At 38.1% G+C, this 288,358-nt stretch overlaps 7 protein-coding genes across 11 annotated transcripts in view; 2 read left to right on the forward strand and 5 right to left on the reverse strand.

The window, feature by feature from the left end:
- The first annotated feature begins 32,635 nt into the window (after positions 1-32,635).
- Positions 32,636-85,331, forward strand: CSTF3 (cleavage stimulation factor subunit 3). The gene is made up of 21 exons (XM_074150004.1): positions 32,636-32,840; positions 43,055-43,156; positions 43,286-43,381; positions 68,072-68,104; positions 68,492-68,589; positions 70,030-70,096; positions 70,199-70,233; positions 70,340-70,466; positions 73,419-73,496; positions 73,697-73,859; positions 74,358-74,467; positions 74,857-74,973; positions 76,118-76,192; positions 77,527-77,670; positions 77,760-77,862; positions 79,719-79,788; positions 81,109-81,304; positions 82,854-83,007; positions 83,401-83,495; positions 83,625-83,685; positions 84,643-85,331. Exons 1-21 carry the CDS (start codon positions 32,811-32,813, stop codon positions 84,843-84,845), a joined length of 2,157 nt encoding a protein of 718 aa, XP_074006105.1. The 5' UTR covers positions 32,636-32,810; the 3' UTR covers positions 84,846-85,331.
- Positions 85,332-85,336: 5 nt separating this feature from the next.
- Positions 85,337-102,956, reverse strand: TCP11L1 (t-complex 11 like 1). The gene is made up of 10 exons (XM_074150005.1): positions 102,800-102,956; positions 99,843-100,002; positions 96,973-97,105; positions 93,762-93,882; positions 92,989-93,209; positions 91,761-91,897; positions 91,120-91,316; positions 90,572-90,753; positions 89,730-89,902; positions 85,337-89,517 (listed from the first exon to the last, which is right to left on the reverse strand). The coding sequence occupies exons 2-10, from the start codon at positions 99,988-99,990 to the stop codon at positions 89,282-89,284; spliced, it is 1,548 nt and encodes a 515-aa protein (XP_074006106.1). The 5' UTR covers positions 99,991-100,002; positions 102,800-102,956; the 3' UTR covers positions 85,337-89,281.
- Positions 102,957-105,098: 2,142 nt separating this feature from the next.
- On the reverse strand, positions 105,099-114,215 carry DEPDC7 (DEP domain containing 7). 2 transcript variants are annotated; one of them, XM_074149624.1, is made up of 9 exons: positions 114,143-114,215; positions 111,413-111,800; positions 109,312-109,442; positions 108,242-108,431; positions 107,293-107,507; positions 106,099-106,241; positions 105,778-105,903; positions 105,599-105,677; positions 105,099-105,410 (listed from the first exon to the last, which is right to left on the reverse strand). In XM_074149624.1, exons 1-9 carry the CDS (start codon positions 114,213-114,215, stop codon positions 105,196-105,198), a joined length of 1,560 nt encoding a protein of 519 aa, XP_074005725.1. In that variant the 3' UTR covers positions 105,099-105,195. The 2 variants fall into 2 exon arrangements, with proteins under 2 accessions (XP_074005725.1, XP_074005726.1); XM_074149625.1 differs by having other exon boundaries at positions 109,312-109,435; positions 111,409-111,800.
- Positions 114,216-123,886: 9,671 nt separating this feature from the next.
- QSER1 (glutamine and serine rich 1) lies at positions 123,887-170,815 on the reverse strand. Of its 3 annotated transcripts, XM_074148518.1 has the most exons (13): positions 170,589-170,815; positions 153,506-153,618; positions 152,038-152,202; positions 144,976-148,674; positions 141,815-142,104; positions 140,195-140,311; positions 139,445-139,578; positions 136,943-137,154; positions 135,160-135,297; positions 133,815-133,912; positions 130,119-130,271; positions 128,628-128,723; positions 123,887-128,014 (listed from the first exon to the last, which is right to left on the reverse strand). In XM_074148518.1, exons 1-13 carry the CDS (start codon positions 170,813-170,815, stop codon positions 127,874-127,876), a joined length of 5,583 nt encoding a protein of 1,860 aa, XP_074004619.1. In that variant the 3' UTR covers positions 123,887-127,873. The 3 variants fall into 3 exon arrangements, with proteins under 3 accessions (XP_074004619.1, XP_074004620.1, XP_074004621.1); XM_074148519.1 differs by lacking the exons at positions 135,160-135,297; positions 170,589-170,815 and having other exon boundaries at positions 123,893-128,014; positions 153,506-153,612; XM_074148520.1 differs by lacking the exons at positions 130,119-130,271; positions 170,589-170,815 and having other exon boundaries at positions 123,893-128,014; positions 153,506-153,612.
- Positions 170,816-183,077: 12,262 nt separating this feature from the next.
- Positions 183,078-189,521, reverse strand: PRRG4 (proline rich and Gla domain 4). The gene is made up of 5 exons (XM_074149746.1): positions 189,416-189,521; positions 186,189-186,352; positions 184,943-184,991; positions 184,080-184,215; positions 183,078-183,306 (listed from the first exon to the last, which is right to left on the reverse strand). Exons 1-5 carry the CDS (start codon positions 189,519-189,521, stop codon positions 183,078-183,080), a joined length of 684 nt encoding a protein of 227 aa, XP_074005847.1.
- Positions 189,522-217,628: 28,107 nt separating this feature from the next.
- CCDC73 (coiled-coil domain containing 73) lies at positions 217,629-273,724 on the forward strand. The gene is made up of 18 exons (XM_074149537.1): positions 217,629-217,760; positions 227,997-228,068; positions 231,549-231,620; positions 232,406-232,441; positions 234,186-234,260; positions 236,344-236,382; positions 243,089-243,224; positions 244,025-244,104; positions 250,166-250,294; positions 250,653-250,712; positions 253,271-253,375; positions 258,008-258,118; positions 260,016-260,147; positions 262,491-262,526; positions 264,057-264,225; positions 265,362-266,921; positions 270,013-270,146; positions 273,515-273,724. Exons 1-18 carry the CDS (start codon positions 217,629-217,631, stop codon positions 273,722-273,724), a joined length of 3,288 nt encoding a protein of 1,095 aa, XP_074005638.1.
- An 874-nt stretch (positions 273,725-274,598) lies between these two features.
- The window catches only part of EIF3M (eukaryotic translation initiation factor 3 subunit M), a 16,238-nt gene continuing 2,478 nt past the window's right edge, over positions 274,599-288,358 (reverse strand). Inside the window, exons 3-11 of one of the 2 annotated variants that reach the window (XM_074148935.1) lie at positions 287,714-287,852; positions 287,237-287,360; positions 286,593-286,687; positions 281,302-281,385; positions 279,832-279,931; positions 279,273-279,354; positions 275,960-276,103; positions 275,295-275,355; positions 274,599-274,868 (exon numbers count right to left, since the gene is read on the reverse strand). In XM_074148935.1, coding sequence (XP_074005036.1) covers positions 274,748-274,868; positions 275,295-275,355; positions 275,960-276,103; positions 279,273-279,354; positions 279,832-279,931; positions 281,302-281,385; positions 286,593-286,687; positions 287,237-287,360; positions 287,714-287,852 — 950 coding nt within the window. In that variant the 3' untranslated portion in view covers positions 274,599-274,747. The remainder of the gene's footprint in view (positions 274,869-275,294; positions 275,356-275,959; positions 276,104-279,272; positions 279,355-279,831; positions 279,932-281,301; positions 281,386-286,592; positions 286,688-287,236; positions 287,361-287,713; positions 287,853-288,358) is intronic. The other variant, XM_074148936.1, reaches the window with a different exon arrangement.

Raw genomic sequence — 288,358 nt, forward strand, 5'->3', positions numbered from 1 at the left:
TTTTGGCAGCACACTTACCAATGACATTCTGTGCTATTTTTATTATCAAAATCCCAAGCACAGACACAGACAGAAAATGCTTTGGCTAGAACAATTTGTTTTACTCATCAAACTGGTATAAGCTCTATCACCAAAACACTTTTTACGGCCAGTCTAAGTTGTTTATATCAGCTTATGGGTTGTTTGTATCAGCTGGACTCTTAATTCTTGAACGAACTTGAGTCCTGAACAAGGCCATGCTATTAGAGCTGCCCAGAGGAGCAAAACCACAGAGATAAGGACGGGAGAAGGCAAGACCATAGGGCTGTAATTCCATCCACCAGGCCCATCACTAACCACACTGGGTGCAATCGCATGAAACAGCGAGCCACACTCAAAAGTTCACCCCCATGAAAAGGGAGAGAACTGGTCTCTTCCAATTTTCTTGATCTGCTCTCCACACATCCAGTTAAATTCTGCCAGCGATAACTCTCCGCGGGAGCTGGCGTCGAACCTCCCATTTAGCAGATTCAACTCACCCAGCAAAGAAAGGGTTTTCTTGGGTGAGTTGCATCAGCTCAGGAAAACACCCAATGACTGTCAGAGGTAACACAAAGAAGAAGGCAGAGATTTTTCCTTCTCAGCTAGGAGGTAGAGCTGCGCAGACTTCATTTTAGTTCTCTGGGTAGAAATGATGAAATCCAAACAAACCAGATGCATGCTGGTTGGCAACACGTTGTTGTGACCACTGCAGGTATCCAGGCTGTAGTCACCTAACCTGAAGAGTACAAGCAGCAAGTACAGATCAACAGGAGGAGGGTGGAACAGGCGAAGGTTACACTTCAATTTTTCGGTTTGTTTTTTTTTTTTTTTTAAACTTTCAGACCATAGTCTTTAGTCTTTACCACAGTATCTAGCAGCATCTGTGAAGCAGGGAATTAATTTGTGGTAGGATTTAAAATTATAGCATTACTTTACTGTTTTTCACATTGGCTGAAATATTTTATGTTTACAATATTTATCCTCCCAAAACAGAGATAAGACTGGACAAAGTCAACTATTTTTTTATCTTCGCAATTCCTTATCTGAAGTATTTTTTGTAACTGATGTAACTATCACTGAAGTATAACTTGTATTGAGAGAAATAAGCATTCGATGTGATGCATTTGGATTAAAACTTCTCAAGATCCAAATTCCTGCTGAAACCTGTAAAGTGATCAGAGTAAACTGATCAAAAGTGCTTTTTTAAAACATAAAAATTTAAATTCACTCTTTCCACTGATTAACGCCATATTCAGATAAACATAGTTCAAAGTTCCCCAGATCCCGTCTCAATAGATCTATTCACTAGACATATCCAAAATCCAACCTTCTGTTCCTGGGCATAAATGGAAAATTACTTTCAAATTTAAAGCAAACATAAACTTTGCTCTTGTTGCAACAACTGGAAGGTCAGTTAAAAGCCCCATATTTCCTCAATTCAAAAACTCACACAGGTTTCTCTATGGAGTTTACATTATTTAAGTCATTTGCAAAAATAAGCATGCATATTCAAACACAAAGTTCAGCTTTTATTTCCACTTCATTTTTTTTGCATCAAAAAACTACTTTCTTTACTAAAACAGCTTTAATACAAGAATAAAAAAAAAAGGGGGGAGGGGCATTTTGTTTATTGCTTGCTGATTAACTTGCAAGTTAAACAGCCTGGCTCCTCTATAAGATTTAAAAGCTGCAAAGGACAGAAGACACTTTCCATAGGCTAGTGGTGGTTTCTGGGGCTTTGTGCAAGGGTACACTCGTGCCAATGTCCATTTCATGTAGACATCACTGTTCCTTGTGGCTCTCCTAAGGTATGGGTGGGGAGCAATCAGAAAACCAGACTGAAAACATCCCTCTAGTCTTTTTGGTTTTTTCTTCCTCAGCCCTTAAAACCCAGTTCTAAGGAACCTCACACACCATCCTGACATTGCTCTTTCAAATTCTACCAAGTGCTAATGGTAACTCTTAGGAAATTAATTTGTCTTGTGTACAAAGATAATAACAGGGCGACTAAAATGGTAAGTCTTAGGAAATGTAGAAGGAATCTTTAAAATCTTTTTGGTTACCATGAGGATAAAAGCTGGCTGCCATGAGATAAACCGCCTCTTCTCACTTTGTGTTCTCACTTTCCTTAAGAAAAATAATGAACAGCTGATTTTGTGGAAGGACTTACAGCTTTCCAAAAAATTGTAATTGCTCACCAAAGAAAAAAACCAGCCTTGAAGAATTGTTAGGTTATGTTTCTTCATTGAAAAATTAAAACAACTGCAGGAAACCTCTGATGTTTCCTCCAATGCAACCCAACAGAAGCGGATTTGAAGAGTTGGTGCTGAGGACCTGCTATCCATACTAAATGAATACTACCATCCACTCATGGTTGGACCACATCTTCTGGTCTAGTTTCAGCCCAAAAGAATAAAGTTTGCTCTTTCCCAGGTTGTTCTGCAATGCAACGAAAGCACAGTAAATTAGAATTAACAAGAGGATCTCTTCAGAAACACACACCTCATCCAAACTAAAACACTAATCACCTCATTTTTGACATCACAGAAAGGCAATATGACTACATTTATGTATCAAGCAGCAGAATAAACACAGAAGTGGAAAAACATCAAGGGTTTACCTTAAATTAACATAAATAATTACTACTTCAATTTAGGACTTGCACAACTTTTTTGTGTTGGTTTTTTTTTTTTTTAAATAATTGTTTGTTTTCAACCTTATTGTTCTTTCAAGTGCCACAGTTGTTGAAACCACCAACTGGGACAACTATATTTAAAAAAAATGGCACCCTGCCAATTGTCACAGATTATTTTGTTAAGGGATACTGTGAAATGTTTTTTTTTTCTCTGCTTGTGCTCATATTACATCAATAGGTGTAGATTTGTTGGATGCTTCATCACTGTGTCTTAAACTATACTAAGTTCTTGTTGATATTTACAGAGGACCATAAAGAGTTAGAGTAACAGGATATTCTACAGGGTAGTTTAAACATCTTTACTGGACCATGTAAATGATAATGTATTATGATATTTCATTTTTCAGTCTATATTTTCATTTTTAGTCTGTTTTTCCTTTTTGTAAGAGCCACAAAAGTTAGAAGATAAACAAGAAAGGGTATCTGTTCATGAAACGTATCATGATAATGTAAAATTGTAAATTTTGTTGCAAGAGTCTTTCTAAGTAGGTATTTTCATGTAGTTATTATCCTTTGTGTTGTCTGAGTGTCTTTCACATAAGTATATTTAATATTCACACTTTTCTTCTCTCTCTCCAGCAGGAAAATAATTTGAAGTGATTGTTAGGATTAACAAATGTTAAGTGTGTACAATGATCCAGTGTGTTTCTACTTTTCAGGCACTTGGCAAGGACAAATATTTTAAAATATCAGAATACTACACAAAAAAATCTGTGGGAATCTGATATAATCTGAGAAAGATAACATCCAAGGCAATCAATGAAAACTAAGAATTATAACACAGAATCACACTGACAGATTAGAAAAAGAATGAAGCTTTAAAATTGCTGGCATTAAAAGCTACAGTTAATTTTGGTGCCAAGTAGTAAGAGTAGTAAGAGTAAAAGCTACAAAATTAATGATATCAAAACATTGGAAAAAATATTTTTGCTTAACATAAAAAGTTAAAAACACATTGAAACACTTTTTCTATGGAGGAGAGAAATGACTTTTTAAAATAAAAAGCTTATTTCAAACTGAAATTCTAGTAATATGGTGCTAATTTGTAAAACCTTTAATAGAAAATATAGTACTTTTTACTGTTGTTTTGAAATGAGCATCATTTCTGCACCCTATACTTGAGAATATTCATAGGGTACCATCCACTAATATTACCAACCATTTCATTTTTACATTTGAGTAATCATTTCTTTTTTTAGTGACTGATACATTGCAAGATCAAGGGTTGCAGACAGATGAACACCACAAATGTTCTAGCTGACCTCACTTTCCAAAATGCATCATTCCTACAAATAAACGTCATTAAACATAAGCAGGCAGTCAAATTACAGAATTAAAACATAATCCTGCGTTACTCAAGTGAGTAGTTCCTTATGAGCAAGTCTACTGAATCCAGGAAAACTACTTACTTGAAAAGATTTCTGGGGTTGTGTTTTTGGGACATATTCCAAAACCTTTTAAAGGAAATAGTCTGATTCCTTGTTTAGGCTGATGTTTTATCATAGCAAAGATAAGAAGTTTTATCTTAATGGAGAATATATCGCTCTCCCCTACAAACCACAGCAGACAGGGGTGAAGCCTAGGTTGACTCTGGAAGGCACTGAATCACATCCAGGCCTATTTTAGAAATACATTGAAGAAGACCTCGTTACCTGGGTCCCTCCAACCTTCCCGTAAAAGCACTTGAGGACTGAGCCAGGGCTTTGCTACTAGCAGCCAGAGTCCAACCACATTAAAGCCAAAAACCAACCCAAACAAAAAACCCCTTTTGTTGCACTGGTGTAAAGTTCTGTTAGTAATCTGTCTGTGGCCCAAATCCTTCCTGAGAAGCAGTTTTACCCAAGTCAATTTGCACGTGCCTTGCAAATGTTCACCTGCCACCCTTCCTTAACAGTTTAATACATCAGGAACTTATCCATATGTTTTCTTACTTTTTAAAAGCAGATCTCTTAAAGTCTTCCTTATTTCCCCCCCATGAGACATCATTAATGAAATACCAGTTAAAAATATCTTCTAAAGATTTAAATTACCACATTAGAGACTCTCCTCCTAGAATGAACAACAGAAAAGGCACGTTTTAATTACATGAGTTATGAAACCAGATCAAACCATTATAAGGAAAAAAACATTTCCTTCTTTAGCAAAGAACATATTTCCCTATAAATGTGTTTATTCTGAGATACAAATATTCTAATGAATTTTTCCAAATGTTGCAGAACTAACTTGTGCTTCTTTTCTCTTATTTTTCTGTTCCAAACCAGTAACAGGCCAAATCTGTTCCAAAGGAAAACGTGATGCTCAGCAGTAGTTTAATGAATTGTTTTGACCGAGTGAAACACACCGTGTCCACTCCTAGTAATGAGACACTTGGCAGAAAGTATCACATCACAAGAACAATAGCAGCAGACCGTCACTATGGTCCACAAAATACCGTAACCTCTAAGCAATCTCTCTTCAAACAATGGAGGGGAAGATAAGGTAACATTTCTACTCAGCTAACCGCCTGTGCAGTTGGTGCTGGCGGTGCTTTAGCCTGTAACGTTTTACGTTTATCAGCATTTTAATCATAGAAAAAGGTTTATAAATGTTTTCATTTGCTGGTTTTCTTAACATACTGTTGTTAACAAGACTTACTTACGCTGTCTGACTAAGATTACAGAGACTTTTATTAAACAACAGACATGTAAAATACACTAAAATATCACAGCATCAGTTTTTGAAGACGACATGTCTACTCATGTAACATTTTAATTAGATTTGGGGTGAAGGCAGACAGGAAATCAGATTGTTTTTCTGGCTTTATCATCTTTTGATATAATTACCACTCTCTGTTATTGGAACAGAAAGTACAGCCCTACACATATATGATCTGAAGTTTAAAAGAAGACGACAGAGCAGAAGTGGAAAGGAAAATGGCAAATCTGTAACTATAAATAAAAACATGGTCAGAGACATCATGTCATGCTCAACGCTAAAATAAACAGCGATGAGATATAACAGGTGAGAAAATGAAGGAACAGAGACTGCAAAGCATCAAATGTTATTGCCACACCAGCAAGACTGAGCCTTGCTAGATCATGATGAGATTTTACTGAATGTGTACATCCAAAAGTTTTAATGTTATCTTCAGGATTTTGAAACAACAATGAAATGATCTTGCTGTAGCTTCTCTTGGAGGGAATGACAAGTAATGGAAGAATCGCCATCAGGACACAGAGGCACAAGAAAAGGACCACAGCATCAGTCTCGGATGCTATTTAAAACAGACTGAAGGTCTCAAGAAAACAGAAAATATGTTCTTTTTGACAATACTATACTTGTGACTTCGAAAACACAATTTCTACAGTTTTAATATGTGCACTGAACTTCAACACCATTTTCAGATTATTTTTTTTAAATAGAAAACGCATCTCTCAGAATAAGATAATGAACTGGCATGCATTACATAAATAGTATATCTGCCAGGGATAAAGTAATTCCATTTATACGTCTTGTGCCATACTTTGAAAAGGTGTACAGCTATTCCAGACAAATACAATTTGATAGGTGTAAATTAATTTATCCTTTTCCTACTTCAGTGACAAAAAGCGCCTCTGTAGACTTATTTTTCTATGTGTATTTTATAAAATAATTTAAAAATAAATACAAATCTGCATAGCCAGATCTTTTAATTAAAAATATGCTTTGTTACTCAATTGTATTTATTGCTCAATTTCATAAATGTTAAAAACAGTAATCTATAGTTCTTATTCGGCATAATACCTCAAAATGTGCTAAAAGTGCATCCTGTGAGGTAATATATCACCTATCATTATGTTTCATAAAAATGCCTAAAAGCAGCTGAAGTTATAGCTAAAAGGGCAAGTGTTAGGGCGTAGACTGAAATACCCCAAAATTAAGGCATGAAAAATGTACTACTTAATCAACAGGTACGGACTTTTCAACCAACCTTTCCATATGGTAAAAGCAACACCATTTAATTCATTGAATGTGCTTTAAGGTATTTATTTTTGAGCCGTAAGTACTTAGTTACACGTGTATAACCAGTTTTTATTCACTGTATTCAGATCTGGTTTTATTCACTTGTTTACCACTTATGCAGAGATGACAAAAAAGGGAAAGGACATGCTCAGGTCCTAGGAAGTGGCATCCCAGATTGCGAAAGTGGAGTCATTACTTGGAGAGAAATCCTGCAGGTTTCCCCACAGGACAGAGGTCCCAGGTGGACGGAAGGTCTGCGTTCAGCACAGTCTCCATGGCAACAGCAGTGGGCATCACACACAGGGTACCATATCCTACACTACATCCTCTAAATAGACCTGTTATTACTTTTGCTCTCCTCCCTACACTCACAGAGTTTCCTTTTATACCCAGTATTCCTGCTTCTTGGTAGTTGTGAATAACACACTATGATTATTACCACCAGCAGCACGACTAGCCATTAATCATAATATATTCAGGAAGAGGCCAAGGGATCAGCAGCATCAGAGTTGGACATAAACTTTCTAACATCTGATTGTAGAAAGGAAGCTAATGGACAGTTATGCACAACACAAGCAATGCTGGCTAAATGAATTGCTGGTGCAAATCCATTATGGTCAGTAAAGTTATTTCTAGGATGAATATGGCTCCAGATGCTTATTGATTACTGAAGAAAATTTGCACACTTAATATTTTATTTATCAAGTTTCTTACATATACAGCTATTAAGATCAATGCTGGAATAATAGTAAAAGTTCCATTTTCATTCAAATAGCTCCTGGTGCTTTGTGTGTTATAACTACTACATAAAACTCAATCAAAATCACATGATGCTTGAATTAAATTACTAATTAGCAGGAGTTAGTGGAAATACACAGAATATTAGTATTAATTTTAATAGACATAGAGACAGTAATATTAGCAGAGTAGCCCAAATTATGGACCAGAATTTCATGGTTAGGAGTCACCTAAAATATAAAACAAAATGATGGCTTCAGAATTAAATTTTACAGAGCTTGCTATCTAAGTATCAGACAAGAGACAACAGATGGATTCAGATAGAAAAAGGGGCTATACAAGGAAAAAGGAGACAATGTTGGCCAGCACTATAGGCAGAGTCATCTCAGTGCACCAGCTGCCCGCCTGCCTCGGGAGTCCTTTCCTGAAGGAAGAAAGTTTGCCGGGGCCACTGTTACTCATTATTGTAGGGCTGCCAACATTTTCCCTCTCCTCAAACAGAAAAATGTGTATGCTATGGAAAGCCCAGGAAATATAATACCAGTCTTGCTGAAATCTTCAAAAAGTACATCACTGACATGGGTGGGATCAAGATTTTACTCAGATATTTTACCATTTCTTCAAGCACTGGTTCCTCGTCCATCAACATACCCTCAAAAGATCAAAATTTACTGAGAAAAGTAAAAAAACCACAACCAACCAGCCAAAAAACCAACTGGATTGTTAGTGTAGTTCCATTCAACATTACATGCCATAAAAACATGGAAATCAGCTTTTTATAGCCTGGCATGATGACAGCTATTTACTTGTGAATTTAAAAGCAGTAGAAATATTTTTGTTTTAATGCATGAAATGGAAATATCAGTTGTCAAACATTCTTTACCATTCAAATGCATTTCTTTAGCAGATGCAAATTCATGTATTACACCAGAAACTAATAACTATTTCACAGCAGGGTATGAGTAGCTCTTAATTCATTTTTTATTAAATAGTTGTATCTATTACATGTGTGAAAGATTGCGTTAGCTGCTTATATGAGGCTTTTAAGCCAGAATAGCATTCCACCCAGCAGATGATACTGAAAAGCACTAGTTTAATTCAATAATTACTTCTTTAACTTTGTCACATTTCAATTCCAAGCTCAAAATATTATCTTTAATTAAAAATACAATAGGAAATTGCCTAGTTATCTAGTTCTTCAATGGAGTACTTCTTAGTATAAGGCACTTAATTTAATTACTGTCTGTAGCCTTTGCACTAAGTGGTGCTTAAAAATGAACTAGTTAACTCATGTCCCTTAACTGATTTGCTTTATGTACCTAAGAAGAAAATCAGCTCCTAGCTGTATTTCTGATCAGGGATGGAGTATCCTGATTGCAGCGACATGGTCACTTATCCTTTTCCCCTTTCATTTCAGTAGACGTATCTTTCAACGGCAGCCTCAGAAATGCCTTCTTGCTCAAGCAGAACTCAATTCTGTCATTTCTAGCATCAATTGCGTTTACATTATTTACAATGATTTCATATCACCTTTTGTACCTCATTACCCTCACTGAGCAACTCTGGAATCAAACTTACTCATTGAAACATCTTTAGCAAAGCTCCGTTCTGAGTAATTATTTTCATTTAGTTTCTTTTCAGAGTATAATTTTTAAATTATACTTGACATTTATTAGACAAATAATAATGAAGTTGTGAGGCTTCCTAAGTGCTTTATTTTTGAGACATCCTTCTAACCTTTTATTTTAAATCTTAGTTTGAAATTAGTTTAACATGAGAAAGTGAAATCTATTTTTCACTCTAATCCTAAATCAATATTAGCTCAGAGAATTATTTTATCTGAACTTTAAAGCATATATTTTACCATTAAAAGTAAACTGTGGCAGGGAATATATCTAATATTCCTTAAAAATAATTAATTTCAGTCCACAGAAAACTCACACCACCTTATTTCCACAAATCACAATGAGAAGTCCACCTTTTTTTTCCCCCCAGACATCTTAAAATAATTTTGTGTCTCTGTAGTCCTCTGTATACTGGTCTTGCTTAATTGATGCTAATGGGTACCCAGAAATGAGGTAGTTAACACATCTCCTAAAAGGTTTGCTTTAGACATCTGTAGAAAATTCTTCTGCCTAAGACACATCAAGACAGCCCTCAGAAGTGATTGAGCTGAAGTATATTAGAAAAAAACATGATTTAAATCCAACAGTTTGATTACGTTGCAACATGTTGACATTAGTTATTACAGATATCTACAAATTCACTTTACTTTCCATGAATCCTTCCCAAGTTTAATCAGTATTTCCCAGAAAAGAATGGTAAATATTGCAAAACTTGAACGTAATCTAGGTGCTAATCAAAATACAAAATATCCTAATATTTTATTCTGCGAGAGAACCTTACAAATGTAATCCCATCCCTGGCACTGGGAATGTGCTGGTATTGCAAATTGTGTGGTTTGGTTTATGTTTTGGTTGGGTTTTAAAAAAAAAAAAAAAAAAAAAAAGAGAGAGAGAGAGAAAAAAGCGCTGTTCCCTCTTCCATTGATAGTCACTTCCCTATTATTAAAGTGCTTGAAATGAGTTTGTCTCACCAGTACCTCCCATCCCACAGGTGGGTGTGTTGACTGACAATGCTTCAATACCGGTTTCTGAGCAAGCAGTGGCTAGGGAAAACTGTGGTTGCTGCCAATCACGTATTCCTCATGTCACTCAATTATCTGAAATGCTTCTTTAGGAGGCTGGGAATGACACCCACCAACAGCAGTGGATGTGGGGAGCTGTACCCCACCATCATCTAGAAAACAAACAGAAAGGGAAATACTCATGATCCAGAGCTTAAGCTCATCTCTCTCTTCACAGAATCACAGAATCTTACTAGTGGCAAGCTGGTGGGTAGCAATTGCACCTTTTTGCTGAAGACTTCTCAACGTTTTTCAAACAGTCCTCTTTGGTTGTGGAATGAGAGGCGTATGGTGTAGGATTTTGCAGTCACCTGCAGCATTTCCTCTCATTGATGTCATTTCAATGAAGAGCTCAACAACCCATGGATGTGTCCACAGTAGCTGTGGTATTTCTTTATGTCCCTGATGGTCCAGCAACACAGCAGGACTGAAAACCAGCCAAGGAATCAAAGAGAGACAATGGAAAAATAGTGCCATTTTTTCCCCACCAGAAAGCGTTATAGTAACTTCACTTTCCAGTCAAGGGAAATCACAGTGGTCTGTAGTGGTCTGTCAGGAAGTACAAAGCCAGCTGTACCATCAGTAAAGCTTTGATTTTCTTTGAATGAGATGATATTAAACTTTACATTTAGCTCAGCCAACACTGTAGAAATTTAAGATTGTTAAATTTAATCACATTTAATTATTTTTTATCCTGTATTAAGAACACACTTCTCCTGGGCTGCATGATTATTTTTCCACTTCCAGAGCTCTCCATCCTGCACACTCAAAGGTTAAGACCCTTCCCTTTCTCCCAGCGTGCCGTAATTCTGACTGACTCCGGGAAGTGAGGTTTCGACAGTGCAGTTTTCTGCCACCGCCATCACAGCCTCTGGCGCAGAGGTGTGCCAGGGCACACACTGTACTCCAAGCCCGTGGAGCTGCCGGAATGGTCCCAATGGGGGCTGTCAGATAGACGCAGACTGGAATCGTTCTCATCTTTCACAGACACCAAGCCGGCTCCTGCTTTAGCTTTAGGAATGGGAAGGCTGTAAAGGTACCATTTAATCATCTGCATTCCCCACTTTTCTCTTCCAACTAGCATTCTGGTTTGTCTTTTCCTGCAGGTTTTAGAAACAACTACAATATTAAATTGATTTTCTATTAAAGGGCATTGTATTCTCAGAGTTAAATTTCTATTAAAATTAAGTTTTATTTTGGTTTGGTCTGGGGACATAACAGCAGCTAACCCAATTCACTTCGATAGATCATATTAGATGAATCATAGATGAAAGATGACAAGTTTCCTAGGTCAGACAAGGTGAAAAAGAATTTCAGAGGTAACACCTTCTTATAGAAAAAACAATACTTAGATGACTATTGAACAAATATTTGCAATAAATTCTAACTAACAAATTGCACTGCCGGAGTAGTGAAAACAGAGACACTGTTCTTCCATTCCAGATTTTGTGCTACATGTATCATATCCAACATGAAGCCTTGCCCTGACATGTACAAAGCATTGTATAACAATATGAAATCCCAGCGCTGATGAAACTCTGATTACCACCCACTGAAATGCCCAATTCCTCCCATGCCTTTTTGCATATTTTCCCCCCCTAGTTGGCTGAGCCATCTAGTTATAGTCCTGAAGTGTCTGTTTGTTAGTTTCTGTGCTTTTTTTGGGGGTAAGAATTTTTATTTCTAGTAAGAATTTTTATTTCTCCTCTGGTTTTTTCTTTCTTATTCCTGAAGAATGGCATCTTCTCTAGCTAAAAAAAAAAAAGTTTAAGATAGAGTTTGAGATAAGGAACACTAATTAGTGAAATGACTTCAACATATGTACTTTAAATTTTTCAAGTTTACGCTATACATAATAAAAAAAAACCCTAGAGCAGATCAACCGGATGAGTTATTTTGTACTGATAGTACTACAAAAACTCATTTTACAGAAATAAAATCACAGTTTTGCAATGTAATGAAAAAGAAGTAGAAAATGAAAGGTTGGCCAGAAATATCAACAACACACACTTCTTATGAAGAGCATACTGCAGGAACCATCTCATCTCCATGAATAAGCATTTACTCATCCTTGTTAGCAGATATATATTCCTACTTGTCCTGTAACTTAACATTGAAGGCCAAAATAAAAAGATGTAATACATCGTGTGCTCAACAAAACAGAAATTATCCATATAAAAAGTTTATTATTTAAAAGACTCTTCAGAGAATGCCAACATTGATTTGAATTGACTCCAGGTGTTACTCTGATTATTATTTGGAAGGTTGTAAGCTAGTTCAGTGGCAATTGACTTTGACTCAAAAAAGGTATGATGCAAAACTGAAACCAGAGTAATAAACTTTGACAGAAAGAAGACATTAATAGAGCAACCAATGACAAAATAAACTGTAGATTTAAGCAATGGCTAATCAAACCTAAGAGGATTTACCTAATTAATCCTGTGTTGCACAGCTATCCAGATTGCTTTTCCGTCCAATCCATATTGTAACTACTCATTACTTACTCTTAGCTTTCTAGAAACAAGTGACATATCACGTAACAAGCTAAACAGTATTACCTGGTTTTGAATTGGTTTACTGCACTCCTGTGTAAGCAGTTGGCTAATGCACTGCAAAAATTGTTCCAGAGCTCCAAACTGTTTGGAATTAGTTTCTTTTTTTTAAATCACAAACCAAATGGTAACAGTAAACATTAATTATTTGGACAGCAACATTTGCCTTTAGAAGGGAACCTCTTTTTTAAAAGAAATTGTGGAAGACGAACTTTATGTCTGCATACTTCATGTTGGGTGTTGAGTTCATCAAAGAAAACGTACACGCTAACAGGAGGTGTATTGTCAAAGAGACACAAATGGTTACAGTTTAAAGGCTGCTCTAATTGATAAATTTTAAATCTCCGACAAAGAAGCTTCAGAATGTGGCAGGTGTGTGTCATGTATAGTTTTACTGTCTAAGTAAAGCAAACATATGAAGAGATTAAAAAAATAGATTAAGTGTTTTATAAGCTACTGCTAGCCTACACTAGCCAGCTGAAGGCTTTAAATAATTTAATCCCTTCAGCAACTGCCAGTCCCAACTGCAATACTGAAACAAGGTCTGAATTCAGTTTGAAACCCAACAGGTGCAGTCTAATACTGCTTCCTTAATTCAGCTACTGATCTATGTTTATGCTTGTAGAGGATAGCATATTCTTAAATTCACCATGGCATTAATTAAATTAGTCTAAGTGCCTCTTGTTTTATCCCATCTTCTACTATCAAATTTACCTCAGACAGTACTCTGTTTCTTTCCCCTCCCCTCTAGAAATGCTCTTCGTGCCAGATGGAATACAAAGAGTTCTCAAAAAGCTTTTAAAATAGATTTTTCTTTATATGTATCTTATATAAAAATACAGAACAAACCAGGGAAACTGAAAAATATAAAACATTTAATACTGATTTTATTAGCTTGAATTTTAATATTTGGAAGTGGAAGGTGGTATACAAAGTTAATGGCGAGCAAAGTCTCTAAGGTCTTATTACCACTTTTACTCTGACTTCTCTTTGAATAATCCAGGCAATTTAAGTTGCACCTGATACAAATAAGCTACTTCTCTTTTTTATATGCCAATTATTTCTACCAACATTTGCTAGCAGCACAAACTAATGCATATTGCCAAAAAGTAATAATTCACCAGAAATAAAGTCAAAGTAAAAAAGCAGCACTACTATGAAGCTTCTACCAACAGTAACAAGGATGAGTTTTTCCCTCCTTCTCTTTCAAGTCAGGGACAGTTCAACAAAGCACAGGGAAATGCTGCTTAGTATCCTACTTCCCACAGAAATTTAAAGGCTAATCTATATTTTTCTCCAATCACAGGACAAGAGAAGAGGAAGCTTCCCACCACCTTACTTCTTTCACTCTGCCAACAGAGCTGGAAGATGAGACAATTCACGGCATGACTTCCTTTCCCTTTGTTGCAGCCTGGGGCACGCTCATACTTGAGATGCATACAGAGAGTTTTCTCTCTCAAGCAATTAAGCATCATGTTTGGCATATGCAAATGAGAGGATAGCATTACCTTTTAATGCAAACTTAATTCAAAAATTTTGCATGCCAAAGTAGTAAGGCAGTGGGGTAATGAAGCCAGCTCAGATAGCAGATCATAATTCAATGCCATTCGATCAATCAATCCTATAATACGCTGTACAAGTGACATGCAGGTTTATGAAAATCAAAACAGATTAACTGTACACTAAACCAAAATATTTTCTTAAATCCCAAGCTGCTCAAGATATTAACACCTAACTAAAAAATGCAAAGATTGTCATCCATAAAAAAAATGTCTTGTAACTGCAACAAAAAGTGAATTCTGGTGCCCCGGCACAGATTTTAATTTCCAGTAATTCTATCAGCATGTGGACAAACAATACTCTTAAGTATATTAAGAGCATCTTTGAAATCAGAGAGAATACAATTATTTTCACAGCTTTGTATACACAGAATGCAACTTTTAATTATTAACCAACAACCAATCTTTTGATTATGTGAAATAATACAGGCACCATCCATTCTCTATTTTAAAACTGAATGCACTGAATTGTACATTTTTGTTTCCTAATTCATCTGAATGTTGATGCAATACAGTTTTATTAATATTTACAGTGTGTTCTCTGATCACACTTGTACTTCAAAGCACTAAATTAATAAAATTTTAGAGCACAGAGCCACCCAAAGTGAATTCAGAGCTAGTTATATGGCTGTACCACTTAGTTTACACAAACCTAAAATTTAAAATTCAGGTTCAAAACCACCTATTCCAGGATTATGACTTCAGAAAGAAGGATAAGGGCACACGATGCTCCTGGTACCACCTGATGCACAAAAGCAGGGCAGAGTCCGGCCTCTCATTGAAAGCAGCTCTCCAAATCAATTTTTCTTTCTGTTAAGCTACTTCTGCTTTACTTTGTTGTTGATTCGTCTGCCGAGGAGTACTGATACAAGACAGAAAACAGTACTACTTGCTAGAGGCAAGGACAATCCCAAAAGACAGAGTCTAACTTTTCCTCAAAGTTCTGCCAATATGCAGAATTACTGATTTGCAGTGTTTCTGCTGTTCAGGTCCTGGGAATACTCTCAGAAAGGCTGCCAAGCCATCATGATACAGCGATGCAGACATACGTCCAAAACATCTCCCATGCATGCTACTTCGCATAATCATGCAAGTATCCTTTTATTGTATCAGGATTACTTCACAAAAGCCATTGTCTTATTATCTAATCTGGAATCTTTTAGTGGCAGTAAGGTACTTTGGCCTTCATCGTTCGTTGGATGAGCAACAATTGGTCTATGTTCAGTCTTTACTTGGAGGGCATCACAGCCTGAGAAGAGTCAGAGCAAGTTAAGGTTACACTAGTGGGAACGCCCTGCCCACTGTTGTACTCTGTCTCTCTTGGACCCATTTGTCAGTATTTTGGACTGTAGAAATTTCTACAGGAGCATACAAGACTTCTCTAGAGATTCCCGATATGACTGATTTTTGCCACAAACCAAAGGGCTGCTCCAAACTGGCAAGTAATATTTGCCTTTGTACAGTATCTTTTTTCCAAAACCTGCAAATAATGTTTCAAATGCACAATAATGTATTTTAGTAGACAGAATTTGACAGAGAAGCACAGTGTAGAGAAATCCAGCCCTGCCCTGTTTGTGCCAATGTGAACTTGATCATTAGTTCTTTGAGCGAACAGTGAAGTCTCAAGTGTCCGCTATACCTCTGTAAAAAGAGTACTACTTATACAGGTTCATTAATAGCCTTGTTTTATGGACACTGGAAATAAGATTAGTAACTCACTTCTTACTCTGTTTGGGTTCCATCCTATGCCCTCAGTATGACTGTCTTCATCTAGTCAAGTAAATGATAGGACTAACATCTGTCACCTGCAGTTTCTTTTTCCACTCCCTCCAGAGGAGGAAAAGTTAATGCTAAAATAATACCTCTTTCACTTGGGAAAGAAAGTGGTTAGAGTTGTATTAGTTCTTCATTACTGTGAGAATTAATTCCAATGGCAACCAGCAGCCCCCCTGTTGTCAAGTGGCTGTAAGTGATACGTAGTAAGCGATACACAGAACGTATCTACTGCTTTACTGCAACAAAAGGTATTACACCAGATTAACCTAAGCTGCGCAACTTTGATGTTAGCGTGGCTCTGGAGCCTATAACTTCTAGTCACCACTAATAGATGCATGATGCAGTACACCCAGGATGTGTATTTGCTCATTAGACTTTCCTCAGGACTGGAGTATCATTGATTCTATGAGCTAACCCTCCCCACATAAACCCTTACAGTTTCCTCTCACTGTGACACAGCTCACCAGATAGTTACTACATATGGAATTTTCAGCAGCTGACTAGTATAGCACCCACTCTACACAAACACGTGTGACCACTCTGAATCTCTCCTGAGACCACCCATCACAGAGTGGCTTTTGTAAGTGCTCTGCTCTCAGTCCAGCCAAGCCCACCAACCAGGCAGCAAGCAGCAAAGCCCTGCTCAGAAACTAGTGCAGAAAGAGGATTTTTCTGAAAGAAGTCTTGGTCGCTTGCAAAGTGTGGCAGAGTAAAGAAAACTGCAAATACTTAAAATGTAGTTTCATAAGTATCCTTACTATTATTAGTACTTGGGAGTATTATTTTCTTCCCTTCCCTCCCTCCCCTATTTTTCCCTCAAGCTCCCTCAATTTTCTAATTTTTCCTCTTCAGCATTTGTACTCAATTCTATTTCAAGTTGTGTGTGTAGGGTTCTAATTATCTTCTATTTTGGGGCATTAAAAGATTGTAAATCATCCCACCTTCTGGGAGATTAGTAAATCCAGTGATTACCAACAAAAATGCTGCTGAATACCTATTATCCATGTTAATTATTCAATTAAAAAGTATGCTGGAGCCATCAGCAGGACACTTCCATTTCATGGTTGAACAGGAGAAAAAAAATCTTTCAAAATTGCTCTAAAGCAATTATTTCAAAACTTGTTTTTCAGAGCTAATCTTTCTCCTGTACCTACATGCTGGTACAATAAAACCTGTGCACGGAGGTCAATGGATGAAGCAGCCCATGCAGAAATCATTCAGTAGATACGGAGGCTTGTCTTGGACACCCCACTAAGATGAAGCCCTCATTCTTACCCTTTTTTTTTTTTTTTTCCTTTCTGCATGTGTTTTGAGTAGATTACATTTTGGTTTTGCCTAACCTTTTTAGACACAAGGACGCTGCCACATGTGTTAGTATCCTGACACTCTTTCAGTTTCAGTACTTTAAACATACATTTATGATAATGAAGAGAAATTTTAGCCTAATTAAGCTTAAGACCATCAAGTAATTCAGAGTCTTTAGGTGATTTCTCCTTTCTAGCACTTCCTGTACTTCAACATTTATTTTTCTTCCATTTTTTAATCTTTATTTTGCATTCAGAGTGCCTACATGCCATCTTATCATCTGGCTACAGTCTGAAATAAGTTTACTGACTAAGCTGGCAAGGAAACCCGGCAGCAGGTGGAAGAGTAGCCTGGGATGGAGCCCTTTCCTAACTGGTATTTAAACCACAGCCAAAGCACTCACTGAAATATGCCTCCTCCCAGGTCTTTCAAGATGGTCTTAAATTCATATATGTCCTCATACTTCATCACCATGGCAAATTAAGCTACTCTAAAACTCTTCCAAATCCTACTAACAAAAACCCAGGTGCATTTCAAAGGAAGCTTTCATTTCTGCGATCCCTTTGAGGCACCTGTAGAACAAGTGTTAGGCAACATAGTTTGCCAAAACAAGTAATTTTGAAATTAGCTAACCCAACAAGCACCACTACATGAAGATCTCGCATTACCTGCCTGAGGTTGCCATTATCAGAACATTCAGCCATAAATACAGATGCTCCAGAACACAGGATTCGAGCAGAAAATACACCTGGAAGTATACCTGTATTAGGCAACAGCTTGCAAGGCTCACCTCCCTTTTATGCTTTCAGAAGGATTTTCAAAGAAGGATTCAAGAGGATTTTCAAATGGAAGCCACCAGAGAACAGTACCTACATGTACCCTCCTTCAAGGAAGGATAGGAGCAAATAGTTTTTTCCCAAGAGATGGTGTATGCAGGAAGCCTGTCAGTGCCTTGTAATTCCAGTTATAGTCTCTGCCCATCCTACCAGCAAAAGCAACATGGGTGTTAACATACAAAATTGACTCCAGGGAACAGAGCAGATAAATGGTAGTCAGCTGTGCATGATGCAAATGAATGGGGCAAGGATTACCGTTAAAGGGGCCTGTCATACATATTTGTATACATATTTTTATACATACATATATAAATATACACACATGTTTTAAAATGTGAAACAAGGATGAATACATAAGCTTCAGACTTTCTATTTTCAAGTGCATTAAGTCTGCTGTACAGACAAAAAAAGCCAAAAAGGTTAGACAAACAACTATATGCAACTTATGACTTAATATGAGAGAACTGTGTCTGCTGCCTGTCTCTAGGGACCGTCCTTTCATTTGGGGCTAACTGAAAAGGTTTCTGCTTCTTATCTATTTCTAGCCAAATGTAAAAGCTGTGACTTCAGCAGAGCATTTCAACTACTACAACCACGCTTGTTTAGAACAACATAGTTGTATCCTTCGTTGAGTTGCTCCACACCTTTGTGCGGCTAGCACAGACAAAACACTGGTGCTCCAAGGAGAAATTTCTCCATATAAACTAGCAAAATTAGTCTTCTCAGTCCAACCTGGGAATGATTCTGTTCAAGCTTCAGTGCCAGACTTGACAGGTGAGAAGACTGCCATTTGGTAAAGCCACTCACCCATCAGCTTCATGCAGGCTCAGGTCAGCTGATGAGCAGCATTTCCATTCTCTCCTACCCAAAGCAGGGCACGGAAAAGTAACCTATAATCCAAATAAATATTTAAAAAACCTTTAAGCATTCTTTTTAGGTTACCATTTCCATCCCCATTTGCTTTTCTCAGTTGCTTAACTTAAAAAAATAATAAGAAAGAAAAGGCAATATTCAATCCAGAGCCACTGTGTATGTAGACGCCTGACACACCCCAGTGACTCGTTTTTATGGGAGTTGCAGAGTAGTCCTTGTGTCGCCTCAGAAACAACTCCTACACTGGGTACTTGAGGAAACCAGGGCACAATTTAATGAGTACCATGGCACGTACTCTGTAGTCCTAAAGCTACCTCAGTAGTGTCTGGGAGGAGACTGTTTACTTCTTACCTTGACATTTACAAAGACTATATCAAGTAGACTGTGTCACTCATGACACATGCAAACCCCAGTGCTTTGCAGAGCACTGTGCCAGACACAGTTACTGGCACAAATTATACCAGAGAAATGACCAAAGTATGTGTACTAGGTTTGGAGTTTTTTCCTAAATATCTTCTCCCTTTTTTTAATCCTGTCTGAATGCAATTTATTAAATCAAATGTTCTGTAAGGAAGAAAAGACAAAGAAAATTAAATAAAGGGGGAAAAGAAGAAAAAAAAAAAAGTCAGTCCTATGAGCCTGTAGAGTGAATAAGGAAGATCCTGCAAGGAAAGTAGCCCAGCTCAGCATCAACTGGACTAGTGAAGTTCTCAAACTACATTCAGGATTTCAAATGCTGACTTGCCAATGGAGCTAGCCTATAGCAGAGAAGAACTGGTGGGCTGCAAGCATACCATCGGTAGCAAAGACAGCCATGAAAAAAATGGGAGATTATGAATAGCAGAGATGGATGTGACAGGATTCTCAAAAGCTGGTAGGGAAAGTTTGAGCAGTAAGGAGGTAAACAAGCTAACGTGTCTTCTTCTGGTTTTACCTTTTTGCTCTTTGTAATTGGAACCTTGTTTATAAAAACTGTTTACTTCTCCCCCTACTCAAACAGCCTAGAGGTGCCATACCAGTCTGGATGGAATGCCTTCTCCCCACTTTTTTTTTCTGGTCAGGAAACAGGCAGAAGATGCAGGCCAGAGAGCCAATTCAATAACAATTTTGTGATTTTTTTCAAAGATAGCCAGTTCCTAAAAGGATTTGAAGGGTCAATAGGTGTCAAAAATACAATTTGCTCTGGAACAACTACAGCACCTCTTCATATTTTATAGTAATTGTTAGGGACAACGAGACATTATTCTTGCAATTAGGGGACAAATGCAACAGTCTATAGGATCTGACAGACCTGATGTGCAGAAAACAGCATTGCACTCAGAACATGATGGCCTCCTCAAATATTCTATAACCCCATTTTTCAGACAAAGCTCTGCAAATTACTGCAAGTGATTCTTTAAAGCAATCCACCAGTAAGATCTTTGCGAGCTTTACAATTAAATTCTCTAGGATCAGAATTTAATCCAAAGCCAAGGACAATCTAAGGAGAACAAAAGATGGGTCCAACAGTCAATATGAAATAACAGACATGTGGAAAGCACAGACTGTCCAGATGGTGGGTTTGGACATTTTCTGCCTTTAGTTATGGCGACCCCAGGTCTGGCTGTTGTTTATTTTGATAGTATTTTTCAAATTACACTCCAATTTTAAGCATTCATTACTCTTTAATTAGAAATGGATTTGACTGTAAATGTCAGTGCTGGTTCAAGAGTGCCTACAGCTTGAAGGAAGGCATTCCTTCTATACAGAGAGACAGGCTTTGACAATTTGAATATTTTATGAATTAGTTTTGAAGCTTCATATTTACATTTTTTTATTTACAGAATTGGATAAAGAGAAGGGTGTGTGTGTGTGATTACTCTTTCCTACAGAAATAACTTTGTGAACTGGTGATGCTCCCTCAGGCACTTGGTATCTGCTTTAGCCTATGACAGGTTTCATTCTTACACATTTTGATGCTACATCCTAAACATTATTTCAGATATTTTTTTCAGTATGTACCCATTTTTAATAGAAAAAAACTGCATTAATCCGTAAAAAGAATTACTCAGAAGGCCAACTAATGATATCTCCTCTTTACCCCCAGTAAAAAACATCTGGGCATCTCCTCTAAAGGATATTCTATAGTTATTTACAAGTACTGACAAGAAAAGTAACATAGACCTTTCCTTGATTTTCATCATTTTACAAGTGCCTAAGTATTTATTTACCTTTTTATTCTCAGAATATAATGAGAAAATTTATTTACTCAAAATCTACTGAAACACAAAAGAAATTACTTTAATTGTATTCTACATATTCAGATAACCAAATGATAATCTGTGTATTCAGAAAAAATATTATTGCTAAAGTAAAAGGTAAAATAGTTTCTCTCAAAATAGTTACTTGTGTTTCATTCCTCCTCCTTATATTATTGGAATTTCTCAGTCATTTGTTGTTCATTGTCACTCAAATGTTTTACTGAAATAGATGGCAACGCTAGCAGAAAGCTGTCAGATGGCTCTGAGACAACATGCTATATCACCTCAGATGTATGTGACTTATGTCCCACGTTTGGTAACAGTTCAGTTTATTTTCATTAACCCTATGTCAAGTAACTAAAATATGAGAAAAATGTACAAGCAATGCCCTGAGTACACAGAAACAACAGCATCAGCCCAAGAAGCTCCTAAGGCCTGTCTGAACTAAAAGGTATTTTAACATTCTGAAATATTTTAAACAGATTTAGAAAAAAAATTATAAATATTCAGGACTGAAATTGCCTTTTCACACAGAAACCTTATATCTGGGTTTTATAAATGTCTTTGTTTTGTTATCATCATGTGCTATATGGCCTCCTTGTTAATATGAGTTAAATACAAAAATCAGTATGAATGAAATACAGCTGGGAAAGAGAAATGGCAGTTATTTCCTCAGTTTTATATATGCATGTAGATACACCTGTAGGCATTTTTAAAAGCTGTGTAGACATTTAAAATGCATTTAATCTAACTAGTTAGTTCTCTCGGATAGCAGAACTTCTGTTTGAGTATTAATGACAGATGCTCAAATTTTTAAGTACAAAGGAGAGGGATAAAAGAGGCCTTAACAGTCCTTAATCCATATTAGTTTTCTGAGGATTTTGAAAAGATGAGTAAATATATTTTCAAAATTTACCAGGACTGTAAGAGTCATTTCCCACTATATTTAAATCAGATATTAAATATTTAAATCCTCATTACTTCTTGGTATTAACTCATATTTCTTACAGTGTTCTCACTTTTCTGGTGCATACAGCAGTGTTTTCCCCTAAAGACTTGAGTATGTTCAGAAAAGAAGAGATATGTAATGATTTGGTAAATAGCTTAGGCACAGTTCTTCAACACTGGTAACTAGCACAGAGCTAGCTTCTGCTAGAAAAATGCAGAAAAGATCATGAATTTATAAACATATGACTTCTCAAAGCAGATCTGAAAAGGAGAATAGCAAAAGGAACAGGTTTCATTATGAAAACCAGCCGATAATGGTAACAAAAGGGTATTATAAAAATGAGTCATACAGCAAAGGAAGAAACAAAAAGCAAAGTGGGTGGATAAAGATACCACTGAAAAAAGCGCATTGAGCTAGATAACACACACAGCGCATTAAGTCTTTTAACTACTCTAACACAACCAGCCAAACCTGCTGTCTTTCAGCTTTTCTAAACACAATTACATCCTTTGATAAGCAAATAACTTACCAGACACTATTACACATCATCCTTCAGTCTAATCACACATGCACACTGTCATCAGTTGGCTTATCATACTGCCTAAACGTTTGTCTTCAGTATGTGAACCGAGCAGCAAGTCATCACGCCTTTTTCAACCAGACTTGTACATCCCTCCATAATACCATGCCATTGTTGATGGTTTCCACGCTGCTGCCGTGCCCTCAATCTCACCAGCACTCAGACAAATAGAGCTGCCTGGCTCTGTGTTCAGAGACATACAGGATCATAGTATACTGCCTGATTTCTTGCTTGCACCCAAAAGAAATTAAGGGATAACTTCCCTGTTCATCTCGGGGATCATGGGATAAAGGAGGCCCCTGAAATGAATTTCTTAGTTGTAACAAAGTTAATGTAGGGGTAGTCTGTTACAGGACATAGAAATGGATTCCATTCTCCCTAGTTACTCGGATAGAGACCTGTTGCTCTTTAGGCACGCAACATTTCTGCAAGGAGATAGTAATGGGAGTTTCAGAAGCTGGTTTAGAGCTCAAGCCCACAAAAGCATTAGCAGCAACTTTGTCAGACTGCATTGACACAGATCCATGGGCTGAAGTGGTTCTGTTCCGACAGACCAATGATTCTTACACAGGCTGTATTTCGCTCAGGAACACAAGCACATACTGCAGAAAGCACATTTTGGCATCTAACCCACCGTAGGTCCACAGCTTTTTATATGCATCCAGCTACTTGAGAAAGACCCCTGGTATTTTTAGCATCCAAATGATAGCCCAAAGGCACATTTCTACCATTCCGTGAAAACAACTACTGCTAAATTGTTTCAGATCTGCTGGCAATATGTTTGTAACTGGGAAAGCTACAGTTGTTGCAATGGGCACTTGTATTTACAAGGTAATTAGCGATGACAACATTTCCAAACCCACTGTCACGTTTGAGAGGATGGCATTCCCAAACTGTGCTAGGATACATACATCCTCCTGTGATCATAATTTCTAATGAATTACAGAAACAAAAAGGAAAGTTGTGGGATTCATTCATTTTTGATCAAATTTGCATTGCAATTCTGTTTTTCATACAGCGGAATGATGCACGCTTCTGACACACGGCAGCTCTTGTGCTGTTGCTTCCAGGAACAAAACCAGGAAAAACAACCACAGAAAGACTGGCAATGGAAAGACCCAACCATAAGAAATAAAGGCAGATCATTTCTACTCAAGGAGCAAACAAATACAGTGAAAATCCATAGCATACTCATTTTTGTGTTAAATCATTGCAGGATCTTTATGTTTTGGGTAATTTTACATATCCATACAAACAAATGCGACTAAAATTATAGTAATATACAATAAGAACTTCTTCACGGCCTGTCTTGTAGCTCACCATTGAGGGTTTTAACTGCTTCACTGTATAGCGACAGCAACTCACAAACAGTATGTGTTAATGTGTACCATAATCAGGGAGGAATTTTCCCCAGGAATTGTCCCCAGACAGTCTTTGGAAAGTTACTACTTGGAACAAGAGCTAATACATAAGCATGTCGTTCCCTTTTCTGGCTCATCGCCCTCTGTACGCTAATAAAATGAAATGAGTGTTCCAGAGTAAACACTCGTCCATGTATTACTATTATTTAAAAACTGTCAAAATAACACAAGGAAAAAAAATAACAAATGCACAATTGTATTATGAAATTAACTGTAATGTAAGCTTTAATTATAATCAATATATAATTAGAGCTGTATAGAAGAGGCAATACTTTTCAGACCGTTGACGCAAAGGATATTTTTTCTTATATTTAGGCTAAGACACTTCTTTTAACTGAGATTTCAAAGCTATTTTAGAAATACAAAACCAAAGCAAATTCTACTATAGCATGTGGTGGTTGAGCTGAGGTATCACGACTGAGGCTCAAATGAAATAACTTCACTGCTACCTACAAGTTTAGCTAATAAAGAGAATGTCAAAGCACTTCCTTACCTTTTTGTCCCTAATAATTTACTAAAAAATAGCACACACTAACACTTGGGATGACTGTTTTTACTAGAGAACACAGCTCTGTTAACATGAAGTCCAACTTCTTGTGGAAAAAATTGTTAGTTAACATTAAATGCAAATTTAACTGCCTGCTTGTCTGATCTGATCACCATGGTACCCAGATGCTTTATAGATAAATACAGGAACATAATCCTTAATTCAAAGAGTGCACAATCTGCTACGGTAAATTTACACAGGGCTAAACTCAAAGGGAGCTATTATTCCAAGTGCAGCTTGCAGGTCTAAGTCTGGACTAGGTAACATCACCAGTATAAGAGATTTGCACTGAGGTCAGAAACATTAGTTATCTCTTCAAAATACACTTTAATAACCATAAACTCTGATAGTAGCTGCCTTAGAGACAGAAGTGTAGGTTAAGGTGGGACACACAGGACAGTCACAATAGCTTTTGAAGGTGAACTGAGGCAAGGAATATTTTGTGGATCAAGCTGTATATCACAAATGGGGAAGGAGGGGGTGCTAGTCCAGCACCAGGCGCGTACTGGCATTTCCCAGATTTGTAAGTCAAGCTTGCCTTAAAAGAGAAGATTAAAACAACCCTAAACTTTGGTTTCTTTCACATTGCTTCTAGGTTTCTGAGAGTTTGTGATGTACTGGGATCACACAAACAAGCTTTGTTTCATAACAGACGGAAACTAACTTAGAAGAAAGAAAGAAAGATTGATTGATTCTTATGCAAACCCTTGTTTCCTGGAGCTGAGCTTTCAAGTAAAACATCAAATACTATAGTTGCATAGCAACCTCTCCACCCCCATTACAGGTGGACCGGTTGGCCAGTTCCACCTTTCTTGTTTCTCTAGGCTGCACAAACACAGCACTTGAATAGGTAGGATTTGTGTCAGCAGGGTGAACTTCCTCATTCGTGGACAACTTGTATGTAAGAAAACAAGAGTTCTACCCAAAACAGCCTGAGGTGGAAACCCGTGATGTTCTGAGTTTATGTATTCCAACATATTATGAAAATGAATAGCATCTAATGTCTTACAAACTTACTTTTACACACTTATCTTACATTGATTGGATTATTCAGCTAAGTAGAAGGCATTTTGAGTGCAAGCAACACTATGCTTAGATAGTCAATTTTTATTTGCTGTTAATCACTAACATTTTCGGAAGCACTCCAGTGCTATCAGATAATCACAAATAACATTAAATTCTGTGCCACTGATCTTAAGTGAAAAATAACTGCAATCAGCACAATGTTTTTAAAAGGCTTTGCCTATGTATTTGCAACCAGAGTAAGTATACACTAGAAAAAAAAAGAGGCTGAATACTGGTATGCAAAAGCATGCAACCCCAATTACAAATAAGTATGTTCTGCCCCACCTCACTTTGTTCTCCTTTTTGTTTGTTGGATGATGACTGCTATGCTAAATACTGGTAAGTTCCCCCTTTGATTTCCAATCATCCTTTGATGCCTTTATTTTCCTTCCCTATGCTTCTACTTTCTGACGTTATTATTACCTTTGAATATTAATACCCTTAAAACCAGGATGTGCGTGACTTCTTCTAAAATAAGGTAAAGTTAAAATACATTAAAAATGATTAATCGTTGCAAGCTGTGACTCATAGTAAGATTCATAGAAAGCCACTTCTTATGTCAAACAGTAACGTGGCAGGAAAAAGTCCTGTAATTTAGACATAAAAAGACCCGACATTACCGCCATGCCATTTTCTCTGCTGGGTGGCTGCCAGGTACGTGCTGCTTGTCCCCTCGCTGGGCTTCCAGCCGAGCCAGCGTGGTGTTTGTCTGCCACCTCTCGGATGAGTCACAGCACTGGGGACACGGAGTGGTCACAAACCGTGGTCAAAAACCAACAGGGACTGGCCACAAGAAGAGATCTAGCCGTGCTAGCGGTCATTAAACACATTTTAACTACTTAAAAAATACTTAGGTTACAAAGTCAAACACTCAAAAATTTGAGGACACTACATTAGTGAACTGTGCTGTTGTATTTGTATATGTTACTTCATCTTTATCCCTCTACCTGCAAGGCTTGTTTTGGACTCCACTTTAATTCAGTACACAGCCAAATAGCATTATTCAGTCAGAGGGGTTGTTTGTTGGTTTGGTTTTTCATTTGGTTGGTTGTTTTTTGGGTTGTTTTGTTTGTTTTGGGTTTTTGGTTTTTTGGGGGATTTTGTTTGTTTGTTTGTTTTAAACTTTGTTCTGCAATTTCAGGGGTTTTTTTAGATTTCTTCTATTTTTCTGCCTGGAAATTTTGTCCAGGAAGAACTGGTGGATGTTAGCCTTTCTGCGATTTTCAGACCCTCGAACACTGTTGCAGCCTGGCGGTAGGCATGCAGGAATGCCATAGAAATGGCTGCTGGACATGTAAGACTGGCTGTGCACGTACTGGAGAACTGATCCGCACACATACTATACACCCAAAGTATCCAAGACATGTCAGACTGACTGTATGTATACTATAAATGGTACATCCATAAATATCTATCCACAAACCTTAAGAAAAAAAAACAATGTAAGCCTGCCTCCGGATATCCAGCTGCTGGCTTAAACAACTTTCAGCACTATTTTCACTGCTTAATGTTTCATCATTAATACACTGTTTTAAAAAGAGAGAGAGAGATCCAGCTTCAGATTTCATTTCATCATGGTAAATTTTCCAAAGAATCCACATGCTAATATAAATAAATGTTGATGAATACTAATACTGATCTGCAACAGCAAGCAGTGTTACAGAAGGAAAAGAGAACAACTACTGATTCTGGGAAAGCTAGGAAGACTTTAAAAAGCTTGTTCAGTCTAAACGTGGATTATTTATACTTTTCTTGGAAAGCTGAAAAGCTGCTTACAAAAAAAATACACTAGGCAATTCTCTGTTAAATAGCATTAAATGATAGCCAATTCAAGAAAATGAATTGATGTTGAGGAGGCTAGAATTCAATTCATAATTTTAACATCTAATTACATTATTAAAATACTTCACTGGAACTATGCAGTCCGCTACAATTATTTTCCATTATTCACCCCAGTTATTCACTAATCCATTCACCTTTGTTTTCTGCTTATATACTACATTTCTAAATCGGTTTCACTCCTTAAATAAACTAATCTTAAAATCTGACAAATCTATCTCAATTTTCCAAAAAAGAAACTTCTTTTGATTGCATTACACCCACGTCACCTACCTCTTTATGTCACCGATTCCCTTTTTAATTTCATAGCAGACTGTGATCATGAAGCCTGATTCACTGGGTAACAGGGGACATAGAATTTCACCCTTTGCTATTGCTGATATAACTTATGTTTCTGTACCTGTTATCTAAACACTTTTCATGACATATGAGTCTCTCTGCACTTTTCATATTGTAACCCCCTACCGGGATGATAATCACCAGCACCTCAGACACTGGTAGCTGGAATAACGCACACACGGTGTGTGCCTCCCATGCCTTTCTTGTGCAGACTGCCTACAGCAGTCAAATGGGAAAGGTGACAACACGAACTGGCACGAACTGGAAAAAAAGGCAGAACTTGAACAAAGTAAGACAACTCCTCCCAAACTACTGATGGTAAACAAGACTGCTACTGTATCTGGCAACACAGAAACAGCAACAGATCTAATACCTGGGCTGCAACATTTTGACATATTAAGGTCTTCCTTATTCCAAACCCCCCAGCGCATGTATCAGCGTGACTGAGTCTCAGGTAATAAGCAAGAGGCTCACCGTTCCAATATCCTACTTCAGCACCTGTAAATCACGTATTTAAAGAAAGGCTCTCTATAGGGCTGTGCTGCACCTTACATGGGGGTCAGAGTGAGAAGATGCCCAGAAAGAAACCAATTTCAGAGAATATTACTCAGGCAACAGATCCGATGCACAACTCCTACCAGTCACATATCAATGCAAACAGTTTCACATATTGACATTCCTGTCAGCTGAAAGGTCCTCACGGGATACCATTTTCAGCTGAGCACTATTGCCTTCTCCTCCTCACCACTCAAATCCCTGCAGCTGCTTCCTTCATTCTTCACTACAAACTCCCATAGTACCAGCACAGAGCCCAAGAAAACAAACTCAGCAAAATGTGTTAGCTTGGGTTTTGCTTCCTTCCTCATCTTTGCCGTTGACGCAACCAATTAATGGGATACACCTCCCTCTAAACCAGTGGATATCAAATGGGGAGCAAATCCAGTTTGGCACAAAGATGATTTTCATTCTCAATTATGGCCTATGGGATATAAATTTAGACTACCTTCTCTTTTTAGTTCACAGAATTCTCACGGTGTTGTCAATTTAGAAATCTAAAAGGACAGATTATGGACTCTATAGAGGTACTCAAGTCCTGCAGAACTCTCAGCTGAGTTAAAAACAGGGCTCACCATCACCCTTGCCAACAGCAAGACAGGGTCTCTCAGTTTTCATGTCAATGTCTTCACTCTATGTATGCTGAAATCCATCTTAGACAAAGGGTGACAGAGCCCACAGCGTCCAATAATGTTATGAATGAGTGGGGAGGACAATCCTCAGCATCCTCCGCATTCAGGTACCTTGAGATTCAGCATTAACACAGAGAAATTAACAGGGCAGTTCAAATCCAAGAACTGTAAACTTTATCTCTAACATTGAACAGACATAATTATATCTGTGAGTGAACAATATTTTTAGTGGTTACAGAGTTGCACTAAAAGGGTTGCACAAAATCTGTGATTTCATAACTTGTATTAAAAAATAATCTTCTGTGGCAGCTAAAATCACTTGCAAGACAGGTGCGTCAGCTCTATTTGACAACCACTGCCCCAACTCTGTGAAAGCAGTTTCCTTTCAAGTTTGCTCCACTTTACAGTTTGCCAAGATCGTGGCCTGGCAGCCTCTAAGGTTCAACATCTATTTGTTTTAAGATCCCATTTTCTTCTAGTTTTTCCCTAAGCGACACATAATTTTTGTCTATTTTTCCCAAGAAAAATATTTAAGTACCACTGAACTGTAAGTATACTAATGTGAGAACCCAACAGTTACAGTAAACAGCATTTGACCTCATTTGTCTTAATCCCACCCTCAGAATCATTACGAACCCCTCCTGGACCAACAATCGGACTGGGACCTACCAAGTAGTCTTCAATTCATGTTCAGTTTCAGATTTGTTTTCAATTTCTGCAACACTCACATAGCACTACAATCCACAATAGTTTACTTGTTAACTCATAGCTTGCCATTAAGTTTCATGTCAATTACTGAACTAAGCACAAATCACTACAGCATAGTACATATTAGCAATGTCCTGTTGCTTTGATATCACAAAGCACCTGAAAATTAAAGTGCAGCCGTCCCAAGCAGACAGGCCTGTAATCATGTCTTCACTGCTCCAGTTACCTTGGGCTAGAAACCTTGAGCTACTCCACTCAAGATGATGCAGCTTCAGAAGGAAGGGAAGAAACAGCCACATTCTAAAACAACACTTCAGCTACGCAGAAGGAATTAGCAGCTAAGTAGTTGTAAGCTTAGCTGCTGCATCCCCTTTATTTGCCCCATCATCAGCCAGAAAGCTGATCCAAATCAGCCTGTCAAATGGGTGAACCAACACGAACTCACAACACTACTGAACTCAAGCCTGTAGACTTTCATGAGGCCCAAATTTAAGTTACAGTGAGGCAAAACTTGAGTTAACACTGTTATATCTAAACTCTAAATTTAAGACAAGGAAACATCTTCAAAGTTACTTTGAAACATAACCTATTATTTACACACAGGTTTTGTAAGAAATACTGCCTCTTGTGAGTTTCACACCAAAACATAACCATCTCCTTATCGCATGGTTGTGACAAAGTTCACATTTAACTGCAAAACAAGTCAAACCATTATGGCTTAACTGGTAACATGCAAGATATCAATACGAATTTAACATTTCTTTTTTGTACATTATTGCTCCTTTTCATTTTCTCCAACTAACACATTACAGAGTTAATACCATGTAATTAGAGCTGCAGTTCATGCAAGCTATCACAGCAACACTTGACAGAAAGGGAATAAGCACTAGTTGTATTTACAGCAGCTGGGATTTTGCCTGAGGTCTGTTCTATGCAGGGAATTACAGAAATCCAGAACGCCACCAGTTTAAGAGGTAGCACATTATTTTATTACGTGGACTGAGGGGCTGTAGGAGAGAAGGAGCAAAAGTCTAAATGACATTAGGCATCCTTCATTTTGGTCTTTACTAACTTGTTCTATTAGACAAGCAAGATGTCCTTGATTCAAAAACATCTTTATCATTTTATGAAACTGAACAAGGCAATCCCAAACCCAGAAACCTCTAAAATTATAATGGAAATATACTTGAACAAAAAGCTAAAGAACTAGAATAGGTCCTGTAGACCTAGAATAACATATAATCTAATTGGAAGTTTCACTAGCATTGCTTTAAGTGATTACTTACCAGGAATTAGTTCCTAGATAGGAAATGGAAAAAACATTACACCGATGAATTCGAAATGCAATTTTTTGGAAAGAGATTGTATTTATGTATCAAATATTTTCAAAACATAATCTGTTGTGACATGGAAGACAGAATCTGGTGTGACACAGGCCTATGAGAAACAACAAATTAGCCTGGTATCACAAAATTATTATTCTCTAAGAAATTGGAAGACAGCCTATCTATCAAGACACATTGATAGGCATATCTGTATTTCACTTCTGAAGAATAACACAACTAAAATTCTTCAACACTGAGAAGAAAAATGTTACTCCACAGATTGGTCAAATAAGCATTTACTATCTGCTGCCCTATTTCCCTATTTTTTGGGGGGAGGTAGAAGGGGGGTTCAAGCTTAATAAAGTTATGTAGTATGTTTTTCTTATGTCTCCTTTCCACATGATACTGTGGTTTAAGAATGTGACCTCTGGAATATGAAGTAGAAAGGAACCTGAGAAATGCTGGTATCAAGTTACTTTAAGTATTTCTGCATAAATATAACTGTATTATACAATTTTAAGGACACTTACACTGTTGTTGTGAAGGCAGCTAAGTCAGCTTTCACCTTGGTATCTGCCAAGCCTCCTTCAATGAGTTTGTGTCATGCAGCAGACAGTTTCTCTGCAGTAGCCGATTCAAAGCCCTTCTCTCACAGACAGACTGGCAATTACTTTGTAAATAAAATTAAGTAGCTTTAGGAGGAGCTGCCTCCGGTGTCCTTGAGGTGTTTTGAGACAATGACCTCTTAGCCTGTCTTTTGAACTTGCCTCAATTAATAAGAGCTCTTGTGAGGTGGAAAAGACGGGTCTACTGCCAGCACGCATTGCTGATGTTACCACTGCCGGTTTACTGCAAAGAAGTGACTGTTCGAGAGGCAACGCTTCGGTAACAAAACAGCCCATGACGAGCCAATAGGGCCAGGGCTACAGGCCACCAAAACCTCCTATTTTCTGCTCACTGTCCTTCAAAGCCTCAACAACAAGCAGTCCGCCAGGACACGGCGACAGAGTGACGGCAGAAAACGCCCAAACTGCGACCCTTACGGGCGCCACAAGCACGACTGCCGCGGCCCCCCAGGCCCTACACGGCCGCCCTCCGGGAAGCACCCCGTTCGTGGCTCCAGTGCTTCACCGCGCTCCTACGCGGCAGGAAGCAGGCGGGGCAGCCGGCGAGAGGCGGGCCTGCCCCCCACAACACCAGGGAAGGGGGCCCGAACGCCACCCTTCCACCGGAGCTTCCCGTAAGGACGCGCTCACTGACCGCTTCCGCCCCGCGCGCTGCCGTGACGCACTTCCTGCCACCTTCTCCCCCAACCCCGCGCGCCGCCGTACGGCGGCCGCTCAAAGCGCCGCCCCCGCTTTTTCCCGGCGCACCCCGCGCGGCGCTGCGCGCGCCGCTCCTCCCCTCCACCCCCGCGGAAAGCCGGGCTGCAGCCGCTGCGCCGCCATTTTGTTGGTAACGCTGCCGGAGCTCCGGCTGGCGCGGCCGGGGGAGCTGCCCGTGGCGGCGGCAGCGCCGGGCGCTTTTTAAAAAGGGGATTTTTTAATTTGTTCGGGGGCTCCGTGCCCCAGCCCTGTTTTAACACGCCATGTCTGGAGAGGGAGCTACCGGCGACCAGGTGAGGGGGAGGAGGAGGGTGAGATCGTAGGCCTGAGGGGAATAGTAGGGGGCCAGGCGCGCCGCGGTGGTGGGGCGGCCGGTGTTGGCCGCGCTGTGCGGGCCTCGGCGGGAGGCGCGGGGTGTGGGGCCGGCCGCCGCCCGCAGCCACCGTTGGGGTGGCAGACGCGGCGCGGGCCGCCCCGGGGGGTTGAGGGGAGGTCGGCCTGGGTGCGGGGCCGAGGCCTTCGCCTCTTCCCTTGCCCCTGTACGCTGTGCCGATCTCCTCAGCGATGGGTTGGTGAAGGGCTCCCTTCCCCCGCCGCACACACCCATTTTGAGGAACTCGGGTTCATTCCGTCAGCGAAGCGTCGCGCTAGGGGAGGGGGGTGCGCGGAGCCGCTCCCAGCGCCCGCCCTCGGTCAAACCGGTAATGCTTCGAAAAATACGTCTTTCTCGGCCTTCGCGTTTCTGGCAAGCAAACTTTAATTCAGGTCGAGGTGGACAACGAAGGTTGTCCAAGCAAACTTTAATTCAGGTCGAGGTGGACAACGTTGGGCAACGAAGCTGGTGAGGGGTCTGGAGCACAAGTCTTACGAAGAGAGGCTGAGGGAGCTGGGGTTGTTCAGTCTGGGGAAGAGGAGACTGAGGGGAGACCTTATTGCTCTCTACAAGTACCTGAAAGGAGGCTGTAGAGAGGCGGGGGTCGGTCTCTTCTCCCAAGTTACAGATGATAGGACAAGAGGCAATGGCCTCAAGTTGCGCCAGGGGAAGTTCAGGTTAGATATTAGGAAATATTTCTTTACTGAAAGGGTTGTCAGGCATTGGAATGGGCTGCCCAGGGAGGTGGTTGAGGCACCATCCCTGGAGGTATTCAAGAGAGGAGTTGACATAGTGCTTGGGAATATGGATTAGTGTTGGGTGGTGTGGTGGTGTGTGTGTGGGTTGCGTGTGTGGTGGTTTTGTTTTTGTTTTTTTGTGTTGTGTTTTTTTTTTTTTTTTTTTCATTGGTTGGACTAGATGATCTTAAAAGGTCCCTTCCAACCTCTGTGATTCTGTAATAGACGGTCTAGTGAGTTTCGTTTTTCTGATGTCATTTATTTGTGGTCACTGGGTACACGCACTCCGGGAGAAAATTGAATCCGGATAAGCTGTTTAAACTGATATATTTGCAGAGCTTTGTAAAGTGAACGTTTGCTGAATGTATGCGCTTAGGTTGTGTGCCTCTTTAACAATAGCCTTTTTCTCTAGAATAAGGCATTATTAAAGCACCTTTAAGTTAAAACCAATAAAAATATTTTTATTTAATAAAGAATTTTCTTTGTGGTACAGCATTCTTCCTGTTGGCGGGGAGAGGGGAAATAACTGCTGTTTTGGTTAGTTGTGGCTTGATTTTCTTTAACATACTAAAATATATGTTTATCATAACTTCTTATTTTTTAGGCAAGTGCAATCAGTGTTGTATGTTACCTTTTTAAATCTGCTATTACCATGAACTGTTTCCTACTTACTGGCGTAATTTCTCTTCTAAATGGTCTTTTTAATATTTAGGGCTATGTTTAAAATAGGTATTAATTGGGGGGATGGGGATGAAAGTTCCTGACTGAGTGAGGGGTGATTGATAACACTGTGGTATGCCTTAGTGGCCAGCATAGCCTTCAAAAATACATAAAATGAAGATGATGACTTAGTGCTCCCTTAAGAAGCTGTTCTTTGTGGAATGACAGTCTCTTTACAAAACAGGTTATGTTTCTTTGGTCTGAGCCTGTACTCTGAAAGGGTGGTGTGTAAACTCTTTGTAAGATCACTGATTCTGGGGGAGTAGGAAAGACAAGTGCTCAGAATGTAGAATACCCAGTTTCTGTCTCATTAGGAAAATATCCTATCAATTACCAGCCGGTATGCTCAAAGCTGGTCAGGTTAATAAGTATACTTGTAGTATGTTTAATCAAGAGATTCTTCAGAATGGTTTACTTTATCACAAGATAGATAGCTACAAAGAAGAAAGAATATACTACAATAAAATGTTTATAATTCTGGTGTGTAATATGTTTAACGTTTAAGCTTACCCACTCCAATATATTGAAAAGATTATATTGATGTTTAATTGTATAATTAAACTGCTGGTTAAAGTAGTGTGTTTGTTTCTCTAACTTGAAATAGGTTACTATTTAACTTAAAAACAATGCTGACTTAATGTTTTGTTTTCTTTTGCAAGGGAGAATTTAATATGCAAAAGGTTGAATTATTGTCTGTATACTGAAATAAAAGTATTCTGGAAAGTAACAGCTTTTATATTGCAGTGCCATATCACAGAGAGTTTTAGCAGTCAAAAAATTGCAAATCATTATTTGCAGGCTACATAAAGCATATAGTTTAACATATGGCTTGGATTTTATTTTTTTGACCCATATTAAGGTCCACCCTTTTTACCCATTGTGATTACTGTTTTCATATTGGGTACAACTTAAACTAGTTGTGTTTTTTTATATTTTTATTTATAGGCTGCGTTAAATTTTTTTTCCTACTCCATCCTCTTTATGAAGGCCTCTGGATTCTGGTTTCCTAGAAGACTGATTTTATTGTGGTCAGTTACCTCCCTTCCATCAGTTTTCTTCAGTTTCAGTAACTTTCAGTCCTCTATTTTTTTCTTACCCTGGCAGATTTGTTTGTTACTTCTAATGTTAAGACAGGCCATAATTTGATAGCAGTGTCTGTAGCAATACTACCATGACATTTTCTACACTGTAGGCTACCACTCACCCAGTTGCATAGTGAGGGACCTGTACCTTCACTAAGTATTAATGCCGCTCTCACTGTGGTCTTGCAGAGCACGCTATGCCTAAATTCACTGTATCTCTATGGGAGAAGGAACAACAGAGGATTGTGAATGGGGCAGTTTTGCTTTGCTCCCTTCTCCACACTGCAGCTCCTATATACTGTGATCTAGTGCTGTCTGAAGGGCTTTCTGACTTTGCATACAGTATATTCTTATGGTTATAAATGTTGCTTTCTGTAGGAAGCTGAAGCTAAGCAGAGGTTGGATTGTGTCTGGCTTTCCTGTTTCAGGTTTCATCTGCTGTTTCTACAACCACCCTCTGAGTTTTTGGGTGCCGTTTTCATTGACAGTCACACTGATAAGTATAAAGAGGTGGCTGTACAGTTAATTTGCATCTATGTTGTGCGTAAGGTGTACACATGGTAGTGTGTGATGCAGGTGTTAAAGGTCTTTGACAAATCAGAGTTGTTAGCTCTGACTCACTGACACAGAGGAGTGCCTGCATCTTGCTTTCCAGATCTGAGGGTTTGGAGGGGACTTCCACGAGCAGCCAGGTGAATAACAAATTGCCATTCTGTCTCCAGCAAGTATGAAGTTGTGGTAGTGTGGGAAAGAAGAACAGAGAGTTGAATGCTGGATTGTAGGGAGGGTGGGAGAGTAAAGGTATTGCAAGGTTAAAGACCCAGCTGGTGTTTAGAAGGCTTTATTGTACCAGGTGCAGTGCAACTGAAATGGGGCTTTAATGTGGCTTTACTGCCTTTAGACTGAGCTTAGCTCCAGGCATTGGAGCTTTACTGTGTATAGTAGGAGCCTAAGCTATGTTATGTAGATTGTCTCCTTGCATCATAATTGTAGAACAGACTAGAGCAGCGGGGCACAGAAATGTGATATAGCCACCAGTATAGCAGTATATTTTAAATTCTTGCACTGTGTTAACTACGTTGGACCCACATTAATTTCTGCAGAAGCAGTTTAGTGATGTCAGGAATTGAAATCTGTTAGGTCCCTGCCAGACTCCTGGCAAGGCACAAATGATGTTTAACAAACCAGAATTTCCAAGGTCAGTTTTTACAATACCAAACACTTAGCCCTATCTATATCATAGAGATCCATGTTTGTAGACTGAAAGGCTGCATCTGCCCCTGTTTGCCAGAAAATTCCCTGACGAGTTTGTCCCAATCTATTCATGTGTCAAGGTTACAGAGCATACACACTTGCAACTATGCATGTTTTCACATTTTTCTGGACCTTAAAGTACACATCTAGTTTAATTTCAGTCTTGTGGTGGTTGTTTCATGTACTCTCTACCAAAACCTAAATTTGCTGTGCTCTCTGCCTCTTTCTACCATGGCAGAAACACTATTCTTACCCATTTAATAAGTATATACTTGCCAGGCATCAATTTTATCTGAAGACTTGATGCAATATTTGCTTTATTCCTGCATTAGTTGTCTTCTAATCTTTATAGCAGTCTATTCTGGTTTCTTACTGTGTTTTTGTCCCTTCCTACTCCTTCCTCTCATTCATACTTTGTATCTGTTCAATATAGTACATTGTGTAAGTTTCTGAATTCTACATGCAATAATAAATGCTATTGTAGTTAACTTTAGCTTAAGAAAGTGCAAGGATTGATACGGTGTAACTATAGTGTAGTGAAGGGATGTGTTACTGAGGAAAGGATTTTAGAACTTCTATGTTCTGTGCACACACAACTGTAAATAAACTTCAAGAAAAAAGCTTACGCTAATGAAACCTGTAAATTAACCTAGGTGAACAACTAACAATGCTTGTTAAGTTGCATGTTAATATATTTGAAATTATATTCATGGGCTCTGTTGCAGTCCAGACTATGCTAAACTGTGCAACAGCCAGCCAAAACCTCCCAAGCAGTAGCTTCTATCTTAATGGACATAGAACTCCTTTTGGACATTGAACCAATTTGACTGAACTAGCCATTAAAATTCCTGTGTTTTTGTATATAACTGCCTATATGTCTTGTTTGTAGAAGTTCTCATTTCATAATTAGTGGCAGTTTTTAAAGCATCTTAAACTGGCCACTTCACAGGTGGAAATGTTTAAATACATTTCCTTTTCACTACAGAAGATCCTTTTGTGGAAACAGAAGGGTGCTTTAAGCGACTGGGTGCATTAGGTTGCGAATAGTTGAAAGAGGTGTTTGGCCTAGGTATTTTCTTACACACTTTGGAGTCATGAGTGTTCATTCTCAGAGGCTTGGGGAAACTGTTAACTGTTACTTTTAGCAGTAAGGTATAAACCAAGAATTTTTCTTTGAAGGTGGTTGATATATAACTTCTAGTAAATATCAGAAGTCAACTTTGTTTCTTCCGTTCTTGTTCCCTCAGACATCCTTTGTGAATTCAAATTTGGATTCTGTGCATTTGATGCATTTTGCAGGAAGGAGCTACTAGAATCCTTTGATTAATTTGGTTTTAGGTCTTTTCAGATTTTGGAATCTGGTCATAAAGATCATTTTACACTCTTAGTATCTGTGAAACTAAAAGCCTGTTGCTATTTATCTGTGTATAAATAATAAAAGGGAAGATGTGAATCAAAGTAGATGGTAGTAATACAGATACTTGTGGACATGGAACCTTAAGTGCTAAAATAATTCTGTGACCTTCAGAGGGTTGTTTGTGGGACAGGAGCCCAATTACATGGGAGGTATACTGAGCACAGTTATCAAAAGCAGAGGAAAAAAATATTTTTCCAGTTTGTATGCAACAATTCTTCGCAGTTGTTTTTTTTCAGGCAGTAAAGTTAAAAGCCAGTATCTACCTGATTAGGTGCAGTTTTATGGTAGTTTAAGGTGATCTAAGTTGCAACTACTAAGTACTGTATAGTTTTGCATCGTTTATTCTGCATCACATCTGATCCTGATATCAGGGAGCTGAACCTTTAGAAAGTTACTCACTTTTCTAATAGGATTATTTTTCTGCTGATTTAACTCCCTGAACTGGCTTGTTACAGGATGAGATTAACTGAAGTGCCTCTGTTAATCAGAGGGACTGAAAATGCTTATCTATGGGCAGGATCATGGTGGTGAACAAACACCCAAGAATTAAGTATTTACAGTTTTAGATATTGGCAGTTGTACAAGCGGTACGATGAAAAATAAATAATCGGAAGCCACATACCATTGAACTGCGATAACGACAGATCTAATCACAGAGTGCAGTTTTCATAATTGGGATCAAATGTCTTTCTGGCTATAGTTGAGCTAGGTTAAAAATCAAGCTCCTTGTTCCCTTTCACTGTATGTGATGTTAGACTGCACAGATTAGATGTGTAACTGAACGCATTTTTGCTCACACGTATAGTTCTAGCAAAATGGTTCAGACTGGAAATTCTAAGTGTTGATTTCTCCAAGATATTAGGAGTGATTATTTTTGAAGGTGCAAGGTATTGAGGTGTTTTCGCTCAGACCGAACCAGGACACTGGTTTGCCTGCAGTGCAGTGTGCCTTTCTGAAATGTGGATGGCTTTTATCCATCCTGTAGATGGATAGGGATGGGAGAGGGAGAGCTCACTGTGCATAAGAAGTTGAGTGTTTTCTTATATATGACGTAAACAATTCCAAGCAGTCCAGTTTAAAACCCTGATCAAATAGTTATTTTCAATTCTGTAGAGCTTCTATAATTTTTGTTTCATATAACTGCATGGAGAACTTTATCTGCTGCTGCTAAGTAAATATTTGCTAATTTAGGAAATCAGTCTTTTATTTTTTTCAATAAAAGAATGAACTTTTTTTTATACTACTTACACAGATTAGGAGTCCTGTGTCAAACGTACAAATTTCATGTAGGATTGCTATGATTATGCATCTTATCAGCATCTGTTTTTTCACCAGCTTAATTTATTGCAGCCTTTGAGTTTATTGCCCTATATCTGCAAAGGTGAAATCAAATTCCTGAAAGCCTTAACTGTTTACCCTACAGTGTCAGCTGAGTTTTGCATGTCACATGGAAAGGTTTGAGATAATACAACTGAACTACTACTAAAATAGTTGAGGTGTGCCTCAGTGGCTAATTCTGTTTTTTCCTGTTTCAAAGTCACTACTTAGAGTACAAGACTGTGCTTCAATAAATGCTTCAGTTGTTTTTGTAGGGTGGGGTTGTTTTTTTTATTGTAGCTGACATTAATAGTACTCCTGATAAGCATTTCTATCTGAATGCAGAATAATACATGCTTGATTGAATATTTGAGACAAGTAGATTTCACTGAGATGGAATATAATAAGAATCAATACTTACCACTGGTGTGGGCAAATTTGAAGTACTGTTTTATTGAATAAACAACATTTCAACTTTGGGTGATCTGTAGAGATAACTTAAATAGTCTTTAAACTTCGGAAATTTCGGCTTCGGTGCTGTCTTCTGGGGAGGAATAACCCCACTGCTGCACGTGGGGAGGAAGAACCCCATACACCAGTACAGGTTGGGGGCTGACCTGCTGGAGAACAGCTCTGAGGAGAAAGACCTGGGAGTCCTGATGGACAATAAGGATGACCATGAGCCAGCAACATGCCCTTGTGGCCAAGAAGGCCAGTGGCATCCTGGGGTGCATCAGGAAGAGTGTGACCGGCAGGTCAAGGGAGGTCATCCTCCCCCTCTGCTCTGCCCTGGTGAGGCCCCATCTGGAATACTGTGTCCAATTCTGGGCTCCCCAATTCAGGAAGGACAGGGAACTGCTGGAGAGGGTACAGCAGAGGGCTACAAAGTTCATTAGGGGCCTAGAACATCTCTCCTACAAGGAAAGGCTGAGGGACTTGGGTCTTTTTAGTCTGGAGAAGAGAAGACTGAGGGGGGATCTGATCAACACCTATAAATATTTAAAGGATGGGTGCCAAGAGGATGGGGTCAGTCTTTTTTCAGTTGACAGGACAAGAGGTAGCAGGCACAAACTTGAACATAAGACGCTCCATCTAAATGTGAGAAGGAACTTTGCTTTGAGGGTGGCAGAGCACTGGAATAGGCTGCCCAGAGAGGTGGTGGAGTTTCCATCTCTGGAGACATTCAAAGCCCGCCTGGACACGTTCCTATGTGACCTGCTCTAGGTGGACCTGCTTTGGCAGGGGCGTTGGACTAGATGATCTCCAGAGGTCCCTTCCAACCCCATATCATTCTGGGATTCTGTAAGCTGAAATATGTTTATGCATGTCATTTTGGAAGAAATAAAACCACTGGTTCATTTCATGCTATGTTTTGCATCTTAAGCCTGTATCAGTTGAACTACAGTATGAAGTATTACAGAGTTGGAAATTTGATGGACTTAGGGATGCAAAAATATTCATGTGTAAGTTCATAAATTTCCTACTTTTGAGCTGACAACTTCGAGCTACTAATTTTTAATTTGCTTTTTTTTAAAATATAAAATTAATTTGCTTAATTTGCTGTGAGACTTGATACTTGCCTTCTAAGCTACGCTGGTTTGCACTGAGAAGTTAAGAATGACTCAAACTGAGTTGAAAAGAATAATGGTCTTTAAACTTCTATAAAGCCCCTCCTGCTGATTTTTTTTTTTCTTTTTCGCTTTCATGCAGGGCTGCTATTACATGTCAGTTTTAACAGTTCTGCAGATTTTTTGACCATTTGTCCATTTTATAAGTAATTAATTAAAAAAATCTTTTAAGGGATATGCATTGAATTATATCATGCTAGCAGAACTGACACAAAAACTGGTAGTGCTGAAAAATATTCAAAAATATGATAGCTTTTTTAAGTGATCAAGTTGAATTGCAATTTATAACATAAGCAACTGTTGTATAGTAGTACAGTTGCAAAGGGGCCCAGCACTTCTGGAACTAAAGTTGATGGTCCTGAGTAACTCAGGCTTGCTGCATTTGCCAGCCCCAGCTTTCTCTTTTCTTTTTTTTTTAAGTCACAGTACAGTACTTCACTGGACAGTACTTCACTGGCAGCTTATCTTCGTATATAATGCCACTGTAAATGGTCTTCCAGTAAAATCCATTAATAATACCTTGTATTGGTATTCTTGCAATGACTGCTTTCCTTCAGGAGTGATGTGCAGTAGTGATGCACTATAGTGCTGCTTGTTAATTTTACTAGAAATCATATCTCTGTAGTGTCTAGTTACCTCCTGTTTCCCTTTATAGCTGTGTGGTGGCACCTTTGGTAGAGAGGAGTATCAGTTCTCTCTGTCCTGTTTACTTTCTTTCATCTTCAGAGCTATTTATTGACCTAGATCAAATACTAAGAATTAAAATTATTTCCTTACAATAATCTCTTAGCAATTGACAGGGCCTTTTTAGAATTTTATGTACAGTAAATCAGTCACACTGTGCTATACAATACAGAATCATGTATTTTAACACTAATTATGTAGCTAACTTGTAAAAATTTCACAAGAAAGGTCTTGCAGTAATTATTTACAGGTTATTATTGTTACATCTCACGAAGGCAAGAATTCACTTGATTGTGATTTGGGACTGCTAACATCTGCCTGAAAATGAGTTTGGAAAGTTAGTAAATAAACTGTTTGGAGTACAGGTCAGAACAATATTTCGTGCTTAATAAAAAACCATATCATTTAGGGTTATAACAAGCATGTGTTTTAAGGCTTGTCTGTATGTGATCATCAGATTGTAATTTTTTTCATCTCCTTTGTTAACAGTGTTAAATGTAGAAAAAAAAATCCTGGAGACCAGAAAGTAAAATATTTCCACAAGTCTTTAAAAGAATACTTAAACCTGTACTATAATAGTAACTGTTAACATGTTAACGTTCAATTTGGTAGCACTTTTAGTATCAAAAAAAAAAAAAGCTTTTAAACTCCAATAGGAATGTCTGACTGTAAAGAAAAAAAAAGAAAAAGAAAAAAGGCAGTTTAAGTTATTTAGTGCTAAAGCATCAGGAATGCAACTCTAAGAATATAGTAATTGATTGATCAGGTTAACAAATTTTGCTTGGTTAACATGTATATGTTGCTGCTAGAGCTGTCATCTCCTAGTTTGTTTTCTTGTTAAATCTGTAACTTGTGATACAAAATACATACTGTTCTGCATATACAGAATGACTCATGCAGTAGCCTGGATTTGTTTGGCTGAGATCAGTAATAGAAAAATGAGTCTGAAATTACTTTTTGCATCTTAAAAGTTTCAGGTTGGTAAAACTGTTTAAAAATTCATAATGCAATAAATTTTCTGACAAAGTCAAATTTGTTCTAGTGTTTTAGAAGCAGTCAATTTAGTCTAGCTATTTGCTGGATCATCAAATATGTAGAACTTGTGGTAAGAGTGCATTATCTTACTGGGACAACTTGTTTTCCAGATAAAACTACAATGTAGTAACTCCGGCACAAAAACTGAGATCTGTAATGTTAAATTGTCAGAATGTTGTCATTAGCTTGACTCTGTAGCTGGTACAGAACTTTTCAAACTCTACTTGTGATCTCTTATGTCCTCTTTTTAATTTTTCCAGGCTGCTGAATATGTCCCAGAAAAAGTGAAGAAGGCTGAAAAGAAACTAGAAGAAAATCCATATGACCTTGACGCTTGGAGCATTCTCATTCGAGAGGCACAGGTTTAGTGACATAGGATTACATTTCCTTATCTATGGTCCACTCACACTATTTGGTTCTGGAGTAAAATCAGCATATTCATTTACATAAATCATGATATTGTAAATGCTCTTTTGATTTTCAATTTTTAGAACCAACCTATAGACAAAGCACGGAAGACCTATGAACGCCTTGTTGCCCAGTTCCCCAGTTCTGGCAGATTCTGGAAACTGTACATTGAAGCAGAGGTTAATATTTTTACATTTTTTCTTATATAACATTTAGTAGGAGTTTAAGTTTACACTTTCATAAGCATGAATAAGATAGGCACATAATATATAGGGAAAAGGGGATTTTAAATATGCCTTGCCTTTATTTTGTAAAATAGGTACAAAGGAGTGATTAAAATGAATTCTAAAGTATTGGGTCTTTTATGAGTTGATGATTGTTGCATTATGGAATTGCAACAACATTAAAACCGTTTCAATGGTATTGGAGTGCTTTAGCCTTTTATTTACTTGTCGTGTCAATTTATTGCCTCCTGTGTCATTTATTTAGAGGACTTTTATTTATACATACAAACTTACTTGAATGACTTTCTGTGAATGTTTGGGGTTTAATTTTTTTGCTTTCTTAGGGAATTGAGTGTTTCTGTGAACAGTGTTTTCAGGGAGGGTGTGGGATGGAAGCTGATTTCTGGAATGAAAATGCTGGGAAAATGCATTAGCACAACTCATTAGCTTCTGAAAGTCCCAACAAAATTGTGATTGTTTACACATAACTATATAAAACCTCTCACAAAGTGCATTGATCGTTTAAACAGTCTTTCATGACATGCACTGTATAATCTGAGTGGATTTTTCAATTTATTTTCTGTAGCTGATATTTAATACTTATACACATGCTTTTTGTGGGCATCTTCTAGCTGCACATTTTTCTCAAGACAGATCTACATGCTAAACTGCAGGGATGGGGACCTGTGTTCTGTAGATGAGAAATGAGATAGCTAAATTATTTTTTTTCCATCTTATGTGAAAATTGCGGAGCAACAATCTGAGTGGCAAAACTGCATTGCATAGTTACCGTATCTTATTTTATATTAAATTACATATCCAAATGTGTTCTGGCAGCAAATTTTGAAGATTATCAAATTGGGATCATGGGAATCTAACAGAAAATTTTATATTGCAGTTTATAGTAAGATGTTACAGTGCAAAATACTAAATTAGGTTGAACTATTACCTAATTAAATATCGTAGAATTTTCACTATTTTGTTTCCAGTAGTTTGTAGTAGTAGTTGGAATATTGGTGAATGGACATATTTGGGAGATTGTGAATGCACTAACACATACAGATGCATATTTTTCCTTTTGGGACCCTGCAGACAAATCCATTACCCTCTTGTACCCTGTAATGTTTGCTACAGGACCTAGTATTTGAAATCTAATCTAGTTTGATGATTAAGTTATTTGATTTCTGTGCTTATTTAAAACCTTTATCTTTCCCATGCCTCAAATTTAAGAGTTGAATAAGACCACCTCAGAAAGCCTGTACTAACTACATTGTAGATTTTTCAGCAGAAAGTAGTATTATCTATGTAAAGCTTCTTGTCTGAGGCTTCTTGTCTTGAACCACATTTGGAGATGAATTGACAAAAATTACCTTCCTTAATCGATACCTTTTAACTAATTTATAATCGAGTAGTATTTAGAGACATTAACAATGGCAAAGCTTAAAACAGTCTAGAGTATAATTTTTACATGCTTCTTCAAGGAAGGAAGATCAGCTTCTACTCAGCAGGTATGGTAACCAGGTAACACAAGGTAAATTTGAGAAGGAAAGAATTGGGATAAAAATCACTAGTTCACGTGTGTCTGTGTGTCTGCCTATATTTCAAATATAAGAGAAATGGAATATATGATTTTGTCATTCAAAACAATGGAAAAACATGAACTGTAGAATTCTGGTAGAGGTTACACTTGAAAGGGTTATATTTGAAAGAAATGTAAGAGGTTACTTTTTAGAAATTTATCTTTCTTCTTCACAGGCAAATTTTTAAAACCCCAGTTATTACATAAATTTTCAACTTTTCTTTCTTGGTTCCAGTAACTTCTCTCAAAACTCACATAGTGACTGATTTAACTAAAAAGCAAAATGCTTATCTCTGCCTTCTTTTTGGTTTTTAGTATATGTAAACATTTATAGCTATAAGCTGAAATAACTTATTTCCAAATTCCTCTCTCAAAAAATACATATTCACACAATTGGGCACTGTTGTCAGCGTTGTTTTAAGTTGCATATCGTATGTACAGTCCCGTCTCAAAGTAAATTAAAAATGAAATGTTTTCTCAAGTATTCTTTTAACAGCATGTTTGCATATAAATTAAGACTTCAAATAATTTTTGAAGGCTACCTGAGATAGAGCAATTGTTCTGAGCTTCTTTTGTTGCAGCCTTAAGATGTACAAGGAATATAGGGAAGGTATTTTCCAAAATCTTTTCCTTGGAAATCTTAGTAGTCTCCTCCTGCTAGAAAGTTCCTCTTGGATAGTTCAGAAGTGTAGATCTTTCCAGCCTTGAGTTCGGAAAGTAAACCTGCGGTTAATCTTTGCTTAGCATTGCTTTTGATTCACTTTCACTACCTCAGTATTTAAATGTCAAAATTGCTAAACCTTCAGTCATCTGTAAGCTGCGTTTTTCCTGATGTCAAAACAAGCGTATCACTTTCCTCTTTAACACGATAGTGTTTCCTCTTTGCATCACAGAAAGAAAAAAAGGGAGATGAAAGTGGGGGTTGTTTTCTGGCAGGTTGTCTTTCACTAGAGAATTTTGTCCTCTGAACAACATACGTCTGAGCTGAATATCATTATATAGTGGTGGTCTATTATTGGAAGATGAGCTAGGGTGGGGGTTGTGATTATGGCCTTACAAAGAAGGAATGAGCCCTTTAACAGCTGTATTCTTTATAAAATTGTTAGAACTCTTTAAATTTCCCTTTCCCTAACTTGAGGAATGCATTCTTCTTAGTCACTCCCAATCTTAAAGTAGAAGTCATTGTTTATTGAACAAAAACTGTTTCCCTGCATATGCCAGTTCATTTTGTAATGCAAAGCTTGTAAGTGCAGGCCTTACTGCTATGATTACCTCTTGTTTTCATGGCAGCGCTTGTTCAGCTCACTGACTGTTTTCCTTTTTGTGTATGACTTTGTTCCCAAGTGGAATATAGTCTAAAGCAGTGCTCAGCACTTAGTGTATCATCTAACTTATGGCTATTGATACACAGACTGTGCTGAAGTAACCGAGTGCTTCCATTTTATGTGCCGAGCACTGATTTATATGCTCTGATCTCTCTATTATTACTGGTTTGGTAGTCAATAGAACATGGAGATTAACTGGGAAGAGCATGCTTTGACAGTTTGTTAATGGGAACTCTGCTATTAAAGTTTGAATTGGTCAAAACATTTTGATTCTCACGCTGTTCTTATTTCTTCCAACGTTCAAAGAAGCAGTTGCAGGACATAGAAATAATAGAACTGGATGAAACAGCTCCCAGCTCACAATGGTTTTGGGTCATAGCATTTGAATGCTTAAGACTTGTGAGAATAGAGTTCCGTTTACATCGTCTGTCAAATTCACTAGTCTATTTTTGATACATACTTTAGCAAGTAAAATAGTTAACTTGCTATTCTGCATCTACAGAATTTAGGAAGTGGTACAATAATGCCACTCTTCTTAATCGGACTCTTGTTTTCTCTGGTTGCTTAAAGCACATTTTTGTCTTGATACCTTTCGCATAAAAATCTGCTTCCAGAAAACTTGAATTGGTTCACGTCAGTGCCTCTTTCACAGTTTTAAAAAGGAGCATGTAAGTCTCAGTTCCACATGTGCCGTAATGTTAAATTCATAGATCACATGATCTGGATTCTAGCCTGTTCTGCTGATTTGCTGTGTCTTCTTGGGTAAGTTATTTAACCTGTTTTGCCATTATTAAAACAGATACCTACCTACCTCACAGGGTTGTTGTGAGGCTCAGTTTAGTGATTAAAGTGCTTTTGGCATCTGGCTAAAAGGAACTACAGAAATGTAAAAATAAATTCTGTTGTAATACCCTATGATTCCGTAGGCCCAGCTGTCTTTTACTATTTCCTTTATCTCTCCAACTGTTTGAACCATCTTTTAGGTACAGAAAGACTTGATAATGCTTTTCATGCACTTGAAAGAACTTTTACTTTACCAGTGTTGTAAATATTTCAGTAGTTCTGAAGCAAGCATTTGAAGTTGTCACCTTTTTCTTTGCTAGTTTCCTTTGAGAAATCACCAGGTTGAAAATCCTCTTAAGCACATTTATTAAACCATGTTCATGTATTTGCAACATTTTTTTAATGATCTAAAGGATTTTTAGTGTTCTGAATGTTTCGGGCCAGTTCACATCACACCTTTTTACCTTTTTTGTTGTTGACTATATTGCATTATATCCTGGTCGCTTTGAACTGATGTTAGTAGGAGATGAAAAGTTGCCATAATTAAAGATTTTAAAATTATAAGACCAGGACAGTCGTGACAAATACCCCAAGTCTAGAAACAATAAATCAAAGCTAGTAACATGCATGTAAAGTGTTTTGCTGTTAATATGTACTTTTCATCTTGCGAATTTTGCAAGTAAGACTCCTGTGTTATTGCTTATTCTAAAGAAATGCAACTAGATATGTTTGTTCAGATAACTTATATTTGATATGAACACTTCAAATTATAGATGTCTCAGTAACAAACCAGATGCTGTATGACGATTGAGAGGGTGGGACCAAAGCTTAGGGTTGATTGTTTTGCATTTCATCATATGCAATACATCAGTATCTTTAATTCATGTAATTCACACTGGTGTGGATACTAGTCAGAATGTATCATATAACGTACTTGTATATGAAAAATGTAAATAAAACCATTTAGAAAAATGATTGTTTTTGTTTAAAATGTTTGTGTTTCTTCAAAGCATTTTCTTCCCCTGTTTTACTTGAGTCTGGTTCTGAGTTCAGAAAAAATTGTTATACATACCACTAAAATTCTTCTGCTTGGGGAAAAATGGGAACTGACTTCTGGCAGGATGAAGTTGGAGTGATCAGAAGTCGAAGTAGTATAGACTTCTTGGCTGAGGTTCTGTATAGTGGTACTTTAAACTGAAAATACTGTGTATATCACCAGCTGATCTTTGTTAATTTCTTAACAGAAGGCATAGCCGTTATAATCCATGCCCACCCTGCTAGTCTACCACACTTCTCATAGTAAACTTCTGCTTTTGAGAAACTGCTGTACAGGTGCTCTGTACAAACATCCATATTGCACATTCTTGACTGCCTCAGTCTGAGATTTTTTAATATTTTTTTACAACTGTATTATTTATGACCTTTCTTACTTATGTGTGGACTTGTTCCATTCCTGTTAATAAATGTTGTTCTGTCTGTGTGATTATTGTAGACTTGCACTAGAAAGCGAATGCAACTTCTTTCCTGTCTTTTCTACTCAATATGTAAATAACAGGCATGTACATCTTGCATAGTTGCCATGGTCCTACAAGTTGTATAATACCAGAAAGTTGTCCACATAATTGACATTTGTAGTTTCAGAAGATGCGCAATACGACACTAGTGGGTTTCTTTATAATTTTGTTTTCTGTATTTGATCATAAAAAATATCATGGGAAGGTGTTAGGAATTTTAATTTTTGAAGTGGAAGTGATGCCTAATGAAGAGATTACTATGAACCCTCTTCTCTAGTGTGTTGCTGTTTTTACATGAATAAACACAAACTACTTCCTGTTCTGTTGTATTCTTTCTATGTGGGGTGACAGAAACATCCCTATTAGAAGTGTTAGTTTTATAAACTCTGGTTCACAACACTTTTGAAGTCTCACTTTTAAATGTAATGAAGACAGTGAAAACTTTTCTCATTGTGTGCTTTCTTTTGTTGAAGTCATTTTCTGATCCTTCTATTGATGTTTTGAGGGGGAAATACATGTGTTAGGTCAGGCACAAACTTGAGCTTTTTTCTCGTATCTGAACCTGGAAGAATGAGAAGTAAAAATACAGACATTTTGTGTGTACTCTGTATTAGCTACAGATTGGTTACCTTCTTCATCTGCCATGGGTGAGGGAACTGTAATTGTAATTTCTTACTCATTTTCTACATCTCTTCCAGCTTCCAGTTGTCAGCTGGTTGAGTTGCCTGATGATCTTTATTCAAATTTTGAGAAGCCTGGTGGCTGAGAGAACACTTTCCGTTAAACCCTATCTACTAGTGTTACTACATTAAATAATGCTTGACTTTATTTGCTACAGACTCTCTTTATAGACTATGAAAAGGCTTTGAGTCACTGCTATGATGAAATACTGTGGCTTCCCTTAGCTAGAAACTGTGAAGGCAAGCTGTTCATTCTGGCACTCCTATGTCCTGTTAGTACAAATGTTCTTCGTTTAAGAGTGTGCATTTTTTTTTCCCCTTGTTAGGCTATGCTTTTTCTCACTGATGGCTTCAATGTGAGAGGTGCTCTACATCCAGTAACAATTTTGGAGTTCTGCAATGAAGTAGTGTGTACCTAATACTATAAGCTTTGACGTTTTTCCTTTCTTACAGAAAACAATTCAAAAGTGAGAAGACATTGTATGCATTGGTGCATGACTGTACCACTGCACAGGAAGCGTTCACATTTTTTTGTGGCAGATTGTATACATGCAGTTACACATGAGAAGATCCTCTAGTGATTTGAATCTGATCAGTATTGGGGTTTAACTAATTTTGTAGTGATCAGTGTTCATAGCATAGAAGTATGGGAGCATTTCCAGAGTTCATTGGAATTGTGGCATCAGAAATGTTTCATTTGAAGTGTAGGCACTAAGATGTTCTTTTCAAATTTAGTTTGTAGACAATTTTCAGTAATACTGCTATAGAGCAGAGTTCTGTTGCAACTTGAGACAAGACTGTTTAATAGCACTCACTTCTAAGTGAAGCATAAACTTTTCCTTTGGGTTTTTTCCCTTAGAAGGAGATTGTGCTAAGGCATGTGACAGGGTCCATGTGCTAATCTTAGTTTTCAGAAGTTCCAGTGAGCACGCGCTGCTCATCTCTTAGTAGATCCTGTAACGAAAGGGGTTGTAGACTGACTGCTGGGCTAAAGGCTTTTAGAGCTTTAACAACTTCGACTTTGTCCAAAAGGAGGAGAGTTAGAATTGGTGGTATGCTGAGGAACCTTTGTTATTTTACTCAGGCTTTCACAGTTGCTCTGTGTTTCAACAAAACAGTTATGGAGCTTATGCATATATCTAAACTATATAGGCTTTATTCCTCTGAATCAACTAATTTGAAAACTTTAGTAGTGTGATTGAGGGTCAACTGTCTTACCTAATTTGATTCCTGTAATATTACTATATAAAATTTAGACTTTCTAATAAGAGCAGCTTACTCTTTCCAGTTCCCCGTGGTTTGCATTAGCGCATGAAATAGAAATAAGAAAGAACTAGGGTGTGAAACTGGAAAGAGAAGTGACTGTACACTCTTCGAAGCGTTAACCCATGACCATAGCAGAACAAACTCTTACTACAAACAATCTGATACTTCTATATTCGTTTATGTAAGAATATCAAATAGATTTTAAAAAATACTTTGCAAGTCATGCACTTGGCTAGAAAGACACCTTCCAAAATGATCTAGTATTTTTTGTTTCATTTAGTGTTTTCTATGTCCAAACTGAAGCAAAGCCATCTACTTCCTTCAAATATCATCCCTCCTGGAAGTATAGGTTTTCAAACACCATTTTTACTGTTTAAACAAAATAAAAATAAACTCTCAGAGGTTAAAATGGATTCGACTTACAAAAATGAGGTGGCACGTATGTAACGTAGTTGCTGTCCTGCAGATAAAACAGACATGGTGAAGTTGGCGTGTAAGCAAACTTCATTGTGCTACACTTATACTTAGTTTCATGTAGGTTTGAAATGTTCATAGTGTGACTAAATAGGAAAAAGGTGCAGCTGGGTTTTTGTTTTGTTTTCCCTTAAGAAAGGGGAAGATGCCTTGTCAAAGAGCAAAAAGTTGCAAGGGTCTTCTTCCCTGCCCTCCCAAAATCTTCTGTTTATTTCTACTGCTTGGAGAAATAAAATGTATAGCACTGTTGGCTATAGTTGGTGGTATTTTATATAGTGTATGTATGGATACTGGTAGAATTTCCAGTTCTCTTAATTTAGGAGCTGGTTTAGCATATTCTCAAAATAGTTTTAAAGTGGAATTTGAACTATAAAGTGACTTGTTCTATTTTAATACTGATACCATTCATCTCAAATCTACTTTCAGGCTGTATGACAGAGAGGAAGCAGATGTTGCATTTGACTTCTGTCAAATTCTGCATCCCTGCAGCTTCCGTTAAGGGCTTGTTCCCCAATATATACACACATGTATATACTACTTAACCAAGTGATGGATCAAAAGCATAAAAAAGAAAACATGTACTTAGTATCTCCAAATTTAGAAAGGACGGTACAGCAACAATCAAATGCACCATTTAAAATTCACTGACAAAAGTGTTGAATATTTTAGTTTTTATTGTTAAATGAAGAAAAAATGCTATAGGTTCCATTCCCATGGATTCCTGAGGAATCTCTCAAACTATGTATGTGTATACATGCTCATTGATGTGTATGTACATGTTTATGTAATAAGGTCACATTGCATAGTTAATGTTCTTTAAAATTCTACTAAATAGAAATCTGAGTGTGTAAGCATATCGGTACAAATTATCTACAGGTAATTTACTTAGATTACTTAAATTTATAGGTACTCAGATGACAGAAATAATTTTTACATAATCCTGAAGTGGTATATATTTAAAATAACAGCAAATGGGATTTTTTTGTTATACACAGCATTTGGTCTGAGTGCAAAAACCTGATTTGATGCATTGTGTAGATGATGGGAAAAGTAGAGCTAGATTTCCTCCTTTACTTTTGTTGTCTTGAACCCAGTATTGGCCTGCCTTTTCTCCATTCTTCCCTATCCGTCAAAAAATTATTTTTGTATGTTTTCATGGGCAGAATTAGAAGTGTATGTGCTGTAAAAATTGTAGACTTTATCAGGTATTGCTGTGGGCCGTATCTTTGAATGTGTCCTTACAATTAATCTTTCACATGACAAGGAGGTCCCAGGAGTCCTTATCAAGAAGCTGTCTTTGGACAGTTCAGACATGTTCTTTAAGCAGCATGATTCTACTTACAATTTTTGATGGGGCAGAAAGCGGGGGGGGGGAGGATTGCCTGGTAATGAAATAATATTTGTAACTTTTTTCCACCTTTCTGTAACTTTCCTGATTTTATTTTTTTTTTAAAAAAAAACCTTTTTACATCCTGATTGTTGCAGAGGAAATCTGGTGCTCTTAACATCTTTTAATTATGCTTATGCAACTGCGTGGCTGCTGGTGAGACTGTAATGGTGTTGCATTTATAAAGCACATAAAACATTTAACAGCCTATGATATGCAGTATGTTGTAGGAGTAGATCTGGGTTGAGTTTCATTTAAACTTCCCCTGAAATTTGGGTCAGTTAAGCTCTGCAATTTACTCTTTTTTACTGTATCATAGATACTTAGAAGATAAAATTACAATTACATTGTATCGTGCAGGAGCTTAAGGTGTAAGAAGCCCTCTCATTACTATTGTGGAGAATAGAATGATGGTAATTTAATACATGTAGGCTTTCATCTGCTTAAAGGTGTTAAGCATTTTTACTAACATGCAATTAATATAAGTTGAAGATAAGGGACAGTGAATAAGTTTACAGAAAATTGTTTTTGTAACACATTTTGCTAGTGGAAGTTTAGCTTGCAGCTTTCCTTCCCTTGGCTATGTCAATTGACCCCTCTCCCCAGATTTTCCATAGATGTTGCAATAATTAGTATTTTTAATACAAGCAGTATGCTTTGAAAGTCTACCTGTATAACGTGATAGTGCTGACAAGCTCATACATGAAGAAACATTTTCTTTATACTAAACTGGAATGACAAGCCTTACACCAAGAGCATCAGTCTTGCAGTTTTAATTTCACTAGGGGAATTTCATCATGCTAGCACTGACTGACTGTGGCTTTGGGAATTGTAATTTCTGTCTAATTCTAAAATTGTGCTAGAAATGCTTACTCCATGGTGATAATGGCTGATCATTATATAAAAATTAACTCATTGAAAGTACAGTTCATTTATAATGAAGAATGTAAAGTTTTAAGTGGACTGGTTTTATATAGACTGGTAGAAATGTTTAAAAGTACAAATAGGTGCCCCTAACAACCCTACTAGTTACTTAAGTTTTTCTTTGTAAAAATGCACTCTATAATAGCCCCCAATGCATGACTTTTTGGTTCCAAGTTACCTAAAAAAAAGCTATGGGTGCAAGCTAAAGTGTTTAAAACTGAGTAGTGTCCCCATCCCTACTCCACCCCTTAAAAAAAGGAATTGCTGCCCTGGTAAGTATATCTTACTTGCCCATTATTGTTGCCACTAGCTAGCATTCCTCAGGGAAAAGTTACGAATATATTTATGACCACTGAAATTCTGCACAGGTGTGCTGTAGCGGGTGGGGGGGCAGTATAAGTAGTTGTTTAAAACCTCAGAATATTCCACTGTATTTGCCCTTGATAAAATCCCGGTGCTGGTAAGCCTGAGCAGGAAACTTACTGCACCATTTAAAAAATTACATACCAGGTGCTTTTTTGGTGTGTGTTAAAGATGGGTACTAAAAGGGAAATACTATGGAACTTTAAAATTAGCTGACAGACTTTAACTAAGCAGAAATATTATTCTGGCACTAAGCAGATGGAGGTAAGTTTCTCTTCTCATAATGCCACAGAGTTTCTGCTGTTCTTGCTACTAGTCTTAGCTGTTAAAAAAATTACTGTTGCATAGGAAGTCTCACTTATTTACAAAAAAAAAAGCACAGTTAGATATTTCATGTTTATCTGTCATTTTACTGATGTTCCTAAAATTCAGTTTTACCCCCAGAAAAGTGTTGTGATTTTTTTTTTTTCCCATTTGCAGAAATTCTAAAACTAAAGTCATTCTGCGTTTTTTTTTTTTAACTTAATGTGAAAAATACAGGTGTTTCTAAATAATTAAGTTTGATAATTCTTGTTGATTTTTAGTCTGAATCAAATGAAGACACTGCACTAATGAGGTGGTGTCATTAGCCTGCAGGACAGATGTACAGCTGTCGTTTCTGCAAAAGTGTCATAGTCAAACATTTTTCATTGGGCTTCTGTGCCTCTAAAGCATAGAAATCTTGACCAGCTGTTAAGGTGCACTAACTACTTGAACTCAGTAGTGTTATCTGTGTTTTGCCTGGCAGATTTGCTAAAAGCTGTGTAAACTACAATGTTTTTCACCTGTGTGAGCAGAGTTTTGTGCTATGATCTGTATTCAAGGTCAGTTCTCTGCTCAGGCACTGGCTGATTCAGTGAATCACAGAGGTTTTGTAGTGATGGCTTCACCGTGTTGCTAAATCTTCAGACTGGATTTTTTTAAGCATGCTGCATCACCGTGATGACGTACATCAAAAACAAGTCAAACACCGGCGTCTTCCAACGCCAGACTAAAGTTTGAGTGCAGGGAAATGCGTGCCTTTTCTTCAGAACCTTGTCTACCTTGCTGTGAGCTGCATCTTCTCAGTTTAGGTAGTTTATATTATGTTTTAGTAGCAGTTCTCTGTTTTATACTTAACCTCTATCACTGGCAGAAAATACTTGGTTATCAGTTACATGTTAGTGTTAGTTACATGTCTTTTTTTATAGATGACAGTGGTTTGGTATTGTGTGCTTGGTGTCTTTACGTCAGACCAAGTGCCGCTCTTGACATCCTAGCTTAAAGCAGCCAAATATAACAAAAAAGAACTCTCTTGGTATTTCTGAGATAACTCGTATGCTTCTGTGAAAAACTACATGCAAGTAGTCAGCTGAGAGCCTGCACACTATTTTTTTTAATGCAATACTTGACACTGGCAGGCATTTTGCAATATTCTTTAATGCAAATGCTATCTGAAAGTATTCTGCATTTTTGTGTCCAGTCTTTGTCTATGTAACGATGCATCTATCCTAGCAGTTAAAGCACTCACAGTCTGAATCAAATAAGTACCTGCCGTCATTCTACTGAAGAGGGTCTTTTTTACAGAAAGTTCTAAAACACTTTACTTGGGGTTTCTGAATCATCAATTATAGCAGAAAAGCCACAAAATGCTCAGTTTGAAGGGTGGGAGGAAGAAGTATCAAACTGGCTGGATTTCTGCTGTCTCAAACAGCAGTTTCCTAGAATGTGTCTAATTCTACATGGACACCACTCTTTGGTGTCGGGGTGTAGAAGGAAACATTTTTCACTGTGAAAAGCAACAAAGAAATGAGATTATTAATATCAAACAGGGCTTTACTAAAAAAACTAATTATTCAGTGCTCTCTAGCAAGGGGGGGCAGAACCAGCAGCTGTATTTATTTGTTCTGTACAGTTGTATATAAAAGTAGCACTTCCATTTCTGGGCAGTAAGCAGGGTTTTCTTTCTAGCTTATGGGTCAAGGCTGGCCTTTCTGTGGCAAGTCTAGGGGTTTTCCTGTGCCAGTGTCCTTTCATTACTCCAAAATCAGTCTTTAGCTTAAATACTTGACCCTAACTTGTGGTATTTCTTCTCTATATACTGAGATGGGGAGAGGTGGGAGGAAACTGGGATGTCAGTTGTATTCCATCTGTCTTACTAGGCTACATGGGCTTTGAGGTTCCGTATTGCTTTTATGACAGGCTGTTGCATTTCATCTTTGTCATAAGATGTGAAATAAACAGCAAATGCACCTACCTAGGTGCATATGAAATGAATGTTGGCACGTGACATTTGTGTTACTTTGAAATCTGAAGTCAGAGCAGATCTCTCTGCTAATTTCACACCAATGAATTTCAAATAGGAACAACATAATGAATTGTCCTTACAAGTCTTTTGTGTTACAAAAATTACAGCTGACTTAAATGTGTTTTAATCTTCAGCACATCTTAACTCTTAGATTAATAATTCTAATTACATGGAGTGTATAAAAACAAACAAACAAACAAACAAAACCCAAGTCCTCCAAACCAACCTCACATAATGTGTAAGTTATTTTGAGTTGACCTGTAAAATCAAAGACCTCGGTGTAGAGCTGACTCCTCTTCCCTTTCACCAGAGATGTCACCTACATAGATTTCATTTCTAATGCATGGGAATGTGTAATCTGTATTTTTATTTTCCAACTTCAGTGCATCTCTACATAGCCGATTATTAAAGTGTGAGGTACCTTAGTAAGTTATCTTAGCACTAATATCAACTCATATAGATTTAAAAGTAACTGTATGTATATTTGTGTCTTTATTCTGTTTTATGAATAGTGGGACTATTCCCGTAGATGGAAGCCCAGCAGGCTTAGCTTTAACCTTTGAAGGCATCAAGCTGAAGTTTAAAAGGAAAGAAGAAGGGGAAGCCACTTAAATACTGTACAAGTGCAGTTTTTAAAGTGGGGAAAGCAGTATAGCATTTAAATATTCTAGAAACCTGCTTTTTAATGTATTAAGCAGTCTGGTTGGGATGGTAATTATACTCAAATTCAAGTATTCTGGAAACAGAGGTCCCAGAATAGTTGTGTAGAGTCTATCCACTTAAATGGCTTTGGATCAAGTCTTTAACCAGAAAGATTTGCATTGTTCATGTGGTTTCAGATTAGGCTGTTTGTGATCAGTCCAGACTTGGTAACTAGATACTGAGAAGTCCCTGCAGTAAAACTTATATGTTGAATGAAACCATTAGTTCTTACCACTGAATGCTAGTTTTGTAGTGAATTTTGTTTCCTCTTCATTGCCAAAAGACAGAAATCTGGATGTTTAATTCTGTAATCAACTTTTAAAATACAGTCTTTCCTTTTTTAACATTATATATGAGACTTTTCAGTAACTATGATTAAGAATAGGTGTTTTCAGAAAGGAAACAGTAGAGAATTTCCTTGATTTCTGACAGACATATGGAGGATTTTTAATTAGGGCAGCTGCCTGTATTAGAAAAATAGGATAATTCCCTGAACTTCAGCTGGAATATCTCATTGCTGTAGAACAAAACCAGCTCAGTAATTAGGTTAATCTTACATTTCTGAGGTGGATTATTTTCCCAGTTTAGTAAATCACTAACATAATAAATGTTTCTTCATGATTTTGTAGGAAATCCATGGCAAAGCCAGGACCCACATCCCTTCCGTAGAAGATTATTTTTGTAGCATTGCAGTTCAAGTGCACTTGGTTTGGCTTTAGTAAGGTTTATTTTGTAGTTCAGTGTACATCCTGGCAACTGCAAATTGATGTTGCGATGCAATTGCAGAGAAATACTTCTGCCTGAGCATTATTCTCCACTACTGACTTTGAGATTTGTGATTCTTGTTTTCCTGTGATGAGACAACTGTCTGATGTGGTCAAGCATTAGAGCCCTTAGGCACCTTCCGAGACTTAGGTCCAATCTAATGGTTTTGAGAACCATTCTTTGGGCCGTTTTTGCAACAAATTATTGGAAAATTGCTCCTTACATTCCAGCCATGGAGACAAAACATTAAGAACAATTTGTCCTCTGCTGACAGGCCAAGCTAGTGTTGTGCTAATACTGTAACAGTAAGAAGATTATTCTGTATGATACAATTACACCTTCTGGTACCAATTTTTACTCTTTGGGAAACTTGTGTTCCTTTTCTTTAGGAGAATTGCTTGTTTGGCTGTCTCTCTTTTGGGGGAAGAGGCTTTATTAGACCAGTTCCATGATAGAAAATGGGAGGAATTAAAGCACGGTCTCTGAATGAATTTGACCACTCAAAAGGGCAGCCATTCTTTCTGGTACTAAGACGTCTTTGTTTGGACTACTAGCCCTTTTTGCTAAGTCAGTGTGGATACCGTTAAGGGACCTTTTCTGCCTTCTAGATGTGTTACTTCTATTTTTAAATAGATATTCAAGATGGCCTTTAAAAAGTAAGATCTCTCTGAAATTCTGGCTTGTTCAGGTATAGTATAAACATAAAATCTTGGTGAATGATTGGACAAGTCTTAAAACCTTCCATATGAAAATTATTATTATTTGATAACTTTATTCTACAGAAATATATTTTCTGAAATATTATAATTCACATTGTGAAACAGTTATGGTTATCAGAGTTAGCCTTTTCTGCACTTTTATGCAAACATATTTGAAAATATATCAAAAGTGTAGGCACGTGATTAGTGTAATGAGAAATCATCAAACTATAAACCTAACCTAATTGGGAACTTAATGCCTTCTAAAATGCCCCATTTTCCCCAGCTATATTGTCGTTACACAGTAAATCACCACTTTCTTATAAATTTTGCTTTCTTACTTTCTCTGAGATACTTTGAGGATACCAAAATCAAAGGAGGAATGATTTTTTTAAGGACCTGTGTGTTACTGTAATGAACACTGATTTCTGACAGAAGTGAAAAGCAACTAGATGATTTTAAATTAAGAGTTTCAAGTTTGATTTTAAGCTAGAGCAATGTAAGGTGCGAGATCTGTGTGATGAAACAATTGGCTTTTATTTTTTCTAGGTAGTGATGCCTCATGGTACCCCTTAAAATATGTGATCTGTTGCAGTGGTCTGATCCCTGCCTTGTTTTTAAGGTCTTAGTATTGCAAGGAGTTTTATGAGGTTAGTGCCTTGCTAGTGGTGATAGCAGACTACAATTTATATATGCTCCTCCATTTGGCAATCTTGTGTAAGGTACTGGCGCCTATTATCTTACTAAATTAGCTGAAAAAAGCATTAGAGGAGTGCATATGTCCAATTCCATTGCCCCTGCGGGGGAACTGTTTGCTTATGATAGGCTGTTGATGTAGACAACTGGTGTAATTCATCTGAGTTTACAAATCTGGGATCTGGGTAGAAAGGAGTGAAAAATAGTAGGATGCTTAGTATTTGTAAATTACTCTATACAGTTAATATTCCATTAAATTTGATAATGGACAAATTGCCTAAATAAAAAAGTTAATTGTTTTCCTGATTGGGAGCAGATATTAAAGAATGAGTAGCACAGATAAAGATGTGTCATACAGTAAAATGCAATAAATACTAAAGGAGCAAAGAACACTGGATTGTCTCCAAATATGTGGAAAAATTATTGGAGTAGGTAGCTTGTACTTCCCAATTAGAAGCGTAAAGCAAGATGCCATTACAGAAAATATGCTTGTACGTGGCAAGATCTAAACACCTAAGACGAATTCTTGTTTTCTTGAATAGTGCTGAGCCAGGAGCGTGAAAGACTTCTTCCTGACGTTGGGTAGGAGGTCTTGGTGCTTTTAATCAGATGTGTTTCTCAGTAGGCTGCTGGAGTTCTACAGGCATGTTTTAGAGCAGGGAGAGTGAAGTGGATGGTGCAGTTCAGTCAGGCGAAATCAGTGGATATCTGAGGATGACCGGGTGAAGCTGGTAGATGCAAAAAGCGTGCAAAATAAAAAATATTTCAGAAAAGTAACTAGTGATAATGTAGTTCTGTCTTTCTCTAACCAGGAGATACTTGTCTCCATCTACTAAATACGGTATGACCACAAACAGAAGGTGCTTATTGAAGAGGTCTTATGGTCTATTTATTTTAAATTGGCATACAAGAACTGCTTATGCTAAGAGCGGGCATGTGAAAAGTGACTTTATGGGGAAAGTGTAACTATTGATTATATACCTAATATGAAATTTTATTGGGGACAGTTGTCTCAAAACATTAGTAAAGCAAACTACTTAATTATTTTACACAAAAGAGTTTGAAGAGATAGAACAAGGAAGAAAAGCTGGCAATGCTGCTGTTTTACGTGAGCTATATAAATATCAGCTTTACCCATACAGCAAAGTCTGTAGACTGAGGCAGTACTCACAGGTAAAAGAAACTTAGAGAAGGAGCAGGTCTCTACTTCACCCTCACTTTCTAGGTAAATTTTAAGTGTCAGATCCATAGTGCAGTGAAGTAACAGATAATTGAAGTTGTCTTTTTTTTGAAGAATAGCATTTGTAGTGTGCTTTTCATCATGACTTGACAAGCGCTGTTTCTGCGGCTTTGCTTGAATTATACTAATCCACAAGAAATATTTGCTATAATGGGACTCAGTTTGTCAGGAAGGAAAATAGCAGTGCAAACATGACGTGGGTTTGGTGTTTCAACATAACCACAAATCTGAAATGTTTTTTCTGAAAATGTGTTCTCATCTGGAAGAAGGAATGAGAAATGTTCTGGAAAGGAAGTAAAACACAAACAAGCTAAATGAGAAGAGGTAGGAGCAGAATGAAATAGATGGGAAGAAAGGGGAAATAAGCTTGAGAAATGGCTTCTTTGTTTTTGTAATCCACATTGGGGGGAAAAAAAGGAAGAAATAATGGAAGTATATGTGACATCAGAAGTAAATGAGATAACCAGTGATTGCAATTCAGTACCATTCTCCAACTAAAAAAATCATTGAAGAGTTTTGTCAGCAAAACTTTTTTTTTTTTTTTTTTTTTTAAGTCTGCCTATAGAGAAATATTCCTCTGTACAGCCTCTGGCTAGTTTCTTGACAGTGGTGCCTGAAATTTATGATTGCTTTTCAAAGTATTAATAAAGTGCCTCACTGCAGGATCAAGGGGCCAGCATTTTCTTTAAGGGAGTACATGCTAGTCCTAAAAATTTATCTGGACATGGAAATTAATTCAAATTGCTACAAGGTGTAAATTAAAGCACAGTAGCTATTTTTTGGTAATGCTGTCTCTGATCTCTCATATTTATTAAGTCCTTGTTCTTCTTTACACTGGAGTAGATATTTAGGAATTAGATGGGGGAGGTAGTTCTCTAACATTTTACTGTGATGCATTAATCTCTATTCACTTCTAGATCGGTCCATTTACTGTGAGCTTGTTCAGCAAGGTTGGCCAGATTCTCAGTCCTTGTATTACTGCACTTACAGAATGCAGACAGTTTGCTGATACCTAAAGATATTATATTCAGGTATTCTTCTGGATTAATTTCTTTCCTGATGCATCTGAAAATTAAAGGTATTGGGTTTTTTAGTCTAATAGATTAAAGAAAAAGCTGTCTTCTACTTGCAGATACTTTTTTTTTTTAATTAGTAATTACTTGTTTACGTAGGTTTTTTGATTAAGAATGATTTAACTCCATTTTAGCTGAGGCATATGTTACTCTCTCTTCAGAGTAACATTTCACAATTTCTTCGTTTGCATTTTTTTATGAAGACTTCTGTTCTGAGCTGCTTCCTCACAGCCCCTTGGCAGGCACAGCTGGGTTCCTCCTTTTCCTGAGTCTTCAGATAAATCTAGTTTTATGCCCACAGTTCTGGAAATAGTCTTTTCAACTCTTCAGTCATGCCTATTTTTTTTTTTAACATTTAGTCAGATGGTGGAGATGTTCATGCAGAGATCTCTCTAGGCTGCTGCCTCCAAGAAGAGAAAGGTTGGTAGAGTGTGTTAACCTAATGTTGCTTTAGTTAATTGTTCCTGAAGGCTATTAAAGGCTTGGGATCATTAGGCTGTAACAATAATTTCCAAGAAGTTCAAGAGTGAGGAGCAACCTTGCATATTAGGGGTTATTTGTGCAGCAACCCTCTCTAGCTCTGCCACTGTCCTGTCCCAAGCTCCAGCTGCAACTTGGCTCCTTACGAAAAATACTGCCCTTCATTTATTAGTGATCACTTTTCTTGTAGATAGGGCTGCCTTTTGCAGGTTTTTTTTGTCTTTACAGAAAATTTTCTGTCTTTAACAGAAAATGGTGATGTGGCCCTTAATTTTGCTATAAAAGGTTAACATTTTTCACTAGCTGCCCAGTGCATGCCTGTTGTCATTTATATATGTAGGATATTAACTGGTTATTTGGTTTGCAGAATTCCACATCCTCTTCATTAGCTCAAAGAATAGCCTTAATTACTGAAAAGTTCATTTATTCTTAAATACTTTGAGCAAATTCAAAGTATGTCTAAATAGAAATACAAATACATGATAGTGTACATAATAGGCCACTATTTTGTTTATCAGGAAACAACTGTGAAACGTAAATGATGGTTGTGGTCAGGAATGCAAAATGGTGGGGGGGTTTGGCTCTATACTGTAGCCATCTATATGGCAGCTGTGACTGCACCCTGTAAGAAGGTTGTTTTTCAAGTGATAGATCTAGTAGAAACAACATGATTTTTAAATTTTGATATAATGTTATGGTTGTGGAAGCTGTAGAGATAATATATCATAGTAGCTGGAGGCATTTCATTTAGAATAATTTTAAGGAACTTTTCAAATCCCATTTTATGGCATGCTTTGAAATTGAGACACAGCCATGTGAAAAATTACAGCATACTGAATGAAAATACTTAGAATGTCATCTTACTGTATTTTGAGAAAATGAGTTTTCCCTTACTGGGTGTACTATAGGTCTTCCTTGCAGTCTTTGCTAATAGCAAGATAAAAGCTGTATTTTCACAAGGAATATTAAAACTCCGAATGAAGACTGCAGAAATACCAAATCACTCAATCCTTATCTGGTACAAATTGCAGTCAAATTCTATATTACAGAAATTACACCTGCAATTATATGCTAATGTTTTTAAATAAAGGATTTCATTGGTTTAGCCTTGGAATATGTTGCATAAATGAAATATGTACTTTGTTCAGCATACATAAGAGAAGTTTTACATCAAATTATCTAGGTAGTTATAATCCTGCCTTCTTGGGTTAATGACCACATGCGAGCGCAGTGTTAGTCCTGCATTTCACCTTTGTTTCGTGTACTGGAACAGAGCTTGGTTGGTTTGCTATTTGCAAAGGTAATTGCTGTTATTTGACCTGTAGGAAAACAAATTTGTCATGTTAAGCGCTCACGCAATTAGTGACTGGAAGCCTCAGCAAATAGCAGAAGGCTGAATGTGCAAAAGATAGAAGAATGAATTAGCATGTTGCACTCTCTTCATCCTTTCAAAGATTACGTTTCTTTGAGGCAGTCTGAAAAGTTTGAACTGCTATGGTCCAAGCAGTATTTATTCTGCCAACAAAGTGTGAACGTCTCTCCAGCCAGACCTAGTCTATATTTTGGAAACAGGTAGAGAAACGTGAATGTTTCTACAGTTCTATACTAGCAGAGACCCAAATGACACCCCACTGGGCTTGCCAGTGGGTAGTTGACTATTTACCTTAACAATCAACATGTTAAAAAAAAAAAAAGGCAAATGGTCAACACAAATGGATTCAGTGATAGTAAGTTTTGTGTGCTCTGATTTTATGTTTTAAATGCTAACATTTTAGTTATCTAATACCTAGTCATCTAACTGTGTGAATGAATATAGGTCTTTAACACAGTTAATAAACAAAAGCAGTACTTCCAAATGCATACATGTATGCTCTGGCTGTAATTTTGTACTCTGAAATATATGTTGTGTATATGTTTTTAAAAAAAATCAAAAACATTAAAGATGTTGCATGCATGGTAGTATTTATGACAAAACCAGATTTTAGGAAACAGTAGTTCTAAAAATACCAACCACTATGAACTAAATCCTTAGAAAGTTAACGCTTGTGCTGCTGTGGCGTTTTCTCCTCTCCTAGCCTGTCCCTCATCAGCTGGTACAGTCTGCCAGTGGTGCCTGGTGTTTCTCTTCAGGTCCTTCTTCCAAAAAAAGTTCCAAAGAATGTTGGAGAGCAGTGCAGGAGTGGTGGGTAGAGGAGAAGGCAAGAGGATCTGCCTCACCAAGGGGTCATCTGGAGGCAGTGGATAAGGGAACATTAGGTGTTATGCATGAGAAAATAAATTTTTTCCTTGTGAAATAACCATTGAAAAAGAACATGAGTTGGAATATAGAAATAGATGGTAGAAAAAGCCACGCTGATCCTTAAGTACCATGTAACAACCTTGCTTCCTTAAAAGTGTGATCGAAACCAAAAACACTGAAAAGGTTAAAATAAAACTAGGACACTTTTTAGGCTTGTGTTGTATGTTGCCCAACAACTACAAGTAGTCTTAAGTCTCTAGATTAATAAAATCACTTGCTTTGCATAATCATAAATGACACGTGCCTTTTAATGAGTCTATTAAAAAGGGTGGCGTGCAATGTAATTTATGGATTAAATTTTGCCCCTGAATGTTTTTGAAGCTCGTTACTGGGACGCACACTGTGTATTCTGGGAAGAAATGTGACCCTGTTTTTATGAATTCCTCTTGTACAAAGCCGAATACAGTAGCGACTTAAATTTCCTATTGGAGCATCAGATTTAAAGTTACTCTTTCAGCAAAGCAGGTGGAATTTGTCACTGTCATAGGCAGAGGAAAGCAAGGTCAGATGTGTTTTACTACAGGAATGTCTAAGTATAGCTGGTCAGACTAGGTGGCCTTTGTATAGGATAGATGGGGAGATGTTGATATATACCAATTTTACCTTGGAATAACAATATGCCTAAACTCTTTCTGTAGGTCGTGGATTTGTGGTGGAGAAGCTCCTGTGTGTTAGCCTCCATGTGGGTAACACCTGCCTCTTGAATTAAAGCAATCAGAATAGGAATACATTAGAAATTGAAGGATAATCTGCTGTAAAGATCTGTAGCTCGCTTTGTTATGTTTGTCTTTAAGGACAAAAATACAGTATTAATGTCAATCCTTTAATGCTTGTCCCAATCTAATCACTGCCTGTTCCTGTGTCTGTAATAGGAAAAAAAGAAATGTAACAGAAATGCGTGACGGTGGGTCCTGGAGGCAATGTGCGCCCTCTCTGGTGATGAGGCTTTCCCCTTCCCTGTGGTGTCCCTGCCAGGTTGTTTGCTTGGGAGACAAGAAATGTGAACAAATTCCTGCAGGGGAAAGAGCTGCTCTTCCCTCTGGCTCTGTGGGCTCTTGAGAGTTTTCTTGCTGAAAACTCTCCAGTGAGAGAGACCCAGTAAGCATTGGCCAGTATCGCTTTTTCTTCTTCTTTATTTTTAACAAGTCCTGCCCATCTCCAGCGTCCTAACTTCATCGGTACTAAGATTTCTGAATTTTCAGATACTGATATCAAACCACTTGTGTGGATTTAAAAAATATGTAACACTGACTTGAGGTCCAGATGTGGCCAGCAGCTTTTCGTGTATCTGATAATTCATGTAGAAAATATTTTTTCTTTATAACACACACAAATAAAGAATATAGCTTTTTTTCTTAGCAAAATATTTTACTTTTCAAGGTGTTTGGTCACTGGAAGTGCATGTAGTCTAATTGATAAATACTCCTTGTACTCCATCTTTTGATGTTGCTTGGTGACAGTGCTGCCAGGTGCTAATAAAGTTGCTCTAGTAAACAATTAAGTGGGATTACTGTGCACCTACCTGATGCTGTGTACAATTACTGAGGTCAGTCTGGGTCACTTATGCTGAGTAATAGTAGTCATTGGGCTCTTGGGTGACGAGGGGCAGAGAGATGTGCTCAGCAGGCAGAGAGCATTCACAGCCCAGTGAGCTACATCTAGGAATTACCTGTGCTGTAGTAACTCAAGGCAGATATGCAAAACACTTCTTACATGGCTAAATTAGGAAGGCACACTAATTTTTGCCCTGCCTGCTTTCAGCCTTTCATTCTGAGCTTTTAAAAATTTTTTTGGGTCTTGTTCATGAATAACTACAAGGTGATGCCTTTTGTCAGTGGCAAAGCCATGGATTAATTTTATTTCATTTTCACAAAAATTAGATTTATCTATCTCCTGGGGATTCACTCTTTTTTTCTTTTTTCTTTTCTTATAAAAAAAGAAAAAAAAGCTTCTGCTCATCTTACTGAATATTTTACTTGAGTAAGTACAAGAGGAAAAAAGTGCAGGCAGTTGTGCTCTGCGGTAGACACACAACCCAAAATTTGTTTGTTTTTTTCCACTCAGTGACCAAGGATAAAAGGAGTTTGCAGGGAGTGGGAGGTGTAGACTACGAGCTCTTGCTCTTTAGTGAGAGTTGCATCTTTTTTGTCACATTCCAAGAGGTACTGAGGAACCTGTAAAGTTACTGTCAAAAAAAGATGAAGTAAAAATGGAGATGTCTTTTTTGGACTTACAATGGAGGAGAAAATTAAAATAGAAGAAGTTACTTTCCTTCAACTGGAAATAGGGTAGGATCAGACTCCTTAACTTGTGTCCACAAAAGACTTCTGTTTGAACAACGCTACAATTATTATAAGTGCTTTTTAAAGGTTGAAAGATTGTGCTTTACTCAAAAAAAAAAGCTGTGAGAAAGTGTCAGTGGGATACGTACCCGTAGCTGAGGGTGTGCTGGCTCCGCGTGGCTTACCGCAGGGGTTAGTGGTGCTCCCCAGAGCATGGACGTACCACCTCCCGATTTTAGTTAAGTGTTATTTCAGAGCATTGCTATTTCTGTAATCGGTTATTTCTCTGGTCAGCTATCTTTCAGCTGAATAGTGTGCAGAAAGATTGTGTCAAAATCATGTGTGCAAGACATAATTAGGCTTAACTTTCTGCAAACCTGGATTTTGTGAAATCTTTTCAACCTGGGCAGGGTACTGCTCCAGTTCGACAGCAGTATGGACACAAGGGTCCAATCTGCCATGTGTGCCATTAAAATTTTTCTGCAAAACTTGTTTGAATTCTCTTGTTTTCAGTGGAGCTTGTTCAGGAGTGAGAGAAATGGGAATGGTCTGTTAGAGCTCTCGGAGGCCAGGGAGTTGCAGGAGTATGAAATCTCAGGAAACGGCAGATGAGAACAGCTGTGCATGGTGCAGTACAGGACGTATTTATTTTAGGCCTCCTGCAGATGAGTCGGTGTTTCCTAATGCTTCCATTAAAAATTCTTTTGTGCTTTAGAATGGGAATGATATAAAATTGATATAATTAATACCTGGTGCAAAAGGGTGCTGTGTGCTTTCTACTGCTGTGCTCCTTGGGGAAAAGGAAAGGCTTCCAGAGCTGCTCCTGGGGCACTGGTGTTTCGCACCAAAATAAAAGCTGTGAATCCCCAAAGTAAGCAAAGAGCAATCAGATTTAAAAGGGAGTTTTGATGCTTTTAAAAAATGCAGTATAGCATAACAAATCCTTATTTTGTTAAAGGCTCTTTATTTCAATGTAGATAAGCATCTTCTAGAGGCATAGATTTTCCATGTTTCTTCAGGGTATGTGTCTGCGGATTGCCGACTATGTTAATGCAACTGGAGCTAATAAATACACGAAGGGTGCCAGTCTGCCCTCTACATCTGTCTCGTGCTTTTCTTTGTCCTGTCTGAAAGGCAACCTGTTCCTTCAAGACTAGGTTTCACCCTCTACCCTTGTGTTGTGTGTGCTGTGTGAATGAAATGACTGCCGAGGTGTGAGCGGGGTTTGGTCCTTCCTGGAAGGGAGCACCAGGGCTGCGGGCACCCATCCAAAACCAGGTTCTCTGTCATTTATTATTGCCTTATTCAGCATCGGTATATTATAGCAAAGTGTACTTTGAGAAATAAATATTCAAATATAATACATTTTTTAGCCTATTAGTTTTGTAAATATGGTATTTTACCATTAATTTACTAAATCCTGATCTAGAGGCTTTGGTACTTAGGTCAATATATGCACAACAGAGTACCTTGAAGTAAGAGGCTAAGTCTGGGTCTCCAAACCAGAGTACAGGAAAGCAACTTTACCTATTGATACCTAAATTTTGGCCCTAGTGGAAGTGAAAAATTAAAAAAAAAAAAATTTAAAACACTAATTTTGAAAAAGCTAAGTGAAGTACATGATTTTTGTATGTTTACTTATATTTTTGCAACAGTATTTGGTGTTACAATGTAATTAGTTTAGGCAGCCAAAGTACAAACTGAAATGTTATAGTACTGTATGAAGAATATATTCCTACTATTCTAAAATAGTTTCTTAAGTGATTTGTTTTTTTCTGCTTCCCTATAGATTAAAGCAAAAAATTATGACAAAGTGGAAAAGGTGAGTCCTATCAATATATGTAATATATCTCTATAGCAAGAACAAGTATCTTGTGATAAGGCTAAAGCAGATTGAGCAGAACTATAGCTGTCATTGAATGCGCATTCAAAAACACAGATAAGAAGTATCGCTAAAGTCGATTTGTTGTTGCGACCAAGCTGTAATCAGTGAAGTGTGCAGAGGAATTTCTCTGCTTAATTCTCTCCAGTTCCCTTGCAAAGCACAGAGATGCTTTAGTCAAAACAATGAGTTGCTTATCTTATTCTTTCTTACAAATCTCAATCATAATTAAAAAGATTATTTTAATTCATACTGTGTAGCTTTAAAAGTAGAAACCTACTTTCTCTATCTGGAATCCTGATCACGTCTTCTTGATGTATTAAACAGTTATTTCAGCGATGCCTTATGAAGGTTTTACACATTGATTTATGGAAATGTTACCTTTCCTATGTACGAGAAACCAAGGGGAAGCTACCTAGTTACAAGTAAGTTAACGGAGTTGCTCTGAATTACTCTACGGTGAATCTCTTCTTGATTTTTGGTGAAGGGGTGGGGAGGAACCTGGGTGGCAAACCTGCCTGGGGATCTTCTGGTAGACTGTCAGGGGATAACATATAATCTGCATTTAGAAAACATTTTCTTTAAAGTTTCTTTAATTGAGCTTGTTGGGTAAAATTGCTTCCTTAGTCTGGATCCATATAACAGGGTGGGACAAGAGCCGGGGAGTAGCTGGCGTATCCATGCTGGTTCCCTGTGGATGAGTTTGGCGCTTGAGCCAATCTGAAACACGTTTCTTCCTCAGTCGGGATCTTTTGCTGTCCTCCCCCTTAGTGCCCTCTTTAGAGTCTCCACAAAATTCAGCGTTGATTCCAGCTGAGGTACTGTATTTGACTAGCAATAGTAAATAGTTCAGTAATTAGAGAAAGTTTCTGAAGGCATAAAAAAAGCATAAAAATCAGGGTATCATAATTTTGGGATGCATTAATCTCTATCCCTTTTCATTTACTACATTGTGCTTGCTTATAATCCTGCAGACTGAGTTTAATGGTTTTTCTTCCTGCTTGAGGTTTCAAAAAATATCGGTACCTTTCAGCATCTATAAACTGTTTCTTTCCCAGCCCACCATAAATTCTGTGTATTATAACTGGCAAGATAACTAATGCATTAACAGAAAAAAAGCAGATTTTTAGAATTTACTTTTACGAGACTATTTTGAAACAATTTTTAAAAGTACCAGCCCCCCTCATCTTTTAATCTATTTAACATTCCTCTATTTTTCCTCCTAATATAGTAAAGGAGGTAGTAAGGTACTGAAAAATATTTGAGTAAAAGAAACTGGGAGAAAAGTGGGAGAGAGCAAAAGCTGTTTTCATTGAAACATGACCAGGGAGATATTCTGTGAATGTTTTAAATTTGGGGGAAAATACTTTGAATTTGGGGGGATAAGAAATCATGTGAAAGGTTTTGGCCATTTTCCACACAGGGGAGCTACTCCTAATTGCCCCACCCTTTTGGTGTTCCTGGAGAATTACAACAAGCTTTCGGGAATTAGGGGGGGGGGGGGGCGGGGAAGAAACCACGGGTACATCTGTCAACTAAAAAGATGTAGAGAGCAGTTGTTTTCTATTTTCTCAACTTCCAGTGCACATTGTACACGTGGATTTCTACTTACTTAAGGAGGGGAGTGTCTCAGGAACTGTTAGTGTGCTGGATTGCCACCGATAAATAATTTTCTTAAAACAAACAAAACCCTAAATGCAGAATTTAAAGCTATCTGAATGCCAGTTTTTACTCTCAACTATTGAATGATACTTCCCGTGCCTCAATGTTTAGAGTTTGCTGCACAAAAAAATACTCTTAAATAAAGAATTTTTTTAATACTAAAGACTTGCTCTATGGTCTTTGTGGTTTGTTTTTTTCCTCAGAGAAAAAATGGCTCAGGCATATGATTTTGCTCTGGATAAGATTGGCATGGAAATCATGTCATACCAGGTATGTTTTTTTATAAGAAAAACCCAAACATTTAATTTCTTACTTTATAAGAAGTACAACTAAACATTGGTTTCATTGTATGTAATATTTTTTCTCACATAGATCTGGGTGGATTACATCAATTTTTTGAAGGGCGTGTAAGTACCTTAAAAGAATTTTTTTAAACTCAATTAATGTAATATTGATGTTCATACCAGTTATAATCTGTAATAGCTGACATTAATCTCTCTCCCCACTATTTAGAGAAGCAGTAGGATCTTATGCAGAAAACCAGAGGATAACAGCTGTCCGTAGGGTTTACCAGCGTGGTTGCGTGAATCCAATGATAAACATAGAACAGCTCTGGAGAGATTATAACAAATATGAAGAGGTAATCAAGAACATGAAAGTTGTTTGTGACATTAAAAAAAATACATATATAATTAAGTATGGTTCCCAAACTGTATCCGCTAGATAATTATGTGTAAAAGAGATGACTAACAGTATAAACACATCTTGCATGTGCAGTATGTACCAAGACCTGTGGCAAAACTGTACAGGTACCTGAGTGATAAATATTTTTTATTTTAAAGCCTGTCTGTGGGATATGTTTAACTATCCTATTTCCAAGTTGACCCAGTAGAATTGCTGGTGAATTAGAAATCACTGGTATCAATGACAGACAATGTATTTAACAGAAGCTAGAGCAGATCAGCTGGTAATAAGGTCTTGCTTCCCCAAGGAGGCACTCCCCTCCTTTCAGTTAGAGTTGAAGAGGGTAAAATGGCATTCAGCTGTGGTGGTTTGGACTTCCTTCACAGTATTAAGTTATAAAGTCTCAAGTACATATAAAATGTTCCTCGCCATCCTTCACCTGAAGCCATTACAGCATCAATTCAGGTGAGTCTGCTGCCACAGTGTCTTCAGCAAGTGTAACCTCAGCTCATTGACCTTGCACACTAATTTGTAGCTGCACCTTTTCAGTGTATTTGTAAACATGTTTGGTAACAGCTCATTAGCCTGTCCCCATCAGTAGAGGTGGGAATGCAGAACTGAGGGCAGATGCCCTCGTGCTCAGCACCATCAAGCAGGGGTACTCATACAGCCCTCTCCCTTGTCCCGCAGATTGCTCCCGGGGTTGCAGATGCTGGCATGCTGTGGGTCAGCGGGGCACTGAGTGGGAAAGAAGGGACAATTTCTCTTTCCTTGTTGCTAATTATGCAAGTTGTAGGATTGGTGACCTGACACTAGTAGGGCCACTGTGCTTAGCCAGTGGGAGTACCTGCTGGCATCCCTGGCCACGAGCGTGTGCTGTAACAGCACATCACTGTGTCGGTCATCGGGGATACCACAGAGAGCCTGCTGGCACTGGGGGACATAACCAGTGACATGCCTTCTCCTACGTAGGAAAATCCCCAGTACAACTTCCCTGTGAACCTCCTTTTCCCCTCCCACATAGCAAATGAAGGCTGTCACTGCTGGTTCCTACTACTTTCATTAATACGTAGGAAGACTGTCAAAACAGTAGCTGAAGAATGTCCTACATTTGATCTATATCTCCTTCTAGTTGAGGCAGCTCTGGCTGACGCCTGTAACACAAACCAGTACCTGTTCAGGGCTGTTCAGAGCTGCTGGAAGCCAAGGGCCAGTCCTCTGCTTGGACACGGGTTTCTGCGCGCCCTGTTGTGGCTGGGCTGGCCTCGAGGGAAAGGGCTGCTGCGTGCAGGTGTCCCGGCACAGGGACAGACGTGCTGCTCACCAGAAGGGCTCTGTGAGGGGGAAAGTGATTCTTCACATCAGGAGCCCAACAACACAGAGATTACGTGCGGGTCTCAGTATGAAAAGTTACTGGCTATTTGCTGCAATTAAAATACTCTCAAGCTTCCGTTTAGCTCAGACAGAAGCCACTGGGTAGCAATATCAGCCTGTCAGTCAGCAGCACCAACACATAGTCAAAAGTTGTGACACCCCTAGTGAGACAGAGAAGTGACAATTTTGGCTCACAAAGCTGCACGGCTGCATCTCATGAGGCTGGGAGTGCATCCTGGGAGAACATTGCTGCTGCCTTAGTCTGGTCCTGGGTTAAATGGGGCATTACTGGTTTTGTATGTGAACTGGCCCAGATAGCTATCCCAGACAGCACTCTGGGCCTACAGGAGAGATGGGGAGGGACTCTATCAGTAAGTGTAGTGATAGGACGAGGGGTAATGGTTTTAAACTGAAAGAGGGGAGATTTAGGTTAGGTATCAGGAAGAAATTCTTTGCTGTGAGGGTGGTGAGACACTGGCACAGGTTGTCCACAGAAGTTGTGGATGCCCCATCCCTGGAGGTGTTCAAGACCAGGCTGGATGGGGCTTGGAGCAACCTGGTCTAGTGGGAGGTGTCCCCCGCCATGGCAGGGGGGACTGGAACTAGGAGATCTTTAAGGTCACTTCCAACCCAGACCACTCTGTGATCTTCTCTGTGATGAGTCAGTAGCCAGCCCGGGTGCCTGTTTGGAATAGGACTGAAAGCTTTGCTCACCTTCCTCAAAGTCCTCACAAGCCGCACCAGCAAAATCCACCCTGACACAGGCGTGAATGAAAGGGCGGTTGCTTATCCTACCATAAGAGTGATTCTCTGAGATTTTGTTTGTGCCTGGGACCCTGTGACCAGGCCTGTGTTGCTGATGTTGAGGTGTTGCTTGTACCTGGGGGCCCGGCTGCCCCAAACTCCCTGCTGCTCTTGCTCAGCAGCACAGTGTGCGGTCCTGGAGGGGAGTCACTGTCTGCGGTGACAGGTCTCACGTCTCTCTCAGCTGATGTGTATGGCTGGGTGTGTGTTGAATATAACCTCCTTTAAAAGCTGTCAGTTACATCAGAAACAGAGAAGGCAGAGCTTTGACGTCAATCTCTGTTGTTACTTGTCCAAGAAAACTGCATTGCTCATATGCTGTCTCAGTTTTCACCTGGTGAACAGCAGCAGGGCAGGGAGCTGCGACTGACTAGGCACTGGCCAGGATTTAAAAGGAAAAGTGTAAATCACAAATACGTTCTTTCCACTTTCTCCCCCCGCGAGTTTACGTAAAGTTCATTGTATTTTTGAAAGCTGTAAGAGATTAAAATATATTGAGGTGCTTCAGGTCAGTTGATTTTTGGAAGTCAGTTTATTCTCTGATAAATAAATTCTTGCCCATACATTTCTTTGGAGAAACACAGTACCTTTTGAGATCAGTATTTTAAAATAACTTTGTTCTTCTTGCTCACTTTTGCATCCCCTTTGAGGCTCTTTCTGTATAAAATGTGATTCAGTATTTCCAAAGTGAAATTGCACATTCCCAGTTCTTTTTTTCACCCTTCTCCAGGGCATCAATATTCACTTAGCTAAGAAGATGATTGAAGACAGGAGTAGAGATTACATGAATGCACGACGTGTGGCAAAGGTACAACCTTCTGTTGACTTTTCTTTGTTCCATTTAATTCTAGAAACTAGCATTAAACTTGGTTCTTATTTTCAAATAAAAGTGTGTGCTAGACTAATAAGGTTGGTATGCTGAGATATTTGTTTCAGTTTTGTTTCATAACCTAAAATAAGTGGTTTGTGTGTTTAAATCTGCTGTTCAAAACATTGCTTCTGTTTCAGGAATATGAGACAGTGATGAAAGGTCTGGACCGCAATGCTCCCTCTGTCCCCCCCCAAAATACCCCACAAGAGGCTCAGCAGGTAGACATGTGGAAGAAATACATCCAGTGGGAAAAGAGCAATCCTCTGCGTACAGAAGATCAAACTCTCATAACAAAAAGAGGTAATTAGATACCATGCTAGGAGGTGTAGAATTGTGTTTCTTAGCTCCACTAATGACCACCAGCATAAGGAATGATGTGATTTAGTGTTCAGGGATCATGCTGTAGCAGAAGTTAATCAAGTTTCTTGAATTTAGTTTTCACTCGAGCCAAGCTGAAAGTAATACCTGGATTTTGGGGGACAGTGCTACAGTCGTGTGCCACTGAACTTTCACTGGAGCTCAGGAAATGGTGGATCACAGCCTGATTTTATGGCTGATGTTCTTCAATGAGTTCTGCTTCTTCCTCTGTGGAGGGGACAGGTTTTAGCTGCTGGTTATGATTCATAAAGTTGCTGGCAATGTAAAAGAACTGCCGTTGTGATTGCTGTATTCAAAGCCGATTGGTATTAATACTGCCCAGTTTATTTGCTGGGATTTGTGTGTCATGCTTCTGTTGTGCGAGATGGTACCATGTCTATGATAACATACAAGGAGTATTTCTTGCATTTTTCCCCCCAGTTATGTTTGCCTATGAGCAATGCCTTTTGGTTCTGGGCCATCACCCAGATATCTGGTATGAAGCTGCACAGTACCTCGAGCAATCTAGTAAACTGCTAGCTGAAAAAGGGGTAAGCACATTGCCGTCAGTTTTCTTTCCTATTTCATTGCGTTGGCATGGTGTACTGTTAATTTTTCCTCAAATACTTAAAAATTGGGGGGAGGGGGTGGGGCATAAAAAACAATTAGTGCCATAAGTTGCGTCATGTTGAGAATTTTAAAGTTGGGGCTATTTTAAAAAATAAAAATAATTGCATACTATTTTGGTGTTGGGCAGTTTTAGGTCTGGGGTGGGTTTTTTTGGCCTGATCTTGTGATTCCTTAAGTACCGGGGAGGTGATTATCTCTTTATTGGAGCACTGCATGGAAGTTCACTGGGACTTTCACACACACAAGATATTCCATAGATTGGCCTTCATTGTCACAGATGCTGAACAATTATATTATCATTTTATAACAGGACATGAACAATGCTAAACTTTTCAGTGATGAGGCTGCTAATATTTATGAAAGAGCGATCAGCACTTTATTAAAGAAGAATATGCTTCTTTATTTTGCATATGCAGATTATGAAGAGGTGAGCAAAAACAGTGATATACTGACATTAAAACCCAAAACCATCTCCTATCAATAATGTCATTTATTAGAAAATACCTGAATACACAGAATTCTGTAGAATTAATTTACCGATTCTTCTAGGCTTAACGTCATTCAGTGTTTCTGAGACTGAGCTGACAGAATGGAGAGGAAAAGCCCATAATATGACTTAGAAAATTTTTGAAAATCTACTGTCTTTCCACTTACATATTGACTATATTTTTCAAATTACTGTGAAGCTGAAAGGCTGATGGGTTTACATTTGCTGGAGTATCGGCTTCTTTCCTTTTAATATGGGGATAAAGAATACGTTTCCTATATAATTCTTGGGGGTTTAGTGTTTGTATGTGCATGGCTGTGAGGGAAGATGGGAGGCACCCTACGCTGCAGCTTTCTTGAGAAATCTCTTTACCCAGCCTACCCCTGTGTTGCACAGCCTCCCTAATGAGTTGGTTTGGCACCTGAACCATCAGGAATAAAGGCCATTTCCCACTGATAGAATGGGGACTGTGGAGTCCACTGCAGGATATATTTTGCCATCTTATCACAATATGGAAGAGTCTTTGCAGGAAGATCCTGAGGACAACAGCAAAAAAAACCCTTTGCCCTTAAAAGAAAAGGGCTTCCTTGGCTTTTAGTGCAGCTTCTTGTATCCTAAGCATACTGGCTATTTAAATTTTTGAAGGTTGCACAATGCAACTTGGAGGGCTGCAGCTGGGAGGGAACAGAACGGATTATTAGAAATGCGTAGGTTGGAGAGTGACGAAGGTGGTTTTCCCAGCTGTGTGCATGTTACTTCTAGACAGAGGTAAAGGAAACAGTGGGCTTACCTCAGACACCTACAATGGCAGTTCTGCCGCAGTATTGCTAAATTAGAAAAAGACTTCAGAGACTCTCGAAAAGCATGTACATACGCACTACTGAGAAATTAATGTGGGAAGTAAGGAAATGACTGCACAAGACAAAAAATTCATCTGATTAAAGGGACTGACATACATAGTGTTCAACTGGGGAAAAAAGGAAACAAAAATTTTAGGTTTTTTCTTCAGACTGATTTTTGCATTCTCACAGGTGATTTGTAATAGTATTACCAAGCAGTCTGTGCTTCCTTTTTATTTACTTAGAGCCGAATGAAGTATGAGAAAGTACACAACATATATAACCGACTCCTGGCTATTGAAGACATTGATCCCACTCTGGTAAGAGGATCCTTAGTATTGAGTTTTTCCGCATGTGCGTGGGTAGTCACCTAAATACACCCAAAGAAGGGGAAGTGCTTACAGGGGTTCATTGGGTCACAAGGATGATTGAGCAGCTGGAGTACTGAGATGACAGAATTAGATTAAAATTTCAGCAAGGTTGATAATTATAGCCTTTAATCCACTTAGATACACTAAGTCACGTGCACTTTCCTTCTCTGTCTCTTTGGGAAAATCTCTTAAAATAAATGATGAAGTTATAAGATATTAAAGATTTTATGATGCAGCTCATAAGAATTGGTGTATGTTTTGTTGGCTCAACTAAAATTTCATTTTGCCTCCCCTTAACTGATTAAAAGCACGTTGCTTTTGCCCATGGTTCTCCCTACAGAGAAATACACCATCCTGTGTACACGTACTTTGCAAATAAATTTGTAATGCATCATGTAAGTATCAAAGAATAGTGCACTACCTCTGCTTAAGTTATATAGTGAACAACATTGTCTGTAGTGCCAGCTGTGTTGGTACTGAACAAATGGTGTAAGAAGTAGCCTGCCCTCAAAAAGTTTTTTAGTTTATAAATAGACACAACAAAGCATGAGAAGGAAAAAGAAGGTCTGAGGTCTAAAATTAAACAACAGGTCAGTGCCAGAGGAAAGGTAGCCATTTACTGACATGCTGTATTCATTAAACGCAGATTATAATGCTTCCCAAATACACAGTTTCTGAGAAGCCACATACCAGGTCCCCCTATTTGAGGGATGCTGTTAATTGTGATCTAATTCAGAGTGGAGGAAAGTTAAACCCCAAAGAAATGCAAATCATAAATTGGCCACTGAATTAAATAGCACATTCATTATTTCCTTGATCAGGTGTAAGTATTTGCAGACAGGATGATTTGTATCTTGGATTGTATAATGTACAGTAAATGCTTCATCAGGCCTTTTGACTGTTCTTTAGCCTCATGGATGTCTTAACTTTATTGGGAAGTTGCCATTTTTACAATAAGCCTCTAGTTCTCTGAAGGTACCAGCTCACGTAAATTACATTCATCTACTTACCTCCCCTGCCTTGAAAAATCTGTATATTAACTATTGGCATTTCAGGGGATCAGTCTTATGTATATTCCATTTTTTAAAAAATTTATATAAAAAGCCTTGCCTCAGTATTTCTAGCAAAACAACATAAAGCACAACACAGTCTTGTTTCTATTATGACTTATAAGCTGACTTTTTTTGTGAGTAAAGATTATTTCAGATATAGTAAAAAACTTTATTATACCCTAGTATTCTTTGTTAGTACTGATACTATATAAATATTAATATGCACCTTAGGTTTATATCCAATATATGAAATTTGCAAGGCGAGCAGAAGGCATAAAATCTGGAAGAATGATATTTAAGAAAGCAAGAGAAGATGCCCGGACCCGCCATCACGTCTATGTTACAGCAGCTTTAATGGAGTATTATTGTAGTAAGGTAATCAGAGATGCTCAATCTGATACTAGTGTCAGGAGGGTGCGTAGCTCACTGAAACTAATAACTTCTTTTTTTTTTAATGTTTGCAGGATAAATCTGTGGCCTTCAAGATTTTTGAGCTAGGGCTGAAAAAATATGGGGACATTCCAGAATATGTATTGGCATATATTGACTACCTTTCTCACCTTAATGGTAAGCTTTAAGCTTTGAGATGTCTAATGAAGTGTTAATCTGCCTTCTCTGTGAGTTCAGGGTCAGGCCAAGTTTTTTATATTTTACGTTTAATTCTTCTTGGAGAGCAATGAAACCTCTTCATAAAACTCAGCAATTAATTTGGAAAAAAAACCCAAACCTGCTGTTTTGTCCTTTCTGAAGTTCCAGAAGGGCATTGACATTAGATCTTGATTCTACTGAATAGAAGAGAGTGAACTTCCCAAATTGCCACTCGCTTGCATTACAGCAGTTTTACAGCCTCTGCTAGGAGCAGTGGGCAGAACACTGAGAAATCTAAATCCCGAGGAAAACGATCAATAGGAGGTTGTAATCAGCAGGAGAGGAGTGATGGGTTGGTTGGTCTCTACTAGAATTAATGGATAAGATGAGCAAGGTACAAAAGCAATATTGTGAATATTGGTCCTGCTTGGAAGTCATTGGGGAGCCGGTTTGCAATGCGAGGAGCGGGGCAGGGGCAAGGCACACTGCCCCCGTCTGAGCCCCGGGCAGGAGATGGTGGTGGCAGTGGAAGGTCTCTGTGTGGGATTCCCCTGATGCAGGAGTTAATATGTTAAACGAAACCTGAGCTGCTGTGGGGAGCAGGGGCCGACAGAGAGTTTTGCGTGGAACTCTCCTGGTCTGTGTTTCATGGGGAGTTAGAGGAGAGGGAGAGAAGCAGTTCATCCCAGGTTCTTCTCCTGCACAGTCCTGTCTGCCAGGTACTCACAAGGTTTTCAGATTTCTTCAGGTATTTCTTGACATGTTCAGTAGTAGAGCTCAGTGTTTGTAGCATAACAACACCAAGGTGTAACACAGTCTGGATTTTATTATGAATCGCCAGCTCAATTTTGTTAGCCAGCCCCGCGCCGCTGGTGTGACTGGTGGCTGCAGCTAACTGTGCTGCTGCATCTTCTGAACCTCCCAGTGGTCTGCAGGCACCAGGCACATGAATCGCTCCTGTCAGACTGCAGTACCTTTTTTGCCGGCTCTGAAAGTTTAAACAGATTCAGAGCTTTTTTTTTTCCTCCTGTGAGCTGTAAACAGATTTTTTTTCAAGTCAAAGTGTATTTAATTTTTCAAGAAAAATTTTTCAAGAAAAACCTCAAGGTTTGAGGTTTACATGAATAATCAAAATGCCTCTCCATAGATTGCCATCAGAAAAAACTATCTCAAAAGTTGCCAGTGTATTGTTCTGTGTTAGCAACCCAGCAGACTTTACTGAAAAACAAGAGAATTGATCACTAAACTTTCGTAAATATAAGATATAGTAAAACATACAGTGCGAGAGACAGGGCAGAGGCTGGCAGTTCTAAGAACAAACCCACCGACCGCTCCTTTCCCCCAGCTGGAAACGTACAAAGGCTGACAGCTCACCGGGAACCAGGTCTAATAATTTTGGGAGGACTATTGAGGAATATACAAGTGTATTAATATTGCCCTAATTTAAAAGGGAAGTAATGGATTGAAAGACCAATTTTAAAATTACCAAGATACGCTCTTGTGATAATTAAAGAAAATGGAAAAAACAGAGATCCTGTAGAGATGGCAAGCAATAGCTGCACTGTTGTAAAAGAACCCGTATTAGGATCAGTTTGTTGCTATCATCAAAAATAGACTTTCAAATAACAAATTCACAGTAGAATTTAACATTGGTAAAGCTTTATGCAGGCGTTCAGATTTTTCTTCTACTTTACTGAAATTCAAATCCAGGTGTCAGAATGTCAGCCTTATATTTAATTCAATGTACACATTTCTTTGAATGGAAATGATTTTAAAGTTGTCTTTAATATATTTTACTCAGTGTGATTTTTTCTTTTTTCTTTCTATTTTTAAAGAGGATAATAATACAAGAGTTTTGTTTGAACGCGTTTTAACTTCAGGAAGCCTTCCACCTGAGAAGTCTGGGTATGTCTGCAAAAGCAGTTTCACTACACTAAAAAAGATACGTAACCCCTGGCAACTACAAACATCCCAAAGAAATTAGAAAAATAAACAGCAGGACAAAATTAGGTACAGCTGTTCCTTCCCCTCCTCATGCTGTCTAAAATAGCAACGACTGTGACGGATTTGTGAAAGTCCCTGTTCCACTTGCGGTGAAATTCATTAATTTGTTGACTTTAAAACCTCGTTGACGCAGGATTGTCGAGGACAGAGCGCAAAATCCTCCTGCACAGTAAGGATTCAAGGGTTTGAGCAGGTGGCAGGACTAATGACACGTATCGCTCACCAGACACGTGTCGCTGATGATAGATGGGGAGAGGGGGTGGAGAACATCTTTCAGGAGCTTTATACTAGAGAAGGTGAGTCAGGAATTTACTGAGGAGAATGCTGAACACCTCCCAGCCAACTGAAAAGAAAATAGTGAAAGAACCAGAAAAGACTTGGATTAACCGCTCACCGCCACATCTTCATTACTACTTTTTAAATTTATTTCTCTGAAAAAATGCTTACCAAAGCCTTTGTGGCCCAAGCGTTCGCCATTATTACTCTGGTAGACAAAGGCATCAAACCTAAGAAATGGAACATGGCGCTGCTGTGCACGTTCATTCTGCACTTCAGCTCTCATCTTTCGTGAGAAATATTTCTATGTGCATTCAAAAAGTGAGAAAATCCAAGAATTTAAAAGCTGAATCTTCTTCGAAGGTGAAATCCAAAGCTAAAATGAAAGTTGAATCAAGTCCAGAAATATGGTCAGATGTTGCTTAAGTTATATATGAGATTTTCCACAGAGAAATAAGCAGTAGCTATATATACATATTGGGCTGTATAAAATCCTGAAGTGCTGCCTGTTGTGTTACAGGGTATTGCTCTTGCTCGCTAGAATATGCTAGTCTGGGCAGATGAACTAAATCATAATCTATGTTGACAAGTCCTACACATGTTAGGATCAGAGTGAAATTCTGTGTAGCGGGAAGAGTCGAGTCTATTTATGCGTCTTACATTGATGGTAAAAGCTTAAAACCTCAAATGCTGAAGTCATTTACTCCAGTAATCCTTCCCTTTTCATAACAAAGTCCTTTACAATCCACTAGATCGAAAGGTTTTACAGAAATACGTCAGGCACTGGGAAGGTAATGCACATTATGGATGCATCTAAAATAAGTAACAGAAATCTGTGTTCCCAGATAGCTCCTTTGAATCTCTCCTCTTGGGTGTTTTTTGGTTGCGGCGTGATCAGTAGTTCTTCCTCCTTCAGCAACTGTCTATTTATCTCTTCTTTTACAGGGAAATCTGGGCTCGGTTTTTAGCTTTTGAAAGTAACATCGGTGATCTAGCCAGTATACTGAAAGTTGAAAAACGGAGGTTTACAGCATTCAAGGAAGAATATGAGGGTAAAGAGACAGCTCTGCTGGTAGACAGGTATAAGTTCATGGACTTGTACCCTTGCTCTGCTAGCGAACTGAAGGCTCTTGGTTATAAGGTGAGTGGATAAGAGCACTTAACTTTACTGTTATTGTTTTCAGTCCTAGCAAACTTAAGCAATTCCTTGTTTAGGACTTGTCTTACACATTTTTTTCCCTTGACAGACAAGCAGGTAAAACAGGCCTGGTGTGCCGCCTCCTCCTTGTCTTGCTTGGCAGCAAAGTGCCAGGTGTTGTGGGCCAAGGGCAGAGAGGAGCGAGGAACATGACTCATAGGTGCAGCTTCCCACATTCGTATTTACCTCTCGTCAGCCCACGGAAAGGCCGACATGTTAATGCCGTCACCACTCAGCTACGGGCCTCCACCGCAGACTCGAACCCGAGCTTCTTCAAAACCCACAATTTGTTGGGTGGTTTGTGGAGTCGGGTCATTTGTGTGACGCGTGGCTGGCTGCCCTTCCGCGCCAGCCGGCGAAACTCCACGCGCTTCGTCGAGAACCGTATTAGAACCAACATCCTGCAGTTCCAAGGACTGCTGCAAACGGCTCGGGAGAATTAGCTACAGAGATGAGCAGCTGCCTGCTTTTTTTCAGCTGTTTATTATGGTTCAAGTGCTTTGCTGCTGCAATTCAGGATTCAAAGTCTAGGCCACACACCCGTATCTGGTGGTCTCTTGTCTCATTTCTGACCGTATCTATTTTAATGACTGTTTTAGTCGTCTGGAAGGCCATAACGATTTGGAAAACCATTAGAAACAGAATAAAATGTTGATTTTATTATTATTTTTAAGCATGATGTAAAATAGGCTGCCAGGGAAGCAGAAACAGCTCTGCTGGAGGAACTGCTGTTTCCCGTTTGCATGAACTGTTGATTCACGTCTCAAAAATAGTACCTCGGCTGCCACTTATTTCTTACAGAGAAAAGTAATTTTTGAAAAATAAAGAAGCCATCAAAGTTAACAAAGCAGCTGAGTTGTCGGGTCTTCACACAGTTGTAAAATAATCTGATGGGTGGAAATAAGAGTCACATTGAGCCACTGAATACTTTTAATGCAGTCGGGACAAAGTTAATTTGAAGTTACAGGTGTGCTTACAAGAGAGTATGTCTTGATAAACGCACGCGAGGTGGTGTGTACCCAAGATGAGTCAGCCCTTGGGCTGATTCCTGCTGCTTGCAACGTGCCAAAATATAACCTTATTTGATCTGAGGCTTTTCGTGCCCGCTGACTGCCTTATGCTTGCTTTCTTCTCCAGCTAAAGCAGTCTAGGGAATGAAATGAGGGAGAAATGATAGTTGTGAAGGCCTAATGGTCTGCACCTGTTCACCTAAATTTTTTCAACCTAAAAAAAAGGGACCGCTCAAAAATGACAAATACGGTCCTATTCGGTAACAAAAACAAGTGTTTCCACTCCCAGCTGGGACACTGTAGGACTAAAATGTTTTATGAAAACACGCAAGCTTTGCCCAGATGGTCTTCTAAGAGGACATCTGAAATTATAATGATGACAAAGGGAGAATAAGCGACCGGTCTAGAGAGATGTTTTGTTCTGTAATTTAAACAACCACGCGATCCTGCCAGGTTCAGTGCTCTCTAACTGGCTTTCGCAGGACGTCTCCCGTGCCAAGCTGGCAGCCATCATTCCCGACCCTGTGGTTGCACCTTCCATCGTGCCTGTTCTCAAAGACGAAGTAGACAGAAAACCTGAATATCCCAAACCGGACACTCAACAAATGATTCCATTTCAGCCAAGACACTTAGCACGTAAGTCCGAGCGTCACCGGGAATTGGTTCTGTTTCACCTGACGGCAAGTTATTAACCTGGGTGTTTAGCAAAGCTGATCACAGAGACCTCCCTACTCTCCAGTCACCTAAACATGTACTTAAATTTTAGGCTGTTGTTTAATTGGATTGCTAAAGGCATATATGTTTTACTTACTAAGGTCACATGGAAATAAGTACAAGTAGTTCGGGGTCTGGTAAATGGTAATCAGCTGTTACACACACTGCTTATAGACTTCAGATCACTGACTAAACAATATATAATTAGAGGCAAAAGTGACAGGGCAGTAATTATGTGCATCAAATAGTAATGCTGCCAAAGCAATTCAAGTCTAGCTGTCTTGCACTGGCTTCACAGTGTTTTTCTTCCCACAGCTCCAGGTTTACATCCCGTCCCGGGCGGTGTATTTCCTGTTCCACCAGCAGCTGTAGTTCTCATGAAGCTCCTGCCACCTCCTGTTTGTTTTCAGGTTTGTTTTAATGAATGCTGAAAACTTCAAAAAGTTGTAGAAGAGATTCTGTTTTGACAGAAGCACAGTGTGTATCGCTCTACTGAAAATAATCTTCTAACCTTTTTTTTTTCTTTTTTAACAAATCAGGGTCCCTTTGTTCAAGTGGATGAGCTCATGGAGATATTTAGAAGATGCAAACTGCCAGACAGTAAGTTATTTGTTCGCTCTGGAGCCTGTGATAGCGCTGCATATGACTTTGTTTTACATATGGATATCACTGTCTAAAACCCAGACCTCATTTACAGATGTGTAATTATTATTTAAGAGTGTACTGTTGAATTGGCTGCATTTGTAGGTTGGAGCCTCCACAGAGATGTTTGTACATTTAACTGTGGGGAATCAAAAAGCTGAAAATCACCAGCTGCTACTTTAATAACATTTTAGTGGTAACCATTAAAAGAAAGAAATGCAGATTTTCAGAATATCCTTTAAGAGCAGCACATGAAATTACAAATTTGCAGTGTGGTAGGTTCATTGGGAGGCGTAACCGAATGCACATTGTTGCAGCGCTTAAGAACAATTCAAGAACAGTGTTTTCTGAGAAGGCAGAGTTCTGAAATATAGAAAGAGGACAGATCCATGCTCCAGGCTTCACGTAAACTACAGCACGGGATAATATGCTACTTTTCACCCCCTCTGTTAGTTTAAGGAGCAAATTATTAGAGAGAAAGTTAGGATTTAATTTCTTGTAGACTGAAAATAAAACATCTATTTAAATTACACATGGTATTTTTTAAGCTTTCTCTGTTCGTAAGCAGGAAGTGACTTGCTCTGCATACTTTGGGATGAATCACGAACTAGCTCTGCTGTTTCCCCAATACGCTCTCCTGTTTTATTAAGCTTGCAAATGTCCTCAATAGTTGTGTAAAGGGAGGTCTCAACCTGAAGCCGCAGCATTTACTTTATAATGTAGCGTTTGCCATAGCTCAGGGTTTCAGACAGTCGAGATTTTGTTCTTAACATTTGTAGAACAGGGTGGGAAAATGTCTCGCGTTCCAGAAATCTCCAGGGCGTATCTATGATCTTGGTGCCCCTGTTCGCACGCTTATTTCTAATGGGGGAATTTAATTTGCCAAATTAAATTAATCTTTTTCTCTTTCTGAAGCCGTTGATGAAGCTGTACGAATAATTACCGGAGGCCTACCTGAAATAGCTGTGGAAGGCAACGGACCTGTGGAAAATAACGCCATGCTCAATAAGGCTGTTAAGAGACCACATGAAGATTCTGACGACGATGAGGAGAAAGGATCCGTAGTTCCCCCTGTACACGACATTTACAGAGCACGGCAGCAAAAGAGAATCCGGTGAAACAATTTGGGGTTCTGCTGGGCCAGACAAAGACTTGCATTGAGTCCGTCGGTTTCTGACACGTCAAACATTTAAAAGGGACAGCTGCAAACAGAAAAATCTTGAAAATGGTTTTGTTACTGTGGTGCCTCTTCTCCCATATGGTTCTCGATCCGAAAACGGCCAGAACAACCTTAGAATGTGCTCTGAACAAAACTAGGTTTGCAAAACCAAAAGCGCAAAATGTCAAAACTGCATTTTGTTCTTCAAGGGTGTTCACATCTACCACTTGGAATCTTGTGGGGTTTCAACAGTTTTATTTTAAAAACTGGATGGCTTATACTTGTGAAGCATTTTTAATTCACATTTTCTGGAAAACAGTTGTTCTCAGTTTGTTCATGTAGTGTCCTGCCTTATTGTTCATTTTTATTTATGGCAGAATGTATGGAATCTGTTTTGTAGTTGAAAATGGAACAAAACATTCCTTTAAAATAAAAGGATATCCATAACATCATGCCTCATTCCGGTTTTATTCAAACACAACAACTTACTTCTTAAATATTACTCAGCCACTTCAAAAGCGATGTTAATAAGACCATCACAGGAAATTGATCAGAGCATACATATTAGAATTAGCTTTTTCTCCATTTTTCTAGAGGATACAGTATACTTTTGCTTTGGATTCCGTGACCGTTTAAGGAAGACAGCATTGGGAAGACAAACTCGGTACGTATTTCTAATGGGGACTGTCCAGGCGTACGAGCTAACACAGTCTGGTCCTGGATAACTGCATGGGTCTCCCACTTCATATACAAAGCCAAATGTTATATATTAGCTACCTCGTTTCACCTGTTATTTTCAAACAAGCTAACAAAAACACCGTATGAATTTTCCAAGCGGTTTCTATGCATCCGTTAGATTTTAACTTGTAACCGACTATTCAGAATTGCGCTCCGGTAAGAACCCCCGGGGACTACGGGAAATTCAGATACTTGGACAATTTGGAAGACGTTCCTGCCCCCAGCAGCAGAGGCGACCGCAGGGCGGTGCCCCGCTCTGCCAGACGAAAGGCTGAAAGAGCATCTGGGTAACCACAGAAGCGTCCACAGGGGGGGTAAGGTCTGGCCTTATCAAGCCTAAATTTCTCTTCTGCTTTGCCACTGAATCAGATCTTCCCATTTCTTTGAAAGAGGATGTAGAGAAACTATCCGTCAACCACTATCATTGAAAAAAACAACCTGGGAAAATCACAAATGTGATTTGTACTCCTGGGCGTTTATTAGCGTCTCTTCAGATCTCCGCTGTCGGAAGGCCTGCAGCACCCCCCCACAGAGGCACTCGTGCCCACTGTGTGCCCCCCCAGAGGTCGGACTGGAGCCAGATGTGAGTATTGCACTTTTTTCTATGAGAAGCCTCAGGATCAAACCCCTGCTGAGAGGAGAGATGGGACGTGCTGTACCCGCCCTGCGAGCCATACGCACGCACGAGGGACAGCCCGGTCCGCAATGCCATGTCAGCACGAGCAGGAATTGGCCATCGTGGACATCTGGACCCTGAATTCCAGGCCTGGGAGCAGCCATCGCCTATATTAAGCAAGTACAATTTTATCTATAGCTAATGCAGTGCCATTCATTCCGGCATCGGTCACGTACTTATCAAAGCCTTTTCTAGGTGTGGTGTTTCACCACCATGTTGTTCCTCCCCCCATCCTTGAGCTCACCCCCTACAGCATCTGCATTTTTGTAGTATGCTTAATTCACAGGGGCCTTTAAAGGCAGCTTCTAGGCAACGCTAGCAACTAAAATAACAGCAGCAGTTTATAACTTCTGCAACTCATTTAACACAAATGAAACCAGCTTTGGTTTGGTTATTAATTTTTTTTATATATCTAGCAATAAAGTTTCTGGTAGCTCTTTTGTCACACAGGCTACTGAAGTAATTTTTTGGAGCTGCAGAGCTATGGGCTGTATTTTGAGGTGGATCCTGCACCAATAACCAATATTGCAGCTGCAGGAGTCCTGAAGACCTCTGAAGTATCCTTTGCTGAGTCAAACAGTGAAACAGACCCTCACCAAAAACCTACTCCAAACTTTTTTTTTCTGGCAAACCAACCTACTCATGTTTGAGTTAGATTCAAAGACGGGCATCCAGTTTGCTTTCTTTGCTATCTGAGCATATTTAGCCAAGAGAAAAACCCCTCGTCTGAGCTGGTGATCTCTTACAGGGTCTTGGTGGGTTTTTTATCCCTTGGGGAAGGGCGTTTGTAATGAACGAGAGACAATTTGTTTTATAGTTACACAGGATAACTCGTCCCACCTTCCTCCAAACTCAGTTAGTGCAGCTGTATCCACACTGACATTAAAGAAAGGAAGGGAAGCATCAACGCTGATTCATAATGAAGTGCTTCCTTCTAGAAGTTCTATTATTTTGGTTGGCTCATTGATTAATAAAATGAACCTGGATGGTAGAAATAAAAGGGGCCTTTTATTTATTTAATTTTTAAATTTATGTAAGAAGACAACATATTCTATTTTGAATAGTCTAGTACTTGGGACACTTATTGTTTATAACTATGAACTTTGCTTACCTAAAATCATCAAATTTTGATTACTGTAATACAGCATTATGCTCAACTACAGGAAAATGTCAGATGTACTTACCTCCTGGCTGGGCCTCAAATTCCAGTAAGGCGCTAAGATCATAGCATGGTTCGGGTTGGAAGGGACCTTAAAGACCACCGAGTTCCAACCCCCCTGCCATGGGCAGGGACACCTCCCACTAGACCAGGTTGCTCCAAGCCCCATCCAGCCTGGCCTTGGACACTTCCAGGGATGGGGCATCCACAACTTCCCTGGGCAACCTGTTCCAGTGCCTCACCACCCTCACAGCAAAGAATTTCTTCCTGATACCTGACCTAAATCTCCTCTCTTTCAGTTTAAAACCATTACCCCTCGTCCTATCACTACACTCTCTGATAAAGAGTCCCTCCCCATCCTTCCTGTAGGCCCCCTTCAGGTACTGGAAGGTCGTCATAAGGTGTCCCTGGAGCCTTCTCTTCTCCAGGCTGAACAACCCCAACTCTCTCAGCCTGTCTTCACAGGAGAGGTGCTCCAGCCCTCTGATCATCTTTGTGGCCTCCTCTGGACTCATTCCAAGAGGTCCATGTCCTTCCTGTGTTGGGGGCCCCAGATCTGGATGCACTACTCCAAGCGGGGTCTCAGCAGAGCAGAGCAGAGGGGCAGAATCACCTCCCTGGCCCTGCTGACCATGCTGCTTTTGATGCAGCCCAGGATCTGATGATCACTGAACTCTTCTGTGAACACTCATCTATACAACATGTAGCTAATTAAATTCAAGACCTACAAATATTTTTAAGTTACAAGAACGTTTCTACAAAGCAAAAAACATCTTCTACTGAAAATATTCCCTGTGTATTTAAACTAACATTAAATCATTCACTTCTCCCAGTATATTAAAGTCACACATACTTCCACTAGTGCTCTGCACTCCCCGGATATTTTTGAAGACATGATTGAATATGCAACCATCTTCAGTTGTAGTTTTACAAAACAAGTAAAATTTTCAGCCTAAAGTTTCACACGCTTTCAATCCACCTTCTGCAAATGACAGAGGATTTACTTTAAAATTAGTATTTCACGTAAAAAGGAGGAAACGACTAGCAAAAAAAGGTAAGAAATGCAACTTTTATCAAAACATTTTAGCTCTGCCCTTCTGAAGTCTTTACAAGAGATAAATACAGCTGCAATCTATAAGATTGCCACCTTTGGAAGTACTGTACATAGCAGAGGACAGTTACCCAATAACCAGAAAATTTGCTACAAAAATATATTATGTGTTTTGTAACATCTGCAGGTAAACAGCAAAAAAATGCTATTAAAAATGCAGTAAAATGCAGAAAAACCTAGTAGGCTGCAACACCAACCATAATGTTACAATAAAGTGCTGTTTGGCCTCGGCTTTTTGCCTGTTAAAGTTTCTCTTATCTAGAATTTTAGCTTACTTCTGAAGTCTTTAAGGTAAGTTTTTTTTAAAGCCAAATCACCCCTTCTGGGAAGAACTGTTGCTAATCTGCTCTGGACTAATTAAACTAAATCCATGGTAAATTAGAGTAAAATGCCCTAAAATGAGCCACTTCAATACAAAGTTTGGTTCTTAACCTTGTCCTCCCTACCATCAGCTGAAAAATCTGAAAATTGCAGCCAGAAAACGACCGTGACACCCCCCCAGGTTGCATGCTTACATCAAAAACGCATCTCTCTCTCACCATTTACCTCAGAACCCCTTTCGCATCTCCTGTATTTTCCTCATCAATCACCACTACTTCATTAAAAGGAACCGGTATTTACAGGGAAAGCTGTTTTCCTAGACAAATATTGGTGCGATTTTTCAAAATAGCCCACAAAGTTAATACCGTATTGGCAGCACGCAAACTGGTTTTACGGTTCTTCTGGCTTCCCTACAAGTCGGGATTCTTCCTTAGCCAGTATTTTGCCAAGAACTGCATCGTAGTAAGGGCTGAAGACCATTTTGTTGTAGTTGACGAGACGAACATACTTGACAGCAATTTCTTCCAGCTCTCTTTGAATAGGGCCTAATCCTCCAGGAACAGCAGGCGATAACTTCTGGTGAGTAGACGCAAGACAGTTCTCCAGAAACTTCTGAATTCGAGAATCTGGAAAAATTGGACCAAGGGTTTTGGTTTGTTTTCACAAGAGACAGGCAATTAGAAACGGTGGAATCTCATGTAAAATGCAGAAAGCCTGAACACAGTAAACAAGCATTTGAAACAGATTAAATGAGAACCCGAGCGTGACATGCCACCAACAGCGTTACAAAGACAGACAAGCGGTCTCTCGAGACCAGAGCGGTTTTGCCCAAGCATACCTATCAGCTTGCAAATGGTGTTATCTGGGTTGGCCACTGCTTGGATTTGTCCTTTAAGTACAGTCTCTCTCTCAGCTGAGAACGGTGTGAAGCCGTGCTGGGACAGGCAGCTGTTCACTTCAGCACACACCTTTTCACCGATGGTGGCCAAAGATTCCTTCAGGTTAAAGGAGCTAGAGAATGTGGAGAAGAGCGTTACGTAGCTATTTCAGCTATTCCAGCTCTTTTCCCCACCTTTTAAAAATAAACTATCCAATTAGAGTTGCCTTATTTATCAAATGTAATGGAAGAAGTGTAATACAGATAAAAGCCAGAACTATAAAGAATAATACATTTTATGAAAAATAAAGCTGAGATATAAAACAAGGAGGTGGGACAGCATGAAGGGTTTCCAGCCTGAACAATCCATGCCAATAAGAGCTGACTTTCCTACTACACAGGCAGCTCTGCCTAACGCAGAAACCAGTTATCAACCCAGGACGTGTACGGCCATCACTGGAAATCCGCAAGCAGCTTGCTCTATCACACTCCCAATTCTCGAGGGAGCCCGGCGCAAACCGTGAGCGTGGCTGGCTGCTCGCACCCGCATGTGCCAACCAGGCACCGTGACAAACATACTCTGAATAAAAGCTCACGTGCATATCAAAAAAGAACGGAGCAAGAAAAAATGGTTGTGTGTGAGTAAGCTGAATGAAAATTGTCAGCCTGGGCTCATAAAAAGCCCTCATCGCTTCCTCTACACATTCTGGGTCCACAGCCGGAAAAAGGCTTAACCTGATCATTTACCAGGGTGAAAATGGACCTGCCCCTCCTCGGCGTGACTGGGATTAGCCAATACTCACGGAAGATGCATTCCTGTCAGCAGCACCTTGACAATGGTTTTGATTTTCTCAGCAAATCCAGGCATATCACCGAGCGCGGAGCCTGCTGCGCTGAACGTGACCAGGAGGACTGTCCCAGTCACGAGGAGCTGCTCCAGCTCCAGCTGTATTTCCTGGAAGCGGGACTGGTCCATCAGCACCGTCTGCAAAGAACGAGGAAGCCGGCACAGGATAACGTGAGAATGCTGGGCTGTGAAGTGACATCGTGGTGCCTACCTGTTCATAGCAGCGAAGGTAAGACAAAGACGCTGAAAAGAGCAAGCAACACATGCTCAGCATGTGAGTAACAGGAACAAAATGAAAAGAATTAACTCCTCTTTTCCAACTAAATAAGTTTCAATACTGAACAAGAAGTACCCAATAGAAGAGCTACAAGAGCTCTCAACCAAGAGATAAATGTCTTAGTGTCGTACTTGTTGCAAGGCTACAAATCCAAACAGCTTCTCTTATATCCCAGAAACAGAAAAGTAGAACAAGCACAGAAATCAATTTTTCTGTTAAATACCTACTTCTGGAAAAGGCCTGTTTACATGATCCCACTTCAGGAGCTTCAGATAGGCCTGATTTTGTACAGCAGTGGAGCACAAGGCGGTAGCTCCACCAGTGGCACCATCACTACTACAGTGGGGAGGCAGCGTTTTACATCTCAGCTTTGCAAGATCATCTGCTGCTTCTTGCAACCACCTTGTGACAAGGTCTAAAGAATCTGGAAGAGCAGGGGGAAAAAAAAATCTTAAGAAAATTCCTTTTCAAAGTTAGGTTCTTCCACCAATAATTTCCAAATAATCCCATTAGTTACTATTACTAATATCCATGATATCAGTTCTTGACATGCATTTCATTTATTGCATTAAGCAGAACATCTAAACCAAAATTAAAACCACACAGCTACAGAAAATTAGAGGTGAGCTGATGCTGGCTAATTATGCCCTACGCTGTATTGGAATGAAACTAAACTCCAGTGTACTAAGCACAGAACTGTTGTTCTGGCAGATTTTTTTCCAAAGCAGAGTTTTGGGGCACAAGCTGTCATTTACCATATGAATTCTAGAACTTAGAAGAAAATCTGATTTCTTTTCACAATCTACAAGCAAAGACATGCAGTTTACTGGGAGGGCAGAGGGGAAGAAAGAAAGGAACAAAGTCATACTTGGCTGTTTCTCAAGAAACTCCTGAAACTTCTTTCTTTCATATTCAGCAGACTGCTGCATTAATTTTGGCCTAATACTACTGACAGCGAAGTTTGCCATATCCATTTTCATTAGGTCTAATACAGAGAAAATTGCTCTAAACAAACAAACAGAAAAAGTTATTCAAGGATGCAGATATTTAAGAGGTACTATATACAAGATTTATTACATATTGTCTAAGGAAAGAGCAAAAACATGCATGGGAAACGTTAACAGGTTTCAGCTTAACAATTTAAGAGCACGAGACAGAGAGAAAGCTTGAGCAAGCACGTACACGCATGCGTGTGCCTCTCCCAACTAGGAAATTAAATTTGCTCTCCTGTAAAAAAGCCTCCATGGAATTAACTTTACTAGCTCCATAGATTATATATGTCCCAGGATGTGCAATATCGGATGTTGAATACATAAAAAGACATCTGGATTTCCAAGCTTGCATACTACCTCTGTTGGCAGACTCTAAAACCAACCACAGTGGGAAGTGAATAATCAAACCCAAGGGGAGAAAAAATGAAAAAAACCAAACCCAACAAATAAAACCACCTTAATTTCAAAGCAACCTAATTCCTGCTGGCAATATTTCTGCCAAGTCAATCCTGAACTCTTGGAAGCTTATCAAATTAGAAAACAACAAAGTTAATGAAATTTCTTCTAACTATTGAGACCTTGAGCTGTTCAACTGATAACATGGTGACAAAGCAGAAGCCTCTGTGCTCCCAGATGTGGTACGTGCACTCCCTTTAGAACAGAAAGGATATTACACAGGGAGCGGGGCAGGGGGTAGGAGAGCTCAAATTGGGCGGAAAGGAAGAACTGGTTGGAGAACAATAACACTTTTTTTCCTATGCTCCTGCTTGCTTTTTTTCCCCTTCTGCTGTCGATATTAAATTCGGATACAAACTGACCATTCACCTGCTATCTTAAGCCTTACATGCATTTGGCATTTAAGAAAATGTCCTTCAGTGACACACAGGGGCCAGACAAATACTCCAGTTCACCAGAACAAAGAGGGCCCTTGTTAAAGACTTCTGGAGAATCTCCTTCACACCCACAGCTATATCCCTTTCCCTATCACTCTTTTTTTTTTTTTTTGCTACAAAGATTTGCAGGTTGCCCTGCTGAAAAACCACCGCCCCAATCTAAAAGCATTTAAAGGACTCTCAACATGACTAATAAATACCATTTCAGTACCTGAACAGAGGAACTATTTCATTAATATCTTTCAGTTTCTTAATTTCTTCATCTCGAGCTGGAGCACAGAGAGTCCCCATCATCCCAATAACGAACTCGACCAACTTAGAAATGTCAAGGGCCCCATTCTCTGCCTCTTGTTTTATCAAATCCAGATCAAGAACTTCTGTAATCTGGCTTCTCAGTCTAGTGTGACCAGGCAACAAGAAAGACAGGAGATTCTGAAATGGAAAGTTTTTAACAGTCCATTAGTTCTACACATTAAAGACTACAAGGATCAAAACAGTTATTGAACCGCTTTTTATTTAAACTAATTGCCCTTTACAAGTGGAATCTCTTTCTTTTTCCTTTTTTTTTTTTAACCAACTATTCACCAACTCCAAGTGTTTCACCTCATTCTGAACGATACTGAAGTTACTAAGTTAACACTCTGTAGTACAGATCGTACTTAAGACTATTGTACTTGGTTTTGTCAGCCCAGTGTTAGGGCACCTCACTCATTCCATAATAAATACCACTGTCATGACACGACGGAAGCTTGAATTATGAAACTAGCATTACTCACTTTTTATTCATCTTATATGGTTTTGCATTTGTTTTTACATTTGAATTTCTCCTCTGGGGCTATACAACTTAAATCACAGCCAATGATATAGTAATGAAAAAGATCAAGAGAGTCCTTTATGAAAAGCCAAACTTCAACCACTTTTGCCCATTCATATCAATGCAACTACACAAATTCAGTAAGTTACCTGGATATCACATCATCTTACCTCTTTAATTTCTCCCAATAGTTTAATTGCATGGTCATATGTTGGTGGATCTTCCTTTAGCTGAGCTTCCAGACAGTCCCAGAAAGCTTTGTGCACAATATCTCTTACTTTTTTTTCCAAGCTGTGGGTAAATATGACAAGTTAAAAAGAACGATACTTGCCTCTGCACCATCTTACATAGGTAACCTGCAGCTCCTGAAGAACAGCATGTAATAATCTGAATATAATGTAATAATGAATATATGACAATTAACAGAGATCTGTCATTTTAAGTTACTCAGAAAAGCAAGAAAAACTGGACAGGGGATTTGGAATGGGTTATATCCTAATAAAGGGTTACACACAAGCAAAGGCGGCTACAAATTAAAATCCTTGAAAGTACCTATCATATGCTACCTCTAAAGTAAACAACTGGAAGAAAAAAAAAAAAGATATCACAAAAATTACAGCTTGTCTTCAAAAGACCAGTATTCATGTTCCTTTCAAAAGCCTCACTAAAGGAAATGCAATTCTACTAAGTAAAATTCATTAGGTAAACCTAACAGACGTGAAGTAATTTCCCTGACACACAAGCTTCTGCATTTCAACACAAATATTGCAACAACTCTAAGATAAAGGCCCTGTTCAGTTTCTGTAAAAAGAATAAATGGATTCAGTACCAACGCCTAGTTCAAAATACTGAAAGTTACTCCACTTCAGCAGGCAGGCTCCCATACACACCAGGTTTAACTTCAACACCAAAGAAGTAAAATGCTCACAGGTACACGCGCGCACACAAAAAATGCCCACAACAAACACCAGATTCCCAAAGCTCTGGCTCCATGTGGAGCTGAGGATCAGGGAGCGCCCAGAGGCGCTTATGCCCTGTGGCCCTCTGAGAGGAGCCGATACGTGCTCTACTGACAGTGAGTACACCTGCAAACACAGCCACAACTGCTTCCTCCTCCAACCACTTGTCTACACGTACGCTCAGGCTGCAGGGGACTCTAAGCTATACACACACACACACATACAAAACATTTAATCCACGGAAGATTCCAGAGTCTAGCTTCAAGCAAAATCTGAAGGACTGCTCTTTCTTTTCTAGGTGGAAAATAGCTGTACACAAAACCCTCACCGTTGCCAAATACAGGGATCTTGTACTAAGGCAGGCCTGGCTCATCTCAAAGCCTCCTGAGCAAGGTGACCTCTGCAGTACATCTGTTTCTGTGATCAGGGGAAGAGATGCAAATCACCCGCTCCAGTGAACAACTACAGTCACTGCTCAGCATCAGTGAGCAAAAGCATCCAACTTTCTACAGTACAGCATAGGTCCCCAGCTCTTCCCCTCCTTTTTCTTTTTTTTTTTTTTTTTTAAGCAGTATAGGTAAAGGAGAAAAGATGGAAAAAAGAAAACATGCTAAAATCCTTCTTCCCTGAAAAATGCTGAGATCAATTTTACGGCACTGAGGCATACCAGTAAACTTATCCACTATCACAGCACATTTTCACATGAGATGTCCATGTGAAGGAACACGGAGCACAAGTGAAAGCTGAACAGAACAGCTCGCTCTTAACTGTGGGACTTTAGATGAAGCACTTATTCTCAGACATCAACTGCTGAGCAGGAAACATCTGATGGAAGTTCCCTCCAAAGATACTGGGACAGAGAAGATAACGTCGAATGGGAAGAATGAGCTTTGCATGTTTCAGGCGTACTTTCCAAATGCTTGCTTCTAGGGGCAGCACTTCTGCAGGCTAGAGGCAGGTTCCAGTTCATGGGACCACACATGAATTACACACCACCTGCACATAAGGCAACAAAGGAAGGACTGGACCACCCTGCCTGGGTCTGTCTAACAGACAAGGCAGATGCCAAAAGACAGCGCTGAGAAGACAGATCAAATCATTGCTTCAGCTCTAAAGCGTATGAGTCTTGTTGGACAACAGAGATGTCCATTGTCAGGTGGTGTTTGTTCTCAGCATTTAAGGGGGCCATGATTCCGTTTCCTATCAACTCAGAGGCTGAGACAAGTGAACGAAGCACAGCAAGGATCCTCATCTGCTCCATTCAACCCCTACTCAAAGACAATTCCTGCTGGGACCACAAGGTTCACTGTATTTAATAGCATGAGCATTTCTTTGGTTACTATTGTTTAGCAGTCCACAGCCACTAATAAAACACCACTGGTATAATATGCTGGTGTCAGAGCTGGAAAGACAGGAATAGTCCAGGTGAGAAGGGAAGATGAGGCTGTTCCCATTACTGCCTTTTCAGTCAGGGACAATCCGAGTTCCAAGCAACATCCTCTCATTACTAACGCTAACGCAAACCACCGTCACCTTGTTTTGGTGGAGTTGGGCATCAGACCTTTTGTCTCAGTCTGACCACTTTCTAGAGGACAACCAAAGCCAGTCCTCTAAAAGCCATCCATAGCATATTCTCCTGCAGCACCCATGAAGGTAATGCACTCTGGGGTCTCCCTCTCAAGCGTAGACACCTTCAGGCAGCACTAGGTCCAACATGGACCGAGTTTCTTCCACAAAATATGCACACAATTTTCACAAATGAACCCAGGAAACACATTGTCAGCTGCATCTCTCTGTGTCTGAAGGAAAAAGGAACAGCCGATGAAGTATCTGTCAATAGGACTGGGTCAGCTATGTGTGACCAGACATCAAGGCCTCTTCTGTTCTCCCTCTCCCCTCGCAGCAGGGGATAGCACTACTGTAGGTCAGAAAGAGAAGCTTCAAATTTAAAAGGAGAAAGGACTAACCTAAGAAAATAGGAATCTCTTCCCAAAAAAATCCCTGGAGAAACGGACATTAGGCCTAGCAAAAGCTGAAATGATCAGTTCCATCTTACTCCCACAGGCACTGAAAGCTTAAAAGATGCTCCGAGCAGTACCTGCATCTGCAGCTAGACTTGGCTATTCAGACTGCAGTCTCAGGCTCCTGGGACAAGGGGACACCATCAGAAACCACACCACACTGGGGTTGGATTCACACCACACACGCCCAAACAATCACTCCAAGAGGTTCAACTTTCATGCACACACATTTCTAAGGAAGCAGAACTGCATGCTTACATTCTTCTCCTTATGCTCTTTCCTATCTCGTCAGGCACTACCAGACAAGATACTAGCCAGAGCCTTTACCTGATCCACTAGAGCTGTTCTGCAGTTCTACAAATGCAAATTTAATGTATGTATCTGTTTGGTAACAATCTTACCTGTGCTCTGGTAATTCAGCTGGTTTTATCTGGAAGTCTCCATTAACAATAATTTCATGTGCTAACGCCATGTTGGTTACTCCCTTAGCTGTTTCCATGAGCTCTTCTATCGACACAGGCCGAGGAGGACTCGCTGCAACATAAATTAAACTGTCAGACAGTTATCTATAAAAGTCTGCGGAAAAAAGTCTGCTAATATTTTTGGACCCTTTCCACCTTCTTGACAGTACAAAGGGCCAAAAGACAGTATTGTCTTCCTCTTCCCTGCTGGCAGATGACGCAGGTTTGGAGTTTTACAGGAAACAAAGGAGTGAACCCAAACTGATATTCTGGGCTCGGTACGTCAATTGCTTCCAAGTTCCATCAAGCTCTTTTAAAAAATGAAAACAAACCTCACACCCAAATCCCGACTTCTTTAGGATTGCTTGATATCATCTTTCTCCGTACTGTAGGAAGAAGTAATTAAAAATACTAGTATTTTCACCGCAGTATTTCCCCAATTATTATGCAGATGTTGCCATTTCAATTTTATATTTTTCAAGGAAGTGACTTCATCTCTAAAGCAGTCGTCAAACTGACCACCCTTAACATTAAGCAATAACGCACTAGTAGCTATTTATTCTCACTACTTCAGTGCAACTGGCACTTCTCCAAACTCTTTTTCCCCAGAGGCCATTGTCCAAGTGACAAAGAATCGAGACCTAGTCCCAGCACCAATGCCTATATCTTCTTTCTCTGGTGGGCATTTGGGACTGACAAGGATGAACAAGCAGCCTCAAATTGGGCCCTGAGGCATACAAGCGCGTAGGAGGAAGCGCCAAACCTGAAAAAACAGGCCAGTTTTCATGAGGCAGGAGACAAAGGCAGTGACTGACTGTAGAAATCTAGAAGGTAGAAGAGGGACAGTTTAAGCTTCCTGGATGCAGTGGGAATTACAGCCCCTAATTGTTCTGGACTACGTAACACCCTCCTGGGACACTACTGGCACTGCTGTAGCGCAGGAAGTGTCACAGCCCTAAAAGCAAGTCAACATAAAGGCGGAGAAGGCGCCAAGGGCATAGGCCATGCTGGTTAAGGGAGTAATCCCACCCCCACTGAAGCCCGCTGAAACCTGTTGCCACTGATCCTTTGTGGTGAAGATTCCTCCCAGCTGTGCGAGCAGCAGTGCAAGCAGTGCATGTGGCTGCCCTGCAAAACCTTGCCAAAAGCCAGGAGAAGCACCACAGCTCTTCTCTGGTCCTTTTTTTTTTTTGAGAAAAAAAAAAAAATGAGAAGGCTAGATTGTTCATTAGTGTCCTCAGGCGAGGCAGACAAAAATGGCAAGGTTCATCTCGGCTCCTCCAGAAAACATCTAGCAGAGCAGAAGGGGGAAAAGAGCCACAACAGAATTGCCTTTATGGATCGAGTCCTCTCTGTAGTTCATTCACTTCAACCACAGTCCGGGCATATGAGCAACATAACTAATTCTCAAAATGAAAGAAACCAACAAGGGGTCTTCATAGGCTGGGTTCACTGAGATATGTTTTAGGCAAATTATCATGTCTGCCCAATTTGATAATCCAGTTTGACTGAACTTAAGCTAGTAACATAGAAAAAGTCCTTTGAAATTAACTGTCCATCACTTGTCTGCCATTCAAAGCTATTCCAAGTACATGCAGTATGATTCCAATGTGCTAATTTTTCATTAATATCTTGCTCTCTTTGTGCAGTGCTCTTAAAGCCTATTTCCTTCTGCCTGGAGCTTAATCTTGCACAGCGGCTCCAGGAACACAGCAAGGATTGATATTCTGAGAAGAACTAGCAGGACAACAAAGTTCACAGCTGAATGAGAGTGCTCTTGTCTGACTGCCAAATGACTTCACTTCAGCAGTGGGTGCACTAAAAGCTAAGACTCTTTCACTTACCAAAGAATGCTCTTAAATCATGTTACTTCATTCTCATATTATATCAGCTCCCTTACAGGAGGGGAGGGCTCCAGACCAACGACTCCTTTGTGGTACAATGCAGTGCAAGACTGTGCTACGCATTTTACTTTCACTGTTCATAGCCTCTCTCCATACATACATTGCGTTTCCTATCAGGGAACCAGCAATACATAAGAACATAAACTCCCTCAGAACATCTCTGCGTAACATGATGCTAAACTGAATGCTAAACCTCAAGCAATCATGAATACTATTTAAAAATAAAAAGAATGCAACAAATAAAATGTTACATGCTGAGACACTCTCTACAGAAATTTGGAACCACTTATTTGAGCAACTCTGCCTCTTTGAATTGAATCCCTGTGACCAGACAACTTCCCCTTGGCTTTATCTTTAGATTTGCCAGAAATAACTGGCAGCCATCTAGCATCCAGCTACTCACAGTAAAAACAGAATGACAAAGAAAAAGATGCCCTAGGAAGAAACTTAAAATATGCAGTCCTGCTCGACACCAGAAGTAGTATTAGGATTAAATATACAACTTTCCATCTGTATTGGGAAGGGGGTGACAAGACATTACTTTGCGGATAACAGCCTCCCTTGCTCCACCGAGGAGGCAGAGGCTGCAACAATCCAGAGGGTTCTGCTGATAATGCAACAGTTCAGCTAGAACATACTGGAGTAGTGCCTGTCCTCTCCCCCGGTGCAGACACGTAAGAGTATCTAAGGTGTATGTGGCTCAGAGCAACATGGTGATAGTGAGCAACTAAGTACTAGAACAAACTGGAGAAAAAGCTGTTACACACAGTTTCGAAGAAAAGGATCAATGTTTAATTGCAAAACAGTAAAACTTGCATAGAATTCTATAAAATGCCATGATCGTCTCCACCAAAAAATTACAGAATTCTCTATTATTATTTTTTTTAATAAAGCAGTTTTGCTTACACTTCGGTGTATCATCTCTGTGTGACCCTGGCGCACTCTGTCGTATTCTTTTTCTGACAGACTGATCTGGGTTGTCCAAGCTCTCCTCTTGACCATCCTCCAAACCACTCAACTTTTCTTCATTTGGCTTGTCAGGATTCTGAGACATTTTCAATTGGTTCTTTTCAGAAAAAGAAAAAAAGATGAAAAAGGGAATGAATAAGCATTTTCTGACAGGGCTGAATGAGAAAACATCACCAGGAGTTCTTCTGATTTAGAAACAAATAAGAATAAAAAGGAATCTTATGAGGAATTATATGATGTCATTCCATAATGGTAGGGGACCTGGACTCAATGACTCACTTGCCGTCTTACACAGAACAGGATGCTTTCAACACAGCTACCATTTACTTCATCTGCATTCCTAGTAAGTTCTCAAAAATCTGAAACTGTGCCCTCACCATAATGCATACAGATGAGAAAAAAAAAATGTTTCATTTTCTTTCTTAGCATTGCTTATAAAAGAGCAGTGAAAAACAAAAAAACACCTTCAGAATAGTATTACAAACATGGTTTACAAACACGATTTACAAAAAGATGGTGCCAAATGAGATATTTCCCCACTACATAACAATAAAGCTTTCTGAACAAAACATACTCCTGAATTATGATCTTCCCCAACTGCTCAGAACTTAAAAGTTTTCACTCTGAGCCATGCAAATGCATTAAGAAGCAGGAAAAGGACCAGAGAGAAATTAATATCAAATACTGCTCCCATATTTTCATTCTGTGCAAGAGTTATAAATTTATGCATAAAATATCAGGATTATTTAAAAAAAAACCCAAACATTAAGACAGTAAAGAACATAGCTATAGTATTTAAAATATTCATTTATTAAACATCAGATATTAAATAATATTTATATTACCTCACAGATACCTGCAGCATACCCAAAGTTACACTGAAAAAGAGATTGCTAGAAAAGCATCTCACCATTCATTATCTTCACTTATTTCATATTCAGATTTCCCTCCAAAGAATGTAATTTGCATGTCTTATCACTGACAGCTCTCTGTCATACAGGAACCTACTGTTCAGACTTCAATTTTACAAAAATCTATTAGAGAGCATACGATGTCTCCAACTCAATTGAATAACCTGGATGTTCTGTGAAGTGGGAAGTCAGAAGCTCCAGGAAAAACAACTTCCTCCTCCACCTAGTATCCCACCATCCCCACTTCAGCAAGAGATACAGCCTCTGGAGGCACCTCACAGCTACTAGAACAAAAGCATGATCACAAAAAGGCTTTCACATTCATTCAACCAGATTAGATAGTTGTTCTTCCTAACCATTCTCTTCCACAAAGCATCCTCCTGAAGTGAAAATCTGAAGCACAAGGATGACTCAACTAAGACCTACTTAGGTCTTTAATGGACACAATGGTTCATAGTGCCTTGCAATCTCTGCACTTTAGCCTCGCTATCCTTACAAGAGCAGAAAAATATTATCTCACAGAGAGGAAACTGAGGTGTGAGGTTAAGTTGCTTGAGGACTCACAGAAGAGAAATGACAGGGCCAAGACGATCATCAGTCTCATGATTACCACCCCCAGCTTTGCTCACCAGGCCATCATTCCTACCACGCAGACTACATCCTAAAGCCTTCCATAAAATGGCAGATCAAGAGCTACAGTCTCAAAACAAACTATTTAAATACCATTTCTTTAAAAAAAAGTCTTATTTCAGCTGTAGAAAGTGGGTACAAGAACCCCTGGGCCATTCTACCAAATGACTGTTCAGCAGACGAGGTAAACAGGCAGTTGTTGGCTTAGTTTGCAATAGTCTACTCTTTTCTGCTGAATTACTGCTATTATTTGCCAGAATACATCTAGAACAAATCCTCTTTCCACTGGGTAAATAAGCTTGACAATACCTCTTGCAGAAGTGTGATCATCACGTTTCTTTTCACAGAAACAATTCTGACTCTTAATAGAACAAAATCTACTTCTTTGCACTCTCCTCCAATTTATTTTTAATAAAAACAGAAGTGCAAGAGAAAAACCTCACGAATTAAAATGCGAACAAAATACTTCCCACAGATTGTTTTCACCGAAGGTCCTCAAATCATCTGAAGCACACCAGCATTAAGCAAACTTCACCACGCTTCTGTGGAGCACACACAAGACTGAAGCGGTTCCTCCTCGACCGCACGCGTGGCCCTGTGGCTCTGGGCGAGATGAGACTCAACAATTCCTCTCACCTGCAGGCCAAACACACAAGCCCTAAAGGCCACCTTTGTTCAAGTTCCCTTCCAATGCTCAACTCTCTCCACCTGCCACATCAAGACCTGGTAACCCACTAAAAGGCAAGCTATACCTCAGCTCTGCGTGGTGAAGCTGCAGCCTGTCCTCTCTCCTTCTTACAAATTGAAAGGGATGCTTGTCAACTTCCGCTGTTCTCCCTATCCGCAACCTCTCCTGTGTGAAGCCCTGGAAGTCCCAGCCCATCAGCAGGGTCTACCGAAAGAGAACATAATAAGAACACCACGCCGCATGAAAGCGATGTTACCGTTCCACCTCCTGACCCTCCCCAGATCCTGGGCACCGATTTTCCTGCAATATGCCTTTCATCCGGGTTCGGAAGTTTCAGGGCGCTCTCCCCGCACCGCCCAGCCGGGGTGGCGGCAGCAGCTCCGGGCACAGATGCCACAGAGGCTCCGCACGCAAAACGAGCCCCGCGGCGCGGCCGGGGGGGTGTTTTCCCAGACGCCAAACGGGCGAGGCACAGAGAGAAAGAAACGGAGATGCAACGGCAGCGAATCCCAGCCACCCTTCCCAGCAAACGGGTCCCGGGCCCGGTCTCGCAGGCGGGCCCAGGGCCCACCCCGCCGCCCCGGGCCCGCGGAGGCCCGGCGGCCTCCCAGCCCCGCGGCCTCCCCGCCGCCGCCCGCCGCCTCAGGGTCCCGCCGCCGCCTTACCGGTGCTGGGAGAAGGAGCCGCGGTCACCGGCTGTAACGGGCCTCTCGGCCCCGGCTGGCTGGTGCTGCCGGCCGGCGGTGCGAGGCTGGGCCGGAGGCGCAGCCCCAGCGCAGGGCGGGCGCAGCGGCTGCCGGCGGCCCGCCCCGCACCGGGCCCCGCCGCCTCCCCGCGCCTGGGCGGGGCGAGGAGCGACCCCCCGCCTTCCCTTGCGCTCAGTTATTGGGGTTCTTTTTGGTCACAAAGCGGGCCTAGAGGGGCGGCGGTGGGGCATCGCTCTCCTACGTACCAAGGGTGTGAGAATAATCCTGAAAATCATGTCACCGCTGCTTTTTTTTTTTTTTTTTTTTGGGGGGGGGAAGGTTGCCCCCACGTAGGCAAGGAGCAGCTCCCTACAGCACACACAAGAGCTGCACAACCACCGCCAGCCAGCCTCTACAACAGATAAACAGGTGTCCGCCCCTACCCTAACTTTGCTCATTTTGATTAAATTCACCCAGCAACCAGGGAAAGAAGCCATGGTTTCCCATTGCTGTCCCGCTGGGATGTATTCACTCACTGACACATCAGTCACACTTAAATCCTCGGTACCATCAGATGAGCTGTATCACGCTCAACCGCACTGGAACTGCCTTTGTACTCATGGGTGAAGGATCGCAAACGCCCCTCCTGCCCGGCTGTTCTCTGCAGACCGCGAGCAAGCCTGGCACCTAAGGCAAGCGGTGACTCACGCCGTGCAGTGCTAGCTGTAATTCAGAACTCGCTCTCCAGCAGGCGATGCCCGTGGGCAGGAGCTCATGCTCAAGATAGAAATCTCATCCTCTTCCCAGTGAGGTCAGCCCAGACAGCACAGAGAATCAGGAGGCAGAAAGGGAATATACTTCTGCTGATGCAACGGCACAAGTAACTTAATATGATCAGAAATTCTAATAAGAAACCGCCTTTCCACACTCACATTTTAAAGTGAGTTAACCCACTTTTTCCAAGAAAGTGCATTTATAATCAAAAGCTTTCAGTTAAAATTAAGAACTACAAAAAAATAACTACTAAAAAGGGTTACACTTCCCCCATACTATTAGTTTTCAAGAACTCATTATCTTTTAAAGCCCTTTCTAACTGACTAGAATAAGCCTCTTATGCATGTCTTCCATCCCCCCTCAGAACACAGTAACACATTGTCCCACTGCACACCAAGTCAGCATCTCGCTTTCGGAGAAAGTGCTCTGGAGAAGCAATAACCAGTGGCAACAGACACCACTAATGACTGAAGAGTCACTTAGTGATACATTACAGAGTAGTATCTCAAATAGGATTGTGTTTTTGTTTGTAACAGTTACTACTACTTTGCTTTCCTGATTAAATTACCTTTGATCCCAATTAAACTAGCTTTTCCCCCCCCTAAATAAAAGAACAGTTCTATCAACACTGGCTATGGAACAAAATTTGTGAGTTCTTGCAACAGTAACTCTAATGAAGTTTTGCTGGCATCACCCCAAAGATGACGACTCCCACAGGAGTCAAATTTAGATCTCTGATCATGCTATATATTTTCCTGCTTGCAATTGCCTGTGTTGCACAGCTTGGGATTTCCATTGTAGACTAGACACAGATAAAATATACGGCCATCCAAAGGCCTTTCATTTGCTCCAGCTCTTTTCTAATTACAGCTGGTGACATCAAGACTTACAGAGCGAAACACTGCAGAGATGAAAATAACTAGCCACAAACAGTACGTTCCATAGCAGCCAAAGCCAGACTGACTTAAAAATCCAGAGTATCTTCACCATCCCAGGAGACTCAACAGGAGTTCTTGGTACAGAGTAGGATTCACCTGGAAAAAAGTCATCTTTCCTGGCAATTCCTCAATATTTTAGCTTAAAACAGCATAGTAATTTGTCATATGCAGACACGGTATAGTTAGCTGCCAAGCTTGAAGAAAAGCTGTGGCATATCAAGCTGAAGATGCTGTTCAGCTCTGTCCATTACACAGCAAGTCATAGATCAATGCTACATGATGGAGTCACATAATGCAAGGACAATTAAAAAAAAAAAACCTATTTAGCATAAAATTCAGTGCTGGGGCAAAAGGAGGCAGAAAGATCTCATTGTTGGAGAGGCATTTCCCATCTCAGTAATTTCAATACTTAAATAGAGGGAGTCAACAGACCTGGCTTTAGGTGAGGAAAAGGAAGGATTATTTTGGCCCTACAGCAATTAAGAATGAGCAAAGCTAAACTGTAAGTAAATGCTAAACTTGGGTAACATTGGCTTTAGTAATAACTGTATAAATTACATCCATTTCCACAAAATAATTTTATTAGATACATGAATACAAAAGATTTACAAATATATTAGTGTTTTCAATGCTGGGAGTATGGAAAGTAATCTATATTTAAAATCACACACACATATTAGTAACTCTGTCTCCAAAATATTGCATAAAAATACTTGGGTTACTACTATGAAACTGACCTAGCAGTCTCTTTCTCTCTTTGTCAGAGAGCTTTGAATCTTCATCTATAGCTTTCAACAGAGATAATAGCTCATCTTTCGTGGTCTTCTCTGTATTGGAACGATACTCTCTTTCATCGAGTTTTTGGCAAAAGGTATAGCCTAGAAGGAAACACAAGCCATTCAGATAATTAACACCACAGTCAACCACCCTCAAAGGTTCAACAGACCCATCCTCCTTTAGAGTCAAACTAGTCATTGTTCCAGCAAGTCTTTTTGCATCATCTCAGTCCCTTCTATTTCTTATCTGGGTGCATGACAAGAATAAAAAGTTTGGTTTAAACTGTCACCTGTTATCTTACTAGGATCTTGGCCCTTCTGCAAAGCCACCAGTTTATTGCTGACCATTTTATGCAGCGTCCCTGGGATCTTGAATGGAAAGAGAAGGCAGTCAAACAGCAGCTCAGAAGGCAGCAATTCTGCATAAGCATACAAGATAACAAAAACCTGGTAATTTTCTAGCACTTACCTTTAAAACATCTTTTTGGTGATCCACAAGGAACAAGATCAGGAGGTCAGTTTTCCCTCTTGATAAGGTTTTATTGTTGATAATAGCTTTAGAGAATGTTCTTTTCACAACCATCCTGTTGTCACTCTAAAGAATAATGTGAAATAATCACCAGGAGAATTAGTCTCCTCCTTTAAGAAGGGCATTGCCTTTGTTCTTCTAGTCATAGCTTTTCCTGTAGTCACATATTCAAGCTACAAATGTGTTTTCTGACCAGTATCTAAGACCTCTAGATTTTAGTAAGTGTAAAGCAATGTATAACAGTTAAGTACACATATTTACCTCCTTCTGCAGTTTAAGCTCAGAGCTATGTGCTGCAACAGCCATGAAGTACAGTAGTCTCCTGAACTCCTCCCTGACTTGGCTGTCTAGAAGTTTCAAATAGAGTTGAACAGCTTCTAAAGATTGCTCCATCTTCCCATTCACTGGAGAAAGATAAAGGTATCTATTGCCATATTTATTTAAATAAATGTTACAACAAAACACCTAAATAAGCCACCAAAGAGACGTTCACCTCTCTAAACAGAACTGGTCAAAGCAATTCATTCTCACAAAAATTTCTCACAGGCTGATGACAGCTGTTTGCACAGTCTGAGAACAGCGCATACACAGGCTTTTAGCCTGATATTTAAGAAAACTCACTTTCAATTAAGTTCAATTACAGTTCAGCCCTCTTGAATGGAACATGAAATACTGAAAAAGGGAAATGGTTCTGTTAACAAAATGAATGGCCTCTTGTTGTAGAAATAGAGATCTCCCAAGAAATGAGGAATAAGTCCTAGATAAATGGGTTAGCTTGATGAATTAATTGCAAGCCATTTTTTAGAGCTTTGCTAAGTTTTAATTTAATTAGCCTTACTATGCAGAATACCCTTTTCAGATGTGTGAATTGTTGTACTAGCAGCTCCCCCCTTTATCAAGTAGGGGGAAGGAATGGGATATAAATGCAAAATATTCCAATGTGGCACAAGAACAATAATCAAGACAGAGAAGGATGAAAAATAAGGAGACCAGGGATGAGAAGATATTAATTGAGGACTAAAACATCAGAAGTTTTCTAAAATGCTGTCAAAACATAAAAATTAGGAAATGCACTTTTCTGTGGACAAGAGGGGAGAGTTGTGAATGGGATACAAAGCATCCACACAGCTTTAACTTTAGATCTCATTTAATTTTAGGCCTTATTTATATTTAATTCCCCATAGATATTTAATTTACATGGATACCAACTACTCCTAAACTACAGAACTCCAGTTTCGTAGTCATTCTATGCAGACCTGAACACAAGCTACAGAACTGCATGTACTCAGGACCAAAAATTTCAAAGCACAGACTTCATGACTAGAAAGTAAAAACAAAAAAAAACAACAAACAAACTTGCAGAAGTCAACCTTTAAGCTTGGCTGCCGTAGCAAATACTCAGTCTGTCAGTACTTATCTCATATAAGCTTAGGAACATAGCTTTATTTTACTTACCTAGTAGTTCTGCAATTCCTGAATGAATTTCAGGTGCATGGCTTAACAGCGGCTCCTTTTTTTGGCCATAGTATCTTCCAATATTTTCAAACAGCAGTAGTTTCCATGTGTCTGCTTTATCCGGTTGATCAGGCAAGTTCCTGCTAATATCTACCACCATATGATCTGGAAGATATTCCAAGCAATCTATTGCTGCTGAGAGCCATTCGTCTGTTCTAGAAGAGAAAGTGGTTTAACTTTGTAGCATTACTTACTGATGCCTGTCAGAGTTGGTTGCATTGTTTTTCACAGAAAGTAAGTAGACTGGTTTCTCACTGCATGTGTAGGTCCTTAAATACATTAGAAATTGACACACACACACAAAAAAGACACCTTTCCTGATACTCAGGTAGATCATAGCTATATACCTCTCTGTTATGTATTTAATCAAGATGAAGAATTAGTAACCCGCACAGGTAAATAGTCACAAGCAGTTACACCTAAAGTTAGTGATGTCCTCTACTGTTAGACAAGGACATACTACAATTATCGCTAGATAAACAGAAACATGAACCTTGATCTCATTCAGATTGGTTTTCAGACTATGTTTTTAACTGTATTTATATACAGTTTCAGGCTCAGCATTCTTGGCTTTTGTAATATAGGAGGAGAAACTAAACTGTTCCCTCCTGGTAATTTTTTAAGGAAGAAATTTCAAGATAATAGCAAAAGGCTCTTTCTTCCCTCAATGCAGCAACATTTTCCCCTCTGAATACTATAAAATACTATCATTGCATTCAAAGACTTCCAGCATTCAGCAGAAATCGTCTCAGCTACTTCTGGTTTACAATATAGCAATTGCTATTTACCAATTAATCCAGTAAAGTCTAACAGAGAAAAGTGCCTACTTGTATCCTTTCTGCAGCACTGAAACCAGAAAGTTTTTCAGAGGTGAGCAATGAATACTTACTGTGAGTCACTGAAAGCCTTGAGAATCTCTCTGTCTAGGTAGTTACTTGTGATGACATATGCAGCTCCCTTCCGTGGCTGTGGAAGCTGAGGTCTGATCTCTTTGTGCTCAAGTAAAGACTCAAGGAGCGGAAGGTCTACAAGCTGCAGCAGTCGAGCAATTGTTTGTTCTCGCCATACTTCATTAATAACTAGGAAGGGTGGAACACACAAAGCACACAGAGATTCAGCATGTTCAAAAGGACAGATTATGAAAAAAACCTCCCCGTTTTCCCATCAGCCCTAATCTAACAGATTAATTTTACCAAAATAAAGATATACAGCAGCACAGAGTGTGGCCCTTATCAGCTTTAAGTGCATGCTAGGAAAGAATTAGCCATTGTTTAGTTAACTACAAGTGTAGGAGAACTGCTTTTTGGATAAGTCTGAAGTGCCTTACATTTTTATGCTCTAATTTGCAAGCAATTTTTGCTCTAGATAAGGGATTAAAAAAAGTGTAACAGTGACACTATCCTTATCAAAGCTTCCACAATTATGATCTGGCTCAAGTTTTGAGAGTTTCTGGGATGCATTAACATTTTTAACCAAATGAAAAAACACATTACACCATAGTTTAGTCAGAGAGAAGACATGAATTGTCAAGAACAGCTTCATGCAATACTGAAGGAGCGCCAGACGCTGCAGACACAGTTAAAAAGCTAGGGAAGAGTTTTAGTGAACAGTAGACTATTGGCCATGATTAAGTCAAGCACAGATGTAGTGCAGGTAGTTGAGTATTACGAAGAACATTCCTAACACAAACCAAGCTCTATGCAATTGTGTATTCTCCACAAAATTCAATCCTGATTTATTTCAACTAGAGATAACAAGTTCTTGTCTGATGAAATAGAAAGGTAAAAAGCAAGCCTGCAACAAGTATAATTTGCTTTTGTTAGTCATGGTGCTCAACACAAAATACTAGGAGAGTCAGTTTGACTCCCTCTCCAATCTGACAGGCATAAGCCTTTCCAGTCCTACAGTTACTATCTTCCTTCTCCCACAAATAAATGACTGAGGCATCATTTGGCTTACCTTGACGGGACAAACTATCCGAGATATTTACTTGAGGGGTGTTCGCAGGCTTTAAACTCAGGTTTTCCCAGAGATCCTCCAAACTTTCTGGTTTGACAGGAGTAGAGTGAAACAACATGCTCTTCTCATGCCTGAGATTAAAAAACAGTTTTTATATATATTTATATTCATATATATGGATAACTAAATATATCATGTAACATACAGATATGGATAACTGCCTGAGATTAAAAAATGTTTTCTCTATGTAAATATTTACATAATCTTCTCCCCAACACCACCACCCCCAACTCCACCACCCCACCCTAACCCCTCCGACACTTTCTCTGTCCAAGTCACACAGGAGAATGTATGACACATTAAAGAATTATTTACGTGCAACTGTTGCACACCAAGTGCATAGTTCCTCTCTTGGAACTTGTCACAGCCGACATAGGCAAGACACCTCAATCACTACAAAAAAAATAAATCTAAGAATAGGAAATGGTTAAAGAGAAGAAATTATTTAAGAAAAAAAAAAAAAAAAAACACAAACCCTCTCCCTCAAAACCCCTAGGGTTTTAAAACATTATTCCTGATGGTGAAGCGAGGATAAAAATTAAGAGCCATTCTTGAAAAACCTAGAAGGTGGCTACTCCGTAGTAACACCACTCCTAACATTATGAGGGCTTTTCATGCCATCAACTAGTGGGAGGCTTAAGAAGCCTGTCACCCATTTCTGTGTGTTGGCTTGTTCTTCTCATAACTGCTTTCATATGCTGTTGAGTAGCTACAAAATTACTACTTCAAGCATATTTGTTTAATTTCAATTTCTATAGCTTCTTTGTTTTAGGGCACTGTCAAATCTTTTTTATGTCCACTATCTTTGCTATGTATGTGACAAGCTGTGTGTATCAACAGATCTGTTCCTTTCACTAAATGAAGAAGTGCAATTCAATGGATCTGTGCCCTGCCCAGAAGAAAAACACCTTCATTCTACGCTAATAGAATAGAATGTTTCATGACTGTTTGTCCAATATATTCTAAGTCTTGCTTTAACAGTCCTTGTGATGAATATATTTTTAAATATCACATTTGATTAAAGTGTGGTTGTTTTGGTTTTTTTTCATTTCTCATAAATCCTCCCCTCTCCATATAAAGGCTTGGTACTGTTTGCTTTAGCATAGAGCAAGAGCTAGTTGGAGGAAAGAAGGGGGAGAAGCAGGACCAAGGAACTATCCATTTTTAATCTCTGCTTCTAGAATTTTCTGATCAGTTAGGCTGACACACTTGAGTTCACATTTGCTACTCATGAACAAATCAATCATATAAGGTATTTTATTTTTAGGTCAATACTATTTGCAACTTTCAAAAGTTCGTACTGCTACAACTATTGCAATAGCCACATGAATGCAGTTTCTTGTAAGATTATGTTCGGAGATGAACACTTGACAAAAATTGTTTAAGAGAAGTTATTTGGCAAAGCGTCATCTACATAGCAATGTGTTCTGTCTTGTGATGGTTTAGTTAGTACCAGGGTTTTCTTTGCCCACTCCTAAAGAGACAGGGAAACAAAACCTCACCGTCGCACCTCCCTCTGGTTCTACCATGGCATGCCATAGCATAACAGCCTGTTACCTAGCTTCCGAACAAGTCACACACACGAGGAAACAGCTGAAAACATTTCAAAAAGCTAAATTTGAAGCACAGTGAAGCTAAGATGATGGAAGAACTATTTTTTACCTGTTTTTTCCTTATGCCAGAGCTAGGTCTGCAATGACTAAAGATAAAGATTATTACCTTGCCTTAGCCTGATGCACCTGAATTCCAGTTGGTTATACTGGTTTACAGTCCAATAGATCAGTATCTATAATGCACTTAATTTTTACCCTCCTCTCCTAAGGCGATGTGGTAACAGACACAGAAAACAAGTAACTCTGCAGGCTGAATGATTTACTCACTTCAAATTGCTGTTTCCTACCTGTCTTCCACCCACAAACATCTGTATCTACTTTTCCTCCCACCCAGGTCCTGTAATTGTACAATAGTTCCGCCTTCTCTCGCCCAGAACATTTTCCTATTGTAAAAAATTTCTTATCTCCGTGTTCCATTATGTACTAACCTTTGTGGTGTACACTGCTGGTAATCTTTATCAAGTTCTGTTTGGTTTGAGACATTTGTAAATCTGTAGAGGCTACTGCTACTGTCTTCAAATACAGACCGTTTGTCTTTTCCAAAGACCCTAGTTGAAACAGCCTCAAATACTTTGTAATCCATCAGGGCTTGGCATACACGCACTATTTTAACACGGGAAATATCAACATCCCCAAAATACTTGTTCTGTAGAAGGTGGGCAAAGACAACATCGACCGCGTCTGAACCAATAAAACAGTCATGGTAGCACTTCAGGTTCTGGCGACGCTTTTTCACTTCCACTTGAGTTTGAAGTGCATTGATAATGCTGCTCCAGACATACGTTGCTCCAAAGGGTTTCTGTGCCAAGCTAAAGCCTAAGAACAGAGAAAGCATAAAGACTGAATTTCTGCTGCAATTAGAAAAGAACTGTCCCCTTTCTGGTTACCACCTATCATGAATGTTGTGAGGATTTAAAAATCTTTGAGATTTTCAGTTTGGCTTGAGTCACTCATGTATTAACATTTTGTTACTTTCTCAGCAAGTCTGCCTGTAATGTATCAACATCCCTCACTTGTGATTGCTCTAATTAGCCAGAAGCTTTGCTACCAGGAGTTTCTACTTTTTCAGCCCTGTCACTTTGTGGCACTATCCTTTTACACGCTCCTCCATCACCTATCATTACACTTGCAGAACCTACTCCTAAGCATAATGCTCCCACAGCCACAAACTAGCTGTACGTACTCGTAACTTCCCAGTTCCTCTACTAACACTGACAAAACTATACAGCTGGGCAGGGAAGAGGGAAACAGGGTAGAAGAGACACATCAGAACCTTTTTTCCTACAGGACTGTCCATACACACAAACTACCTATTATCAGTGCTTAGTATATCACTAAAAAGATCAAGAATTCTCTTGAGACACCACTCACTCGACACTTATCCCACAGAACAGCCTCCTACCACCACAGCTCCAAGCCAGACTTAAACTCTGTGTATTTAGTGTCACTTCCCTGAGCCAACCAGTCTTCCCTCCCCCAATAAAACCACTGAACTATTACTCATTTACCAATCTGATTAAGAATAGCATGCTAACAACTAACAGTTTGACCAGAGGCTAGACTCAGCCTCCACAAGGACTTAAAAATACAGGATATACTTATAAACTTTGCAGGTGGCATCCAACTGGGAAGAGCTGCAGCCACCAGAGAGGCTAGAATTAGAATATGTGTTTCTCAGTAAATTAGATGAATAATTTATTAAGACAGAAAGCAGAGGAAGAGGAGAGAAATCAAAAGCTGAAGGACAAAATATGGAATGAGGAGTTGGCAGCAATCCTACAGAAAGCCATCTGGGGTTATGACAGACCTCAAACCAAATGAATTAACAGTGTGATGCAGTGTTTAAAAAAAAAAAAAAAAACAACATGCAACTCATTCTGGAACATATTACCATGAATATTTTCCACAGAGATGCAGGAGGTGGTTTTTTCTGTTCAGTCTAAAGTGGCATTAGAGAATTATATTCCAATTTTAGGCACCAGAATTTCCAGTTGATCTCCATCTACCAGAGAGCCCAGAAATTAGCAAGTTAGCAGGGAGAGGGGGAGCAGGGGGAAGGTTGGGGGGGGGCAGTAAAGACAGGGGAGGGGTAGAAGAAGCAGAGAGCTCAACAGCATTTGAACACACCAACACTATTGTAAAGGACAACAGTAGATATCTTCAGAGCCATTATCAAATAGCCATCTGCTTTCTGAAAAGATTTATACTGGGGGTGTGGGGGGGGAGCTTTTTAATACAAGGCATTGAAGCAGAATAGGTAGAAACCTTCCAGAACCTCCAGTTTCCAAAGCTTTAAAAGTACAAGACAGACAAAGCACACACTTGCTGATACTTTAACCTGATGACACCTTCAGATGGGCAGAAAAAACAGAACTGAATACAGAATTTCCTTCCAGCCCTACGTTTTGCTGGCTGACTAGCTTGTTTGGAAGGAAAAAAACAAACCCCAAACCCAACACCACCAAAAATACACCAACGTTGGTTTCTGTTGCCAAAATAAATACCAACATAAACTACCTGCAAAAATTCTACTATTAACCACTGCCTTATCACCTCTTCCTTCCACACACGCTCCAAAATCTTTTGAGGGAAGTGGTATTAAGTGTGGCGTTAAGTATTAAGGTGCTCGAGGCGGAAAAAAAGCAGAAACTGTTCTCGAGAAGCCACCTTTAGCCCTTTACGTTGCATTAACGACCCACCGGCTTTTTAACCCGCTTTTAGCGCGGAAACAGCTGCTCGAGTCTCCCCGTCACTCACCACCGCCCGCAGCCCCGTGGGCACCTGACAGACCCTGCGTTCTCGCCGCCGCCCCAGCCGCCAGCCCCCTACCCCGGAGCCACCGCGGCGGCCGAGCTCAGTGCGGGGCGGCGGCAGCGCGGCAGGCGCGAAGTCCGGACGGGGCCTCTCGGGCGGAAACACCCCCCTCCACCGGCGGAGAGCAGCCAACTTTTGAACCTCTGTGGAGCCGGGAAAGGCGCCGGCACAGAGTTCCCCGCGGGCCGGGGCCAGGCGAGGAGCGGGACAGACCCGTCTCACCTCACCTCAACTCGCCTCACCAGCCACCCCCACCAAGCCTGGGCTGAGGGCATCCCGCAGCCCGTTCCCTGCGCTCCCCCCTCCCCCGGCCCCGGCCCCACCACCCCGCTCCCGCTCCGTACCCGGCGGCCTGGCGGCGGGGCTGCAGACAGCGCTGAGGCTCAGAGCCGCCGCCTTCTCCCGCACCGTCGCCATGACCGACGGCGGCTCCGCACACTACCGCGCCGCGCACCGCCCGCGGGGAGAGGTAGCCCGCCGAGGGGCGGGGCCGCCGCGCCCGCCCCCGCCCCTATTGGTCGGGCACGGGCGAGAGGGCGGGGCGCGGGCGGCGGCGGCGGTTGAGCGGCTGCCCGCGTGCCGGCCGCGAGGCGGGAGCGTCTCAGAGGAGCCTGTCGCGAAGATGGCGGCACGGGGGGCGCTGAGGTGAAATCTAGCCTCGCCGCCCTGCCTCCAAGGGCCTGCAGTGGCAGATAGAGCAGCGAAAACCCCTCCAGACACCCTGTCCCGGAGCCGCGTCCAGGGCCCATCCACCAACCAGGCATTGCCCGACCCACAGCTGGACAGGTTGATGCGATTTTGTTCCTGTGAATGCGAACACCAGCAAGATCCAGAACTGGCGACTGCCCTTGGGGAGAAAATGTGGCGAGGAGTCTGTGTGTGTTGGCCAGCGTTATGGTTCTGGCGCGAGAGGGTGCAGCTGGGTAACGGCACTGTCTGTGCCCCAACACCCAAGCTGTGAAATCGCCAATGCCTCCCACAACAAAACAAACGCTGCCCTGCATTCTTACCGAATGGATATATAACACTCTTGGTTGCACAGAATGCAAACCTTTCCCCTTATATACAGCATAACTTAAAAAAAAAAAATCAAACCCGTCATCTCTATTTCTTTAAGTTAACCTGAGAATAGACCTCATACGTGACCATGGATGAACAATTCAACCACGTTCTTACTTGTTACCGGGACATATGGCTTTAACAACCACATATGGTTGACATTTCCCTATGATGTCTTACATGAGCTGTTTATTATAGCAGTAGGCATTTTTTTATTGGAATGAAATAATAAATTCAGTTTTAGGGTAATAAAAGTTTTTCCTACTGTCTGCAGGAAACAGCTGAGAGATCCAACATAATTTTCTACAAAGTAGGAAATACTTTGATGATTCTTACTCAGTGATAGTGTATTAGGACAACATATTGAATTGAATTATTAGGACAAAATTGAATCGTATTTTTGGACTGATTTCAATAGGAACAGACACAAAGGCAAACTGATCTCCACGATACGCAAACTCAGTCCACATTAAAACCCAAATAACACAGATATTACTAGTGACACAAAAATTCATTTTGAGTTCTCAGATTATTGAACTGTTGATGGTAGTTTTGCAAAACACAATCCCCTGTAAAACTGTAGCCTGTTCTACAATGAGTTCTGTTCCAGCAGGTGTAAAGAGCAGGATGTCTGCTACCCACTGAAGCTCAAGTTAGCCTTCTTTTATCCGCATTTGTCACACTTAAAGGTAGGGCACTCTAAGTTTGTTCATCGTATACAAATGAATAAACAATGGGCTTCTTTTTAGGCTGTGAAAAATTGGTACAGGGAACCAGAAACCACAAACTTACGGCACACAAACATTTCTTCATGTTTCACTGACAAAGCAATAAAGTACTTAATAATGGGGTTCTAAGAGTGGAAGCTCTTGTTAAATTTTTCAGATAAAGACATCTTAAGTCTCTGGGCTTAAGCCCAGAGAAAAAGGAATCTATTCAAACTGTAACAAAATGCTAGCCTTTGAAAGTTCATATTGTTGTTCAACAGCAGGAAGTGACAAACAGAGATTTCTTTCTCGGGAGATGTTAAAAAAAAAAAGTAGTTCTGAGTCACAGGTGTCTGTTTTAACAGTTGGTTTTAAGAACCTAATAAAAAATATATAATGCATGGGACAATGGGGATTTCCATGATACCTTTTAATAATTTATTCCCTACTTTTGGAATAGTTTGGTGCGAGACTTTTTGATGCATTGCCAAAATATGTTAACTGCAAATCAGTAAATGCGTGAGTTGATTTTAAAAAATAATTTATTTTTGCATGGTTGTCGAAACACAGTGACGCAGTCAATAACGCTGCAATGGCTCAACGTAATCTTGAGAGAATTTAGAACTACAAACATTTTCAAATAGGAGGTGTACCAATCAGTTAACGAGAACATTAGACCTTACATCTGAGAACAATTTGTCAAAACACTGTTGCAGAGAACAGAGCGAACCATGGCTAACGTACTGTGAGCTGCTAATAAGATTTTTATTCTCGCATTTTATTTCTAAGTGATAAGCACTCTACCCTGGATCTCTGCCTTTCCCTCCACGTTTCCCCACAGCGACCACGACACACCAGTTTCTCCATGGGCACGCGGGCAGCTACTGGCTGGTCAGCCAGCTGCTGTCGAACAGTATCTGGTGTCAAAGGATGTTGAAAAATGCTATACAACTTTTAGTATTTCTTACAGTAGCATTATTATAAAATGCTTTCCTAAAGCACAGATGTGCTTTTATGTAATTATTAATATACACACAATTCATTTATTTATACTTTTATATAGTAATTTTAAAGAATGCAATCTCATGTGGCCATTACAGTCATTCTTAGCTGGTGTAATTCCTTAGACTGTGGTGGAAAGCGCTCAGGATGAGATTGCAAGACACCATATTCACCTTCCACAGTGTCTTCCCCAAATTAACCTCCATTAAGTTGAGCACAGGATGCATAAGAAAATGCCAATTACAAAGACATAATTAACATAATTCATTCAGCAAAAACACTTAGGACCCAGTGGCATTCCTACATGCACACGGAACAGTAAGCTTGCTCCAAAAGCAGTTCTACTGAAAAATACAGGGCTGCAAACAGAGACAGATGTTACTGGAGGTAAACGTATCAAAACCTGGTTCCGCAAGGTGTAGGGCTGCAGCGGAGATTATAAACAGCACCAATGAAGGAAGTTTGATGATATAGAAAGCTTTACTGTTGGCTGCCTATCTAGTAACGTGGTGTGAAGTCGCGCAGAACAACAGTTTTGTGATGTAGTTATGGTGACTAAAATATCTTTTTAGCAAATTATGCAGCTGAGTCCGAATTTGTACAGTTGTGTCAAATTTTTTGAAACTATTATAAAGAACTTTTATACGACGAAACAGCAAAAGAAAAAAATCGATTTTGATTTATTTCTAGGTCATCTAGAAATGCTCCCACCAACTACAACAGGATGGAGAGAATGGCCCTACTTCTTGGAAGAATTTACAAACTTAAGTTTTCAAGAATTTCTGTGAGTCTCCTGTAAGAACTGTAGGGTTTAATTAGAAGCATACAGCAGAAAGTATTTAAATTCAACAACCACAACTTCAGGCAAGTCTGCTGCTCAGGATCTAATTCACTTACTCATGTCAATTAAGTGTTTGCTTCAGGACAAAGACGATGATAAAGGATAACATGGGCTGTCACCCACATTCAGGTCTCCTCTGATTATGGGGAGAGAGAAGGCAAAATGGAAACTTGTATCATCACAAAGTGAGAAACTGATGAATACTTTCATGTAAAGTGCTGTCTAGCTTTTTCCATAATGAACTTGGAAGCTGGACAGCTAACCAGTATTTGGATGCGAGAGCACCCGTAGTTTCCAGGTATTCTGGGCACAAATGAAGGAGATATAATTGAACACAAGACCTTACAAAGTTAAAAAAAAAAAAAAAAAAAAAAAAGACTGTGTTATGAAGCCTTTTAATATCATTACTGAAAAGACAAAAGTTGGAGGATGTGTTGCTTATAAAGATGGAGGCATATTAATCGAGAACATGGGGTGTTGCTCTTTTATCTATGGAAGATCAATGCTTGGTCAAGGGACTGAAAACATTACGTGTTCCTTAAAGAAGGAAAAAGGCTGCTTCAATTTCAAATTTTTTTAGAAAAACTCAAAGGAGCCCAAACCTAGAAAATAAAATGTTCTAAACCCAAGAAATGTTCAATGTTTCAATTATTCTTCACATTTTAAGTGCTGATATAGGAAATAAAAATATTGATTTGTGACTCTATTTCATAGCGAATTTTCAGTGATTCTTGCAGAATACTACTATCCAATTTCTTACTTTCAAAAGAATTTAGATCCCACTTTTCTAAAGGATTTAACAGACTCTCCATTTCAAAGGCTAATTTTACATCTCATAAACACGTCAGACTATAGAAGGCTATCCTTTTATACCAAACTTTTTTTTTTTCAAAGATTTCAAATGCCTTCCCATAACAACATAAGCTTTAAAGATTAAGTGTATGTCAACACAGCTTACATTTATATATACATACAATTTTATTGCTGTACTTGCAAGGGTCTATTGAACCCAATCTTTATGGCTGTTTCTGAAAAAGCATAGCAATTAATAATTACCATAAAAATTCAGAAAAATATTCCAGTTATTTAGAACAGTTACTCTTTTGTTTTTTTCCCCACTTAAATATCAACAATGCCTGTATTCATTGCAGTGCTGAAGTTGATGAAAGGAGAACATTTTAAACAGTAGCCCTTAAAACGTTGCTCCATTCCATTCACAAACGATGAGACAAATGAAATTTTGACGTATAGTTCACTGTCACATAATGATACTTAAGGGAAAATCAACAGTTTCAGTTACAGAAATTACTATTTTTTAACTCACAGTTAAAACACTATCATTCCCCTCTACTTCATTGCATGAAGTTACAAAGTCCAATATGTCTTTAACATGGAAACTGTCCTATAAAAATCAGAAAACTTCCTCTTCCACCTTTATTAATCTCAGATTTAAGAAAATGAGCAGCTGTTCATACAATATTGGATTGCAAAAAGGCTGATACGCTAGACAGATACGAAGGAAGCTGAAAGGACTCCCACGGTGAATCCGCCTTATTACTAAGTAACGTGTTCTGCTATTTGTACTAAAGAGCAGGGGAGGTTTGCTCAGGGCTGAACTCCATGGGCAGGAGAGGACTGACACTCTCCCTCATGATGCAGAGCAGGTTATTTGCAAATTCGCTCTGCTTAGTCCTGATTTCCCATCTACATTCCAATTAAAAAAGATGACGCAGTAGTCGGTTCTGTGGGATACAGTGATGCCACCCGGCAACATTCAGCCCGTACCAACCGCATCTGCCCCAGCGTGGAGAGGCTACTTGAGGGGGCACTCTTGCTTGGGCAAGACTACGATTGACTCCCTAAGTGCAAACTTCAGTATTTTCTACTGACGTGAAATCTGTAAGGATTCCACCCTTGCATTTTTGAAGAGACTGGAACAATAAACAAGTTCCCAGGACAGAAGCTTCTGGACGACTGACTGAATCGACAAAGGGTGCATTGTTCAGGAGCGCAATCCTTCCATTCCTGGGCTGGAATATCAGTCTGACTGCGGGACCAAGTCAAGCAGGGCAATGGCAAGTGAAGGGCAGGAGGACACGTGTCGAGGCTGCGCTGGTGCACACTGACCTCCGGTGGAACACGCCGCACTCTGAGTAGGAATCCATGCACAGGGCCTGCAAAGGGAGCGAGCTGAAGCCAGAATTACTTGAGCTGGCTTACTGTAAGGAAGTGTACAGGGGGCAAAGACTATTAGCGATGTCACCAAAAACACAGGGACGAGCCTCTGCTTCTCAGTCTTAATAAATACTAAGGAATTTTGTCTTAAATGGATTTTTTCAACTTTTCCTCTTGTGGAAGTTTTCTGGGACTTTCAAGAATTATTATATATCATAACCAGAGATTGATCACAGCAGGCCTAAACATGCGCAGGACGGCATGGTCCTAGCAACACTGTTTGGTTAAAGACTCCTCACAGAACAGTACAGACTCACTGCCATCTACACACCAGAAACCAGTTCAACCAGAACGAGCAAGTACAATCAGACACAAATAATTGAAAGTTAACATCTACCCAGCTGGGAATTAGCACTTCTCAGGTGAGCTGTAGTAACTGACCGAATGTGAACTCCTATATATTGCAACACAAACCCAAATTCACTTGTGTTACTACTGAAAGTAGCTTTAGGTAATTTCACAAAGAATTAGGGGAGCAGCTCTCACCGGTTTATACAATTGTGGAGAGCCTGTGGAGCTCCAGCTGAAGCATGGTAAGGTAGTAACTTACACTGGTCTACTGGGGACAAGTTTCATGTCTCTGCTCCCAAAGTAAGCAGCCACCAGTGGCACCAGCTTAATGGGACAGAAGGAGCTGATAGATAGAAGGGGAAAAAGTGAGAACTCTAAATGGATTTGCCAAGCATAACTGAATCCCTGATTTTGACCATTTGTTTTGACTTTGTTAGAAAACAGCTACATACCAATTATATTTACACTGAGTGTAAAGATTGTGTTCTAGAGCAGAGGATCAGGCTTATTGTTTATGGATACTACAAGCAGGAATCTATAACTCACCTTTTATATAACTGTACAATGTGCTGGGGCCACCAAAACTCAGTTGTGCCACGTTTTGCAAAGCCCACAGTTCAGGATGGGAAAACAGCCCTGAAAGCACCCTGCAGAGAGCCCTGCTACCCCAACTAAAACTGAAAGAGAACTTGGATAGTTCACATCAAAAAGAAAAGAACAGCGCCTGGCCAAGCACTTCTTACTACCTTGTGGGTTTTTTTTTACCAGCTGGTTCCAGAATTGCGACACTTGAATTCTCTCAGAGCACACAAGCTTTCTCTTCTACTCCTTTAGTGCAAAGTCCATTGACTGTGGTCAAACTACCTCTCTGGCTGTTGAAACAAAGTTGCTGGACCTTGCAGTGAAGCAAATAAAAAGCATTCACTTACTCTTTTCTGTTACCAAAGCTGTAGGGATAGTAATTTCTACGTGCTGACCAACCACAAAAATCTGGGAAGTTTGAGAAACCACCAAAGCTGCTTTACTTACAGAACAGATCTAAAACCTTATTCTCTTAGAGCTTTGAACGAGTTACCAATTTGACCTGATTGCATGACAAAACAATGATGCTTCAGCTTATATTCAATATCATACCATTTACCTTCTGTTGCTGCAGAAAAACTGTGACACACAAATAATACACAGACAAATCACACTAGTGGCCAACACAGTTAGAAGGGAGAGGATGACGCCAAACAATGTCACTTCACTCAAAATGTCTTGCTGTCACAAGCCCTGGAAATCTTACAGGGCTACAGCACAAGATCCAGTAATACATGTAGAATAAAGAGACTTAATTTAATCATAATTTGAACAAAAAACACCTACGAAAAAATAGTAACTGGAGCCAAGAGTGGCTGCTACCATCCATAACTTTTATCATACGCACAGGATCAGATACACAATTAAAATTCTCCTGTGTGTAAATATCCCAGTATGTCTAGAAGAAAAGAAATACTCTGATTTTGAAACTTTTACACAAAATATATGATTAATAGTTAACTGCTCAATACCTTCCATGAGGACTCACTTATAGTATTTTAAAGTTAATATATTACCTGTATACTGCATGGAAGTGTTACAGTTTAGTTTCCTGTTAGCATTTCTCACAGTTTTGTATTACTCCTATTCTCATTAACGTGCACTTACTCAAATGCCCCTCTTCTAATGGCTGCTTCAGTCTATGTTTACCATACATCAAGGTAGAAGACCTGACTGGATTGACTAAATCAGCAACTTATTGCCAAAAAAACGCCCTTAGCTATGTCGAAGTCCCAATTTGCACAGGGCTGTAGCATTTTTTGCTTTTATTTGGAATGATCATAATTCAAATACTCTTACGCAGAGAGAAATCCATTCATACTATGACACAATTTAACCCTTCACATGGACATCTGAAGAAAGAAACTTTTAACGATATACCTGCATTTGCGAAGATCAAATTAAGATTCTTGTCTCAAGTGACTGCAATACAAATACTTCTTGAAAGGGCTGTTGCTCTCCTCATACTTGTTGTAGCACTGACAATACAGGACAACCTGAGTAGGAACCACAGTCCATTAATAATACACATGCTCAAAAAGGGATTATAGTAGGAGGCACTGAAAACCCACTGCTTGTCTGCAGAGATATACTGGCATCCACGCTTTCCAAAACTAAAGAAACCCCTTTTTTACAGCAAAACAAAAGGCAGAATTAGGATTAGACTGAATGAAACTTTTAAAGTCATTGTGTGTGGCAAAATGCTAACAGCCCTCTGGGGAGATCCTCTGCTAGAAACGTCCACCTGCCACTGGATCCCATTGCTGGCTCGTCATTGCTTTTCAGTGTATACGTTGCAGAATGCCTAATTGTAGCTATTCCCTAACTAGGGCCACTCCTGACCCCTACATCCTCTGCTCCCCTAGCCTCACCCTTTCCAAAGTCCTCCCACAGCTGATCCACATTTCTTCCAATTTCCCACCGCTCTTCTCCCTCAGATTTCTCCTATATGAATCGTCACATACACAGGAGCCCTCCCACCTTATTCGGTGTCTGGTTTTCCTTAAAGGAAAGGCCTCAACTGCTCCTTCAGTCCGACTCATGGGCACTGCTGTTATTGCTACTTCTCTCTACCTTTTGTCTATCAGGTAGCTAAAACAAAACCCCAAAACAACAACAAAACCCAACCAAAACTAAGCACACACAAACACACACACACACACACACAAAAGAAATAGCCCAGTGGAACTTTTAAAAGCAGAGATCTACAACATACCCAGGAAAAATGTCAAACTGTTGCAGGGCTGTACTCTTTGTCGTTTTCCCTGACTCACCTTTTATTTTCGTCCTTTATAAATAGCTTGTTCTCAGTATTTATCGCTGTGTTCTTATAAGAGATCAAATTAAAAGAATTTTAAGACAGTTTTCTGTTCTTTAGTTTCTGGAAATGAAACAAAGATTTGGTAGGTTTGCTACAGGAGAGGCAAATACCCAGTGCAGAACAAGTTATTTATATCGCCTAAGATACTTACCAACAGGCTGCTGATAGTAGGAGCTGCTGTTCTTTAAAAAGCTGCATGCATTCAGCTTCTTGCCTTTTTTATTTATCTTTTTAAAAACAAAACAAAACAAAACAAAAACCCAAAACCTTAATAAATTACAAGCTGTATCTGGAACACAGTATCAAAAGTTTCAGCCTCCACACTGCAACGGGACATTCTCTGCGCCTACCCACCTCCCAAAGTCTTTTTTGGAGAAAACAACAATCAACTCCATGGGCAAATGTCTCATTTTATACTCATCTTGGTTTGGGAAGCAGCTCTTATACACAGGACCATTAAAAAGTAAATAAGCATTCCAACCCTTCAGATCCACTTTTTTCTGCAAGTGACTCGCAGAAGGCCTAACTTGTGTCTTATGGCCAATATCCATATCATGGGACTTCAGCCCTCTGTGTGTGAGAAAAATATTTGTAAGAGTATCTAGAGTAATTCATTATAATTGGGGGGAAAAAAAAAAAAGACTAAAACCCTTTACAGCACCATTTCTTCCCATAGGTACACAGAGATGATACCCTAGTTTAGAAAGAATGAGAACAAAAGAGAATAGTATAGCTAAAAAGCGCCTAAATCACAGCAGTAGTCTCTCTCATCTCGGTTGTCTGGCTTCTCACGTATCACATCAAGATCAGACGTTGCAGACACATTGTGAAAATTAATTCAGAACATTTAGAACCCATAAATGTAAAAAAACAGATAAACCAGACATGCACAACCCATGTAATATAATGAAGGAAAACCCCCTAGAACTGTGTTTCTTCATATTGAGATCAGAACACTTAGTTTAAATTGCCAATTTTTTTTTCATCAATCTAACTTTTCAAGACTTAATATTTTAACAATAAATGACTAAGCATTATAAAGTTTTTGTTTAAAAAGTGTTTTCACTTTAATGGGTTTAGTTAATAACATCATGAATGGTACAAAACCGTCCTTTTTCACATTTCCATACATTGTATTTACGGACCACCTGAAAATCTGGACTAAGAATGCATAAAGTGTCTCTTAATTAGCCCTAGCTTCATTTTTGCCATATGTAGAGGAGATACACAGAAAAACATGCATTTGTTAACAATGACATGTTAATATTAGCTTAAACAATAAGATATGGCAGAATGTGCATTGTGTAATGCACAGATATGTAATAGGGTAAGGGAGACCAAACGTCAAGTGTTGGCAACAAAATAAGAAATGGTTGATGACACACTGACATTTTGTGACCATAGTTTTAGCTTTTCTGTTTTAAATAGTAGTAAATATTTAAATAATATTTAAAATATATTTCCCTATGGAAATCATTTACTTGGAAGACAGTCTGTAAGATTTGACTTTTTAAAAAGTAGCATATCATTTCGACAATATATGAATACAATACACGTCACAGAACTTCAAAGACCCTAAAGTCCTTAGCCATTTGCAGAAACAGTTTTTCAATCCAAATTTGTCTCTGATTTTTTGCTAGCAAAACTTTGGAAGTAGCATCTCAAAGAAAACCTGCCTTTAAGAGAAATACTGTATTTCAATAAAAACAAACCTAAAGTAAACAGGGATGCCATACTAAAGGAAAAAAAAAAGTGGAATTAAAACCCAAATAATTTATCATGAAACTGTTTTAATTTCTGGTTTGCTAATTCATAGTCTAAGGAGGGTTTTAGCTCCTTCCTAGTGCATCTTCTTTTGCAGTCAAATGAGTGCTCAATTTCCACTGTCAGATGTTAAGGGATAAAGACCTCACTGTTAGTTCAAGAAAAAAAAAGAAAAAAGATTGAGGTGTGGGTGCAGAATTAATTATCTAAAATGCGAAAAACAAAGCAAAGTATTTGTGCAAAAAAGTAACTTGTACATTGACTTTTTTCTAAGTTTGCTTCAGTATAAAAAAAACCTCTTCAGTCCCACTAACAAAGCTTTATTTTGATTTATGATCCTTCAACACACTTGAGAGTTCCATGTTTTATGTATTCTAATTTGGTAAATTAATAATCCAGCCACCATTTTTGCAGTCCGAAACAAAGATGGGAGCTCCATTATATTAATTTTTAATAGTCTGGGGCAGTTATTTTTATTCAGGCCAGGTTTTCCCCTGTCTTCTACAGGCACAGTGCTTGTTTAACTGGCCTTGGGAATAAACCAGCCAAAAATAAGGCAGGTCACCTTCTACGGCAGTGCAGAGCATCCTGGCCAGTTGTTTGTTGTTTGGGTTTTTTTTAAATAGTTGTTGCTAAAATTACCTTATTTTTAAATAGGGACAAGCTACTCCAAAAGCCTCTCATTTCTTTTTTCAGCTTCTAAGGACTTGGATTAAACCAAGTAACTTCCCAAAGCTACTTCTAGACTCAAAAATCTAGAGTAAGTATACAGTAGCAGTACAGAAATAACTTAGAAAGCACAGAGACCTCTCTCAATTAGTTGCTTCATAGTCATATTAGGAAGGTACACGAGACACACAAAGTCTGACGAGTTCTTTACTATACCATCAAGGAGCCAACTTTATTGTTCCTTCAGTCTGCATCCTAATCATTTTTAAAAGTACAGATTAGGAATTCCCAAACTGTGCTGCGCACATCACCGTAATGCAACAACAGAACTCTGCCTGGGCACGTAAACGCCCCTCATGAATCTACAAACACTGCCAACCACCCCCACCAATAAGGGAATACACTAAGTAGATTTGGGAAGCCCCCACTACCGTTTAAAGAGTATACCAGGCACATTTCTACCGTATCTCCAATGTGCATATTTACATTATAATAATCTTAGCTGATTGCTGCCAATGCTGGTAACTTTGTTTGGTTTCACCATGTAAACTCTAGCTCCTACCAGATTCAACACAGTACGACTGAAACAACAGCAACTCTTCAACCCTGTGCCTACCCTCCCTTTCACTCTGAAAATTCATTAGCTTGATGATTGCTCCAAAATCTGCGCATTCTTCCGAAACCAAAACCCATCTTGCTCTCCATGATTATAGCAGACGTAGCAGTAGCACAATGCATCTATCGACATGATAAGTGACCTCCCTTTTTAAAGCAAAACTACTCTGAAGAAGCTTTAAAGAAGGCAAGGACACGTACCCCTTTCTGTTCACCGTAGTCTGCATACCAATTGTAAGAGAATTATTGCTCTTAAAAGATGAAAAGCTTTGGAAATATGGTAAACATCCTACAAGGTTCTAAAACTAATCAGCTACAATTCTGTACATACTTTAATATTCAAACATCTATTTGATTAGTCAAGATCAAATCATTTCATTTTCACATCTATTCATTAAACTCTTTATAGTTCTAAAGTCTAATGAATATTTAACAACTAAATAGGATCAAAACAGGTAATGGGAAAAAAGGTCAAATGGCGATGAACATTATTTCATTTGGCCAATGAATAGTGAACCCTGCTTTCTTGGCTGAAATTAAGGCACTAAGTGGCAGTGAAAGGATAAAGGAATGAACTTTTTTTCTGCATTATCTGAAAAAAGACCAACGTGACTATTTTTTTAGGACGCCAGTAGAGTACATATCCACTCTGAATGACTCAGTAAGGCATTCTGTTGGCAAATTTGAGGAAAATGTTCTCCTGATTAGAGCCCATTACATTCATTGTCTGAGTGTGACTAGTGGCACTACTAACTGTTAACAAACCGGAGGGGAAAAAAGCTACAAAGACGTCTGAAGACTTGAAAGGCACCAAAAAGAGAACAGCTCTGCAACTGCCAGTTCTACAAACAATTATGTGAGCTGTGTTTAACACTGCATATAGTCTATTCAATCATCAATCTTTGTTGACGAAGATAAAGTGTAGTAGCTCTTCATTTAAACTCTCAGTTAATCAAGTGCTAGTTTAGTAAGAAATTTATTTTCACGTATCAGAAAATAATTGCAGTGTCTAACACAACTACACTTAAAGCAAAACTAGTCTAGTATGCATTATTCTGGTTAACACTGAAGCAAACCTGTATAAACAAAAGGGTTACCTCGAGATACATAGTTTACAATATGAAATCAACATATAAATGAATAGGATTTACTGAAAACAATGGAAAGTGTATTACAAAGATACATGAAACAATTTAACCACAATATTTTCTCTGTGAAAAATACAACTATTAGTGAGATAAAATGTACAATTGAATTTTTTTTTCCAAAAGAAAAAAAAACACAGTATAAAGGAAAATATTTTTTTTCTTCAAAACAGGGAAAATAGTTAAGGTCATTGTCTTTCATTACAATATAATTTGACACAAAAAGCAGTCATAGGATTGCACCAACTCCATGTTCAGTCTCCTGAACATGACAATAGTAAAAGGAGTCCATAAAGCATAATGACATTTCTGGATTTTATGATGGCAACATACGTATGCAGAAGCTGATGTCACTCCGGCTCTGTTCACAAAATGTACAAACTCTAAATTTGGTGGCCAGACATGTAAAAACTAGTTCACCCCAACACTGACTTTCCTGTTGCTTAGTCAGGGATGGAAAAATCTGTAGTATTTTAAGTGTTGCTATCTTTTTAGCAATAAAGAAAAAAGTATATGTAGTGCATGCTTTATCACTTGTCAAAAACATTTCTGAAAATAAAGCTAAGTTATCCAATAGTTTACAAAATAATTCTTCAGGTTAAAAATGTGGTTAGGTTTACATTTAGTTCCATCTCCAAAGGACTGATTTCCTTGGCAGCATCACTTTTCCTTAGCAAGAGCCAAGGTACAAAGTTCCATAAAGAGAAATAAAAATGGCTACGAACAAGAACGCAGTCTGGCATTGTAAAAGAAATCAGAGCCTCTCTCTGAGCCTTCTGTTCCATCAGGTTAGTGCCGTAGAAAAATGTGAGATTTGGGATACATTTCTGTTATGAGCATTTCTGCTATGAGCATTTCTGCTGAACACGATTCAAAAGTTCACCAAACTTTTCAAAAAGATCTTCCACCCATTTTATATTTTTCATGCACAGCTGCACAATCTCTTCCTGTCCTAGATCTGCACTCTTCTTCTGAACAGAAGAAATCTATTCAAAAAAGAGAAGGGGGGAAGAAAAAGAAAGATGCATACATATACACACGTTAGGCTGTCAGCATTTCAGAATTTTTATTTTCATAATATTCTGCAGTTAAGTAAGACTCTTCTTTGGAAGAAAACCTTTACGCTTTAAAAACAAGGAAAAAGGCCCCCCAAAATACATTTCTTAGCAACTGGTCCAGAGCTCAACTCTGGTATTTCTGCTACCTGGAATATTTCCACCAAGGATCTGCAGAAAAAAAATAAAGGAGTGGGCATTCTAAGACAAAAAGTAGCTCCTAGATTTGAGGAATTACACACATGGATAAAATTTGTTTAGTTTATATTGGAACAGTGAAGAATGTTTGTCTATCCTGAGGGAAACTGATTTCACACTGATCTTGTAAGCCTCATACCTAAATGTTCTGGGCAGCAGTGCCCATTAGAGGCAACATATGTGCTCAGCATACCCTTTTGTTTGCCACAGAAAATTAATTAAAATAGGAGGCCACAATCCATACTCATTTACCAAGAAGAAGAGAACAGTCTCTCTAGTTGGACTCAATTACATCAATAAATTTTCTCAAGGAATGTGAAAGTATTTCAAAGAGAATAATGCTTACCTCTTCTTTACATGTTAGATATATGTGATATTTGTAATGATGGAGTGAGTGATACAAAGAATACAAATGTATTTTTTCTGGATCTACTGTAAACTCCTGCAGAAAGAACAGTTATTTTAGGTAAATTCATGTGATTTTCCATGACAGAAGTATGATAGACATTTTATTCTAGAAACATATTTTTTTGCAACAATTCAGAAACGGGAATACTTCATCCAAATAATTGCTTTGACATATTTTAGTACACTATAATTTATATGACATCATAATTATCTCCTATCTCCACTTTCCATCCTCCATTATTTTATCAAAACCAGGTTTGAGAATGCTTTCAATCCTCCTGAATGCACTGTGAGTCTAAAACAGGCAAGACACCCACCTTCTCAAAAACTAATGCAAGAATTACTTAAGCTTAACTATTTTTCTAGCAGATCAATGGGTAGCAGTGTGAAAAAGCATAGTTTGTGCTTCAGGAGAGCTGACCTATACTTATCTAACACTTATGTTGCTTTGGAAAAAGACACGAGGTGGGGTTATATTTACAGGTCATTTGTCTAGCCACTATTTAGTGCTGGGAGGTAAGCCTACGTGAGCCAGTGCCCAGGAAAACCTAGTCAGAGCGTTTCCTCGGAATACTAGGGAAATTAACAATGTGTACATCTTAAGCTTTACAATCTTACTTTTTCATGCCTTTTTCAAAAAAAAAAAAACTTAAGATACACAGCTTCATTCTGTCATTGGAAATGAGCAGTACAGAACTAAATTTTTAAAAAGTGTTACCTAATCTCAGCTCTTACAGTATTAACACTAATTTTTCATTTTTGATCTAGAAGCCATTGCATCATCTACTTCAGAGATTTTGGAGCAAGTTTAAGAAAGTGTTACGATTACGAGCTACAGAGTGATTTTACCACAACTGCAATGTGGAAGACAAATTGTGGCTGCTTTAGCAGCAGCGCAGGAGGCTGACGGCTACGCAGGATGGGGCTCTGAAGTTCAGCCCTTGCTCTGGTGGCGAGAGAAGCCGAGGGGGCTGCAGCGGGGCTCCGCTGGCTGCCTACGCCGGGAGAGAAGCACAGCAACAGCTGGGCTCACCTCTCCCTTCCCATCCACCTCCACCTACCGACTGCCGCCCGCATCAGGGGAGCAGCACGCTACCACTTCATCTTCCTGCAAGCTCGAGTAGCTGCCACAGAAGACTTAGAGCACTTGGGTCTAAACATAGAATTTCAATAGGGGAATAACCATAAAATTATTTATTATATTTCATCTCTCTACTGGAATATAACTCTGTTTCACAGATGAGTTAAAACAATGATTTAGTATACTGCTTTAAATGTTGTTTCCCTTATTACAGAAAAAGCACCTCACTCAAAGATTTTATATTTTGATAAACCTACCGAAAAACCCAATACATGAAGCAGTATTGTATATAGAAGTGGTTATATTAGAACTCAGATGGTGGCAGTAATAAACCCTCTGAACACTCACCTGTGCTAATTTAGTGGTTGATTTAGAAGCCCTCAGTGTTTTCTTGTTGTAAGCTTTACCATTCATTTTGATCTTAGACACAGAAGTTCCTCCACTTTTTGTCTTAGAATCCCGAGTGATCACTGTCAGTTCAGGAAAGTTTTCCAAAGCGTTCTTTAAACAGAGCATATAAAGAGAAAGGATTATGAAAAATTCAAGAATGGCCAGCCACCCAGACTGCTGATAAATTGGCCATTTTTCTTTGAAAGGTTAGAGTGCAGCCTATTATAAAACAATTTATTCTTCCACAAAGACCTGATAAAAGGTCTTTATCAGATCAAGCAACCATATACAGTTTGAAAAGCACGACCACCAGTTCTTGACTGCTATAATTTTTCAAGAGAAGATTCTTCTATTGTATCTCAGATTATCATCTGTGATACTTTCATTAGAAAGAGCGAAAAAAGGCTCCACTAGGCGATTTTTACCTTTTAAAATGCTTCCCATTCCATTTCTACCCAACAATCTCTAAGGCCAAGTTACTTGGAGTTGAGTAAGTACTTAATGCCTAGTCAGGCATGGGAAGAGGGACTGGATGCCTAAATATCTTCATAGGTTTTGTCCCAGCTTTTGCAAAATACAAATTAATTGCACCTTACCATATTTGTAAGGTAGAAAAGCTTATACACAGTGAAGTACATGGCTGGTTCAAAAAAGCACAAATTTGTAAGACACATTAACTCATGGGAGTGAACTGCATTTCTACCAGTTCGACATTATTTGCGTGAGTAAACTGGAATACATCTTTGTTGCACAAATACAGCATTATGGTAGCAGCTGCTTTAAAATAGTTCTGTTATGCTAATGATCTGATCCTGACAAAAAAAATATTTTGAGTTAAATGCACACCTATTTCTTTGTATTATACTCCAGTATGAGGGGCGGGGGGAAATCAGGCACACAGAAAAATGTATCAATGGTGCACTGCAGCTTAAGGACCTAATTTGGACTATTGGGTTAAAATATGAAGTTGACTAAATTTTTGTATTTTCTTTTAACAAGAAATACTAGAACAACCTCCCCTGCCTACAATTTCTTAGTACTTTATATGCATCAGCTATTTTTCTCCTTATAAAAAAACCCACTCTCTCAGTAAAAAGTTATAAAGTGTACTGCACAGACAGCTGCATAGTGGTAGCAGTAACCTCGACTAGCTAACCTGGCTGTATACAATATTCATTGCAATGCTTTCAAACTGGAACAAGTTCAGCAGGTTTAAATTATTTAGTTTTTCTGTCCACTGTAACAGCCTTCCTGAAGGTTGACTTGGAGTGTCAAGGGGCTTTGGCAACTCTGCCTTCCTCTGGAGTGTTTTTTATTAACCAGAACAGTTTACATGGCCAGACCACTGACCTAAAATAGACAAATTTGAATTAGAATAAAGAAGAAAATACTAGCAATTTCTGCATCTTTGAGAGCACAAGACATAAAATGGTGATAATTATTTTCAAATTAGATCTACGCAATTCAGCTAAGATACTTCATTTACCAAGCTTCAACTAAAGCAACAGTAATATTTTCTAATTTTGTTTATAAAAAAACTGTAACCCAAAGGATGTGATAAACTGTTAGAACTATAAAGACTGTTCCAGGCAAAACTACTGAACCCTGACTTGGTGCTGATTTCCACGTCTGATTTGGTTTTTAGTACAGTGCTAAAATATCCCATATTGATTGTACCCAGTGGAAGAAAATTATCTTAAATTCATCCATGCTTATCAATGCAGAATAGTAAAAATATTCAAACTGAACCATACTCATGAAAGCTAATGATATTTTTCACTTACTGCTTGCTTCAGTGCCCCATTCAGCTCTAATATCTGAACTAGTCATTTGATCAAAGCTGGAACAGAAGCAGACTTTCCTGTATCAGATTAACCTCAATCTTGGAGAGTATCAAACACATTTTCCTAACAAACACAAACACTTATGATAACAAACAGCCGTTTCATTTTTATCCGAAATATTGACCTAAGCATAGCACAGGTTGATACCTTCATACCAGAAGGCAAACATAAAAGGGTTTTTATCTCACAGTTTACATCACAAGCAGATCCCTTCCTTACATCTGTAACTCCATTAATTTCTTGCAGATCATACTATGAAATACAGGCTTAAGTTAGCAGATTATGTACCCTTTCTCTAAAGTTTTTAAGTGAACACACAGCAAAGCTATTGTATTAGTTATGAACTCCAACAGATAAGCAGATGTAATTACATGTTAGTATTACAAAATATTATATTAGTGCTTTTCCCTTAAATTGGGGGAAAAAACAAAATAAGCTACCTCTCACACTGGGTGTCTGTGAATGTAACCAGAATTCTACAAATTCATATCCTACCTTAACGTGGCCTATCTTCTCTGCAAACTCTTACCACAGAAGAAAACCAGAAATGGAGGGTTAACACACGCTCCCTCTCTGAGGCTCTGTGTACCGTCTGCAAGCACACAGCCCTCCCCAGGCCTTCCTACTGTAAGGAGGAAGCCACAAGAAATTCTGCTCAAGCAGGTACAAATTGTATAGCTGCTGGGAAAACAGTGCAACTAACAATAAAAAGTCCAAGAATCACGTGAATTAAAGCTTCACTGGTTAATGATGTTCTCATCCCTGAAACAAGGTCGCTTAGTGTCCCACAAGACTTACCAGGAATGCGCTGTGGGGGAAAAAAGATCTTTTAAAGATTTCATGATGAAAAAGCAGAACTGTCAAGTCTGCCATCATCTCCCTCCTCACCTAGCTCTCAGAAATAAGCACACGGCAGTAGAGAGATAACTAATTCTCCACGTATCTCTGTACTGTGGACATAAGGGGACAAGAGAAAGACAAGACGAAAGAGTAAACTTGATCTGATGGTGTTTATAGACAGGTCTGCTTTACTGTTGTTTGTCTCAATATTGTTACAGGATGAAATAATCAGTTTGATTATAGACATTGACAGCTAAGGGTGAAAACCTTAACTCACACTACCACACTTTCAAAATCTGTATTGTTGCTTGGAAGGTGGGAACGGTAAAAACTGCAGTGATTATCCTCCTGTTTACCTTCTCTCTACTGAGATGCTACGGCTGCTCTCTTCCCTGTCCACATCCAGACCTGTTTTTTATTACTGTGTCAAAGCTGCTGTAATATGGGCTTGTTATCCCCACTTTTCCCAACCATCCATACTGAAGATACACGAAAGAGTGCACAAAAGAGTTGTTCTTGAGTCTCTCTGTCCTGGTTTTAAACTACTCTGATCATGTTCTCTACTTCAAAGTTCAGACACCTGCTCCACGGCATAGCTATTTCATGTAAAAGTTTATTTAGGCTTTTAGGCAATACAGTCACAAGGTTTTTAGGCAATACAATCACTTAAGTTCTAGAATGACAGCAAACAGGTTTTCTTCTTAAAAGCTTAAAAGAGAAAATGCTTGAAAATGAACCAGAAAGCATGAGGAGTAAAACTAGAACTTTACCTTTGCAGTATAAACTCCTCCATCACAAAATGTTCTCCAAATGCCACATACAAGCATTGAATTTATAGCATCTCTTTCAAATCCATATTGACTTCTGTTACAAATTTGCCTTCTGGGTTTTAAGTTGTGCCTGCATGGTACGCATCAAATGGCTTATTTATAATATTACTTTAAAAATCCTAGAATTTAGAAGAGAATACCTTGAAAGTATGATCCAAGCGTAATTTGGAAAGCAGCCTTTTCCTATTGTCGTTCAGCATACCATCAATTTTTCTCATGTGAGGCAAAAGTAGCTCATCTAAAAGACACATGAAAAAACCACAGCAGTTGATTATTAAGAGACACATAGTAATGAGATACCTATTCAATCTATACCTCTTCCCATTAACATAAAACGTGGAAGTAAAAAATAATCCAATTTGCACATAAACTAACTTCAAATGTGAGAGGAAAAAAAAAAATCTCTTTTTTTGGATCAGCAGTTTAATTGCTGATTGCAATCCTGCTCCTTCTCTGACTTTTCTTTGTTGAAAATAAAAAATTAAGATAGAGCAATATAGAGCATAAATCTTAAGAGAGAATTTCAAACCATTTCCTAGATAATCCTCTTTTGTGCAATAAAACTGGCAGTTTTATGAAGACAAGTAAGTGTTTTTGACATTCGCTGTTCCATATTACAAGAGATCACCCTGTTGTCATTTATAACAAAAGGAATTGAGGAAAGTGCTTACTGATAAAAGTTATCTGCTAAACCACTGTAAATTGCACAACATACATTTGAAAATAGGTTCAGTATGGAGACTTCTATTTATAAAGTCAATTTCTTTTCTTTTAGTGAGACCACTGACAAAATGCATGGGTATGAAACCTTGAGGTAAGTGTGCATTGATGGACAAACCAGGAAAGGAGAGTATAGAAAACACGTTTTTTAATATAAGCAAACAGAATATAATACAAAACAACCACCTGCAACTAAATAATACATGAAATGATTGCTTTTGGGGGACCTTTGTCTTTATACATGAGTGTTTTGCTAAATTTTGCGAAACAGAACAGTTTTGACTTGTATCCTGGAGTCCACTATAGTAAATAAGTCCAGGCATTTTCTCCTCAAAGAAAATGTGGAATACAATTGTCTTTGGTCAGAATCTTTAGATTTCAGAGCTCGAAATGCAGATTTTTTAATATTAGCAAGAATCAGAACTACTTATAAATGTATTTCTTCACAAGAAAGTAAACACTCGAAACACTAATTTGAAATAAATGTTTGCTAAGATTTTAAGAGATGGTAATGGCAGGAACAAAGAGCTCACTTCTGACATTCATAGCACAAGCCTAATGTAACAAAGCAGGCAGATTATTCAAAGAGATACTGCAAGTATACATATAAATATATTCACACACATGTAAGTAATTTGTGTAAAGTGCTCTTCAGATGTGGGTATGTAAAAAAAAAGTTTGGTTTTTTTTAAAAAAAAAAACTTGCTTTACTGATTAATAATCTTAAAATCTAATATTAACACACAAATGTTAAACATACTGTACCATTGCTCTTTTCCAAGGCTTGCATTGTGTCTGGATCCAAGGCAATGCTAACCAGCAACTCCATGTAGCTCTTAAAAGTCTCTTTCATAGCTCTTGTATTCAAAAAGCGAGTAACAAGGGGAGCTGGAGGTACAAACTCTGAAAATCAATCAGAATATAGTGATTTTTTTTACCCTCAGTATCCTGCAAATATTTACGGTTTTTTTAAAACTATAGGCTGTCTCTCTTAAAACACAAGTGACCTCTACTGGTATCCCAAGAGATTAAAAGTGTACAATCAGAAATAATACTCAAACTACTTATATGCCAAAATCAGGTACAAACACCAAATCTGGTACAAATGGTCCAATTTTTTCTAGAAACACTTACAGCTACTTGTAGCTATCAACATTTAGATTACTGTATTTTAGGGATTTTAAACATTTTTCTATATTTGTACATGAAAGTCTAGAGAAAAGGGATAATGAATAACTTCAGCCAAGCAAAGCGTCCTAAGTGCAGGTTTCTTGTCAATGCAAGTACCTCCTAAAACCACAAACCTCAAGATCGTCCAACAGAAAAATATTCAAAAGTACCAATGTCACTTAGGAGCCTGTGTACCAAAGTCAAGCCCACCTAATTGTCCACCTCACAAAAAACATGTAGACCAAATTTTACCAGCAAAGCAAGCTAGGCTTGTTTATACTTATTCTGAGGAAGCTTTTTTTTTCTCACAGACAGCAATTTTAAGTATGCACATGGAGTAGTCACCAGTACTAGTAAGCATTCCACAGGCTCCATGTATGGTACCACTGTTTTGCAGTAATTTAGCTAGCAAGGCTGTTAAACTTTCTCAGAAATCCACATTTCTATGGGTGACTATCACCACCAGGTTACTTCAAATTTTATTGTATGCATAAATGGTTATTCAGGTAAATTTGCTTGAAAAATGTTATTTGAAGGTGCTGCCTTCAGTAGAGGCACTGCTCCAGTCCTCCAACCATAGCTTGTCTAGAGTTAAAGTCACCAAGGCCAACATGTTTTGGAAATACAGCAATACAAAGCATGGGAACTACACAGTTTAACTTCAAACATACAGGAAACAAGGAAAAAACTGCAAACCACTTTACATCTGCTACCACAGGTAATTTCTATCAACACAGTACACTTCAAAAATTCCTTTCCGTTCCGGAGAATTTCTGCAAACGTCGTCTCTCAAGACATTCCAAGACTCCATGAATGTCTTACCAGCAAATCTGCTCAGCAGGCTACATTTGAACAGCTGGCATTTAGACAAGCAATGAAGCAGCCAAGAAGTCAACTGCTTTTTCTCCTTGGGTTTTGAAAAAACAACAGGAACATCTGAATTCTGCCCGCAACTGCATGCAGACAGGCATTGCAGGAATGTTATTTTAGACATGACATAGGGTCACAATGGAAAATTAAAGAAGAATCCAATTCTTGAGACATGTTTGAAAATCAAATCAGCTCCTTCTCCTGCAACTGTACCCCTCTTAAAAAGCAAGTAGTAAAAATACATTTATCTAATTGATTGTTAACCAATTACACGTTGATTGTTAATCAATTACTACGTTTGCAGTAACTTCATTTGCACACATTCGCTCACACACAAACGTGAAGTAAAAAATTTTAGGAAATCAATTTTGCATGGCACTGACAGATTTTATTTTTTTTCCCTGAGGCTAGTAAAGAAAAATTTGCAAAATCGAGTAATGTATTTTTATAATACTATTTTCAGTTAAGTTCAAATAGGCCTAAACACTAACAATAGTATGTTGCTCACCATCCTCATCACTCTGGGCCTCAGGTGAAGAATCAGACTGGGAAGATGAAAACTCTTCTTTCCACTTTTTCCTTTTCTTTGGTGGTGGTTCAGCCTTTACCTTTGGCTGTTTCGCTTTGGGTTTCACAGAAGAGACTTTTGTTGCTGTTGGTTTTGGTGTCGGTGGATCAGGGGTTTTGTTGTTGCTACTACTAGGTTTGCAATGAATAGTCCTGCAATATTACAAAGATGATCTTTATGAAAATAATTACCACCAAAGTTTTGGCACTAATAAAATAGCTAGTGTTATTTAACCAGAATATATTCCTCACAGATTATATATACTTATTTCATTGTTACATGTAACTAGGAATTAGGTTATACACACTATAGTACTATATTTTTGATATAATGCTTAATAATTATTCTCAACTACCAATGACTAAAAAGTATTCCAATTTTATAACTAGATTGACAGGCACAGAAAGTTCAAATTGCCCAAGGTCAAGAGAATTTATGAGCTAAAGGAGATTGGAGCTAATATTAAAATTGATTCTTTAATGAAAAAAAAAAAATCAGACTTGACAGACTTAAGAAATACTAGTAGTCAATGAGATTCACTGACAAAGTGAATTTGGGATATTGTATCCATACAGAGATGGGAGAGAGTATCATCTGGGCAAAAATGCAAGAAATACAGGATCTTGAGGAATGGAATAAGAAACTAGACAACTCCTCTTCTTTCTCTTCCCCACTCAAAACAGGAAAGCAAACAGGAAACTTAGTATCATAAATACAAAGTTATATACTTTAGGACTAATAATGTACTACAGTTTTGAGAACACGGTGGGGAACACAATTCTGGGAAGTACCAGGCAAGATTTTTTTTTGTCCAAATGGGAAAGCAGTGAAATGTACAATAGAAACATTGTCAGTATCTTCTGGAACACTGAGAATAATTCCAGTCATCTGTCAGAGATGAAGATTTCAAACCAAAACGGATGGAGACAATAGATACTAGGACTGGAAAGCCTGCCTTAGACAAGGAAGTTGAAAGAACTTGATTAATCCATCTTAGTGAAACGAAGACAGAGGTGGAATCTGACTGCTCTCCAGAAATACATCATGCAGTAAAAACACCAGGGAAAGACAGAAATAAAAGCCAAAAACAGTACTGAGAAGAACATATGGATAGAAGCTAATCACGATCACGCTTTTGGCTAAAAGACAGGATTGTTTCAGAGCACTGGAGGAACAGGTTCTGGAACAGTCTTCTGTAGCCCAAGAAAAAGACAGCATCAAAATCCTAGCCAGCTTTAAAGTTTTAATTAGATCATGATTATTTTATAAAATTGATTATCTGATGGCATTGCTTGCCTTGAGAGCAAACTAGACTTAAAAACCCAGTTATTTCTTGAAGAACACTATAATATTTTGCATTCCTGTTTACTACCATCTGATAAAGAAAACATAGCTGCATTAAATTATACTTATTGAAAACCTATATATAGAGAAAAAACCTTCAGATATCATCTAAGTTGTGAGAAGATAAAATAAGCTAATCATTAAAGCATGACAGAGTTTGCACAGTACAGAATCTGCAACCTTTTCCAAAAGCACAATTAAAGTTCAACACAAAATGCAATAACAAAACCGTTAGCAAGTGAGTAACAGTGAAAACCTTATCAGAAGGAAGGTGACAGGAAATCTCAGAGACAGCCAAAGTTTCTGTGTGAGAGATGCTTATGGTCATAACATTTTGCAGGACTAGCAGTTTATTTACTAGAATAACCAAAACCATCCTATGTTTTACCTGCGTTCTTTACATGGCACTCCAGAGTGACAGATTTGTTTGGGTTTTATTTAGCCTTGCCAGTCATTTAAAGGCAATACTACTGGAATTATTGATTTCAAGGCATGGATAGAGGTTACACTGGATGACTCAAAGGTATAAAGCTTTTTGGGGTGAAGTGAGGGGGGTAGGGCAGGCGCAATAAGAGAAGTAAAACATCCTCAGTGTGCAAGGACATACAAAAGAAGGAAAAACATCCTTCCAACAACCAACTTCAACAACCAACTTTTGTTTTTAAATTTGCTTTCCAGGATCTAGAAGAAAGCACAGTACTTCTCGTATACTGGGACAGGATGGTCATTAAAGCAATCTGGAAAAACATACCTAATTTGCAAAGTCCACAGGATAGGAGAAAACAACACACAAAAAATTTAAAATCATTACACCCGTAAGCTTCTATCCTTATGTGGAGTAACAGGGCAAAAGATGACAGAAAGATATAGCGTGGAGCCCTAACAACTCTAACATGCAATCCACAGATTCAAGGTAGGGGAGTCTTGATATGGCAGGAATTTATACCTCATTTCTTAAAGCAAAACACACAGTTCTCAGCATCCAACTTAAAGCTGACTTAACATAAACTTGAGTTATAATTCTTGTTTATTAAAACAGGTGTGTTCTTACTATGAAAACAATATGGCAAAATGAAAAATAAAATGGAAATAAAATACCTTGCTGACTGTACAGGCTTGCTTCGTGGTTTTTTTGAACATACTCTGACATATTCCTTTTTGTTTGCATTTTCAATGAACTTCACATACACTCGTTTGTATTTTGTTTTTGCATCGCCAAAATACCCAAGATACTAAAAAAAAAAAATAAATAATTACACAAGTGTTTCTGTTAAGTAAAAATATTCAGTTCACTAATTTTAGAAAAACTAAATATTAAAGAAAAAAAGTAGGTTTAAAAACAACCTGTTTACATACAAAGATGAGCCATCCTACATATTTATAATTTAAGAGAAATTCTCCAATGGATTTCTGCATACATTAAAAATAAGAAAATAAGGCAAGAGGTACTTTGAACTTCATTTTTTCCCTTTATTTAATCCTCCCCATGTGTTATCTCAAAAGAATTATCTGCCTGGCAAAGGGCTGTCTGTTGAAATTGTGTTCTACCTGTATCCTTCCCGTTGTGCAAAGCAGTTGGTTTGCAAGCCCGTTTCCACCGACTTTACTCTGGTTGTGAAAACTTGTTCCTTTACACAGCCTGAATGATACCAAAGAACCCATGCTGGAAAGCCAAGAATCTACCCGTGAATATATTTAGAGAGAATTTTAGAGTAGGAGGAAATCCAAGGATTCCCTCAAGGATGCTTGCTAAGAATGCACATCAGAATCACATTTTATTTTGTCTCCTAGACTTCCATTAAGGAAACCAGTTCCCATGAGGCTTCAGAAAGAATTTTTAAGACTCACACTGTTAGTAGCAGCAAACTCTCTCTGTCCATCTCGCACTTCAGGAACAAACTTTTGCAATAAAGCCTTCTGTACTTTCCAAATAGCTGGAGGCTCTTTCCCTGTTTGCAAAGCAACCTGTAAGAATATAAAATTATTTGCTAAAGACGGTGCTTATTTTTCTCCCAGGAGTATGTTTGTGCATCATACTTTTTGAGCAAGTTACCCAGGAATAAAATGGAAAGAAGTTATTCAAAATTCCAAACCCTTAGTCATTACACATCATCTGCATCAAGACGGTATGACATGAACGACAATAAGTAGAATGCAATCTATAAATTTTACTTTCACAGTGATGAAGTTGTGCCAACCAGCTTTGCCTATGGTGTAATGTCTTAACCCGCATACCACGAAACTGAGCCACAGAACTTTATTTTTTAAAACAATATAACATTTTCCCAGTTTTTATTCTTCTGCTCTGTGAAAAATTTTTTAAAACAAAAATGCAAGTATCACAACAAGGAGCAAAAAGCTTGCAGGTCCCTTGAGATTCTGTAGCAGAAGCTCAGGGACATTACAGCATGATGTTTGCACGCACGTGAAAAGAGATAGTTCAGTGTGAATTAGTGAACCATATTTTACATTTTCAGTTCAACTTAACCATAAAAAAAAGGAGAGTTTGAGTTTATTTTCTTCTTCATGTAAGCTATGTTAAAAACAAATTTTTAATTATTAACTCAAATGAGAATTCTCTATAAATCCTTCATGCAAACTACTAATTCAAAAACTCTCTTTTTGGAAAACATCAAATCAAGTACTGGCTCCTTTTCCATGACTGTTAAATAACTAAAGAAATAAACACCGCAAAGCTTAAAGTTATCTCATAACAAAAAAATCAGTTTTATAAGTCACAGGGGCATATTTTAAAACTGGTAACACTTGTCTTATGTTACAAAGCTACATAAATTCATTTGAAACTTCAGTTCAGGAGGATGAACACATAGACAAGGAATCAAAAGTATTGGAAATTAATGGTAAGAATACTGCTGGCTATGATAGCAAAAAAGGAAAGGCAAACATGCAGAACTTAAAAAGAAGTAACAAAACCAAAACAAAACAAGAAATCAAAACCAAGGCACATTCCTGTAAACTCATGTGAAGAGTTGTCCTCGTTGCTTATGGAAGCCATTTCTTATTGGAATAGCAAATAGAACCCCTTCCAAAAAAAAGAAAAGACAATTCCAAGATCTTTTGCAAAAGTCCAAAAGTAATTTCCTCAACACCTCACACTTGAAAGCCTACTACTACCCTAAAAAGGGAAAAAAAAAAAAAAAAAAAAAAGAGAGAGAAAAAATTCTGCCTTTTAATATTGAAAAAAGGTAATTCCAAGTTCTAATAGAGGTTAACTGCACATAGATTTACTTTATTATGTATGTAGCATAAAATGGATTATGTACATACAAAACGTATTCATAACCTGCACTAGAAAGACACCTTCAAGGCATCTTGGCAGCATCCAGGGAATATTAGAACAGAAAACGGATCTACAGCCTTTCCCCTTTTGGTAGTTCGTTGAGGCTAAATTCATACGCAGGACTTTTCGTGATTTTCTTTTCCCCCCACAGCAAGTATTCAGATTACCTTTAGCGTCTCTATATCTTCAATCTTCACTACGAATTCATCACGTTCTCTGTACATGCCCTCTCCTCCACTGTCCGTGTTCTCCTCGTCAGTACATCCTTCTATTGCAACAGTTGCCTGTATTTTTGCCAGTTGGTCTGAAGTCATAGCATCCTGTTGAGCTACTTTTAAGGCATCAGCTGGATTAATTTTCTCCTGCACATTGACTACAGGAGCAGTTGTCTGTGGAGATTCCTGCTTTATTACAGCAGCAGTAGCAGCAGCAGTAACAACTGCCATTTTGTCAGCTTCTGAAGAAAAAACCCAAATTGTACTTAAACAAATTATCAAGAATTAGCAACGTTAAATGGGAGCTAGATTTATTTTTTTTCTTTCCTTTTACAAATTAAACACATCTATTCTAGAAAAAACACCTATTCTAGGAGTTAAAATAGAAGCATTATCTTGGCCACAGCTAAACCTTAAACAAAACCAAGATATGGTAGCTAGTATGGCTCTGTTTGTATTGAACTGCCGCATATATTAGGATATAGAAATTACAAAGGTGAATGCTTTAGAAAAAAATTTGATAGTTACAGACATAATCAACAGCAAACACTGTTATACTTTGTGTAAATAAGCAACCACGATTGTAAAGGTAATAGGTAAAGTCTTTTTAAACTGGATTAAGGAAAGGGAAATACACATGAAATATGAAAATACTTGCTGTATGAATTTTGGGCATTTATAAATTATATCCCATCATAACATAACTGGAAGTTCCAGATTAAAACTTTTGCAATATCCTAATAATTTTTAGTATTAGCAGAGGTGAGCAGTGAGAACTGATTACTGAAATAAAGAAGTGAAAGAACATTCTTCTCCTCAATGTCCCAGAGCCAAAGGAAACTCCCACCTTTCAGAATTACTATTCTTTCCCAACTGAAAAAAAAAAAAAATTAGAATCCCTTTTAGGTATTACTTTATACTCTTCTACATATTAGTTTTAACACTTAGTTGCTATCTAAAAGAAATCAAGTTGTATTAGCTATAGCATAACTACTAATATCACTTAGGAAAATAACTTCAAACTGGAGAAGATAACCATTTTACAGTTTTGTTACAATCACCATTATTTGTTGATCTTTTCACTTAAAAAAAATAGAAAAAGATAACATGACATATTTTAACAAAATTATCCAAATTATTTAAATATTAATGTGTTGATACAAAAGCCATATGCCAGATACATGAAGACTCATGAAATCAATTCAGTAAAATTGCTAAGCTATGAAGTATGTTCTTCTGGATATATCATATCACATTATTGCAAATGCGTTGCATTTCTTTGTTCAGTGAAAGCTATGACAGGTGTAGACATGGCATTATTAGTTCCCCAAGTATATTTACACATTCTTCAGAACAGCAGGTAACTGTACACACACTACTTACTACTACCAACAAAAGACTGTATTTTAGTATTTGTCTTTCCACACTTATGCACAAAAACAGACAGAAGGAGGAATTACTAGAAAAATTTGCAAAATAACAGCAAGCAGGAATAGAAGTCATCTACTAAGCATACTAAGCATCTTGTATGATGTATAAACAGCCTCGTATACAACAGAACAGAAAGGTGAATTCAAGGAGTTATTGGTATAAATGTTTCAACCTTGTGAATATTAAAGAAGATACAATAATACTGTAAAAGAAATCACTGCAAATAAAACCTTAATGGAAATGCCCCTACAACAAAAAACTTCTGAAATATTTCCATAGGAAGTTGTGCAGAGAACGTGCCTTATTAAAGCCAACAAACTTCAGCAAGAGGCTCAAACAGTGATATTGTCCACATTTTGGCTTTCTGGGGGAAAAAAGGGTCGCTGCTTTCTTGTTTAAAATACATATTCAACTGAAAGAAACACGAGGAACTTCATCTTCTGTAACAGACTTTCCAAATGCATGAACTTGACAGAACTTAACAGAAATAGCCACAGAAGAAAACAGAACAATAATTAGGATGAGGTATTGTTTAGTATATGATGTATTTTGTAACCTTTTTCTGGTATTTTAGGTTTGATTATTACAACTTACGTTCAATTGTGCTATGTATTTTTCAGTAAATCATGTCACCTTTAGAGAAAAATATTCTCCCTCTCTCCATCAATCTAAAAAGAAAAAAAATTATCTGTTTTGTTAAGAACCAGCCTATGGTTCATGGGTCCTGAGAGAGTTTAAGAAATGTTTCATTTTCTCCCTGTGATTATTTTGGAAGACAATCGTATTTCTCTTGAATTAGTACAGTTTTGTGATTGGCTGGAGAGGTTCTAATTGCTTACCAGAGAAAGCAAACTTTACTGAAAAGGTCCATCTAGGCAAAAATATGCTGTATGTCAATAATACTTCAAAACAAAGCAGCATCAGTTAAAAGCTATGAACACCGACGTATAGCAGAGACATAAACCAAATGAGAACAAAAAGTATGTGGAAAACTAATTGCTGCTCAGTGATGGGTGGTTGCTGCTTGCCCCTCCCTGCCCAAAACAATTCCGTTCTTTTGTTAACAGTGTGTCAACATGAAGCTACAACACTCTTGACTGATCTGGCTGAAATCAAAGGCAAATGACTCCCATCTTGCCCAAGACCAGCCAAACCCATGCTCAGTTTACAAATGCAAAAATTGTATTCATAAACACATTCCGTGCAACTATCATCACAGAACATGCATGTTTAACTCCACCTAGGAAGAAGTTAACCTCTGTTGATGGCAATTATTAGTATGTTCTCTTGCTAGAATTTTTTTTTTAAAAAACATTTAAAACCTCTGACATGATGGTTTGTTGAGGTTTCCACATGCAAATCACATTTAGCATTCTAAGCCAGAGGAGAGAGAACAGACACATTACTCCAATTCTGGGCTAAAATAACTTTTCAGCATTAGAAGAGTCCTACTTAAGTAGCATGAAAAAGTTTATCTACATATTCTCTAACTGTGGAAAACACTAGTTTCGTTCATAGTCAACACACCTTTTGAAGACAACTCTTAATTATGGCTGTGATTAAAACCAAAACCAATCAAAGCCTTTACGTGAAACGAAGATGGCTAAAATTATTTTTTATTTTTTGTCCCCATCAGCTACAGAAACCTCCTTCAACATATGCACTCGTAGTAACTGTTTTACCTGATTTGTTCTTTCTGTCAGATGTATCATCCAGGGCTGACAATGCCGTGGAGATGCTCTTCTGAAGATCATGGTTGCCCCCCACAGAGTCATCTTCATCAGAAGAAAACGAAGGCAACGTTTCTAAATTTTTCTTGAGTTCTTCATCAACTTTTTTGGTTGGACTTTCTCCACTAACCTCAGCAGCTACAGGTGCTGCTGCTGCCGGCTGAGGCTTTGCAGAGGACTGCAGGCAAGGGGCGCGAACTATTTGGGTAACCGGTCGCCTAGTCCTGTTTGGCATTCGTACAGCTGGAGCTGAGAACTGTTGCCTAGGCCCAGACTTTAGAAAGTCTAAAAAAGATGCTATAAATCCTGTTTTGACTTCAGGCTGTTTTTCTTCAACTTCTTTAATTTTTTGCCTCATTCTTTCCTGATGCTGGTAAGTATCATAACAGCTTTCAGAAACGGGAGAAGAGTATGTCAAACATGAGTCATTTCCTCTTGAATTTTGTCGTTTACACTGTCCACTTCTTTTAACCTGTTTCTGAATTGCACTGTCATCTTCTGCAGCATTTTTGTTTTGGCTTTTTCCTTTGCTTTTTTTCTTCTGAGGGTTCCCTTGAGTTAGATCTTGGCATTCTTCTTCAGTTCTACTAACGGTTCCATCTCCACTTTGGGGCACAGACAGTGGCTGCAATGGACCCTTTGACTGGTTACCTGCTACTGTACCATCATCACCACCTATATTAAAATCATTCTCTGAAGCAGCACTTTCTTCACTTAGACTCTTACCACTTGAAACAAATTCTGTCTCTCTTGCATTCAGTGTACCATCAGCAGAAACATCATTATCTTCTTCAGATTCGTGACTAATGCTAGATTGTTTCTTAACCGGAACAGACCCTTGTTCTTGCTCCTCTTGACTAGGGCCAAGGGTGGGAGAGGTTATTCTCGTTGGTACATTTTGATCAGGTGTTTCAATGTGTTGTTGATCAAGGTTCACAGTTTTTGCCTGTATTGTTGACACTGGTGTAAGATTTATAGTAATTTGGCCTCCATTCAGAGAAATATTACTTATGCTTGCTGGCTTTCCAACTACTGTAGGTGAGGCACTGAAACCAGAAGACACGTGTCTTACATCCATCGATCGGAACTGTGTTTTAGACTCCTCACTATTTTCAACAGACTGGATTTCCTCTTCATTAGAAGCTGATTTGGCAAAGTCAGATGGTGCCACTCCACAGGCTGCTGCTGCTAAGATGTCATCTACATTGGATAATATATTCCTTTCATCACTGAGAAGTATAGATTCTGGGAAACATATTGAACTAAGAGAAACAAACTGATTTTTTGAATCATGTTGATTTGTCTGAGTAAAATGATCTTTTGTCAAATGTTGCTGTAGTGGTTTTGAGGGCTCAGAAATGTCCATCTTCATTACTTCTGAATTCTGAGTATGAAGCTGTTGCTGAGAATGACCCCCATTACTTTGAATAATATGACCATCCATCTGAAGGAATGGATGTGTTACCTGTTGAGGACTCTGAATTCTTTGCACTTGTGGTGATGCTTTTGCTTGTCCCAAACCTGACTGCAGTATTGACTGATGAAGAATCTGCAAGTCGCAGGCTGACTCCAGAAGTACCTGTGCACTGGGCAAACACAGCTGATGACCATGTCTTAAAGCATGAGGTTGAACCTGCGATGGTGTACTAATGACTTGGCCTTGCTGTTCTTGAGCTTTACTTTCATGTACCTTATGCATAAGAGGATGTTGCTGGTTTAGTTCTTTAGCACTCACAGTTACTTGTGTTGTTTGCATTAAATTAGCCGTCTTTTTTATATCATGGCTTAGGCTAGTGATATGGCCAATATGCTGGGAAAGCTGTTCCACAGAATTGACCATTCTTTCATCTTTTTTTGTTCCTGGAAGAGTAAGTCCAACAACTTGATCTTCAAGACGAGAGTTACTTCTGATTACGCTTTGGGAGTATCTGTCATCTGCTTTTGAGACCCTATAGGATACATCCTGAGCATTGATCTCCTCATCGGTTAGCCTTTGAGTGGAAGATTCAAGAGTAGCTTGCTGTTGCAACGCCTGCATATCCTGCATTGATAATTCCTCCTCTTGTTTTGATGAGGCATACAAATTGGAGTCAGACTTCCTTTTAACATATGACTTTGTTTCCGAGGAAGGCCTGTTGTTCTGCAGTGTCTGTGAATGAGCTGGCGATGCAAAAGGAGGAGACTGGACAGATGGCAAAAACTTTTGAGACTGCGGAGAGGAGGATTCTTGTGACTGAGAGTTCTGAGAAGAATGTAAAGAAATATAGCTCTGATTAGGACTCGAGGCTGGAAGAGTTTGTATCCGAGGAGAGGCATTAAAGGGAAGAGAAGGTGATGTTAATGGTAAAGACTGCCCTGAAGAATAGCTTTCTGAAGGACTAACAGCTGATAAAACTTGTGATTGAGATGAAAAACTAACTTGGGATTGGCTAACCGGAGATAAACCCTGAGAGTGACTAGAAGAATAGCTCTGAGACTGGCTGACTGAAGAATGTTCCCTCGTTTGCCCAGAGTAGTTCTCATTTGGAACTGAAGTCAATACCTGTTCCTCTGAGGAGTAACTTAGAGTTTGACTATCAGAAGTAATAGTTTGCGATTGCCCAGAAAAAGTCAACGTTTTATACAGTGAGGGCAGCTTCTCAACCTTGCTGGATGAGAAATCCTGTGAGTGACTGACAGGTGCCACATTCTGAGCCTGGGACGAAACATAGTTTTGGGATTGGCTGACAGACAAGAGGCTTGGGAGCTGTGCTGTAGAATAGATCTGTGCTTGGCCTGTAATGACAGAACTCTGGTTTTGTGCAGTTTTGGCATAGCTTTGTGTCTGCACAGTGGGAGCTACACTTTGAGGTTTGGGGGTCTTTGTTGACCTTGGAGGCTGCTTCACGGAGCAGTTTTTCACTTTTGCTGTAGAAGCAGATGGAAAACCAGGTGACGGAATTGCAGATGTGTACGACTGAGCAAGTTCCACTGTGACTTGAGAGGTCTTCTGCTGTGGTCCTCCATTGCTCACCTGAGTAACATCTCCAACTGGACTGCAGGGTAATGCTGAGTGCCTAGATGTATCCTGAAAATTAACTCCACTCGTACTCGTTAAATAGCTGTGTAAGGAATGCTGTGAAACAGTCAGTTGAGCCTGAACAGACTGAGTACTTGAAGGCCGCTGATGGTGTTTAATAACACTACATTCTCGCTGAAGTGCTCTATCAATAGAAGCAGTGGAACCAGTAAAGACAGATGTGCTATACGCCTGAGAAACCTGCTGAGCTCCTCCAAGGGTTGAAGGCAACAAACTAAATTGAGGTTGCAAAAGATGGGGTGCAGATTCTTGAGCAGAACGATATGTTGATGACTGAGGTGGTATACTGGTACTTAAAACAGAACTGCCTAGACGTTCAAATGTCAAAGCAGTTGGAACAGTGCTTTGTGATGTTTTAATCTGTAATAAAGGATCATGGGTACTTAAGAGACCGTTTGACGTAGCACTGAAAGTAGTATCTTGAAGAGTAAGAGAAGGGGTAGTAGCAAAGTTTCTACTACTGAAAGTGTTGGGATGCTGATATGCTGATAAAGCAGATGTTGGTGGAAATGTTCCAGAGGTTGGCAAAGCTCCAGTAACAAACAGTTCTGTGGCTGTTGAAGAATGCATACCTGGAAAAAAACAAAAATAAAACAAGAAAGGAAAAAGAGAACAAGGGAGCTTTACAAGTCACAATACTCTGCATCTCTATAATTCATTTAAATTTAAGATCTTACAGCATTTACAAATATAACCTTCTTTAGAATCGCCATCACCCTTTTCAACAAAAACATAAAAAGGGAGGCACTTATTGTGGGTAATTTTCAAACTGGAAGTGCAGGTTTTTTTAAGACTTCCAAATTCTATATCTACAGTGAATTGCCAAGGGAAAAAACTCATATCCTTAAGATAAAAACTGTGGATAAAAAAATTTTACAATATTAATTCTGCTTTGAAACGGGAGGTTCTTTATTGATTTTTTTATCAGTTTAAAAATAAGTTCATAGTAAAAGACAACGGATCAAAAGCCCAGGACACCTTTAATATATAGTAAAAAGGCAAAATTACACCATAGCAATTGTAATACATACACAGTTAAAGCAGCAATCCAATCTCCTGCATTTACCCTCACCAATACTTTTATAACTCACTTTCTGTGAAACACTTCAGAGCTGAACAGTGAAATAGCTAATGGCCTATGCACTTTGTAATATAAGTTTCTAAAAGGAGGGCTTTGACTTTTAATACAAAGAATAAATTATTTGTATGCTTTCTAAAGTAAAATACTGGAGTCCAAAATACCCATAGACATCAACTACCTGCACAGTGAAACAGCAACTCTCCAACTGAAAGGTATAATATTACTTATTTGCATCCGGATATTGGTATGACATCCTGGCTTAAACAAGATTTCTCAACAGAATATACAACTCCAACTGAAACAGGAGTGTGAAATTCCCTTGCAAGCTTTGGAGCTTACAGCAGTGATCCATATCATTCAGTGCTTTTCACCTTGTAACTTGTAGGTGCTGGTGACCTTTGTGTACTACTTCTAAAGTATGAAGGAAAATGAAGAAAACAAGTTTATTCTCAGAGAGGCTTAAACTTCTGGTAAAGGAACCTGCAAAGGAATCAATTTCCACTGGGAAATCTATAAGGGTATACAAATCAGAAAAAATTAAAATGACTGGTATAATTTGACCTTTTTCAGTTCTCCGATATTTAAACAGCTTAAGAATAAACAAAAAAAACCCTCTCAGTAAATAAAGCTTGTTTTGAGACAAATACTTGTTTAAAAAAAAAAATCAATTTTCATTTTAAAATATATGAATCCTCTTAAACTGATTGCAACTTAATCACACAATTGCTTTGGAAGTTTCAGATGAAGCTGTAAAAGAAAGTCTTTGTTTCTTCCTTTCAGTTCAAGACAAACTGATATGAAGAGATGTGATACTGAAGGAATGCCAAGGTATTTTTCTGGAGTCAACAATAAGGTCTGAGTAAGAAATCATGAGCAGTGTTTTAATGCTTTGGGTTTTTTCCTATTCTAAAAATCTGCAACATCACGTACAACTGGGTTCTCTTTTACTGATTCCTACCACTAACACAAAGGTAGGGGCATCCAGAAGCATCAAAGAAGGGAAAGAATTTATACCTATTTTAACTGCAGGTGTTCATTTCTCATCTAACCTGTGTTTTTCCCTTCTCTTCCATAAATTAAAGCCCTTCCTACTATGCAGCTAATTTCTGAAACCAGACAAGAGCCATTCACAGAAGCACTATTATGGCAGAACTGCTGTGGTTTCTATTTTACTTTTGTAGAGGAGCAGACAAAAGGTATGGCAAAGGTAGCAAGTTGTGCGCACAGACAGCCCTCACTATCCCAAGAAATCGGACCACTGACAATACATCCCACTTATCAAAGGAAGACTTGGTAGGACAATATAACAAACACACTGTTCCTCTCCCCCGTCCCCCTCCCCCAGTCAGCATTTGTAGGGTTTGGAGAAACACCCAAAGTAAAAAAAAAACCTTCTAAAGAAAGTTCACCTTGAAGAGCAAAGAGCACTTGTTTTCCCTCATCAAAAAAGTTTGTAGAAGACAAAGCTCTCAAAAGACACTTGGGAGGACTGCGGGATACAGAAAAGCAGCAAAAGTATTAAAGGACAACAGAAAGCTCAGAGAACTGGTAATATTGAAAATGGGCTTACTGATGAGTTCTTAGTAATGAGTACTGAGAAGTCTCTCAATCACTGGTATCAACATCAAACCCGACCCACAGCATGTCTCCCCATTCTTCACAATTCATTGTTAGGCAGGCTGCAATGGAGAAAATGCTAGGACGAAGAGAAAAAAAGATTTCTTCCCAGCTGACAATCTGATATGAGGATGGGTCAATCACAACTCTAAACACCACTGATTTATATTAAGATTTTTAACAGACTAGCAGTGTTTGTCTTCATCTGTGCTCCCACATATCTGCTTTTGTCCACAGTGAATAAAAAGCCACATTCTCTCCTAAACTTTTTGAGTAGCTCTTCACAGAATGCAGCTGCACCTTATACTTAACACACCAAGTGCAAACTGTCAACGAAAGGATTGTTCACCTCTTCCCTTTTCCTACCTTATTCCTCCTCCCAAAATCAGAACCAGTGATCATACAGCTGCACAGATCAGCTTGCTGATACAGTGGAAAACCATCCCACCAAAGGAAGAAAAAAAAAACAAAAACAAACCACCCAAACTTTTTCTGTCAGATCAGTGACTAGATCTGATTCACTGCACAGCTGCATAATCACCACCTAAGATTTAGCATAACTTGAAGCTACCCTCAAGATGCAGTAGCAACACTTATCTTGGTGTGGCTGGTGGCTGTCTAGAGCAAGCTCAAAATATGCAAAGTTTCCCGCTCTGGACAGAATGCTTGACAGATGGAGGTTTATAGAAGGCAGTCAGTCTGCCAAAAAAAGACGGCATGTTTGTTTATTTGCAAATTAGATCACTTATTTTTATGCGACGTGCACCTCAGACCCTCTTTTCGAGAACACTTTGCTCATTACTTTTCTGTACGAAGGGGCTAAAGTTATCTACAGACTTTTAGTAGCAATATCACAGAAGAACAACTATGACAAGGAACAGAGTTTGAGAATGAAAGATCTGCTAGGGCATACAGGTAAACTACCTGAATATGCTTATGGTGTTAGTGAGACTAATTCCACACAAATTTGGAGAATAAATTTGACTCATCGGACAAAATCATACCCTCTACATCTAAATTCCTTCTAAACAATTAGAATTTCTGCTTATATAACTCTTCTTCTAATACAATTCTTCTGCTAATGTAATTTCATTGATTTTGAGATTTTTAAATACCGAGACAGAAGAGAGGTAGAAGATACGCAGCCTTTTCAGCTGACAGGATATTTTTGTTTCAAGTTCTCTCCAACATTCAATATAATCATGACAAAATTTTATTTTAAGATAAATTTTTTCACCTGTCTGCCAGGAAGGAGCCCTGAATTGTGGTAAAAGGGTAGATCCTGAAGAGACTGCTTGAGCGGTACGAGACTCAATAGCAGAGAGAAAATTCATAACTGAAGAAGTTTCCTTAGTGTTGCTACCAGCACTGTGCATACAGGTATCAAATATTCCTGAAAGACCTAGATGAGGATGGGGGGAAATGAAACAAAACAAACAGACAATTCAGATGAACTTATAAGAAGCTCAATCAAATCACAAGGATATACATTCACAGTTAACTAAAAATAACCTATGAAACATCAGCGATATTATTAAAGTACATTGATTTTTTCAGCGTTTAACTGTTTTAGTGTTGCAACTGTAAACTGGAACTTGAGTATAAATTTAATAATAGATTTTAAAATGTATGTTAAATATGATGCTTGAAAACAATATTTAAGTCAACTAATAAAATTCTCCCTTCATCTGAAGACTCGCTGTTCCACTCTTTACATGAACCCTTTAAACATTTATAATTCCTTTTTAAATGGGTTCAACTTCTCTGTATCAACCTTTTTCCACTTTGGGCAGCTTGTAGCAGTTTAGACTTTTCTGTAGGACTGGCACGAGAAAAGCTGTTTTGGTTGCATTCCCTGTTTCAACAAACACCTTGTGTGCGTTCCCTGTTGCTTACACCTTTCAATGGCTGAGGGAATGGGAATAGATGGGAAGCACTAGAGAGATGGCTGAGGAAACTGAATAGATGGGAACACTGGAGACATACAGAGTTTTGAGTAACTGAGATTATATCAAGACTGCAGAGTCTGCATCCTGAAATGTTCTCTGCAGTTCTGACCCTCTGTCAACCTGATCGAGGACCTGGCCATGAGACTGTAGATTCCAGCCAGCAAATGGGCTCAAGTATTTTTCCTCAGAAACTGAGTTGCAAAGCAAGCATGAAGAGGGCATGCCCTGTCTTCTTCTGACATGGAAACAGGATATCATCAGAATCACAGACAGATCCTGATGCAGATGTAACATCACTGAACTCACTACTATTTTAAAGTAATTTGCACTATGTCTTATTTTGCACATATAAGTACCAGCAACAGGGTGTTCCAACTTGCATTAGTTTTTCTATTTGCTTTAATCTAAAAGAATTGGCACAATTTCTGCAGCTGGCTTTGAGGCATACCTAATGTTTGGCCCTTATGCATAGGCCAAACCTTGAAAAGCTGTATTTTAAAGAATAAATGCAGTTTCCTTAAGAACCAACAAGAAGTTACTGAGCATAACCCCCCCCGCCTTATATTTTCCTTTTGACTTACAACATTTTGATAAAAGCTAACAACTGACTGTTAGCTTTCTACTACAAACTCAGCTTTTCTAATATGACAAACTCCCTCTGATTATAAAATTCATCAACTTGAATCTAAAATACGTAATACTTTGGGGGTTTTTCTTTAGCTATTTAAGCTGTAATCTCACGATATGAACAGTTACCAGTAGGGTGGTGTGTAGTAGAGTATCCAGAAAGCTGATGAGAAGCTGTGTATGTCTGTCTGTGAAGAAGATCTGTTTCTGAATGCGATGAATGTCCTCCTCCATAGCTTAAGCTAAGGAAGAAATTAAACATTATTAACAAAAATATACAGCTACAGATACATAGTACAACTATGAAATCTCAACCACGAGCTAAAAAATTGGAGAGATATAAGAGAACATAAGCCCAAGATCTGACAGATGTGGTTGTGCTAGGAAATCACTAAAAACATTAAGCAGATAAAAAAGTACTACAAAACCCAATGAGCCAAAGAGCAGGGGGGAACCTTACAAAAATCAAAGTTCATCATGAAAAAGTCTACAAAGGACTAGGTCAGAAAGACAGAGGTCTTCCTAGTTCAACTGTAAGAAATACTGGATGGACACTTTTTGTAATGATTTACTGATGTGAAGTCTGCAAAGCAGATGACTACAAATACATGCCCGATTTTAACAATTCAATTTCTGATTCCATTGAAACTTACAGGACCACATTTCATACTGGAATGATTAGGAAGCTGTGGGAGCAATGGTTTTTTAAAGATTTTGCTAATTTTGGTACAATTCTAACAAAATTGACAGTGAGAGCACTAGCAAGTCATAAATCTCAGTCTTCAGACCTCCTAGTACTAAATAGAAGCTAATGATCCACAGTTTTTATTTAACGTTTTGAAATGAGTCATCTAAATTAACATGGTGTTTTAATCGGGCTTAATAGAAATTTGAAAATATACAGTGTCTGGGCCCATGCAAAAGCAATAATGCAGAAAACAAAGAAATAAGATTTAAACATCAAGCAACATCAGGAATCTGCCCGAAGTGCTAGTGATTTCAAACTTAAAAGGCAGAAAGAGGAGGGGGAAGCAAAACAAAACCCCAAAGCTTTCCAACTTCCACAGATTCAGCTCTGTACAGCACCTGTCAATGTCAAATGGAAAAAATGAAAGCCAGCATGGCCAAGGAACCATTTATCTTCTTCTCTTCTTGCTTTTTGGATGTTAAGTTTATAGGTAGCTGCTACTTACTCCAATGCACATGTGAGATTGCTTTAAGTTCAAAATTCAATTGTAAACAGATGCCAAAAAACCCGAAACGATGAAACCCACAACCCTTCCTGCTGACTGTGTAAGGCAGACTTCCCTTACCCTCTTTCATCCCCTGGGATGAGGGGGCAGTCACTCTGCATAAGGGAAAAACTGAACACTTGATGCCAGGAATCATGACATCATGGGAAACTTTTACAGAAGTCACCAAATAATATAAACCATTGGCAACACTACTGGATTTGCTTCGTTTTCATTAAGATGACAAGAGGAGGCAGTGGAGATTTGATGAGCCTATAAGAGCACTATGACCTCCACACACGATGAACCAGCAAGAGCCTGTCTGTAAGAGACACACTTTAGACTTCTAGATTAACTCCATGCCTGAGAGGCACTAACGGGACATATTTTCCATTTCAGCTGCTTATAGCATAGCATGAGCAGTGCTACAGGTTACAGCACAGCAATGCTCCTATAGTCAGCATACCAGACTAAGGTACAAGACTAAAGAATGACCTAAAATCCTTTGAAAAAGCAAAGAACCTCAGCTACTGCTTTTCACAGTTGCACTCACTGTCTAGCACTTTAATACCTTTCACAGCAATAATTACCTTTTAAAGAATCGCCAAACCACAATTCAGAGTCAGCACATTGACATGCTTATGTGGGAGAGGACAGACCTTTGTGCAGTTCAACACTATGAATCAGCAACCGATTTCTATTATATGCTGACTGAAATCTAACGATTTGCATCATCGCTACGGACAATTGGCAGCATAACTGCATGACGCTGTAGGTCATTTTTTGATTTACAGCATTAAAAAAAAAAAAGTAATAGTTCCAGACAAAAAAATTACAATAGCATTCTGCACGTAAAACACTATGCAAGTAATAAAGCAAATTTAAATGTGTATTTTTTACAAGACAAATTTTTAAGTTAAGGTGGTTTGGTTTTTTTGAACAAATTGGTATTGCTACAAAAAAAAAAAACAACCTTAGGACACATGACGCTTTCTTCATAGTTTTTAAAAATAACAGTGTGCTACATGAGAAAGTATGGTTCTAACCTGAGTCATGGCAGTGCATGCATTGTTAGCAAGATCTTCATTGACACAAATGCTGATCTTGGGAAAACCTTCCACTTGTAATAGGTTTTACTAGGTTTTACTTAGTTTTACTTTCAAGTTTTTTTAAAAGCATTTACCTACATAAAAGTATGTGATGCTGACTTTACATTTAAAGGGCAAACTATGAAGTCATACTACATATATCACTCATACAGTGGACACCTTTTTCTGGTTCAGGCATTTTCAGGCTGAGAGGCATGTCTGGCGTTGCAGTGGTGTTCCTGGAAAGCTGGACTACGCTTTGCAGCAAACACCCTTCAGAGAAGGTGAGAGCTTGATTACTTGATCACATCAAGTAATATTGCATCATTCTTCTTCTTACATTGTCACAGAAGAAGGTCATGAGCAAAAAGTGGATGAACTTTACATGAAATTAATGACCAGAAAATTTTGGAAATGGAAAAAATAGTTTGTTGGTGGTTTTGGGTTTGTTTGTTTGTGGTTTTGTTTTTTTTTTTTTTAAATTTGAAATTTCTACCTATTCTGGTTGTTTGGTGAAGGTTGTGATTCAATTCCCCCTCTTCACTCCCTTGCAATAAACACCTTTTTTGTAAAGGAAAGGTACAGTATATGCAAAGACTAAAAGACAGTCTATCTTGTAGATGGGAGGAAGAATGCTCTGAATGACAAAAGCAACTTGTAAAAGAAACTTTGACAAGGACTTTGTAACACGGAGGATGCTGAAATTAACACTGCAAAAAAAGCTCTCGGCTTAGTATCTAAAAACCTTGTTAGTTGCTAGAATCTCTAAATTCTAGTAATTATGAGCATCATAAGAACATTGAAAGTATATGATGCTTTTTTTTTTTTTTTTAATACAAACTCCCAGGTCATAGTTAATGAAACTGTAACCTCAAAAATGAATCTTTCACTAAAAACATTGTGTTTATTAGAACAGTTAATTGTTTATTGTATAATTACTAGTTGCTGGAATGTAGATTCTTATCTCAAAAAAACCCTGCATATATGCCTTCAGTTTACATAAGCTTATCCTAAACATAAGCACAGCAATCTAAAAGAAGTTTACTGCCTTAGGGTTTCTTAGTATAAAATTTAGCTTTTAAACAGATGAACTTGTACAGCATGTAATTCACATATCAAAAAATACATTTAGCGTGGCAAATAACATTATGGCTACTTAGTCTTTTGCACTCTGATATTGAAGTTTGTTAAAATTGCACGAGTGCTCGCTTGTATTGAAATGTCAGATCAGTTAATGAAGAGATGCCTTCACATTTCTTGGTACTTTGTTATTTGTTATCATTAGTTGCTACACAGCCTTCCAAAAACACTTCCCCCTTATCACTGATGTATCACAGAGATTTCTCTCTTCTACTGGCATGGCTAACTGCACAGCGGAGCGATTACTGCCAGAAAGCAATACAAACTTGATACACAAATTTGGAAAATAGTTCCCTCTGAAGTTATTTTTCACTGAAAAGGTCTATTCAATCTTAATATTTAAGTGTCCTTTCAGAGATGTCCTGTAAAGAGCCACCATTGTTTGTCATTGCTGTGATGATGCAATCAAAAAATCCTCATGACAATAACAGTGAAGCAACTCAAAGATTAATCTTTTTTATTCAGCTACATCAGTTGGGCCAATAGAAAATTACTGCCTCTCCAGTAAAATTTTTGGAAGAAAAATGTATTTTAGTAACATTTAAGTGCAATTACTATACCTCAACTTTGACTTACAACTTCTTTTTGTTAGCCCATTTTGGCTTTCCTGAATCAACTTTTCACATATCTGTTGATACTGCTATTCTTAGGACAATTTATTTTCACAGCATTCTTCAGTCTAGTAGTTTCATATGAATTTAGGTCTCCAGCTGCAAAAGATTTTTGGGTTACATTGCGCTCACCACCCTCCCCACCTGCCAACACAATTCTCTGGTTTGCACTTTACACAAGTGACAGGTACATTTCTTAACTTCAAACTCAAATGTAAGGACCACTTTTACAGGGAATAAAACTTAGTTGCAATAAGCACTGGACATACAATTCTTAATTGTATTGTTCTCTTAATTCTCTTGTTCTCTTCAAATAAACTTGCTCTCCTAGGCATCCCTACAGAATGAAAAACAGAACCAAAAGCACTTTAAGCAAGTATCATTACATGGAAAGATGGCATTTTCATCTTTCTACTTAATTTCCTAGACCAATTTTCATTAGAGCTTAGCAATTTTTAAGATTTTTTTTTTTCTTTTTTTTTAAGTTTAGTTACAGCAATTATTCATGCTCTAGGGAAATATATAATGCCTACATGAAAAACACACCTGGACTTCTAAGCAGCAAAGGATACTTCAGGGTGCAATACCTTGTTCTTTTGTTCTTAGGCACTTGCAACTTCTGCCTCTGATACAAAAGGAAATGGCTGAAAAACCACATTAAATCACAGAACACTTTCAGAGCATTCAAACTGTGCAGGCTGTGCTCGAAGTGAAACCAGGCACCTACGAGACCAGTAGTTGCACAGGAAACCCCAGAGCGGAGAAGAACTGGGGCAGCCGCTGGATGGGAAGCCTCAGTACCCCAACCTTGGGCTCCCGGTGCAGGCCAACCAGCCTGAGATCCAAACCAGCCAAACCCAGTGAAACACAAGGAAGTAACCCCATGCACAACATACAGGTCATCACATTTGAGGTGGACCAGGGAAGCATTTTGATCTCATTTTTGGGCAGCCTGTTCCGTCTTAAAACAAGAGGAGCTTCCTGACTCCATACAGTCCATTTCTAAATAAATCACCAGAAAGAAGATTAAAACCACAGTGGATAGCCTCATAAGGACAGGGAAATGCCTTAAAATGCAAAGTATGAGTTTTATCTGATTTGAGATATATGTGAAACAGGGGAAATAGTACTCAAATTGCCCCCTCTGCCCCGAGGCTCCATTGCTTGGCAAAGGAGTGTCTCCTCAACCAGCTCTTTAGAGCTGCAATAGCAAGTTCCAGTCAGAGGCCGAAAGCAAAGCCACTTAAGATCCAAACACCACAAAAGTGACACATGCATCTCTAAATATTAAAAATACTATTCTAAATATAAGCTATAGAAACTAATATGCAGCTTCCATCTCTTTTTGTCCCCTATATTTTAAACATGTAAAACACAGTTCCAGGTTGCATCACCTGCTTGCATATTTATAATTGTTTTAATATTAGAGACTATTTAATATTCTGCTTAAATATTTATATTTGTTAATTTCCCTTTATTCACGGCATCCAATGGAGATACAATGGAAGAGTATTACCTGGAAACATTACTTGAATTTAATATAGACAAAACGGAGGCCTTTTGGCCAGCATGTGCTTCAGTTGCCCATTCTAACCACAAGAGAGCTCACCACCATTTGCCAAAGTCTAACTAGAACGTCATTCAGCATCTACGGTTTATCTATCTGCAGCTCAGAATAAAATTAAAATTTAAAAGTAGTGTTATAGGTAGATATATTTAATCCAAAAATGGGTTTGATCTTGTATTTTTCAAAAGCAGTGACTCTAAGGAAGCAGAATCATAAAGGATGGAGGCGTTCGCCTAGAAAGAAAGTTGCTACTTAAATGAGTTTAATACTGTTAATAACATCAAATCACTCCTGTCCAACAGACAAGCCAATGCACTGCTGGAAGCTTAAAAGCAAGCCCTTACAGACAACAGAAAATGTTTCAGAAATTAACTCCAATAGAAAACAAAGAAAAACAAACTCCTGCTCAGCCCAGAGACTCATTTCAGTGCAAAATATTTATTTAGAAATGTATACAATATGTGTTTTTTCACCTCTATTTCCCAGCAGCAGACATACTGAAGGAAAAAAAAAAAGGCACTGCAAGAACAAAGTTGGTTCAAAGCTTGCAAATGTTGGTAGGTTCAGGAAAAAAAAAAAAGGAATCAGTCTACTGCCTACATCTAATTCCCCTAATCCTCTCATAAAATGACACAAGACAAGACAATCCTTAACATTTGAAGATTCAACCGACATTTGCACAACAAGAAAGACTATTCAGCACTTTAGAACAGTTATGGTACCCACAAGACAAAAAGAAAAAGTCTGCTACTTGAAAAATAAAGTCCAACACTGAGAAATTAGAAAAAAAAAAGCATATCTAAAGTCAATACATCTTAAAAGGTATGTCGAGCCTTCCTTTGGGAACAGCACACATCTTTAGCATTTGCCTGACTTGTTTTTGAATTATCACATAAAAATAAATACATGTCAGTTAAGTATTATTAACTATATAATAATATTATTCTTCAAGATAGAAGATGACTTTTAGAAAGATGGAAAATACAGAATCAGATGCCAGTAGTACGATATTCCAGTAAAATACAGAAGAGTAGCATCCTATTGACAATCTCAACTATTGGTTATGTCGCATTCTTCCTTCTTAATGTAACTACAGAATACATATTCAATGTAGAATATAACAAATTTAAACATACTAGGGGCAGTCACCCTTCACTCTTTCATTAAAGATGAAGTTCTAGTGTTAATTTCCCACTTCAATTCATATGCAGAGCCACCAAGAGCATGGCTGAGACCACCATGACATGGACTGAAAACTGCCTCGAGGTACTTGCGAGAGGAAACACTCATTGCTTCCTTGCTTTCTAGGAGCTGAGATACAGGACCTTCTAAGAAACAGATTTTTGAGGTAGAAAATCACGTGCCAGGAACTGCCTGAACGATCAAAGTTCATGCTGTTCCGGTGATTCTCTACCTGGATACATGTTGTATCTTAAGAAGAGAAAAAGATTTTATGGCAAATAGGTCCATCTCCCTTTTATTCCCATGTTAATGTGTCCAAGCTCTTTATGCTCGATCCTTTTAAAAATTAAAAGACCCAAAACTGCTTCAGGAAAGCCAAAATAGTCTTACTGGTAATTCAATATCTGAGTGCAAGTGCTGGCTTGTCTGATTAAGTAACCTGTGGAGTTCTTAATAACAAAGACAATTATAATTCTGTTTTCATAAAAATCAGTTAAACTATGTCTTGAAACCAAATACTTGAAACTAATATTCAGATAGAAGTGAGCTATTTATAAACTTCAGTTACTATGGAGGGACTAGACAAATTACCTCATGTTTTCATTTCTTAACATATACAATGTAAATTACCTTTTTGCTATGGTTGAAATGCAGTATATTTAACAAAAAGTTTGTTTGTTTTTTTTTTTCCTTTTTTGCAAATATCGCTAACACTTCTCTTGGCAAAAAAGGGTGAAGGTATTTTAAATTTAGAATTAGAATTCTAAATATGAACTACTTCAAATTCCTTTAATGAGAAACTCCAAAGCTTCCAGCCCGCTTGCAGGAACCCAGAAGCCGGAGGAGCACCCAGGGCTCCCGGTCCCCCTCCGTGTGCCCAGGAGCAGGGCTGCAGGGCTGGGGGTGACAGCCTGGCCACAGTAGCCCCCCACCACTGCTGCGGACCCTTCAGCTGTTACCCCGTAGGGCAATCAGGGCTGCAGCACCAAGGCAGGCTTCTGTTGGAAACACCTCTGTGTCCTATCAGGAATTTTCAAGGAATTCATTAAAATCGATTACTCAAAACACCCCATGGGAAAAAATGTCAACTGTGTTTAGATCTGAACATTGCAAATAAAACTGACCATAAAGCATTGTATTAGTTAAAAGTTCTTTACAGCTTACCCACTCTACCTCTGCTCTTTTCTACTGCTACAGCCTGCCAAAATTATTCTATAATATTGCCAGTTTTGAGCTCCTGATTCACCTTTTAAGGTTTCAAGGTCTGGAGAGGAGCCTCTCAGCATTTCCTGCTCTGAATATCGAAGCCTAACTTTGATGTCCTCATTAAGTAAGTATCATCACTCCCCACATCTAAACAGACACTGATTTACCCACACTTACCACCCAATTTATATTATAATGCAGTGTCAGAAATAATCTTAAGGCATTTGTCTTCCCTGACAGTTTCTACTGTACTGCTCCCTGCAGAAAAACGAATACCCATTATGGTACCCGTAATAGGGTAACTTACACTTTGTAAAGAACTACAGTTATCTTTTCTCACCTTTTGAGGCACTGGATTATTTTGTCACTACATTTATTTATCATAGAGGAAAAGGTAAGAGAAAAGGAAAGAACTTTGTCTTTACCCAGCATGGAAATAATTAGCTGTGATTTTTTAAATTAGCAATACTTCTGTCCTACAGAGCTTTACTCACAAAGATTTTTGTAACAGACAGTAATGGAAATCTAGCACTTTTTCTCAAATATGTGATGCTATGCTGTTGTCAAAAGGGTACTTGCAGATAATCGAAACTCTTCTTGAGATCATCACAACATTAATGGTTGAGCACAGAGCATAATCCTCTATTACAGTTGGCCAAGATACACACAAAAAGATTTCATTACTTTTAACAATAAAATTTTATTTCAAAATATAAAAATCAGCAGAGCATTATCTCTAGATGTGGCTTAGCCACATCAGTGTGTTATTAAAAATACAATTCATTTCAGCTATTGAAATGCTTCTCAACCCTTACCCTCCCACAGTTATTACAGTGCCATACGTTGTGGCAAGCTAGAGTATTACCTTTGGGATACTATAGGAATGCTTGATAGCTCATTTCTTAATAAGCTCATTATTTTCCAATTAAATGGAGAAAACAATGCTGATGTTGAGATACTAATCACAAAAAATGTAAGAGGTGCAAATATATATATGCCCTATCAACTGACAGAGCCATCTTAGGCAACACCTCTTTTCATTATCAAATCTCCTAGCACTTCGCAGTTCCATAACCCATGAAATATCTTCTTTTTCAATCTAGGGAAACTAAGGCACAAACACTAACCCACTCAGATTTCCAAAAGACGTCAGCCCTCACAACCGAATTTCAAACAGTACTGAAATAAGAGTTAGTTTCTCAAGGTTTCACAAAGTTAAAATTTCTAAGAGCTTAGTATGCAACATACTAAACTACCGCGAAGATCAGTGGCTTCACAGCTCACAGCCGCAGAACTTGCAAAGAATCAACGCATCTACTCACTTCCTACATCTGAGACCACAAACCTTACCCATCCTTGGTCATCCGTACAGCCTAGAATTCAAGGCCATTAAATACTCTCTAAGCCTTCCAGCACGCCTACAAATCCGGTACAGTGTTTTCCCCATCCCAAAACACACTACAAGGGCTAAGCAGCTCACGTGAACTCCTTTAGATTCAATGAAGAGGCATCCCTATGACTAACACCTCTTCTATCCCAATTTAGGAGGTGTGCCCAGGAAAGATCTAACATATTAACACCACACAGTTCATCATAAAATGCAGCAGCAAGAGTCCTTTACATTAAAGGAAACATCACAGGGTGTTACTCCCTACTTTTATAAGGAAAATCAGCACAGTCCTTGAATTTGGCTCTTACATCTCTTGGTTGATGCTCTCTTCATCCTAAACCGGATTAAAATTTACTTTTCTAACCTTGCAAAGAGGACCTTGCCTACCATATTGTCACCAGTTACTATTTAGCTGAAAATATCGTAAGAACCCAGTTGCGTGTGAATGCTTCAACTAGAAAACATGCACTGTTCAAAACTGTAGAAAAACAGTTACAGCTATAAAGCATTTAATTTGAGATTGGAAAAACTTTACTATATAAAACAAATTCCTTAAATATGCCCCAGGTATTGATTTAAGATTTCCTGATGTTCAGGCAGATGTCTAAACAAAAACAAGTATTAATAGAGATCAAAACAGTACACACTCACAAACTAAAAATATTCCCTAACTGGTGAAAAACCTGTATTTTCTTTTAAAGAGAATAACAAAAAGGAGGTTTTTAGAGGGGAAAAGAAGAAAATCCCAGTTCTCTTCAGTGGCACTGAGCATCAGTAATCTTTAGGTCACCAGTTCCAGCAACAACTGAAGGCAGTTAACAAATGGTTGCTGTTGAGAGTCCTAACAAAGTTAGTTTTCTAGGATCACTCTTTGTACAGCAAATGAGCAAATGTTCACAATGAAGAAAAACCTATTAGAAACCCTATCCTTGGCAGACTCGGTAAAGAATAATGAAATGGGAGGAACATAGGAATGGAAGGATTATTTGCTATCTAGCACTGGAATTTTTGACACGGAGAAGAGAGAAAGTAAACAGGATGTGGTGTGAAACACGAAGTTGCCGTATTTCTGAAAGGGATTTCCTGGTCAGAAAAAAGTGCAACATGGGAACGTTGCAGCACACACTGGTTCATTCAGAATCACCACGAAACACCAGCCCGACTGCACACACACCACGCAGGCACAGTGGTCATTTGTCTGGCATGTTCTGGATGTCCCGAAGCATTCAGAACAATTTGCCAGACATCTGGAAACACTAGACAAAGGGCCACAGCCCTCAAACTCTTTTCACACAACACTACCAGGTGAAAAAGAGGGTTATCTCCAATGAAATCTAGATGTATGACAGCCCCAAGTATAATTCATACAGGGTTATTAAGGAATAAATGTTGCTTAGTATCCTCCAATGTAAATACTATTACTCTAAGATAAGGATGCCTAAGGGTGTCTTCTTCCCACTGAGTGTAATTGGTTACACTTATACAAGTCCTAAGCAAGCAACAGAAGTAGGCATGTAGAAGGAAGATGAAAAACAAGAAAAGCAATATGGGCAAATAAAAGCTTGTCTAAACATATGTAGGTTCTTGCTGAATTGTTTTGGAATAAGAAAGTCCAAGAGTGCAGGGATTCAAAAATAAAAGCTCCTTGCCCCTATCTATTGTAACCCATAGTCAGAGAGGTTCTGAGGACATTCTTAAGTGTCCATTCATCCCCAACAGTCCCTTCAGAGGAATAAAACAAGGAAGCAATAATGTAAAGAGAGGTGACAGAAAGAGTAGCAGAAGTAAAACCAAAACCTATGGAATCTGCTCAGTGAGGTAAGTAAATCCAGTACTTAATAACGAAGTGCTCTGTCTTCTCCGAGCACATTATTTCTCTTTGCTTAAAAATTCTAAGAATGTTGCTTTCTCTGTCATTTGCATGGTACAAGAAATGCCGTGCTGGAAAGGCTGAACCCTGCATGGTGCTCAAAGTTATTTTTGTCACACTAAAGGCTGCTAAGGAAAGTCTGAAGTGAGACTATTGATGTGCTGCCTTTTAACTGGTTTTTGTTTGGGTTTTTGTTTTGTTTCATTTTTAATGTATGGAATAAGCACTCATATACAAAATAACTGTTCTGACACGCAAATTTGTAAATGCTTTGACTAAGTACAAGAAATAAAAAAATCCAAGGAAAATACATCCACTAAGAGCTCTAGTATTGTTTAGAATGAATATAATCCAGATATAGGTGCCTCTATCCTGACAGGAACAAAGATTTTTCTAAAAACAAGCTCCTTCCTGTGACAGCATCATGCCAGAATCAACAGCATCTCCAAGAAAAAAATAAAAGGTGGGCAAAAGTACAGAAGAAATAAAGGGAAAAGGTTGTTCTCTGGCGGTATGAAGTAAAGGCCTACAACTAAAGTGAACAGGTAAGATACACATATGGGACTGACAGACTTTTTGCATAGGTGGAAGAATATGAAAACCCCTTCTTTCAGAACAACATATTCAATAACCTGTGTTGAAGTTGTTGGCTCCATGGGAAAGGGTTCACATCTGAAATATTCTAGGTGATCTCAAGAGAGATCAAACACTAAATGAACGTGGACACTTACTATGTGCTCTGGCAGGGAAGCAGGCAGTACAATTTGCTTGGGACAACCATTCAAGACCGTGACACGGCAGGGCTGAGCCTCATCTAAATGCTGCCCAGGATTGCAGGTCAGAGTCCCACTGAGGCCACGCAGCTCAGTCCTTACAGCTCTGCTCCTGGCTCGTCCCCCAGTGCCACCCCTGGATTCCTGTCTGACAGCATGGGTACGTCAGCGCAGCTCTCCCACTCAAGAGAAAGCTGCTCACCTCCGGGGTCAGGTTAGTTTTCTCATGGATTAACAAATCAGACCAGCTCCCTGTGCAGTTGCACAAACACCAGAGCCAACGCAAGGGAGGAGGAAGGGAGTCCTTTCAGCAGCAGTGAGCCCGAGCAGCGAGTTCAGCCATCTCACGTAACTGCACCCTCAGACCGAGTTTCAACTCGTTCCTTCTGCAGGGTGCTCTATGTCACCATTTCTCGCTGCCATCAAAGCGACATGAAATGCTCCACACAAAGTTGTCTTTAAAATCATAGACAGGTAAGCGGCATGTGATTCCAAACAAGCCTATCTGGCTCACCTTGAAACTTTAGCAAAGGTTTTACAAGATGATCACACATCTGCATCTGTGAAAAGCTGAGGGGCACACAGCAAGAATGTGCTCAGCAGCCTCTCTGTTCAGTCAATCTTTGACCTTGTCACAGCTGTTATTCAGCGTGTACTGAATGCAGGTTAAAACAAGAAAGTTTAAAAAAAAAAAAAAGACTGACAAAAGCTAGCAAGTCCCTGTAAGGTATCCATGCTACACCATAGAGTATCTGTGTGTTATTCTGTGTGTATAAATGTTTTAGATATAAACTATGACAGAAAGTTTGGTAAGATTTTAAAATTACCTACCTTTTTATATGTTCATAAAGTTTATTTAATCCTTCTGTGCCTTTTCTTTTAATAGCAAATGTTCTAAATATATTCATAGTTTATGAGCTCTACCTTTCAACATTTGAAACACTGTGCCATAGGGAACTTTTTGTAGGAAATGTGTTTAACAACAGGCATTGCTTTTAGCTCTCAGAACAATTTCATTTGATGAAAGAAAATGTTGTATGCTTTTCTAAAACACACTGTCTGCACTTTTAGAGCTTCTATAGCTATGCAAAAATACATTAGAATCCTTAACTAAATCACAATTATCATACAGTTGTTACAATAAGCATTAGTTTGACAGCTATGCAAAAATACAAGTTAAAAAAATCATCATAACTGTTCATCATAAAAGTTTGTCTCTTGCTTATGTAACTTTGCATATGAACTATCACTGTAAACTCATTGTATTAGATTAGCTGCTATAAATATAGGCCACACTAACCAAATGTCAATGTTATCTATTGTAAAGAACCATCTTAAATTAAATGAAACCCGTATGTTTGGGTAGGGCAGAGACGGACAAAGACTACCAGACATGAAGAATCAGAGACTAGCACAGTTGCCATAAAATTTAAAACAACAAAATAATTGTGACTGACATTCAATCGCAGATAGCAGAAGATTTGGGTCTTAGAGCTGTGGTAAAAAACAAGTAAGAACAGTGAGCTCCCTCCCCTAGCAAAAATCCTTCTGTGAATGAAACTCTAGAAGTATCCACAAGTCAGACGTATACTCAACCAGAAGCCTCATCCATTATCACCCATCTTCATTTCGCTTTCCAAACAATTATGATGGTCTTTCAAACTATTACACATTTGCCTGTTTTCTGAAGACCACTTTTTTCTCAAGCAAGTAGCAAGTAAGCACAACATACGTTATCTGCTGTCCAATACAACGAGCTTTAGATGCTGTCACAAAAAGAGAGTTTCAGCACAGAAGTAAGGTTTTTTTTAACAGCTACAGAAAAAGGCCGAAAGTGGCTGTGTGCCCATACAACCATCAGAAATTCCTTCAAGATGCTGACAGCCTGTGCAAGAAGCTGGGGCAGGAGGAGAAGGGGACGGGGAGAACAGGAGCACCTCTTTCACCCCCCTGCTACAGGCCTGCCATCCCTGCATTGCTCAAGCACTCTTCAGTGGAAGCCATCTCTGTTCAGTTAACACAGTGATTCAAGCGATTTCCATCAGCTCCCATCCTGTTTCACCATCTTCTCCCATTCCATGGGAAAAGTTATGTCACAGCAGGCCTGGTAGCAATGTCCTTATAATACTTCACCACACGTTTCCTTTAAGTCAATAGGAATAGTGCCATTGCACAGACAAAACAGTGCCTGCAAGAAATAAGGAGCAGGATAAAAACCAGATGGCTGAAGTTAAGCGCAGGAAGACAGGAGCAACGCTTGTAGGGAGGAGAAATCATTTTGATGAGCTGAGACTGTGAACATGACTCTCCGTACAAAGGGAACACAGCCTGCCACGACACAGCCTGCAACAGCATAAATATGAAATGAAATTTGAATGAAATATTGTTATCTGTATCACCTAAAGGCTGAATTCTTTTCAAGCAAGTACCAGATGAACATGACACACATTTTTTTAATTTAACATCAGGCTAATGCAGCTTCAGCTGTTTAGATGACTACCCGTCAACCACAATCAAAAACACCGTTTTGAAAATGTGAAGTGATCTGTAACACAAGTCGAGAACACTGACAGCGTATTCCCTTACTGTACATCTGTACCTTCATGATTTGCTTCCAGGCTGGTACAAGCCTTAGCAGTGATAGGCATGACTCTTATGTCCCAATTCCCCAGCGACTGGCTCCCAATCCATACAAAGATAAATGTTATCAGTGACAGAGGAACCAGAAACACCTATACAAGCCTAGACTGCATTTAACATTGTGTCCAATATGGTTCAAATCTTTAAATCTTGCTGAAGACAGAGTATTTTAAACTCTTACTAAAATGACATGAACTCTAAGAAGCCAGTACAGGAGAACTACAAACACAAAATACGATTCATAACATTTTCCCTGTCTTTGCTACAGTTAAAAAAAAAAAAAAGTTAAAAACGTTTCAGTCAACACATTTAAAATGCATCATTCATAGCCATCTACACAGCCTCCAGAAAAAACTTTTAAGAAGTGAAAGCTAGGTCTTCTTGGTGTTGCTTCTTAAAGTATAGCATAAATATTATCATATCAAGAATGGATTCAGTAATACTTATTTGATTGTTTTGATTAACAATTTGATTGGTAAAAGTAGCAGGCATTGATCCAACGAGTTTCTGCACGGTACTTGTCTTGGGACTGTTCTCCATGCCATTTCAATTAAGGAATTCCCAAAAAATATAATTAATATTGCATTAATATAGCAGCTATTAGAAAGATTAAAGTTAAGTTTTGAAACCAGGGGATTTTTTTTTTAATAATCATCAAGCAGTTGTGTTTCTTCTAAGATCCCAGAGGGACCCACTCTTGCCCCTGTACTACATATTCTTAAATACCCTGGAAAATCCAAACCTTCCTCACGGAACAGACGGCACAATCCTCCATAGACTACAGAAAGGACATGTCACTGACTTCCACTGAAATCAACACAGCAACATGACCAAAAGTAGTTCAACAACTAAGAAGAACGGAAGGCAGGAGACCTCACTTTGCCTTTTAGGCAACTCCGCAGAGAACTTGGCAAAAGATAGATTCATAGGGCAATGTTTCGGCAAAAAAACCCTTGCAATTCTCTGTGAAACAAGGAATCTAGAGCCTCACACCCCAAGGAGCACCTATTATCTTCATACTTAACGTTGACTTAATTGCTTCCAAAATGCAATGTCCACAATTCAGGAAGGGTGGCAATAAACTGGAGGGGATCCAAGAGAAAACTAAGAGAATAACTGAGGTAAAAAAAAAAAAAAAAAAAAAAAAAAGTCTGGTAACAAGCTTCAGAAGATTACTTATTTTTCTTAATAAAAAGAACAACAAGCAAGAAATTAATCAAAATTCATAAGAATTCATACCTGGGAAAACATAAGTTATAGTGGGACTTTCAGCATCGGAGGCTGTAGCAAGATTCATTGGCTAAAAACTAAAGGTAGCCCTCTTCAGAAATAAGAAATAAAATACAAATCAGCCACTTCTATACTTTACCAAGAATTGTGCTCAATTTTGCCTCATTGGAAATTTTTAACCTCCTATCACGTAAACTTTAAGATTTTTCTAATTCTAAGATTGAAAGAAAAAAAAAGGCGGGGGGGGTCCTATGGCCTGCATCATGAAGAGGTCAGACTAGATGATTGCAACAGTCCTTCTGACTTGATAATCTATTAATCTTATCACAGATCAGAATATACTTCCAGGCCACTTCCAGGACCGAATGCGAAGTCATCTATAGGCGCACCTATTTTGACGGTCTATTTTTAGCCTGACACTACTATCTTTTACCTTTAAGCGCCGTCGAGATCCGAACCGCAGATACATCAAGCAGGCGGTAACAAAAACCTAATCACTTCGAAAACACTCATTTTCTGGCAGAGTTATACCATCAAAAAGGCAATCCGAAGCCAATAAGATATCCTGTATTTTTCCCGCACTTCCCGGAACTTTACAGAACTCTCCGTGGGACTGAATCGCTTCAAACAAGTTTAAACTGAGAGGAGGCTCCTCCGCACGCCCGAGGAAAGATGTTAACCGGACTCAGCAGAGCGAAAAAACAACGAAGCGGAGAAATAAAAGGGCGAAGGCGGGAGGGGGGGGGGGGGGATGCTAGCGCGGCGCCTGCCGCCGGCCCGGGGGCTGCCGGCTGCCGCCGCGGGGTGAGGTGGCCCGACGCCCCGGCATTGTGCCCGCGGGCCCGGGCAAGGCGGAGCGCTCCCCCCCGCCGCCCCCGAGCCCCGCTTCCCTCCCGGAGAGCCGGGCAGGGACGCGTGAACTCTTGAACCCGCGCCGCAGCCCAACGCCAGTCTCCGGGGCGGAGAGCGGCGGCGCGCCCTGCGCGGGGAAACCGCCCGCCCCGCCGCCGCCGAGGGCCGCCGGTGCCCGGGGAGCGCTGCTCCGACCGCCCTCAGCCCGCCCGGCTCGGCGTCCGTGCCCACCAGACGCGGAGGCGCGGTGGGACGCGGCCCGCCCGGCCTCACCCGCCGCTGGGCCCCACTCGCCCCCCGGCCGCGCCGTTGGGACGCCCCCCGCCGCCCTGGCTTGCCCCGCCAGAGGGGGCTCCTCGCCTGCCCGCGGGCCAGGCCCCGGCCCAGACCCCGGCCTTTCCTGCAGCAGCCCCCCGGCGGACCCTCCTCACCTGGGCTTGAGGCTGCCGGCGCCCCGCTCGTAGGCCCAGGAGGCGGCAGGCTGCGCGGCGGCCGGGGCCAGGGGGTCGGCGAAGCTTGGGGTCGTCGGGTAGTTCCTGTCCATCATCGGGGCAGGGCGCGGGGCCGGGGCGGCGGGGGCTCCGCTGGGGCCCTGCGCGCAGGGCGGCGGCGGCGGGGACCGAGCGGGGCGGGTGGGAGCGGCCCCCCCCTGCCTCATGCGGGGCGGGCAGCACCGCGGCCCCCTCCCCGGCGCGGGCCAGGCCGCCGCGTCCCGGCCCCCCTGCCCGGCCCTGCCTCCACTCCCCTCCCCTCCCGCTCAGCTGCGGGCGGCGGCGGGCGGGCGGCTGAGGGGAGCTGCGCAGGGCGGCGGGGGCTGCGCGGCGGCCAGGCGGAGACCCATGTCGAGCTGCTCTTTCCCAGGATGCACCTCCCCCGCCAGCCCGCACTAGGGCTCACGGGGCTCCGGCTCGGTGGCCGGGGGGCAGGGAGGCCGCGGCGGAGCGGAGGCGCCGCTGGAGCCCGGTGGGGGGAGGAGGAGGAGGTCTGTGACTGGGGACCAGGCGGCCGCGGCCTGACAGGGAAGCGCGACGGCTGGAGGGGAGCGTGGCGGGGGGCGGTAGCCGCCACCGGGGCGGGGTGGGGGGGCTGAAGGCGGGGACGGCCGGTGAGGCGGGGAGGGAAGAGGCCGGTTTCTCGGCGGGGCCGCGTCAAGTGAAGCGCTGGCGCTTTGTTGGAGGGGCCGGGGCGGGGCCATCTTGTTTCCCGCTGAGGGGAAGCGGCGTCAGCGCTGGCGGGCCCGCGGTCCCTGCGGGGCGGCCGCCACCGACAAGATGGAGGCCGACAGGGCCGCCTCAGCCCGGCCGCCACCCCGAGCGGCGGGTTGCCTCGCGGTGGAGGGGAGCGCATTGTAAAGCAATTTGTAGGGCGGCTCTTCAGCCCTGCCCCGCCGCGGGAGGAGGCGCCCGGAGGGTGACGCCGCTCCCGCCCGCCCGGGCGCCTCCCCTCCGCCCTCCTCACAGAAAAATTAAACTTCTGAGGGAAATACAACACAAGAAGCCACGGCGGTGGGCGCGGGGGCGGGAATTCGGTGGGGCTGAGGCTCACCGGGGGAAACTCATGGCTGTGTGTCCCCTCTGGGCAGCGCAGAGGTGCTTCGAGCTCCAGCGTGCCGCTGTTCTTTATAGAGGTTAAATAATATAAAAGCACAGCCCTTTGGCTATTTTTTTTCTTTATTTTTGCAAGCTAAAAGCCTCTAGTATAACTGTATCAATGTATATCAGAGCTTTCCAAAGTCATTCCCTATCAATAAGGCACTGCAGGCCTGGAGTCTAAATAGGCCAAAAGTCAAACAGCAAGAGGCTAAAGAGAGAACTGGACAGAAACAATATTTAAGTATTTAGACAATTTAGTCCACTTGTACTTTGCACAGACAACAAATTCCTACATCATAGTCTGCGTGCTCGTTAAAACAAAGTGTAAGGGAAACGGGCACAGAACAGGGTAGGAGTAAAGGGGATATCTCTGTGGGGCAGGGGGATGGTGGGTTGAACTATGGTGTCTTGCTTTCCCTGCAGGTTGAAAGTACACAGGCTGAGCTGAGCAGGAGGAATGTGCCTCAAAGGTAAAGATGAGGAATATGCACTTGAAAAGAAGGTGACTGCACCTGAAGGCAACGCTCAGAAGAGGAAGGTGTATGCATGCTAATGAGTAAGTAAGTCTTTTGAAGATTCAGTTTGTAGTACTCCAGGCAATATCGAACCACAGAGTGAAATTAATTTTGTAGTGAAATGCAGACTTTAGAAACTTGTCTACAGCCAATCAGATTAGCTGCTAAGAAAAAAAAAAAAAACAAAATCTCAACGCTTGAATAAAATAAGTGGATTGGCTAATATTAAATGAGAAAGCAGGAAGGTAAGAGACTTTAGGAGGAGACGCTGAGGCTCTGCTTTTCTCATGCCTAGTTTCAAGAAGCAGCAAAGCCCACTGTAGGAAGAAATGCAGCCTTGGATCAGGAGGGAAAGGTAGGTGTGAAAGCCATCAGCACCGACCAGAGCGAGCGAAGTCACCCAGAGGCCAGGGCAGAGGGAAAAGAAGAAAAGAAGCGTACCAAAGTCAGAAACCAGCAGAGTGAGTTTTCCTTGTGTTTGCTTAAGTTAGCACCTGTATTGCTTGCAGCTGGAGGAGGGTACGTGGGGGGTGGGAGATCTTCTTTCCCTGGGAAACACGAGGGTTGCTGTTTTACATATGAACGAGACCTGATGACAGAAAATGACTCCAGTTTTATGCTAATGAGGAAGCACTTACGCTGCTGATACTATTGAAAGTAGCATTTCCAGCGGGGAAGGACCTACAGTTTTTTATTTCCCTGCAGGATCTCCGCTAATCTCCATTATAATTTACACTTAGAGTGCATTGTTTCCCTCGAGTGGGCCTGAGGGAAGGGTGATACACGGACCTAAGTGATATGAAATGCTTTTCCACCTAGCTGTAGTGTTTGGTTATCTAGAGTGAATGTTTTGGTGTGGAGCTACCTTAAAAGTTTCTTGCCACAAATTTGGGACAACATATTAATAAATTGTAACACTGCAAGTGCTTTGTTTGATTTTTCTCGAGTAATGGCAACATGAACCTTAAAGAGTACTGTAATGTGTATTTTCATTATAGGATATTTCTTTAAAGAGGAGGGAGGGGTGTGTTAATACTGTTAGATGTGTGGCTGTAAAATCACGTTACATGAGAAATCACAAACAACGAACAGCAGTCCAGATTTACAGGCAGGGAAGCATACACACTTAGTTTAGACCACGGAATGAACTAATTGTCAATATACCACAGACCCAGTGTTTCCCTGAACATTATTGGAGTAGATCCTCTTTCGTGTAATCAAATAGCGAATTTGAGTGAAACAAAAGTTGTGACAGCTGTTAAGTTTCATTTCTTTTATATGGTTTTAATAAAGGTGGAGTAGACTGAAAACCTCATCGCTAATGTCCATAACCACCAAATAAAGTTGGTTTATCCAGTACGTTGCTTTTCCTGTGTGTAAGATAAAGCTACTTGTTCGGGGACCAGCCAGTGAGACTTCCACAGTTTTCTCATTTAAAACTGATCCCTGCTGCTTGTTGCCATCCTTTGTCTAGGAAAGCTACCCTGAAGTTTGTGCATTTTATCTTTTTGTAACCAAAAGATATTTTGTAACACCATTCTCGAGGACAACAAAAGAGCCTGTTTAGAGTAAGTGCTTTTACAGTATTTTGGTATCCATGATACTTACAAAAAGCTTTTCTGAAATGTGTCAGCGATAGAAAAAATACTTTGGTAGGTCTTGTTAATACATATGTTAATTCAATGTTTAGATTAAAGTGTACATATTAAGATATATATTTGGAAGTCATACTAGACGTGTTCATGATTCTGAATATTGAAAATATTTTTGTGTTAGTAAGGCGTGCTTTCATTTCAAATGCAGCAATTACTTGCCGTTTAGGACTGAGCTTTGGTGGGCTTTAACACTTCATGAACTGTAGTTCATAAGTGAGTGCCTATAGCTAGCGATGGTATTGTATGAGCTTATCTCTCAAGTCAAGAATTTAATATAATAAATATATTTTGCTGAAACACAAGCTAATACTATTTTTCACTCTATTTAAGAGCAGAGTCTTAAATCACAGCACTGTAACACAATCTGTGCAGCATACGAGCCTGGGGCAGTACTGAATTTTTGTTGCTCATTTCTTTCCCTAGGTGAACAGTCTCTGCTTGGAAAAATAATGTAACAAATCCGTTACAGAGTCAAAAGTATCATGTGATGGTTAGGAGACAGATTTAACTACTTAAGGTAACACTGTAATGGGAGTTGTCTGCCTAAGGTCAAGGAGCGATCTTCAAAGCTGCAGCATGTGCTGCTGCCTCCAGGTGTGGCGGTGGCAGCAGGGCTCGGCTGGGCTGCCTCAGCTGCTTGCTGACACCCAAAGGAGAAGGCTTTACTCTCCCTTCCTTCTTCCCTGCTCCACCCTCCCACTCCTAGCAATGCGCACTGGCCACAAGATGGGCAGTAAATTCACTCCACTGACAAAAGAACACTTACTTTTTTGCCAGAGGTCATTTTCCTGTAATTTTGTTGAGCAGAGTTAGCTTGCTTTGAATCAAACGAGTGCTGGCTCAGGGCAAGCAGTGGTAGCGTGTAGCTAGAAGCAGCTGGGAAGGGAAGGAGATGACAAGAAAGAGCAGGGAACTTTTACTTTTGATGATGAGATGTTGACTTGGCTCGTGGTATATTTAGGAGTGCTTGAGGATATACCTCTGTGGACAGTAACGGGCTTCTCTGCCCATATGCCAGTTCAGCCAGAATCAAGCCAGCTCTGTTCCAGAGCTGTGTTAGCTAATATACGCTGCCCCTTAGGGAAACTTTCCTATTTTCCTCTTTCAGTTTAAATAATTTAATGTTACACAATGCTGAATGGCAATATTGCTTTTTGAGGTCTAGTTTTATGTTTAAAGTGATGGTATGCCAAATGAAAGGCAGGATCAAGCTAATGGGTAGTTGGCAGTTTTCTGTGGTTTGGTCATAATTAAAACCAATATATCAATCACAAATCCCAGGCCAGAATAGTGCCCCAATTCACACTTGGTGTTGATTTATTTATTTGTAACTGATTTATTTATTTAGTAACTTCTTTGTTGCTTAGTGTGCTGTTACTATTACCCATGTTAACAGAAAAGCATCAGCCAGTGTTTCAGTCAGTTGAGTGTAGGTATTTTGTATGTTTTATATGTACAAGACTGGCCAGGCAGAAGACTATTATGGTATGTTACAGCTTTAACAGTACTACAGATGTTAAATACCAGGATAGCACCAGTAAGGGTCCTTGTGCGTGTGGCAGGAGATGTTACAGAATGGGGTGATTCTTCATAGGGCCAGCAGTTGCTGCCTGTGCTTTTGGCATCCTTTTTATTGCAGGTACAACAAACCTGGCTCTACAAGGCTCTTCCAGTGTCTCTCTGTCCCTGTATGCCCTCTTCTCCCACAACAGCCATTGTTCCTGTCTTTCCATGACACATGGTGCCTGGTTTTGGTCTTGTCCTGGCTCTTCTTCATGTTTAAGTGCCAGAATATTATTTTTTTTCTTGCATTAAGAGGCTTTCAGCGAAATCTGTAAACTCTTGGTTTTGCAGCAAAATTCTTGGTATGGTATGCTTCAGGGCAATTTTTGATGGGCTGCAAAGAATCATGGAAGAATAGTCAGATGCACATCTGGATCAGCAGCTTCAGCTGTTGTTGATCGAAGAAAGTGGTTAAAGGCACGGCATGTGGTTAACTGCAATTCTGAGATTACAGCTTGGTTGTTGAAAGTGGACAGAAAGGACTGTATTTCAATTCATAATAGCACTTTATTTTGGAACTATCAGAGTATCATAAATAGTTCGCTAACATACACAAACATCTTAGTGGTTAGCTTTCAGTGGCTAACCATTTGTCAACAAAAGCTCTAGAAATGCTTAACAGTTAGCCTTGTGCTGGGAGAATGACTTCACAATTGTTTGAAAATAGTGTTTCAGAGACTTGAGGACATTCTTCTTTGAAAACTAATGTTTCCAAGATAAAACATTCAAATAATTTGAATGTGTCTGATCAGATGAAGTTTGAAGAAGTTCAGGCCAAAGATGGGCTGAGTCTGACTTAATAACAAATTCTAAAAAGAGTGCAAAGTAAAATTTGTGTATTGTCTTTCTCCGTTGAACACTGATGGACAGTAGGCATGTGCTTACAGATTGTGGCTGCGGCACCTTTGTGCAGGCTTTCTACGTGTGCTGCCAGGCTGTGGTATCTTCCATGAGCAGCAGTGGGTAAGTACATCAGATATTATGTGGTAATAACAGGAGTCTTGGTCAGGCCTACTGTTAATCACTGACTGGTTTGGGGTTTGGTTGTTGGTTTTTTTTTTGTAATTGTGATTCTAACCAGAGAAGAAAATTGCAATTGCTTAACAGATTAGATTTTGCATTTAATTTGGCACATGGCCTCTTTAAACAAAGCTAGACATTAAGAAATGTGTAAATAGGGAAGAAAGGGCTGCTTTTCAAAGAACACACTTGATCTTGGAGCCTCACAGCAAATGCTCTCTTTCTTTGCATTTATTTACATATACTACTCTGTGCATTTATTTGATAATAAGCTTAAGTATATGTACACGCAAATGGAGCAAACAGAATTCATTCTATTGAACTACTAAACCGTGGTACTTCTCCTGACATGACAAGAGATGACTGAGCTGGTAGAAGGCTTGCTGCAGCAGTGAGATGGAAGGCCTTGTTCCCTTCACTTTCCCAGTCCTTCTGGTCATGTGGTCCTGCACCTTCCAAGGCGCCACCACCAGCACTTGCATTGATTCAACTCGCCCACTCATGGGAAAGCTGTCTACGTTTTTGCTGGATGGTTTATGAAGGGTTCTAGTAAGCACTAGAACTGATATAAGGTAAGTGGGAGAAATGTGCAATGACGTGTAAGAAAAAGAAAACTTGAATAAAACCTTTGCTCTTGAGCAAACTCACAGTTTTAACAGGGAGCATTTTATTTTAACTCTTAAGAAAGAAGCAAACAGGTGAGTGTGCAATAGCAGATTACGAATAGACACAGAAAAAGGAACCAGAGAAAGAAAAAAGTTCAATAGCAAATTATAGGTAAAACAATAAGAAAAGGAAAAAAAAAAAGAAGGAAATGAGAAGTTAAATGTTAAGCAAATGTAGTTAATAGATAATATTTTCAACATGAACAAAATTTACTGCATCAAAAATAGCCAAAATACATTTGATACTCTTCTGTTACTTTCCATATAAGCAATTAGTGTAGTTGGCATTGTGAAGTTATGTAAAAGATAATATATTTTTATGGTAAAATAGAGGAATGGTGTCCACCTGGCAAAAATTCAGGGAGGCTACTCCCACAGGGGTAGACAGCAAAATAAACTGCGTTTTAAACACTGATGGAAGTACTGTTGCTTCCCTTGTTGGTACATCATAGGACCCGCTGTTCCCAGCTGGAGCTAGTCTTTTGCTGACATTTCAGTATTTTGCCAAATTAGTAAGGGCAGTTTTGCAGTAATTGTTTTTGACATTTCAAAGTGAATGGGCTGGCTTTCTGTTAAATAGACACAGAGATTAAAAGTTAGATGGGAAATTTTATTAATATGAGTTCTGGCTAGCTTTTTTTTTAAAAAAAAAAGTAGTGTCAGGATGCTGTAAATTTGCTCAGCTTCCACATGATTTTCAGAATTGATGAAATCTAGTAGATACAAACTTGTCATTTTTTTTGTAGCGGGGAAAGGTATAGATAAACTCATAATATAATAGACAGATGACATAAAAGACATTTTCCAAATAACTAGAATCATATTTTTCCAAGACACTTGATGAGAATGAAGCATTTATACCCCACCAGCTGTATTCCAAGTCCCAGTTCAGTTGACTGATTAAAAAGCTTTACTGGATGTTCAAATATAGGAGGAGATTCTGGTATTCTTTGGGGAGTTTTAACCACGTAGTTCAGCACATCTTGTGTGGTTGGGAGAAAAAGTACAAATCTGACTATTGTCTTCCAGTGGGCAAAACAAGAGCGGCTTAATTTAGTGTAACTTGCTGTGCTACAGTATTTGCTCTACCTAGCTGCCCTCATCTCCTGCCTCCCTGCAGATGATTATTCTCGTTGCACGATGCATACTTTCACTTCAGATTGAAATCACCAATACCATTGAGGAAGTCCTGCTTCCTGTGTTGCTTTTACGTGCCTGTTCTGGTCCTCACTGGAATGATCTTGCTCACTCTACTAACCCTAAGAAAATAGATATTTTTCAGCCACGTTACTGCGTTAAATCTTCTCACCAAAGGTCTGGTGAAAGTTGAGGATGGAAGGGTACAACACCTAGTTCAGTTGGCTTGTTTGTCCTGAAGACTTCATCCTCAGTGACTGCAATTCATGGTTCAGAAGCTCAGATGCTTCAGTGAGCTAGAGCAGTGAAGCAGGAAGCTTCTGTCCAGAGCAGAAATTGCCAATGTTAAAAGAAACCAAACCATGACCCTTTTCCCCTGTCGATAGGTGCTATATGGCATGAAGAAGAGTGCATGCTGTTACCAGATTCACTTTAAAAAAATGAAGAAGGATTGTCAGAGGTTTTTTAACTCTATCATAGGCTGAATTAGCATTTTCTCTTTTGCTGTGATTAACCTGCATAAATGTTTATTTGGAAATTGTCTTACAAAATAATACAGAGACTAGCAGAGTTTAAAATATTGCTACCCCTCCTTCAACAAAATGACAGCACTTAACATCAAAGTTAGAGTTAAACTATAACCAGTGACAAGTGCATTCAAAAGACACTGTTAGATGAGTAGAAGGAAATATGTTAATAAGATTAAGTAACAAGAACTGTTCACACAGTTCAGAAATTACTGGAAGCAGTCAAAATTTACCACCTAAGTAGCAGTGTATTTGGGAATATGTGCTTCAAATTTTTGAGAGGAAAATACATGGAAGTTGCTGATTGTGAAAATGTTAATAGCGATAACTTTCCATATGCTAGGAATTAATGGAAAGGCATTTACAGTATAGAAAGAGCAAGCTTGAAGTGTTTGAAAGATGGCTTTTAAACCTGGGGTTTCCTTCCTTTTCTCTACACCACGTGGAACAAGTGAGGATAGCAGCAGTAAAACTTTGGTTGGCAGATGAAACTGTGGTTAGAAAAGCGTGTTGTCTTGTTGGGTTTGTTGTGGGTTTGGGGTTTTTTTATAAAGCTTTAAATGAACCTTTCCTGTTGATCAAGGTAATCAGTGTTGCTAGTAACCTACAGGTAATTAATGCAGCTTATTCACGGCTGGTACTGTGAGGAAAGACAAGGCATTTTCCTGTGCATTTCAGATATATTTTTTAAGGGCAGATCAGCCTTAAGCATTGTAGTTAATGTAAGTAGGCATCATTAAAACAATAGAATATGTAAAGTTTGGCAACAGCATAGTGGTAAATAATTTGGCAGAGCATTATAGTCTTTACCTCAAGTGATCAGTTATTTCATTTTTGGTGCCAATCCCAGTTCATCTGAAGCCAATAAAAAGCTGCTATAGACTGACAGGACCAGAATCAAATGCTTCATGACTCACAGTTTCATGAACTGTGGTGAGGAAGTGCACTTCCATGTGACACTGGTCTTTTTTGGTCTTGCTCTTCTAAATGAGTTCACAAAAACCACCAACACTCCCCCCCCCCCCCCCCCCCCCAAAAAAAATACAGAAATACATAATGCCTATAATAGTATTCATCAGTCAATTTGATAAATCAAATAGTTGCTTTCTTATTTCACTGAAGCAAGAAACAGGTTAAGTGATTTATTTTTCAGTTGACAGAGCCAGAGACCACTTTCCTGACCCTCAGTTATTTGCTCTAACTAATAAACTGTCCTGATTTGTATGAAGTTGCATGCTGTAAGTTTGTATGATGCTGAAAGGGCAATGCAAAAATTATACGTGTCAGACAAGGAGTGTAGTCAGGACCCTGAATTTTAGGAAACCAAACCTCCATCTCTTCAAGGAATTTTAGTCAATAGGACCCCCTGGTAAACAGTCCTCAGGGACAAGGGGGCAGAACAGAGCTGGCAGATCATTAAGGACACTTTCCATAGAGCACAAGATCTCTCAATCCCCAGGTGTAAGAAATCAAGCAAGAAAGGGAGGAGACCAGCATGGCTGAGTTGGGATCTGCTGGTCAAACTAAAAGGCAAAAAGGAAATGCACAGGCAGTGTAAGCAGGACGAGGTATCTTGGGAAGAGTATAGGGACACTGCCCGGTTACGTAGGGATGAGGTCAGGAAGGCCAGTGCGTGGCTGGAGCTGAACTTTGTAACTTTAGTAACACTGAAGTTGAAGTTTGAACTTTAGTAACACTAAAGAATCTCTGAACCCTCACAAGACTGTGTGAAATCCCTTTCTTTGAAAGTGCTCTTATCAGTGCCATTAAAGTAGTCATTTTTGAGTCCCAGGAATCATAGAATTGTCTAGGTTGGGAGGGACCTTTAACAGCTAGTCCAACCATCAACCTAACTCTGATAAAAACCATCACTAAACCATGTCTCTAAGCACCACATCTATCCATCTTTTAAATACCTCCAGGGATGGTGTCTCAGCCACTTCCCTGGGCAGCCCATTCCAATGCTTAATAACCCTTTCAGTGTAAAAATTTTTCCTAATATCCAATCTGAACCTCCCCTGGTGCAACTTGAGGTCATTTCTTCTTGTCCTATCACCTGTGACTTGGGAGAAGCGACCGACCCCCGCCTCTCTGCAACCTCCTTTCAGGTAGTTGTAGAGAGTGATGAGGTCTTCCTTCAGCCTCCTTTTCTCCAGGCTGAACAACCCCAGTTCCCTCAGCCTCTCCTCAAAAGACTCGTGCTCCAGACCCCTCACCAGCTTCACTGCCCTTCTCTGGACCTGCTCCAGCACCTCAAGGTCTTTTTTGTCTAGAGAAAAAAATCTAGAGAAAAGTGTGCTCTATAGCTTAAGATGCACATTAACAAATTTAAAATTTATTAGCCAAATGAAGTATGGGAGAAATGTTTGTGCAAGCTTATAATTCCATAGCTTCAGCATAACTCTGTATTTTGGTTATCAACAGTTATCTCACACAGTTCAGTCTTACAGAACAGTAACATCCGAAGAACTTCAAAATGCTTTTACAAGCAGAGCAAAAGTGACTTGAAGTTGTCCCAACACAGGGATTCCCCCATCGTTCCACAAAAAAGAAGCTGCAAAGAGGTATGTGACTTGTCAAAAGCCAAGTCTGATGCTGAAGCTTTAGGAATAAGACCATAGTCCAATGTCCACTTATACCAGCTGAGTTGTGTGTATTTTTCAAAGGGCAAGACCTCCTTGTGTAGCATTTTCAATGTACCCTCTTTATATTGCAAGATTTGGAGCATTTTCTTCTTTACAAAAGCATTTACAGATTAAAGATCTCATAGCGATCCTCTGCATCTCACTCAATAGCACTGTAGGTTCTAGCATGTTAAAAAACATAAAATTCAGTGAAATGTTACATATAAATACTCAACCTTTATCTAAAGTGCATTTTAGGCACCAAATTAAAATACCATTTGCTGTTGTCAGCATTGGTCAAATGGAAGGGGGAGGGGACATTTGTTGCATCTTAAAAAGCTTCATTGCATGTGTCCAACTCTGTAACTACTGTCATACAGGAAGACACCAGCCTGACGTGTCACCTGTGAGAGGCTGCATCCAGCTTCCTGTGGCTCTGGGAGGCTTTTTCCGCTGCAGTGCCAAATATCTGACTAGAAGGTAAAGGGACAGCAATGTTGGTCTGTGACTTGCTCAGAAAGATCTGTAGGCCACATAATGCTGGGGGCTGATATTAAAATAAGATGTAAAATTAAGGGTGGCTACAACTGGAGATACAGAAATTGCGTTGATACAGTTAACCAGGAACTCCCTGAAATTCTTAACTATTGCTCTATGGATACTGGTTATTTATCTAATAAGATGTTTCATTCTACTCAAAGGTACCATTTTGTCCTCCCAGCAGAGCAATACATACTTACGCCAAGTGCCTCTGTGGGGTAGTTTTGCCTTCGATTTGACAAGATAAATGTCCTTTTCAACATTTACATTTTTAATTGCAAGAGAAACAGTATCTGTGAAACCTGGGTAGTTTTTAACAAGGGACAAATCTCTAGCTATTTGCTTAACGTCCCTGACCCACAGTACTCTGCTTGTTCAGCACTAAATACCAGGTTGAAATGAATATCAAAACCATTTGATAAAAGTATACTTTGTCTGAATGGATAATGTGCCACACAATTCATAATTGGTTCCTTTTCATCCAAAATTATAATCACAAAAATACAACAAATTGAGTAGCGTGTTAACCAGCAATGTCTAAAACAAACCAGTGTAATCCAGAAGCAGAAACATATATACATTTGAAAGATCAAATAGTGAAATCATTTTCATACTCAATTCTATTACTAGAATGAATAGAAAATTCACACAGCAATGAAGTGAGTATCTCAAACAACAAAGTAGACTTCTTATGGTGGTTTAGAGTATTAACAGTCACAACGGTTAGTTTCAATAAAACCAATTAAAACACTGTTCCTTCTAAAGAAAAATACCATGAAACTATTAATGAAACATCAATAGTAGGATGGGATGGCTCAAAGTGTGTATGGAAGAGGCTGGCGGTACAAAATGTACTCTTTATGCAGTCCCTCCTCTTGGCACAATAAGCGGGTGCAAAGAACAGTCCTGCAGCCTTTGCAACAGGTCACCTCTTTTTCCCAAATGGGACTTTCACTTGTTCCTGGTTGTGCTAAAGATCTTTCACATTTTTTGTCTTGCAATATGCAAGGTAGCACACACTTTTTAAAAAAGTATGTTATGTTTCAGCAATCGCTCCCTTCACCCCAGAAGGAGGTTTGTGACTAAGGGGCAGGAAGCGACATAGACTTTTTCAACACCCGTGCCCCTTTGGGCGGCCCTGGATAAGGGGGTGGTGGCACATCGTGTTGTCCATCTGAAGTAACTGCTTGCTCGTAAGTTGGTAGTCCTGAATCATCAGTTCGGAGAGGAAGTGGGTTTAAAGAAAACTCTTCATGCCTTCTGAACATGTGAGATGAATTACGTCTTCGACTTCTTACGTAATCCAAGTACCTAAACAAGGTTAACAGCATTGTAAGTGTCAGCTTCTGTTTTAAAGGGAAGAATATAAAGTCTTAGTTGTAAAACACACAGAAACAAACCTAAAAAACCAACCACACCAAAAAAAGAAAAAAGTTGAACAAAACCCCACAGACAAAAAAAACCCACCAAAACAACACAACCCACCCACCAAAAAACCCGTGCCTTCAATGATCATAAAGACAAGCCACCAAACACTCTCCAAACCACAGGGTAAGAATAGCTCAGTAATGTGAAATTTATAGGGAAGAGGAAGCACAGGATCCTCTTGTGTTCCTCTCGTGTTTAGGATCAAGAAACAAGCAGGGCTGAAGAACTGGTAGAGAAGCATTTCCTCCAGCCTACTTCATCTTGCATCTGAGGTAGACATGCAATGAAGAGCGTGCACCCCTCACCCATGAAGAGCGAACAGAACATGTTTGACTTTCCATTGCAGTCCCCAACGTATTAAAATTATTCCATCTTTCCAGTAAGAGTATTTTGGAACCAAGAAGACACACACAAAAAACCCAAAGGTACGTCGGCCATTGAAGTGTTGTTTTATGGTTTTGTGTTATTAATTTCAGCATAACTACTGCTAGTGCTCACCTAACTTTGCTTCCAGGAAAGTAAGAACTAGAACATCCATTGCATTCTCTGAAAACACAGTTAGGCCAACCCACAGGAAGTTTTAAATTCCACTCTTAAGCAAGAGTTTGGTTTTGGTTGGTTTTTTTTTTTTTTTTTTAAGCAGTGATGTTCCTTACCCCGGTGGTTGCCTTGATTTGCATCTACTTTTGCAGCAGTAGAAGATAAGCAGTGCAATTATAACTAACAGTACTCCCGCAGCAACTAGACTGATGAGAAGTCCTGTAACGTTAATCTTTTGTAGTGTCTCATCACCTGAAGATAAAACATTGGTTATTTTCATTACGTGTTCTTTCCATATACATACAATACAGTATACACTGTGAAATATTAATTGTACTGTACTATAAGGCTGTTCCTTTCTACAAATGTCTAGTTTGCTGTAAAAAGCCACAGTATCTGTGCAACACAATTCAAGTATCATTCACATTCAGCTTAAAGCAAAAGTGAGTAGATATCCCCTTTTCGATACATAAAACTGTTGAAATGTCTGTCTTCTAATGCCTTCCAAATATTACTTCACATACTAGTGACCTTGATCAGGCTGTAGATCTTTCCTCAAGTCACACTGACCATTTTTTTAATAAAACATCTGGCGTAAGACTATTCTGAACATGAATCAGACTGTTACATTACTATTAAAGAGATGAGGGGGTGGGCGGGGCAGGATGAACAAAACCACAGAAAGCAGCCACACAATTACTGTAAAGTTTACCGATTGTGTAATAAAGAAATGGACAACAAAATTCATATTGTTTTTTTCCCTACAGACTTAAAATGGATCCCACTGTGAGTAATACACTTGAGTGAGTATGTTTTATTATGTCATATAATGCAATATACTTGCATAGTTTACAGTGAATTTCAGTAAAAAGATCAATTCTGATTTTGGTAACTGAATGCATGGTTTATTTTTAAGAATGTACTATCGTAACAAACAAAAAATATTGCAGTATAAGAAAAGAATAAAAAGATTACTTACCTATTTTTATTTTAGGGCCCTTAGTTGAATAGTCTTTCCAAAAATCCATCTATAATAACACAAAAGGATCAGATTTATATTAGATACAAAATTGGCAGGCTTATTGACAACTTTTTTCAATATGGTACTGTGGGCAAAATTTAATTACCGCATAAACAGAACCGGCTCGCACTGGAGGATTTGTACTTGCTTATCCCACTGTTTTATTACAGTTTTACAAAGAAGAAAATGCCAGCTGGTGACAGAGGAAGTGCATTTAACTGTCCGATCTTAGCTTATATTTCTGCCTGATTACAGTAGAAGTTAGTATATATTCTGATACTAAAAAAATTGCTTGCGATTAATCTTTCTAAATCCCTACAGAAGAGTATTAATGAGGCAAGGTCAAGTTCTTAAAAATCAGACATTTGCATGAAAAATACCTGAATTCATATCAGCTAGGAAAAATAATGGGATTCATTTATGAGAAAAACCTTTACGTTGCATAACTGTTAATGCATTAAATGTGGTTAGCTACAACTTCCACTTTTGCTACGCAGCAAAAGACTCCATTAAGATTCCAATTTAACACTTTCACCTTTCTTAGGAAAATGTTAGCAATGGCAAACTAACATTCCCACCTTCAGAACAGGAGTGTATTTCTTGCTCTTTCTGCATGTTAGTGCAGAGCAGACCTAGAATCATAAAGAGATTCTTGCTGCATGTAGCAAGAGTCAGTCTTCAGGCAACCGTCATGTTCCATTATTCCATTTTTTATAGCAGGTTTCTTCCAAGCTGTCTATAGGGAGTGATTTAGAAGATGCTACAGGAATACTCAGGATAGCTGAACCGCGAATTTGCTCTCTACTCCTCTCTTCTAAAATACTTCTTTGGCATGACACAAGGACACAATCAGCACAGAGCGTGTGGAGCACATTCAAATTGGATGCTGAGAAGTTACTTAAAAAAATAAAAGTGGGATTCTGCAAACACATACAGGTATATCCACAAGTGGTATGTATGTCTGAAGTTTCATTTATATTTGTTTGCAGAAATGGAGCCCTTATCTAAAGACTCGAAGACAGTAGTACATATTCAGGTGTATTCACAGTGTATCTAAAGCAATAACCCCATCTGAGGCCTTCACTTTTACAGTAAATAAGCAATCATTTTAAATGCTGTTTTCAGAAGGGCTACAGTACTTAGATACAGTAATGATTTAGTCAGTAACCTCCTTCAGTATATTAAATTCAGTTTGAACAGCTACCGTTTTATCGGGGTCTTCAAAAATTTCTCTCGCTTCTTCATAATTGCACAGCTCTTCAAAGCATTCTCTTTCCAGGTTATCCGCTGTGAATGCTTCAAAATCAAATCTGTTATTTAGAAGATGCCGTCCGATGAATAAATTAGCCTCCTTTTCTGATGTGAACACTAATAAAAAAACAAAAAAATCAAGTTGATTTAAAACAATCTAGGAAAGCTAAATTTGGTGGTTTTAAAGTATGGTTAATATCCTAAAGGAGCACACTGAAACCCCTTCCTCCCCTAGCATCTCTCAACTACATACAGGAAAAAGAAACTTCAAGGTCTCCTCCTAAAACATCGTCTTCGCTGCTAACTTTTCTAAGTATGCAATAGAAAATAAACATATTTTCCTTTCTCATAAAGCATTTCAGCTATTCCTTATACTGGCCAAGAGCATTTGCTTCGCGTGACAGCTGTTGTTCAAGTTTTGGTACTATCCCTCTGGGATGTGGGCATCAGGTTCTTACTGGAGCTCTTAAGAACAAAGTAATAGTTGCATAAAGCAGAAATTCAGTCAGATGCAAACACAGCAAGACACTGACCTACTGGAAAAAGGAGGCAGAAGAAGGGATAAAGGAGAAAAAAAAAAACAACCAACCAAACAAAAACCTCTTCCTTTTAAAGAATCCTCGATATACATTGATCCATGTTCTGGTATATGTGAGTTCCAAATTTTGTTTATGGAATTTGGATTTTAAATCATGGCAGCAGAGTCCCGTTCATTTTACATGTGTTCTCATTTCACAACTGTGGCAGCAAGTTTTATGTAAAGGCTGGCATATTGCCAAGTTTATTTGTTTTAAATTAGTCCATGGTAGGAGTTTTACTGACAAAAGGCATTACTGAAGAAATCTAATTCTTTTCTTCTCTTGTGCTTTTACGGGCTCCATGAGGCCTCATGGAGTCTGTTGTGAGGTGAGATTCCAGAACAGCTAGTGAAATTATAGGCGGCTTTGGAATACAGGAATGCATTTTCTCACCAGGCATCTTCCATAGTCAAGTTTTAGCCTGCTCTTGCTACAGCTTCTTTAAAAAAAAATAAAAAAATAAAGAAACTTTGTATGACACAACTAGTTTTCTGGCTTGGTTTTCAGTGAAAGCCTAATCTGTACTCCAAGAAATTCAGACTATTTCGTTAAGCAAAATGACTAGAGGATTATTTTTGCAAGTGTAATGCAGAAACAGCATTGTTACATACCAAGCCAGATGGCTAAAAAAGGAGATGAGGTTCAGCATAATGTTATTCAGCTACAAATTAGCTCTGTGTTCTTGTTAGCTTGTTTGGTGAGATTATCACATCATTCAGGAATTTTTACCCAAATAGTTACTGTTAGATCTTGCAATGGTATCTCAAAATAGTTTGCTCTCTGAAAGCTAAGAAAACTGCAGTGTAACTTGCATATTGGTTATGTTTTTAATATTATAGTATATTGAAGGAATATTACATAATATATTACATTACATTATATAATTTATGTAATATTAGAGTATATATTGAAGAAGCCACATGTGTGCGCACACATTTGCATAGGAAGGGAAATCTGTTATTTCAGTAATTGCAAGAAAATCTAAGCATAAAGTATTTATGCTATATCTGAGAGTAACCAGAGAGAAGGACTTCATCCAAAAAGGTCTCCCCAACCCCACAAGTGGAAAGGGAAAAGAATTGCATGGAAAAAAAATACTGACATCTTGGTTGAGAACAACTCGCAAGAATAACTTCAATCTTCTGAAACAGAGATTTTCAGTTTTGCTCAGCAGTGTTTCATTCCTTACCATGCAAGTAGTATTTGCTATACTTCTGAATCATCTTAGATAATTGATGCATTTTTATTAACGTGGAATGCACAGGCAAGCTGCCTGGAGCCTAGTACCCGTAATTCCCAGTGACACGTGCTCCTTTTCTCTTTCGAAGAGTCTTTATGCATTTATCTGCACTTCCTTCATTTTGTAGGACATAGTCAAAGTGCCCCTATCTCCACCTCCAAATTACCTACGACCTGGTGATTAAGACAGTATTTGGAGAATGAAACAGATGGATTTGAATTCTCTCCTATACGTGAGGGAATTGAATGCAGTGCTGCAGTCCTGAGGCCATGGTTCAACAAAACGGTAAATCCAGTTTTAGGATGCCTAGCGTTTAATTAAAAATGCGTCCACACGATGTGCTCAATAAAGTAACTCTGCTGGTAAAAGATGTTCAGAAAATGCTGAAAGGGTAAATTCTCCATGCAGGTACCCCGTACTCTTTGCAACTGTTCTACTTGCTAAATTATTGGGTCCCTCTCTTTGCAACTCCTTCTTTAAAGAGGAGTGATCTGGGCCGATTGTCAGGAGAGGGTTCTACACCCTGAACTCACAGGAAAGAGGCAGCCTGGCAGCCCAACCTTTTATGCCCCAGAGCAATATGGATTTTAATGAATAACCTGTCTGCAGCATTTTTCTGCTAGCCATGTTTGCTGCTCAATATACTCCCCTGAAGGAGCCTCCTGCTCGATGTGATGACTTTTTAAAGTCTGTCTTAAGGTCTCAGCACTCCCTACCCACTGAGGAGACCAGACAACCAAGTTACAAATTCTGTTCTGAATCCCTGATGCTTAAATGTTAAGTATCACATGGCTTAGCAGAGTAGTTAGTGCCTGAGTCCTTTTGGGGAACTTCATTTGTTTTCACCTCAATTCCTCTCCCCTCCCTCCGAAGTGAAGAACTGCAATAGCAACACCATGTTTATCTCAAAAACAAGCAAATAAACCCTTTCAAATACAAAACAATTTTAGATATACAAATAAAACTGTGATGTGTTCAAATAGTACCACAGCAGTACTGCCTTAATACAGATTTCAAACTTTGGGAATTTTGATGTTACTTACAGGATTCCGGTTGTGTCAATGACAGTAACCCTAGAGACCTGGAGAAAGCTCAGATGTCCCAAACAGCACTTACTACTGGATCTGATAAGTACTTAATATTGACACCCCAGCCAATTATCAATCATTTCAGCAAAAGATATTCAAATACTCTAAAATTAAGCATAAAGCAGCGTAATTTTTTTTTTTAATGAAGTAAAAAAAACCAACAACAACAAAGGAAACCAAAGCTATTTACACACATAAAAAGATTTGTCAGCAGAAGCAAAGTTAGATACAGTTTTGTTTTGGAAAGCAGAAAGTCACATGAAAAGTAAGTTACCGTCTTTCCATTCAGGTTTCTTCAAGTTATTTAATCTCCCTGTGCAGTGAGGGAACGCAAGCGCCATCACGTGTAGTTGACACAGCAGCACCAGAACCACAAACATGGCGTGGTATCTGTCAGACACAAACCAACCTCTGTTAAAATAAAACAGAATAAATAAATAAATAAATAAATAAAATAGACAACGCAACCTCCTGAAGTGTCCGCGATGAACCCGGGGTGAATCCTGTAAATGAAGTCACCCAACGCAAGCACCTACATGTAGTTGAGGCTAATGGGTCTCTAGAAGAAAGCCACCGATCCGAACAGGTCCTGCGCGTTTCTCCTTAATTGCTCCTTGCGTAAGAGCCGCGGGTGGCAGCGGCCGCGCTCCCCTCCGCCGGCTGCCCCTTCCCGGGGGGGGCGGGGGACACACGACAGCAGCCCGCTCAGCTGGAGAATTAACGGGGAAACACCCCAGGCAAGGAGGCGCTGCCGGTGCGCCCCGACACCTCGGATTGCCGGGATCTGGCTGCCAGAGCGGCCGCGGCAGGGTACAAAAGGCACCCGACGTTGACAGACCTACAGAAACCATTTGGTCAGGAGAAGGCTGTTGCCGACCTCGCACCCAGCGCCCCCGAGGAGAGTCCGCGCTCTCCCACCCGGGATGACTGTGGAAAATAAGAACGAAGTAAGACCCGAATTATCCCGAGAGATGCCCAACACCGAGGAAAAACGCCACCACCAGCTGAAGCGGAGACCCGGGGCCGCCACCCGAGGACACCTGCGAGGCCCGGGGAAGCGCCGCTCCGCGGCCCCACCGCCAGCTTCCCCCGACGGCTGCCCCACCGCCAGCTTCCCCCGACGGCTGCCCCGGGCCCGCCCTGGCGAAGGAAGGACGCTCTGCCGCCCCCCGCCCCGGGACCGGCCCCGACTCGAGTCGGGGGAGCGGGAGGCGCCGGCCGGGGAGCTCCCCCTGTCCCGCCCGGCGGGGAGAAGGGGCGCCGCTTCCCGCCCCGCGGCCCTACCTGCTCCGGCGGCGACCTGAGGAGAGCGGCCGGCGGGGCAGCGTCTCTCGGGGCTGCTGCTGCCGCCGCGCTTCCTGGAAAGGGCGCGGCGGAGTCACAGGGCCGTACCTGGGCCGACCCCGCCCGCCCTGCCCGGGGTCCGCGCCTCCGCGGGCGGCACCGCCACCGACGGGCAGGGGCCGCCCCGGGGCCCGGAGGGAAAACGCCCCTGGAGTCTGAGGGGAAAAGGGGGTCGGCCGGGAGCGCCGGGACGGAGGCCAGCGGTGCTGGGGCTCTTCCTCGGGCCTGTCTCCAGGATCCTGGAAACCTCAGCCTGTCTCCGCGGCTCAGCCCCCGGATCCCTCAGAGGTCAAGGTAGCAGCCCTTTCGTCTTCTGCGAACTCCTTTTGATGTTAAAACTGACTGTTCACTCCCCGCTCCCGGGTTTCATGATGCTGAAAACCTGTTTTGGCTTTTTACTCCTCAAAAGTACTCATCCCTTCCTCTGATGGCAGGGTGTCTGCTGAGGTGAAGCTGTGGAGAGGGGCTGTCTCCCTGGCAGGGGTGAGGCACTCTGCCTTTTAACAAGCTGCTTACCCACAATTAATTATTTATCTAGTGGCAAACTAGGGTGTTTTGTCTCCACCAAGCTTTTCTAGCCAGGCAGCTAGCCACAGGGGGAAAAGGACCAGTGTAAGTTTTGCACTTGTGAAAATAACTTCGGTGGGTTTGTTGTGTTGTTTTGGTTTGGTTTTAATCAACGAAGCAAACCTTAACGTATTTCTAAAAGGCTGGAGGGTGGCACTTGTGAAAATAACTTCGGTGGGTTTGTTGTGTTGTTTTGGTTTGGTTTTAATCAACGAAGCAAACTTTAACGTATTTCTAAAAGGCTGGAGGGTGGCAGACGTGGTTCCCTGAAACGCATGAAGCTGGTCTCCACTAGCACATGCCTGCTCTGGGGCCTCCCTCCGCTCTCCTTCCCTAGGTAGAGGAGCAGCCTGGCAGGGAGGCTGGGTTCAAACACACCAATGTGTGGCCGTTTTGGCTTCTCCAACGGGTGAGAGAGAAGCGGTTGAGCGCTTCACGTTTGTTTTAAGAGTATTTTCCCAAACCATGTGTGGTGCTTAGTGAGGACAAGAAGCGGTACTCGAAAAGCCTTTTAAAAGGTAAGGTTGAGAATGCTTTAATACAGTGTGCTGGTAACATTAAATGCGTAAAGAATTTTGGGGTGGGTTGGGTTAAAAATGGCACACCAAAGAAACTCGTAAGAGATGCGAGTGGAATGATCTTGCTACCAGGAAATCCAAGGACTGGGAGTGATTTGTGTCTGTCCTAGCAGATCTGTAGTGACTCTGGATTATGTTATTTATTTGAGCGCTGGAGTGACTTGTATATACGGAAGCAGGAAAGAGTAGAATAAGGGTATTGGATAACACTGGTGGAAGTGATCAGACAGTCCCTGGAGAAAAGTAGAAACTTCTGATGTGTGAAATAAGGAGGAATGATGACTGTAGTTAAATATTTACTTTATGATGTCAACACACTGTAGTTAAGAGGTGCTTGATGAATGTGTAACTTAGAAGCTGGGGTGGCTCTAATGTTTTTTAGCTAGTGAAGATCTCAACAGAAATGTTTGTACTATGATTGTGTATGTGCTTATAACACAGTGGAGGACTAAGGGAACAATATTGCATAAGAAAAGAGCAGTATAGATTGTTTGTTATCCAGATAATACTCAGGAGACAAGAAAACTTAGTTGGTACGTGTTGGAAAACAGGAGAAACTGCCATTACTTTGTAAAGTTCCTACACGACTGTCTCCGAGGATGGCATCAACCAGCAAAATCTCTGCTGAGAGCTACGGTGCAGGGGCGTGAATGCACAAGAGCTCTGTGGAGCGTTTAAGTGGAAGTGAAATACCTGCATGCGTATACGGAAACTTTTTATGTGTCATAACAACTTTGTATGAGGAACCTCTGCTGTACAAGCCACAAATAAATCTCCATCGCGCTATCCCACTATTGCATATCTTTATTAACAGAGAAGAAAAAAGATTTTAGAATTGCTTATGTACGATATCTGGGGAGTGAAGGGGGATCCTGCTGTCCTCAGGGCATGAGTGATCCCTGGGCCCTGCTCTGCCTGCATCAGGGGAGAAGGCTCCAGGTTCCTGGTGTGGGCTGAGAAGCACCTCAGCCCCATCCAAACTCTCTGCTGGACCTCACCCTTGCTCTGAAAGTGGAGGAGCAATGCAGGAAGAATCTGGTGGGAAAGGCCCTCAGATCTTTAATGCTCATCAGTGGTTACTCAAATGTTTTTGCCTGTGTGGATCTTAGCAGATAATTTGTAAGTCTTCTATCTGTGCGTGCATGCGTGCTTCTGCATGTGTAGCGGAGATTTTTCAAAACCACATCATACAAAACATAAACAATATAGGTTATTTATTAGTGAGACTTAGTAAGAAAATATTAAGTTGTTGTACACTGGAAAACAGGAAAGGGTGGTCTTTACCTTGGAAAAGACTTTCTCCTGTGTGCCCCTCTCTGAGCTCAGCCTGTGATCCCACGTGCCCATCTCTGTGATCTTGAGGATCAGCTGTGAAATCCTCACTATACTGGTAGACAGATGTATGAAAACTCTCTAATGTGTTTGTGTGTTATAGTCTCTCCAGAAAAATGAGTGAGAAGCTGGTAGTGGCGAACGCTATAACGTGTGCACAAGTCCCCTAGTTCCTTCTTGTATTAATGAGGCAAACCTTTCTTGTCTTACGCCGTTATTACATAGCCTTATTTAAGAGAGAAGACCAAAGAAAGACTCAGCAAGGTCTGTCCCTGCCCCCCAATCAGGTGTGGCTCGACTCCATTATTCCCAAGGTAGGAGCCACCCCTGTTTCTGAGAGATACCTGAATTTTTGCTGTCCCAACCCTGAGACTCAAGTTTGCTGTTTAAACCAGCATTACGGCAGCACGTGTAAAGGTGACAACACTGTACATGGCTTAAGCTAATCATTGTATAAGGAAATATTCAGATTTTAGGGTTATGCTATAGATAAGGACTAGAACTGTGCTTGAATTCTGCTTTGTTATACAGAACATAGAAAAGGTGAATATGTGGAAAAGAAAGGGTGCAGCAAGTGCTTAGAATAAATACAGCATCTCCTGTGTATATGCAGATTTCAGCGTGGCAGAACAATGAGTAGCTTTTACATGTTACTTCCCTACTTGTGAAGTAATTTTTCAGGTAAAATAGCCTTGATTAGCAAGCTGTGTGATGAAGAAGCTCAGAAAGATGGAACCAGCAGTAAGGATGTTATTCTCCTCAACTTTTTCAGATAAATACCTGTAAACAACATAGTAGACAGGTAATTAGAGGTAAATACCTGTAAACAACATAGTAGATATGTAATTAGAGATATTCTGAGAGGTGAAAAATAGGAAATTAATTTACATCACTTGCATTTAACATTGAGTGAATATAAATTCACATTTCTAAAAATAGTTCTAATTTATTGGCTGTACTAGCTAGTATGTTTATTTACCTGTATGTTAAATCTTCACTCATTACAGTGATGTTTGGTAGAATATTGTTGGAGAAATTAAGTATGATGCTGTTTAAGAACTGAGCCAGAACTACATATCTCCTCACAAGAGGAAGGTGATACCATCTGTGTTTATGCAGCAGTTATTTCTTTCTGCATCTCTTTATTACTTTGCTGCAAATAAATAGTGGTGTATTCATTTTACTATAGAAAAGGATAATATGCTTAACTGATTTCCCATTTGGGGGACTTTGGGTCAGGAATGCATCTAATTCCTTGGTAGCAGTGTCCCCTTCAGTCTGTGCTATCAAAGATTCTATTTTAATTGTTTCATACAGAATCATGAAAAGTAACCCCATTTATCTCACCCCAGTGTGCAAATATATCCTACCATAATTTGAGTATTTGTTTTCTTGTAGCTATTCTTCAGTTTCTCATGTAGTATTTGTCAATTGATACGATAAACTTTGGGTAGAACTTTTAAGCATTTGAATAATGAAACTAACACAAATGTATAATTGAGAATGACCCCTCTCATGGACTTCAGAAGTGTGTGCGTCTGGTTTGCTCTTTGTAATGGTTTATTTGATGTGCTGAATCATATGGTATAGATTTGTCCTTTAGACAGAACTATTCAAAGTTCTCATGTTTGTTAACTAAATTTCTGTCAAAGTAGCTTGATTTAGAAGTAATGCTTTTTTACTGAAGGTAATTTGATATAACTTAGATTTTAATTATTGGGTTTGTACAGTTAACATCAAGGGGCTTTGACTATCGCGTTCATCAATAAGAACTTCAACAAACGAGTGAACAATATCAAAATCTTGGAAAAGCCTCTTATCCGGTTCCACATAGTTCATGCTGTAGGGAAGGGTTGTTTTAGACCAGCCCCTCTTTGGAGAAAGCAATTAGGTTTTGGGGCCACCCCTAGTGTCCCTTATGCCTTCCTGTAGAAATGCCTGGTTTTCCAGCTATATTGGTTGGTTTAATAAAAGACATGATAAGTGATATCATGTTTTTTGGCAAACCATTGTCGGTTTAATCTTTACGTGGAATCAAGGTTACTATTGTGATAATGCTTTCTTAGAATTTTAAGTGTATTATAAATGTACTTAAATTTCTGGTACACTCATCACTGTGTTTTCAGTTAAGGCTATCACTGTGTCTCGCAAGACGTGATGAAGTCTTTTGAGTGTTGGTCATGAGATTCTTTGGAATTAAGAGGTTGAATTTAGCTGATAAAATAACTTCTGGTTAGGTTATTGCTTCTTTCCTTCAGAGGAATATTAGTGATTTTTCTAGTTAAAAGAAAATAATGCTGGCACAAATATCCTATTGCAGTGCAGGGGGGAAAGCAAGAAACACATGTGAGAAAAACTAGGTTTTTGATAGCAAAACAACTAGGATTTTAAGGACAGATCTATGGACATAGATCTATGTCAGTTGTTAAATTTCAGAACGAGACAGAATTTTTCATTAAGATTCTTTTTTTTTAAAAAGTCCCTACACCTAATTTGAATATTTAGTAAGTAAGTACTAAGCTATGGAGGTAATTTTTACTGCTCAGAAATAATGGTAGGCATTTGTAATAGCACATAAATAACAAAAGTAATTCTACATCCACTTAACGAAGTTTGTTATTGTCAGCATACTAGTCTTTATGGGGAAGTTCCTCAACTAAAAAAGCTTACAGAGGGAGAGTAAAAGCCTTGCAGGGCTGAGTTTCGCATATGCTTGTCTCTGTATTCAATATTTGAAAGGGAACGGAAACGTTACCCATGCTGATGGGGAAGGAAACACCAGCTCTGGTTTTAGAATGGGCCCGGTGCTCCCAGCTGGTGGGTGCTGTCGGCTCCCACTGAAGGCACCGAGAACGCTGCTCCTCTAATAGGATTAAAATTCTGCACTGTCAGTTGCTCAAAGTATTTTTAAATGCAGCAAGTTTCATAAGGCCAAACTTTTTTGTCATTGGGAAGACTGGTATGTTGTGGGACTTGTACATACGTGTCCCAACGTGAGAATTCCAGGAAATGGTTTATGGAAAACTCAGTGTAAATTGGCTCGTTTAAAGCAACACACTCCCAAATACACACAAGGGAAAAAAAAAAAAAAAAAGCCAAAACCTTCTAGCAGCAGGATGAAAATCTGCTTCTGTCTTCTCTTGATACAGTTTTGTCTCATTTTGGTGAGATACTTTGACTAGCAAAATCGTCCTGTTTGGTTTTGGTATTTCAGGTCCTTGGCAGGAATAAAAAGCCTTGGTCTGAAGGGGCAGTGGGTAGGGGGTGCAATCTCATCAATGTCTACAAATACTTGAAGGGAGGATGTAAAGATGATGGAGCTGGATTCTCTTCAGTGGTTCCCAGGGACAAGACAAGAGGCAATGGGCACAAACTGAAACACAGGAGGTACCTTCTGAATGTAAGGAAATACTCTTTTACTGTGGGGTGACTGAGCACTGGCAGGTGTTGTCCAGAGAGGTTGTGGAATCCTCCATCTTTGGAGATATTCAAAACCTGTCTGGACGCGGTCTGGGCAACGCTAGGAGGCCCTGCTTGGGTGGTGGGTGGGGTAGGTGGACCTCCAGAGGTCCCTTCCAACCTCAACCGTCCTGTGATAGTGTCTGCTTCTACTAGATGCTTCGAGCTCATCTCAGCTTTCTAAGAACTGGGGTTAATATTTAACTCCTTATCTACTTCTGTTGCATTATCTTTGATGTTGCCTTTTTTGTCTCAGTAACACATTTCTCTGTCAAGTCGACATTTTGGACTTCATTTCCCTTTCTTGTTGACACTAGAGGGAGCTCTCTGGTGGCCTTTCAGCTCACCCTTGCAGCTCTGCTTTCATTTATAATTCTGGATGTTCCTGCTGAGAATCTGTTATCAAAGCATGCAAGGCAAAGCTGTATAAAATGTGTCTTGAAAATGTTTCATTGTCTAACAAAATTGAGCTTTTGAGTTATTTGTAGGTGAAGTAATACCAGATTGACAGCTTTGGCTGTGTTTTAATTTTGCTCAGCTGCAGCACCAGTGGAGGCTTCTGACGTGCACAAATGCGATGGATATTGATGTTTTTGTTATGCTTGGCATTTATTTTTGGTAGGTGTAGAGATATATTTGTAAACTTTGTATTTGTTGCTGTGGTACAGTCAGTTTCTATTTGGGGTGCGTTTGATCCACAAGGAATTTGTTTGTGATTGTGGAAGGGTTGCTTAAAGACTTAAGGTGTGAAAGGAATTTTTGAGAAGTTCTCTTAAGACATGTAATCTTAAAAATTCAATTTATTTCCACTGGTGAGTGAAGTATCTTTAATTGGGTGAGGTGCTTCTTTTAGGTGCTTTTATCCAAGCAGATGTGATAGTTGTTAGGGTTGATAATAGATCAAATATTTACTGTTTTTCATGACTACCAATTTTAACGGTATTTTTTTTCCTGCATACGGTAATTTGCACTTCTTTTGTGTTGATTACATTTTCCAGAAAATGGTTTAGCACGTTACAGCCAGATGAAGATCAAAGTGAATTTTACTGAGTTTGAGGAAGCAATTGGTGAGAGTTTTCAGGGTTTTAGCTCAGATGAGAGAATGCCACATGTGTGAGGTAAAGCCAGTGCAGGTCTGTTGAAGATGCAGTTATTCTTTGTTATGGTCTAAAAGCTGATTCTAAAAATGTTTGTAGACTAGACAGAAGCAAAGATTTTTCTGAAAGTTTTATTAAGATCAGTGATGACAAGCTGCTTAGTCTTTCTGCCTAAGAAAATGTGCAGAAAACTTAGATAAGCAGTCTCTCTACAAAGAGAGGTCCAGTGAGGAGTACTGGAGTATTGGCTCTTTTTGCTTTGTGGACCCCAAAACACTGGGGTCTGTTTCAAAAAAAATAGTTTTAGTGACTGCATCTCATGTGTGCATACAACTCTTGACATTTGGAACAAAGGCAAAATATTTCACAGTGGATGCCAAACTCCTCAGTGCTTGACAAGTGTTCCTTCTCAGGGATATAATCTGTATTATCCGAGGCAAGTAAGCAAGCAACTACTTGAGTTCTGCGTTAGCTCAAGAAAAAGAACACAGATGAACAACACGGCTGCGGAGAAAGTGTCGGATAAATTATATTGTAGATTCCTTAAATCGTTGAAGTGGCTCATGAAGAGCAGGTGGCTCTTGTGGCACTGCCATTACTGGAGGGGAAGCTCCTATGAGCAAGAAGGAAATAGATGAGTTTGGATCAGAAGTCTTGTATTCTAAATATTCAGTGTTCTTATGATGCCATTTTCGCCTGACTTAGGAGTGTGCAGGCCAATAATGTGTACAGTGGCAAGGATGGTAAACATAGTGTTATGTTTCCCCATTCATGCAAAGTTTTTATTGTATATTGGAAAAGGTTACCGAGTCTTGGCTCAAGATGATTTGAGGATGCTTTCTATAATTTATTTTTTTTCTTCTTTTTTATCTGAAGATGGTATAGTTGGATATGAAAAGTCTTCTGGAGTTTCCTTGCTGCTTGATCTTTGGAAGCTTTTTTTTTTTTTTTTTAAATTAAAAAAAAATTCCTGGGAGAGGGGATCAATAGGGTGTTTTTGTTGGAGCTGTGACAGAAGGAGTTTGTGTGATATGGAGGATTGCAGGCCTCCTTCAATACTGGTAAAAGCCTATCAAAGTTTAAATATTGATAAATGTTACATCATTGGAAGGGGCTCCACTCTGTACTGGTTTAATTATAGAGATCAGAGATTTTCTTCCCTAAGGAAGAGAATTTTTGATGGCAGTTTCCTTATTTCATCATAGACCCGTTTCCTCAGGTAGTTGAGATCTTGTCTGCTGCTTAATTTTTATCCAGGCTTCCTCTTTAAGTTCCCCTAATAGGGGGAGATAAAGTTGAAGTTTGTTTTTACTTCTCTATACGTTAATGTTAAATTGTTTCTCCAGGCAAAGAATGAATCTTATTTTGTCTTTGCAAATTATGTTTAGCATATTAACGAAGATGCTGTGTGGACTTAGATTTTTTTTTTTTTTTTTTAACAAGCTACTAATCAAGCAATAAATTATCTAAACATGTGAAGAACTTGTTCTGCTTCTTCCTCACGGTTGTATTTTGCAACTTTATTGTTGGCAGTTTTGAAAGAGAAGAACTGTTCTGTTGGAGTGGATTAAACAGGTAGGTTGAATCATAATGTGTGAATACTTTTGCGACAGTCTTGCTTTGTTCAATATAAACTTCGCGTATTTAATTCCTATATTCTGTGTGTCTGTAAGATGTTATTTGTTTGACTAACCAAACAAGAACTTCCTATTAACTTCCTAGTAAGGAGATCAGGTGTAACTTCCCACCATTGTTTAAATACTTACTTGTATTCTACTTTGTCTTCTTCTCTTATGATGAGAATAATCTCATTATTAGAATTCCCCAGAATTCTATTAACATAAATTAAGGTGGAGCCCATGAAAAGGAGGTGACTTCAGAAACTTCTGCAAAGATGAATCACCATTAACCATAAGGGGATTTTGCTATCTTTAGTGTGTAATTTGGGGAATAATTTTGTGTTTGCATTTTTTTGAACATAGAGAATGAATGCAAAAAATATCCCAAGCTTTTAGGCGAATAATATTTTCAGCTTGAAAATAATTTTAAAGTCAGAAGGTTATTGGTTTTTGAGGATTACAAAGGCAGTTTGGCTTACTGCATTCATGGATTTTAATTATTTTTATAAAAAAATCTGGACAACAAGGCATTTCTTTGGTAATCAAGACTGTCAAACAGTTATGGATCTTACTAAATAGAGAAATTGGTGGCTTTCACCTGGGAATTAGTGGTAGAGGTTAGAGTTTGACTGTGGGTTTATAGTAACTGCAGTACGATTTCAGAAATAATTGTCTTCTGATTTATTTCTTGGATTTTTCTTTAAGAAAATAATATGGTAGCTCATGCAAAAGATGGTAGAAGTTGCAATGTTGGCCACTTAAGTTTAAAAAATAAAAAAGATGAAATTAAAACAACCTGTGTCTATATTAATGGAGTTCTAGGCAGATTTACTTATTTGTACATGGAGATGGAGATCCCATAAAGTAGTTTTAATTTTCATTGAATGAGGAATGAGAAATTGTATTTTCTGTTTAACATATTTGAGTTACTTGAGGAAAATTAAGTTGTAGGAGGCTCTCTTACGATTTTTCTTACTCTTTTGGGCCTTTAGGCCAAAAGCGCATGAAGGACTTGATGCTTCTAAAGAACTAACAAATGTAACTTTCTTTGTTATGAGTTCTTGGGTTCCACTGTGGTATTCTTGTATTCAGTCCAGAGCTTATGTTTGGCTGAAGCGTGCTGTTTGCTAAGGCATCTAGTGTTCATCTGAAGACAACAGGAGGTGGAAAAGTCACTATTGCCATTGGTAGGTTTTTTCCCCCTGCAGGTTCAATGTCAAAGTTCTCTAGAAAAATGTTTATGACTTATTTTTTGAGTAAGAAAGATGTTAGAGAAAATGATTACGCTATTTAAACAATAGAAAACTAAATAAAAATACTGTTGGCATAAGATCACTTTGAAGTGGTTGACTTTGCATAAAAGAGTACTAAAGAATGTAAATAAAAGAATATAGTGATGCAGTGGTGAGAGTACACCATATGACACATTTACAATACAAGCAGCTGTAAAAAATATTCAGTGCAAAGGAAGTGAGTAACTTTGGGATGGTTTGTAAATTTCTCTAACTTGAAGATATCTAGACACCTCAAGGTACTTTGCCTCCTTCTTCAAACTAAGTGGATGATGCTTTTAAAAACTACGGTTGCTTGTTAGAGCAACCCCCATTTTTTTGATGCATATACCTATATATATGAAAACATAGATATTTAGGTGCATGTCACAAGCTGCGAAACATAGGTACAAAAATAATACAGTCAGAGTAGGAAGAAATGAAGACCAAAAAATACGCTACTTAATACGAAAACAATTACTCTAGAAAAACTGTTTTCAGATACTTTTGTCTATAGAAATCTTTATTATACTGGTTTTGTATGATCAATTTTTTCAATATTTTTATAACATTATAAAAGGAAAAAAAAAACCCAACCCATTTGCTACCAAACTGCTTTGAAAACATCTGTTTAGGATTAATTTAGAGAATTCTTTGAACCAAAGAGTATGTGTATATATTTATCACTTTAATAAAGATATATTCAATTAATTTTGAAAACCAGAGTAGAAAATTAATTTCCCTCCCACAGTCTTAATGAAGAAATAAAGAAACTAATTTCCCATTTCTGTTAGAGGGGTAATCCACTCCTTCACATATTAAGAAATTAATGTAACACATCCAGTCAGCCAAAGAGTCGCTGATTCTTCCCCTCCTCCCTAATCTCTTACACCAGCTTTTTTTTGTATAATACAGTTATGACAAACAAAACTGAAAGAGACTTAAGTCTTTTTATGTCTTTCAGATGTCAGTGTGTGCTAATTTCAGGTCTGATGCTGTTCCCGGTAAAATCGTCCACTGAATTCGATAGTACTTGCTAGTTTGGGTTTTGTTTTAACAACAAAAAAAAGCCCTGTATGAAAAAAAAAAACCCCACACACAACAAACAAATAAACAAAGAAAACCCCCAAACAACTGAAGATTCCATAACCTTTTAAAAAAATTCCAGAAAAACATCAAGGAAGAATTGTGACTGCCTTTATACCTTTGTGGCAACTGTGGGGTTTAGTGTGGTCCAAAGGTCAACCTTTTTATTTGAGCTAAATACAGAAGAAAGATATTTTTTTACTTTTATTTAAAAATTGTTTTGAACCTGATAGCATTTTTTTGATGCTAGAAGCATATTTGAGCAGAGTTTTATAATTGAAAAACTAGGTCAAGAGGTTATTTTAAGGTATTGAAAATGGGTATTTGAGAGATGCTCAGAATTACAGTACTAGAAATTATTTTCTTGTTTTAAGACAGACTTTATTTTACATACATAAGCAGCTTGATATTTCAATTTTTAGTTTTTATAAATGGCACTCCCTGCACTAGTGAGGCACTAGCTGACAATACACTCAGCGTGAGTGCAGTTTGTCCTTGATGTAAGGAAGAAAATTATGAGTTTGTGTTAGTGTTCCCTTAAGGAGGCAGTCCAGATTAAAAAAGAAAAAAAAAAAAAGTGGGGAGGGGGCAGAATCTCAGATTGAGGTTTTGAAACTCATTACTTGCAGCAGACGTTTTTGGGGTTTAATCTTTTTTTTAATGCTGAGTGTTCAGCAAAACAGGTGATTATGTATGTAACTACTTGAGAATAGTGTTATTGATAGCAAAAACACTAAAAGGTAAATATACATTTAATTGATTTCTTGATCAGGACTGCTTCCTCAACAGAAGGAACAACTGAGCTTTCTTAGCCATCACTGGTTGGTTCGTTTGTGTGAATGTGGCATAATTCAGAAACTGGGAGATAGCTGGAGCAGTCTAACAGCAATAATTAATAACTTGAAAGAACATACCAAAAATGTTTGGAGACAGATGTTCTGTTGTGGTGCTGAGAGATCAACACAAGAAAATGTGAAAGGCTGAAGAGCAATCCACTTGCTGTAGTCCATCTGGAACGGAATATTCCTTCCAGATGCATTGGTCTGAGCACATTAAAGCTTTATACAAAAATAATTATGAATGGAACCATCAAATAAAACTTTGTAGACACAATCCAAATCAGAGGACTGTTCCCATTTTCCCTCTTGGACATCTTCACCATATCTAAATTACTTATAGAAGACACGAAATCAAGATGTAGTCCAGATTATTTTATGATGCTTCCATACTGGGAATATGAGTCTCCAATCTCAGCATTAAATACAATCTCAGTATATTTCTTAGTTGTATGGGGAAACTCCTATTGGAGCATAATTTAAAGAATGCAGAAATATTATTTAACATATAAAGTTTGGAAGCATATCTGGTTGTTACTCATTTTTAATTCTAAAAGTTTTTGACACTGTCCTATCAGATTTAATTTGTCAGATTAGCAAGGATATCATCCTGCTAGAACAGCAATTGAGACTGTGAACTGAGTATAAGCCATGAATCATCATAGCTGTATTACTCAAACTGATAATGGACCAATCATGTTCTGTGCAGCATTTGCATTACTAATTAAGCTTCAGACAGAAGTTTCCTCTTTTCCTCACTTAAAAATACACAGATATCTACAATATGTTCTTTTGATACAGAGCACAAATACCCAAATTATTTCATATTATTTTACTATATTTACTTGTACTATCTTTGTGCAAATACTCTAGGCTAGTAGTCATATTAATAAAAATTAAAAGATACCAATTTTATTTTCTGTAAGGATTTCTGGTTCCATGCTCTACTTTTAAAATTACATAAGGTGAAAACACCAAGTGAATGTTTTCACTTCGGTGTACTATATTCAAATTGCCTCAGAGGTGCAGGGATAAGTTTGTACCTAAGAAACTACAAACAAAGAAACAAAACCCAAAAAAACCTACAACACAAACTGGTGTAACTGCAAATATTACTTTCTAGAAATACGGTTCAATGGATTCCAAAATTGCTAAATACATCTCACTAATATTCTATTAAATATCTCAAAGTAACAGTAATATTGTCAGTTCTAAGTATAAATTCACTGAATTTGGGTTAAGTCTAGCAACAGCATCTGCTGAGAAAGAAAAGGCATTTCTTGAAATATAGTATTTGAGATGTTTCATTATCAAGTATTCTTTGTATTTAAAAAAAAAAAAAGCACATAATCTAAAGGAAGTATTTACAACAATGATGGATGTAGATTTGAGAGAACATCCAAAGATATTCGTTGTATAGAGGCTTCATTAGGAGTATTTCAAAAATAATTAGACTTTTCTTCAAAAACGTATTGTTTTAAGTATAAATTTATATGATTTACACTATCAGAATTCCTAGTGAAAGCCATTAGAGCAATGATAAAGGTTTGCTTGGTATGTTAATCAGACTGCCAAAAGTATTTCAAAGATTGGAGTGCTGTGCTGAATTGCCAATGTCGTGGTTTCCAGCAGCTGCTATGGCCAATATGTGCTAATCTGGTGTTCATCTGTAGCACTGTCTATAAACTTCAGTATGAAGGTCAGCCCTCCGCTCTATTATTTTTTTAGCTTCCAACTGTGGCCTTGACAGGAATAAATCTTGTTACTGGTGACAGTCCAAATCATGTCCCCGTCTAATAGATCTAGATTACATACTTCAAAACTTCTGCAAAAGAATGCTTTCTGAATTGTACTTTGGAAAATATTACATTTCCAGGTATCGTTGTTTCAAATAAACACTTTAGTTTTTGCCAAGTAAATCACAGGATTTCAAGGAGGGAAAAAAGTGATTCATTCCACAGTGACTATGTTACCTTTCCATAAAATGTGATTTATGTTTAACATTAAATATACAGAACTACTTGCTGTGAACTTTATTGAAAGACGCTTGCACTGTACAATTTAAAGAAATGATGCTTTCCTGGAAGTTCATGCTCTTGTTGAAGACAGTGAAATGCAAACAATCTGGAGTCAAAACCGAAGTATTTTTTGGGTACATTTATATTTGAATTTCAGCATAGAGAGAAAAATAAGTGAAAAGGGTTGCTATATTACCTTGAAATTTGTTTTGTTTTCTTTTAAGATAGGATGTCTATTTCTGCAAGTCACTTAGATAATTCTATTCCTTTGCCTGGGAAATGAAATAATTACTGGAAACCTATTCATTTCTCATGTTCATTATCCCATTTCTTTTTGCCTCTTTCAAGTTTGATCAAGCAAAAGTAATGTACCCTAATAGCCAGTTATTACATGACTTCAGATCACATTCCATGTTAAATGTATATCCTTGATAAATAAGTTCCTTTTTATTATAGTGCTCGTTTTCACATTATACTCCTTTTATGCTTTGCCTGAGTTGTATGACTCTTGTATCCCCTTTCTTGCTCCTATATCTAGGTCTTCTTCCATGCAGCAGTTCAGCATTGATTTATTAATGATATGAAGACAATTATAAAAATGAGTATTAAGTTTTGCAGGGAACTACTTAGGTGGTAAAGTCATAAACTGACACAAAGGTTACTACAAAAGTAATGAATAACAGCATACAATTTTGAAGCTTTTCTTAACAAATTTTTTGAAAGTTGTGGTGGTTCTTTATATAGTGCTATTATAAAAAAATAATTGCTGGGTAGTATTTTCAGTTCTAATTCTCTTACCTTTTTCTGTGAAAATTGCAAAGCAGTTGGACAAACCATTTTGTATTAGCTGATCTTTAAATAATCCAACTGTATTTATCATGCTATGCTTGTGTTATCTAGCTCTTTTTATCTTGAAGTCAGTGGGAGTGAGAGCAGGATTGAGTTCTAAATATTTTGCATCTGAAGGTCAAACTTAAGTGTAAGTCAAAGGCCGATTTCATTGAAAAGTGAAAATCCAGTGGCAGATATTTCTGAACAGATAATATATTCCAATTGTATACTTCCACTAGCCATCCAGTAATACTTAAAACAGCCAGGAAGACCTGTGGGGGCAATACAACCTCCAACCAACACACTACTCAGCTGTTCCACTAGCCTAAGCCTTGTATGCGTGTTAGCTGAGGACTTTTGTTGTAATACATCTGTAGAGGTCCATTTGTGACACACAGAGTCCCCAGCACTCCGACTCATGAGCATGACCGTGGTGGCACCTGGTAAGGTTAATGAGGACAAACTTGATTGTGCATTGGAAAGGAGATTCACTGTTACAGAAGCATAGGAAGCATTCAGGAGGGTCGGTGTCACTGCAGGTTTCCAGTGTTACTGGAATCAGCCGTCCTAAGAGTATTTCTTTGGGACTCTGTGTCCATGAAGCCGCCTAGCTGAGAAAACAAGGTTTTTGATGAGAAATTATTTGGCCTAAGAGTATAGTTCTGAGCATCATCATTCTGCTTATCTTTTTAATACCAAGCACATATTATTTCAGGTATCCCATTAAAAACATATCTTTTTTAACTTGAGTGGTTTGCAATGTTGATTTTTATATATAGGATTCTCTTTTTCATTTGTATTCCAACAAAGTTGGGCTGTATGCCTCCAAAAAGTCAAGTCACCTTCTCCTTAGTGTTGTGTGCGCTTTAACTGGTTGTTAAATCAAATAATACTGTTAATTTGTCTGTTTGATTTTGTTTAAACTATAGCTTCTTGTGCTGGGAGACCTCTGGGGAAAAGTAGCACAAACTTGTGGCAAAATACTCATCCACTTCAGAACTATGTAGCAGGAGGTACGAGATGAGGAAAAAAGGTTCCAGATAGGCCTTTGGAAAACAATCTGTCTTCTGGGTCCCATTCCATTTAAAACTGAATTTACGCTTTACGCGTGGTGTCACTAGAGGGCAGAGCAAAGGATGTGGGGGTGCATTAACCATGTCTGTACTTTGGTGTGTTATGAGTGTGCTCACCTTAAAAGCCTTTCTGTCCTGAAGGTGTCTGCCCCTCTCCTGCCTCCCCTCAAGGCGTGCTTGGTCTGAGGGCGGTGGGGCCTTGGAAGGCTTGCTCCCAGGGAGGTTTACATTACAGACTGGAAGGGGTTATGTCTTTTAGTCTTATATATTGCTAATAAAGTAGAATTGACTGTTTTATCAATGCGTGCTGTCTCTCCCCGTGCCCCCCTGGCTGTGGGGGTGGCTTAGGCCCCCTGAGGAGAGCAGACCACCAGCAGGAAGGCGGCCATTGGCGGGAAGGCGGTGCTAGGCAGGGGGAAAGGGGCAGTGCGGAGCCCCGGCTTGGTACCCGGGGGACAGGGTAAGCCAGGGGGGGTCTTGGTGTTGCTATTCCTGCTAGAGAATAAACTGCCACTGCTCAGGTAAAATTGGGGGAAAACAATGTTTTTTAAAAAAGCAGTTTTCTAGCGGGGCCTAGGAGTCCATAGTGCTGTTAATAACATTGGGCCTATCCCAGCCCAGTGTCTTTCCTTGATTTTATTACGTAGGGCCTAGTCTCTTGCTTTTCATATGGATTTGTTTATGTAATACCCCATCCGAATTGTGGAAATGCTTATTTAAACTCCCAGCCAGGCTGCTCACACCTCAGCATAAGAACAGTTTCACCATGCTACAGGGCTGTGAGGAGAATATGTTAATACCCGGTGCATCTTTTCTGTCAGTGCCGCCTTTTCCAAGTCTGTTCTGAATACAAATGGACAAAAAAAGTACAGGAGGGTTTCTCCTCCTTTTCCTGTGTGTCTCTCCTTGCAGTTGCATGTACACCCTCACTTTGTTTATTTGATGCTTATTGCATTGCTTGTGCCTGACTTCCAGTGCCTTTCATAGAATTATAGAACCATAGAATGGTTTGTGTTGGAAGGGACCTTAAAGATTGTCGAGTTCCAAGCTCCCTGCCATGGGCAAGGACACCTCCCACTAGACCAGGTTGCTCCAAGCCCCATCCAGCCTGGCCTTGAACACTTTCAGGGATGGGGCATCCACAACTTCCCTGGACAACCTGTGCCAGGGTCTCACCACCCTCACAGTAAAGAATTTCTTCATAAAATCTAATCTAAATCTCCCCTCTTCCAATTTAAAACCATTACCCCTCGTTCTATCACTATGCTTCCTGACAAAGAGTCCTTCTCCAGCTCTCCTGTAGGCCCCCTTCAGATACTGGAAGGCTGCTATAAGGTCTCCCTGGAGCCTTCTCCAGGCTGAACAACCCCAGCTCTCTCAGCCTGTCTTCACAGGGGAGGTGCTCCAGCCCTCTGATCATTTTAGTGGTCACACTTTCAACCTATAGGTCACTACAGAGAAATGTTCCTGGTTTGCAATCAAAGTGTCTTTCTGGTTTAGTTTCCTCTGATGTCCCAGTGCCAGTTGCATGTTTCTATAGCTGTGGTAATAATTTTTAGCTGAAAAAAATAACTAAACATGTAGCCAACAGTAGAGTGCTTCAAGCTGCAAAATTTATCCTCAGTAGGAAAGTTTAAAACTTGTCTTTCCCTTAGGAATTTTAACAAATATGTAAAACATCCATATTTACTGAGTATTTCTAGTAAGATCCCAGTCACATTGTCTTTCATGTTCATGGTAAAGGCTAACATGAAAAAAGCTCTAAAAATAACCAAGTTTCAATATATTTATGTGTCATCTTAAAAGTGTTCCTATTTTGGTTTCGTTTGCCTTTTGCGTTCAAGTTTTTATCACTATGCTGTAGTCTTCTAATGCATCTTTAGAGAAACATCATGCATTCTGTCTGCTGTCCTGCAAAAATGCTGTGCCTGTTGATCCTGTGTACCGACTTGGTATCAAAAGAGGGGGAAGAACATCTGCCTGGTTTCTGCAGTCTCTGCAGCTTTGGAGTTTTGAGGGTGCTGTGGCCCGGGGAGGAGACATAAAACTCCGTGTCCTGAGACAAGGCTGCTCCTTCCCTTCTCGTGCCGTTCCTGTGGGAGCTGTTCCAAAGCTGGTGCTGCAGAGACGTCCTGGCACTAATCTGTACCAGGATGCATGTATATAGGATTAGGAAATTGTTCTAATGATGAGACAGGATTTTTTTTTTTTTCCCCCCAGGGATATCGACATTATCTGTGATGCTCAGGCAGAAGATACACAATTTTCTTATTATATTATGCCCCATTGAGATAATAATTTCTTTCCTTTTGAAGTTTTACCATAGGGATCCCAAAATAATTAATAGTAATGTTTAAGTTGTGTTGAGGAATGGTTTGTAGAGGAAAAAGTAGTACTTCTTGTCAGACACATTTAAAAGAAGAGAGAAAAAAAAAAACCAAAAAAACAAGCCCTCAGGCAAATCAGTTCTTTCTGAATATAAAATAGATATTTCCAAAATATTGGAAAGAAGTTAAATATTAGTACTGACTGAACTTGGTGACACAGGAGATTGCATTTGCTCCTCCTGCTTCTATATCCCTAACCTTTTGGATTAGATTTAGCCAAGAGAGCAATTTATTCTCCTTAATGAGACTGTCGTGGAAGAAACGCTCCACAGTTCAACATGGTTCTGAATGATGTTTTCGTAGCAGACAGTCTTCTTTAATTGATAAAAAATAAATTTCACAGATCTTTAGATTTCTCACATGTGGGTATGGTTTTCTTCAATACATTTCTCAGTGTAAATCTGTTTGATGTTAATATTATGTTATTTTGGACTGATCACTTGATGGTACTGAATCTAATTATTTCTTTGTTTTACACTTGGTATAGTTATTTCACAACTATAACTGCAAACAAATAGCAACTACTACGTTGGAATGCTACCTGAATACATCTGCTCTTTTTGCTGTGAGTGACATCTTGCAAATAAGTTCTGAAAACTGAAGTTGCTGCTTATTTTGTGTTGCCAGAGTAATACAACTGTATGAGGAAGTTAGTTGAAGCTCTCGTTGCTTCTGATACTTTACTCCTTGCACAAACACGTTTTTAGGAAACAATTTTATTTTTATTCCGTGGCTTTAGCTGTAATTGTGGTGCATCAAGTTCGAGAACAGCATAGACATTCACTACATTGTCGACTAGGTGGCACTATGGTGTTTAAAACGAAGGTAAACTGCTTTTTGACTCAAAAAGATACAGGCACCTCTAGATTTTTCTGTGCCTGTAAAATTTGAGTAAGCCTGGGTTCTATTAATCCCTTGAACAGTTAATGTCTCTATACTAATAAGTAAAAGGACGCTGACTAAATCTTGAAAAATATTAAGATTGAAATGTTAGCGAGAAGAATTTAATCCCACATACAAACATGTTGTAAGTGGGTACACGTTTTTACAGTCTTAATTAGAATGCAACTGTCTTATGTTTTCCTCTTTTCTTAATTTGAGCTGAAATGAGTTAAGATTGTTAAGAAATTAGCAGAAAAAAAAAATCTTTTTTACTTGTGGTTGAAAAAAATCTTCTGTTTTTATCTGTGGTCTTACCGTAGTACTGTTCTATAAAAGACAGATGCAACATACTATATAATTATTTTTGATTACAGAAGGTAGGAATCCTGAAAATGTATTTCTGTGTGTGCTAGATTGACTAACCAACTTACGTGATAAGGAAATTTTAAATCACCTGGTTTCAAAAAATGTGTGGACTGGCTAGTTTGTGAAAGATGATACATTTTCATCAAAAGAATTCAAATTACTGAAGGGAGCGTTTTGTACTGGGGGAAAAGATGCAGATCCCAAGCAACATAGTACTTGGACAAGCAGTTCCAATCTCTTAAATTTCATCCAGAATTCAACATACAGACTTTGGTGTAATTGACAAAACCTACTTAAAAACTTCACTCTTCAAGTTATGTTTGCTATAGCTGTGTATTTGATGGGAGTAATCTCTACTGGATTATGATCTAAAAACCTGAATTGAAACAGGTATTATCACATCAAAATCAAGTGTTGCAGATTGAATGAAAAAGGCTTTCAGAGGGACTTTCCCATGTGCTTTCTGGGTCACCAGTTTGGTCTTCTCAGGAATGTGTTGTTCAGCTTTCCTTCATTTTTTTTGTTGTCATATGACGAGCATACAATTATAGCATGCTTAGCCATTGTATTTAGATGGGTTTTAAAAACAGATAAAGATGTTAACCATATCACCATATTTTATAATAATTCACTTATCTGTACTCCCTAACAGTAGTTTCATTAACATGTTGAAACAGAGTTGGGAATGTGGGAAAAAAAAAAACAAACAAAATTTTAGGCAAACAAACAAAATGAAACAAACAACCCAGACCCCTTACTTTTTAACCAAGAAAACCTGAGGATTCTAACAGCTGAGAGTTCTTTGTCCAATTTTTTCTCCACAATTTTGTCAAAACCTGAAACTTTGAAAAGAGAGAGGTCGCCAACCAGATCGTCTCAGATTACTAGTATCTAATGATGGTTCTGTCAGCAAAGATTCTAAGGCATGTTTTTAAGGACAATTGTTGTGCTCTATTAAGGAGAGAATGTTGGTCTCCCGCTTGCAAAAGACTCCTGGGTTTTGACAAAGGCAACTTCAGAACAAGTGTACAGCTTCCAGAACGAAAAACCTTTACACTTATCTTGAACTTAAACAAATGCCATTGAATTTAGGCCACAAGCGTCTAATACCATAGATAAGGACAATTTGATGTGACTAGGACTACTTTTTCTTTGGAAAATAAGGAATAATAGCAGGTTCACAAATCTGTTCCTTGGATAGAATGTGCTGAATTGTGGGCAATATGGCTATATGGCAGCTGTTCTTGCATTATGTTCAACAAACTTACATTTATGTAATATATGAATAAAAGAGGATTCTATGGAATTTTAGTATAAATCAATATTTATTTAGAATTATGGTTAGTATAAAGAGGTCCTTTAAAATAAGTACTTTACATTGACAGCACTACCTGATTTATGGTAAAAGTCTAATAAATCATACAATCTTCTGCATTTAAAAACCACAAGTCTGCCCCATCACTCTTCTAAATGATTTTTGATTTAAGATGACATGACTACAAAACCACAAATATTAGATTTTTATTTGTCTTCTGGTTTTGAGCCTTTTTAAAGAGTCCAGGTCTTGATATTATATTTTGAAGAATATAATTATTTGTAAATGAAAACCAATATACTGGTATATTAATCTTAGCTTTTTAAAAAAAATGTCTAAAGGTTTGCAATACACTTTTGAAAACTGGTAAGTTTGGAGTTTTCTGAAAATCGATTAATTTCTAAAGTTTTAGAAGACTGAAGGAAGTGCCTTCTCTTGTATGATGCTATAATGATTTTTAGAATGTCATGATAATAGATGACAATGAGTAGATACAGTAGTATTTTTAACAAAACTGTAGAGAAGCATCTCTAAAATATGAATTGCTTGGTGGTTTCCCTTCTAGGAAGGAAATATTTTTGTTCATAGCAGCCTGTTGGATACAGATAAAAATCAAACAAAGCAAATACCTAAACATTTCACAAAAATGCAGGTTCTGGGAAAGAAGGCTCTACCTCTAGCAATTACAGGAATTATGTATGTGTGAATGGAGCCATTCTCAGCTGAAAAAATAAACAATCCCCAAAACCCACACAACTAAAATGGAAACAAAATAGAGAGTTAAACCAACACAGCTTATTCAGGAGAGTGTGTTATAGCCTGCTGTCCCCTATGTGTTCCTCATGGGCAGCGTACACCACTGTCAGCACTCTGGAACCCAAAAGGAGTTCATGGTGTGGTGCTAACCTGCCAGCATAGTTTTTTCAAAGTTCAAATGAGTTGCATCTTCTGGACCTGTACTTGGAACTCTGGAATTGGGGGGAGGGGGGGGGAAGATCCAGTGCGTTGGTTGGATGCAGGTGTATTGAAAGGTAGCTGTTTTTCCTAAAAGGAGGGTATATCTTCTTGTTGGAGGAGAAGTATTATAACCTTCTACTGAAAATGAAAAATAACTTATTTTTCTATACATGCCTAAATTGAAAAATGATTTAAAGCAACATCAAACATAACTGTGTACAGTATATTTCAGCCTGTAAAAGTTTTAAAATAAATAACCTTACCTACCAAAAAAATCTCTGAATCTAAAATGGGGCAGGGGAAAAGCACCAATTGTGATAGGGAAAGCGCTCTCTTCAAATTTTTTTTTTCCAATTGAGCCCAAGAACTTTAAGATGCTGTAACTCTCTTGATCAACTAAAATAGATGTTAACCCACTTAAATGTGTACATGATGGATTCTTAACTAGTTGGTGATTTTTACATGATGTAGCTTATTTGAGATTTCTTGTCTGTTGTCTCTACATAGGCAGTGTACCAAGTTGTCTTATAGTCCACATTTTATGGCTCTGTGTGCCAGTAGGTTATCTTATCATAGAGGAATCCCATCTGGCTTATACAACCAAGGTGTGAGACAGACATGATGGTTGGAATCTGGAAAATGATGAACACCTGCTTTATTTTCTTTTTTTTTTTTTTTCCTAGTGCTTTCTGGTGAGCTCTTCCTAGCATAATCATGTAGTCTGGGCTATTATGCTCCTTTGGTACAGCTGAATGCTTGTTTTCTAGTTTCTGAACTTACATATAAGTTATAGCTTTATCAACTTATGCTAGAATTTAAGGATTTATCCTTTTTTAATTTAAATTAAGATAAGAATGGATTCAACTCAAATTTGGTTTTAGTTCTCTCCAAAAATGCAAGTGTTTGAACAGTATCAAAAGATATTTCCTTGAAAAGTGAAAATGTATATGTGAGACTTATAATCTTGAATTTCATGAACGAGGTGGTATCTTTAAATGTATTTTGGTCATTAATAATCATAAAAGTAACCTTATCCTGTGTGGTGTGATTACTTATTTATTTTTAATGCTGATAATATCTTGTATAAAACTCAGCCATATTATGCCACTTCTGCATATAAATTTTTTTTTAAAGAATTTTATTTAAAAGTGGACAGTATTGTTTACTCTTAAGTTTAACATGACAAAAATCTGGCGCATACTTTTTGAACTGTAATCTGACTTGGTTCCACAGCATCACTAACATCTTGAAAACACAGTAGCAACATACTCAGTTTCAAATTCTAGCCTTTGACTACACATAACTATGTATGTGGATGTATTATGTACTTGGATGAATTTATTTCGGTCACATAAACTTTTGATCTGTTTCTCACAAATAGTCGTGGAAGTGTTTCTTGCAGCTAAAATGTCAGTTGTGGTGGGTTGCATCTGAAGCACAGGGGTGATAGAGTTGATTCTTGTGTGTCTGCATCTGATGGGAGTAGCTTTATTTTTATGGCCATCATTTTGATCAGAAGTTATTAGACTTATGCAGGGAAAGTTTCTCCACTAGTATTTTAATTCCTGTATTTCACCGAGAACAGAAGTTGATGCTTACACTTCAGTGTAATTTTTCTGGAGATAACGCAAACACTTTAGATTATCTTAAGGCAAATGTTTTGTCTGTTTCTTGTACATACCTGTGAACAAACAAAAGAAAACCAATAATTATTTATCAAGGATGATACGTGCTTAAAAACTGATTCAGCTTACATTGAGATGCCATAAATTAACGTTGGTTCTAAAAAGTTACTCAGGGTGTTGTAAAAATGTACTTGAAGGGTTTTTTTGTACAAAAATATTCTAGAATTCTGCACACATGCAGTGCTCAAATGTGTTACATCAAGTATAGGAGGATTGTATTTCAAAATAGTTTTTTTTAAGGTATTGCTATCAGTTGCACTTCTGACGTTCGAGTGTTTTAGTTAATATCAAAACCTACAGTTGTTATTGTGGTAAAATGATAGTGTGAAATTGATGCTGTTATACTATAACAATAAGGACGTGACTCATGTATTTTATGTACACATGCATTCAACTGTAGTGACAAATGGCTTCATGCTGTGTGATTAAATGCATATTAGCATTTGCCCTAGGCATTTGATTATTACCATCTTTACTTCATTACATTACCACACTGTATGGCCATATAATTTATAAGATAATACAGACATCACTTTGTTGCTGATAGGAATTATTCTGTTTTATGGATGGTGTCCTTTAATTTTGCCTTTCATGGATTATAAAATTGGTTAATATCTGCTGAAGTGAATCACTGGAGAAGCAAATAAAGATGTTGGCCTCAGGTCACAGTGTCATTTGTGATACTGGCAAAATCTTACAGCCTCATTTATCCCTGTACATGATTGATAACACCATGGGTTAAATGGAGAAAGCTTTGCTTCCATTAAAGGATCATCATGAATGAAGACCTCCCACTTAAAAGTCAGGCATGATGAGAAGACAAGAGACTATCTACAGGTCAAATTAAATAACTTAAATAATTTAAGTGGAATGACAGTGTAATTTGTTCATTCTGTGTTATTACCCTGACCCCTATCAGGCTTATAGGCTAACTTACTTTCTAGTGTAGGGTATTTAAGATGTAATTTTTAATAAGTGCTTTTCAAAGATATAAAGCCCTTTATGACACTTAAAATTGTGTTAAAATGGATTTTATAATGTGCTTTTTAAAAAGTAATTTTTGTCCTTATTTTGTTGAACAGGAAAGCAAATGTAATAAAAGCTTCAAAATAGGAACTTTAATCATTTTCACTTCAACTTTCAGAATGTTATGTCATGTATGCGCTAGATTTTTGAAATTATTTTCCAGGTATTCTGACAAATACTAGTTGTTAAAGTAAGTGCATCTATTTGGGAATATCTTTGATTACACAAGAATTTTTTTTTTTGTATTTTCTGTGTCAAAGGACACTTATTAGTTATCATATATCTTTACAGCAGCTCTAGACAGTTGTATTCTTGTGTGATATTGAAAGTAGGCATTTTATCAGTACATGGCCAATATTTTAAAGTATTTATTTGTAACTTTATTATTATATTTTATGTATTTATTTTTTTTTCCAGGCAAGCATAGTATAAACTGTTTGGCAGGTAACAGAGTTCTTTGATCTCTCTGTGGTGGAAGAGACCACAGAGGTGTCTCTTGAGTGAGGTGCACTCAACTTGGAGGAGGAGGAGAGGGAGCGCACGTAATACACACTGTACTTTGTAGTTTTCAGCTTCAGGCTCTGAAGCATTTTGTTGCACTCTCAGAAAAAAGCAGTCTGAGTACAAATTGCCCATGAGAAAATAGTACTTTCACAATGAAGGGATGGGTGAAGACTCAATGAGCTTCTCTCAGAGAAGCCTTTATCCTTACTGCATTAGGGAGGTGAAGTCTTGTTGGTCAAGTGCTCCTGCTGGGATCAGTGAGTTGAGAGAACGCCCATGGATGCCTGAGGCTCATTTTCTTCCATCCCTTAGCGTACAGCATTGGTTTGAAAATATCCTCCTGAGAAAGTAATTCTCAGCTTGCTTCTGTGATGGGAAAGAAAATCACAAGCCCCACTGTGTATCAGTTAATACACACTCTTCTACCAGTTCACTTGAATGGTTATTTCATAACCAAAGTGCACTGCTTCAAGTGTACTTACCTTTGTAGGGTGAAGCCCAGAGTTAGACAATCCTTTTTTCTGTGTCACGTTTTTCACAAGCACTCTTATTTTCACCCCCACCCCACGTTAACGCAGGCTACCAGGATTCTCCATTTGGTAACAGTAATGTCTTGTAGAAATGCGTCACTGTACAATCCACCAACTCCGAACCTGTAATATCAGCTGACAGCAATAGAATTGGAGCATGTATCGTGTCTTGACATTATATTTGCAAAATCTTACCCTTCAGATCAGAATGTAGCACGATTAAAAGTGGAATCAAATGATTCTGTGCCTAACCTAGTATGCATATTAGCGTTTTTATTATTTTTGTAGCTATGATGACCTTCCAATACTTGATATGACATAAAAAGTTTATACTTTGGGAGGGGGCAGGAGAGGGGGCAACCTAAAAACTGAAAACTAGGCCTAAACTGTGTATAAAATGTATGTAGATTGGTTGCACAATGCCCGATTGCTGTTGGCACACTGACACAACAGATTTGTTGCCTGAAGTGGTACGTGTTTGTACATGGTTCTTATTTGGACTTATATTTGCTGTCTCTGCAAAAATCCTTCAAACATACATATTTTGACACTGACAAAAGAACTTATATAAATATTTCGTATTCAACAGTTCAGTAATAGTCGTATCTTTTAAGATAGAAGACAAAAATTAGTCTTACTTTCCTCTTTTTAGCAAAACCATGATTTCAGTAACTTAGAATAACTTTTGCGGTGGGGCAACTAAGCAGGGAAACAATCTATTATCTGTGACCAAGCAGCTTAAATTTGATCTATGTTAGGGTTTTATTTAGACAACAGCAGAAAAAGTGGTGAGCCCTGATTTGTGGTTGTTATGGCCCCGTGATACAGACCAGGTCTCTGTTCTTCCTGCAGGAATTCCTTCCTAAGGGTTCTGCGGCAATGGCCAGGTCAGTCATAACTCCTGTGCTCTACCTCTTTAATTCTTAGTCCAGAAACACACACGGGTTGTCTCTAGGAAAGGATAGCATTATGTATTCTAGTGGACTGGTGGAAATTCAGCCTCAAGTATTAAAAAAATATGATCTGGGAAGTACAGCTGAAATATGTACAGTTGTTGTCGTCTTGTGAATCAAACGCTGAGTGTTGTAATCATCTCTGATGTCACTAACAAACGTGTTTTGTCCCTACAGAGACACATGGGTTTTATGTTAGCATAACTCCTTGCTTGACAACAGCTGATGTAGCTGGCTTAGAGTAAAACATTTCGATACTCGATCTTGTGGGAACAGAACCAAAAAGTTTTCTTGTTAAAATTCAGAAACTGTGAATATTACTTTTAGTTCATAACTGCAACCCAGTCTGAAGGTCTCCTTTAAAACTGAGCCTGACTTGTGATTTTTTTGAAATCTTGAAGGTAGGTAGTTACTTTTTCATGGCCTGATGTGTTAGTTGCAGTACCTTCATGTCAGTGGAAAAAAACCCTGTACTACTTTCTTTTTCATGCTCATCACAGTTCTTATTTAAAAATAAACCAAGCCCAAAATAAAGAGGAAAAAGAAATGAATGTGGTGAATTAATGATAAAGCTGTTTATTTTCTTTTACAATATCACACACTAATTTAAAATGAAAATACTGTTAATTGTATAATGGCTATAACTAGTAGTTTTACTCTTTACAAAAAGAATTTGATTCCACATTTGCAAGTTTTGCAGTTTGAATATTCTCTTAAAGATAAACTGGAGAGGAAATACATGTTTTTATTTTGCAGAAACAAGTTTGAAGAATGGATGAAGATTTTAAAACACCGGCACTTGACTCTACTCTTCAAAGTCCATCGGAGACATTACTTTCCATTCAACTGTTAGACTTTAAAACAAGTTTATTGGAGGCAATAGAAGAACTGCGTATAAGAAGGGTAAATATTTTAATATTGTATTTTTAACACTATAATATATAGTGTTTCTTTGTCTTATTTCTGTCTCTTTGTGTGAAATCTTCAAAAATGCTGCATAAGTGTGGGTGCAAAGTTGCTACAGTTGATCACCAGGCTATTGACAAAAATGATCCATATTAAATTTTTGTATTTCATTGTAGTTCTTCTCTTTAAGAGCAACCTTTGATATGAAAAGGAAAGAAAGAGAATCCTAGTCATTGCCAAGTCCATAAGTCTTTCTTATTTCATAGATTGGTTTGCCACTTGCCAGAAAGGCAGTGATTTTGACTTATTTTTGTCTGTTTATTTGTGCTTTTCAGAATTACCTAAGAGGGCAAAGAGCTACTGTGATAACCAAATCCACTTTATTTCACCATTTTTAAATCACTAAACTATTAAGCTAGAGCCCTACAATAATAGTGTATTGAGCATTGGGAGGATGGGGGTGTTTTGTTTTTGAAATACGAGTTGAATCATCTTGTAGTACTAAGGTAAAATTGTTTCTGCACTGTCGAAGGCAGCTATATTTTGCTGCAGTTAATTTTTCAGTTATATTTTTCTGTGGTTGCTTTTTCAGTTGTATGTATGTAAACATTTGTTTCTCTTTTTCCCCTTAGTGTTTTTGAACTGTTGTATTTTTTGAAAGACCTAAAGTATATCTTTCTGCATTTGATGAATTTGACCTGTTCAGAAGATGTGTATTATTACTTCTAAAATATTAGTATTTGTGATGTGCTTGATTTATGCTTATTTTGATCTAAGTTAAATGCTATAATCCTCTCTTTAAAAACCATAAACAAAAGAATGACTGCCATAAAAAAAAAAATCCAAGAAAAAGGCTGCAGGATCCTACTTTCTTGGTGCAATATTGTTGAAATTCACCATGGTCTGATCTCTAGACTTTTTTTACAATGGTAGCGTTTAGTGTAGTCTAACTATTTTTGTATTAAAAAAAAAAAAAGAGATTGAAGAATTTAACTTTTGTAATAATAATTGGAGTGCACTTTTCCTTGTAAGATCTGTTAGCTGAATCCCGTTTACCTTGTTACCTTAACTTTGCATTTTTAATGCACTTGGTCAGAGCTTTAAATGTTTATAGAGTGCCATGGACTTTCATCTTTTGGGATTTTTTGGTTTTGTTTCTGTTTTGTGTCTGCTATATTTCAAGAGTAAGCTATTGTAATTTTATAGAAAGATGCTTCCAGAGGGTGAGCAATTTTTTGGCTTAAAGGTATTTTTGGTTTCAAAATTGGTGCTGATGCCAGGAGGCAATTGGCCCTAAACTTCTAAAATGTCTTTGCCTTCCTTCACCCTAAAAAAACCCCCATATATTTACCTGTTTCTAGTTAGAAATTGAAGTTAAAAAAAAAAGTTAAGCATTTTACAGCTAGTCAGTTTGAAATCTTGAAGTATCCCTGAATGCATTTTTGTTACTTGCTTTGCTTTGCTTTAACAATCAATCCAGGGTTGCTTGCTTACTCTGTTTGAATTTGGAATATAAAATGTTAATATTTTGAACAAGCAAGGGTTATAGAACAACATGGCCATGTCTAGTGCCCTTCATTTTTATCTTTTTAAGTAGAACTCTGTATGGATGTTTTTGCTTAAAAAGAAAAGCTACAAAATCCTCCCCTAATTTTACCTATGAATCTCTTACATTAAACCAACACGAGGTTATTATGTAAATTTATCAACCCTGAGAAAAAGGTAGTGAATAGACCAAAATTCAGCACTAACTCAGAGAATTAAAGTCCTTGTCTTGCACAGTGATAGTGTTTTCCATGGACAAAACTGAAACACACTAGCTTAAACTCTGTCGTCTGCTGCCCAAGAAAGTGAAGTTAAAGTTCTGCTGGTTTCTTACTGCTTTTGCCGATTCCTTTCCAAGTCACTTGTGAGGCTCACAGTAGATTGATAGCCCGGTGGAGGCAGTATAGGCAAGTGGATAGTGGATTTTACTCTCAATTTTGTCTTTGACCTGTGGCTTGACCTTAGACAAGGTATTTTACCTCTGTTTGCTTCTGTTTCTCTTCCCATTGTTGGTATTGCTTGTCACTTAGAGAGGAGTCTTTTCAGGACAGGAACTATCATTGAGTTTAATGAACTGCCTTGAATGGTTGGTTATACTGCAGTATAGCTTCGAATTAATAAAAATAAATTTGCAGATGAAATTATCTGTGCGGAAGTAGACAGACAATTAAATATTAAAATATTTTGGGACTTGATACAATCCATACTTGATAACATAAGATGATATTTTGAAGTAGAAAATTCATTTTTCTGAATATGCTTATTAAAATAAATGCGTTTAGTCACTTCAAAGCATCTATGTTTTTCACTTTTACATATAGCTGTAGTTAGACTCTCAAAAATAATTTAGAGTAGTTGCTCATAATAAGTGACTTCTGCTATTTTTCAGATTAAATCCCAGTTAATGGTAGCTGTGCATGTTTATTCTGGAGAATACATTGCTTAAATTATTATACTTGATACAGCTTCACTCTACTCCTTTGGCTGTTCATATGGTCTTTGTTCTTAATATGGATTGACTTAATATGAATATGTAGGTAATTAGAAGCTACAAAAAATGGTATTACTCTTTCCCCCTGCCACCAGGGATTACTTCACACTCCAATAGAGTTTGAATGTCCTTCTATTTTTTTGCCAGTTTAGCTTTCCCACTCATCAAGCCCCATCAGCCCAGTGATTCTTTTGTGGTGGATATCCCATTCACTTTGTTCCAAAGTCTGTCATGCTCTGCAATCAGCTGAGTTAATTTTGTTGAGCAATAAGAGATGATCCTTTTCTTAAGGGATAAATGTAATCGATTTTGACAGTATAAAGTTGCAGTGTAGTAGGTCAAATTGGAAGTCTTTAATGATTCCTGATGTACAGTGCATACAGGACTACTGTCCTTTGGTTTAAGGATAATGTTTACAAGGACAAGAAAGCATATATATTGTGTATTGAATTATTTGTCTTAGATACAAAAAAAACCAACCCATCTGTAGCCAGAAAAGCATGTAAACATAAAGCATCAAGGAAATTCTTCCTTACTTCCACAGAAATGTATTCTAATATCCTGGGGACATGGATATTTTTAGTAGCAGTTGGAGCAGTGTAGGTGTTGATTAGCTGAACACAAGACAGATAAATCTTAGTGATTATTTTGAAAATTTTATTAATGTTTTTCTTTGGTGCAAAGGACAAGTTTCAGTGACCTGTTTCCATACCTGAAAACAAGCATCCATTGAAGTTTTTTTTGGTGTTAACTGGAACATCACAAAGTCTGGCTAATAATATAGATTCTGTCATTTTTGCCTTGAGTTTATTAAATTTGATACTGTTCTACTTAGTAAAAATTACAAAGAGTAAATTTTGCCTTTTTTCTCTTTGGGCACTTATGATATAACTTGGTAATGCTTACCTTCTAACTAAAATACTTTTTAGAAACGTTCCTTCCAGCTCTCTAATTTACTCACATTTCTCACAAGGTAATTTTTCTTTATCTTAAAAGAAAACCATGTTGTATAAAAGAACATTAGAGTTGCAAAGGGCATTGAGTTTACCCATTAAAACATTTTCTATGTTCAAATAAATATTTTAATATAAGATTCTTTAAATATATCCTTTTAGAATCCTGGACCCCCTTCCTCCCGGCCCCTTGCCTGGATTTTGTACATTGAAGCCATATTGTCATCTTGTTATTGGTAGTTGCCATCCTACTGTTTACTGTCAAGCACTATATAAAACTCTCCCAAAGGAGTATGTTGATGTAGCAGGTGGTATCAGAATCACCCACCAGAAGTGGGGATGAGATGTCTGATTTGCCAGGAAATTTCATACCTGTGCTCACAGCAAGTTCGTATCTGTGCTCACAGCACAGGAGTGCAGGATCTCAAGACTTCTGGAATCCATTCTGTGTTGTGGACAGGAATATTCTTTAAAGGCTAGTTGTTCCTGTCACTTTGCTGTTATTGACTTTGGTCTCCCCTGCCCCTAATGCTCTTTTTCCTTCTTTCTTTTCCCTGTTTTTCATAGTTTCTGTTCTCCATTCTGCCTTCTTCTGTTTTGATGTAAAATAGACCTCCTTTTTGTGCTTACCCACTTTCATGCTGTTCGTCAGTGAGCAGTCATTTAAAATGAAATTAGAAAGAGGATATTTATGCACTTATTTGCTAGAAGAGACAAGTCCTGAATCGTGTCTGTTGTCATGACACAGACATTGTGGCTCACGACACCTCACCTTGAGGTTTTTGTGGTTGCTGTTCTCAGAAGCAAGGCTCACCCTAGTGCTGCAGAGCTCCTTTCAGATAGATTTGAGCAAGTTTATCTCAATTCCTCTTACTCTACCCTTGCTATGGCTTTGGTATTCTAATCCAAGTTCTATTGGATTGTGGCCTTTTTCTAGGTTTTCTTAGAGGGAGGACATGGAGCTTTGTTCACCCTTAACTACTCTCTTCTATTTCTAAAATGCACTTCTGCTTTCTGGTAGCTATGAAGGGATTTGCACTGCACAGCGTAACACCATATAGCACATTGTAGCTCAGGATACCTGAGCTGGTCTCTTCCAGAATTGGAGAGATGTACATAATTGTGCAGAGCTCATTCACCTATTTAGCACTGTTTCACAGATAAGATGAGCTACCGGGTTCAGTATTGAGAGGAAGATTGAAGGTTGCAGTATAAGATCGGTATTTGGAAATGTCACTTGGGCCCAAAAGGCAAATTAGTTTTGAGGTACTAAGTGAAGAAAGTTGATGAAAGGGAAACGGAACAAAAAAAATCCTAACAGTCTTATCACTGGATCTTCTGACTAAGTGTAAGTTATGGTACTTTTTAGCAAAAGTAGAAGGAAAAGAAAATAGAAACAAGGAAAGCTGAATATTAAAAAAAGGGAAAAAAGTAAGTACATAGATATAAAAGAATTAACAGTGTTGAACTTTATGGATCTCATGACTGTGACATACACAACTTATTCAAGTCAGTAAGCAGTGTGTTAGCTTATAATTTCTTTCTTAGCAAATGATGTGGCTTTTGATTAGGAATTGATTACTTGGAGAAGAGCATTATAAGTGTCAATGCAAGCATTTTAAGGAATATATTTAAATAGATGATTTATTTAAATATAGAGCAATTGCATTCTGTGCAGTGGAATCAAGAACAGAGCAGTGAAAGATTTCCAGAGGAAAAGAAGTGGTTGATACACATTTCAATTTCTCTGCTTCCGAAAATGTAAAGTTTTTGAGAATCAATTCCAAATATATGGTTACTAAAGGTTTTGGTTTAACTATCTAGTCATAACTATCACGTCAAACTTGATAGTCGTAACTATCAAGATCAAAAAGTGTATCAGGAACTAAAGCTGGAATAAAGCTGTTATAAATGTTTTCTCTCCTTTTAACATTTGTCTTGGGAACAAATTTTAAGAAGGATATCCATGTATTCTACTAAAAGTTGTACCAAACTCTTCAGTTCATGAAGGGTGTTCTAATAATAGTATGAAACAATCAGAAACTGTAGTTTCTATGAGTACTATTTGATTGACTTGCATGAGAAATTGGATGTGCAATTTTGTAGGAGGTAGTTTATGACTTCAAAAAAGATAATAAAAGTATCTAGCAGCAGTTTTGGCTGCTTGGACATGAGCCAGCTGTATTCTGTTCCTAAATCTGTTCAGGGTCAAGAATCGAGGGGGCTTGACCAATCCACAGCCCATCGTGTAAAACTACAGCCTGAAGCAAACACTTTAAAAAAGGCTTGACACTTTCTAAAGGTTATAACGAGTAAATAAACCATCAAATTACTCCTCTTTTATTGTTATGGTAGTCTTTTTTATAAAAACACTTAAATCCATGTAGTCCTAAGGCATCTAATAAAAAATGAACACTTTTAAGGTTTTGTGTTTTTTTGATACCTCATCAAAGTTGCATACAATATTCTCCAAAGTATAACAAAAATGTTTTTGTCTTATTAAACAGCTGGTGGAACTTATAAAAAAAAAAAAAAAAGTGCTTCACAAGTTTTAAAAGCTTTCAATTCAAAATGGGTAAACTATAAATGTCCCTTGAACGAAGTAAAAATGATGGATAAGGCTTATAATTGTTAGCTATTTCACATGAGAACATTTTTATCATATAATTGTCATTCTCAGTTTAAGTATTTATGATGTTTATTGTTTTCAACAGTAGTTACATATATACACATTTTTGATAGCTTCCAGAGTTTCCTTTATAATTTGGGAGTAAGTTGGAGGAGTGTTGTTCACTTAGAACTTTAGTTCTTATCCTCTTCAGTACTCAAAGCAATAGGCTCACTTAAAATGGAATTTAATGAATTTTTCAAACTTCTATTATTGTATTTATTCAGTCAAACATAAAGCTCTGTATGAATGTGGGAGTTAATTATAAATGTCTTAAATCTGAACATGCTGTTTCTTAGAATAATTGTAAAATTTTAAACCAAGTATCTGCAAAAAAATGTATTTCTGTGGGTATTTCCTTTTCAGTGTCCTCATTAGGATTTAAAATACCCACACATATGAAAATTGAAATGGTGTATATGCTTGATTACAAGTAGTCTGCCAGTTCCATTGCTTATGAAATCTTTTTATTGTTTTGTAGTAAACTTACTTCTGTTTTATGTACACCAAAGGCTTGGTTTCATTTAGGTAACTGTTGTATTTTGGTAAGACCAGTCCATTTGAATTTAAGTTTTCTTTGTCAAGAATTTGTAACAGTAGTAACTGCTACATTGCTCCCCTCTAAAATATTACATTCTTTTCCCTTTATTTCGTGATAAGTTTAATCTAGATAGATACTTGTTGATCTCCAACATCCATTGAAATTAGTGATCTATTTGTCATAAATTTTAGTGAGGTCAGAAACACAGTGCATATGTTAAGCTTTTTTTTTTAATCTCTGTTACTACTTTGTCTTCATAGCTGTATTTCTTTTCTGATGCTAGTTGCAGTTTGAAGTTTGTTTTGTAAATGCTCTCAACTTGAGCTTTTGGCTTATAACAAACACACCAAACTAGATGAGTTTACAAAGAAAAAGAGAAACAGTTATACGCGTAGAAGCTGAAGAAATGCAGTAATCAGTATGATTAGTTTGCATGTTTTCAAAATACATACTTTTAAAATTAGCTGGCATGTTATGAAAAGGTGTGTTAGGACTCAATTGTGCAGGCACTTCAAGTATTCTGGGGGCAGTTTTACTGTCCATTATGTTGATCTAAGTCCATGCTTCATCTACTGCAGCATCATGTTACTGTTGCTTCTGTTGCACTGGTACAGATTCTTGGGTTCCCCGAGGCTGGATCTGATTCATGGGATAACTGGCCACCTCCTTCTCCCTGTTTGATTGTGCACTGGGTCAAAATTCGGTTTTTCTCTCTGAAATACCCTTACATATGCTAGTGCCTGCACAGGGGAGTGGTAGAAATAGATAGTCTGGAGCTAGGGAAGAATACTACTGCAGTGCATTTTGATTAGGTTAGGAATAAGTTACATGGCATGTTTAAGAGTCAGATCTTACAATCCTTACTTCTTACAATTTTGAACAAGGCTTTTGCTAATAATACATCATTTTAATAGCGTTTGTTGCTTAATGGCATAAATCGCTCAAGATTACACTTCTATAAGATGCTGTAAGTCAACTTCATTTGTTTTTATCACTCTAGGTAACTTAGGGTAATGTATTTTCTTTCAGTACTTACAGATTATTACCAAAAAACAAATTCATTGCAACTCCAAACTACTATTTGCTAAAGCAGAACTTGGAAGTGTTGATAATCTTTTCAATTCTCTTAATTTTTATTTTTTTTTACCATAAGGCATATGAAAACTTTAGGTCTCTTCTCTGTCTATAGTCTACTGGTACATATCAGAGAAGCAAAAGAACTTTTCTGTAGTTCTCTGTAAGCCAAATTTTAATTTTAAATGTGTGTTCAATATTTTATATGTAAAATTCACATAAATGTTGAGGCATATTTTCAGATCCCACAAGTAACTCTTGAAATGCTTAGGAGCAGCATCCGGTGCGTAGAAGTGTGTGTTATTTCTGTCCACACATGTGCCTGTAAACTGCCTGTCAAGAAAGTCAGTTTTGACCCTAAAACCTATAAAAGATGTCAGTGTCCCAAACCTATTTTAAATCACCTTGGGACATATTTTGCCATTTTATTTCTATTGATAGTACAGTGGGACTGTGGATTATTATTATTATAATAAGTGAGAAATTTATTATATTATTTATTATAATAAGTGAGAAATAATTATCATTATACTAAGTGAGAAAATGTTGCAAAATCTTCTTTAAAATAGTTTTACACAAATTGTTGAAAAGTTGTAAATATCCATGTATCAAACAATTGGAATCCTCGTTTCTACTGGGTTTAGGAAAGAATTGCATTTTTGTAGATGAAGCATACTTTATTCTTTGTAGCCAAAACATTTGTATCATCTGCTTCACTGTGGAGGGAAGAAGAACCTCAGTTTGCTCTTTCTCAGTTTCAGAAAATTTATTACTTCATCCACAGGTGGTTATTTTTTCCTTCCTCGTCATAAGTAGTAGTCGTTCATGGTATTGCAATTCAGTAGAATTTTACTTAAAACCCAATATCAAGAGAATAATCTTTTTGAGACCTGCTTTTAATTTTTTAACTAGAGATCCGTAAATGGCTTTTTTTGAGTTGAGACTGTTTTCCTTAGGATCATAGACACTTCTTTTGCAGTAGTCTAGGCTGTTGAGGTGTGAGTCATTTCAAGAGTTCTTATTTTTTTCATCAGTTCAGAATGCATAAAAAAAAAAAATGTAGAGGTGCACATAATATATCAATATACAGTAACTCACAGGACACAGTTCAGGTATCGGGAGTACTCTTTACCTTCACACAGTCAGTTTGGTCCTTGTTGGAGTGTCCAACACAAGACCTCAATAAATGTTACTAGTGCACCAATTCATCAAAGAGAAGTTGGTCTTGCCTTAATGTGGTCGCTTTTTCAAGGTGATCATTGGTGTGCAGAGAAAAGGCAGGAAATTAGCCTTCTGAAGCTCAGAATGACACATTAGTGTAGCTTTCTAGGTCTTGAAAGGATATTAATTATTTTGACTGTATGCAGTAACAGGAGAGCAGTGAATTGCTTATCATATACATCAAATGCCTAAATACTGTTCTTGCAAGAAGACATGGCTGTTCAATAGGGGAACCTGTTCTTCCTTTTGAGTATTGTATTTGTAAAGAAAGACCAGTGCTCATAAAAAATTGACTCAAAAGGGAAGCTGATTCCAGTTAAGAAAATTTTACTTTAATGCCGGAATGGTTCAGGAAAATTCACGTAAATTTTTAGCCACTGTGATTATCAGCAGATAAGTCTCACTTATTATCACAGTAATAGTTTGATTCTTGACAAAGTGCTTCTGCAAGAACAGGAGGTGTAACGCACCTTCCTGTTACTAATCCATCTTCTGGATTGTAGAAGAAACTTTATCCTTCTCAGATTTTTAGGTAGCTCATCATATCAGAAATACATGTTGATTATCCATGACTTCTCTTTAACTTCTTGCTGTCATCTGTTACGTCAGGAGGCTTCTTGGCACAGAAGCTTATGATGAATATTTCACTTTTTCTGTAATAACAGAAGTAATTGCTGACACAAACTTTCAGTTGTCCTGGGAGATGTCAAAAAGAATGAAGATTCAAATGCTTTGAATTGAATTAAAATGCCCCAAAGATTCTGATTCAATAACCGTGATTATCTGTATCATTGACTAACAATTGATTCTTGAAGCACCTATTGCAACTTGCTGAATTTCTCTGAATCCCTATATTTTCAATCAGTTTTCAACTGTGAAGTCAAGTCTGGTTTATTCCCTTTGAGTCTGGTTTTGTTGTAAGATGCAGAAGAGAATACGTATGAAATGGAAACTGTTGCTGCTAATTAAAAGAGCTATAATCCTAGCTCCTAATCTTCTGCTATGCATTTCAGTCTATGTTATTTATTCTGCAAATTTTGTGACCAAAACAGCTGAACTCATCTGCTATTTTACCACATACAGAGAGCTTTTGTTTCCTTTTTTTTTGCTGTGCATTGTGCAGGCACATACTGTTCTGTGTACTGGACTGTAAATGAAGACGAGTATGAAAATGCAAATTATGTTGGTGTTTGATTTGCAGGTACTATCTTATGTAAATGACTTTTTGTTTTTTAACTAGGAAACGGAGATTAATTATGAAGATCAAATAAGTAAAATTGTTGTAGAGAAACAGGAACTTGAATGGCAGAAGGTAACTTTCCTATATGGTTTTAGTGTTTTAACTGCTGGGATTTCGTTTTGGTATATTAATATAGATTGTGATTTAGTACAATTCCCCTTTTTAAGGCCGTTGTCATTTCTAGTAGTAGAATGTGGCCAACAGTTTATTGTCTAGTCATGAAATTCTGTAGTTTTTATATTGATTTGGAGTGTGCCCAACCTAGGAATCTGATACGGTTAAGAGTGCCATAATAATATTGGGCATGACTGGAGATCTTTGGTCAAAAGGGATGTAAATATTGAAGTAATAAGACATGTAGCTTAACAAGGGGCACATTGACACCTTAGTGTGGGAGAAGCTACGCAACAGCTTCACTCTGTTATGCTTGGCTTTGGCAAGTACAAGTACCAGTACAGTTGTACAAGCAACTTCACTTGCAAAGTTTCAGGGTTGAGAATTTTTCAAAAAAATTATTTTAAATAGAAACTTATGTTAGACATACTCGAAAGTGCTTTCTCAGCTTTTAAATGCTCAGAATGAAGTTTTCAGCAAAGCCCAACATTCTTCTTAGGGTTAGGGCTCTTGAGGTTATGCTTTCATAGGAAATCCATTCCCTTCTCTAATACAATCAAACCTATGACCCCTGTCACTAGGTCAAAAGATAAAAGGCTTCACTCTGTATATTTTACGATCGCAGAAAAAACAATAATTTCAGCACTATCCTTGATCTTGGGATATTTAACATCTTAGTAGTAAAGGAAGACTATTTCATCTTGGAGTTCATCCTAACCATATTAAGTTAATAATCCTAACTATGTGCTTTTTTTTTCTGAAAGATATATATGTGCACACAGGAAACATTTTATATTTGTAAAAGCAACAGTGCTTTCAATTTGTAATCCTTCTTTGCTTTTCTTAACCTAGCATTGCAGTTCTTAATAATCTGGGTTCAAACGGGATGATTTCCATTCATTCTGAGACCTTAATAGCAATTTAATTTACCATTAATAAAAAGATGGGACTTAAAGGCAGTAAGGTAAACACCTTTTTTTTGTTTCTGCACTTTGCATTTAACATTGGCACATGGCAAACCTCATGTAAGCAATGAGTTGTAGATTTTGGGAGCTTCATGTGAGCACATATGTAAAGCTCTGGAACTTCAAAGGAGTAAACTAATATGACTTTTCAGTTCTGGAGATTCAAGCAAGATGAAAATGCGAAGTACAACATTTAAATTGAATTTGTGACCTGATGGTTTCTTAATACAGAATCATATTGACCTCAATAGTAGTTCAGTAAGTAGACAGCATCCCCTGGCTCATCAAAGGTTCTGTTGTTGGGGTTTTTTTTCTTCAGAGGTATCCCTTTCAGTTAACATGCCTGTGATTCAGTATATACTTTTTTCGGTATGTCTTTTATTTTATCTTAAATTTAGCAAACTAGTTTAAAATAAAGACCCGGTGAGCTAAGTTTCTGGTTTTTTTATAATTTTAAAGCAAATCTTTGTCTAAGTTTTATGATTACTGTTGCTGCTATTGAAAAAAAATATGTTAGGGTAGGAAAAACAGAATAACTGGAGAAAATAATTCCTTTAAATCTAATGACTATAATCATTATACTTGCTATAACATCACAATATCAAAGGTGATTTTTTTTCATATTTTTTAAAAAGCAACTTTATTCTTCACTCTCCGTGCACCACCCATACAGGGTATGTATGAAAAAACTTAACACAAAAATGAATTTCTGAGAAAGTTATATGTAATAATTTCATTTAATAGTCTCAGCTGTAAGGCCTGTTAGGAAATGAATATTTGTAGAAAATTCCTAGTATCTTTTTTGGAGTAAAATATATCACTTGAATATACAGTACAAAGAAAACTATGGTATATTATGAAGACCTCAATAATACTGTTTTCCAGTTATCAATTACGTTAATGACAAAATTGTATAAAGGATGACTGGTCTATGAAACCAAATTTATATCTACATAGATAATTATTTAATATTAGCTTGAATTCCTATAATTAAAGAAGCATCATCTTAATTTGACAGTACTGTGGGTATAAAATGTTATTCCTCTGATGAGTAGGAATGCTCCACTGGGAATAGCTGATTTGCTGTCACTGCAGCACAATTTCTGGCTCTCCAGTGTACTTGGTGTGCCCTTTACCCACTAGAGAACTGTATCTTTGAACACAGTTGTGACAACTTGAGGAAAACAATCCTCAAGACTTTTGTTTTTACATTTTTGAATATTCATTCATGTAGTATGTATTGTTTGTTAGATGCAAATCGAAACTTTCTCTGCCTATCTTACAATGAATTAACGAGTATGCACATGAATGCAGAACATCTTACCTCCACAGATTCTTGTGTTGTATCAGAGAGCAACAGCTCTCGCTTGTAGAACTTGGAAGCAACACCAATTTGCTGGGGAAATTAGCAATTTTGGAATGAGCTTTATGTCTGAAAAACTCTTGATTTCTCAATTAAGGCAGGAGAAGAGATTAGACTTCTTGTGTGTGAAGCAAATAATCGATTTATTTTCTCCCAGTCGTTATTTTTAATAGTCTCAATTTATATTTATTTTTGTGCAGTCATTACTTAATCATTTCCTACTTCACTTTGTAATATTTCTGAGCTAAACACTCATGTATATTTTGAGATAGCTGTTGAAGGACAGCTGTTCAAGTCAAGAGCCTCTTGACTACCTTTGCTTAATATTTTTTAGCGTCTAGAACTTAAAAAAACTATTCTTGCAAACATATCTTCTGTATTATTTCACCTTGATTGGGCGGGGGGGTGTCCTATCTTGTCTAGGAACATGATGCTTAAAGATGTTAAAGATTTACAGCTTGCAGAGTGTAGTATTCATTTATGAGATCATCTATGAGATTATGATATGAAATAATAATAATAAAAATAAAAATAAAAGAATGGTATGTCTTTAACTCATTTTCTTGTTTTTATGGATGAGAGTAAAGCCAGACAGTAGGATGATAAAAATCTTACACTATCATCTTAAGCTTAGACTTTTCTGCCCTCTTTCAGCTCTTTCACGTAGTTTGTTAAATGACTAAAATGTAACTAAAATCAGAATAACAGATTGTTATTTTGTAATGGTATAATATTTTTTTTTTTTAATGGTGATTAAAATTAAAATTCTATTATAACTACCTGGGGCTGTGTCAAGATGCTGTCCTAAGATGGCAAAGGGTGTTGGGTTGCTTCTGCAGGTTCATGAGTTGCTTATAGAAGTCTTAGCAACAAAAAATCTGAATTCCAGAGGTGAGAATTATTGTCTGTTACAAATTAAAAAGAAACCGCTACCAAAAAGATGATTACTAGTTAACAAATGTCTCTTTTTAGTATTCAGGTTTTGTTATAAATCAATCATGTCTTTCTGAAAATATTTAACAAGGAGTCAGGTTTTTTTTTCTTGAAATACTATATATATGGTTTGCTGTAAGATATTTCAAACACTCTATTGTTATTTCGCATGAGCAGGAAACTCTGCAGCATCAGACGGACACGTTGCACCAGCAAAACAAAGAAGCCATGGCAGCTTTTAAAAAACAGGTAGCAAATAAGGCATTTCAGCTTTAACAATGAGATTTTAAAATATGATGTCATAATAGCAAGTTATCAGTTGGTATTAAAACTATTTTTCTGTTGCATATAAAATGTTAGAATATACAGCTCAAGGAAATCAGGTCTTTTTTCTTTCTTCCAGACACAGTATAATGCCTCTATTTTGACAGTTCTTCCCAGTAAGCCACTCTTCCTGGGATTTTTCGCTTTTATTTTTCCAAAAGTTAATAGAGAAGATAATGCTTCTTTTAATCTGTTTTTGGGGGCTTTTTTTCCTTCTCTCTAAGATGGCATGTCCGCTGCAAGGTTACATTCATAAACCATGGTAAAAGATCTGCCACATAATGTATTCTGTTCAACATTTGAAAGTGTGTTTTCAGTCTTTCAAATCGGGGTAGTGATTTTTTTTTCTCCATAATATAAAATAAAAAAATATGAGTCTCCTGAAAGAACTTGCAGAGAACAGTCATAGGAACTGAAACTATTGCATGATGATGAAGAATTTATCACTAATGCTGCATCACAATCATATCACACAAAAAAGAAAGCGACAAGCAATTAGGTTTTTCTTTCTGGCAAAAATAATTTGTGATTCACAAGCTTGTTGCTTGTGACTCTATAGTTACTATAGTTAAATTTAAAAAAAAAAAACACTAGACAGGGTAATATAAAGGGTAATATAACTATATTGTCAAGTTGCATAAATAAAATTAATCCCATGTGATGTATTAATTTTTTTTATTTTTTTTTTTTTAATGCCACTGACAATCAAGTTGCAGGCAAGGATGTTTGCCATGGAAGAAGAAAAGGTACTCTCTGTTACAGTAATTTGTTGTTTGTCATCCAGTGAAGCACATAGGCAAATGATAATACCATGTAATTTACCAAACATATACTAAGTGTATTACCACTAAATTATTTTTCTTGCTATGGCCTTTGCAAAAGAAATTTCTTTATAACTTCTGTTACTTTTGGTTTTTTGTTTATAACCTATAGAAGTTTAATTACTTGTGAAATGTCACATTAAAATCTGCTTGTGGTAAAAATCAGTTGGGGGAAAAAGTGTTCTTTGATAATTCTATATTGAAAATATACAAGATTTACTTTATTTTGGGGGTTTGGGACAAATTGTCGTAAGACTTTTCCACATGCAAGTAAAAAATAACAATTCTAAGTGGTTTAGTAAAACTTGGTTTTCATAGGGCTTTTATTGATTTATCTGAGCTGCTTTCCTGAGGAGCTTGTGCTCAACTGAATTAAGATACACTTAAGCCTGAATTTATGGATTTTTTCTTACCTACATGAGTTTTTATATCAAGCTGAGTGCCTGCTTCCTCTCCTAAATAAAGGATTTGCATTTGGTAGACTAGGAGCCTGTTTCAAACAGTGAATTCAATGAATGTCTGCGTGTGGACTCTATTAATAGTTTCACTTAAATTTCCCAAGGATTAAGAGTGGATGAATGTGCTATATCTTTCATAAGAACTTGCACAGAAATTTGCTAACAGGTGAAATTGCATTTAAAGTATATCAAATTAATTTTTACTCCATTTATATTATCTGGTTGAGTTATTTTATTGCTTCTATTTGGAGTTTTTCTTGTTTGTTTGTCCACACATACCTACCTAGTAGTCCCTGATTTCTATTTTCAATGATGGCTACTGTTTCAGAATTAAATTCTGTGCTGATATTTTTTTCCCTGTAAATACTTCCATTGAATTGAATAGTACTTTCAGCACTTTACGCCAAAGTAACTGAAAGAATAAATTAAGCTGTAATGTTTCAGGACAGAGTTTGTATGCAATGACCAATTTTTGGTCTAATTTACATTATATGTAATTTTTACTCATCAAGATGGTTTCAGGAGATTGCACAGCCAGCGCTATCTTAGAAATGAATGGAACACGCAGCGGTGGTTGAATGGGTGTATTTGTTTTCCGTGGAGTATTCTCTGGTATCTAAATCTGCTCTCCATTGTATTGATTGCTGCCCAAGATTCTTATCTGTTTTACTTCCACTGAAGTCTTTTGACTTATTCACATGCATATATATATATGTGTGTGTGTGTCTATATTACACACATATAAGAATATAAAATGTGCTTGTGTGTATTTAGTAATCTTGGTGATAGTAGATTAAAGTTCAGTCTTCGTGGATTGGAAAGGTTGAGGAAGTTGTTTCTGTGAAAACAATGCTACAGTGGATAAGAAAATAGATTTATCCGATACTTCATTTGTTGTTTAGTGTGTTTGTTGTAAACTGAAGTAATTTATTAATTCTGCCTTTGTCAGGCTTGTCTCTCCCAGAATAGAAAATTTTAAAACTTCATTATTAGTCTTAAGTGGAGAAAATATACTAACATGTTTTCACTTTTCTTTTTATAGCAATATATATGTATACTTTAAAATTTAGCTGAATTTTCACCTATGTTCACCATTGAATTGTTCTGTCATAGTGGAGTAGTGCTATATTTTCATAACATTCTTGTTAATAAATTCATGTTGTAAATGCATTTGTTCTGCCCAAATCCTGAAGTAACACTTTTGTTGAAAGGGAAAATATCAACTTGCTGTGGAAACAAAAGAAAAAGAAATTGATAGGCTGAAAGAAGCATTAAAAGCATTACAGGTAAACTATTATTTTTGTTAAATAACTTTTTTGGTATCTAAGTGGTTTGGTTTTAGGTTTTTCACTAGTAAGAAAATAGTTGTTTTTAAGAGGGTCTTTTAAGGCTTTCTCATTTAATCTTTCTAGCACATGTACACCTCACTTCCTAACACTGAGTTTCTGTTCTGGGCTTCGGTGTCAAGACTTCTTTAAGTTTGCCTTCTAGCTAAACTTCTTTTCCTCCAGAAAAATTGCAGACTCAGAAGTTCAAATGGCATGTGAAATGGGCTTTCTTTTTGTTTCCATAGTATTCCGCTTGCTTTCTGTTCTTGTCGTCTTCTCACCTGTCTGGAAACTCTGGTTTTGGACACCTAAACAGAAACGAGTATTCACACTGGGCCTCCAACTCCCAGTGCTGCCTGTGTTTTTTGTTATTTTCCTTTATTTGACTAGGAGGTTTCTGTATTTGCCACTTAATCCATGGCTTTCCAATGCCTGTTTGTCAGTAAAAGTAAAATTGTTGGATAAGTGCACAATTTACTCTGGTGACACTTCGTGTTATTTCTGTATTGTATTTTATATCATTACATGGTGTTGGAGCAGTTGTGGCTGTGATTCACAGTTACTTGAGATAAAGGAACACATAGAGACGTAGCTAGTATTTTGATTTTCTTTTAAAGTCCCACGCAGGTATGTTGAAAATGGATTAAAGGAGTAGAACGCTGAAGGGTTTTGTTCAACATAGAAGAGAATTAGCATTGTAATGCATTGCCAGATTTCAAGTATTTTTAGGAACTAATTATTTTTCTACCCAAAACTGAGTGGGATAATAATTCTATTGAAAACAAAATGGTTATAACGGATTACTACCTCTGATTTTGCAACATGTTTGGTTCTTATTAACATTCTCTTACAATGGGATGCATTTACTTGGTATCAGACTATTTAATCATTTAGTTAACATCAGGAGCGAAAGACATTTATTCCATCGCTGGCCTTCTGTGCAATTGCTATAAGGATTTTGTTGTCTTGTTCAAAACTTGGCATACCACAGATGAATTAGAATATCCCTCTATGGTCTCCTGACCATAATATGTAGGCCAAAAGAGTAATGAAAGATTCCACTGGCCTTTGTTTTGTAAAATAAAACAGAAATTTAAAAAAAAGCTTAACGTGAAATATTTAATGTTCATGGGTCAACACTTGTGTAACAGTATAGTTCAGATCTAGGAAATTCTGCTGTGGCTTGAGGAAGCAGGAGGTCACAATTGAAACTGTGGACCCAGAAAAATTGTTTGGAAATCAGCCTAAATAAGAGTGAGGAATTTCTGATTCGGTTCTGTAGTCCTCTCTGTCCAGAGAGTCAGAATTCTACCTTAGAATGATTGTTCTCCTAGGCTTAGGTTTTTTTCTAGAGATAATGTTTTCTGTATAAGATTTACACACAGTGGGTTCTTTGACATTTCTCTTTCTTTTTCTTTTTTCTTTTCTAGACATTGTCAATGTTTCTTTAAATATTCTAAGAGATACAGAGATAAAGCTCTTGTGATCTTAAGTATTTTACAAGTCAAAATTCTCTGATGAAATGTTAATGGCTTCAAGTGTCAGTCTTGTATTATTAAAGCATGCAAGATTGGTACAATATGTCTTTATATGCCACCATTCAGAGTACCTACTTAGATTTTTATTTTTTTTTTTTTTTTTTCCAACAGGGAACACACTTATATACCTTTAGGACTTGAGAGAACACTTTCATTTCTATCTGTGTTCTTGTCTGTTTATTTCTAAGAGTCTAGTTTACAGACTGGTCCATTTACACATTATTTTTATGATACATGTCAGAAAACACAAGAATTTATGCATTTTTCAAAATTCTTCTAGTAAATCAGTGTAAAGCATTTTTTCATAATTTAAATACTGAAGTGAAATTATGTGAAGTCAATCTAATAAAAAAAAGAAATAGTGTAATCATTAATTCAAAGACAGTATTACTGTATTGGCAATAAGTGCAATTAAATCTTAGGTATAAGAATACTTAAATATGCAGGTTGTTGACGGGAAAAAATGTGACTACAATTGAAGTAATACCTCTCTTGTTTTACAGATTTCAAAATACACTTTAGAGAAGAAACTGAATGAAATGGTAAGAAATTAATAAAAGTAAAAAAATAAGGAACAGCTTTTATGAAAAGAGAATGTCTGCTTAGAGTATAATGCAAATATTAATCAGCTCTAATACTTAAATGATGTGTGATAATTATTACAAATAACCAAAAGGTGATATCAGCTTTGAATCTAAAACACTTTCAAATACAGTGTTTTTAGGTTTTTAGTGTGATAGATGCTGTTTAGCATTTAGAATTTTTTTTCTCCCTGAATTAAAGTATAATTTGTACATTTGTTCTCTTTATAGATTAGACTGAAGATTTTTTTTATGAACTGTGATTTGAATAATGTAATATTACCCTTATAGGATCTAGCATATTCATCTTGAAGAAGTAATAGAGAATTCCAAGCAGTTCTTAGTTTAATTTTTAAGAAAAGCTGATAATGTTTTTCCTCTCACTCTTTTCACTCCTGTTCTCAGAATTACTTCTTAACATCAGTTCCCCTGAACAGTTTAGATTTCATCCAGTCCAGCTTTACTCCCTTTGACACAGAGAATAAATTTATATAGAGTGACAGCATAGTTGCTCTGAACCCTGTTGTCTGTTTTAGGAAGTGAAAGAGTGAGCCACAGAAACATCGCTAAGCTTGATTGAATAAATGCTGTGAAAATTCTGCTGCTGCTCAACTGGAAAGAATAAAGATAATATTGTCAGACCATTACAAACTGTGATTTTAATTAAGAAGCTCAAAAAACTAGGGTCCAGTTTAGCTTTAAGTACCATGACATTTGTACTGAAAGTCATCTTCAACGCTACAGTGGTTTTACACAAAATATGGTGAAATTGAATAATGTGCCCTCTGACCTGGGAGATAAGGCTACAAGTTAAAGATCAAAGGCAACATAAAATGTGTTTTGTCTTACTTCACTTTTAACTTGTATTTATTCTTAAAATACATCTGATCTAAAAATGTATTTAAAATATACAAAATCATTGAACTTGCATTTAGGTCATTTCACATATTACATTTCTTTCATAACTTGCAAGCTCAGTCTTCCATATGAATAAGAATATTTAAATCGCAACACCTTTTCTATGAGCTGGAAATGCGTCTGTGCTGCTTAAACAAATATCTTCCTTTCTTATGTCAAATAATGAATAATTGATTATTTGAATATTTTGAAAACATTGGGGTGCTGTGACTTTGATATAGAATATGGTTATTAAAAATGCTATTGAGTGGGGGTCAAGACAGTAGAAATCCTCTTTTGCGTGTAGCAGTAACCATAACATGTATGGCTTGGCCATATTTATAGAAGATGCTCTGATATAAAATGATGAACACAAAAATCCAAAAGGTAAACAGAAGTGAATTCTTTCCTAAAATCTTAGGCAATAGCAGGCTAATACAGTTTTAGACAGGTTAAATTCTACCAACTTTACTCCCTGAGCAGTTGCACTGAAATAAATGATACATTCTAGGGATCAAAGTATTAGTAGACCATGTAGAGTCTCTTAGTCAGTTATCACAAATGGCAAAGTGTTTAAAAATAAAATGGATGAAATTCCAAACCATTCATTTATCTGAGACCCATTTCTATTTCAATTTTAAGTTTGCTAAAGACAGATTAGATCATGCCCTGAGTAGTGGTTTGAAAGTAAGCAGATGTGCTGTTTAGTTTGTATCTGGAACCTTCGAAACCCTGCCAGTCAGTAAAGTAGGTTTTATATGTGCTGGGGATTGACTATGCCTTACTGATCTAGCATTTTATTCTGGTTTTATTTATTTCATTCTGTTCTTTTAGTCTAGTATATGCGATGTTAATATTTTGCATATACAGCATATTTTAGCATGCTATGCAGTTAAGTGAAAATTGTAGTGCTGATATAATTCTTAAGATATATCCTAAAATTTTGAAATAGTGGAAGGTTTTGTTTCATATTGAAACACCGTATAGAGATAAAGAAATAAAGGATTTCTTGTTCTTCTGTCTTTCCTTTGTTTCCACAATAAAAGTGTTGAGTATTGTGTTTGGTATAGTCACTCTGCCCCTCACTGCATATGGATAGTAGCACTCAGGAGGCTACAGTATGATTACTACAAAGCTAGTTGTCTTGAGAGAATACGTGTGAGTGTTGGTTCTGTTTTAAATTATTTTTCTTGCTGCTGAAATAAAGAAATAACTGGAAGAAAATGGCCTTGATCAGGTCTTGGTTTCCTCCTTCATTAATTTCCTGGTAAGTGATACAACCTGAATGCTAGAACTCTCTGAGTTAAGTTGTTAACTTGCATTGTCTGATCCTAAGTGTGTCTGAGAGAGTGAGCATTTAGAGTTATTTGTCTTCTGCAGTACCGAAATCTTAAATATATATCATGGTGCTAAAATATAAAAAACAAGAATGAGATTAAAGCTAGTGTTGGCTGGTTTAGGACCAAATCTTGTGTGCAGTTCAGAAGACCAAATTCGGAGTGCAAGGTCTGTGTAGTCAATGGAGAGACATCGCTGTCTACAAGGTAGTGATTCAATGCATCAGTATTAATGAGTAAAGTAGATGGGGTGACTACCTCTATGAATGACTGGTAATTAGTCTAGTTGCACTTGCTGACTGTGTTTATATTGGTAAACTCAATGTTTGTGAGACCATTTAGTGAAGCTGCAGTCAAGTGATATGAAATGGTCTAGGTTCATTAAACTCTACTGCTCTTCAAACAAGGGAAGCTGCACCCAAATAATCCGCGTTGTTTCCAGCAGACGGTCTCCTGAACTGTGCCCAGGAGCTGCTTACATGAGTGCTACTTGGTGTAGGCCAAAATATGTCAGGGACGTTTTAACAACTTAACAGTATTGGCATTTCCTGAGATCTTCCCTGCCACCCTTTAGTTTTCTAATACACATGTAGTTAATGAAAAATTAATTCCTGCAAAAATGTTAAATAAATGTAATTTTTAGAGTTGGTTCATTCTTAATAAACTAGGATACGAATGTTATTTTTATGTCCTTTCCACATTTTTTTAGGAATTTGCCTGTAAATATAATATGTTGTTTAAATATACAGTGAGGAGGCAGGAATACAGTATAAATTAAAAATAAAGATTTTTAAGTAGGAAAAGAAAGGAAATACTGTGGAAACATTTTCCTATTTTGAAGATTTAGAATTGGTAACCCTTTGCATAATTTTCATGTGATCTTGCCTTAGGTCTCCATGCTATTACATCTCCTTTGTTTCTCTGACACTTTCACCTCCCAATTACCACCTTCTGCTTCACTGAGTAACTCTGACTAGTGACTCAATTTCCAGAATATCTTTGAGATATGAGCAATTCCCTCTTTGTCTTCCTCCACTCACCTACCTGACCCTGAGCTATTTCTCTGGTCTACTTCCACCAAGAAATCATTGTACCTCAACAAACCATATGGCCACAATCAGTTCCACTCCCCATCCCAGCTTATCTTTATTACTGGTGGAGGGCAGGGCAATAATTCCTGTTCTTGCAGTATCAGACATCAGGAAGGAGAACCAAGATTCTGTGGGTCTTACTCCAACTCCAGGGTCATACCCTCCCTATCCTGCAGTGTCTCCTGGTATTTCTTGATTGTCTTCTATGGAAGAATGTTTTAAGACTTTTTAACTGTGAGCAGAAGAATCACATACTCAGGGAAGGGTATCGGAAGGCAAACCAAAGTGCTTTTATTTTACTGTGCACTCAGCCTGGAGAACAGCTTCCCATCAAAAATCATATTTAGGCAAGTGGTAAGCTCTTAATAAAACTTTTGAGGCTACAGCAGGCCAATTCCTTTTCTCATTGGAAAGAACCCTGGGAAACAACAAGGCATATTTCTACCTTTCTAGCAAGGAGGAGGGACCACACTGTCTTGCTGACTTAAGAAAGAAATTGGGAGAAGAATAAGAAAAATCTATATAAAAGAAAGCGCAAAGGTCTTGCCACAAGCTATTTGAGCCTCAAATTAGTGATGCTTCCCTGTTCATCATTCTCTTAGAACAAATACACCTGAACAATTATCAGGAAAATAAAATACAATTTTTCCTTTTTTTTTTGTTTTGTTATGAAATCTGCATCCTAGCATTAGTTAAGCACAAGGTTTTGTTTTTTTTTTTCAACAGTTTACATATGATTAGGAAAAAGAAAAAGTATGTGAACATTCACAGCCTACATTCCTTGCAGTGATTCTGTAAGTGGTGGCGTTCTTTACCAGTGCTTCCATTATGACTTTCCATTTGCTGTAGTGTGTTTAATTTCATACCTTATAAAACATGAGAAATTTGTATTGTATATCCTGTTTTGCTAGCCTTATGTTGGCCATTTCTTTTGATTACTATCAGCTTTTATTATCCTCTGATGCTTGGACATGTATTGCATTTGTTACTGTATGGAAATGGAGCCTTACAGAAGCCAAACAGACTGGGCCAGACTCATCTTTCTGTAACTTGAATTTACACACAGGAATGAATTTGGCCCTATTCATTTTAATTGCTGTCTTGCTCTACTGTAGATTAGAAATAGATTAGATGTCTAAATAAATGGGTATCTTTTCTGAGGCATTAATTTAACCCGCTCTCTTCAGAGAAATTAATTTAAAAATTGACCGAATAGTACCTCTAAAGCTATTAACAAAAATACAGAATAAAAGGAACACAATAAAATTACTCTATATGAAAGAAAGGATAACAATTTTTAAAAAAAATCAGTGGCATGTGTCACTAGATATAGTTTCCTGTGAATATGTACTTTCAATCACCCCCTCACAAAACAAGAGTTCAATAAAATTCATGAAACTCAAATACATTTTACTTAATTGCTGTATAGAATTCATTGCAACAAGATGCTCCTTAGGCAAGATGTTAATAGAAGTAAAAAAGTGTTAAATGCTTACAAAAATAGTTAGAAAAAGATTCCCTACAGATACATAATATTAAAGTAGAAATGAAGTCATTGAACTTCAAGATATTACAGCTGCTAATTTATACCAAGGAATTAATAGTTATTCATTAAAAGGTTACTTACATTCTGGGAAGTATAGGGTAATAATTTGCATTGGTTTCACTAATCTAAATCAAAATCGCCACTGCTCTTCAGAAGTAGTTGATGCGTTTCTGGTTTTTAGCAAGTATGTTAATATTCTTTTATTTAGGAGTGTCAAATTCACAAATTTTCTTCTAGTTGTTCTTCCACTATGTCGATTTTAACAGCTCTGGGACTGGGATGGATGAGGCCATCTGGCATCTCTGGAGATGGCTTAGTCTGACTCTGCCCTGCTTAAAGCAGGGTCACTTAGAGCTGGTTACACAGGGCCATGTCCAGTCGGGTTTTGAATATCTCCACAGACAGAGACTCCATAGGTGTTCCAATGTTTGACCACCCATACAGGAGTTTTTTTCCCCTCAAGTTTAAGTGAAATTTCCTGTATATCATTTTGTGTCAGTGGGCACTGCTAACACAAGGAGGAGGAGTCTGGCTGTGTCTTCTTTATTTCCTCGCCTCCCTCCATGATATTTATACACATTGACAAGATCCTCCTGACTTGCCCCTTCTCTAGGCCGAACAGTCCCAGCTCCCTCAGCCTTTCCTCACATGTCAGGTGCTCAAATCCCTTGATTACCATAATGGCTGTATACTTGGAACAATACTGTATTGGAAAAAAAAAAAAAAGCCAAACACAAAAAAAACTCAACCAAAAACCCCACAACCAATATTTTTGTTTGAGTTTCTATTGCAATAGAGCTTAAAAAGTCTTCCTTGTTGATTAAAACCATGTTTTGCTGGAAAGTGTTTTAGGCAATTGAAGGAAGACAGTACTTTTACTAGTGGCTTTACAAAGAAGAGTGAACACCGTTTGCGTATTAGATTGCTTCTGTTATGGAACACATGACAATAAACGTGCATAGGCCTTATTTTCATGATGCGCACGCTAGCACCGTTGCCAAAGTTTAAGGAGCTTCTACTCTTACCTTTCTCCAGCCTCTTACTTGTTTCTGCCCTGTGCTCCTCTATGAAGGTGCTGGGACAACAGGTTGTGGGGGCTGTGACTTGAGCTGTCTAGCATTTTTAAATTGGCCCTGTATTTTGTTGCATTCCTGCAACCTGAGGGCATGGTGTACTTGGGCTTAATACTACAGAAGGGACAAATAAGCAGCTGGGGCAATGAGGTACAAACATAGCGCTGCTAAAGCCACTGTATTGTTTTGAATCTGCAGCCAAAGACATGGGCAGGTACTGAATAGCTGATGTGGGGCAGATGCTGCGTTAATCCGCGTGGACATCTTACATCAAAGGAGTACGAGAATGCAATGCTGTACCGAGTGGTAGTGCAGGAGGGCAAACATAAACCACAGGCAGAGTTAGTATGTTAGGCTATGTTCGCAGTACAGCGGCAGGTTTAATAACATGTTTAAGCCACATAACAAAGGAAAACTTGAAATCAGGATTTGAAAACAGTTAATACAGTTCTGCAAACATTTATATACAAGTTCTCCTAAATATAAGGTACAGTATGTGAAAATATGTTAAAGTGCTTTTTTGATAGTCTGAGACACAGGTAAGGTCTTTGGAATGAGGTGCTATCTGGAAATGGGAACTGATCATTAGATATGAAATACACAACTGAGATATTCTGGGAATGATTTTGCATTTATGCTATTATGCTAAAAAGTATCTTGAGAGTGGATTTGTACATGCTAGTTATTATCGTTAAGTAGGTGCTTCATTTATGTTTTTAACAGGATCAAAAATTACAGATGCACTTAACGGCGAAAGAGGAGCATCATAAGAAACTGAACGGAGTTGAGAGGTGTTACGCTACTATCGCGTGTCAGTTTGGAATTGTAAAAGGTGTTCATGAAAAACTGGAGCACAGTGGTATGTATGTCTTTAATGTCCTCCAGCATTTGTTTTTGCTGTGTTTTGACAACACTGAGTTGGTGACACCTGAACATTCAGAAAAATAGCAGCTACCCTGTGCCAAGTATCAAATATAACAACTGATAATTACTGTACCTTAGTAGCTTCCTCGGTGTTTCCATGACAGTGCCAGCTTAAGCAGCACAGCCCCATACATCATCTGCTCTTTGCTGATACACTGCTACAGTTGTGTGTGTGACCACGTGGTAAATTATATTGAGGAATTGATTTATGTTCAAAACAATCTGGCAGCAGACCCACCCCTTTAAAAAAAAAAAAAAATAAATTTACACTTAACTTGGATCAGCTTCCTTTTGCCATTCAGCATAATCAACATGCACAGTTTTATGTTCTGTGGTTCATTATGTTGTGTTACTCTAAAAATAATTAAACGCATCAGAAAATTGTAAGCAAAGCCTTAGTTAAAAAACAAAAGTAAGATTAAAAGTTAACGGAGAAGTGATCCTAATAAGGTGACATCAAATGACACTAAAAATTAAATTACAATTTAAAAAAAACCAACACAAACCTACATACAGAAAAGTCTTAACTGACTGAGGTATAGGACAACTAGTACCATCTGGTGTAATCCTCCAGTCACACTACATAGAAAAAGTAGTTGAATCCTACTTATGGTCTGGCTGCTTTCTACAAAGATGTTTAATTATTTTATTAATTATACACACATACATTGCAGTTATAAATCAAATATTCAGATATGAAAGTATACGTTAACATGTTATAATTTTTGTTTAAAGTACAGGAAGCGATACAGCTCAATAAGAAACTAACATCAGTGAATAAAAGACAAGAGACTGAAATAAGTAATCTGAAGGAAGTAAGTATAGTATGTATTTCTGAATGTATAAGTGGGATTCTTTGGGACTTCTACAAGCTGCTGTACTTAGTAGAAGTAGTGAACAGACAGCAGAACCGTTCTTCATTCTACGACTAATGGGTAAATTAGTCTTGTGCTGCCTAGTTATGCATAAATACTTCAGATGAATGCCAATTAAAATTTGAGCAGCTCTGAATAGTTTCTGTAACTTGGGAATTTTTATTTACATCTACAGCGTTCTACTTGTTTCTTGTTAATTATTAGCAGCTTCTATTCTTCCTGTGCTGTGTTGTCATTGCTTCTCACGTCTGATATGGAAAGGTAGCAGTGGTTTCAGTTTAGTCAAAGAGAAATTGAACGTGAGGAGTAGTTGCTATAGAAGCAAACTGGAAGCTTGAACATAGGATAAAAAGCATAACTGAATCTCCATCAGAAATGGGAGTATTTTGTGGTAGGGCAACTGAGACATTAGATAATATGATACTATGGACAAAGACGTCTTGCCATTAAGCTCTTTTCTGCCCTCCTGCCAGGTACATTTTTGAGTTGCACTCTTGAACATATGTAATAAGCGGGAAGAATAGAGTTCTGTTTTCCTTTCGAGCTGTTTCTTCCTTTCCATATCGCCTTATCTTTCTATTCCACTTTTTTTTTTTTTTTCCCCTCCCTTTGATTCTCTGAAGATTTTAGGTAGGAAACAAACGCATGTTTGTTCTCAGTTTCTTGGCCTAATGTTAATCCCCAGCTTCCAGACAAATGCTTTGGACTACCATGGAGTCTCTGCAAAGTTTGTGATTTTCTTGCAAAATAAAAAGGGGCGGGGTGGGGTGGAGAGGAGAGAATTTGTGAATGAGAAGGGACTATGACCATTTTATATTTGGCTGAAATTGATTGAAAATTGAATGTTTACCTGCCATGACTTTTATTTGCCTGAAAAATGAGATTTGAGGGTACAGAAGTACTTGAAAACTCTCCCTGAATCTAGTGGGTTTTGTTCTTAAGAGCACACAGCTTCTTATTGGTAAGATTCTTGGGAGTATGATGCCTCTGGAGGCCTGATAAAATTTTGAATTGTAGACAGTTTAAGGCTTTTTTATTTGTTTCAGTCTTACCTTCTCGAGTGCTTCACTTATTTTTTATATTTATTACATGAAGATACCTTAGCCACAGTAAAGATTAATCATTAATTCAATCTAAAGTTGTTTAGTTACATACTAGAATATAACGTGGCAAACCTCAGTGTCAAAAAGATCAAGTTTCAAAGTGACTAATCAAGATTGTAGAACTCCTGCCATCATAAAAACAGACTGAGACTGAGAAACACGATCAGAGTAAAGCAGAACACTGGAAAAATTCTCAAATTGATTTCTAAATCACAATTAGGTTTTATGACATTTAGAAATGTTTATTAGCTACGTAATTCAAATGATAGATTATATATGTATTTACATATTATGTATACACATAACCTGTATGTATTTATCTGAAAACTTTCATGGATGGAAGAACAACAGAAAAATACTGGAAGTTGTCAGTGGTGATAACTTTCCTCGATAGAAGCCGTATTTGTTAGAATGCTGATGTCGTCATAGCCATGAAGGTCTGAGGACAACCTTGTCTTGTGTGCATTTGCTATGCTTCAACTGTATTCCTTTAAATTCCTTAATTCCTTTAAAAAAGGAATTGTAATTTGTATGTGAAAAAAAGTGACTTTCATCTAAAATATATCATATCTTTATTGTAATATATTGTAGATATAAAAACTTAGGAGTTTTAGAAATTTTTAAGCGTCACAGTAAATTAGATTTGTTGCTTTTTGTTAAGAAACCAAGAATAATTAATGACTTAGGATTCTCTGAGGGTAAGTAATTTGAGAAGTACGAAAAGAAAAATGTTTAAGAAAATTTTACATAGTGAAATTTGTGAGTAACAAGGGTGTGTGAGATAAACTGAGAGTGATTTATGTACTCCAGTAATCAAATGTATTGCTTGATCCATTTTTTTTCAGCTGTGCTCTTGATTCTTAAGGTCATGGGTGATGAATTTTAAATAAAATACTGTTAGATAAGCAGAAGGCCAACTGAAATTTAATCTGGCTTCTTCAGTTCACCAGGAAATGCCTTTATCCTGGTTATTTCTGCATTTCTTATTGGTTGTTTAGTATTTGACCACCCTATTCTGAATGTCAGTGGAAAACTGAACTGGAATTTAATTTCCTAGCCTTTTAATAGTCATGTAGTGCTGCAGCACTTTTCTGTGGCAATGCCTTATTCTGCAAAAAAGAACGTTATATAGTAAACGGCATCTGACCTTGTTTGTGTCTTAATTGCACCCTCAGAATCATTACAAGCCCCCTGCCCCAGACCAAAAATCAGACTGGGACCTAACAAGTGGGGGTTTGTTTATTTGTAAATATAGTTTTATAGATCAAAGTTATATACAATAAAGACGTGTTTTTCCTCAAAATGCGGAATTTCTGTGAAAACTGGGTTAAAAATGAATAATAGAATAAAAAAAAAAATACAGCCTGTTTTTCAATATTCCCTATTTCAACACTTTGCTTATAAAACACCTCTGGAAAGTTATGTAGTGAGCGAGTGCATTTCCAAACTTTATCTGTAATGGCACTTGTTAGTTCAGCACAACTTCTGTTTGTGAAGGGCTGTGGGCTCATCTTTTGGGTCACTCCATAAGCAAAGAGAAAAGAGGTGCTTGGACCCAGTAAGAAGTGCCCTGAGCTAGTTTCATTTCATTGTGGTTACCTTGCACTTAGCCTAACCATTGTAAAGCAGCCGGGTATTTTCCCTTATTGAGGAATGCATCTCTTATAGAGCCGAATGCACTTACAAGAGGCACAAAACAATGAGAAAACTTTGATATTTAGAAGAGTTTGGGAGAGGGATTACCAGGCTGTTTTCACTCGCTACATAGCTGAAAGAAATCGTGATATCTGCAGCACAAGTTGGGACAACTTAAAAAGCTGGTTTTATCTGCCTCGGGGACTTGACTGACCTCTAACAGCTCTGACAACATGTGAGTTCAGACTTCTTTCCTCTGTAGCCTCAGTGCTGGAGTGGGAATGACTATCCATAGTACTAAAAACTTAATTTGGCTGTCAGCTCTTATCACAGTCGTTACTTTGACTCAGCCCAGGATGATCTCACACGTTTGTTCTTAATGGGAATATGAAGTTAGTGAATGCTATTCAACATTTGTGGATAAAACTAAACTAATCTCCAGTTTTACTGAAATTGCAAGTATGTGATGGGGGTGTTAAATACGTACAACAGTAAAACCTGGGTTAAACAGAGGTCCGTTCTGCACAGGTTTAATCTTCTGGGATTTGTGGAAAGAAATAATATTTAGAGAGATTGTAGTTTGCTCTCGACATTGCCTGCTTACAAAGCCAGTTCCTAAATCTTGGCCTAGCAGACTGTGGCATAATTTCCTTTTCAGTAACATTTATTTAAGAATTTGAACATTTAAATATTCAGAGTGGTAGGATTCTTTTCAAGCACTATGAAAATGCTTGCATTGAAATCTGGCCAAGAAAAGCAGCAGAATGAAACAAACCTTTAAAAAACAGCTATGCTGCTCAAGGCCTGAAAGATTACAAGAGAGTTGCACTGATCTAGGAAGAGAGCAAAAATATATTGTTGTAATTTTGGGTACACTTAAAGTTTGCATAAGGTGTCGGCACTGTCTTGGGAAGTGGTTACATCTGCCTGCACTGGCTGCTTTTCCAGTTCCATACCACCTCTTCATGGTGGCCACACATGCATTTGTGTGGCCTTGAGGGAAAGTAGAATGAAAATTTTGTATTGATCAAAACTCCATTTTACCAAAAAAAGGGAATACGTTTTAGCTTAGATCAACTGGTAAAAGGCAAATACATTTAAGGAGCAGGATTGTTTCTTTTGGGACACTCTTGACTTAACGCTGGCTTGAAGTGTTTCTGAAACCATGTCCCTAAGCGTTGGCTGCTAGCAACACATCAAGGGAGTGGGTTTAAAGCCTTATCATTCTTTCTCAGCATTCCCCAAAAACTGATAAAATTATTTTCCAGATTCAATTCAATTTTTGGGGTTCTGAATACTACTAGTGATCTTAGTAATGACAGAAAGCTACTAGGAAAAGAAGCTAAAACTCTGGGGGTGAATTTTTTTGAATTTCAGGGTACAAGAGAATACACATATGTATGTATAAAATTATTTTATATTATTTTCACAGCTACATACCTTGTGCTTTCACTCACCATGGAAAAATTTCCCATTATTTATGGTGACCTGGTTGATGTTCATTCTTTTTGGGTTTGTGTTGGTTTTTTGTTGTTTGTTGGTTTTGTTTTTTCATGCCTACAGCTTTGTTAGATTATCAGATCTGGCTTTGGTTCCAGATGGATTATGCACATCCGCCTGCTATGTACAAAGAAGACAACTCAGTCACCTGTTCTACCTCAAGGGGATGATTTACTTAGTACAACTTGTTCTTTCCCTGTGACAAAACAAGTAGTAAGATTTTTCTGCACATTCTGAGTTTTGGAAAATATATGGTATCAAATCCACAGCAGGCTTTTGCACCTGCTTGTGTAACACACAACCTGTTAGCTGTTCTGTTTACCATTAATCTAGTTCCCTGTAAAGACTGGCATAATGCACCTTTTCACTTTTTACAAAGTTAAAACTGCTTTCACCTTCTGCCACTTGAATGTAGGAACTCTCCTTGCATATTCCATTACAGAGCCTTCTAGTAAAAAACAATACAACCAATATATGATTTTATTGCAAAAAATGGGAAAAGCCTTACTAGGTTACAGAATATCACAATTCTAAAACATTGCTGTCTTTGGGTTCTATATTAATTCTGCAGTTACACTTAATACTTACTAGATCATTTTAGATTTATTTATGGCTAAAATACATGAGAAATAAAGCCTCTAGCAAAAAAAAAAAAAAAAAAAATTATTTAAAAGAAGTACCTGTACTTGTATTTTCTGTAAAACTGTGAATTTCAGCTACAACATAATATTCCTTTTTCTTTTGTACTGTTATATGATTTTGTCCAGAACAGTTAAACCATTGGTCTGTGATAAGATGGAATTCCAGTTTTGTGAAGAAAAATTAAACAGACCAAACTTAGTTGTTAGATAAAACTATTACCATTCTGAATGCTTGGTTCACCACTATGGCATCATGAAGAATTCTTGATACTATCTGTGAACAGCATTCATAACCTCTGCTATTTGTCTGAGTAAACGTCAGAGCGCTCAAGGAGAGAGCGATATTAAACAGACTACCTTGTACCAGAATGGGAGGGGTGGGGGAGAACGGGGCACAATATTTATGACTCCAGGAACTATAAGTTGTAATTTAATGAGATCAAAGCATTTGCTGTTTATTTGCTGCACTAGGAGCTTGGAATAAACTGGTTAGAAAAGAGATACCAAAAAAAAAAGCAGGATATTTAAAAGATTATAAAGTCTATAAAATCAAAGGCATATTTTAGATGGAAAATCATGTTGTAGAAGCCTCTAATATAAAATTAATTTAGTATTCTCCTGAGATTAAGTAATTAATGTTTCAGGAAAAGCAAAGATCCTCCAAATTTATAGCCAGTTCCTGTTTTTACCAGATAGTCTCTGTTCTTCCTTTTTTTTTTTTCCTCCTGATTCCCGGGAACATACACAGTAGTTATAAAAGGTACTTTATTCCTATTGTATATCTCAGTGTAGGAGGTTTCACCAATACCAACTGAATGTCCACTTCTAATACACTTCTTGGAAGAGAAAATAACAAAATGCTCAAGTATCATAAATACTTCAAACAGGGTAAAATTAGCACAATAACATTTTACTTCTGAAAATAAACTTTTAGCCACGTGTGACAAATTTAAAGTTTAGCAAGTCAAGTCTTACGAATTTCAATTCCTCTAATTTATTCTGTTGTTTCCATACATTATTTAAAAGTAGGGCATGACTCAGGATAGTTTAAAAGATTTGTCTTTGTTTTGAATTGCAATGCCTATACTGGATGAACTATTTATACGTGTTTCCTGTGTTAAGGAACTGAAGAAAGTAACTACAGACTTGATAAGGTCCAAGGTCACATCTCAGTACAGGGTGGGAGAAGAAAACATCAATCTTGCAGCAAAGGAAAAACAGTTTCAAGAACTGCAACAAAAAATCAGAATGGTATTTCAGAATTTAAAACAAATTAAAATTTTTGTGAATATTTTCTGTTCTTCATTCAGCAACCACCATGGCAATGATCTCTCTGATGTATACAGATTAGTGATTCCTTTCTGCTAACTGCATATACGATATAATAAACTATTTCCAGAATGACCTTTTCTAGGGAAGTAATATGCTATGAATATAAATACAATTTTATAGTAAAAAAAAAAAAAAAAGAAAAGAATACATTTCAAAACAAGTTAGTTTCTTTAAATAGCCTCATGATGATTCCCAATATCATGTTAATCCAACGTTACTAAAGAAAATAGACAGTAATTTTAAAAGCCTTTTTCTGTTCTTCGTGCTCTTTTTTAAGGAGAGAGCAGTTAGTAAAAAAGTTCAAGAAGAAAACACTCACATTAAAGAAGAAAAGTTGGTGAGTTATAAATACAGCTTTGCTATTTAAAAATCACTTAAGTATATATGTGTTATATTTCATTTTTAAGTTTCTTAAATTATTACACTAAGCTATTAAAACTAATTAAATTCACTTATTTACTCCTCAGAAATATTTTAATTCTAACATAAATGGGATCTTACTCCTCAGTTTTTGGAACGTCTATTAGCAAAACAAAGTACCTTGTTTGACACTTTATTCCAAGTCTTAACTTTTGTTTTTGAATTCAGATGGGAGAAATTTGGTATACCCATGAAAACAGTTGTTTACATATTGGTTCAGTAGAAATAAGCAATAAGGTTTGCATAACATGCTTACTGTTCTGCTTTCTGGTTGCCAACAATTTACTATAATATTCCTGGTATTGAAACCAGGTAATATTGGAATTGTGTCAATCATATACAAAGGAAATGGTGTTGATTCATACAGAACGTATATGTATAGAGTATTAAGCTACACCTGTACATAGCTGAGCAGAATTAAAACTGGCTTCTGTCTCAAAGTCAGGTATGTTCCAGAACAAATCCAGATATTCAAACCAAGGTACATGGAGTCAAGTATCAAAAACAGCAAGGCAATTATGTTCCCTGTAAAAACAGTGCATAATACACTGCTTTGCTGCAGAATATTAAGTGCAAAGAAGGCATGCTTGCTTTTGGGGGCTTTTTTTTTTTTTTTTTTTTTGGTAAAAATTTGCAGAATTTTCATTCTTCAGTTCATTAAACCAGATGTGTCAGAGAAGCGTATTCTTCTTATTCTCAGGGAGGGACAAAAGCAGTAGCTTGCTTGTATCCCCACTGAGCATTCACTGAAGGCTAATCCAGCAGTACTCTTCCAATCCGTAAAAGCCTGCTTGCATTTTGAATTTGCTTCTTAAAAATACTTGCCAGTTGGGGAAAAACCAAGAGACACACTCAGACCTCATTACTCCCACAGCCCTGAATGCTCTAAAAGCATTGATGTGGAGATGCTTGTAGCATAATTCATATGCATATTTGATATGTATTATCTAAGAGAAGGACTCAGTTTCGTTTCTCTATATAGTTCTGTGTGAATTGCTAGAGGTTGGTTGGTTGGTTGTTTTTTAACATATGGAGGAGTTTGGTATAAATCTGGGGAGGGCTCTAATATAGAGATTAACTTCATGTTTTATCCAAGAACTTGGGTTAGAAGACCTGGATTTTGGTATTACAGAGAGCTACAAATTCACTATCTGGATTAACTGAAGATGTTGGCATCAGTGGCTCTTGGTCTGAGGCTGAATATATTATCTAAATTGTAGATGGTTTACACTGAACTGTATGCAGAGAAGCAATCTTGTCTAGTTGACTGAACACTGTACTGGATTTAAAAGACATGGCCAACTCCACTACCGACCTGTTAGATGACACTGGCCAAGCCATTCCACATCTCTGGTTCTAGATGTAAAATTGAGATAAACATTAATTAAGCTTCAGTGCAAAAATATTATTTCTCTGCATAAGAGCATACATGCATGAAAAGGAATGTGCATGCAATAAAAATAATGATCTTATTTTTAGTAGATATCTGTGTATGTGATAAAACCAAAAATAGATAAACAGAAAGCTCTTTATAAGTATATGAAAATACTTTAATGATAAGTTCATCTCTCAATATACTTTGAAGCAACTGAGAGTATTTAAGATTATCTTCTACCTGAAACTCAGGAGTTCTTGCTGTGCAGTAGGTCTTTCAGTAACTGCAGTTCTGGTGTTTAGGAAGTAGAGATTGGCTTGGCTATATCATTCCCTCTGTCTTTGAATCTTTGGAAGTGTGTTTTGTTTCCATCCACTTTTTTAGCTAACTGCAACACACTTAATGGCAGCACCCACGGGTTTGTAAATCTATACCATCTTAACTCATTTTGGATGGCTCTTTTTTTTATTATTATTTAGAACTTATTCTTCTTGAAGTAACAATATATTTTTGATGAAGGTACCACAAAATCTGATGTACTTGCACCATATGATGCAAAGCTAACATATGTTAGTTCACACATATTAGGATTTAATTCAAGAGAGACATAATAATGTCACATAAGGGTGATCCATTAATAGAAGTGATTACTTGCTTGTCATATAATTTCTCTGCGTTTTTCCATATATTCCAGAACTGCTATATGGTACCACAAAATTATTCTGTTAGATTAATTGAACTCACAGTGAGGTTGGGTTTGATATATTTTATTCAGATTTGCACAGAAGTATGTTTGAAGTATCAATGGATTGTTCATTTTAATTATAAGAAAATTATCTGAAAAAGAATAAGTTATAATAAGTTATAATAATGTTATCTTCTCCAGGGCAAAAGGCCAGAAAAACCTGGAGTTGTTCTGATTTCTTCCTACAAGGCCTTCCCCAATGTTGGCATTGGAATACATTTTTATATACATGATTTTTTAAACACTGGCAGAATAAAAAATAAATATGTTAATCTAAAAGACATAAATTATCTAATGTTTAAACTTCAGAAACAAAATCTTATTCAATATATCCTAATTTGTTTGTATTAATAAGGAAATTCTCAGCTCTCTACAATGTGTGCAGGAGCTGCTTCAGCGAATAACCCAAACGAATGCTGGAATGGAAAGTGAATTAAATGCACTGAAAGAAGAGAATCAGGTCAGATTTTTCTTGATTAGAAAAGCGGCTACTATGTGTTATGTATTTTTTAAGTCCAGGGCTGTTAAAGACATCTGTATGCTTTTCAGAACTTTTGACCTCACTTCCATCGCTCCCTCAGCTCCTTAACTGTCAGCATGAACCTTGAAACGCAGTCTATGGTTTCCCTCTTTTAGTTCTCTCCCTAAAGTAAATCATGGTTGCCATTCTTATGAGCCTTTTCTGGAGGGTAAAACCAGAACATATTGGGGGTTGCTTTCAAGTATTTTGAAATCAAGTGATTTTATGAATTTTGTTTCTTATAATTTTCATGTCGGTATAAATTTATTTTCTGGAAAATACTTCAGATTTCAGATTTTCATAGAAAGAGCTTGTCCCCAGTTTCATTAGAGCAGAGGGTCTAAAAAAAAGAGCATATCCTTAGCATTTCTTGCTGTGTTGTCTGGTGCCGTTTTTGTGCAAGAGGTGGTAAGTAGCCACGCTGAAGGGTGTGGAGTTGCAGCATTCCTCAGTGCCTCTTTGAGCCTGTAAAAGTGGCTCAGAACAGTTTAGATTCTAAATTACACGAGCAGTGAGGTTGGCCCACAGTGCACTAAAGATTAAGGTCGTATCTGTTCTGGTCAGATGTGCCATGCAGAGTTCAGGTACAACCATTAATCGCACTATTAATAATTATTATCTACTGTTTCTCCATACATAACCACAACTATTCCATTCTTTGCTTGGCCTGTGAGGCCAAGGTTTTGAACTAGCGTTTCAGATAATTTCAAATTAAGCTTCCTGTGTGCACATGCAACTTTTGTTTCTAAGTAAATGCTTCTATGCTAAATTGAAAATAGATTCACTTCCTGTAAGCCTTTACTTTGTCTTTTAATAGAAGTAAGAAGTTTGCCTTCTGCCACAATATAAATATATGAATTTTGTTTTTTGATGAAACAAATAAGGTTAAAGATGAGTTATGTTCATCAGAAACTAGCTAAAATTTCACTAGGAATTAAAGTACCTACTTTGTGGTACTGGGTAAAGCTGCAGTGACTGGAAGAGAAAGAGAAGTCACTGATTTCAGATGTCTAGGTTCCTGTATTTATATTAGTCTAAAGAGTTGGGTTTTCTTGACTTAAAATTCTTTGATCAAGGAGAGATGCTTCTCAACCTGGAGAACAGTCCCACCAGTTCATTATGAACCTTCAGAGTTCTCCAGTTCCTTTTTTGTATATTGGCTCTTTTAAAAAAAAATATTAAAATGACAAAGCAGAGTTTAATGGGAAAATAGAATCATAGAATGGTTTGGGTTGGAAGGGACCTTAAAGATCATTGAGTTCCAACCCCCCTGCCATGGGCAGGGACACTTCCCACTAGACCAGGTTGCTCAAAGCCCCATCCAGCCTGGCCTTAAACACTTCCAGGGATGGGAAGTGTTTAAGATGATGTTTGTGCTTTTCTTAGTGTGTTTGAAACTTTTGACCAAGATTAATTTAACAGTCCCTTGGATGTAGAATTGCCTAAGTAACATGATTTTCTGTAGCCTCTGTTATTTATATGTTGGTTCCAGTTAAGCAGCTGGATTACTTGCTATTCATACAATACTGGGTTTTGTTGAAGTAATTTTATTTTTGAAAATGATTGAAATTACTTTGTAAATTAAACCAGAAGCTTGAGATAATTTAATTGGTGTATAACCTTACTGATAAAGACTTTCATAATACAGGGGGCACTTTAGGATCTTTGTGTCTGGATTATTGAATAGCAGGTGTATTCTAAAAGTACTTTTTCTGGTAGTATTTCTGAGCTATTGTTTCCCATCTGAGATAAAGTTTATAGTATGCCATAAAGCTCCAGCTAAAACTGTGAATGATATCTGTGAATCTTATCTTTGAAGACTGCACATAAATGTCTAAAAATGTAAGAAAAGTATAGCTTATTTTCTTGTTGTTAAGGTATGAATTGAGTGTAAGTCCCTGTGTTGCAGCCTGTACAGGCCAACAATTGATTTCTGATTTGCAATTATACTAATTCTGATAAGAGAGCCTGCTTTGATTTGAGTCCTAAACAGGACCCAAATATAAACATATTGGATATTGGGAAGCTGTTAATGTTTTCTGTTTTTCTAACTACAGGACAAACTATTTCTAGTCATCAAAGCTTCAGTGTAATCTTCAAAGCTGACTTCTCTGAGGCACAAGTACTTTAGATGAAATTGGTGTTACAAGACGTGGATCACTAATTAAAGGCTCTTGATTCAAACTTTGAAAGCTCTATTGACTATACGAGGACTCCTCAATACTTAGTTTGATGTAAATATTCCCTCTTAGTCTTCACTGTGGCGCTTAATATCAGCTAAGGTTTGATCTCAAGATGAGTTTTGCGAGAGCAACCTGTTGACTCTCAAAACCAAGATGTTCTCACTTGAGAATGGGAATTAAATGGTTCATAACATTTATACAAGCACATACGAGTGATAGGCTTTCAAGAGATCACATCTGGAAATGTAAAAGTGGCTACATATTTTAATAATACGCTCTTTTGTAAATCCAATAAATACATGCATGATGTAAATACATTGCTATATTAAAAGTGAATGTCACATGTTCTTTCCATATGAACTCAGGAGATTGCTTTGATTGGTCAGAAATGTCTGTCTCTGTTTAAACAGTAGTTGCTTTTTTGCAAGTACTGCTCATTTGGCTGACAGTTTGATTCAGTTACTGGGATATTCCAGGGAATGAGACAATGTTAACTACTTACTTTGCAGTGTCATTTTTTTAAAGCAACAAATGGAACTTATAGGGAGCTGAATATATAACTTGAAGGGGCTACCCACTTTCCTGCTAGTTTGAGAGTTATTGCTTTCATCTTTATTGATTCTAGAACCACAGTATGATGAATGGGGTCTGAAGGTCATGTATTATTCCTATGCTCTGTCCTACATCCCTGTCAAATTTGTGGACCTTGCTCATCAAGAAAAAGATTTTCTTCAGAATAATAGAAAAATGGAAGGAGTGATTGTACGGTCCTATGGAAATATTTTTATTCTTATACTCACAAAAAATCACTGCTTATTTTTGGGCTTGAGTTGACAGAATATTTAAACTTGCCAGGTAACATTCAAGAAGGATGATACTGTCCTTTCTCATTCTATCTATGCATACTTAGTGCTAGGATACCAATGTCCTTAAGAGTTCAAATGAAAAAGTTATAATTCTTTAATGGACGACAGAATACTTTAGAATGTAAGGAATTCAGGTATTCCCCTCTCTGTACAACTGGCTTTAACATAGGATCAGTTATATTCATCTGCTACTCCTGATCTTTTGCCCTAAGAGCTATGCTGTGAATAACTATTATATGCCATCTCAAAGGAGGTTGCATTTGAGACACAAGTAAAAGAATCCTTGGAGTCAAAGCAGGTTTATCAAAGAGAGGAACTTTTGGACTCCTAGTTTATAAAACTGGGTGAAAAGTGCTACGTCAGAGTGCAGTTATTCAGATAATGTAATGTTGAATTGTCTCATCTTTTTAATTATATAATCTGTCAGAGAAGATCTACTATATTCCTATGCACAACTTTTTCCATGTGTATAAAATGCAAGGTAGTCTGAATTTTCCTAGTGTTATACCTGTAAAATATATTAATAGTGTAGCTAAATTAACATAGGCATTTTAAAATTGATGCTAAGTGAATCAACCAGTAGAGTCATTTTTAGTTAAAAGATTAAGTAAGTAAAAAGGAATTTCTTTGAGTATTGCTTCCATATCTTAACATTTTTCAAGTGGACTTTCAAAGAAGCTCATCAGAGTCATACGTAATGTTGCTGGTCATAGAGCTACATGCATTAAAGTTATGTTTAAATTATCAAATATATGTGTCATCCATATAGTAGATAATGGATGCACTAAGTCCTTTATATTACATATTGTTTGCTGTAAAAATGTGATGGGATAAAAATTCCAACAGTACCTGAGATGTGGGTGAAGTTACCCTTGATTTACACAAGACTGCTTTAATTTAGCACAGTAAAGCTGGAAGAGTTAACCCAAAAATGTTGCAAGTACAATTATGATAGTATAAAACAGGTTAGTGTTATTTTAATGCACTCCTATTCTATTTCAGTGATCTAATAAAAATAAATTAAAGGATAATCAGAAGTATGTTTCATGTTCCAATAGATATATTTTAGAATTTAATCTTTATACAGTTTATATATATAGGTTAATAAACAATTTAGGATAGAAAAACTGAACAGAAAAATGAAAAATATTTGCTTTGGGTATGTAGTAGCTTTTTCTTTAAGTACAATGGGTCTAGATTGTGCTACATTTCATATTTCTCATCTCTGGACTTTATATTACTTTTTCAGCACATTAAAACTTATGCAGTGAAACTGAATAATGGCAAGTGTTTTTATACCCTTTTATAGCCATTTCTTTTTTCATAACCTCCCCCTGTTTCCTGTTAGCTAAACTATAAGTACCTTTCTGTTAATTTATGAAAATTATTGTTGAGATAGCACATTATCACTGATCTGTATGGCACTTCCAGCATGTTAGAAGCAAAGGTCCAAGCAACATAAAACACATCAAAATTCATTAATGTGGTATTGATTATTTTTTGGATAATTAATTTTATTGCAGACCCTTGAAAGAGATAATGAGCTGCAAAGGGAGAAGGCAAAGGAAAATGAAGAAAAGTTCCTTAATCTTCAGAATGAGCATGAGAAAGCACTAAGAACTTGGAAAAAAGATGTAGGTTTATTAAATTAAATGTTAGAGTATTAAAAGGTTTTTGAAATAGTCATCAAGCATTTCAGGTAATTCCTAAAAGCCAAGAAAATATTGCAGAGATAACACAATAAAAACAACCAATTTCTTTTCCAGTAATGCAGACTTTTCTAGAAATGAGTATTTTTTAAAAGGTAGATTTAGGAGAGATGTTGACTTCTGAGCTCTGAAAGGTCAGTGCACTTCCTGCAGCTCTACAAAACACGAGCCAGGGTATTAGGTGTTCCCTTGAATTTAGCACTTAAAAATATTCCAGAAATACAACCTTGCCATTACCTAGACATGGAAGCTGATCTAGTTTTTAATTTATATTGAATTTTATGTATTTTTCAGGAAATTTGCAATTTTTTACACAACTTACTCAGAGAATACCAGCATTTCTAGGCTGCACTCATGTACCCTGAAAAAAACTATCAGTAAACTGTCATATATATAGTCATATAGTAAAAAATGAATGTAAACCCACATAGACTGAAGTGACACAGACTAAAGGTACTTCTGAAGGGCCATATGCCCAGGGAAAAAGAAACAACCTACCTCAGACTGAATCAGGTGGAGGTACTGAAGGCTTGCATTAAAGCAGAGGTCCTGATTTGACAGGAATTATTCAACATGGACTGTGGGGTGAAAGGGGATAAGAAAAGGTAAAAACCTCTATGTCCTCTCAGTGAGTTCACCTCTGTGGACACCTGAACAATAACTTGTCTTCAGTATTTGGTGTTCTTTTGACTACTTCATTATTTTTAAAGAATACTTCAGTAATTATTTAATCCAAATAATTAGCAAAATATTGTAAAATTTGTCTGGAACAATAATAAATGCCTGTTTACAAGTACTTCTTCAGTAAGACAAGATCTGTTTACTGTGTGGAAACCAGACTCGAAGCAGCCTTTGTTTAATAGTCTTTTTTTATTTCTATGTACTTGGCACCTACTGCCAGAAAGGTTTTGAATTTGGTAGACAGGTTCTCGGGGAGGGTGTGGGAAAATAATGCAAAGTTGTCCTTGTAATCCTGTTAGAGTCTAAGTCTCACTCTTTTGTGTGCATCCACTATGGAGCTGACTGCAACCATGAGACTACAAAGTAGCTGAACTGTTCTGATGCTCACTGCCCTGAGAAGATTTGATCTTCCCGGTTCCTAGGAGAGTCTTATACCATAGTTTCCTGTATAGACATGGGACCTGGCCCTGCTTATTTCTCAGGAATGTTTGGAACTATTTGCTAGAAGATAATTTGTGGGGTTTTTCCTCTCCATGTTTCTGCTATGGCTAACTAGAAATTTCGTCTCTTAATATCTTAAAGTATAGCGCCTTGTCGTGTATAATGTTAACATTATACGCTGCTCTGGAAATATTTGTCAATCAAATGAAGGTATTTCTGTAAAATTGCCCTTCTGTTCTTTCTACAACTTGTATTTTTGACCATCCCTTTTGTTATATATACAAAAATTTGTTACATTCTCCCTGAAGAGGCATTGGACACTTGAGGCTATTTACAGAAGTGAAGTGCCAAGCAAATTATTTGCTGTTGTAGTTTTCTTAATGCTGTAGGTACAGAATGAATGTTGGCTGGCATGTTTATCTTTCAGCCAGAAAATACAAATCTCACTTTTTTGAGTGAAGAAAACCAATTAATAAACAATATCATCTGTAATGGAAATGTGGTTAAAATTTTAGTTAGAATGAAAGAGCTAAAAATTATCTTTCTTGGCACAAAAAAAATCCTTAGCATCTACACTTTCTTTTAAGGATTTACTTTAATTTGCTAAGTTGTTGATACCCTTATAAAACACTGTTTTACATACTTTAACATGCAGTAAAGATCTGTGTTTGTGTGCTCTCTGTACCCTCAATTATTACAGGAGGAAAACATGAGAAGAGAAATAAACACTATTAAAAATGAGCTGAATTCCCTTAAAGGAGTTCATAGACATCTTGAAGATCATCATACTCCTCGGGGAAATCAGCATTCTGAGCAAGTGGAAAATCCACAGGTAAGTGTCTCCAATAGCTGCAGTACTTTCCATTTCTTGTAAAAAAAATATTAGGGAATGAGACACATGACAGTTTTTCTAATCTGGCTGTCATGTCAACTGATCTTCCTTTGACATTGTTAAACCTAAAAATTTATCTGATGTAATCAATGATCCGAGATCCCATAAAACTTACTGTACCCAGAGAATATTTCCGTTTCATCCAGAGGGTTGCTTATATTATAGAAACTTGAGATGTTACCTCATTAATAAATTTATACACAACAGATAGCAATTATCTTAAATAATCTATCTTTACTAAATCCTATTTCGCAAGCATTTTTTGCATGGGTGTTTCTCAAATACTTGTTGACTTCATATGTATATTAGTTCCCTGGAAGTGTGGAAGTAAGTCCACTTCTACTCAGAGGAATTAATTTCAGCCTCTGTAATATGGGTCAGATCAGAAGATTCATTTTATCAACATATAGATTATGTAAGGTCTTCAGTTTTAGTTTAAACAAAAATAATCTTTATTTCACTTAGCATCTTTAAGCATTATCAAAGGCATAGCAAGCTTAACAAGTAATGAGCGCAGGAGGTAAAAGACTCTTTTATGCAGTGCAAGGTGAACTAGAATTGAGCTTGCATTGCTGGGTGAACCAAATCCATGTTCAGTTCTATATTCAGAGTGTATATAATAACTCAACAAGCGGTTAAGCACATGAAGATGGCCTTTTGGAACAAAAGGGAGAGCTTGTAGCCCTGCAGCTATGCGTTATCCCTCCTTAAGCTGGATTGCAAATTTATATTCCAGTCTTTTATAAGATTGAAAAAATGGGAAGAGTCATAAGCAATAAGAAAAACTTTCCCTGCGCATTGATTGTATTCTGTTGTTCAGTTGAGTATTGGTTATATTATTTTTTCCATTAGTTTTTACATCCAAATGATGAACTATCCTTCAGAGAAGGAAAAACTCATTTTGCATGTATGTGATTTTGCTTTCAGTGTTAGGAAGACACTGGGACTGTAAAGATGAATTGTCAGTAAAATGACAAACCGTAATAATATTTTAGAATTTGGAAAAACTTAAAATCAATTTCTTTGCAGTGCGTGTATGTATGTTTATAGCTCAAAAACATACATATACACACATATATAAATATATACACACATATCTGCTGGTATGTGCTTAATAATGCAATGGAAGTTAGTCTTGAAATGAGCACTCACCATGTCAAAGCTGTGTGAATTCTACAAAGTATAATGCAAATTGTGTAACTTTTAAAAATCATTGTTTCTTTGAAAGGAAAATGAAATATGAATTATATTTAGAATGCAGAAGCAATGCACATAATCACTCATTCACGAAAAACAGTACTTGCGCTTACTAAGATAACGCTATGTGTTTGAAAGTAGATAAGCTTAAAACATATGCCCATAAATGCAAAAAAAAAAAAAAAAAAAAAGTCCAAGATGTCTTCTAAATATGTATCTTATGGCAAATTGCCGTACCAGTTTGTGTTGTATGACCGTAAGATTTCAAAAGCCGGGCAGGTTAGGCTGAGTCAAATCTCCAGTGGAACACTGCCAAGACATTACAAGAGCTGCAGCAGATCATATTGATTATTCTAATTTGTGGAATTTCACCTTGTATCAGTAATGAGTCAGTGTCTGGTAAAACATAAAAGCAGAAGGTGTTGGCTATGATTTAGATCTTGACTATGGCTCCAAGTGTTGCAAGGAAATATGCATACATTTATTTTTACACCTAGTGCAATCTGAAATCCTTGCGATTATTTGTGGGGCATGAAATTTAGAATGTTTGTAAACTTCTTCATACTGTTCACCTGTGGAATAGTAATTAAACAGAGGTCTTTTTTTCAAATAAAGGTACAATGCAAGACCTTAATACAGGCTCAAATTCAATGTAGTTTAACTTTACCATGCTTCACATTTATTTTAATATCGTTTGTAATACAGCCGTGTAGCATTAGAGAATAGGGCTACACCTAGCAAGGGGTTATTGTAATTCTTTTGTGTGTATATGTACAGGGAGATCTAGGTTTGAGGTGTCTAATTTCATAGTATTAAATATTGAAATATTCAGTTGAGGGAAAGGTCATCTTAGGTATATGTATGTTGCTTAATTAGATTTTACTAAATCACAGGAAAAAAATAAAATCTAGGTCTGATGGTTTTGATATGTAGGCATTTTAGTTTGTCTCTTGGACCTGTTTTTGAAGGGCTGAACAGCCTTTTGAAGTTAACGGAAACTAGGTTTGTTCAACCCGTCTGAAAATCTGGAAAGGAATCATTTAACTTTTCTCCCTTTCTAAGAACACTTTATCATGTTTGTTTCAGATGCATTCAGCAGTTCAGCCCATACCAACAAATGTGGTAAGTTCCACTGTAGTAGCTGTTTTAAACCTGTACAAAAAAGTTATATTGTGGTGTTTGTGTTTGTGCCTAAAGAAACAGCTCCTAGAAGCAAGAGTTTATAAAAGAATTACAGCTTTTGTGAAAGAAAAAGGAAATTTCTCGTATTTGTATTTGAAAAGAAAAGCTTGAAAATGTAATGCCAAGTCTGTATATAGCCAAGAAGCAAAATTAACTAATTGAAAACTTAAAAGACAAAAAAAAAGATGTAGTATTTACATTTTCCAAATCAGAATGACAGGGGAGATGATAATAAAACACGAGGAAAAGAGAAAGAAATTTCAACTGAAACTTCAAATTGAGTGTGGAGTATTTGGCAAGGGAAAACTATTTCTAGGGCCTTCCTCCATTCACCATAACTCGTCCTTCCCCCAAATTAGCCAAGCTGGGAGCATCAGGATGTTTCTGTGACGTGTAGAAATTTGTTTCCTGCAGATTTGTATTCTGCGTCATCTGCTTTGCCACCATTGCAATAATCCCATTTTTGACCAGCGTTGTCAGTATGTTTTGCAATATGCTTTGTCCTCCCCACACATCCGGTGCCCAAGCGCGACGCTTGTAACTCCCTCCCACGTCCCAGCCTTCCTTTTGCAACACCTCCAGTCACCCAAGAATCTCCAGTTTTTTCTCACATCTTTTATGGACTAAGCAATACCCCTGTTCCCTCCCACACCTACCTACTTTTATATCCTATCTGTAGGGCAAGAGCCAGCAAGTGCTCCTGCCTTCAGCTGCCAAACAGCCGATGACGATAAAGGATGCATCTTCTTCTTTTCCTTTTTTTTTTTTTTTTCCTTGGGTGGGGTTTTATTAGAGTGTTTTTTCACCATTCAGCTTCCAGTTTTCACGAGACTTTACCGAATGCAACTTTGAAAAATTAAGACAAATTCAGCTGCAGTAGTAGACCAGTGACTCAAACTTCAAGTAGAATTTGATGAAATTTGAATTAGACTGAAATTCAGGTTAAAAAGCCATCTGGGAGGGAATGAGGAACTGACTGACAGGAATTGCAAATTCATAAGCCTTATTTGCCTATGAAATGAAGTTAAAACTCCTAGGTGGTTCGTTAGAAAAAAAACAGTGTTAATATTTGTGTGTATCCACATGTGTTTGAGTGTAATTAGTAATTGTGCAGGTTTTTTCTGTGTGTAATTACTGAGTAGTTCACTGATGTAGCCCCAGCCAGAGGGAGTGATCCAGTGGGCACATGTACAACACATATTCCTTCCTCTGAGAAATTCTGTCAATCTGTGTAACTTTTTCTCTGTGGACTGTAATATAGCAGGACCTAATTTTCCTACTTTTCTTACTCTTCTAGGGTATTAGTCTGCTTTTTTCCTCCATTTACATTAACTTTGAATACTTCAGGGGAATGGTCTTTGTTTTCCACCAGAATTGTAAAAATAATTCTAAACCTAAGTCCTGAACTTTAATCAGTGACTGTAGCAAATTATTAAAATACGTATGATCTTTTGTTCCTTCTTATGCTAGAGTGGACAAGAACACTTAAAAGACAGTGAAATACAGGCTATTCAGAAAGAAAATCAGTGTATGCAGTCTATAATAAGAAAAGACTGTAATTTTGGACATGAAGAAGAAACTGAAGTAAAAAATACAATGGACTACTCTTCAAGCATTGAGGAATTACAGATAGAACAAAGTAATAACATCACATGAATAGTAGAGATAAGTAATGTTGTTGAAGGATAAATGCATACAGATATAGTGTATGACAAAAGAGTGCTTGAATCCCAAATTAAATATTTTTGTACTAACAACCATAAAATTCTTGGTGTCAGTAGTGCTAATCTATGATAAATTCACAAAGCTCTGGATGAAAGCACAGTAGTTAGTGGCTGCCCTGGGACAACAAGTAAGATCCGTGTGCTGTAGCCCCTCAAGCTGTTGCAGTACTCTTCCTGCATCCCAGTTCAAGAAGTGAACAGGGGTTAGCAAGAACTATAATGTGTTTCCAATAAAACAATGAAAAAAGGCGAGTGATTGCGCTGCACAGGACAACGAAGGTTTGTTCATGTGGATAATTGTAATGCTTTCCTATACAAAGCACTTTTTAACTCCAGTAAGTAATATTTTTAAGCCACCTAAAGGAAATGTACTTAACTGTCTAATGCTCGGTCTCTAAAATGTAGCAAATTGAAGAGCTGGAAATTTAAGGTGGAAATTTAAGAGCTTATTAACTGCAAAGTGACTGCTTTAAAGGATCAGTGCTCACAGCCTTTGAGCGTATCTTTCAGAAAATACCTTTCTGATACTGAAATGCTGCTTGTTCCTCACTGACCCGCTACCATCAAGTCATAGCATATTCCTTTTGGTATGAATATAGTCCCTTAAACAGTTTTGTTTGGTGGCTACAAATGCCACTTTCAAAAATAAAGACAAATACAGTTTCAGCAGTAACCAGTAGCTTAAATTTTATGTAGACACACAATGGTTGACTAAGTATATATTATAATTTCATAATGAGGACGCCTTTCAATAATAAGGCTGACAGATCTCAGTTGGGAAATACTTCAACTATAAGCCATATCTAAAATCTACAGAATATTCATATATTTTCTGTTTGAACACTTTATAAATATTTTGCAAGTTACCATAATACAGTACTTATCTCAAGTAACTTTTTGATACACTTGTGTATGTAATGTAAGATAAGAAAAATCAGTATTGATACTAATCTTGAGTCTTTCTTTTTGGAAATTTTAAACTATAAAAGTAAAGCATTACTTCACCTCTGGGTTATCTATCACTAACTAGAGAATACACTTACTCTAACAGATTTACAAGTTCTTGAAAACAGTTTTAAGGGTGAAATTAATGTTGCTAGCCCTTATGAAGAAAAGCAAAGGGAGGCTTCTCCCAGGAATACCCTCTGCACAGACACTTATTTAATTACCCAAGGACAAACCTCGGAAATACCTGTCACAGAGTGCAAAGAAGGAGAAAACCTAGGAACAACACTTAGAATGTTACTGGAGAAAAAAAATGCAAATTTAGAACCAAAGCTACAGGACAGCGGTGAGCCGTTGGCAGCATGCCACACACAAAAAAGAAAGGTCTTTTCAGACAGTACTGACACTGTAGGTGTCTGCAAGAAAAAGGCAAGTGAGGAGATCGACTCTAGCGAACAAGAATCGTGTAATACTACAGATGAATCGATTTGCACTAAGGGAGATAAAAAATCAAATACCACACAACACAACAGAAGTGTCCTTACATCTGAAGCACCCAAACCCAAGTCTGAAGCGGTTCTTTGCACTGAGAAGAATGCTGTGTGTGAGAGAAGTACAGATCATCATCAAGCTAAGGAATTAAGTTTTGGCTTCCTATCTTATACTGAAGAATATTCTCAAACAGAATGCCAAAAACGTAGTTTGCTGGACAGTGACAATTATGTAGGTAATGGATTGCATAAAACAGAACAAAACTCGTTAAATCTTAGTGGTTTACGTAGAGATAAACTTCCTTTTAAACAGACACATGTAGATGCTGAAGAGAGAAATTACAACGACGATGCCAGAAACATAAAGAGAGATGGTGCACTGAGGAGTACTGGTGTTCCAGCAACCGATGCTCAAAATCTACCAACTGTTTATTGTGGTAATGCAAGCTGTGATGATGCCACAAAAGAACACAGTGATAATATGTCTCTCTTAGGTACTTTCAATGTATGCCCCCCCAAAATAGAAAGAGGAGCAAATGCGGATGACACGCGCAGCAGGCAAACTGAGCAAGACAGTGCTGAACAAACAGGGGATGATACAAATACGTGTACTTTGAACGCTGACAACATATCTCCAGTAAAGGCTGATGGTCTTGAAATAATTGCTCGTAAAAAAACCCCAACAGATAGAATTAGTACAGATAAACTAATTCCATGTAAAAAAGTTAATGATGATATTCAGATACCCGCCATCAAAAATGGACATTCCCTGGAGATTAATAATTCAACAAATAACACATTGTTAAAAGAGAAAAGAGACTCACTGAATAGTACGGTTCCAGGAAGGAAGTTTGCTGAGGATGACCTGAAAGAATCATGCTCTTTACCCATGAGAACATCTGGAAATTTAGTAAACACAAGCGGAAGGTTATCTTTTGATCTTTCAACTTCGGATAAAAAAGCTGAGAAAACTGCAGTATACTTAAATTTTTTAGACGTCAGTTCTTGTTCAAGGGTAAATCAAATGAGAGGTCAAGATCCACGGACTTCAGCTTCCAAGGAACCTTCCCTTTTCAAAGAGAAACTACCATGCTTAGTGGAAAACACAAAGGTTATTTCAAAAACACAGTGTCAGAATCTCAGTGAAAATATTTACAGAAGAGAAACAGGACTAGGTAAGAAAAATAAGCATTTATGTTTTGAAGCCTGGACTGAATATACTTAGAAAAATTACCAAAATGTGAAAGTTCTGCATCTAAGTTTAATGTAGCATTAGAAACATGTAAACCTTCTGACATTTTAGTTATATGGTTAAAAAAAAAATATTGAAAGATGAAATTCCTGTTAATTTATAGTATAAATCCAACTAACACCTTTTGTTTGCTCAATTATCTGATTAAATAAATTTTTTCTCACATTTCCCTTTGTGAAAGAAAAGCAGCGCAATAACAAGCTGAATTTTTATAGGCATTTCTAACCCTAATGTAGAAGATACTTACTGAGGGCTCTGCATTTATCTGGAAAGCACTGAGCAGCTTTTGGAAATCATTCAGTGCCCTTGTTTTGCATAAAAGTTAGGCTAGTTTTTGAACCAGTAGATGCTTCTTTGAATGGGGCTTAAAGAAAGTTTACTTTTTTATTTTTTTGTACATCTTTAATTCAGATGGGCACTTAAAACCATCTGAATGTGTTGAATGTGTGAAAGGAGAAATTTATATCCTATGAAGCTCTGGAAAACACACCGACCTGTTAAGATTGTTCAAGGAGCTTTTTCATCTTCTACTGTTGGCACTTGCTGATGATTTGCAGAGCAATATTTTGCATATGCAAAACAGTAAATATGAACTTTATTGCCCATTTCTAAGTCATTATTGAAATGTGGAAAAATGTATTTTGGATTTGTTTTGCAATAAAATTAGCTTCTAGATTATCCCTATGTTTATTTACTAAAAATGCCATTTTTAAACTCAGTCTTTTACCGAAGTAATATAGCAACATCTGTATTTCCACAGTAAACTGACTTAGGTTCTTTACTGCTATTTCTCTACTTCAGCACCTAGACGTAGTAAAATATAATATAAGTGGTGCCTTCCTTTCTCAAAATAAAGTTTGCATTCAGATTCTATTCTTATTGCACGTTGCAAGCTTAAAAGCAGACGGTCTCTTGGTCTGTGGAAGAAATGAAAGCCCCTGCTTTTATAGGAAAATGGAGCTTTGGGTACTTAGATCTTTTTCAGAAGAGCTAGATCCACAATACGGGGTGTTTGTGTCTGTTCGACGTTTAGTTGATGTAGTGTTTTGAGCTTGGCCCCTGGAACATACGAAGAGCAGAATGGAGTCCCGTCCCTTAGTTTTGTGGCCAGTGGCAGGGAGACAGAAAACCAGCAGTCTGGTTTCTTTATATTGTCGTGCTGTTACGAATTTAGATTTATAGGTGATTTTGTTTCTGTGGTTGGTCTCTTGTCTATGTACATTTGTATACAGATGCACAATTTTTTGAAGTTCAGTTTCAGAAAGGTCTTTGTCCCTAAAACAATAGTGGTGGTAGCAAGGTAGCAGAATCCTGATCTCAGATGGTATATTATTTCTTTTAATAATGTGAATTTTTATACCTGTTTCAAGAAAATACATGCAGGACATCACGTAACTATGCATTCATCTTTTCTGTAAGAACAGACATCACTATCTGAAGTTTTTCCGTTTGTTCCTCCTCCTTTTCTTGTTAGAAAGCTTTCTGTATGCCAAGTACTGTAATTCCAGGAAGTGGTTCTGAGAGGTTCATCCAAAGGAGTTGGTAGGGGTTTTACTGTAACTTGAATTCCTCAAATAAGTTGCCTAGTGACCAGCACAACCACCAGACCTCCGGAATTCTAGCAAAACTTCACAGTGAAGATCTCGGTCTGGGTCCCAGATGTGCCTCTCGCTCTCGCCATACTGACCAATTTAGATAGGTCCCTACTTCAGCTTGCTGACTTCCCTGAATCCTGCACCTCTTCTGGAGAGTAGAGAACCTTGCTGTCAGGGCACCCAAGAGTCATTCATTGTGGTACTCAGCACTGCAACATCCAAGATTTATTGTGGTCGGGTTTTGTTTTCTTTCCAGATACTTTCCCAAATGGCAAACCTGGAGTGAAATCCATGATGTCCCTAGATTTTTAATTTTTTTAACTTACTGAAGCACAAACAGTTTAGCCATATGGGAGACCCAGAGGCCAAGAGCACTGGTGAAGGAGTTTAGTGATCCTATCCGAGGGAATTCCTTTTACTGCCTGACCACAATGCAATTTACTGTTCGTACACTTCTGGTTCCCAGCGAGCAGCCTCCCCACATCAGTAAATACAGGAATGAACTGGGAACGAGCAAGATCTTCCTGGTGAACTCTTAAAAAAAGAAAACAAACACAAACTCGTAACTGTTTTCCTCTTCCCCCCGCCCCCCAGGAGAAAATGACAGTATTCTTAATTAACTGTTACATAACCATGAGGTAGCGTGTATTTTCACAGCAAAATAAAGATTTTACTATTGTCGCAGTGATCGACAGACATCTGTGCAGCAACAAAGCAGCTGCTCTTTGCGTTATGAGTAATTGTGAAGTACGCTCACGTTTTGATCTTGCAAGGAACTTGATACTGGTTTCAACAGAGTCTACTAGCAGTGTCTAAGGCCACTGCAGGATGGGAGCTTTATACTCTGCTGTGATTAATCTGCTTATTTGCCTTTTCTACCTTTGGAAGATAGCTATAGCCTGATTTCCTGAAATACTAGGTGTAGCCATTTACAAAAAGACTCCTTATTTAGAAGACATTCTTTGTTGTCTAAAAACCTTTGTATTTAGAATGTCTTTTTTTATTTCAAATTACCCTGGAATATGATGTCAGGATGGCAGTAACTATGTATTTTATTATGATTATTAGAAGGTGAGTCTTAAAGTAACACTGCTTGAAAAAAATATTTTCAGTTAGAATATTCAAAATACATACTTTTTCTATAAATCACAATTTTAATTTGTCATGAACTTAATACGTGAAAAGTATATAAAACATTATTAACCAGAGTAGAAACATACCTCATCTTCAGAGACAAAATAGATGCAGAAGTATGTGAAAGAAAAAAATGAAGAGGGAAAAGCCTACAACAGTGTCAGTGATTTAAAACAAAAAATATTTGATTTTTTAAGATCAGAGGTAAACCAGAAGTTTAGTTACTTTACAATTAGTGTCTAGAGACTAAATTGCAGTTGTTACCATTTCCTTTTTGTCAATCAGGTTCTACCAGTTTTAACAGAGCTGCCGACACTTTGAATACCTCTAGTATCCACCGAGACCCTCAGGGAGACCCTGGTGAAGAGTGGAATGCTACAGCAAAGACTTTTTATGATTCTTCTTTTCCCACAGAACATGTAAGTCAATTAAAAATATTGCGAACCAGACCTCAGTGAGCTAATTCCACAGATATTTGTACAACTGTACGCATCTGGATACTTTAAGACTGAGTCAATCTCCAAAATAATATCAAAAGGGCAACAAGGCACCATTTTTCACAATTAAGGTTGATAGAAAGCAGCAGGAAAAAGTCACAGCATATGAATCAAACAGATGCTAACCAGTCTGTTTAGGAGGGGAGGAAGAGGGTAGTTCATTGTGTACCCTAATAAAAATCATCACCTACAGTAAAAGTAGGAGTTTAAAAAAAAAAAAAAAGAACGAAAGAAAAAAAAGTAGTATGTAAGAGTGTAAAAGCGTTGTTTCCTTTATTACTTTTAAAGGATTATGTTATTTAAAAGAATCTGTGAAAAACTAAAAATTCAGCGTTTAGAGCCTATCCGCTTATTCTGTGCTGCAGTTACGTGATGCCATTTTTAGAGTTATCTTATTGTTTAGTAGGATGACATTACTACACAAATATGGGTAAAGGCAGAGAATTAAAAAGAAACCTATTGTTTCCCTGTAATACAACCTCATTCAGGATGACACCAGCACTGGCTCATACTGCATTTTTAGATGTTAGGCTGTGGAGCTCGAACAGCTGTAACTGCTGTATTAGGACTTCACCTACTGCTAAACATATTATTCAAAAGTGATATAATAATTTACAACTGCAGTTGACCTTCCTTTTTTAGAAGAGGTTCTAGAGGTATTTCTCAGGTAGTTATGGCTGTCATCTTTGGATGAGTTTGAGGTCAAGGTGTATATAGCATTTTCAAGTGACAAAGTTGGCTGACGTCAGCGGACTTAATTAGCTCTCAATGCCATTAGCATTCACATTCTCTGAAATTCAGAAGACCGATGTTTTAAATTACTCAACTTTCCTAACATGACTCTACTTGGGAATGACAGTGAGGTGGATTTTTCACCAAACATAGTGGTGGTATTTACTGTCTCTTGCTTTTTCTCATTGAGGTGGGGCCAGGAGTTGATCAGTTAGAGCACGTTTCTCACTCTGCCTTGCTTGCTGTCTCTCACTCTCCCTTCTCAGCTGAGAACTTTTGGAAAGGACTGAACTAAAATACCTCATCTACAGCTAATACAAAGCTGTATTTCATTACCTGGTTGTGGTTATATCTACTTTGTCACCTCCAAAGCAAAGCTCCTAATGTGCTGGCTAAGTAAAAGCTGAGATGGGCAAGAACAGAGTGCCTTGCTCTGGTTTGACCTTAGATTACTTTCCAAATACTTAATCTATGAAATCTCAGCCTGGGATACTGCAGACCACATGTTCCCTTCTGTGTTGGTGTCATTCTAATAACTTCTGTCCTCAAATTTGTCATTTTTATGACCGATACGGAAAAGCTGTTGGGAGATTAAAAATAGGCTCAGCAGTCTTTTTTTGCTGCTCAGTTTATTTGTTTTGACTAACGTATAACTAAAGCAGACCGAAGCCTTCTGCAATTTGGGTAGTCCCATTCAACTGAAGTACAGTACTCTAAGTCAAAATTAAAGCGAAATGCTACAGGTGCACTTACAATTCTAGTAAAAATATGAAGAATTGTTTTAAGCGTTAGTCTATATATGCCCGAGTACCAAGGTAAGGAGGAATAATCATCCTGAGCTCAGTTTTAAACACAAGTCCCTAACCGTGCAGTCAGACTGTTCAGCAAGGAATGGTCTTTACACGTGTCCCATAGGCTGCCGTATTACTCAGTGCTGGCAGTAAGACACTTTGTATTTTACTGTGAAATTGCTGAGGCCTTTTAGATTGACAGCTGAGGTTATTTTTTTTAAAGTTTTCTTCTAAACCCACTGTCACAGAACTATGATAAAATTATATTTTTTATATATATATATATAACCTAACTGCAATTACTTCTCAAAAGAGGTTTAAATGCTTGTTGGCTTCAGCAAAATCCAAGTAACGTGGCATGGCTTAATTTCACTTCCACGTGTGGAAGACCTAAATGAGTTTTCTCTTGGATTATTACTACAAAACAGATGCAGCCCCATGTGCTGTTCTATAGAGATTTTGCCTAGTGGCTTCTAATGAAGTATGGTCTGTTTCTTTCCGAGGCCTTGAGAAAAAGCATGGGAGAGCGTATGTATACAGCCACTAAAATCAACAACTTGAAAATTTTATTGCTCAAATGGAGAAATTACTTCCTCATTGAAATGGAGATTAGTCATTATCACTATCTTCAGCTGCATGGCAGTAACATTTACAGATGCAATAGGTTAAGTGAGCAATTTGCATGAAGTTTATTGTTCAAACTTCAAAAAATGCTTGTGCGGGGGGAAGGAAAGTTTTCTAATTATCAGCTCATGTAGTCATATTCTGTCTCACTACAGGTCTTCCCTCTTTAGATTTGTATTTGGTTACAAACAAAATTAATGTGCTAAAATTAAGGCAGGCCTTAGAAAGATTTTGTGGCTTCCCGTTGGTTGGGGCAGAGTTGCCTAATAATAAAAAATAATTATTTATTTATTAAATTTATTTATTTATTAAAATTTAAATTTAAATTTATTTATTAAAATTATGAGTAGAGGGGAAAGGCCTCATCTTGCGATCCCTGTGCGAGAACTACCCTAGCACACAACCAGAGTATGAAATGTCCCGTTACAGCTCCCCATGAACCACTGCAACACTGGATCTGTGGAACGTGGCTCCATTGCGCACCTGTGCTGGGGCAGGGGGCTGGTGCTGCACGTTGTGCCTCCCCGGCAGCCACAGAATGTCCCATTACGAACAGGGAACTCATCCTTCAAGCAAAAACCCGTTTCCCTACTGTGTTGCCATATGTGTTTGATTTGGTTTGACAGGAAGTATCTAACAAAGAATAATTAAGCTATTCAAAGAACAAAAAGATCTTTAACATAAAAACCCAACCTATTACAGACTTTGCATTAGTTAATGATGTTTGCTTTCCAATCTAGACAGCGAAGCAGAGAGGGAGTTAACACTATAAACCTCATGATTTGGGGTTTTGTTAATCAAGTGCTTGCATAGCAATAGAAATGTCAATTGCAACATTAAACTGTTTAATTAAACTATTTATTTTGCTAATCTGCATTCTAGTACAAGGTTGGTTTTTTTTTTTTAATTATACTCTTCCCTACTAAGTCTTGTGTTAAAGTTTGGTTTGTAAAAGTATATTTGTCAAAGTTTTCTTAATTAAAGCTGAAGCAAGCACTTCAAATTAAACATATTTTTTTTCCAATTGACTTACCTTTCTGTTCACATTTCCTTGCTTGCTTAATGCTCAGCAAAATCCAACAATTTGAACCTTTGTACCTGAATTTCACTGGATTATTAACAGCTAAATTTGTATTTTGTCAGGTGAAAGAAGGATCTCCTGCTTTACAGCAGGAGCAGAAGTCTTCTCCTATGACTGTAACTCCAGCAAGAAGTGAAAGCGCACTCAGAGATGAGGACGGTTGTTCTATTCGTAACTCCACTATCCAAAATCAAATAGAAGAAATTGAGAAATTCCTGAATTTGGAGAGACTTCATTCAGCAAGAAAAAGAAAACATGAAGAAGGCCAGTGAAGACCAGTGGCAGGAGATAAAAAGCACGTCTTCTAGGCACAGATAAATCACTCATGTAAACCAGATTAGCAGAGGTGTTATTATATATTATTATTCTATATTCCTATAGAATATGGTGTATTTGCACTGTGCTTTCATGTTTAATACAGCATATAGACCTTTTTTATGTTCAAAAATGGATAAAATCCCTATTAAAAATGTTAGTACTCTGTTTCTGCAATCAAATCCACACTGTTAGGGGTTTTGTCCAAAGTTTAAAGGTCCACAAGTTTAATTTTACTGCATGGATATTAAAACATTAACGATTACTTAAGAGTACCTTTCTCCTTCTCCTCAGAAGTTTTGGATGAAAAACTCATAAATAAAACTCATAAGTAAAAATTTTACCTCGATTTGGTTTCTCTGTCAGACTGCTCAGGCAAAATCAGCTGCAACTGTTTCAAAATACAATGGCTTCTACAAACATTTGCAACACGTTACAGTAGTTCCAAGTGGCAGAAGAACAGGAAAATCTTCTGGTTACCTCTACTGCCAGATTATTTAAATATATCTGTTGCAGTTTTTGCATCAATAAGCTCTCTTTCAACACTAAAGCATCAAGGATGATTTACGGAGACAAGGCAGCAGACCTTGCTTCATAAAGTTTCACTTCTAATTAGTTCACATTTTTTCTCCCTTTGGGTAAAAGGGAAATTTTCTTTCACTTCACAATTACTTGCAGTACAATTTTTCTGACCTCCCTACCTGCCCCCCCTCACCTCTTGCAAAGAAAGATCCCCATTTTGTAAACATGAACAAGAACGGAAGCAGCATAACCAATGCCGCCACTGTCTGTTGCTGCTAGTTATGTAAGAAAATCAACAGAAGATATTTTCCCACGTTAGTTTTATTGCTTTTTTTTGTGTTGCAGTTTTGAATATTTAGCTTCTTTAAACCAATTGCATACATTTTGGAAACATTCACGAATTATCAAAGTTTTGAATAAATTTCCTCTAGAGTGACATTACTAAGTTAAAAAATATTTTAGGTGTCTGAGAGACTGAGGAGACTGTTTTTCACTTGATTCAAATTTTGTTTCCAGGTGTTTAGAGTGTCGTACAGTTGCTGCCATTGCTGCTTTCCAAAAGTCCGATGTGTGCTGTGACTAGAGAAGTAAAACAAAATTGGAAGATGATTACTAGATTTCATGCTCACCTAATAATTCTTCTATAGCATTACTTTACTCTCACAATTGAATAGGAATTTTTTTATTTTCTCTGTGTAAAGGGCTGCACTTTACCCTTTAGAGAATTCTGTAGCCTCCCCAAATATTTAAAGCAACAACAGTCATTAGTATTCCTGTCACTATTAGGTCATTAAATGAAATGTGCTGGAAAATAGGACTCTTTCATTAAATAAGCTAATCACATTCAGTGTGAGCTTTAATAAAATTATGATAAATAGCAACTATTTAACTACCAGCAACTGATAGGAACAATACCTTGCTTCTAGTTAAAATATTCTACAAATGTAAGTGAAATAATTAGAACACACTAAGTTCTCCAAAATGCTATGAAGAATTAAGTCTTACCTGACAACTACTTTCCTCTGTGTCTGATCTATTTTGCAATACACCATCTTTGTCTTTACAGCTGCAAAAAAACCACAATGCTGTTTTGAGCAACATCTTCAAGATAGCGCAAAGGTATTAAACCGCATACAAACGGTTCAAAATTAGATCAACACAAGCATAAAAACACAGTAGTTCACTTAATACTGTTTTGCTGTTGGTTTTAACAGTTGTCGTGGTTTGGGCCGAACTGGCCACTCAAACCAGGACAACAGTCTGGCAGGCAGAAAAGCCAAATGATGTCACGAGATGAAGGTCATGCACGCATCCTATTGTTTGGTGCCAGTCTATTAAAGCAATATCCTGTACAGTTTTTATGGACTTCTCTCCCCTAGAAACACATCCTGTTTTAATGACAGCAAACAAAACCAGATGAGAAATTAAACCTGCAAACAATTTATTAGATCTATAAAGAATTACATGAAATACAGCTCCTGTCACTGAAAAGACACTGTTTAAAGGACAACAGTTCGGCGTGCCTTTAAGCATGAAGTTATGCAGATATATCTTGTAACAAACACAGAAATTAAAAATAAGTATTTTTCTGAATAATTAACGTTAGCTTAGAAGACTATAAAAGGTATGGTTCATTAGCAGTGTGTAAAGGATGGGACTACAGTTCTTACCATCAATAACAAACGCTTCTACATCGTCAGCTCCAATCTGAAGTTCCTGTTGCATTGTGTCAAATGATATTTCTTTATTCTCTACAGCCATTCCCATGAAAGTAAGTAGCCTCATTTTTGCCATGTTGTGTTCGTGCAACAAGCCTGTGTAAAAGTGTTGATAGTTTATGGATATGAATTATATATAATTCATGAATTCATTAATTTATTTTCATGTTATTTTTACTATATATGCTTCCAATAATTTAAATTTTTTTTCACATCAAGAAAATATTGCATCTGTCCTTATAAATATTTTTTGAGGTAAAACATTGATTCCTGCATCTTCCTTGGTATTTTGCTAAAATAGCTAGTTCAGTTGTGAATTCATCAAGACTCGGTTGTTGTCAGTGAAAGGTAATAAATTATCTGCACAGAGATAGATATTCTTTTTAAGAGTAAAACCATCACCTTAACAGAATTTTAGGTGGTGCAAGTGAATTGTTCAGCGGCATCATCTGGTAGAGCAGCAACGCAACAACAGATGGAGACTATGTGGCTGGTCGTGTCAAAACCTTCTTCCAGCCTCACCACTCATTCTCATGCAGTTGCTTGAAAATAAACCTCTCTCAGTAATGGTTTAGCAACATAACGTTTTTATGCAAGAAGAATCTTTTTTGGCACCAAATTAACTGTTTATGCCACAGAAAAAAAGCGTGTATGTTTACAGCATCTAGGGTGGCAAAAAAAGTGCTCTTCAAGAATAGAGGAACAGATATTAAAAGTTAGGTTAGATGTTTCACGTGACTATGAATGGCAACACGAGGAACTGAGCCGAGGGCTTGCACATCTATATCGGAGACCTTCTTCCTGAAAAAAAGTCTAGGTCAATAAAGTTAAGACATCCAGACAAACCAAGGTATTTCTTAATCGGTTTCTGTGAGGTACCAACTAAGATTCAGTGGAAGGTTCTTTAAAATTAACGTCAATCATTTGGTTTGGGAATGACAGTATAAACATTCACATTGCTTCAGTAAATATTTAAGTTTGGAATTTATAACATCCATACACTAATAGGAAAGCACATTAGTGCAGGACAGCATGTTGTGTTAATTAGCTGTAATTATGATGCAGGTTCCCTATTTGGCACTGATTCAACAAAAATGTGATCACCATAATTCATACGAATGAGGAGCACCAACAACTATACCTAACTGGGTTTAATGGAACTCTACAAGCATCAAAAAATCAATTAGCACACATTAACCCTAATTAACAAATGCAAATGAGATGCTGATTAACTTTCCGAAAAAGACTGCTGATAATACCAGATTAAATGTGGACATGTTAGGGCGATTCAGTTGACACAGAGAATGCTACTGCTGGCCTAAGTTGTCAGCATTAATAAAACAACAAATCGTAACAAACTGATGCCACCTGTAGGAGCCCTCACCGCACAGCTTTCACCCGCTACTTTTAATTGGTCCTGATCCAGGAAAGGTTGGCACTAAAGCCGATGCTCTACTGTCACTGAAATCCTATTATTAATATCCTTTATTTTAAAGCCCAATATCACGGCAAGTTATTTAAAAAAAAAAAAAAATCAGAAAAGTCTTTAAAGCATGGTTAAAAATCTGTTTATTTTGGGGAACAGATCATAGCTGCTCTGCGGAATTTTTGAATGCCTCATCTAATAATTGTGGTGTTTCCTATACCAAACTGCCCTTGTTTTTCAAAGGCACGGCTGAAACACGCAGACCAAGTTCCTAGCATTCTGGTCTGCGCTACCTCAGAATCCACTGCTCAAAGACACGCAGAATTTTCTGAATACACCATAAAGCGGGTGAGAAATGAAGATAACTGGAAGTGTAAGGCTGTCTTCCAAACCAGTTAACAGATATCTAAGGATTTTACTAAGATTATGTGAAACCTAGATCTATTGAAAATGCACACGCTATATATTCACAGATGTAAACACAGACACAGGGAGGGAAAGCAAAAGAAATCATGACTATTGTGTATTATATGATTAATACTACATATACGCGTAATTAATCTTCCATAAATTTATCCAAATGTTAGCGTAACAGCATTTTCAGCAAATACTTCTATGGACAAATAACTAACAGATAATCCATTTTCAATACATAAAAAAATTACAATATAAAACCCACTTTCCCCTAAGAAAGAAAAGCGTAAGATGTCTACACAACTAATGTTCAAATACATATGACAAAAGATGTTTATCTTATATACACATTTACGAACTACCAAAAACTTGCTGCTAATTTTATCCACGAAAAATCACATTGATATTTCCATCATTTTAATACTCAAAGTACCAGCATTTTAAAGCTTTGAGGGTAATTATTCTCAGAATTATACCACACTCCATTAAACAAAATAATGCATGTGTTAAAAGGCTGCACTAAACTCAGGTTTAGCAAAACCATGCCTTCCCTCAAATGCATTCGGCCAGTGTTCAAGTGTCATTTCAAAATCAAAGTTATAAAAAAATAAAAAGAAAAAAAAAATCTGATTTTTATGGAAACATTTATTCATTACCAATATGTCAAAACCTTAATGCAGTAATAAAAAAATCTGCATCATTGAGCAATTTCTGCATTGTCACTGACCCCTGTCCTAAAAAGCTGGAATATAAAAAACGTAATTTTAATGCATGCAATAGCTTATGAACCAGTGCTCCTTTGAAACAGTCAATTACACATCAACGGGGGAGTGTCAAAGTGTTAATTACTACTCCTTTTTTCCACAGTGTGTAAATAAAGAGGGTGCTGACATTAACATTCCATCACATTGCTTCATGCGATGAAACAAATTAACTGGGACAGACTGTGGCTTGCTGGGTCTAATGCATCAGCACACGCAGACACACACACACACGCTATTTGCGTGTTTTATCTTACTGTTCAGGAGAAGTATTTGCTATTATAAAGTTATCAATCATAAAAAAAAAAAAAAAAAAAGATATTTATACAAGCTGCTGGCTTACTCAATAAAGTTGTGATATCTGGCCTAGCCTAGAGTATCAATGCATTAAAACTCCCCTCCCGAAAGGTTTAAGAGAAAAGGAGTGGGGAGAAACACAGTTCTCTTCCAAACCCATAAACCAGCTTGTCCTAGTAGAACAAACCACAGTTAGATGGTCCATTTACGATCAAGTAGAGGTTAGAGTCTACGAACTCTAATCCATTCTTAAAAATTCCTATTCAATTTCCTTGGCTTCAATATACGGGTTCAAAGTGAAGCACTTTGTGGCTTCCGTATTTTAAGCCAAGTAAATAGTCAGAAATGTAATTATCTGAAAACTTACCGAGGGAGTCAATGAAGTCTTTGTTGTTCTGATAAAACTTGACATAGGATGCTAGTTTAGCACTTACAAAAATTGTCAAAAGCTAGAAGATGGAAAACAAATACAAGAATAGTTTAAATGTTATCTCTGTTTCCCTCCCTGCAGGCTGGACAGAGATAGATAGATAGATACACACATACATGCATACATACACACTTATATATAAAAACCATCGGTATTGAATAGAAAAATAAACCATTAAGAGCTAAAATACTGTCTTTTGCCCTCAGTAGCTGAGGGCAATCTGTGCTGAGTTTACTGTATTTTCTCAGACTTGAAAGGCATTTTTGTTACAGAACTCATGTGAGGGCAGGATCTGTAACTCGACTTTCTGAAACTTCTAAAGAGAAACACTTCCTATGTAATATTTTAATTTTTTTAATTGTAAAAGCATTAAAAGAAATAATACATTGCAGCTCAATATTACTGACGTGGATAGTTATTCTAATGAATTTCAAAAGACATTAATAAAACAAGGCACTCTACAGATATCAAACCATCTTGCTACAAAGTTACTTACATCATGAATAAGTTCCCCTTCCAAAAACTTGACTGGTTTTAAGGCAAGAAGATGATCAAAGAGAAAGGTATTTGGATCCTTCAATGCTCGTACAATACATCTAATTAGAAAAGGAAAACGCTTATTTTTACAGCAGTAGTCATTTTTACGAGTAAGTGCAACTCAGTTTGTTGTTCCTTGCTTTCTATGAAATACCAAAGGGTTTTCAACTATTCTTAAATGTAAGCCATGTCACATTCCAATTTTAATCTTCACTTTACAGATGGAAAAAACAAGGAACCGAAAGCATTAAGTAATTTGCCCAGTATAACAAATGAAATTTGCCAGGTGGTAAGACCCTACTAAGATCACCCTACTGTTTCCATCTATACATTCACTTCCAGCCCAGCCTTCGTTCCGAGAGGTATTTTTACCGTCCTCCTAAAATTTCGTAGAATTAAGTTGTTTAGGAAGATTAATTATACTTGAATATGTGACACAAAACAGAGAAAAGCCCAATATCAAACACTGCAAGGCCTATGATTTATCAGTTGCAGCTCCAGACTATAAACAGACCTAAAGTGTTTCTAGAACTCCAGATGAAAGCTTTTGTCCAGCGGCGCATGAGAAGAGTCAGTGCTGCTCTCGCCCTGACAGCCCAGACCCCCACCCTGCCACGTGACGTACGCCCAGAAGAACCCCGGGGCTGCACAGACGCAGCAATACGATACACCCTGGGTAGACATGCTCCTTCAGATGTACGAGGCCTCCGACTGCTGTAGGGTAGTCACTGAAGTTTTCATTTATGCGCAGACACTTCAATTTTCAAAATGAGTCATCCCAATTTTTCTGCATGCTCAAGTATAAGCAACTCCCTTGAGAACTACTGGTTGTACACACCCAGCAGAACTACACCACTTATTAAAAATCTAATTCCTAAGAAGATTCATGATAGGTCGAATGCCAAAATACAAGCTTTTACTGATTTTGGCCTGTGGGGAAAATACACTGTTAAGAATCATTTTACTCCCAGCTCATCCGACAAGTTTATTTCTGTGCAGTTCCCATCCTGAGTACTTGCTCATAGAAAGGAGAGCAAGAATTTCTTTTCAATAGGAAGTGCTACTCAAAAAGCACACTCAAAGATAGAGAATCAAAAAATCAGGAAGTAAAAAATGTGAAATAAAGGACGCCAATTCTAATTTTGATTGCACAGTTGATGTAAACAGTCATTACCCAAGGTTGATCTTTCTTCTCAGCAGTGACCAGAAATACACCTGCGCACTCGCACAATGGAATAAACCTGACTCTGTCTGAAAAGAGTCAAACCTACCGTGGACTGCACACATAAACTCTTGATCAAGTCAGAACAGAGGCTGTGGCAGGTCCCTTGCCTGCCAGGCCATTCGATACTCTTAATAGTAAGGCGATCAACATAATTTAGCAATTGAGAAAAAGCTACTTTTAAGGGAACGGGGAAGTCAGTATTACCTGTGAGCATCAACTCTAGCCTGGGAAGCGTTGTCCTCTGTGTAACTTCCCAGTAGCTCCACCATTACTTTTGCTGCAGTGTCACTACAGAAGAAAAATAAAGTTACCTCAGGATTGCTGAAAAAATAGTTCAAACAAGACACTCAAATATTTAAATAATTCCATTATGATGTTTGATGTTATAGGTCAAATTAAATTACACTTGAAAAGATGTAGATGATCCATTTTAATTCTAGTGGAGAGAACAAATTAACTAGATGTATTCTTTCAATTCTTGTTCTACAAAATGTTTATCTTCACCCTTCATTTCATTCTCTTAAATTGATAAATTACCTGCTGGTTACGGAAAAAGCTTTCTGAGCTAGGAACAGCTTTATATGGTTCACTAGAATGCTCCTCTTACGCACATCTGGATTTAATCATTGCAGAATAAGTAGCGCTGCAAAGTTTATTTCAAATGTAAAATGGCATCTCTTAAAGAATATTTATGGTCAGGAAAATGATTGTATAAAAGCTGCCTTTTCTTCTTCCACAGATTCTCTCTTCAAGTATTCAGAGTGAGAGCTGCTCCTTTCACTGACAAGTTAAGCAGTCAGCCATTAGATTGGCTTCGGCTGCTGTGAAGTAAGCAGCTTCCAACATTGCTTTGACAAACAGCTTTTAGAAAAACAATTAATTCTAAGAAAACTGAGTCAACCTACAACCTTGTCTACCCAGATTATTTTGTAAACAGCAGCTCATCAACCAGCTCCAAGACCATTTAACAGGCTGTCATTTTAACAGATTTTGATTTATTTCCATGTAATGGTTCTTACCGCTAGTGAGCAACTGCTCATCAACTCAGCTCAGCAACTGCGGATGCTTTTTCACAAGATTTTCAGCAAAGAATATATGTATTGAATATGCTGTGCGTATACACACAAAAAGCTATTTCCTATTTCTCATGGAATTCTTGTTAACTATTAAAAAGGCGGCTGTGACAGTTCTTCTATACAGAGAAGAGATTTTGCTGATGCCATCTTACTACTTCCTTTGAACAAGACAGGATACGGATGTGGATACGACCAAAACTCAACAGTGAGAGCACAACCAAAACTCGGTTATGAGAGCAGGAGCTTTGCAGAAGTCTCCTATGCCCATACACAGACCGGCCACTACTCTACTAGACGGTACTTCCTCAGTGGACAGGAGGAAGGTTGGGTACTACTCTCCAGAGTACCCCGAGTTATAGTGTCAAGCTAATATCTTCCTTCAAAGTAGCTCGGTTCCAGATACAGCCAATTTCCCCATGGGGTCTAATTGGCCTACAAAAGAAAATTGTCCTTAAAAGAAAAAACTGTGCAAGAATAAAGTTTCAATGTGCTTTAATTACTTAAATTAGTGACATAAATTGCACAGGGAAGGAAGAAGCCAACACAACACTCCCAGTACGTACTGTGCTGTGATACAGGTTTAACCCGTATAGCAACACAGGTCTGAATGGTTCTTCTAGTACAAAGACACTATCTTTATATGGGTATTTATTTTAAATCTCACAATACTATTCTTTGACAACTTCTCTATCAGGTGAGGTTTTGTGCTCCTAGAGAATTTACCAGATCTCATAGATGTGCAGTACAAATATTAAGACATCATGGGAAACAAGCAATATCATATCTAATCTGGATGTACATTGAGTGAAGACAGTTTGTGCCCAAGGCAGGAGAATTTTCTATAGGTCCCAGCCATTATCCCAGAACTGTGTTCAGGGATGTAAACTGGAATGAAACACTTCTTTTAAGACTCTAGCATTAAAGAGGTCAGCTTATGTTTTGTCATGGCAACTGATATTAGTGTATAGAGGGACCGACAGCCCTGTGTCAGCGAAATAAAATTAATTTAGACAGCTTTATATATGAAAGAACCATTTGCATGTGAATCAGTCTACGACAGACCATGATTCTGGTCTGGTGAAATCTTACCAGCACTAGGTGTTCCAGCGAAGACAAAGAACCAGTTTAATACTGGACTGATACTATATAGACATTCAAACAAAGAGGTTCAGCTCATGTGCTATTCAACCTACCAATACAAGTCTCATTTAATATAAGCTTTCAGTACTTGTTCTTATACACTTCAGAACCGCGTTTCTGGAATTTTTCTTCTTCTCCCCCTTCCCTTAGGAACAAAAATTGAAACCTATGCATTTAACTAACTTCAAATAGTATTTGCCATGCCCCCACCTGTTGGTTTTTTTTTTTTTCCACTTCTATTTCTAGGAAACACCAGAATGCTATAGGACAATTACTCCCAAACTTTCTGTGCTAAATTCTTGTGCGCCTCAGCGAATATGACAGGCCTTTTAATTTTATTCATTCTATTCAGTGTCAGATTACTACCATAACTTAGGATGTTTAAAGTAATACAGACTACTGTTTTACCAAAGCTCATTGCTTGTGTATCTCACCTAAGATGCAAATGTGAACATTTTTTCTAGCAAGACAGCTTGCACAAGTACTCTTGGCTCCACTTGCCAGTCTAGATGAGGAACTTGACAAAAAGCCAGTGAGAACTGAAGCGTGATGGTAGATAAAAGGAAGAAAAAATATTGAGTATTCAGAGACTTAGTAAGATGTTAGAATGAAGTCCCTCTACATTACATAATATTAAATGAAATTAAAATGAAAGGAAATAATTATTTTGCAGGTGCCTGACATGCTGAGCTTTTTGCTGCAGGTATTAATAACCAGACTTGCCAGACCTGTTTGAATGTAAACCTGGGCAGGACTAACCCCACTCTGCCTCCTGCCAGGTCAATGGCAGAGACCAGCTCTAAGCTGCATCGGGCTGGCGCCGGGCAGGCTGTTCAGGGCCTCACAGCAGAACTCAGCTCTGGCTGCGTGCGAGCCACGCATACCTCTAAAATTCCATCTATAACCGGAAAAGAAAACAGGTTGTGGTACCTTGCAGTTTCATACCAACATCACAAGGAAAGTCCTGAAGACTAAAGCAGCTTAGACACAAAACTCTACTGCAGAACCTTTATGGCAAGGAGCATAAGCAGCAGAGAAAGTAACTAATCTCTTGCAAAGTTCAACTACCAAATACAGATCTCAGAAAGAAGCCACACTAGCCATCTATCCTCCAGCCATCACCACCAATTTTTCTTCAGTTGATCATCAGAGAAAGGTAAAAATCCCTCTTCAAAGAGATCAAGACGATTTTGATCATTAGAAAGAAGAAACTTCAACCATAAAGTGACTGGAAAAGATCTGATAAAACAAGCTTTCACTTATCACCGCAAAATTAAACTCAATTATTTTCAACAATGTATTCTCTTCCCTTGATTATAAATCAATGTGGTAACTGAGATGTGATTTTTGTTACTTATTTTTCATTTCCCACTCGTCTTCCCATAGTGCTCGATAGAGCAACATTCCTGAGTGCTAAAGCTGGAATGCTGCTTTGAGTTTCCCATACTATTGCAAATACTGCCCACTGATCCAGGACAGTGAACCAGGTCAAAGGTGCTAGGGTCACTTCTTGTTTTCTTTTCTGGAGAGAAGTGTAAATGCTCTGAAAAATTGCTCCATTCAGTGCAGCGCTTGCTGCAACAGATGGGAAGGACACTGAACGCAGGAATAATACGTTACATGGTTTGTCAAAGTTTTTAATACCTAACTTAAAAAAAAAAGAAATCACCTATTATTAGTATGCAAAAAACATTCGGTAGCAAGGCTATTGATAGCACTGGAAACAACAATCAGAAGCTTAATCCACAGATTTGATAACAGAACTAGGTAAAAATAGTTAGCTATTAAGTATGGGAATTAAACTAGTTAAAACCTCTCAATAAATCAACAGGATGAGAAGTAATACTCCTACAAGAGTTGGAGCATTACAGAGTATCAGTGTGATATTTCTGAAACAAAGTAAGCACTAAGCAACGCATAAGATTTCTGATTAACGTTGCTGAAATAATTGTGACCACCTGAAATCTGTCATACAGTACTATCAACGCAAAAACATTTTAGTGTTAGTAACAGGAACAGGAATCCCCAAAAATGTTGTAGCTCACAACCAAACTAGTCCACAAGGATTAATCATCCCTAAACCGAGGTTAGTTACAAATGATCCCACTATGCTGTCACAGCATTTCCAGGCTACAATTTCACCAGGCCAGAATAAACTAACTCTCCTGCCAGAAGAAACTTTCCTCCTCCTATGAGAGCTCCACATTTGCCTTTTTTTTGGCCTGCCAAGGTCACCTCCCCAGTCCAATCCACCGTGCAGCTGCACAAATGCCTACACCAGCACAAACACACCCAGGTACTGGTAGTTGGAGGGCACAGGACAGGAATGGGGGGCACAGGACAGAATTGCTCCCTTCTGTAGCAGTACCAGGTTATGCAAATGTAGAAAATGCAAGTCCAGTTCTGCTACCAGTGTAAGTCAGCAGCGTAAAGGTCCTGACGCTGCCTCACTAAAAAAATTTAGAAAAACTTAAAAAACTAACTCAGAAAAGAGAGTGAAAGGGAAGGGCAGGGAAAAACACCACATGTGCACCCCCCAAACTACACCAGGGACAGTTTAGATCGGCTGAAACTGTTGTGGAACTACACACCGAAACTACCTCTGGATAGCAGCCCATCTCTATAGCCCTGGCCAGCGCAGTCAATACACCGTATCACATTTATAAGATAAACTGATGACAGCTCTCAGTTAAGACTTACATTAATTTACAGGCATGATACACACAGGATTACTTTACATGGCAGAAGACAACGGTCTGCCAAGTTTGTTAGATCAAAGATGCTTCTTATGATCCAGGATAATAATTTTAAATGGCCAAGCAGGTATTTTGTGGACATTAATTTCCATGACTAGTGGAAAGCTCTGTCCTAAAGCTAATGTTTACATAAAAAGACTGATTCTGTTAACTGTGATTGATAAGCCTCCCAACATCATTAAATAAGAGATAGCACTACCATGCACTAAAATGTCAACAGTGCAATTAAATAATAAACTTGGCATAATGCTATAATGCTCAAAGATTAATATTTATAGAAAGGAATAGTTTTATTTTGGGAGTCTGTGGTTTGCAGCTAATTCACTACTAGCTTTCATATTTTTGGAAACATTTAATATGAGTGCCTAAAAACATAAAAAGAAAAAAAAACAGGTATATTTGGATTGAATTATCAGTACAGATTAATTTTAGAAGTGCTGCGAGAAATACTTTCCCCACAGATCACTTACAATACATCAACTTAAAATGCAATTATCTAGTATCTATTACTTGTCATTTATACCTTTTTTTGCAGTCTACTAGGACATCATACAGCAGCCTCAGAAGTGTATGCTTTTTCTCTGTGCCCAGATTCCAGTCAGAAATCCATTTTCGGACCTAAGTAGAATACACATGAAAAAGAGGCATTGGGGAAAAGACTGAAATAAAACCAAAAATATTTCTCAATTTCTCTCAAGCAGAAAAGGATTGAAAAGATCTTGCAGAGAGATTTCTCCTTTGGGTCCTCTGATGCTCAGGCTCCCCATGCAGAACCTGGAAGTTTTCCCGTGAGAGGCCAAAAGTCTGTGCTCTCCATGATAATTCCTAAATAAGGATGAACGATTCTAATAAACTCCAACCCCAGAGCAAGGGACAAGAACTTGATGCCTCACTCCTGATCAAAGCTTCTCACTTTCATAACTATCACAGGAATCAAACAGACAAATCGAACTACGTTCAGCATCAGAAATGGAAAATAACCAGCAGATTAATTTAGGTTCTGTAGACAGACATTTAAAAGACAAGAATTTCTGTATTCTGCGTTTCTTCTTTTACCAGGCTCTGGCAATTTATAACAAAGTTAGTCTGTATCAACTCTGACTAATATTTACTGAGATCTAACATCGTTAATGCAAAGGCCGTAACTTGAAGCACCACATTAATTACCTGATCTAGTTCAGTTGGAATGTACTGGATGGCACCACACGATGAGGCCACTTTAAGAAGGCTGCAGTACACCGTGTACCTCACAGGAGTGTTCTTATCCATACCATGGAAGAGATTGCTCAGTCTAAACCACAAACAATAAAAAAACGGAGTTAAAAAGGTTTCAAAAAAGCCTGTACTGGAGTGGACATAAATGTTTCTATTAAGATGTGTGTTAGTACACACAAAGCACCTTGGGGCACTTTACATCCATGATGAATTACAATGACTTCCAGTTTTGTAGATAAGCTGAAAACTCTATGCATTTTAATTTTAATTTTGTAATACCCAAGCAAAGAAAATATATTCGTACTTCTATTTTATGATAGGGAAAAATAAGGTGACAAAAGAGTGCTTCCGGCAACACAGACACACTTTTATTAAAAGACATACAACTGCAAGATACGATTGTTTCACTTTCCTCTGTACAATACTTACAGCTGCAATCTAAGTGACGGGCGCTCTCCTTCCCGAAATTTTACTAGCTTTTCACACAGGCTTTCAATCAGTGCTTCTTGTTTGTCAGGTTCCAGGATAAGAAGCAAAGAGACTACACTGTTCATCACGCTCTCAACATCTGCACAAAACAAAACATGCAGCTGTTGAAAACTGCAAGCAGCAATTCGTCGGTAGCTATTCAGTGCTGGAGAGTTCTGCTACAAATGACTACCTTGCATTGGCAAGAACCGTAGAAGAAAGAAAACGCCAAGACAACCAATGTGGATATTCATCAGAATATGTATGAGAGATTTGGCTCATGTGGTCTTTCATCAACACATCTTCATGTAAATTACCCCTCTAAGGTCAAACCAGAATTTAGTATTTGATATCACACTTGCTCCAATTTCTCTGTTCACCCATGAGAGAATTCAGAGGAAGTTCAGGTTTTGGTCTTAAAGAAACAGTGGCTTCCTCCTGACCATCCAGAAAACTGGCCCATGGTTCTACAGTGAGAATAATTACACTTAGTGCTCAAGTACAGTAAAACATTTCACCAGGAGCACAAGGAAACCCAGATCACAGGGAAAATGCCCACAAGAACAAACTATATTCAAAAGCCTCCCCAGCTCCTGCTTCAAGCAT

The sequence above is a fragment of the Numenius arquata genome, chromosome 6 (genome assembly GCF_964106895.1).
Source record: "Numenius arquata chromosome 6, bNumArq3.hap1.1, whole genome shotgun sequence".
NCBI lineage: Eukaryota > Metazoa > Chordata > Aves > Charadriiformes > Scolopacidae > Numenius > Numenius arquata.

Bases quoted from the DNA above. Each gene is read 5' to 3' on its own strand.
- CSTF3 (XM_074150004.1), top strand. From the start codon at position 32,811: ATGTCTGGAGAGGGAGCTACCGGCGACCAG. The intron at 70,467-73,418 runs GTAATCAAGAAC...ACCCTTCTCCAG, and splicing joins ATTATAACAAATATGAAGAG to GGCATCAATATTCACTTAGC. The intron at 76,193-77,526 runs GTAAGAGGATCC...TATGCACCTTAG, and splicing joins AAGACATTGATCCCACTCTG to GTTTATATCCAATATATGAA.
- TCP11L1 (XM_074150005.1), bottom strand. From the start codon at position 99,990: ATGTCTCAGAATCCTGACAAGCCAAATGAAGAAAAGTTGAGTGGTTTG. The intron at 93,210-93,761 runs GTAAGATGATGT...TTTCCATTTCAG, and splicing joins TATTGGGAGAAATTAAAGAG to AATCTCCTGTCTTTCTTGTT. The intron at 91,898-92,988 runs GTACTGAAATGG...TTGTTTGTTTAG, and splicing joins GAAATAGTTCCTCTGTTCAG to AGCAATTTTCTCTGTATTAG.
- DEPDC7 (XM_074149624.1), bottom strand. From the start codon at position 114,215: ATGGCGACGGTGCGGGAGAAGGCGGCGGCTCTGAGCCTCAGCGCTGTC. The intron at 111,801-114,142 runs GTACGGAGCGGG...CTCTGTTCTTAG, and splicing joins CCCCGCCGCCAGGCCGCCGG to GCTTTAGCTTGGCACAGAAA. The intron at 105,904-106,098 runs GTAAATATGTGT...ATTATTCTTTAG, and splicing joins AGCTTAAACTGCAGAAGGAG to AGTGACAACAGGATGGTTGT.
- QSER1 (XM_074148518.1), bottom strand. From the start codon at position 170,815: ATGAGGCAGGGGGGGGCCGCTCCCACCCGCCCCGCTCGGTCCCCGCCG. The intron at 142,105-144,975 runs GTAAAACAGTTA...TTTTTTCTTCAG, and splicing joins TGACAGAAAGAACAAATCAG to AAGCTGACAAAATGGCAGTT. The intron at 130,272-133,814 runs GTATTCTCTTCT...CTCTGTTTAAAG, and splicing joins GCTTGGATCATACTTTCAAG to AACGCTTTGGAAAACTTTCC.
- PRRG4 (XM_074149746.1), bottom strand. From the start codon at position 189,521: ATGTTTGTGGTTCTGGTGCTGCTGTGTCAACTACACGTGATGGCGCTT. The intron at 186,353-189,415 runs GTAACTTACTTT...TTTTTTTATTAG, and splicing joins GAAACCTGAATGGAAAGACG to TGTTCACATCAGAAAAGGAG. The intron at 184,992-186,188 runs GTAGCTGTTCAA...GTGTTATTATAG, and splicing joins TTGAAGACCCCGATAAAACG to ATGGATTTTTGGAAAGACTA.
- CCDC73 (XM_074149537.1), top strand. From the start codon at position 217,629: ATGGATGAAGATTTTAAAACACCGGCACTTGACTCTACTCTTCAAAGT. The intron at 236,383-243,088 runs GTAAGAAATTAA...TGTTTTTAACAG, and splicing joins AGAAGAAACTGAATGAAATG to GATCAAAAATTACAGATGCA. The intron at 264,226-265,361 runs GTAATAACATCA...TTACTCTAACAG, and splicing joins GGAATTACAGATAGAACAAA to ATTTACAAGTTCTTGAAAAC.